General features: G+C 54.1%; 10 protein-coding genes, 3 long non-coding RNA genes and 1 other non-coding gene across 39 annotated transcripts in view; 4 read left to right on the top strand and 10 right to left on the bottom strand.

Moving 5' to 3' along the window:
- The window catches only part of MYO1C (myosin IC), a 33,030-nt gene extending 22,463 nt beyond the window's left edge, over positions 1 to 10,567 (bottom strand). Inside the window, exons 1-3 of one of the 5 annotated variants that reach the window (XM_033185174.1) lie at positions 10,296 to 10,567; positions 1,065 to 1,220; positions 531 to 646 (exon numbers count right to left, since the gene is read on the bottom strand). In XM_033185174.1, coding sequence (XP_033041065.1) covers positions 531 to 646; positions 1,065 to 1,220; positions 10,296 to 10,370 — 347 coding nt within the window. In that variant the 5' untranslated portion in view covers positions 10,371 to 10,567. Of the gene's footprint in view, positions 1 to 530; positions 647 to 1,064; positions 1,221 to 2,051; positions 2,337 to 2,640; positions 2,985 to 3,012; positions 3,184 to 9,473; positions 9,609 to 10,295 lie in introns of those variants that run through there. The other 4 variants (XM_033185179.1, XM_033185177.1, XM_033185175.1 and 1 more) reach the window with 4 other exon arrangements.
- LOC117067956 lies at positions 9,173 to 12,316 on the top strand. The gene is made up of 5 exons (XR_004430907.1): positions 9,173 to 9,278; positions 10,220 to 10,341; positions 10,456 to 10,649; positions 11,364 to 11,506; positions 11,889 to 12,316. It is a non-coding gene; the product is annotated as an uncharacterized LOC117067956 (long non-coding RNA).
- Positions 12,317 to 12,453: 137 nt separating this feature from the next.
- Positions 12,454 to 35,310, bottom strand: INPP5K (inositol polyphosphate-5-phosphatase K). Of its 7 annotated transcripts, none has more exons than XM_033185184.1 (13): positions 34,865 to 35,260; positions 32,845 to 32,979; positions 32,385 to 32,492; positions 31,965 to 32,066; positions 27,701 to 27,817; positions 27,194 to 27,369; positions 26,532 to 26,643; positions 25,377 to 25,486; positions 15,783 to 15,969; positions 14,518 to 14,655; positions 14,171 to 14,254; positions 13,913 to 14,017; positions 12,454 to 12,669 (listed from the first exon to the last, which is right to left on the bottom strand). In XM_033185184.1, the coding sequence occupies exons 4-13, from the start codon at positions 31,995 to 31,997 to the stop codon at positions 12,496 to 12,498; spliced, it is 1,236 nt and encodes a 411-aa protein (XP_033041075.1). In that variant the 5' UTR covers positions 31,998 to 32,066; positions 32,385 to 32,492; positions 32,845 to 32,979; positions 34,865 to 35,260; the 3' UTR covers positions 12,454 to 12,495. The 7 variants fall into 7 exon arrangements, with proteins under 7 accessions (XP_033041075.1, XP_033041073.1, XP_033041072.1 ...); XM_033185182.1 differs by having other exon boundaries at positions 31,965 to 32,073; positions 34,865 to 35,259; XM_033185181.1 differs by lacking the exon at positions 32,845 to 32,979 and having other exon boundaries at positions 12,454 to 13,735; positions 31,965 to 32,073; positions 34,865 to 35,310.
- A 22-nt stretch (positions 35,311 to 35,332) lies between these two features.
- Positions 35,333 to 36,517, top strand: LOC117067957. Its single transcript, XR_004430908.1, has 2 exons — positions 35,333 to 35,539; positions 36,168 to 36,517. It is a non-coding gene; the product is annotated as an uncharacterized LOC117067957 (long non-coding RNA).
- PITPNA (phosphatidylinositol transfer protein alpha) lies at positions 36,411 to 81,336 on the bottom strand. The gene is made up of 12 exons (XM_033185187.1): positions 81,059 to 81,336; positions 77,092 to 77,122; positions 70,930 to 71,075; positions 67,042 to 67,133; positions 61,082 to 61,089; positions 59,621 to 59,695; positions 57,575 to 57,658; positions 55,059 to 55,136; positions 54,808 to 54,918; positions 53,909 to 54,031; positions 40,061 to 40,127; positions 36,411 to 38,963 (listed from the first exon to the last, which is right to left on the bottom strand). The coding sequence occupies exons 1-11, from the start codon at positions 81,076 to 81,078 to the stop codon at positions 40,083 to 40,085; spliced, it is 813 nt and encodes a 270-aa protein (XP_033041078.1). The 5' UTR covers positions 81,079 to 81,336; the 3' UTR covers positions 36,411 to 38,963; positions 40,061 to 40,082.
- Positions 81,337 to 92,366: 11,030 nt separating this feature from the next.
- Positions 92,367 to 150,262, bottom strand: SLC43A2 (solute carrier family 43 member 2). Of its 3 annotated transcripts, none has more exons than XM_033185171.1 (14): positions 150,133 to 150,262; positions 149,063 to 149,269; positions 136,639 to 136,846; positions 134,326 to 134,381; positions 132,521 to 132,597; positions 113,014 to 113,106; positions 111,076 to 111,209; positions 110,785 to 110,987; positions 110,310 to 110,456; positions 103,811 to 103,949; positions 100,674 to 100,806; positions 96,255 to 96,328; positions 94,600 to 94,723; positions 92,367 to 93,751 (listed from the first exon to the last, which is right to left on the bottom strand). In XM_033185171.1, the coding sequence occupies exons 2-14, from the start codon at positions 149,220 to 149,222 to the stop codon at positions 93,590 to 93,592; spliced, it is 1,710 nt and encodes a 569-aa protein (XP_033041062.1). In that variant the 5' UTR covers positions 149,223 to 149,269; positions 150,133 to 150,262; the 3' UTR covers positions 92,367 to 93,589. The 3 variants fall into 3 exon arrangements, with proteins under 3 accessions (XP_033041062.1, XP_033041064.1, XP_033041063.1); XM_033185173.1 differs by having other exon boundaries at positions 94,600 to 94,650; XM_033185172.1 differs by lacking the exon at positions 150,133 to 150,262 and adding an exon at positions 149,457 to 149,836 and having other exon boundaries at positions 92,369 to 93,751.
- On the bottom strand, positions 136,266 to 136,369 carry LOC117068122. Its single transcript, XR_004430983.1, has one exon. It is a non-coding gene; the product is annotated as a small nucleolar RNA U13 (small nucleolar RNA).
- A 7,096-nt stretch (positions 150,263 to 157,358) lies between the features above and the next one.
- Positions 157,359 to 169,570, bottom strand: SCARF1 (scavenger receptor class F member 1). 3 transcript variants are annotated; one of them, XM_033185170.1, is made up of 11 exons: positions 169,108 to 169,570; positions 168,724 to 168,785; positions 168,413 to 168,514; positions 167,030 to 167,555; positions 164,629 to 164,847; positions 164,095 to 164,223; positions 163,824 to 163,927; positions 162,355 to 162,475; positions 160,518 to 160,639; positions 160,286 to 160,395; positions 157,359 to 159,153 (listed from the first exon to the last, which is right to left on the bottom strand). In XM_033185170.1, the coding sequence occupies exons 1-11, from the start codon at positions 169,323 to 169,325 to the stop codon at positions 159,040 to 159,042; spliced, it is 1,827 nt and encodes a 608-aa protein (XP_033041061.1). In that variant the 5' UTR covers positions 169,326 to 169,570; the 3' UTR covers positions 157,359 to 159,039. The 3 variants fall into 3 exon arrangements, with proteins under 3 accessions (XP_033041061.1, XP_033041058.1, XP_033041060.1); XM_033185167.1 differs by having other exon boundaries at positions 160,286 to 160,432; positions 169,108 to 169,568; XM_033185169.1 differs by lacking the exon at positions 164,095 to 164,223 and having other exon boundaries at positions 160,286 to 160,432; positions 169,108 to 169,568.
- A 384-nt stretch (positions 169,571 to 169,954) lies between these two features.
- Positions 169,955 to 173,806, bottom strand: RILP (Rab interacting lysosomal protein). Of its 3 annotated transcripts, none has more exons than XM_033185163.1 (8): positions 173,306 to 173,806; positions 173,140 to 173,233; positions 172,931 to 173,037; positions 172,578 to 172,814; positions 172,124 to 172,266; positions 171,641 to 171,763; positions 170,716 to 170,799; positions 169,955 to 170,429 (listed from the first exon to the last, which is right to left on the bottom strand). In XM_033185163.1, exons 1-8 carry the CDS (start codon positions 173,525 to 173,527, stop codon positions 170,252 to 170,254), a joined length of 1,188 nt encoding a protein of 395 aa, XP_033041054.1. In that variant the 5' UTR covers positions 173,528 to 173,806; the 3' UTR covers positions 169,955 to 170,251. The 3 variants fall into 3 exon arrangements, with proteins under 3 accessions (XP_033041054.1, XP_033041055.1, XP_033041056.1); XM_033185164.1 differs by having other exon boundaries at positions 172,578 to 172,808; XM_033185165.1 differs by having other exon boundaries at positions 173,140 to 173,227.
- Positions 173,807 to 174,417: 611 nt separating this feature from the next.
- Positions 174,418 to 212,822, bottom strand: PRPF8 (pre-mRNA processing factor 8). 2 transcript variants are annotated; one of them, XM_033185161.1, is made up of 43 exons: positions 212,458 to 212,601; positions 212,148 to 212,258; positions 211,226 to 211,394; positions 210,109 to 210,273; positions 209,802 to 210,020; positions 209,460 to 209,672; positions 208,919 to 209,044; positions 208,716 to 208,821; positions 207,291 to 207,481; positions 206,368 to 206,487; positions 206,095 to 206,284; positions 205,821 to 205,940; positions 205,577 to 205,711; positions 203,036 to 203,165; positions 202,446 to 202,642; positions 201,985 to 202,191; positions 201,687 to 201,850; positions 201,409 to 201,535; positions 201,110 to 201,302; positions 200,643 to 200,830; positions 199,933 to 200,171; positions 199,551 to 199,697; positions 199,164 to 199,374; positions 198,851 to 198,967; positions 185,013 to 185,260; positions 184,719 to 184,898; positions 184,376 to 184,511; positions 184,099 to 184,268; positions 183,804 to 183,933; positions 183,534 to 183,680; positions 183,190 to 183,350; positions 182,727 to 182,918; positions 181,944 to 182,181; positions 181,676 to 181,804; positions 180,718 to 180,831; positions 180,466 to 180,639; positions 179,345 to 179,538; positions 177,876 to 178,115; positions 177,639 to 177,780; positions 175,443 to 175,583; positions 175,204 to 175,343; positions 174,898 to 175,100; positions 174,418 to 174,746 (listed from the first exon to the last, which is right to left on the bottom strand). In XM_033185161.1, exons 2-43 carry the CDS (start codon positions 212,245 to 212,247, stop codon positions 174,592 to 174,594), a joined length of 7,008 nt encoding a protein of 2,335 aa, XP_033041052.1. In that variant the 5' UTR covers positions 212,248 to 212,258; positions 212,458 to 212,601; the 3' UTR covers positions 174,418 to 174,591. The 2 variants fall into 2 exon arrangements, with proteins under 2 accessions (XP_033041052.1, XP_033041053.1); XM_033185162.1 differs by lacking the exons at positions 174,418 to 174,746; positions 174,898 to 175,100; positions 175,204 to 175,343; positions 175,443 to 175,583 and adding an exon at positions 177,037 to 177,243 and having other exon boundaries at positions 177,554 to 177,780; positions 212,148 to 212,822.
- An 11,098-nt stretch (positions 212,823 to 223,920) lies between these two features.
- On the bottom strand, positions 223,921 to 227,849 carry TLCD2 (TLC domain containing 2). The gene is made up of 4 exons (XM_033185166.1): positions 227,331 to 227,849; positions 227,072 to 227,154; positions 226,754 to 226,836; positions 223,921 to 225,025 (listed from the first exon to the last, which is right to left on the bottom strand). Exons 1-4 carry the CDS (start codon positions 227,504 to 227,506, stop codon positions 224,573 to 224,575), a joined length of 795 nt encoding a protein of 264 aa, XP_033041057.1. The 5' UTR covers positions 227,507 to 227,849; the 3' UTR covers positions 223,921 to 224,572.
- An 885-nt stretch (positions 227,850 to 228,734) lies between these two features.
- On the bottom strand, positions 228,735 to 234,426 carry LOC117067950. Its single transcript, XR_004430906.1, has 4 exons — positions 234,289 to 234,426; positions 233,359 to 233,501; positions 231,592 to 231,674; positions 228,735 to 231,236 (listed from the first exon to the last, which is right to left on the bottom strand). It is a non-coding gene; the product is annotated as an uncharacterized LOC117067950 (long non-coding RNA).
- A 9,914-nt stretch (positions 234,427 to 244,340) lies between these two features.
- WDR81 (WD repeat domain 81) lies at positions 244,341 to 259,179 on the top strand. 6 transcript variants are annotated; one of them, XM_033185155.1, is made up of 10 exons: positions 244,341 to 244,587; positions 249,838 to 249,945; positions 250,216 to 250,406; positions 250,529 to 250,719; positions 251,450 to 251,615; positions 251,874 to 252,039; positions 252,728 to 253,417; positions 255,877 to 256,022; positions 256,344 to 256,523; positions 257,926 to 259,175. In XM_033185155.1, the coding sequence occupies exons 2-10, from the start codon at positions 249,852 to 249,854 to the stop codon at positions 258,244 to 258,246; spliced, it is 2,145 nt and encodes a 714-aa protein (XP_033041046.1). In that variant the 5' UTR covers positions 244,341 to 244,587; positions 249,838 to 249,851; the 3' UTR covers positions 258,247 to 259,175. The 6 variants fall into 6 exon arrangements, 3 of the variants coding, with proteins under 3 accessions (XP_033041046.1, XP_033041044.1, XP_033041045.1); XM_033185153.1 differs by having other exon boundaries at positions 244,498 to 248,420; positions 251,778 to 252,039; positions 257,926 to 259,179; XM_033185154.1 differs by having other exon boundaries at positions 244,505 to 248,420; positions 257,926 to 259,170.
- Positions 259,180 to 260,167: 988 nt separating this feature from the next.
- SERPINF2 (serpin family F member 2) lies at positions 260,168 to 272,104 on the top strand. 4 transcript variants are annotated; one of them, XM_033185157.1, is made up of 11 exons: positions 260,168 to 260,300; positions 260,586 to 260,736; positions 261,974 to 262,040; positions 262,156 to 262,194; positions 262,312 to 262,374; positions 262,685 to 262,886; positions 264,004 to 264,147; positions 264,294 to 264,497; positions 265,304 to 265,446; positions 269,978 to 270,182; positions 271,516 to 271,928. In XM_033185157.1, exons 3-11 carry the CDS (start codon positions 261,978 to 261,980, stop codon positions 271,926 to 271,928), a joined length of 1,476 nt encoding a protein of 491 aa, XP_033041048.1. In that variant the 5' UTR covers positions 260,168 to 260,300; positions 260,586 to 260,736; positions 261,974 to 261,977. The 4 variants fall into 4 exon arrangements, with proteins under 4 accessions (XP_033041048.1, XP_033041047.1, XP_033041050.1 ...); XM_033185156.1 differs by lacking the exon at positions 260,586 to 260,736 and having other exon boundaries at positions 260,192 to 260,300; positions 271,516 to 272,104; XM_033185159.1 differs by lacking the exons at positions 260,168 to 260,300; positions 260,586 to 260,736 and adding an exon at positions 260,376 to 260,472.
- Positions 272,105 to 274,378: the final 2,274 nt, after the last annotated feature.

The following is a 274,378-nucleotide window of genomic DNA, read 5'->3' as shown; positions in this document are numbered from 1 at the left end:
AGGGGCCAAGCGGAGCCCCACAGGGAGTCCCGCTCCCACGTCTGGGTGGAGTCCTCTCGTGAGTGGAAGTCTAATACACCCTTGAGGATGTATTGAGGATGGGGACTGGGGGTCCCTCGCAGGTATGGGCCATGGGAGATCTGTCACAGCTGAGAATGGGCGTCACTGCCAGCGGGAGGACTGAGATGATCTCACAGGTGGGAGTCTGGAGGTCACTTAGGTAGAGGCTGGCGTCACTCATAGGTAGGTTTGGAGGAGGGTCTTCACAGGTGGGGTTCAGAGGTCACCAAGATTGGGGGGCCACTCCCAGTTAGGGAATAAGTCATGGGTGTGAGTTGGGGTATGGACTGAGTCCCACCCAGATGGAGTTGAGTTGTGACACTCATCTCTGGTCACTCGGGGATGAGAAACTGTGGGATTCCTCACAGGTGTGGCGCAGGAGGTCAGGATCATTTTAGAGTAAGGGTTGGGTGGGGCCACTTCAGATGGAGACAAGAGGGGCCGCTGCCGGAGGGGCTGGGGTCACTCACAGATGAGGGGGCACTTCATAGAAGCTGACGCCACGGTAACGCTCCATGTGCTGCCGGCTGTAGATCTGCAGGTCCCGATAGGGGTTGACAGAGACGAGGACGGGACCAATGTAGGTCTGGGGTTGGGGGAAGAGAGTCAAGTTTATCCCGGGCCAGGTGTGATGGCTCACGCCTGTAATCCCAGCACTTTGGGAGGCCGAGGCAGGTGGATCACCTGAGGTTGGGAGTTCGAGACCAGCCTGACCAATATGGAGAAACCCCATCTCTGCTAAAAATACAAAATTAGCCAGGCATAGTGGCGCATGCCTGTAGTCCCAGCTACTCGGGAGGCTGAGGCAGAATTGCTTGAACGGGGGAGGAGGAGGTTGCAGTGAGCCAAGATCACGCCACTGCACTCCAGCCTGGGCAACAAGAGTGAAACTCCGTCTCAAACAACAACAAAAAAGTTTATCCTGGTGACCCCTGGTGTCTCCTCACCCTCTGCCCTGTGTCTGTGACCCCAGCACCCCTGCCATCTCCCCACAAGGGCCTCACGTAGATGAGGTTCTCCCGAAACCGCCGCCGCAGGTTCTCGATAAAGGCGGCCTCGCTGGTGAAGTTCTCCAGCAGCACGAAATCCTGCACCCCCACCCGGTCACGGGCAGTCAGCGCGCTCTCCATGGTCACCCGAACCCCGTCACTGCCCAGGGCCTGCAGAGAATGGGCCACAGAAGACAGTCAGAGTCCTAGGGGACCAGGCAAGGCCACTTCTCCTCCACTGCACCTGTGGGACTGAGAGGGAACACGGGCTTGTGGACTCAGGGCTGGACAGGGGCATGAGCCTGATGGGTGCGGAAGGCCTGGGTGTGGAGGGCCTGGGTTTGGAGGGTCCGGGTGTGGCGGGCTGGGTGCGGAAAGTCGGGTGTGGAGGGCCTGAGTCTGGGTGTCGCAGCACAGGGATCACCGAGGCTGCGGGCACAGAACAGAGACCACATGAAGCACTTGGGTCCCGGTGTGTACACAGGGCACGGACGCACGCAGGACCAGAGGGCAGAATCTGGGAGTTGCTGGTTTTGGGTGGAGAAAGGAGGGGGTCACAAGAAGGAACTCCTCGAAATAGCAGAAAGGCTGCTCTGTTCAGCTTGGACCAATCCCCTCCTCTCTCTGGGCTGCTTCCTCCTCAAGGAGGAGGAGTTAGACCAGGTGACCTCAGGTCCCTTAGCTCTGAGCCACGTGTGACAGGTGCTTTGGAGGACAAATGGCTCAGGGTCAATCCTGCAGACAGGGTGGGGCCGTCTCTCCCATCCGGACCCACCCACATCTCCACAGGTAGAGCGTCTAGCACCAAGGAAGAGGTTACTCCCAGACTACACTAGAGGGGTTCCCCCAGAGGGCCCCCCACCCCAGCTGGACTCAGCCACCCACTCCAGAAGGGGGGGCCTCCCTCGCATGGCTGGGGCCACTCCCTTTCCTCCAGCTGCCGAACTCCCCAGGCACCTCCTCCTCTGAGTCCTGAGAAGCCTCAGGGGATGGGGGGTTTACCATGGAAAGCCCGGCTGCCTCTGGGTCTCACTGGAGGGCTCAGCAAGACCCTCGGCCTCACAACCAGGGCTGAGATGGATCCCTCACCAAACAGGGGCTCAGGGCTCCAGAAAACGGACACCCAGAGTATCCAGGGTCAGAGAAGAACAAGGTGGTGGTGACTGGAGGTGGATCCCAAAGGGGCCGCCGGGTGTCCTCTGACCACAAAAGGCCCAGATTTCTGGCCTGGGGCGTCACTCCGGGCCGGGCCGGGGGCCTGCCCCTCCCAGGCTTGTCCTCCCCGCCCAGCTCCAATCCCGCGCCCAAGCGGCTGCCAAATCCGGCCGCGGTCCCCGCCCCCTCGCCCTCGGGTCAGGGGTCTCCGCGTTCTCAGGCGTCCGCTGCAGCTCCTCGTCCGGCCCCCCGGGTCCGAGCGTCCCGCGGGGCCCTCCCCGCCTCGGCCTCCTCCCCCTGCAACTTCCCGGGACGTTTTTCCACACGGAATTCCTGGGCCGCGCCCGCTTCCTGGCGAGGCCGAGGCGACGCCGCGAGGCGGGGAGGGGCGCCCGGGACCCTCCGCCCCGCCCTGCCCTGCCGCCCCCCGGCTCACCGACGCCCGGTAGCGCATCCTGCCCCGCCGGCCTGGCGCCCGCTCCGCTGCCCGCGCTCTGGGTCCCGAGCTCGGCGGCGGCGGCGGCGGCGTCAGCGAGGGAGGGCCCGCCCCCCGCACCGCCCCCACCAGGGCCCCTGAAGCGCGGGGCTTCCCCGGCCTCCCTCGCCTCTCGCGCGGACGGGCTGAGGTCCCCGCCAGGTGGGGCTGGTGGAGGTGGGGGTGTCGGGGGGGGTCCGCGGGCGGGGACGGGGCCGGGGGCGGGCGGGGCGGGCTCCGCCTGAGTCAGGTTTTCCAGGAGGGACGCCGTTGGTTCCAGGGTGGAGCCCGGAACCCGCGCGGCCGCCGCGTCTACACGGACCCGGAACTCACTTCCGGGCCTGGGACGACACTCCGCGTCGGGCCCGGGCGCTGGGCGGGCACCGAGGCCTGCGGGTCCCAGAGGAAGCGGGATTTCCCTCCCCCAACCCCTGAACTCGAGTCCCGGGAAAGTTAAAAATAGAACCAATGTCCAAATACGGCCGGCGCGCCTGGCGGGCGGAGCGTTCTCCGTGCGGGACGCCGTCCACCCACACGCGCCGGGGTCTGGCCCGAGCCTCGAACCCAGGAAGATCTTGATTTTCCTCGTCAGCACGGAGCGCGTGCCCCAGGGACAGGGACGGCCACCGGGTGCCCTGGCCGAGCGCGCGGAGTCCCCGGCACCTCTGGAAGGCTCAGTTACCCTTCTGGGAAATTCGCGTATCCCCGCCCACGGCATTTGGGGCCCACAGCCTGTCCCCACCCGTGACACCCCACTCGCCTCTGGGCCCGGGCCTCCTCCCTCTCCTTTTTTCTTTCTTTTTTTTTTGAGACGGAGTCGCGCTAGCTCCCACGTTGGAGTTCAGTGGCGCGATCTCGGCTCACTGCAACCTCCGCCTCCCGGGTTTAGCGACTCTCCTGCCTCAGCCTCCCGAGTAGCTGGGATTACAGGCACCCGCCACCACACTCGGCTAATTTTTGTATTTTTAGTAGACACGGGGTTTCATCATGTTGGCCAGGCTGGTCTCGAACTCCTGACCTCAGGTGATCCATCCGCCTCGGCCTCCCAAAGTGCTGGGATTACAGGCGTGAGCCACCGCGCTCGGCCCATCTCCCTCCCTGCTTTGAAAGGGATCTCTCCCGTCTTTCCGAATCTCCGAGACGCCCCCCAACCCCGAACCGGCCTTGGCAGCCCCGCCCTCCCTCGCCTGGGGCGAACCTTGGCTCAGATCCCACCGCGGGCAGGGGCGGGGACGTCTAGAGCCAGCAAAAGGCTGGGCTGGTGCTTCCTCGCGGTGGGACTCTGAGCAAGTCACTTAACGTTTCGGCTTCTGTTCTTCATCCCCAACATGAGGTTAACACAGGCCTAGAAGGGCCATTGGGTGGCCTGAGATAGAGCGCGAAGGCACCTCCCAGACCCCTCTAGACCCCGCTTCCCACACCCACCGCCTTCCCTCGGCCGGACGCTCATTCCTCACTTGTGGGCAGAGGCCTACTGAGAGTCAGGCCCTGGGCCACGCTTCCGATCCGGTGGGGAGAGCCTCAGGCGCGTCTACAGGCACCTGCTTGCCCTACCAACACAACGGCAGACACAGACTCGCCCTGGAGGGGTGGGCAGAGCCGGGAACCAAAGACCCAGCGCCCCACCCCCAGCTCGCGGACGCCGCTCCCTGGGGAGAGGGCGAGGCTGCGGCAGGTGCGGGCTGGATCCTCGCGGGGAAGGCTAGTTACTGCAACAACAGACCGGCCGGAGCGGCGCCCCGGGGACCCCCGAGCGGGGGCGCCAGCTGGTGGGGGAATGGGAGCGGGGAAGGGGGAATGGGGGCGTCTCGACAGAGGCGGGGGAGGGCGGGAGGAGTCGCCCGCTGCGGTGCCCCCAGGTTTAAAATCCAGAGGGAGGGCCAGGCGCGGTGGCTCACGCCTATAATCCCAGCACTTTGGGAGGCCAAGGCAGGCGGATCATCAGAGTTCAGGAGTTCGAGACCAGCCTGGCCACCATGGCGAAACCCCGTCTCTACTAAAAAATACAAAAATTAGCTGAGCGTGGTGGTGGGCGCCTGTAATCCCAGCTACTCGGGAGGCTGAGGCACGAGAATCGCTGGAACCCGGGAGACGGGTGCAGTGAGCGGGATCACACCACCGCATGCCAGCCAGGGCGACAGAGCGAAACTCCGTCTCCAAACAAAACAAACCAAGAAAAATCTAGAGGGAGCAAGGAGGGGACCCAGCCTCCAGCTCGCCCAGGGATGGGGAGCGCCTTAGAAGACGGGGCAAAGCGTCAAGAGAGCCCCTGCCGGAAGCTCAGCTCCCTCCCTGCCCGGCGAGGCGCGGGGGACCCGGGCCGGGGGCGCGGCCAGAGGGCGGGGCGGAGCTTCGCGGCCGCAGTGTCCGCCCCGCCCCTCCACGTCACGCGGTTGGAATGAGGGGAATCCGCGCGCGGAGGGGTCGGGCCCGCTTCTTCCAGATCCCCGGCCGCGCCGCCGCATTCCCGGGATGCCCGCTGGCGCCCCCGCAGCCACCGCCCGGCGGCGGAAGGAGGGGGCATCGCCGCCGCTCGCGCGCCCCAGGGCGGCTCCAGCCCTGGCAACCCCGGGCCTGCCCCGCCTCACTGGACGGAAGCGCGAGCCCGGGGCAGGGAGGGAAGCGGAGAACCGGGCTGGGAAAGACGCCGCGGCTGAGGCTGCAGCGCCAGGCGCCTCCTGCGTTCTCCGCGCTTTTTTAGGTTACTCCCTTCGGTGCCCCCAGCCGAGCCATAAGGTCTGTATGATCACTCCAGTGCAGAAGAAATCGAGGCTGGGCAGGTGACTTTGTGCAAGGTCTCAAGAGGAGTGGGACTGGAACCCAGGCACTCGAACACCTTACTGCGGGGCTGCCCTGAGCCTCTTGGTGCGGTTATCAGGGCTATCAGGGCTGAGACCTTCAGTGACACGGTACAGGCCCCTGTCGGTGTCGTGTGATTCTATTATGTCACATGTGGGCCTTAGGAGTGGGCCAGGGCCTTTGGCTCTGGGCCTAGAGGTTCCCTGCAGGCCATGGCCTCTGAGTGACCTAGGAGACTTCTTCCCCAAGGCTGCCTCTGGGTGTTCTCCCACCTGGGGAGGCGTTTACTGGAACCACAGGGGTTGGGGTGGCCCAGCAGACCTGGGCTATCTTGTGCCCTTCAGATCCTATAGGCCAGGTGCCTACAAGCCTGACTTCTGGGGACAGCGGGAACCTCATGTTCCCCCAGCCTACGGGCACACAGATCTTGCACAGAGATCTTGCCGTGGGGTAGGGGTGTTGGGGGCTGGGAGGAGGTGTCATCTGAGGCACCCAGGACTGCTGCTATAAACCGATGTCTACCGAGCCCCGAGGCAGCAGAAAGACTGTCTCATGGTGGCACAGTGCTGGGCGGCACAGAGCAGGGACTCAACTTCTATTTATTAAACAAATCTTAGATCTGAGCCTGGCTGCCCACCAAGGACCATTCCAGGCCTCAGGGAACTGTTGTGAAGGGAAATGGGGAGGAGAAAGTGGTGACTTAGGTTCTCTACCCTGATTGCTCACAGGGCCTCAGTCCATTCTGGCTTCACAACCATGGGCCTTCGGCTGCCAGACACCTCGGCCTGGGGGGTCCAGCAAATGTGAACAGAGGCAAGGTGCAGTGAGTGGCTCAGGCCTGTAACCCCAGAACTTTGAAAGGCCGAGGCAGGAGGATCTCTTGAGGCCAGGAGTTCAAGACCAGCCTGGGCCGCATAGTGGTGAGATCCCTGCCTCTAGAATTTTTTTTTTTTAATTAGCCAGGTGTGGTGCTGTGTGCCTGTGGTCCCAGTTACTCGGAAGGCTAAGGTGGGAGGATCGCTTGAGCCCAGGAGGTTGAGGCTGCAGTGAGCCGTGATGGTGCTACTGCACTCCAGCCTGGGTGCCCCAGAAGACCCGGTGTCAAACAAACAAACAAAGCAGTAAAGCCATAACATGTTAACATAAATTTGTATGGGGGAAAAAAGTAAACGGCCCAGGAGCAGTGGCTCACACCTGTAATCCCAACACTTTGGGAGGCCAAGGCAGGCAGATCACTTGAGGTCAGGAGTTCCAGACCAGCCTGGCCAACATGGTGAAACCCTGTCTCAACTAAAAATACAAAAAGTAGCAGGGTGTGGTGGGCGCACACTTGTAATCCCAGCTACTTAGGATACTGAGACAGGAGAGAATCACTTGAACCTAGGCGGCAGAGGGTGTAGTGAGCTGAGATCGCCCCACTGCACTCCAGACTGAGTGACAGAGCAAGACTCTGTCTCAAATAAATAAACAAACAAACAAACAGGGCCTTTGACCCCTAACCTGTACTCCCTGTTCAATGTCTTTGTAGAGAGAAGGGTGGCACTTCAAGCTGGTCATCACAGCCTGGCATTAACAGGCCTGCTCTCGGCCGGGCGCGGTGGCTCAAGCCTGTAATCCCAGCACTTTGGGAGGCCGAGACGGGTGGATCACGAGGTCAGGAGATCGAGACCCTCCTGGCGAACACGGTGAAACCCGTCTCTACTAAAAATACAAAAACTAGCCGGGCGAGGTGGCGGGCGCCTGTGGTCCCAGCTACTTGGGAGGCTGAGGCAGGAGAATGGCGTGAACCCGGGAGGCGGAGCTTGCAGTGAGCTGAGATCCGGCCACTGCACTCCAGACCGGGCGACAGAGCAAGACTCCGTCTCAAAAAAAAAAAAAAAAAAAAACAGGCCTGCTCTCCTCCCTCCACTCCTCACACCAAGTAGTCACGACCTGCTAAAACCTCACCTCCAGGCTAGGCGAGGTGGCTCATGCCTGTAATCCCAGCACTTTGGTAGGCCTAGGTGGGCGGATCACGAGGTAAAGAGATTGAGACCATCCTGGTTAATACGTTGAAACCTCTTCTCTACTAAAAATAAAAAAAAAATTGGCCGGGCGCGGTGGCTCAAGCCTGTAATCCTAGCACTTTGGGAGGCTGAGACGGGCGGATCACGAGGTCAGGAGATCGAGACCATCCTGACTAACACGGTGTTAGTCTCTACTAAAAACTACAAAAAACTAGCCGGGCGAGGTGGCGGCGCCTGTAGTCCCAGCTACTCGGGAGGCTGAGGCAGGAGAATGGCGTGAACCTGGGAGGCGGAGCTTGCAGTGAGCTGAGATCCGGCCACAGCACTCCAGCCTGGGTGACAGCGCGAGACTCCGTCTCAAAAAAAATAAATAAATAAAAATAAAAAAAAAAAAAATAAAATAAAATAAATTAGCTGGGCACGGTGGCACGCGCCTGTAATCCCACCTACTCGGGAGGCAGAGGCAGGAGAATAGCTTGAACCCAGGAGGCAGAGGTTGCAGTGAGCTGAGATGGCACCACTGCATTCCATCCTGGGTGCCAGTGAGACTCCCTCTCAAAACAAAACACAACAACAACAAAAACATAAAACAAACAAAGCCGGGCGCGGTGGCTCAAGCCTGTAATCCCAGCACTTTGGGAGGCCGAGCGGCGGATCACGAGGTCAGGAGATCGAGACCATCCTGGCTAACACGGAAACCCCGTCTCTACTAAAATACAAAAAACTAGCCGGGCGAGGTGGCGGGCGCCTGTAGTCCCCTACTCGGAGGCTGAGGCGGGAATGGGGAACGGGAGGCGAGCTTGCAGTGAGCCGAGATTGCGCCACTGCACTCCAGCCTGGGCGACACAGCGAGACTCCGTCTCAAAAAAAAAAAAAAAAAAAAAAAAAAAAAAAAAAAAACAAACAAAAACCTCACCTCCATCACTGCTCCTTACCTGGGCCAAGACAGCAGCCTCCTAACTGGCCTCCTATTCTTCCTCCTACCAATCCATTTCCCCTCGGGCAATACAAATCAAATGAACACCTCATGTTCATAGAGTGTAGGTTTAGGGCACTCTCCATGTGCCAGGCCCATGATTCACACCCACTGCTGCTTACCGGGACCCTGCCTATGAACTCCCGAGACACCCCCGCTGTCCTCAGTTTACCCCACTGCTCTTGCATTCCAGTGTGCCAGGTGGCCCGCTCCAGTCCCCTCTGTCCCACCCCTCCCCTCCCACCCACAACACGCAGCCAGGAGGAGCCTTCGCACCGTCGCCCGCCAGTCCAAGCTTCAATGCCTGCACCTGCGGCTTCCCCAGCCCGGGGCACTCTCCTTGCCCACCTCACAGAGACCAGGCTCAGGTGTCACCTCCTCCAGAACCCCTTCCCGATTCTCCCGAACACGCAGCGTCTCCTTATCGCACCCCGCAGGAGTCAGCTGTTTCCTTGTCAGTCCCTCCCAGGAGACGGCTCCCACTCCCTACACCCAGCGAGGCACACGGTGGGGCTCAGTCACCCCTTCCCGGACCCCTGGATGAATGAATGAATCTCAGAGACAGGAGTGTGCGCGGGAGGCCGGAGCGTGAGGACTGACGGCCGCGTGGCCAGCCTCATTCTCCGGCCACCCCGCAGGTCCCGCCCGCCACACTCGGGGCACGCTGGGCCCCAGGGGCGGAGAACGGGAAGGGGCGGGTTCAGGCGGCTTCTCCGGAACCCAGAGGCAGAGCAGGGCTGCGGGCGGGGCCCGAAGGGCGCGCAGGGTCCTGGGTCCCGCAGCCCAGGCCGCTCTTCCCCGCCTCCCGCTCCCCGCAGGTAAATCTAAGTCTCCACCAGGCTGCGCCGGCGCCTCCGGGTCCTGGGACCCCCCGCACGGGTCCCCCCGGCCGCTCTTCGGCCCCAGCGATCCCCGGCCATGGCCCCCGCTTCGCGCACGGCGGCTCCCGGCCCGGCCGCCCGCTCCCCACACCCGCCCCCCGCGGCCGCCGTCCCCGCGCTCCGAGTACCCACCGGCTTGGCTCTTCCGGCGCGGGCGGGGGCCGGGCTGGGCGGCGTGGCGGGCTCGAGGATCCGCGGCCCGGGCGCACTCTCCCCGCCCAGGGCCCGCCGGGGGCCGGGCCGCAGCCTGTCGTCATCCCGGGCAGGGCGCGCACCCTCCGGCCCCGCCCCACCCCAGCCCCGGCCGCGTCCGCGGAGCCTGGATGCGGGCGGCCCCCGCCTCGGCCGGTTCCCGGGGCAGCCGCGTCCGGCCACAGCGAACACGCGCGCGCCCCTCCGGCCGAAGACCCGGCTCCCCACCGCGGTGCTGGGGGCGTGGGGGCGCCTGACTTTCTCCCTTCTCCGGGCCCTTTGCCTCTCCAGCCCCTTCCCTGCGGGCCGGGTCAGGGCCGCGCTCCCCGGTTTGTACCCACCCGTGTCCCTTCACCCACCTCCCACACCGTCCTCCTGCTCTGAGTCTTGGGAGGTCCCAGCCCGGCGGACTGGAGAGGAGCGGGGCGTTGACTGAGCCCGGAGCTTCCATGCCCTCATCCTTCGACCTCACAGCAGCCCGCACTTGCCTTTTGTGCCCAGTATTCACAGTTCTGCCCACTGAGGTTCAGGAAGCTGGAGGCGTCAAGCCCAGACCTCCACTTCCAAAAATCCTGCCGCTGGTGGCCCTTACATCCCTACTCTTCCACTCACCCCGTCTTGGTCAGTCTGTTCTGGCCCCATCCAAGGATTGGAACCCCTCCCCCTCTGCTCACCTCTTGCCCTAGGGCTCTGCTTGAGAGGGGCTGCCCGGCCCTGGGGAGATACTCCACCCTCCGCCCATCCCGGAGCATCCCAGCTTACAAGCTTGCAGGGCCTGTGGGGATGAACCACGCGGATGATCTCCCCGGTGGGTACCAGCTCCACTTGCAGCGCCATTCCGCCCTGCGGAGAGCCAGCGCCTTGGGCACTGGGGCCTGTGAGCAAAAGCTGCCTGCCCACTCGCTGGCTCTGACCGCTCCAGGAGCCAGGAACCTATGGTCTAACGCCGGGGTGGCCACTTGGTTCTGCTTCAACTCCAGCCCCAGGGGATGTGGCTGGTCCAGCGCCTCAGGACACAGCTGGAGCCGTCCAGGTCTGATTGGGAGGCCTCTTGGCCCGGATGGTTGGAGCAGGAAGAGGAGGGGCTGGGGATGGAGGAAATGCCTGTTGTCCCAGGTAACCAGAGGAGCCGATGCAGCCACCCAAGGGGGACCCTGGGCTCCAGGTCAAAGGGTAGGACGCCTTTCCCCTTCCCCTGCCACCCCCCAGCAGCTCTATGGCTGGGCCCCTCCTCCTGCCCACTCTCTGGTACTAGCTAGAGCACAGGGCCCACCCCCCAAACCAAAAGGGGATGCCCTCCCCTAGGCCAAGAGGACCCCTCAGTGCGCACTGCCTTTCCTGCACATCCCCTCAAGGGGGCTGTCCCCCACAGCAGGTGGGCCCCCACCGTGCGTCTGGGAGGCCAGGGCTGCTGGGGGCTGGTCACGCTGGGCGGAGGGCGTTGTCCCACTGGGAGAAGACTCTTGTCTTACCCTCCTCCGAGCCTCAGAGCTTGTGAGGTGAGTTCCTGGGTTCCCTGGGTGTGGCAACCCCTAGCCCTGTTGATCCTTGCATTTCGACAGTACCCCCAGGTGACCCCCACCCCTGACGTTCCTGCTTTTCTATTTTTACTGCTGCTAAATCACAGCTGACACTTTCCTGGCCTGAGACTGAGCCCTCCAGTCTCCAGCCATTCCTTAGAGGAAGTCAGAACAGGGAAGTGGATAGGGGAACAGACCTTTCCAGAGGGAGAGGCTGGCATAGGAAGGGCCGAACCCCGTGGGCGTGTGCTGGCACCAACAGCCCCATAGGCAGGGGCCTTCCCCCTGGCACCCTTCTCTCTCCCCACAGCCTCCCCCGCCCCGGAAAGGCTAGCAGGCCCTCCTTCCTTCCTTCCTCCGGGAAGCACATCTATCCACGGCAGGCTCATCCCCAGCGGCCACACAATGGCCCTTATCAGCCGTGGAGCCAGGCGTAGACCCAGTGCACACCAGGTCTCACTTATTTCCTGTTTCCACCCAGTGGGTCGGGGTGGACCCAGAGCGGCCATATCCTGACTGGGGCCCAGAAGACGGAGAGCACCCCCGCTTCCCCTTTCCGCCTCTCAATCACTGCTGGGCTCACTCCTCCCTCACAGGAGGCAGGGTGTGTGGGGACCTCAGTTCACCACGGGGGAGGTGAGCATGTGGGGGGACCCCTGGGGTCAAGCCCCAGGGCTGCATTAATCTGAACAGGGAGGCGGGTCTAGCGCGATATACTTTTTGCAATTGTTCTTCCACAATAATCTTGAGAATAGGGACATCATCTGTATTTTACAGACTACTGAGACCGCTCTGCGGGTGGGTTCAGACCCCATTCCTGTTTCTGGTCCTGCAGGAAACCACAGGTGCCTGGAACTTTGAAGAGACTGCACCACTTCTCTGAGCCTTGGCTTTCCTGTCTGCCCAATGAAGGGTGCCATACGGCAACCCTCCCGATGGCTGTGTGTGTGAGAAGGAACAGGCAGCAAGTGAGGGCTTTGGAGGTCCCTAGGTATATGCGCTGGGGGCAGGCATCGGTTACCATGCGGGAAAACTCAGCAAGAAGGGTCTGCGAAGTGGGGCAGAAAGAGAAGATGGTGGCATTCTGGACCGGTTAACACAGGAAGAAGGCTCCACACTCAGGGTATGCGGGGCAGCGGGTGAGGAGGGATGAACGAGAGCTCATTCGACTTAGCAGAGTCCATGAAGCGGCCACCGGCATAGACGGCATGCTCCACCTGGTTAGCGCTCCAGGGGCTCACCATTCTGGAACCTCATCCTAGCCCCAATCCTGGCCACTTCTGCAAATCTCAGACACAGAAGTCTAGTTGGGATCTCCAGGACCTCTGTTCCTGGAGTCTACAGCGAGTCCCAGGCCCATCACTGTACCCCCCACCCCCCAATCATCAGTCACACATAAGTGTAAAAGCCACGCTTCTAATTACCCCTGCACAATGTAACAGTCACAAAACAGCCAGCCATGGCCTGCTGGAAGCCAGGGGACAGTTCTTCATACACAGGCTTGCGGGGGAGAGTATGCAACATAGAGCAACTGGAGTGACCCTCAGTCTCAGGACACAGGATGGCAGGACAAGCACGGAGCAGGCTCCCAGAGGTGTCTTCTCCTGGGAAAAGGGCTGCTGAGTGACCACGGCAGGAGGCAAGTGGTGGATGTGGGGACAGACCATGTCCACAAAGCCCCTGGAGAGTGCTCTCTGAAGACCCCCAGGGCCAGATCCTCCAAAATGTCTTGAGCTGGTTCTCCCTTCTGCCTGCCCCCACTTTGAGGTCCTGGGGGGTCCAGACGGGGGCTGTCATCAATGACTCTTGACAAGGGTGGTGCATATGCACCTAACCCGACAAGGACCACCCTGGAAAAGTCTGTGGCCACAGCTCCTTGACCACCTGTCACCCCTTCCTCAGCTGGCAGGATGGAGGCATGGGACTCAAGCTACCAGCAGAAGCGAACCTAGATCCTTCCCAGTTCTCTCTCTTCAGGCTCTGGAACTTCCTGGGTCAGACTCCATGCCGTGGGTAGGGAGGAAGGTTGTGCTGGCCGAAGGACCCTCATCAGCCTGCTCACAACCATGACGTAGGAGCCCGGCTAGAGGGGTCAGACTGCTTTTGCTGAAAGCAGGAATCCCAGACCCTCTGTTCACTCCTCACGGGACAAGCTATGAGATGCCAAGACTCCTGGAAGCCAGCACTGCTTGCACCAGTCTATGTAGCCTGTACAAATGTGAGCATCTCCCCTCCCAGACAGCCTGAGGCCCAGGACGGCACAACAAGAATGCGGGCCTGTGCCAAATGGGGCATGTGCCTGGTAGAACTACTTGGGCTAGACTAGAAGAGGGGGTAGGAATCCAGAAATAAGACGCAGAACTGTCCCCAGGTCTTCACTGTTGATGCACTAGCTGGTTTCACTCACATCTCAGCAACAAAAACCTGTATTTAAGTGGCTGATTCCAGAGATGAGTAGTGGAGAGAGCAAAGGAGTCTGGCTAGAGCTCACTCTGGGAGGTGTATGCGAAGGACACTTGGCTGTCTCTTCAGGGGGTCAGGCTGGGCCCCCAGCACTCCCGGCAGTGGAAAGGCAGAGCTGGCTGCCAGCTCTGGCCTCCTCCTGGGATTCACTCCCATCCTGGCTCAGATCTGTGGCTGTGCTTCACCCAGTGGGTCCTCCCTCAAGGAGCCAGGTGGGATCTGCAGGGGTAAAGCAGATGGTGGAAGTGGAGAGTGGGCCTTCCTCTGCTTTCCATCACCCCATTCCTCCACTGTAGCGGCTCCTCACGTACAGGCTGGCTCCCAGGCCTGGGCCTCAGGGAGCCGACGATGGGCTCAAGCCCTCACCCTCCCGCTTCCCTCACCAGCATCGCTTACCTGGAAGGGTCTGCTTATCCCCGCCACAGAACGCAGACTGTTGCTGTAGTAACAGAGGAGAAACTCATCTTCAGTTGTAGGGATACCGCTGATGTCGATGTAAACCTGGAGGGGGATGGACAGGACTGGGATCAGCTCCAGGGCTCTGGGCTCCACCCAGCTCGGAGTGACAAGTTATCCAGCACTCTGTTCCTTCCACGAGACAGGAGTGCTGAGGCAGGCCGCCTGCTGGTGACGTAGCTGGTTCTGGTGACGTACCTGGTTCAGGTTGTCGCTGCAAGAGACCTGGCTGTCCCCGACCCAGGCGTAGGACACGTAGTCATTAATGTCCCGCAACCCCACCTGTGAGGGGGAGTCAGGCCATCAGTGGTCAGGGAGGACTTGGGACCCTAGGCAAGTCCTAAGGAGAAGACAGTCTCACTGCTGGGCCTGGCTACTGTACTGTATGCCTCCCTGCCGCCCTTCCCTGCCAGCCCTTAGCTACAGAAGAACCGCTGGGGTGGACGAGGGTGACTTTGTCAGCATCTGCCCAGCTCCCAGGAGCCCTCGGGAAGGACGAACTGGGGGCTGTTGCTGATGGACTCCCTGCCTTGCCGCCACATCACCTTGTACAGTCCAATCCAGTCCCATGGGCTGCTGGGGAAGTCCGAGGTTGACGAGTAGCCGACCATCATGTCATTCTCCATGGTCCACAGGTCCTCGGGCATCAGGACAATCAGCGGAGCAGACACCAACGGCTTCAGCTAGACATGGGGGTGGGAGGGGCTGAATCCCACAGCATCATTCCCTCCTCTGAGGCCAAGTGTTCCTCACTGTGCCCTTCCAACATAGCGGGGAAGGTGGGGCACCCAGAGGGGGTGGGCACAGGACTCCGCTGGGCTGCTCCAGCGGACCGTGGCTGGCCAGCAGGAAAGAGGGCCAGACACCAGTCAGGAGGGTGGCCGGCCTGTCAGGGAATCCCACGGGGCCCAGCACTGGGGGGTAGGAGTGGCGGAGATCAGAGGCTCGGCTGAGAGGCTTAAGGAGGTGGCCAGGCAGCTGCTGTCAGGCCTCCCGGGTATCTGACCCAAAGCCCCACATGGGGGATGCTCTGGTGAGAACAGCTGTGAATGTGCAAGAACACAACAGAGAAACCAGAGTGGGCCGGGCATGGTGGCTCACGCCCATAATCCCAACAGTTTGGGAGGATCACTTGAGCCCAGGAGTTTGAGACCAGCCTGGGCAACATGGTGAAACCCTGCGTCTACAAACAATACAAAATGTAGCCAGGTGTGGTGGCACCTGCAGTCCCGCTACCAGGGAGGCTGAGGTGGAAGGATCAATCACTTCAGCCCAGGAGGTGGAGGCTGCAGTGAGCTGTGATGCCGCCACTGTATTCCAGCCTGGACGGCAGAACGAGAGACATGCACGCACACGCACGCACGCCGGTAAACATGTATGAACATGTGAAGGCTGACGGGCAGCAGCCTGAAGGAGGCCAACACCTTGGTCGTTTAGACAGCAAGATACAAGGACGCAGGGATGGAGGGAGCTCCCATTGCAACTTGATCCAGATAGCTTCAGGACAAATAAAAGAAGTCCTACTTCTCACATTGGGTAATAAGCCTAATGGAACTCATTAGCCCCAAGGGAGAATACCCAAAGGAAATGGAAACCTTTTCACAAAGGGTTCGAACACGTTTTTGACAGACAGAGCCATCAACGGCTCCTAAGAGGAGCTGGGAGATCTGACCTGGCAGGAAAGGCACTCATGGCCTCCACAGGCCCCCCCTGGGGGACTGGCTGACATTCGAATCCAGGGGTGGAGGGCTTGGGGATGTGGCCAGCATAGCTACTCCTCTGGCAAGGATCAGGCAGCCTGGAAGTTCACCTCCAAGTCGAAAGTGCCGGTGACAGGCTTATGGTCGCTGATGCTGTACACCATGTGGCTGCTGTAGCTCCTCAGAGACAGGGAGAAGTCTGGGGCCGGCAGTCTGGGAGTGTCGGGGCCAGCCTGGGGCTGCCGCTTCAGCCTCCACAGGATGCGATCGGTCCACGCAGGCTTGCGTTTTTTCTCACTGCGGGGGCAGGAGGCATAAAGAGGAAGAATGGGGAGAGAAGAAGGGGTTGGCATAAGAGCAGAAATGAATCCACATGAGCTTGCTGGAGCCCCTCACTCCAGCATCTACTGGCAGCCACAGACCCCCAGGCCAGAGCCGGAGGGAGCATGGCAGCAGGCAGGAAGGTGCGCAACAGAATCCAAGGTATGCCAGCCCTTGTCAGACTCAGCCAGGACCCTCTGAATGTTCAGCTCATGTTTTTAGGGTCAAATTGTGACTCAGAAACATTCCATTTCAAAGCGCTGCTTCTTTTTTGAGCAAATGCAGCAGTGGATCAAAGCAGCTGAGGTTTGGGGTTCTGAGACTGGACAGACCTGAGCTTGAATCTGACTGCCCTGCATACTAGAAGGATACCTCAGGAAAGCGAAGGGAAGCACGTAGGAAATGCTTACCAGACGATGCCTGTGATCTGGACTGTTACCATACCTTTTTTTTTTTTAAAGAGATAGGGTCTTGCTGTGTCATCCAGGCTGGAGTGCAGCGGTGCCGTCCCAGCTTACTGTAGCCTCAAACTACTGGGCTCAAGCAATACACCTCAGCCTCCTGAGTGGCTGGGACTCTAGGTGCGTGGCACCATGCCTAGTGAATTTTTAAACAGTTTTTTGTAAAGACAGTATGTTTCCCAGGCTAGTTTTTAACTGCTGGCCTCAAATGATCTTCCCATCTTAGCCTCCCAAAATGTTGGGATGAGAAGGCACGGGCCACTGTGCCTGGGTATATCATGCTCTCTTTACAAGTGGAGACAGACTGAGCTCAGAAGGGAAGCACTTTTTCCAAAGTCACAAGCTACTAACTGGTGGAGTCAGGATTCAGGGCCAGCCAGCACAACTACAGAGGATGTGCTCTTAACCACCAAAGTAACCTCTCTCAGGCCTCAGCTCTCTGCGAGTGGAGGGAGTAACAGTAGTTACTGCGAAGGGTTGCTGAGATGACTAAATGAGATCAAGTACATAAAATGTTTAGCACAGTGGTTGGTGCAAAATGAGCTCCCCATGCACACTGGCCTTTATGATTTCCTCTCGAGAGTCGACTGAGGCCAGGCGCGGTGGCTCACGCCTGTAATCCCAGCACTTTGGGAGGCTGAGGCAGGCGGAGCATGAGGTCAGGAGATCGAGACCATCCCGGCCAACATGGTGAAACCCCGTCTCTACTAAAAGAACAAACATTAGCCAGGCATGGTGGCGGGTGCCTGTCATCCCAGCTACTCGGGAGGCTGAGGCAGGAGAATCACTTGAACCCGGGAGGTGGAGGTTGCAGTGAGCCGAGATCGCGCCAGTGCACTCCAGCCTGGGCGACAGAGGGAGACTCTGTCTCCAAAAAAAAAGAAAAGTCGACTGAGAGACCTCCCACCTGTTCTTCACTTGCCAGCTTCCCTGAGGGGTTTGGAAGGTCATACATCCCTGGACCTGTTCTTCACTGTTCTTTGCTTCCAGCCCCGCTGAGGGGTTTGGAAAAGGTCATACAGCTCCAGAGACAAAATGCATTCCTCCTCTAGGTAACTGAAGTTGACCAAAGAAAAGTCTCTGACCCGTAATCCAGCCTTCCCAAGCGACGACTGGGGCAGTTTCAGCTTGGCCCAGCAGCAGCCCTGAGTTCTGGAGGTGGGGGGAGCAGGAGAGCTGCTGTTTCTGGGTTCCTCCCCCTTGGTGGACAATCCCCTTTCTTGAAGGAACCCAGAGTAAAACAGCCTGATTAGGTCAATCCATCAATCTGTAGACAGGGTCTCACCCATGTCACCTCATCTACTGATCTATCCACAGGGCCTCACTGTGTTGCCCAGGCTGAGTGCGGGGGCACAATCCTAACTCACTGCAGCTTCACAGGCCTGGGCTTCAAGCAACCCCTCCCAGCTCCGCCTCCTGACCAGCTGGGACCACAGGCGTGTGCCAGGGCACCTGGCTCTTTTAGAACCTTTAAGGCATCTTCACTGCCTCCAGAATAAAGTTTAAGTTCCCAAGTGGGGTGTTCAAGGGGCTCAGGAGTCTGACCACCCCTGTCCTTCATCTCACACCACTTCCCCAGACCCACTCCACCTTGCTGACCCTCTCAAGCCTCTGGACCTTTGCTTTTGCGGTATTTGCTGCCTGGAACATCTTTCTTCACCAGGGAGAGGCCTCTGCCAAAGCCATCCCGGAGCTCATCGCTTTGCTTTCGAAGCATTTTATACCAGTATTATACGATGACACTATATTGCAATTTTCTGTTTCCCAATCAGCACGTCACTTAGTGTGTGAGCCCTGAAGGCAAGGACTTGGCTGTTGGAGTGTCCTGTGTATCCTCAGCATTCGCACGGATCCCGGCACACAGGTACTCAATCACCAGGTACACTTACTAAAAACCCAAGCTCAAGCTCGTCCCTCAAAAATGCTCATCTAATCTTCATGTTTGCAGCTCCATACACTCGCTATCAGTTGGAAACACTATTGTTTCCTCCTTTATTCAACTGCTATTTTTTTTTTTTTTGAGATGGAGTCTCGCTCTGTCACCCAGACTGGAGTGCAGTGGCGCCATCTCAGCTTACTGCAACCTCTGCCTCCCGGATTCAAGTGATTCTCCTGTCTCAGCCTCCCAAGTAGCTGGGATTACAGGCATGCACCACCACGCCCGGCTAATTTCTGTCTTTTTAGTAAACTGCGTTTCACCATGCTGGCCAGGCTGGTATTGAACTCCTGACCTCGTGATTCGCCCGCCTCGGCCTTCCAAAGTGCTGGGATCACAGGGGTGAGCCACCGCGCCCGGCCATGCGCAGCTAGGGCGTTTCACCATGTTGGTCAGGCTGGTCTCCGACTCTGGTCTTCAGGTGATCCATCCGCCACGGCCTCCCAAAGTGCTGGGACGACAGGCGTAGGCCACGGCGCCCGGCCTATTCAACTGCTATTTTATATAAATGTTCCCAATGTACTGCTGTCCCTTCGACAGGAAGAGTTAAGTTCTCTAGCAACTGAGGAGACTGGCGTCATGGTGCTGAGCTCAGCCTTCAGAATCAGGGACCAGCTGGGGGAAGATTCCGTCCTGTTAATTAAGAGCTGTATGCCCCTGGGCAAGTGACTTCATTTCTTTAAGCCTCAGTTTCTTCAACTGTTAAGATGGGGTGATAACAGTACTTACTTCAAAGAGCAACAACGAAATTAAAGGGCGTCAAGGGAGTGGTCAAGAAGCGGCAACTCTGACTAACCCTGGTCTGCTTGTTGGCTCCTTGGGTCATTTCCAACCTTTCACTCTTCTAAGGAGTGTTCCGAGCGCACTGGAATGTGGTATTCCCATCCCAGACTGCAGACACTGCGTCCCTCAATCTGCCTTGGACACCAGGCGCCTAGCAATGCTTCCAACTTGGTAATGGGGCTGGGTGTGGTGGTTCATGCCTGTAATCCCAGCACTTTGGGAGGCTGAGACGGGCGGATTACAAGGTCAGGAGTTCAAGACCAGCCTCGCCAACATGGTGAAACCCCCATCTCTACTAAACACACACACACACACACACACACACACACACACACAAATTAGCTGGGTGTGGTGGTGCGTGCCTGTAATCCCAGCTACTTGGGAGGCTGAGGCAGGAGAATCGCTTGAACCTGGGAAGCGGAGGTTTCAGTGAGCCGAGACTGCACTGTTGCATTCTAGCCTGGGCAACAGAGCAAGGCTCTGTCTCAAAAAAACAAACAAAAATTGGCTGGGCACAGTGGCTCATGCCTGTAGTCCCAGCACTTTGGGAGGCCGAGGCGGGTGGATCACAAGATCACGAGTTTGAGACCAGCCTGGACAACATGGTGAAACCCCCATCCCTACTGAAAATACAAAAAAAAATTAGCTGGGCATGGTGGCATAACCCCAGCTACTTGGGAGGCTGAGGCATGAGAATTGCTTGAACCTGGGAAGCGGAGGTTTCAGTGAGCCGAGATCGCACTGTTGATTTCCAGCCTGGGAAACAGGGCAAGACTCCCTCTCAAAAACAAACAAAGGGCCGCGCATGGTGGCTGACTCCTGTAATCCCAGCACTTTGGGAGGCCGAGGCGGGCGGATCACGTCAGGAGATCGAGACCATCCTGGCTAACACGGTGAAACCCCATCTCTACTAAAAATACAAAAATTAGCCGGGCGTGGTAGCGGGCACCTGTAGTCCCAGATACTCAGGAGGCTGAGGCAGGAGAATGGCGTGAACCCAGGAGGTAGAGCTTGCAATGAGCTGAAATCGCGCCACTGCACTCCAGCCTGAGCAACAGAGCGAGACTCCATCTCAAACAAACAAACACACAAAAAAACTGGGTAATGAACCACACAAATGCACACTCTTTCAAAGTATTCTCCCTCCCTTACTTCCCCGCGATGGTTGGGAGCCCACATTTGCTGTCATGTAAGGATCCTTCCCAAGTCCTGACCACAGCCTGTCTTTCCTTCCTCCTCACGACTCTCAGCCCACCCTCACCCCCCTTTTTCCTTTTCCTTGCCATGGCCAGGCTGATCACTGGGCACCTGTATTGTTCATTCCTTTTTTTTTTTTTTTGGGACGGAGTCTCGCTGTGTTGCCCAGGCTGGAGTGCAGTGGCGCGACGTCAGCTCATGGCAAGCTCCGCCTCCCGGATTCACACCATTCTCCTGCCTCAGCCTCCTGGGTAGCTGGGACTACAGGCACTCGCCACCACATCTGGCTAATTTTTTGTATTTTTAGTAGAGACCGGGTTTCACTGTGTCAGCCAGGATGGTCTTGATCTCCTGACTTCGTGATCCGCCTGCCTCGGCCTCCCAAAGCGCTGGGATGACAGGCGTGAGCCACCGCGCCGGCCTGTTCATTCTTTTAACCAAGATTTACTTAGCACTTCTTATATGACCCGCAACTGGGGATATGAGAAATAGGATGCACGAGGTTCTTGAGGAGCCTGTTTAGCAAAATCCAAGAAACAAGCAAAGTGAGCATGTACAAATTAACCAACCAAGTTCCCTCTACCCCACCTTGTTTTTCCTTAGAGACAGGGTCTTGCTGTCATGCAGGCTGGAATGCAGTGGTGTCCTCATAGCTCACTGCAGCCTCCTTGAACCTAGACTCAAATGATCCTCCTGCCTCAGCCTCCCGAGTAGCTGGGACTACAAGCACCCATCACCACGCCCGGCTAATGTTTTGTATTTTTAGTAGAGACGGGGTTTCACCGTGTTAGCCAGGATGGTCTCGATCTCCTGACCTCGTGATCCGCCCGTCTCGGCCCCCAAAGTGCTGGGATGACAGGCGTGAGCCACCGGACCCGGCCACATGGCCTTTGAAAAAAATTTCGTGGCCGGGCGCGGTGGCTCAAGCCTGTAATCCCAGCACTTTGGGAGGCCGAGACGGGTGGATCACGAGGTCAGAAGATCGAGACCATCCTGGGTAACACGGTGAAACCCCGTCTCTACTAAAAATACAAAAAACTAGCTGGGCGAGGTGGCGGGCGCCTGTAGTCCCAGCTACTCGGGAGGCTGAGGCAGGAGAATGGCATAAACCCGGGAGGCGGAGCTTGCAGTGAGCTGAGATCCGGCCACTGCACTCCAGCCTGGGCGACAGAGCGAGACTCCGTCTCAAAAAAAAAAAAAAAGAAAAAAATTTCGTAGGGGGAGGGGTCTCTCTATGATGGCGATACCTCACCTCCACTAAAAATACAAAAAATTAGCCGGGCATGGTGGCGGGTGCCTGGCTAATTTTTGTATTTTTAGTAGAGATGGGGTATCACCAGCTATTCAGGAGGCTGAGGCAGGACAATCACTTGAACCCGGGAGGCAGAGGTTGCAGTGAGCCAAGATCATGCCGTTACGTTACACTCCAGCCTGGGCAACAAGAGGGAAACTCTGTCTGGAAAAAAATAAAACAGTTTGTCTGGGCTCATAGTGGCAACTGTAACAAAACTCTAGTGTAATCCCGGACTTTAGCAGGATTCGCACCCTGCCCTCAGCCCTTTCGCCCTCCCCTATAAGGGAGCTAGCCTCTCATTACATCTTGGCTTGGGAACACGGTAGTCGCTGGCCCAGCACACTAATGCTCAGTCACGTCATCAAACCGGCCCCTGCAGGTGCCTCTCGTCAGTGTGCTGACTGGAAAGCCTGCCCTCTGCTTTCTGCCAAACTCTGTGCTTCCTTCAAGATACTCTCCTTGACAGGAAGTCTGACAGGCCTCTCCTAGCGTTAGCTGTCCACCTCCTTAACATTTGTTCCAACCTTCTGCACGGAGTTCTGGAAACCTTCTATTGACTAACTCCCGGACTTGGTAACATATGCCAGGCACTGTGCTACTCCCAGGGATGGTCCTAAATCAGATCGTCTCTGCTCTCTGGGCCATCACAGTACAGTGAGAAAGGTACACTGTTGCTTAAAAGGTACAGCGTTGCTTAAAAGCAACACTGAGAGCGTGGCGTGCGCAAGGCTGCGAGCGGCACAGGGCAGGAGAGGAACTCTCAGTGAGATGGGGAGGGGCCGGGAAGGCGTCCTAGGAAAAGGGATGTCTCAACTGGGTTTTCAAGGATAAAATAACAGTTTCATTAGATAGGAATGTCTCTGCCCCAGGTGGGCTCAGGCCCTGCTCACTGCAGGAACCCCCAGCTGCCTCTGGACCCTGGCCCCAGCCAGGAATATTTCAGTTACCAGGCCCCCTGTTCTTGCCTGGACATTCTTGCGTTTCCTGGGCTCCAGCCAAAGGGAAGTAGTGAAGGCTCATGAGTCGACAGACACAGGTATGAGTTCCAATCCTCATGCAGTGATGAAGTCTATTACTCCTTACTTATACATTCTTTGAGATTCAGTTGCCTTCTGTGTAAACAGTCAATAGTAACACTGTCTACCTAAAGAGGACAATGGAAGAACTGACACAGGCAAAGCCTGGGTGCACGCCTGCCCGCCAATCACAGTGAGCTGTTATTTGGAAATAGGTGTGTGCCTCCTCCTTAGCAGGAGTCTGCCTTCCTCACCGTGCCATCCTTTTTGCTGTTGCTGGCAAGGATGGCCATGAATCCTGACGTACAATGGGCTTGAGGAAAGCACTGTGGGCTATAGATTCAGAGGTCAGTCTGAGCCCCAGCTCTGCCACTCACTGGCTGAGCTACCTGGGGAAGTCCTTGAACTTCTCCAAAGGTCACTACCCTTTTAGACCCTGTCAACTCCAGCCCAGATCCAGCTTTTACAACAAACTTCAGTCTCCTGGAGATCTCTCTGGCACAGGGCTGGGAGAAGGGGACACCTGGCCGTAGGGCCTGCCGGCAGCTCTCTTCCTGCTGGCAAGTGTTGAAAGAGGATTTTTTTTTTTTGAGACAGGGTTGCCCAGCTGGTATGCAGTGGGTCAATCTCAGCTCACTGCAGCCTTTAACTCCTGGGCTCAAGTGATCCTCCTGCCTCAGCTTTCCCGAGTAGTTGGGACTACAGGCACATCCCACTACACCCAGCTAATTTTTAAATTTTTGTAGAGATAGGGTCTAACTATGTTGCCCAGGTGGGTCTTGAACTCCTGGCTTCAAGCAACCTCTCCCCACCCAAGGCCCCACCCTGTCCTTACAGCTTCCACCATGACTCTCGTTTCTAATGGATGGCTGCAGAGACTGGCAGTCTCCCTGCAGCTGTCGGTCTGGGCCGGCCAGCCTGTCGCAGCCTGGCTCTTACCTCCTTTCCTGCCTGCTCTGTTGCCCAGGGCGGGTCCTGTCCCCAGCGTCCGCTGCCTCCTCTTCTCTGGACGGCCCTGCTCGCGACCCCACCCTGTCTCGCTCCACACTGCTCCATCAGCTCACTCTTTCCCCCCTTCCTTGGCAAGGGTATTTTGGCTTTGCTGTACCACTTCCAGAACCAAGCTTGAGTTTTTTTTTTTTTTTTTGAGATGGAGTCTCGCTCTGCCGCCCAGGCTGGAGTGCAGTGGCCAGATCTCAGCTCACTGCAAGCTCCGCCTCCCGGGTTCACGCCATTCTCCTGCCTCAGCCTTCCGAGTCGCTGGGACTACAGGCGCCCGCCACGTCGCCCGGCTAGTTTTCTTTTTTTGTATTTTTAGTAGAGACGGGGTTTCACCATGTTAGCCAGGATGGTCTCGATCTCCTGACCTCGTGATCCGCCCGTCTCGGCCTCCCAAAGTGCTGGGATTACAGGCTTGAGCCACCGCGCCCGGCCCCAAGCTTGAGTTCTACCTCTTGTCTCGCACTGGCTAAATCCCAAAGGCCTGGGCTGCCCTGCGGGCACCTCCCGCCTCCCTCACAGACACACTCCCGCTCGGAGGAATGAACGAGCCGCTCCCGCTGGCACAAAGACCCTCATGACATGTAAGGGGCTCTTCCTTTCTTCAAAGAGATGAGGGTCCCTGCCCCACATTGGGTCAGGGACAGGTTGCCAGAAGTTCTTTCTCAGGTTTTAGTGGTTACTTGGCCCCTTCTCAGCTTCTTAGAAAGGTTTTTAGTAAATCTATGATGGGAAGACATAAATCTATTTATTTTATAATTATTGTTTTGAGACAGAGTCTCGCCTGTCACCCAGATTGGAGTGCAGTGGTGAGATCTCGGCTCACTGCAACTTCCGCCTCCTGGGTTCAAGCGATTCTCCTGCCTCAGCCTCCTGAATAGCTGGGATTACAGGCGCACGCTACCATATCCGGCTAATTTTTGCATTTTTAGTAGAGATGGGGTTTCACCATGTTGGTCAGGCTGGTCTGGAACTCCTGACCTTAAGTGATCCACTTGTCTCAGCCTTCCAAAGTGCTGGGATTACAGACGTGAGCCACCACGCCCAGCCGGCATGAATCTAAAAGTCACAATAGCAGTTCTCTCCCATGGTTACTCGGTGCCGGCCTTCTTCAATCCTCAGCCTCATGAGGTGTGTGCTCTGTCATCCATACTTTATAGATGACAAAACGAGGCCTAACACTTTGTCTACAGTCAGACAGAGCTGTGCTTCTAACCACCAGACTCATGATCTCACTGATCCTGATGAAATTCTCTACCCACTACTTCACCTTCTCACACAGAACCTGACCCACCGACAGGCTGGGGCAGGGGTCCTTAATACCAGTATGTAGTTGGCCCAAGCTTTCTGCCTCGTTTGGGGACTAGAAGGTCTGGGGTTTCCAGAAGCTGATGTGCAGTCCCTCCTAGGTCAGGAGGCAGCTGCTCCACCCTCTCCTGTAGTTCTATCTGTAACACCCCCACCCCCCACACACCTCTCCTGCCCTTGCTGGCACTGGCTTTCCCTCCTACCCTCGCTGAGATCTGGGACGGCTCCACCAGTCAGTGCCTCACGAAGTGGACAGGAGGCGCCACTCTGGAGCGGAGGTGGCTAGACCGATTCCCGGCCCCTAACAGTTCTATTCTGAGACAGTGCCCATGCCAGCAGAGCCAGTGTAACCTGACTTCCTAGACCTGCTGGCCCCCCTTCCTCCTCACCTGGTGTCATAGTCGTTGGAGTTCCTATCAAACTTGTAGGTGGGTGGGAAGAGCAGGCGGCCCTCCTGGAACTCCCGGAGCAGCGGGTCATGTTTCTTGGCAATGCTGAGCTGCAGACAAAGTCACAGTCCCCGTCTCCCTCTAGTCTCGACCCAATGGCCCAGCACCACACTCCATTCAAGGGATCAGCACATGCCGTCACAAACAGGCCAAGAGTCAAGCAATGTCACTCCACTGCCTGACCGCCCCAGTGACTACTCACAGCCCACCCCCACCAGAAAGCAGGTGAATCCTTTCAGAGACATTACCAAGGCCTAGGGGAGGCAGCTGTCTGCCGTTTCCCAGTCCTTAGACTGCAGGGACCCAACTTGGAATTCCATCTCTAGTGGAGGTCACTAGCAGACATGTGTCAGAGGGGAACCTGGGAGAACCAGGGTCCTCCAAAGGGTCATCTCACCCTCCAGGAGGGAAACGAGGCTGGGGATGGGAAAGACAGACGACAAGGATACGATGGGCTGATGCGTGATGGCGCCTGGTGCAAAGCCCTTCTGGTTCCTTATTCTTTTTTTTTTTTTTTTTTTTTTTGAGACGGAGTCTCGCTCTGTGGCCCAGGCTGGAGTGCAGTGGCCGGATCTCAGCTCACTGCAAGCTCCACCTCCTGGGTTTACGCCATTCTCCTGCCTCAGCCTCCCCAGTAGCTGGGACTACAGGCGCCCGCCACCTCGCCCGGCTAGTTTTTTGTGTTTTTTAGTAGAGACGGGGTTTCACCGTGTTAGCCAGGATGGTCTCGATCTCCTGACCTCGTGATCCACCCGTCTCGGCGTCCCAAAGTGCTGGGATTACAGGCTTGAGCCACCGCGCCCGGCCTGTTCCCTATTCTTCTTCTTTTTTAAATAATTCATTTCATGCTCTGCATCCGGCTCCCTATTCTAAAGCACACCCAGGGGCTGTTACCCTGGCTCTTCCATGGGAAGATGAGGCACCGGGAGGCGTGGCTGCCTCACCCCTGGACGCAAAGCCCTGCTAGACAGCCTCCCCCACCAGACCTGGGCAAAGGAAAACAGCGGCGAGGGCATCTAGCAACAGTCTGCACAGCTCACATGGCTCCCACCGTGGGCCCAGATCACCCCCTGCGGCCCTCCCCTCACTTGATACCTGGTCCTTCTCCCACAGGCCACTGTAGCACCGATTTTTAATGGATTCCCGAACAAAGTGCAACCCAAAGTCCTCGATCCGAAAGTTCATGTCTCCAAACCAGATAATGAGGCTTCAGAAAAAAAAGGAGGGCAGCCTGAGGATTTGTGATAAAGTCAGGGAAGGGAGATCACCAGGTGGCTCAGCCTGCTCAACCCAAGGGCTGCTGGGGCACAGAAAGCCCGAGGGGCAGGTGAGGCACCAGGGCACACGTGGGTCCTCTGGAACTGTTCTCATGGCTCCTAAAGCACCATTCAGACCGCAGAGACCCACCAAAGAGCCTGCTCTGGCAAACACAGAGCAGGCTGTGGCCCTTGCTTCCTCTCCTCAACTGGTCACGAGGAAAGGCTGACAAGCCCTTCTGGTGACCTCAGGAACCTCAAGGGCTTTGACCTGTTCCCAAGTGTTCAGGGTTTCTAGGCAGGACAGAGGGGCTGGAGGAAGGGGACCCCAGGCAGGCAAAGAGAGAGGAGACAGCAGATGGGCATCAGGGAAGGGGCAGGGAGAGGGTGGGAGCCAGAACACTGACTGACACTGGCTGGGGAACCGTGATGGGGCAGAGGACGCTGGCTTGGGTTAGCGTGGGGCAGAGGGCGGGGAACAGTCTGCAGAGCCAGGCTCACTCGTGATCCAGGATGTTGGGGATGTCTCGCCCCTCACAATTCTGCATCTCCAGGATCCGGTCGAAGTGCTCCAGCCGCTGGTAATTGTTGGAAATATGGGGAGGCAGGTGGCAGTTGATGATGCTGACATAGTAGCCATAAAGCTTCAGGCAGATGTTGACCCCGCCTTTGTTCCCCTGGTGGAGCAGGTCAACAGAAGAGTGGGAAGCAGCTCTGGGTTGGACCACCCCTCTTTCCACATCCTAGACCTGAGGGGAGACAGTCTCACTTCCCGCAGGGTCTCCTACGGACAGCAACTAAGCTTCCCAGGGTGATCTCTCCATGCACAGAGCCCAGCTCGCCTCACCTGGCCTCAGGGACAGCAAGCCCACTCTGAGGCAAAAGAACAAACACGCGTTGGGCTGGACAGAGTGTACCAAGGTTCCTTTCACTTCCTTTTTCTTTTGCCCAGCACCACAGTTCCCAGCCCTGCCCAGCTCACGACTCAGACAATAGCTCAGTCCTTACCCAGTACCCAAACAGGCCAGTGGGGGTGGATTTAGTAGACAGAATCTGGATATAAGGCAAATGCTGATACTTGGCAAAGACCAGTAAGAGAATCCCCTGCATACGGACATGGGAGACCTGCAGGAGAGAGAGAGTAAAGGTCGCTCATTAAACCACAGAGGCCAAGTGCATCCCTTCCAAGCCCCGTGCTAGGGACACTAGAGAGCCCTGAGCTACACGCAGTGTCCTGCCCCAGGGTCTACGATATCCCAGTTTGAATCTCAGAGTTTCAAGCCTTTCCATTCTTCTCCTCAGCTGCCAAATGATACATGCTGAGGTTTTAGATTCTGCTCCTAGGCCTGGGGGTGGCGGGGAGAGAAGAGAAGGCTGCCAGGGCACCCTCCCATGAGGAGAGCACCAACTCTTCAGTCGCTGCCCCGTGGATGCCTAGTCCCCTCTCAGAGATGCTATCCTGAGATCCTCTGGGTACCCTTAGGCTGCAACCCTGGCTTGCTAGGGCCTCAAAGAGGAAAAAGGACAGCAGCTAAGGATATTGGCTTTGAAGTTAGATCTGGGTTCAAACCATGGCTCTGATTCTTAGTATTTGACATTGAGGAAATTTCTCAGTATATTTTCTCATTGATAAAGCAGGAATCTATCTCACAGACGCTGTGGGGATGATCTGAAAGCTATTATTTTTTGGTTTAAGCATTCTTTTTTTTTTCTCAATTTTTAAATTTTTTATTTCTTTTGAGACTGAGTCTTGCTCTGTTGCCCAGGCTGGAGTGCAGTGGCACGATCTCTGCTCACTGCAAGCTCCGCCTCCCGGGTTCCCGCCATTCTCCTGCCTCAGTCTCCCGAGTAGCTGGGACTACAGGCGCCGCCACCTCACCCGGCTAATTTTTTGTATTTTTAGTAGAGACGGGGTTTCACCGTGTTAGCCAGGATGGTCTTGATCTCCTGACCTCGTGATCCGCCCACCTCAGCTTCCCAAAGTACTAGGATCATAGGCGTGAGCCACTGCGCCAGGCCAAGCATTCTTAAAAGTAAAAGAAGGAACATGAGAGGTTTCCAGGGTGCTGGAAATGCTCTTCTTTATCCCCTTCCCTTCCTCCCTCCCTCCCTCCCTGGGAATGTTTTTTATCCACCGTCTGCCCCCATTTCTCCCTCTTAGAGACAGGATTTCGCTTTGTCTACCAGGCTGGAGTGCAGTGGTACAATCATGGCTCGCTGCAGCCTTGACATCCTCGGCTCAGGCAATCCTCCCACCTCAGCCTCCTGAGTAGCTGGGACCACAGGTGCGCACCACCATGCCCGGCTATTTTTGTTTGTTTTGTAGAGACAGGGTCTTGCCATGTTGCCCAGGGTGGTCTTGAACTCCTGGGTTCAAGTAATCTGCCTGCCTCTGTAATCCCAAAGTGTTGGGATTACAGGCGTGAGCCACCACATCCGGTCTGCTCTTTATCTAGATGTGGCTGATGGTAACATGGGTATGTGTAAAAATCCATCAAAGTGTACATTGAATTTCTACATGCTTTTCTGTGTACGTTATAGCTCAGTGAAAAGAAAGTAAGAAAATGTTTCCCCCAAACCCCGTAACTATATACTGCGTGCAGCCGGGTGTCCATGAAGGCGATACCCAGGGGATGCCAGTGGGTAAGGACACAGGCTCACAGGCTGGGGAGCAGAGCGACAGCAGCTCAAGACGCTCACAGGCTGGGGAGCAGAGCGACAGCAGCTCAAGACGCTCACAGGCTGGGGAGCAGAGCGAACAGCAGCTCAAGACGCTCACAGGCTGGGGAGCAGAGCGACAGCAGCTCAAGACGCTCACAGGCTGGGGAGCAGAGCGACAGCAGCTCAAGACGCTCACAGGCTGGGGAGCAGAGCGACAGCAGCTCAAGACGCTCACAGGCTGGACACAGGCTCACAGGCTGGGGAGCAGAGCAACAGCAGCTCAAGATGCTCACAGGCTGGGAAGCAGAGCGAACAGCAGCTCAAGTGCCTCCTCTCTCATTTACTCCTGTCAACCCTGGAAGGAATCACTGTCCCTGTTTTCAGATGAGGGACTAAGATTTAGGGAGGCTAAGGGACCAGGAGAGCTACCTGTATTGTAAAACAACAGCAAAGGGCTAGGACTGCCAAGATCCCTGCTATCTGCAGCTGCCAAAGGTGGGGTGGGAATGGGCCGCAGCCAGTAGCTCTCCCTCTCAGGTTCAGGCTGGCTACAACCAGCACCCGAGTCGCTGTTTCCGGAGAATGAAGTGTGGAGACCAAGGAGGAAATCCCCGGGTGGGGAGCGTGTACTGGGGCCTTCCAGGAATTATGAAACTTGATCCTGCAGGCCACGAGCCCTAGCAGAATGGAGTCAAAGCAGGGGAACCTCAAACCCAGCACTGGGCAAGGGAGACATCAGAACTTCAGGTTGGCCAGAGGTTGCTACAGACGTGTCCTCAAGCCGACCATCCTCCCCAGTCTTCTCTCTCTCCCACCCAAGCACACAGGACAACAGGGATGGAGGACGGGCTGGACCATGAGGGGCTGACTCCCAGGGTCAGGACTGAAGCAGGGGGACTGATAAAGACTCAGGAAAAGTTTCAGGCTTAATCCCCATCCACGAAGCAGCTTTAGGCCACTGGGTTCCACCACAAAGACACTGGCTCACTTTGTGAAGGAGCAGCAGGGAAGTGGGGGCGGGGAGGGCGGGGTCAGGGCAGGACAGAGTCAGACTGGGAGAAAGGGTGAGGCTGTGGGAAAAGCAGGAGAGTTCTAGGGAAAGTTCTAGTTGGAGGAAATGAAGTAGGAGGAGCAAAGAAAGGACTAGCAGGAGGTGGCTGGGGGCCCTGGAGCAGTGGAAGGGGGTCAGCCCTTCTCAGTCTATAGCTGGCAAATGCATACCTAAGAAGAGGCTTACACGGAGCTCACCCATCCACCCTGATTGTTGGCTAGGGAAAGAAGGGCATCCGTTTTGGGTGCCAGGCCCTCAGGCTGGCCTCCCAATCTCGGCCGGCCACATGGGTAGAAAGAGCTGTGTCTCTGCCACAAGCTGAGCTAATTTCCTTGACTCAGCTCCATGCTACCAATCCTCTGCTAGTCAGCCAAGAAGCAAGGAGGCCTGCAGTCTTGCAAAGGGAGTGGCGGGTGAGAGAGAAGTGGTTCTGTCCTCTGTAAGGATCTAGCTCCCTATCTACAGAAGGAGGCCTCTGGGCTTGATCTGGAGGGAACCAAGGACTCTGGCTAGCATTTTCTATCCGTAGGAGCTCTAAACCTTAGATTCTTTCCTCCCCATTCTGCTCCCCCTCCAAAGGACACACGGCTCTTGCCCCAGTACCCCCAGGCAAACTAGGCTGACCGAATTCATTCTGAAGAAGGAGTCATCCGGGAAAGGGGAAAGAGGGAATTCTGGTATTTCTAAGCAGCTGTACACCAGGTGCTGTAAACGGGAGGGTTTCATCCCTCGGGTGTGCAGGGCAGAACCAAGGTGAAGACCCAGCAACCTAGGGCCTTCCTGTGGACTCTCCTACAGTCTAAAGACACCCCAGAGTATACTGCTGTCTCAGACTAAGAACTTTTACCCACCACACCTGACTCCCCTCTTCTAACTTCTGGACCCTCAGAATCTGACGTGCACATCCCGTACGACCTGAGGATACCCTATCACACCAGCAGGCCAGCCATGTCTAAGATCTGTCAGTCTTAGAGTCCACCAGCATAGCGATCAAGTATTAGCAGTTAAGAACTTGGGTGATAAAGTTTGAAAGACCTGGATCCAAATCCCAGATAGTGCATGTGACTTCTGAGCCATGGTTTTCTCTGTAAAATACCTCTATTTCAACACACTTGTTAAGATTTTAAAATAACATATATAATATAAAGAGCTACTTATGATGTTTAACACCAAGTAAGCACTTGATAAATGACAGCAGTATCATTACACTCAAGAGACTTCAGGACGGGCATTTGAGCAGAGACTGGTGGCTGGGGCGGGGGCCAGCACCGAGGTGTTGACAAGCCCTGCTGCACCTCCCCTCAAAATCTTCCCAAGCTGAAACATATCCAGGTGTTAACCCAACCCCTGGAGACTCAGCTCAGCTCCAGCTCCCTCAGAAAGGCGAAGGCAGGCAGGAGCCCCAGGGGTCCAGGTGCAAGTGAGGTTTAGCCCTTTAAACAAATGGGAAACAGCATGAAAGGCTGAGTAGGAGTAAGAGGGACACATCAGACCAAACAAGCGGGGGTGAGTGGAGACGTGAAAACACAGTTGTCGATTGCCCATGAACTGGCAAGTTACCTTGATGAAGCTCAGAGGGGAAAGCACATCCATGAGGAAACTGCTCCACGAGTCATTAAAGGCAGCATCGGAAAGGAGGCTTATGATCCCAGAGTTCAGTTCCTGCAAACTGACCATGCCAGCTCAGAGGCTTGGCCCCTGGCCTCCAGGCTACTTCCCCTGCCACAGATATTTAACACCGTCTTCACAGACTTTCCAGCCCTGAGTTCTGATGGCCGTGAGGTCTCCCTCCCCTGCTGGCTGATCTCCAGCCGCCTTTGCCGTTGCTGACCCAGGATCAGAGACATGGGACTGTCCCTGAAGCAGGCTGAAAGCTCCCGGCCTTCAGACTCCAGAGCGGAGGAGGGGCAGGTCACAGTGGTTCCCACAGGGAAACCTGGGACTGGTCAGGGAAGGGCGAAGGAGCCTGCAGATACCTACCCAATGACGTATATGTCAAGATTCAGGTTCTGCTTGTTCAGCTGAAGCAGGTCACTGAGATCTAGAGGGGGCGCTGCTGAGGCCACGTTCCAAGTCACGACATGGATGCTGTGGAAGGGATGCAGAGGGAAGTCATGGAGGAAGGAGGGTAAGAGAGTGCACGGGGTCGGCCAGTCATGGAGGAAGGAGGATAAGAGAGTGCACGGGGTTGGCCAGGCACGTGGCTCACGCTTGTCATCCCAGCCCTTTGGGAGGCCGAGGCAGGCGGATCACCTGAGGTCAGGAGTTCGAGACCAGCCTGGCCAATATGGTGAAACGCTGTCTCAAAAGAAAAAAAAAAAAAAGATAGTGCACGGGGTCTAGGCCTGCTCATGTCACCACAATCCGCCACACTCATGATGGAAATGCGGGTTTCTGTGCTAGTGGAGGGAATGGGGATACATCAGCTGTCCGTCCTCACCTTTCTCTGCTGAAGCAGGAAATCCCCACCCTGGACTGGGTCCTCCATGCTGGCTCACAGCCGCCCACACCTGGCAGCACTGGTGGGGCTGATATAACAGAGTTGCCGAAGGGAGCCCAAGACTTTCAGGTCAGGCTAGGGAAGGGTTAGGGGGCTGAACTGCCAGGAATGCATTAATTCCACCAGCTCCTCCAGTCACCCACACACCTCTGTGATCATCTATGGCTCAGTCAGCAACTTCCCATCCCTACTTCTCACCCCAAGTGTTCCTAAGACCACCGGGAAGATCCTGGGGGTTCAGATGTCACCTTGTGATAGGCCTCAGCACTACAAGGGCGGAGGAATTTAAAAAATAAAAGAGATAACACCACCATATTGCCTTCCTCTCTCCTCCCTAGCAGATCCCGGGAGGAAACCAATTTTGCCAAGCACTTCAGAGAGCCTTTTTTTTTTTTTTTTTGAGACAGAGTCTTGCCCTGTTGCCCAGACTGGAGTGGAGTGGGACGATCTCGGCTCACTGCAGCCTCCGCTTCCCAGGTTCCAGAGGTTCTCCTGCCTCAACCTCCCAAGTAGCTGGGATTACAGGTGTGTGCCACCACACCTGGCTAATTTTTGTATTTTTAGCAGTGATGGGGTTTCACCATGTTGGCCAGGCTGGTCTTGAACTCCTGATCTCAGGTGATCTGCCCGCCTCAGCCTCTCAAAGTGCTGGGATTACAGGCCTGAGTCACCGCGCCCGGCCAAGGAGTTTTTAAGTAACAGGTTTCTTGACGTTTCTCTTAAGAGTCTATGCTCTATGTCTGTGTAGGATTCCGTGAAAAATAAAAAGTACTGTCTCGGGAAAAGTCATCAGTTGGATAACATTTTCCACCTCAGCTTACAAGTCTTAGGGAAGCAAGAAAACTAGATCAGGGGCCTCAAAGACACGGGATCCAGTCAGAGGCTCAGAGGAAGGAGAGACGTACAGACGTCTTTAGCAAAACAGTCAGTCACAGCAGCTCTTCAAGAAGCCCCAGACTGTGCGGAGCACAGAGCAGGCAGGAGCTGCAGACTCTGCGGAGACCAGGAACAGCCTGGCGTGAGTCCTGGGCACACGATGAGGAGTACCTGCAGCAGCTGGAGATCTGGAATGGCAGAGGGCACATACAGGGGACGGGAGAAGAGAGCAGATGATGCCAAAACATCTCTTCTCCAACAGACCCTGTTCTTAGAGGTCGACGTTCTCAAAAGCACTTCAAGAAATTCTTGGCCAGTTTAAAGCAACTTCCTGTCCCTCCCTGTTAGCATAAACAACCGCGGTACAGATACCACCTTCCCAGGCACTCAGCCTGAGACTGTGCTTCATTTGTTTACGATCTCCCCCTGCTGTCCGACAGAGGCTTAAGGAACAAAAGACCTTTTACTCAAGAGACTTATTTTCCCAGACTCACTCTAAGAGGATGGAGAGCAAAAGTCCGGATTTCTTGTTCCCCCTCTCAAATCCGACGATTAGCCGCAAATCCAAGCATCGTGACTTACACTAAGTGGGCGATTAGCGTTGTTCCCCGTGAAAGAGCAGGCAAGAGACCAGGCTAAGTCACTTCACTAAAGGATCTTATCTCAATCTGATTTCGGATTCCCGGGGGTCACCCTGGGATCAGGCAGACCTCCTGATGTATGTGCTGATGAGAAGTAGGAACAAGATTTCGAACCTAGAGCTGAAGGGTGACGGTCTCGTTATGTCTTTAACCTCAAACAACCCGACACGGCTGTCCTCTCTAGAAAGCAACCGGGACACCTGCTCGCGCCCCAGTGGGAACAAGCTTGGCAGCCTCGGCTTAGAGGGGGCGCGAGGCTCGGGCCCAACACAGTCCACCTGACACAGGCGTGGGAGAAGGTGGTAGCGCCCCTGAACCAAAGGCAGTCATGGAGGTCTGCTGCCTTGTCTCCCGGTCTGCGTCCACCCCCAGCCCGCAGCCCGACGGGGTCGGCGGCAGCGATCCCCCGAGCAGGACTGCCTCTGCCGCCAGCGTCTCCTCACCTGAGCCTCCTGCCTTTCGGCCCGCTCAGCTTCCGCGAGCTCATGGCCGCCGTCGTCCCGCGCGCTGGTCCGGCAGGTTCGCGTCTCCCAGCCAGCGAGTCCCCGCCAGAGCAGCCCTGCGGGCGGCCGGTCGGACGCCTGGCTGTCGCGGGCTGTTTTTCTTCCGGACTCCGACCTTCCGCCCCGGCTTCCGTCAGAGACGGGCCAAGGGCGCACCCCGGGCTCTGGGTGGTGCGGTTCGCAGGAGGAGGCGGGACTCTCCCACGAGCGCAAAGCTGCGAGAGGCTGAGCGAAGACGGGATCGCGGACGTCAGGGGGGCGTGTCGGTACTGTCATCAGCGCACGACGCAACAGTACCCCAGACGACGCGGGGTGCGCGGCCGCCACCAGACCCTGCCCAGCCCGCGCCCGCCGCCCGCCGCCGCCGCCCGCCGCCCGCGGCTCCCAGCGTGCCCCGCGCCAGGGACCGTTTTCCGGCGGAAGTTGTCGCTTCGCCGCCGACGTCGCAGCCTCTGCCCCACTCGCGAGGCATCCGAGAACCCCGTCCTTGTGTTGTGTTCGCCCCGGCTCCCCGCCGTCCAGAGACACAGGGGGCAAACGAGGGTCGGGGGTGGCGACACGCAGCCTAGCCACTGTCCTGCCTGAGATCCGGCCTCCCCTGCCCCCCAGCTGCAGGTAATCTCCCCGTTCCCGTGGCGCTCACGCCGCTACTGCAGCGCTTCCGTTCTCCACGCCCACTTTTAGGCGGCTTTCTGCCCCAAACTGATTGCATTACCTATGGTATAGAGGACGTTTGGGGATTCCTGGACTCTTGGAAAATTAGCCGTCAATAAATGAAACGTAGGCCGGGCGCGGTGGCTCCCGCCTGTCATCCCAGCATTTTGGGAGGCCGAGGCGGGCGGATCACTTGAGGTCAGGAGTTCGAGACCAGCCTGGCCAACATGGTGAAACCCCCGTCTCTGTTAAAAATACAAAAGTTAGCTGGGCTTGATGGCGCGCGCCTGTTAATTCCAGCTACTTGGGAGGCCGAGGCAGGAGAATCGCCTGAACCCGGGAGGCGGAGGTTGCAGTGAGCCAAGATTGCGCCACTGCACCCCAGCCTGCCCCACAGCGAGATTTCATCTCAAAAAAAAAAAAAAAAAAAAAAAAAGCCGAGATGGGGTTTCGCCATGTTAGGCTGGTCTCGAACTCCTGACCGCAGGTGATCCACGCGCCTCGGCCTTCTAAAGTGCTGCAATTACAGGTGTGAGCCACCGCGCCTGGCCTAACACTACTTTAAATAAATGTTTTGCTTGTTTGGTAGGGTGGATAAGGAGGAAGATGTGAAGAGAAGGCAGACAAAAGCAAAAGGAAATCATGTCAGTAGGAAATGGTCAAATTACAATTCAGATGTGCAATGTTTGCATAAGTAAACTGACAAGGGAAATTTTCAGACACATCTTGGTACCTCTTCCTAATCTTGCCCTGGTAAAATGGGGGTTATCAGTGCAAGTCTGAGGATATATACAGTTGGAAAATGGACATCACCAAACTGGACTCCAGAAAGCTCTGTCTAGGATTTTATTAGACTGCTTTTTTCTCAATATACCTGTATTGGAAGATTGAGACAAAAAGGCACAAACTCACATTAAATAAACAAGGTAATCTAATCAATTCTACAAAGTGTAGTTTGTAAAAGAAGTAGCACTAGGAACCAACCAAAGTAAGTCAGGGAGTCCCAGCAGGGACTGTAAAAGGAAAACTTGGGAAGCTATACACATGCCCACGATACTGACCCTGTCCCGGACCTCTGCATGAGAAGGCCAGAGCCCAGCACCCCTCCTACAGAGGCACTGCTGCTTCTGTTGGGGCTGTGACCCTGGAATTCTAATGGAAGCAGCTGGTCTGAAGCGGCATGGCACACACTCAGGTACTACCCCTGGAGCTGAGCCTTTATCATAAGTCCCTCTGAGTGCTAGTCAGTTTGGGGCGGGGGGGCGTTGACGAGGAAAGGGGGTACTTAAAAGAAGCCAACACTGTTGCCCAGCAGCAACACCATCCATGGGGATGGAACAGACCAGGGCCATCCTCCTTTGTTTATGTGGGCTGGAGTTCCAGATCCAGGCTGACCTTAGCTCATAATGGATGCTTTTCAACCGGGGCAACAGGTGGAGGTGGGAGGAGCCCTCGTTAGGGCTAAAGTGATATGTGTGGGTCTCAAGAACCAAAGGAAGGAGACTAACAGCTGCTGACCCTCAGACCACGTAAACAACTGTCTGCCTAGAATGTTAGTTTGTCTGTTTCGAGATAACCCACATCTGGACTTCCCCTAGTTGATGAATGAAGAAGGGACATCTTTAAGTACAAATATAATTAATAGCTAATACAGAGCTTACAGGAAAACATTTACATTTTTCTCCAGTAGGAATGCCTCTTCTCCAACTTTCCAAGTCAGATAAATGCTACCAGCAGTTGAGATGCTACCCAGATGCATTACTAAAGACCCCCTCAAGGTGAGGAGACTCACACAGAGGACGGTGTCTGTAACAAGACATCTGGTTCCAAAGGGACCTCAATGAAGGTCGCAGCTAACCATGCTGAGGGTCTGAGTCTGTCCACCCTTGCCCAGGAGGGCCACAGGGAAGCGTCCATCAGGATGGCACAGGTGCAATCGTGTGAGACACTCCCTTATTGCACTTAGAAATGAGTAAGGCAAACAAACTGACAAAAACAGGATACATTCTCCCACCCACTTCTTGCTTCCCCAAGATTTGGTCTCTCATTAGCAGATGCACCCAGGCTAGCGTGGGCTGGGGTCACGGCACACTTAGGCCAACGTGCTTCACAAGGTTTGGGGACTGTCAGGTGACACTAGAGCTCTCTCAGATTCTCCCACTAAGAGGCAAACTCAGGCTCTGCCAAGTTGTAGGAAGCTATGAACGCTGGGCAGCGTCTATTCCCCTGGAGCCTGGACTTCCTCACCAGCCTACTTTGGTCGGGTTCTATACTATGATCACTATTTGCTTTGGATTTCCCAGGACAGAACTCAACATGGGGGTAGGACAGGCTAAGGTCTTGATCCCCAAATTCCTTTCCGGCAACTGGAGACGAGGGAACATGTTCTGCTGGAAAAAGCTTTTTGCATGCTCATATTGTGCAGCATGAAAGATCAGGACTCTTGTGTCCTAACCAGCCTCAAAGACAGAGGACAGGGGCCTAAGAAAGCACAGAGAAAAGAGGATTATTGCTGAGTGGCAGCACCAGCCCCAAAGGGAAGAGGAGGAGCGGGGACGTACAGAGCTCCTCGGGGTCGGACAGTTGGCATCTAGGGGGCGACTCAATTCTAGGGGCCACATTCTAGAATTCCCGCCAAGTGGAGAGTTGACTGGGGTGATTTTGTAGGTTCTGCAGAGAGATTCAGAGTGGGCAACAGGAGGGCCAAGAAGCCACAGGTGTTTCTAAGAATACTAACTAGAGATTCAGTGATTGGGGCAGGGTTATTAATATTTGTTCAATTTTCTTAAATAGAGACTGGCTGAGCCTTGGGTACCTCCACAGTGCTAGAGTGCCCTAACGATGGGTTACTGGGAGCAGAAGTCAGAGCTGCAAAACCACATTCCTATTTTGTGGAAGTTGGGGGGGCAGGGGAAACACTGTATCTTTAGCTCATCCCCTCTCCCCACATGAGCACTCAAAATTGCAAAGATCTGCCCAGGAAGCAAAATACCTCAGTTTATCCCAAGGTTGAGAACAAATGAACTTAAATCATTTAAATCACCACATCACAAAAGGCAGCTATTTGAAAGACCGAAAATATCACTTGGAAATAAAGGCCAGGGGCACACACAGAAATGGGTCAGAACACAATGAAGAGAGACAGAGGAGCTGTAAATACAGCAGCCTACACGCCACGTATCAGAGGAGCAGGCTCCTGCACACGCGGGCTCTGTAACACCAGACGGTCTATTTGTTCACAATATTAAAGGGCATCTAGAATTAGCTACAGTAAGGGATGGAAAGTTGCCTGAAGAATGGGCACAGAGCGGCTGCGTCCGAAGATGGCCTGTCACTTGGGAGGGTGGAGCTGCTGGGCCTTCCTGTTGACCACTGTCTTGCAAAACTAGAAGAAAAATAAAAGTATTAAGGAAGCAAGAGGAGAAAACAGAAACATTGTAAATCATCCTGAAAAGGAGAAGGGATGCCAGTGGGTGGGTGGCGAAGAGAGTAGGGAGGGCACTGAGGCCCGAGCGGTGATTGAGAAGCTGGCATCACAGCAGTCCACCTAATTCCACCGTCCTGCCTCCCAGAAGCTGCTTTAGGAACATGGGGCAGGGAGAGTAGGCAGGGCCTGGCATCACTGCTGGTGAGACCCTGCCCCTCCTTACCCTCTTAGTGTTAGAGGCCAGTTTTTATTTGCGAAAATGATTTTCTCTCAGAGCCTAATTGGGAGCAGAGCCAGGTTTTTCATTCAGTGATTAGACTGCTGTGAGCTGCTGCAATCCCATGACTCGGGTGGTGTACAGGGCACTGGGAAGCCAGTACTGAGAGCTAATGGAAGGAAGAGGCTTGGGGAAGAGTGACAACATGAAACAAGGGGCCCCCACTCAGTCCTGCCCATCGGTGGGGTGGGTCATAGTTTGTGTACAAAGGAAGACACTGAAGGACAGAATTCACTCTGGCCTGTGACCGGGGCAGAAACACCCTCCCAGCATCGGAAAGACGCCACCTGTGATGAGGGCAGCTTGGTGTGGGATCGAGGGTGTAAAGGAAGGAAATGAAAAACAGATACAACAGTGGCTTCTAACAAAAGCTGTCTGGCCAGCAAGTTTTCCAAGGGGGAAGGGCAGGTAATGGCAGCTTTTGGGAGCTAGGAACTGGCGCTGGGAGGGCCAGGGAGGGCCCAGCATGACAGCTGCAGCGTGAGATAGATCAAGGTGCCGAGGGGAAGAGTGATTAGCAGCAAATGAACTTCCCTTCTATGTCCACCACCCTCCCTGTCCATGTCTCTATCTGGGTGGTTCTTTGGAAAATGTCCCTGAAATGTCCCAATAGCCATAATCTCTTCTAGTGGAAGCAAAGAGCTGTTTAGCATGGCAACCATCATGACTAGAGGGAAGGAGGAATAGGTTTTCTGACTCCATAGTGAGCTGCTGAGGCCTTGAAACCCAAACTGATTTTAGTGTCTGTGACACACACAGTGAGAAATTTGGTACATACAGTGCAGAGGGGAAGGGTGGCTTTAGTCATCTGCTGTCATTCCTTTCACTGGGTCCTTTTTTCTCATCTGGAAAAGAAAAAGCAGGAAAAATGGAAGGCTCCTGCTGCTGATGGAACTCCCGCCTTCTCAGTCCTGCCCATCGGTGGGGTGGGTCATATTTTATGTACAAAGCAAGATACTGAAGGACAGAATTCTATATATGGACTCGAAGCCATACATTTCCAGGTCTGTCACTGGCCTCACCATCCATGATTTCTAGTTCTTTTCCTTGTGTCACGGTGTTTGAAGCACCTTTGTTTTTTTTGGTAGAGAGGTGTGTGTGCGTGAGGGTCGTCCTATGTTTACCACGCTGGTCTTGGACTCCTGGCCTCATGCAATCCTCTGCCTCAACCTCCCAAAGTGCTGGGATTACAGCACAGGTGTGAGCCACACTTTGTCCCTCTCTGTTTCATTCACTTATTCATTCAACAAATACTTACGAAACATCTTTTTGTGTGTGTGTGTGAGGAGTCTTCCTCTGTTGCCCAGGCTGGAGTGCAGTGGCACAATGTTGGATCACTACAACCTCTGCCTCCCAGATTCAAGCGATTCTCCTGCCTCAGCCTCCCAAAGTGCTTGGATTACAGGCGTGAGCCACCGCATGCGGCCTCAGTGAGGCATCTCTTTAGTGCTAGGAACTTCCAGAGCTGGGGATCTTTAGCTGTGAACTAAACAGACCAGTTCTCTCCTCAAGGAGCTTATATTCTGGGGCAGGGTGGGCAGAGAACAAACATTCATCTATCAGCTGGGACTGGGGGCTCCTCGGATAGAGACCGACCGTGGGTAAGTGCTAGTTTAGGTAGTTACGGAAGCCTGTCAGCGAGGTTTGAGACGAAACCTGAAAGAAAGGAGGGAGAAAATCCCGTGGTTCTCCAGGAGAGGAGCGCTCCTGGCAAAGGAACAGAACTTCCCTTTCCTGACCTGTTTAAAAGTGGGCACAATGGGCCGGGCGCGGTGGCTCAAGCCTATAATCCCAGCACTTTGGGAGGCCGAGATGGGCGGATCACAAGGTCAGGAGATCGAGACCATCCTGGCTAACACGGTGAAACCCCGTCTCTACTAAAAAATACAAAAAACTAGCCAGGCAAGGTGGCGGGTGCCTGTAGTCCCAGTTACTCGGGAGGTTGAGGCAGGAGAATGGCGTGAACCTGAAAGGCGGAGCTTGCAGTGAGCTGAGATCTGGCCACTGCACTCCAGCCTGGGCAGCAGAGGGAGACTCCGTCTCAAAAAAAAAAAAAAAAAAAAGTGGGCACAATGTGGTGTCAGAACTAGGCACAAGGATGCAGAGGTGGAAAGTGCAGGAGCAGGTCTCAGATCCACAGATGTGCGAGGCTGCTGGAAAACAGGATGGGGGCTTCTCTGGAAGCACCGAGTGGTCCCTGTCACTGGCACCTTCCAGGCAGAAACAGACATCACTTACTGGGGATGCTGTAGATGTGATCTCTCTAAAATCAGTTCTGACTTGAAAACTCTATCCTATGTGAAGAATGTCAATAACATAAGTATTTCTTCACTATCCATTAGTTTTCTGCTCAACTTTTGTTCTTTATAACAACTTTTGTTCTTCAACAAACTTTGAGCACCTAAGAGCACAGCTCCTAGAATCAAACTCCCTGGACCATATTCTGTTTGGTTTGAGACAGGGTCTGGCTCTGTTACCCAGGATGGAGTGCAGTGGCGCAATCATGGCTCACGACAGCCTCAACCCCCCTGGCTCAAGTGATCCTCCTGCCTCAGCATCCCAAGAAGCTGGGACTACAGGCATGTACCACCATGCCTGGCTGACTTTTTTTTTTTTTTGAGACACAGTCTCACTCTGTCCCCCAGGCTGGAGGGCAGTGGCGTGATCTCAGCTCACTGCAAGCTCCGCCTCCCAGGTTCAAGGGATTCCCCTGCCTCAGCCTCCCCAGCAGCTAGGACTATAGGCACATACCACCACGGCCGGCTAATTTTTTTTTGTATTTTAGTAGAGACGGGGTTTCACCATGTTGGTCAGGATGATCTCAATCTCCTGACCTCGTGATCCGCCTGCCTTGGCCTCCCAAAGCGCTAGGATTCTAGGCGTTAGCCACCGCGCCCGGCTGCCTGGCTGATTTTTAATTTTTATTTTTTTTGGTGTGTGTGGGGACAGGGTCTCATTGTGTTGCCCAGGCTGGTCTTGAACCCCTGGGCTTAAGTATTCCTCCCGCCTCAGCCTCCCAAAGTGCTGGGATTACAGGTGTGAGCCACTGCGCCTGGCCTGGCTTGTATTCTGACTCTATCACTAATTGTAAGTTACTGCACTGCTCTCTAAGCCTCAGTTTTTTCTTTTTCTTTCTTTTTTTTTTTTTGAGACGGCGTCTTGCTCTGTCGCCCAGGCTGGAGTGCAGTGGTGCGATCTCGGCTCACTGCAAGCTCCGTCTCCTGTGTTCACGCCATTCTCCTGCCTCAGCCTCGCAAAGTAGCTGGGACTACAGGCGCCCGCCACCACGCAAGGCTAATTTTTTGTATTTTTAGTAGAGACGGAGTTTCACCGTGTTAGCCAGGATGGTCTCAATCTCCTGACCTTGTGATCTGCCCGCCTCGGCCTCCCAAAGCACTGGGATTACAGGCGTGAGCCCCCGCACCCGGTCTTTTTTTTTTTTTTTTTTGAGACAGGGTCTCACTGTGTCACTCGGGCTGGAGTGCAGTGATGCGATCACCATGCCAGGCTAATTTTTGTATTTTTTGTAGAGATGGAGTTTCGCCATGTTGCCCACGCTGGTCTCACACTCCTAGACTCGAGCAATCTGCCCACCTCAGCCTCCCAAAGTGCTCGGATTACAGGTGTGAGCCACTGTGTCTGGCCTAAGCCCCAGTTTCTATAATAATAAAAGAGAGAGAAAAGTACATGGGGTTGTGATGAAGATTAAGATCTTCAGCTGACTGCAGTCAGGAGTTCAAGACCAGCCTGGTTAGCATGGTGAAACCCCGTCTCTACTACAAATACAAAAAAAATTCATAGGGCTGCTGTTAAGATTAAAAGAAATAATGTGTGGCCATGATTTAATACAGTGCTTGGCATAGAGCAAGCATCAACAAATGTCAACCATTGTGATTTTTTAGTATTATTTACTGAAAAATTGTTCAATATTATTTAAGTTGCAAAGGTGAAATAAACAGATTATTTACAGAAATGTTAAAAAAAATTATCTAGGCATTGTGGCAGGCGCCTGTAATCCCAGCTACTTGGGAGGCTGAGGCAGGAGAATTGTATGAACCCGGGAGGCGGAGGTTGCAGTGAGCTGAGATCGCACCATTGCACTCCAGCCTGGGCGAGACTCCATCTCAAAAAAGAAAAAAACAAAAATTTCAAGTACTTAGCATAGCAGAGTGCTTGACATGGAGTATGCATTCAGTATTTGGGACCTATTGTAGAGATAAAAAATTATTTGAGATGCTGTTCCAAATGTTATTTATGTTATATAATAAAAAATTATTATTATTGTTATTTTTGAGACAGTCTCGCTCAGTTGCCCAGGCTGGATTGCAGTGGTGTGATCTCGGCTCACTGCAACCTCTGCCTCCTGGGTTCAAGTGATTCTCCTGCCTCAGCCTCCCGAGTAGCTGGGATTACAGGCACATGCCAGCACACCTGGCTAATTTTTGTATTTTTAGTAGAGACGGGGTTTCACTATGTTGGTCAGGCTGGTCTCGAACGTCTGACCTCGTGATCCTCCTGCCTCGGCCTCCCAAAGTGTTGGGATTACAAATGTGAGCCACCGCGCCCGGCCAATAAAAAATTATTTGAGACCCCGTTTCAAATGTTATTTATGTTACTCTTTCGTTCCAGACACCGTCCTATAGCAAAGGAGATGTTGTATAGAAGCTCTGAAGAACCTGGAATTTTAAGGCACAGCCCACTTCAGAATTGTGTTCTAGTCATTGAAAATTTCATACTGCCACATTTTGTGGAGATTCTATCTCTGGCAGTAGTTCTCCACTGGAAAATATTTTTTTTTTTTTTGAGACCGGATCTCACTCTGTCGCTCTGTCACCCAGGCTAGAGTGCAGTGGCGCGATCTCAGCTCACTGCACCCCCCACCTCCCAGGTTCAAGCGATTCTCCTGCCTCAGCCTCCCAAGTAGCTGGGATTACAGGCACCCGCCACCATGCCTGGCTAATTCTGTATTTTTAGTAGAGACGGGGTTTCTCCATGTTGACCAGGCTGGTCTTGAACTCCCAACCTTAGGTGATCCGCCTGCCTTGGCCTCCCAAAGTGCTGGGATTACAGGCGTGAGCCACCACGCATGGCCAGCTTGTCATATTTTTAAAAGACAACCCTGTGATATTAGATTGGAATTAGATGCATTTGTATGAACATGATATATGATGCAGACACGGAAATAACTATAGATGTACAAGTCTCCTAGCTCTATCCTATGAGAAGGTCTGGCTGGGAGCTGCAGTACCCTAGTGGAAATAGGCACACCCAGCACCCAGATCCCATTTCCAAACACCCCTCTCTACTATACAGAAGCAGGGCTCCTTGAAGATGTGGCCAGTTACAGAGCTGGGTCATGAAAAAACAAGCCAAACCCAGAACACCTTGTTGTGCTTCAAGGGGACAGCAGTAACCTCACCGGTAACTGCACGGAAAGACACAGAATAGGATGAAAAGAACACAGTCTGTGACATTCGGGCTTCAGATACACCAGTGGGGTCTAATTGTGCAGAAACATCAACAAATCCACATTGAAAGACATTCTACAAAATTGTACTATCGTTTTGAAAGATGTTACCATTGGCAAAAACTGGGTAAAGGGTACATAGATCTTTCCACATCATTTTTTTTTTTTTTTTGAGATGGAGTCTCCCTCTGCCGCCCAGGCTGGAGTGCAGTGGCCAGATCTCAGCTCACTGCAAGCTCCGCCTCCCGAGTTTATGCCATTCTCCTGCCTCAGCCTCCCGAGTAGCTGGGACTACAGGCGCCCGCGACCTCGCCCGGCTAGTTTTTTGTATTTTTTAGTAGAGACGGGGTTTCACCGTGTTAGCCAGGATGGTCTCGATCTCCCGACCTCGTGATCCGCCCGTCTCGGCCTCCCAAAGTGCTGGGATTACAGGCTTGAGCCACCGCGCCCGGCCCACATCATTTTTTTTTTTTTTTTGAGGCGGAGTCTCGCTCTGCCACCCAGGCTGGAGTGCAGTGGCCGGATCTCAGCTCACTGCAAGCTCCGCCTCCCGGGTTCACGCCATTCTCCTGCCTCAGCCTCCCAAGTAGCTGGGACTACAGGCGCCCACCACCTCGCCCGGCTAGTTTTTTGTATTTTTTAGTAGAGACGGGGTTTCACTGTGTTCGCCAGGATGGTCTCGATCTCCTGACCTTGTGATCCGCCCGTCTCGGCCTCCCAAAGTGCTGGGATTACAGGCTTGAGCCACCGCGCCCGGCCCACATCATTTTTTATAACTGCAAGTGAATCTGTCAATCATTTCAAAATAAAAGGTTTGGTGCAGAAAGAAAGCTGGCTGGGTGTGTTGGCCCATGCCTACAATCCCAGCACTCTGGGAGGCTAAGGTGGAAGCATCACTTGTGGCTGGGAGTTTGAGACCAGCCTGGACAACACAGCAAGATCCTGTCTCTAAAAAAATTTTAACAATTTAAAAAATTCGGTAGGCATGGTGGCCTGCACCTGTAGTCCCAGCTACTTGGGAGGCTGAGGTGGGTGGATCACTTGAATCCAAGCATTTCAGGCTGCCATACTCCAGCCTAGGCAACAGTGTGAGACCCTGTCTTATTCTGTCACCCAGGCTGGAGTGCAACAGTGTGATCTCGGCTCACTACAATTTCCGCCTCCTGGGTTCAAGCGATTCTCCTGTCTCAGCCTCCCAAGTAGCTAAGATTACAGGCGCCCGCCACCACACCTGGCTGATTTTTGTATTTTTAGTAGAGACGGGGTTTCTCCATGTTGACCAGGCTGGTTTTGAACTCCTGACCTCGGGTATCAGCCCGCCTCGACCTCCCAAAGTGCTGGAATTACAGGCTTGAGCCACCATGCCCAGCCTAAACTGTATTTAAAAAGCAAACAGGGCCAGGAATAGTGGCTTGTGATGGTAATCCCAGCACTTTGGGAAACCAAGGTGGGAGGATCATTTGAGACCAGTAATTCAAGATCAGCCTGAGCAACATATTGAGATCTTGTCTCTATGAAAATAAAAAAATCAGGTGGAGTGGTGGGCACCTGAAGTCCTAGCTACTTAGGAGCTTAACATGGGAGGATCACTTGAGCCCAGAAGTTGAAGGCTGCAGTGAGCTATGATCACAGCACTGCACTCTAGCCTAGGCCACAGAGTGAGACTCTCTGTTTTTTCTTTGTTTAAGAAAAAGAGCCGGGCGCGGTGGCTCAAGCCTGTAATCCCAGCACTTTGGGAGGCCGAGACGGGCGGATCACGAGGTCAGGAGATCGAGACCATCCTGGCTAACATGGTGAAACCCCGTCTCTACTAAAAATACAAAAAACTAGCCGGGCGAGGTGGCGGGCGCCTGTAGTCCCAGCTACTCGGGAGGCTGAGGCAGGAGAATGGCGTGAACCCGGGAGGCGGAGCTTGCAGTGAGCCGAGATTGCGCCACTGCACTCCAGTCTGGGCGACAGAGCGAGACTCTGCCTCAAAAAAAAAAAAAAAAAGAAAAGAAAGAAAGAAAACAAAGGTATTCCCATAATTGGGGATGTTGGCTGATGTTCCAGATGGTCTGCCATCACTGCCAGCAGGTTGGAGGGAATGAAGACTCCATGAGGGGCTGGGTGTGGCGGCTCACACCTGTCATCCCAGCACTTTGGGAGGCCGAGGCAGGCAGATCACCTGAGGTCAGGAGTTCGAGACCATCCTGGCCAACATGGCGAAACTCCATCTCTAATAAAAATACAAAAATTAGCCGGGCGTGGTGGCGGGCACCTGTAATCCCAGCTATTCGGGAGGTTGAGGCAGGAGAATCCCTTGAACATGGGATGTGGAGCTTGCAGTGAGCTGAGATTATACCACTGCACTCCAGCATGGGCGACAAAGCAAGACTCCGTCTCAAAAACAAAGAGACTCCATGAGGGCAGTGTCATCCTTCACATACAGGGATCCTGCAGCCTCTGCAGCTCCTATGAAAGTTTTAGAGGCTGGGCGCAGTAGCTCATGCCTGTAATCCTAACACTTTAGAAGGCCGAGGCAGGTGGATTGCTTGAGCTCAGGAGTTCGAGACCAGTCTGGGCACCACGGTGAAACCCGTGTCTACTAAAATACAAAAATTAGCCGGGTGTGACATCGTGCGCCTGTAGTCCTAGCTACTTGGGAGGCTGAGGCAGGCGAATTGCTAGAACCTGGGAGGTGGAGGTTGCAGTGAGCCGAGATCGTGCCACTGCACTCCAGCCTGGGCGACAGAGCGAGGTTCTGTCTCAAAAAAAAAAAAAAAAAAAGTTTTAGGTTCTTGGCTGGGCACGGTGGCTCACACCTGTAATCCTAGCACCTTGGGAGGCTGAGGCGGGTGGGATCACCTGAGCTCAGGAGTTCGAGACCAGCCCAGGCAACATGGCGAAACCCTGTCTCTACTAAAAATATAAAAATTAGCTGGGCGTGGTGGCGTGCACCTGTAGTCCCAGCTACTCGGGAGGCTGTGGCATGAGAATTGCTTGAACCAGGGAGGCAGAGGCTGCAGTGAGCAAGATCGCACCATTGCACTCCAGCCTGGGTGACAGAGCGAGACTCTGTTTCAAAAGAAAAAAAAAAAAAGAAAACAAGTTTTCTTAAAAATTTTTAAGTGAATTCTCTTTTCTGAGTCTCACTATCTAAAGAGTTAATGGCCAAAGGCCCAAGAGGTTCTTCTTCAGTGAATTATAAAATGTCCTTAATTTCTGTGAGCCACAGTTTCTTTATCTATAAAATGAAACTGATACCTGTGTTATAGGTTGCCATGAAAATTGGGTGATGTAATACATGTGAAACTCTTAGCATACATGATAGGCACACAGGAAGTCCTCAATACATGTTAGCGTCTATTAATAATACAAACATTTTTATTACTACCGTATTTGGGAGACAGTGAGTTCCCCATTACAGGCAGTAATCACGCATAGGCTGGTAGGAAAGCTGCAGAGAGGACTCAAGCACTGAACATATAATCGGACCAAATGACCTTTAAGATACCTCCTTCCATTTTTCAGAATATGGGCCTCTTAAGAGAGCAAGAGCTTGGGAAAGGGAGAAAAAAGACAAGCTGGGGAGAAAGAGAGAGAGACAAAAACTGCTTTCCTACAGGCACGTTATTTCCAGAAATTTTTTCTTTTTAGGGCAAAGAACTAATCTCTTGATCCCTTGCTTCCCAAATCTTTAAGCCTCATTCAAGAATGGTGGGTCCACCACACAGGGACTAGAGTTACAGCAGTGGTGGCTGTGGCCTTACAGTGACCCTTCATCACTCACAAACAGAATCTGCCTGCACTAGACGACTGCGTATTGGTGTAGAGACTAACAGTCATAATTCCTATTGCAAATGTGCAGTTAATCACAGCCCATGGAAGACAGGCATCTATCTCTATTCCTCCCCCAAACCCTACGACATGACAGTAAAGGAATTTAAAAAGATAAAAACTATGAAGACAACAAGAACAGAGGACACCACAGCAGGTAAGAGCCAGTTAACAACCTTCTGGGAGATGGAAAAAGGACAGAAGAGTCAGTAGCTAATTTGCAGAGCAGCAGAAGCTTAAGTGCCTGGAGAATGGGGAGCCGAGAAGGAGCTGCAGGTTCTGCAAAGGCTCAGGTAGGGAAGCACCAGGTCCCGCTGCAGGCAGGAGTACCAGGTGTGGCTGAAAACTGACTGGTGACTTGTTTGAAAGTCCAATGGAGAATGGTTAGGACCTGGTGTTCCCTTCTGCTCTGGAAGTCAAGCAACCACTCTGCTTCCCTTCACAGCAAAAGCCAGAAGGTTCAGTCTCAAGCACTGAGAGAACCCTGACATCAGGACCCCAGGTGCTGCTAGCGGGAAGGTGGGCAACAGGCAGAATATGAGGGGATTAAAGTTAAAGCCAACCAATGGCACAATGAGCCTACTGGGACCTTCCCCAGGGTGGCCTCCGGAATGCTGGCTGCCTGCCTCTCCCCCAGCAAGAGACGGGGGAGCCCTCTCTAGGGAAAGTGAGAAGCCTCCACGAAGAAAAGACTCCAAGTCCTGATGTAGAGGTTCCCCCGCCCACTGTAACTACCGAGTGCCCCGACGTAGAGGTTCCCCCACTGTACCAAGTACCCTGAGGTGGAGGTTCCCCCACTGTAACTACAGAGTATGCTGAGGTGGAGGTTCCCCCACTGTACCTACCAAGTGTGCTGAGGTGGAGGTTCCCCCACTGTAACTACAGAGTATGCTGAGGTGGAGGTTCCCCCACTGTACCTACCAAGTGTGCTGAGGTGGAGGTTCCCCCACTGTAACTACAGAGTATGCTGAGGTGGAGGTTCCCCCACTGTACCTACCAAGTGTGCTGAGGTGGAGGTTCCCCCACTGTAACTACAGAGTATGCTGAGGTGGAGGTTCCCCCACTGTACCTACCAAGTGTGCTGAGGTGGAGGTTCCCCCACTGTAACTACAGAGTATGCTGAGGTGGAGGTTCCCCCACTGTACCTACCAAGTGTGCTGAGGTGGAGGTTCCCCCACTGTAACTACAGAGTATGCTGAGGTGGAGGTTCCCCCACTGTACCTACCGAGTACCCTGAGGCAGAGGTTCCCCCACTGTAACTACAGAGTATGCTGAGGTGGAGGCTCCCCCACTGTACCTACCAAGTGTGCTGAGGTGGAGGTTCTCCCGCCCACTGCAACTACCAAGTACCCTGCAGTGAAGCCCACCCACTGATGTGAGGAAAGCCCCTCACATGAAACAGAATCCAACACAAACTGGACAAAGAAGCTCAGAGGAAACGGAGGGAGTAGAGAGAGGCCTCAAAAAGCAAAAACCAAAACTGCCGCTTCAGAAAAGGAAGAGAAAGGAGAAAAGATGTATTAATAAAGAACACAGTCCTGGCTAACACGGTGAAACCCCGTCTCTACTAAAAATACAAAAAACTAGCCGGGCGAGGTGGCGGGCGCCTGTAGTCCCAGCTACTCGGGAGGCTGAGGCAGGAGAATGGCGTAAACCCGGGAGGCGGAGCTTGCAGTGAGCTGAGATCCGGCCACTGCACTCCAGCCTGGGCGACACAGCAAGACTCCGTCTCAAAAAAAATAAAAAAATAAAAAAAATAAAAAGAACACAGAAGAAATGCTTAAAAATAATTAACAGGGCCGGGCGCGGTGGCTCAAGCCTGTAATCCCAGCACTTTGGGAGGCCGAGACGGGCGGATCACGAGGTCAGGAGATCGAGACCATCCTGGCTAACACGGTGAAACCCCGTCTCTACTAAAATATACAAAAAATTAGCCGGGCGAGATGGCGGGCGCCTGTAGTCCCAGCTACTCGGGAGGCTGAGGCGAGAGAATGGCGTAAACCCGGGAGGCGGAGCTTGCAGTGAGCTGAGATCCGGCCACTGCACTCCAGCCTGGGCGACAGAGCGAGACTCCGTCTCAAAAAAAAAAAAAAAAAAAAAAAAAAAATAATTAAGAGGAGAGAGAGAAGTTAACATTGGAAAAAAATCTTCCAGAAAGCGGGCCGGGTGCCGTGGCTGACGGCTGTAATCCCAGCACTTTGGGAGGCCGAGGTGGATGGTTCACCTGAGTGGGGGTGTTCAAGACCAGCCTGGCCAACATAGCAAAACCGTGTCTCTACTAAAAAGGCAAAAATCAGCTGGGTGAGGTGGTACACGCCTGTAGTCCCAGCTACTCGGGAGGCTGAGGCTGGAGAATCACTTGAACCTGGGAGGCAGAGGTTGCAGTGAGTTGATATCATGCCACTGCATTCCAGCCTGGGCGACAGAGCCAGACTCTGTCTCAAAAACAAAAAACAAACAAACAAAAACAACTCCCAGAAAGCAGACTAAAAAGGAGAGAAAAAACAGAAAAAATTAGGAAGTCAATTCACAGGGTCCAATGTCTGGCTAATAAAAATTCTAGAAAGCAAACAAAACAGGAAAGAAAATTATTACATAAATAATACAAAAACATTTTCCAGAACTGAAGAGATCTTTTGATTTAAAGAGGCCACCAAGGCCAAGCGCCATGGCTCACACCTTTAACCCCAGCAGTTTAGGAGGCTGAGGCAGGCGGATCACCTGAACTCAGGAGTTTGAGACCAGCTTGGCCAATATGGTAAAAACCCCGTCTCTACTAAAAATACAAATATTAGCTGGGTGTGGTGGTGGGCGGCTGTAATCCCAGCTATTTGGGAGGCTGAGGCAGGAGAATCACTCGAACCCGGGAGGCAGTGGTTGCAGTGCGCCAAGATTGTGCCACTGCACTCCAGCCTAGGTGACAGAGCACGACTCCATCTCAAAAAATAAAAATAAAATAAATAAAGAGCCCACCAAGTCAGAGCCAAATGAATGAACGGAGCAACCCTACCACATTATTATGCAGTGCATATCACACACCAGCCAAGCAGACCGTCCATGTAAAGACTCAAAAAAACCCTAAGGATATAGACCATTGTCCTTCAACATACTGGGGGGCAAAGCGTTAGTTCCAGGAGCCCCACATATACCAAAATCTGTGTGTACTCAAGTCCTCCAATTAGTGCAGAATCAGCTCATGAAAACTTGGCCTTCTGCGTATGTGGGTTTCACATTCCATCAACACTGTATTTTTGATCTATATTTGATTTACAATAATCCACCTGTAAGTGGACCTGCATAGTTCAAAACCATGTTGTTTCAGGGTCAAATGTACACATAAAAACTAAGCTAGCAAAAAGAAGGGAGGCAATTATTAACTTGTTTTTAGAAAACAAAAAATTCTTTGGGAGGCCGAGATGGGCGGATCACAAGGTCAGGAGATCGAGACCATCCTGGAGAACACAGTGAAACCCCGTCTCTACTAAAAATACAAAAAACTAGCCGGGCAAGGTGGTGGGCGCCTGTAGTCCCAGCTACTTGGGAGGCTGAGGCAGGAGAATGGCGTGAACCCGGGAAGCGGAGCTTGCAGTGAGCTGAGATCCGGCCACTACACTCCAGCCTGGGCGACAGAGCAAGACTCCGCCTCAAGGAAAAAAAAAAGAAAACAAAAAATTGTACACAAAGCGAATTAAAATCAGAGTAGACTACAGGGCTCACTGGGAAAAAGAATGACAACATCATCATAATGTAAACACCAAGTAATGAATTAGCCAAATATGGTGATAGTGAAGGATGGAGAGGGGACGTGTGCGAATAGTGGGTGGGTAAGAGAGCTAAATCTTCCATAGGAAGAAGTCAACAGTTAACATCTGAAGTGAAGAAATTCAGAACTAAGAGCAAGCTGGGCACAGTGGCTCACACTTGTAATCCCAACACTTTGGGAGGCCAAGATGGGAGGATCGCTTAAGCCCAGGGGTTCAAGACAGGCATGGGCAACAAAGTGAGACCACGTCTCTACAAAAAATTTTAAAAAATCAGCCAGCGTTGTGGCACACGCTTATGGTCCCAGCTACTCGGGATTGAGGTGGGAGGATTGCTTAAGTCCATGAGGTTGAGGCTGCAGTGAGCTGCGATAATGTCACTGCACTCCAGCTTGGGCAACAGAGCAAGACCCTGTCTCAAAAAATAATAATAATCATAACTAAAAGGATTGGCCGGGTGTGGTGGCTCACGCCTGTAATCCCAGCACTTTGGGAGGCCGAGGCAGGTGGATCGTGAGGTCAGGAGATCGCTATCATCCTGGCCAACATGGTGAAACCCTGTCTCTACTAAAAATACAAAAAAATTACATCGGGCATGGTGGCGGGCGCCTGTAGTCCCACCTGGGGCAAGGAGGGAGAAGTGATGGCAGTTCTTATGAAACAGCTTCCCGCCTTACTATATTTTTAGCTCCAAGAGGCAGGAGGGCCCAAAATTGCATTTAGAGGGAAGAGTACAGGGGAGTGATTAAGAGCTGTGGTTCTGGGGTCAGAGAGTCCTGAGCTCTTACTCTAACCATATCACCTACAAGACAGTGTGACCCAGGGCACAGCAGCATTAAGCTCTCAGAGCCTCCACTTCCTCATCTGAGGGTGGGGAGAGCAGCAGCGCCTCCTCACGGGGCATTGTGAAGACTGCAAGATGTTGTAGGTAAAAGCCCTGAGAATGGTGCACAGCACACAGTGAGTGCTTGAAGGTTACTGACTGACAGTCTCAGAGCTCTGAGTGGGCCTCTCAGGGAAGCGTCAGCATCTTCAAAGGAGGCATGAGGAGCGCTGGGTCTTTAGGCTGCTAAGGAACAGCGAACCCTCCTTCTGCGATCCATGCCAAGACCAAAAAAAGGAAAGCAAAAGCTCCCAGCTCTGACAGCTCACAACGACCGTAGAGAGCCACCAGCGGTCACCTCCTGCGTGCGCTGCGACTGTCCTCTGTGTAATGTGCATGGTATTAATGGTCACCCAGCCTGCCTCCTCCCAGGGTCACCTCCAGCTCTGCCACCCCGCACGCTCTTCCCCACCAGGCTCTGAAGCATCGCTGCAGCAGCTGTATTACCCACTTGGCATTCGGCACACACTGCCATATTTGTCTCTGTGGATACGCCAAGACTTCAACTCAACTGTCAATTCAAGAGCACAGGCTGTTTTCTTCCGTATAGTGCCCACGTATTGCCCAGCAGGATACCTTCCCCGCAGCAGACACTGACGTGTTCCCAGAACTACAGGACGGTGCTCTCAGGGAAGTGCCCAGCAAAACAGTCTCCTTAATCTTCACGCATTTATCTAATTGAGAGCCTCCACTTACTTCATCCAGCTGTCTCTTCGTCTCTTCTTCCATCCTTCGAATGTCGTCCATGGTCAGGTCAACCCACTTATCGAGCCAACAGAACAGCTGCCTGTGGAAGTTTGTAAACAGACGCCTCTCTTGCTATGTAGAAAAGAGGGAACCACGTTAGAACGCAGGAGGCGAAGGCCGCTGCCAGAGCCCTTCCCCCCAGGCACTCCACACAGATACCCACACTAGACTAGGGATGGGAGGAGGAGTGATGCCCGGCTGGTTATCTGGGTCAGCCATGGGTCAATGACCTTTGCCTTCCTGTGTCTAACAGGTATGGCTTCACATAGGAGGGAGCCCCCAAGAAAGAAGGACGCCTACCTCATGCTAGGCCCTCTGCCCAAAGCACTAGCCAGACAGCAGCCCATGAACTCCTAGGCAAGCCAAGGGCCCCAAACAACTGCCACATTTCTTCCTGTCTCTGGTGTCTAATGCCAGATGGAAACTGGCCAGCGGCTATGAAATGTGGCGCAAGTGAGGCTCAAACACGTCGGAGGATTAAAAGGCTATAAAACTCCTTAGATCTGCCCAGCAGAGTAATTCAGGGCACTGGCCAATCTGGCTCACAGTACCTCTTGCCTTTTAGCTGCAAGAAAAGAAAGACTGAGTTTTATTTGTAGGTCAGTCATAGCAAGTCCCTTCCTGTGGCCTTCTTTGGCCTCGGTTTCCTTCCCTGTCACATGTGGTGCCCCTGGAAGGACAGCATTAAACCGTAAGACACTTAAGTGCAAGGGAAAGTGCACATCTGGGAAGTCAAACTGTGAGGTGTGCTCACGCTGGCAACCCTGCCATGAGGTCACATGGGCTGGGCCATACACCCCCCGCCGCACACACGCAGTCACTGGGAAGGCCTCAGCCGAGCTACTTACCTTATGGATAAAGTTTTCCACTTTGCTCTGCAGGCCCCACCACTTGAACTTGACAGTCACCAGTTTGTATGCACACATATACGGGCAGTCCTTCTGGTTTACAAGTTCTTGCTGCATGAGAAATATACCCACGGGTAGGCAAGTAACTACGGGCAGACCTCAGGCCGTCCCAGCTCAGCCCAGCCATTCCCCTCCGCAGGGGCGGCTCACCCGCACGCGGCCACCCCCTGGCAGTGGGGTGTCAATGGTACCTTCCAGTTGGGGCCCAAGGGTCCTCGGCCTGTTTTGATAGATTTAAATTTTGCTGGGTCTTCCTCTGCCTTGTAATCCTGAGAGAAATTGTGGAAGTGGGGTTGGAGGGGAGTGGGAGGGGGAGTGAGAGATGGGGAGAACAGATTTTTCATTAGCATTCACTTCATACCAGATCTTGATGCTGATGGCGCAAAGCAAATATGGGAAAATGTTACAAACAAGATGTAGAACTGTTGACATTAGCCTCGGAGGAGAGTTCTCTGTGATTTTCTCTGACAGGGTTTGTTTTCCATTTTGCCAGTGTGAAGGTCTCACCAGACTGTCTGAGCAGGCCCATATTTACAGTCTTGAAGACAGAGAATTTCAACCTGGGATGAGCAGCCAAATCACCAGGGAAGACTTTTTTATTTTTATTTTTTAATTTCTTTTATTTTTCTGAGACGGAGTCTCGCTGTGTTGCCCAGGCTGGAGTGCAGTGGCGCGATCTCAGCTCACTACAAGCTCCGCCTCCCGGGTTTACGCCATTCTCCTGCCTCAGCCTCCCAAGCAGCTGGGACTACAGGCGCCCGCCACCACGCCCGGCTAATTTTTTTTTTGTATTTTTAGTAGAGACGGGGTTTCACCGTGTTAGCCAGGATGGTCTCGATCTCCTGACCTCGTGATCTGCCCGCCTTGGCCTCCCAAAGTGCTGGGATTACAGGCTTGAGCCACCGCGCCCAGCCGGAAAGACTTTTTTAAAACATAGATTTTTGAGTCACTCCAACTAGAACCCAGTGACTGAGAATATCTGCAGGTGAGGGTAGCACAGATCTGTTTTTTGTTTTTTTAAATCTCTGCAAGTGACTCTAAAACACAGCCAGCACTCAGAATAACCAGGTGTCCCTCCTTAACTCTTCCAGTGCCATCTCCTCTGGCTTGTTTTCACAAAGTCAGTCCTGGAAATGTTCACTGTATGGAACCCATCTACTACTGCAGAGTCTCACTTCACGGATTTCTAATGCAGTCAATTTCCTGTGTTAAACCACAACAAAAGTTCAAATTTCAGGGAAATACAAACTCATAGCATCTACTTAACAAAAATAACAAAGATAATAAATTTCTCTCTCTCATGAAGTATTTCCCAAAGCTGAGAAGGTTTTTTTTTTTTTTTTTTTTTTGAGACGGAGTCTCACTCTGTTGCCAGGCTGGAGTGCAGTGGCCGGATCTTGGCTCACTGCAAGCTGTGCCTCCCAGGTTCACGCCATTCTCCTGCCTCAGCCTCCCGAGTAGCTGGGATTATAGGCGCCCGCCACCATGACAGGCTAATTTTTGTATTTTTATTAGAGACGGGGTTTCACCGTGTTGGCCAGGCTGGTCTTGAAGTCCTGACCTCAGATGATCGGTCACCTTGGCCTTCCAAAGTGCCGGGACTATAGGCGTGAGCCACCGTGCCCGGCCTCAAAATATCTTAAGTACAGAGTGACCACAGGAAAGACGTATCACATCCCTGGGATACCAAGAGCAAACACGCATTCGAGTTAAATTCCTGTCTTTTTGGCCGGGCGCGGTGGCTCAAGCCTGTAATCCCAGCACTTTGGGAGGCCGAGACGGGCGGATCACGAGGTCAGCAGATCGAGACCATCCTGGCTAACATGGTGAAACCCCGTCTCTACTAAAAAATACAAAAAAACTAGCCGGGCGACATGGCGGGCGCCTGTAGTCCCAGCTGCTTGGGAGGTGAGGCAGGAGAATGGCGTAAACCCAGGAGGCGGAGCTTGCAGTGAGCTGAGACCCGGCCACTGCACTCCAGCCTGGGCGGCAGAGCGAGACTCCGTCTCAAAAAAAAAAAAAAAAAAAAAAAAAAAAAAAAATTCCTGTCTTTTAATCCCAACAGAGCCTCTGCCGAGTAAGAATGGTAATGAATGAGGAGGAATCTAACCCCTTCATTCCATGAGCAAACACTTCCTGGGTGCAAAACAGTGAGCAAGCAAGACCTGGTCCCTCTTCTGACCAAGGTCATGGTCCAGCAGTGGACTGTCCTAACACTCACTGCTGCAATGTGTGTTACGCTGAAAAGCCACCACCAACTTCTTGAGGGCAGAGGACCTGTCTTTCCATACATTCTGCATCCCTCACCTGGAACCCAGAGATCCTGACAATATTCCACAACACAGTAGGCAGGAAATAAATGTTTTTTTAATTACTGAGTTGGAAAAATAAATTTGAGAACTGGTGCTCTGATTTTTCAGGCTAAGCATCATTTTAGCGGGGCAAAATACTGTAGCTACAGCACCTACAAAGTCCAGTAATAATTTTCAGAGGCCAAACAGGGCACATAAATTTGGGCCACTAATTATCTGGTGGTATCCCCAACTCAAGACAAGAAGACTCCTAATACTCACTTTTAAAAATAAAACAAAGAATACACATCAGAATTTCCTTTTGTGCCAAGTTGGGTATGGTTTCCTGGTTTCTCTAACATTGAGAAGTCATTTCTGCATCTCAAAGGCCACCCACATCTTTAGACAGATCCTACCTTGCTAAGCACTTGGCTTCGATCTGCAATGTCTATATATATGGCTTCCACATGTTTCCACGTCTCAGGCTCCAGCTTATGCACCTGCGGGAACAAGTGGGTCACCACTATGCAGTTTTCGTCAGCTATAAAATACCCTTTAGGGAGAATGGACACCTAGAAACTGCCATTCCCAAAGCCGCAGATGTAAGATTCCTACTGGTAAGTAATTATATAATTACATACAAAATTATCCAAAGAAATGGGAGAATGGATTTTTTTTTTTTTTTTTGAGGTGGAGTCTCGCTCTGTTGCCCGGGCTGGAGTGCAGTGGCCGGATCTCAGCTCACTGCAAGCTCCGCCTTCCAGGTTCACGCCATTCTCCTGCCTCAGCTTTTTTTTTAAGAGACGGGGTCTCATCATATTTCTCAGGCAGTGGCTATTCACAGGAGTGATCACAGCACACGCTGGCATGAACTTCTGGGCCCGAGTGATCCTCCTGCCTCAGCCTCACGCCTGGGCCAGAGTGATCCTCCTGTCTCTCAGTGTCCTGAGCAACTGGGACTGTAGGTGTGCAGCACTGCACCCAGGTGGATGTTTTGTTCGTTTGTCTGAGATGGAGTCTTGTTGCGACGCCCAGGCTGGAGTGCAGTGGTGCGATCTTGGCTCACTGCAACCTCTGCCTCCTGGGCTCAAGCGATTCTCCTATCTCAGTCTCCCAAGTAGCTGGGATTACAGGTGTGTGCCACCACACCCGGCTAATTTTTGTATTTTTAGTAGACATGGGGTTTCACCATACTGGCCAGGCTGGTCTCAAACTCCTGACCTCAAGTGTCCCGCCCGCCTCGGCCTCCCGTCCCCCGCCAGCCCTTGCTAGATTTTAAGTAGACATGACTTAGAACGAATGCTCTGACTGTTCAGGCCAAACGCCACTTCTGCAGGTCAAAATGCTTTCTGGTGTTTATGGTGCCCACACCATTTCCACATGCTCCCTGCTGTACAGACAGTAGACCCTTCCAGAGATGGTGCCTGTTTAGCAACACGCTGATAATTTGCATCAGGCTGTACACGCATATAATACAAAATTATGACACAAATTCAAAACGGACAAAAGGATACAACAGAGAGTAACCAGAGTAATTCTTCCTCTTGCTTGTCCCCCGCCCTCACTCTAGTAACAGCCACCTCTAAGAGATCCTACATGCAAACATCCATGTGCGTGGACTTTCCTTTGAATATGAAGGGCGGCATGTACACATACTGTTTCATCACTTCCATCCTTAACTAAACAGTAAACCTGACGACTGCTCCCTACTGGTTTTTTCATGGCTGCAAGGATGTCACTACTTGGCTGCACCACAATTCATTTAACGTTGTCCTACTAACGGGCTCTTACGTTGTTTTTTGTTTTTGGAGACAGGGTGTCTGTCGCTCTGTTGCCCAGGCTGGACTGCTCTGGTGCAGTCACAGCTCACTGTGGCCTTCACTTTCTGGCCTCAAATGATCCTCCAGCCTCGGCCTCCAGAGTAGCTGGGACCACAGGCACATACCACCATGCCCAGCTAATTTTTTTTTTTTTGGTAGAGACAGAGTCTTGTTATGTTGCCCAGTACGGTCTTACATTGTTTTAAATATTTGGCTACACAAAGAAGACTGCAGTGAGTCTCCTTGTACATATGTTATTTCACACGTGTGAAAATAACTATCTGATCAACTCCCAGGCATGGAAATGCTAAAGGACAGGTGTATTTTTACATCTGGGGAGTTACTGCAAACTGTACTCTAGAGAAAACTGTAATTTTGGTCTTTTAAAAATACAGCTCCCGTGTGCCAGGAAGTGCACCAATCCAAGCAGCACGAGAAAGCCCCATAAAAAGTTCTGGAGAGCACGTTTTGCAAATGAGAGACACAGCAATCCCATGCTGGTAAGGCAGGTCTAGGCAGAGGCCACTGCCTTCCTGGCCAGGCACAAGAGGACCAGAGAGAGGACCCCATGGGAGCGATGGAGAAGTTACAAGGGCAGAGACTCGAGACCTCACCCTGGGGTTCCTGGGAACTACTACTCACGTTCTCCAGCGTGCCAAGATCTGGTTTGTGCCAGGTTTCAATTTTAATCAGAAAGTCTTCTTTCATGTACTCATTCTGGAAGAAGGAAAAGAAATACATGAAAGTCACAGGTTCACAGTTGAGAGTAACCACCTCCCATTACTGGAGATGGGCATTAATGGATCACGGGCAGCTGGGAGATTCCAGCCTCTGCCTTCTAGTAACAGCTAACTTGACTGGGAGCCCACGACACACTAGGCATGCACGATTCCCACATTCCCAGGCATTCAATCCGCACCCCAGCCTGAGAGCTCTGTGGAATCACCCTCATTTTACAGATGAGGAAAGTGAAGTTCAAAGAGGTTAGGTGACTAACCAAAGTCACAGAGATCGGGCTGGGCATGGTGGCTCCCACCTGTAATCTCAGCACTTTGGGAGGCCAAGGCGGGTGGATCATTTGAGGTCACGAGATCGAGACCAGTCTGGCCAACATGGTAAAACCCGTCTCTACTAAAAATTCAAAATTATCCACGCGTGGTGGTGGGTGCCTGTAATCCCAGCTACTCAGGAGGCTGAGGCAGGAGAATCGCCTGAACCCAGGAGGCAGAGGTTGCAGGGAGCCGAGATTGCACCACTGCATTCCAGCCTAGGTAATAGCAAGACTCTGTTTCAAAAGAAAAAAACACAAACTCACAGAGATCATGACAGAGTTGGGCCTCAAAACAGGTTTGTCTGACCTCAAAAATCCATGCATTTAGCCACTCTAGCATACTTCAGTGTGCCAAGTGCTGATGGGTAGTAAGTCGTGTGGAAAGGGCACAGGAAGATTTCCTAACCCATCAAAGATACTGACCACGGCCCCCTTCCCTCCAGCTAGCCTGTGGCTGAGACCTTCAGTTCTCCTCTCAGTAACTCAACCCTTCAAGCTAATTATTGTTCCTGCTTCTTAAAAATTGGAACTTCTCAAAGGAGACACACATTAACCCATTAACTCCTCAGCAGGAACCAGTTTCCCAGAGACAGCCAGTGTTTACCGGCAGGGACAAGGCACTCAGATGGGTGTGCTGAATAGTGGGGGTGGGCAATGACAGAGGGGATGGCTGTGGAACAAAAACCCCCGCTGACTTCACGATTTTGCCAAGGGTCAGCGCTCACTGGGGTCAATAAGATGCACAGATGGCAAAGGGATGTCGGTCAGGTCAGCTGAATGGAGATCTCTCCACAACCTTGAAAAGGTGTGACCTGGGGAGGGACGGCCTCGAGCCACTGTGTACAAGTCAGACTCACAACCAGGATGCACCTGATGGAGCCACAGGCCATCATGCCAGTTAACAGGTTCCTTGTTAGTCCGTTGACAGGACTGAGCCTCAGCAACTCCAAACATCAGCCAAGGGAAAGAATACCCGAGACCACCAGTGCAGTTACGTTTCCTCTCCTGTTCTCACATATCCTCTACAGTTCCAACCCCTCGCCAGTACTTACTGTGATAACTGCTCCCAGGCAAGGACATGGAAAGAAGAGAGAAAAAGATTAATGAGGATGAAGAAACATCTGCCCCCCCCACGAGGAGGATGAATGGCAAGTTCTTCACTCCCTGTGGCTTATTCCACAGTCACCTCCAAGCCCCAGGGAGTCAGAAATACCTTGATGCACCAACCCACAAATTTCACTCAGACAAATGTCCCAAAACGCCAAATAGGGAATTTAATTAAAGCGACGCCACCATGGGCTTCCTGGGATTCTTCTCGGCAGGGCACTGACAGGGACCGGCTCTGACCAGGGGAGGTGCCGCAACCCATCACTCTCCCATCAGAGCATTCCCAGGCGCCTCCCACCTCCACCCCAGCCTCTACCTCCCGGGGCCCAGAGCAGGGGGCTTGGGGCCAGGCACTGTCTCTGCCTCCTGCACCCTTCCTCTCGCTGTAATCAAATCTCCCAGGCACTGCACTCCTGCTCATTGTAATGGGAACCTCTTAGAAGGATGGCTCAATTATTTATCAGAGAAAATGACTGCAGCTCTCATGTCACTGGGGAGTGGACTAGCTACTCCTGAGACCGCCCGGTTCATTCTGTACCCTCTGAATTTAGGAGCTATGTCCGTTTCTGCGGGCTGCCCACTGCCATGTTTGTAGAGGATGCGGGGCTAACAAACTCCATAAGTGAAATGAAGGTTACCCCTGAGCACAAAATGAGGCAAAGTTGAAATATAAAGAATAAGAGCCATCATGTACAGAAATAACCCAAAAGACTGTAATTTCCCCAACCCAATGAAAGACACTTAGAAGAAAGTACCAGATTAAGATCACAACCGAAAGGCCTCCGCTGAGGTAACCGCCTGTGAGCAGCTTCAAGAAAACCACGTTAGAACAAGAAAAGGAAATGACGGGTACAGTATCTCGTCGGCAGAAACTTTGCTGTGCCCTGGTGGGCCCGGGAGCCCCAGCCCGCGCATGTGGCATCTCTGGCAGTGCCATCCCTGCAGTGGGGGCAGCAGTGCCAGGCTGGCCTGGTCTGATGACACCAGCCATTAAACTTCTCCAGCTAAGCACCTCTTCTGAATCCATCTGCTCTAAGAAAGCCTCTCCTAGTTCGGCCTCTCCGAGATGTGCTCATCAACGGACCCAAGAATCTGCTCATTCAGCCAAGTGGATGTTCTTCGCCACACACTGGCATTCTGATTGTAATTTGGTTTCTCACGTAGAAGAACCCACAAGGAAAGAATGCCCTGATCATTCAATGGGATGCCTGGTTTCGGCAGTCATTCTGCATTTTAGTGTCACTTCACAGATGGGCGCTGGGGTTTCTATACATTTGTCTTTGTGAGACCCTGAGAGACATATCCACTCAGTTCTGACAAACTGGCTTTCCGAAACCATGAGGGTGACAGCCCTTGCTCACCTTTTCATGCCAACTTTGGTGACCAAACAATCCTCCCCAAACTTTCTCCAGCCCTCCCAGGCCCTCAAACACCTCTGCATTCCAGTATTCCCTGTTGTGCAAACTGTAACCCGAGGTACACAGAAAAGCCGCAGGAAACCTTTTGCAGTGGGAGAGCAGGGATTTCCAAATAAGACTAATAAGGCATTTTAAAAGCATGGCAGGGCCACGTGCAGTGGCTCACGCCTGTAATCCCAGCACTTTGGGAGGCCGAAGCGGGCAGATCACCTGAGGTCGGGAGATCGAGACCAGGCTGGCCAATATAGTGAAACCCCGTCTCTACTAAAAATACAAAAATTAGCAGGGCGTGGTGGCGCGTGCCTGTAATCCCAGCTACTCAGGAGACTGAGGGAGGAGAATTGCTTAAACCCAGGAGGCAGAGGTTGCAGGGAGCTGAGATCACACCGCTGTACTCCAGCCTGGGTGACAGAGCAAGACTCTGTCTCAAAAAATAAAAAAATTTAAAATAAATAAATAAAAGCATGGCTTAGCGATACTGCATCCAGCTGAGGGCTATGGTTCCAGGAAGGGATGGAGGGAGAGACAAACTTTCTCTTCCTTTTCCCACTTTCATTCATTCACAGACCAGCTCCTCACTCACCCTCTCCTCACTTCCACCCCATCAGCTTCAATGGAAAATCTCTTCCTTTTCCCGCTTTCATTCATTCACAGACCAGCTCCTCACCTACCCTCTCCTCACTTCCACCCCATCAGCTTCAACGGAAAAAGAGAGAGGGAAACAAGCTAAGAATAGCAAGGGCTGATCATTACCAGGGCGTCCCAATCTGTCCACATTCCACTCATAGTAAGGCAGAGCCTTCCAGAAGCCACGGGGCATTTTACTTCACGCTCCTTCATCTATCTTCCTTCAGACTTGGATCTACTGAGGCCAAGCTAAGATGTCTGAACTAATAACCTCTCTCCCATCAGCCCCCAGAGGGAACTGGAAAGTAACCTTCCTTGCCTATTTTTACCTCTTTTTTTTTTTTTTTTTTTGAGACGGAGTCTTGCTCTGTCGCCCAGGCAGGAGTGCAGTGGCGCGATCTCGGCTCACTGCAAGCTCCGCCTCCCGGGTTCACGCCATTCTCCTGCCTCAGCCTCCCGAGTAGCTGGGACTACAGGCGCCCGCCACCGCGCCCGGCTAATGTTTTGTATTTTTAGTAGAGACGGGGTTTCACCATGGTCTCGATCTCCTGACCTTGTGACCCGTCCGCCTCGGCCTCCCAAAGTGCTGGGATTACAGGCGTGAGCCACCGCGCCCGGCCTATTTTTACCTCTTAAAAGAGCAAGTGTCTAACTAAACAGATATAAGATCCAACATATCCATTCTGTGTGAAGGTGTGTCCTGAACAGGAGGGCAGTACTCACTGAGGAAAGCAGCCTTCCTTCCCCTACTCCCTGTCTCCATGAAATAGTTAGAAATTATATTTTTCCAGAGGAGCTCCAGTGGCGCAATCGGTAAGCGCAGGGTACTGATACAGAAATTATGTTTTTTTCTTTTGGCCAAGGATCAATATGTGAACTAACATTTAATGTGCAGAAAAATGCCCATGTCAGCTGCAACACTCTCCCCAGAATGACACAGAGAACAGGGGCGTCTCCCAGTTGGCACAAGCTGTGTACCCAGAACCCTGCCCCAGGCAGGGAGATGTCCACGCTATCCGTTTGCCTCGTTTATGCCAAGTTGGCTAAGGTTCTTACAACGCATGCTCGCTGTGACTCTCTTAGACATCAAGAAAATCCACCTTTGGCCCTAGACCAGACACACCCAGCCACACTGCATACTGTCTTTTTTTTTTTTTTAGACAGAGTTTTGCTCTTGTTGCCCAAGCTGGTGTGGAATGGCACGATCTCGGCTCGCTGTAACCTCTGCCTCCCGGGTTCAAGTGATTCTCCTGCCTCAGACTCCCGAGTAGCTGGGATTACAGGCACACACCACCATGCCCAGATAATTTTTGTATTTTTAGTAGAAATGGGGTTTCACCAGGTTAGCCAGGCCGGTCTTGAACTCCTGACCTCAAGTGATCTGCCCACCTCAGCCTCCCAAAGTGCTAGGATTACAGACATGAGCCACCGCACCTAGCCCTGTCTTTTAAGAACATGTGTGCATGCCTCATTTCCAAGAATCTAACTTCCGGCCCAGTGCTTAGGGAGTGGGGAGGGCTGCATTTCAGCTACAGCAAGAAAACTCTAAGGGTTACACATCCCAAACGCCACCAATGACCGCGCAATGATCACCGCGCAATGGTCACCAATGACTGCGCCACCAATGACCGTGTTCTGGATTGCAGTCATTCCCAAAGTCCACAGGATGAGGGTGACATGCATCACGTTAGGGTCACAGACTCATCAGACTGCAGGGAGTGCCAGGTGCCAACAAAGAAAGCAAGTGAAGGACGACAGGTCAGCAGAGGCTACAGGGAGGACACCGCAGCCCAACACTGTCTGTACCCACACATGGAGGCTGGCGGGAGGAAAGGTCACCCACCTCACAGACAAGTGCCAGGGGACCTCTTGGGACTCCCCAGGGTTATGAATCAGTACCAGCCTAAGCTGCCTCCCGGGTTCAAGTGATTCTCCTGCCTCAGACTCCCGCGTAGTCTGAGTCTGTTGAGGCCTAAGCCCTCCCAATAGGTCTAGTCCTAGATGGCCCTGGAAACCTAGGAATCTTGGAAAGCTAAGAATCTGAATCACCCAAATAAATCCAAGAACGTCTGGACTAGAATAGAAAGTTCTCTGTGGAGGTTCAAATCTTTCCTTTCCAGAAACTCTATGCAGGAGACTGGCCAAGATTAAGAAAATAATTCCACTCTATCCTCAACTACAGAACATGCTGTTTCAGCAGAAGCCACAGTTCATTCATATGATGGAACACTATGCAGTTATTATAAATAAAAATACAAAAAAAACAACAGGCCGGGCGCGGTGGCTCAAGCCTGTAATCCCAGCACTTTGGGAGGCCGAGACGGGCGGATCACGAGGTCAGGAGATCGAGACCATCCTGGCTAACACGGTGAAACCCCGTCTCTACCAAAAAATACAAAAAACTAGCCGAGCGAGGTGGCGGGCGCCTGTAGTCCCAGCTACTCAGGAGGCTGAGGCAGGAGAATGGTGTAAACCCGGGAGGTGGAGCTTGCAGTGAGCTGAGATCCGGCCACGGCACTCCAGCCCGGGTGACAGAGCGAGACTCCGTCTTAAAAAAAAAAAAACAAAAAACAAAAAACAACAAACACCAGACACCTTAGTGACGGGAAAAATGTTCTCTATTGACTGAAGAAAAATGAGAAACTTAGGCCAGGCACGGTGGCTCATGCCTGTAATGCCACACTTTGGGAGGCCAAGGTGGGAGGATCACTTGAGCCCAGGAATTTGAGACCAGCGTGGGCAACATGGTGAGACCACATTTCTACAAACAAACAAACAAAAAAACTAGCCGGACATGATGGTACACGCCTATAGTCCCAGCTATTTGGGAGGCTGAGGCAGAAGGATCACTTCAGGCTGGGAGGTTAAGGCTGTAGTGAGCTGTGGTTGTGCCACTGGACACCAGCCTGGACAACAGAGTGAGACAAAAAAAGCAATTAAAAAATTAGTTATCATATTAGTAATCCCAGCACTTTGGAAGGCTGAGGCGTGTGGATCACTTGAAGTCAGGAGTTCGAGACCAGCCTGGCCAACATGGTGAAAACCCATCTCTACTAAAAATACAAAAATTAGCTGGGCATGGTGGTGGGCGCCTGTAATCCCAGCTACTTGTATGGCTGAGGCACGAGAATCGCTTGAACCCGGGAGGCGGAGGAGGCTGCAGTGAGCTGAGATTGTGCCATTGCTCTTCAGCCTGGGTGACAGAGCCAGGCTCCACCTCAAAAAAAAAAAAAAAAAAAAATTAGTAATGATCTAAAATTTGTCTACAAAATGTGTCTGGGTCAGGTGCAGTGGCTCACATCTGTAATCACAGCACTTTGGGAGGGCAAGGTGGGCGGATCACCTGAGGTCAGGAGTTCAAGACCAGCCTAGGCTCCATCTCTACTAAAATACAAAAAAAATTAGCCAGGTGTGGTGGTGTGCGCCTGTAATCCCAGCTACTTGGGAGGCTGAGGCAGCAGAAATGCTTGAACCCAGGAGCCAGAGTTTGCAGTGAGCCGAGATCATGCCACTGCACTCCAGCCTAGGCAACAGAGTGAGACTTCATCTCCAAAAAAATGAACAAATAAATAAAAACAAAAATGACTAGAAAAATATACTAAAATCTTATCATGAATAACAACAATCAGAATTACTACAGCATCCCCAAGTGAGAGACTGGCTGTATGCTCTCAGGCCATGACGACTGCTGCTTCCCACCCGGTTGTCCACCACGTTGTGCTGGACACAGCACTGCTACCCACCATCAGCTGGAAGCGGCCCCAGCCTGACCCTTTCCCTGACCTCATCTGGAACATGCAGGTGGGACACAGAGCCCTGCTGCTCCCCCGCCCGGCCAATGTGGCCACGTCTGCACTCACCGGTTCTGCAATAAGGGTAGGCATTCCACGCTTTCTCGTGTATATTCAGGGCTCCCTCTGGGGCCAGCATTCGAACAAACGTGGGTACTTTGCTATAGTGGGGAAAAAAGGGATTATAAATAGAGATGGAAGAGAGAAAGGAGACAAGAGGCTTTTCAGATCCAGCTTCTTCATGGGGAGTTGACAAGCAAGTTTCCATGAGATGAGCAGGTTACTGGTAGGAGTGAGAAGTTACCTGTCAGAGCCTGACACCCCACCTTGGCTGGTTCCTAACACGTACCCACAACGTGCCCCACCAGCCACCAGAAACAGAATGGCACAGCAGACCCCAGGCTACCTGCTGTGGCTTATCACCCATTCCATCAGCACTACACATTTTTCCAGAGGTCGCTGGGCCCAGGGCATTATACTACAAGGTGCGAGAAAAACATACAAAGGAGAGATGCTTCCAAGCATGAACCAGTCTGGGTTTACCAGCCAGGGTGACTGGCTGACTAACTTGGGTATAGGATCCAGGATTATCTGATCTGCTTTCATCAGCTCTGAGAGGCCAGGAGGGCCTCAGACCCAATTTGTCTCTTAGGACAAAATATTTTCTTCCACTCAATTCTTTTTTCTTCTTCTTGTTCTTTTTTTTTTTGACAGAGAGTCCCCTTCCATCGCCCAGCCTGGGGTGCAGTGGTGCGATCTCGGCTCACTGCAAGCTCCGCCTCCCGGGTTCAAGCGATTCTCCTGCCTCAGCCTCCTGAGTTGCTGGGATTATAGGCACGTGCCACTATGCCCAGCTAACTTCTGTATTTTTAGTAGAGACAGGGTTTCACCACGTTGGCCAGGCTGGTCTTGAACTCCTGACCTTGTGATCCACTCACTTCAGCCTCCCAACATGCTGGGATTACAGGCGTGAGCCACCGCGCCCAGCCATCCTTGGTTTCCAATGGATAATCTATCCAGTCTTTGGCAAGCTCTGGCAACCTCATTAGCTTTAGTGCCTCAGGCCTAAGACAGAGCGAACTAGAGCAAACAGCTAACCTGGAGCACTTGGGGCGACCTCTGTGATTCAGAACTCACTGCCATCCCAATTCAGGCCAGTATTTCTAGGTCCAGGCATGGGGACACACAGAGAAACAAACAGATGTGGCTCCCACCCTCAAGGAGTTTCTGGTCTACTGGGGCGTGTAACTAGACGAGGCCAAGCACAACACGGTAAGTTCATGCCATAATGGGGTGGGCACAGGGCCCTGGGCGGCGGAGTGCTGTGAGAACACAAGGGGGACATGCAGTGCACCGGGCATGCTCTGCAGGGAAAGTCAGGATGAACCAATGCATGGAACAGAGAGTGGGGCTAAGCTAAGAGACAGAAGGGGGTGGGGTGGGAAAAGCTGTAGAAAAGAGGGAGAAGTTTCGAGTAACCTGTGCAGGTACAAGGTGGGGAGTTCGAGACACTTGAAGCTGGATCCTAAAAGAATTTTGTTTTTTTTGAGACAGGGTCTCACTCTGTCGCCCAGGCTGGAGTGCGGTGGTGTGACCATGGCTCACTGGCAGCCTTGACTTCCTGGGCTCAGGTAGCTGGGACAACAGGTGCACACCACTATGCCTGGCTCATTTTTGTATTTTCTGGTAGAGACAGCGTCTTGCGATGTTGCCCAGGCTGGCTAAAAGGTCCTATAAGTTATGTCAGAGAGCACGGACTTCATCGCGAAGGCAAAGGGAAGCCGTCGGTAGCTGTGGCACTGGGAGTGACAGATCATCCAGACTGAACACTTGAAGCAGTGCAGAGAACTGGAAGGCAGGGAGACTCAGTAGAAGCTGCTGTAGTAATCCAGGCAAGAGAAGGCAAGGAAGGGACATGTTCGAGACACCAAGGAGATGGAGTCAGCAGGACTTGATGTGATATGAAGGACGAGTGCGTGTGTGTGTGTGTGTGTGGTGGGGGGCGGGCTCTGTTTTCTGATTTGGGCAGCCAGATGGCTGATACAGTCAAGTTTCTCTTGTCACCATGGGAAGACGTAGCGGCGGCAGTCACTGCTGGCCTTTTCTTTCTTTTTTTTTTTAGAAGACAGGCAGGATTTCACTCTGTGGCCCAGGCTGGAGTACAGCGGCGTGACCATGGCTCACTGCGGCCTTGACCTCCTGGGCTCAGGTGATCCTCCCACCTCAGCTTCCTGAGTAGATGGGATTACAGGCACCCGCCACCACACCTGGCTAATTTTGTTTATTTTTTGTAGAGACAGAGTCTCACTATGTTGCCCAGGCTGGTCTCAAACTCCTGAACTCAAATGATCTGCCCGCCTTGGCCTCACAAAGCGCTGGGATTACAGGCGTGAGTCCCCGAAGCGCCCAGCCAGGTCCCACCTTTTATATGTAGAGACCTTGTCTCTGTCACTTTGGTTGGACCAACTTAGTCTTGAGGAAACAACTGGTCCTTTCTACCTAAAATACCAATTCACCATCTCTTTTCAAAATCCTCTTTAAGAAATACAAATACCAGAGGAGGAGCAATAGAGACATGGAGAAAAAGTGTGCTGGCAAGGAGACTGAGTGATGGCGAGGTTCCTCCCCGCTGCACAGCACTGCTCTCCTCGCACCCCGGCACTGAGGTCCTGGACCCTCTGGCGTTAGTACACTGACACCATCAAAGTGACAGACCACAGTGAAGTTGGGCTTTTCCCAAATGAAAGTCAACTGATTTCAGTTCAGTTCAGAGACTAGAAATTAACATCGAGGTTTCAGTTTCACCGCAGTGTGGATGGACTTAATGTCACTGAACTGGATACTTAAAAACGGTCACAACGGTGAATTTTATGCTATGTGTACTTTATCACAATTTTTTTTTTTTTTTTGAGACGGAGTCTGGCTGTGTCGCCCAGGCTGGAGTGCAGTGGCGCGATCTCGGCTAGTGCACTGCAAGCTCCGCCTCCCGGGTTCCCACCATTCTCCCGCCTCAGCCTCCGAGTAGCTGGGACTACAGGCGCCGCCACCACGCCCGGCTAGTTTTTTATATTTTTAGTAGAGACGGGGTTTCACCATGTTAGCCAGGATGGTCTCGATCTCCTGACCTCGTGATCCGCCCGCCTCGGCCTCCCAAAGTGCTGGGATGACAGGCTTGAGCCACCGCGCCCGGCCTATCACAATTTTTAAAAAGACTCAGGTTTACCTTTTCCAGTTCTGGAGAGCTGCTAAAACTAGCTTGGTTTGACTTCCATTCAAGCTGATGTATGATTAATATCATCAATGCCCTCTGGGTCTGCTCACAGTTTACTGAAGTATTACTCTTTTGGTTAGGGATTCAGCAAATTTGTGTAGTTTGATATGGATTCCAGTACACAAATCAGTTCAAGCTTCACTTAAAAATACTAATGCCTTTGATCCAAAGAGAGGTACCAAAATTTCTCTGGTAACCGATTTCACAGTATCAGAATTTAAAATCCTACCGGCCCAGCAACTCTAGGAATTCAGTTTTAGGAATCTTTGCTAAATGTCTGCGTATACAAGGACAGCAGAAGATTTACACAGGAGTTTTACTGGATGATGTAGGCATCCGGAAATGACTGACACACGCATCAGGAGAGGAGGGCTAGACAACCTGCAGCACAGCTGTACCCCATGACACTGTGACCCCTACGTGGGCTTCAGAGACTGAGGCAGACAGAACAGGCTGAGAGAGGCAGTCGTGATAAGTAACCAAAGACAATAGAATAGTATATTCCCATCTATATAAATGTGAGTATAACATTTATATAGTCAGTATATAACTATTAACATTAGTTGTTAAACTATAACAATTAGTATAAGTCCATCTATATAAAACAATACAGGAAATAACACTCACTTACACACACACACACACACACGAAAGCCAGCATCCAGCCCACTGCCCGCGCTGCATACCTCTGCAAGTGGTAGATCTTGTGTGTGTACTGGCCTTTCTCACCGTCCTTCTCATAGGGCTCATTCACCAGGACCTCCACGCCTTCACCACCACCCGTTTCATTTTTACTGGCCTCAGCCACAGAATACAGCTGCCCTACTTGATACTAAAGGAACAGAGACAGATGTTATTCTCAACACAGACTCTTCTCAATGGTTACACATAATCCAGCTGCCAGTTAGTGTTTAATTGGATCACCCTGGGGTCTCCTCATGCAGGAGCTCACTCTGGAAGTTTCCCATCAGGCCTTGCCCAAATCCACCCAAAGCAACAGAGAATGCTGCTCCATGGCCCCTCCTGACCCATCAGACATGTTTATTTCATCCTTCTCATTTTCACATCATCCATCAGGGTTTATTTTTATTTTATTTTATTTTTTTGGTAGAGACAGGGTCTTGCTATGTTGCTCAGGCTGCTCTCAAACTCCTGGTCTCAAGCCATCCTCCCACTTTGGCCTCCCAAAGTGCTGACATTGTAAGTAGGAGCCACTGTTCCCAGCCAATCTGTCAGGATTTAAAGAGGCAGGTGAATCTACTTAACCTCACACCACCAAGCAGAAAACAGATTACAGAGTCCAAAGGAGCTTTTGTGCTGAACCTACTTCCGGTATTAAGACCCCGGAAGATCTGGGTTGGTTGCTAGAAATCACTTGATCTCACTCATTTAAATAGATCCTAAGATATGATTTCTTGTCAAAGAAAGGTGCTCAGCGCTCTGTGAAATCCACAACCTCGATGGTAAAACTGGTTCATCTACTTGCTTCTTCTCCAGTGTTAGGCCTCTCCTCACCCCGCAAGTAGCTCTTTCAGGCAATGAAACCTCTTGACACTTTCCAGATTCCTGGTGGGGCCGAAGCAAGTATTCCTCCTTCCCACATTAGATATTACAGATTCCTGCCCCACAGTCTGTGCCAGCTGGGTACACCCTTTGTGTTGGCACTTACTACACGGCAAAAGCCTAGTTTTCCTTTATTTGGGTCACATGCCACCCTATCAAGTCACCAGTCAACATGATTGGCCTCCTCTGACCCTGTCAGGATGGCTGTGTTAGGGCCAAGGACCTAGGTAGTGCCCGGACTCAGTCCTTCTGCCCTCTTCTCTGAAAAGCCGTCCAGAGGAGGAAACAAGGTGAAAAGAAAATGAACAGCAACATTTGACGCAGGAAGTTATATCTACACCAACAGATGTGTCTTTCCTACCACAGCCTGTGCCTATCAGGCGTGACAGCTTAGGGAGTATGAGACAAAGGGAAAAAGCTACGGGATTACCCCACATGCTGTAGGGGTGCAGGGGGGACAAAGGGTTTCCTCGAGCTCTACGTCCTCTCCCCCAACTCCTGGTACCCCTGGAGGGGAAGGCCAGGGTGTTTCTCTCTCTCTCTTTTTTTTTTTGTTTAGACAGAGTCTTGCTCTGTCGCCAGGCTGGAGTGCAGTGGTGCGATCTTGGCTCATGGCAACCTCCACCTCCTGGGTTCAAGCAATTCTCCTGCCTCAGCCTCCCAAGTAGCTGGGATTACAGGCACCGGGTTTTTCTCTCTTTGAGATTAAAACAGAAAGGATATATCTCTAGGCAGCTGCCACTTAAATCACTGCTTGCAACAGCAGGGAACAGAGGCAGCTTCCAGAGCTGCTTCGCCTCAAACCTAGAAACCTGTTCTACCAGGCAGCTTCCTAAGCACTGCAGGGAAATTTCTGGGCAAAATCTGGAAGGTGAAGCAGAGGACCAGGACAATTCACTGCTCACCAAAAGGCTGAAAGAGCCCTAACTTTCAAAGCAAATTCCAGAACAAAATGCCATGAAAAGGGGCAAGCAATCAAGGCTCAGTTAAATCCATAAAGAGGAACATTTGGATGAAAGCCAGTCACCTCGACCTTGCTAATCCTAAGCTGCATCAGTGCTGCCTCAATGCCTCCTGGAGCCCCAAGCTGTCCTTGTGCCTTTCCAAGTCCACCACCTAGCTAGGCACACATGAAAACCCATCAAGGGGTCAGGGCTTGGCTGAGCCAGGGGTGCCTAAGAAGGAGCAGAAACTCCGTTTCAGAGAAGAGTCGTAAGAACATCTAACCACTGACTCAGCAATTCTAAAGGACAGGCTGGGGAGAGGGCCTGGTGCAGGGGACGAGGTTCCTGGCTAGTGGTGCCACTTGGGAAGGGGGCCCCCAGGCAGAGACTCATCGCCTTGGTTTCTCCTTCAGCTGCAGGAATCAGAGGGCAGGTTCTAAGAGGATCAGCCTGTTGGCTGGCATCTTCCCCCTTTAATCTCTCTTGATAGTCTGATCCTTTAATCCCAATGAGACAAGTGAAGGCAGTTTTGTGAATCTAAAGGGGTAAGGAAGACTGGCCTGCACAAGCCACAAGTGAAGGGCGCTTTTCACGTTACACAGTTTCTTTTGGCACAGCTGCTCTGCCCCCCGGGAAAGCAGCCAGACTCAGATGGGGCGGAGATAGGAGGAGTGCGGGGGTCAGATCATTAAACCAGATTTTAAAAAACTCCAAGAAGACTGGGGCTCCAGCCTCCTCAGACCTACGATGATGTTCCTTGCTCTTGAGATTTGTTCGCTTGTCCCAAAGAACTAACTCATTCAACTAAGGAAAACAGAGACTCCACCACTTTGGCACTCTGGGAGGGGGAGCCCAGTGGGTGGGCCTGAAATACGATATGAAACATGTCACAAACAACAGTGCGGCACTGGTCCCACCAACACGGCCCTGTCAGGCTGGGTACCAGAGGGAGAATGGTGCCACGAATCTCTGCAAACAAGAAGTAAAGCAGCCTGGCCGGCCTGCGCCAGGAAGCACTGGTGGACACACGCACGTCACACAGCCAGGGCATTCTCACTGTGCTGCGCGATGCCTGGACACTCAGTGTTAGACCAAAGGCTCTGGCCACCCAGAAGCTAATTCTGCCCCCAAAACACTGCTGCAGGCCATCAGAATGATTACACAGGCATGACCTTCTCTTTCTCTTTCTTCACATTTCCCCCTAAATCAGAAAACTGCAAGGGCCTCAAGTCATGGCCTCCAATTTAGGAAGCGAATCCACCAGCCACATGGCGCTGAGCTGTTCCCATAGGAATTGTGAGTCAGGATGGGGTTATTGACAAAGACTCTGAGAAGGTTGATCATGGCTGGGTGCAGTGGCTCACGCCTGTAATCCCAGCACTTTGGGAGGCCGAGGTGGGTGGATCACGAGGTCAGGAGATCGAGACCATCCTGGCTAACAGGGTGAAACCCCATCTCTACTAAAACTACAAAAAAATTAGTCAGGCGTGGTGGCGGGCACCTGTAGTCCTAGCTACTCGGGAGGCTGAGGCAGGAGAATGGTGTGAACCTGGGAGGCGGAGCTTGCAGTGAGCCGAGATCTGGCCACTGCACTCCAGCCTGGGCAACAGAGCGAGACTCCGTCTCAAAAAAAAAAAAAGAAGGTTGATCGTGACTTGTTTCTTCTTCAGCCTTCCCCTGCAAGATTTTTCTAATTCTTTGAAACTAAGTTCTGCCTCAACCCTACCCAGGCCACGTGGTACTTTCTTGTCAGTGGTTTCCTGCTGAGAACGGGCTGACCACCGCCAGGCAGACAGCTGAATCCTGATCAGCATTCACTTCCCATCGCTTCTCAGCCTTTTGGCTAAGATCAAGTGTAGCATTCACTTCCCAAACTTCTGCTCAGACTTAGGCTCTGACTACCCGACTCCACCCCACCACTTCCTCAATGCTGCAGAAAAACCACCACAAGCGAAAACCCGCCAGCTGTGGCCGCTGTCAAGGTGGAGGTTCCCCTTTCCTTCCAGTCTTGGCCCCACCATCAGCCATCAGTGTTAGGCCCTCCAGCCTTACTCCAAGAGCAGCCCCAGGGGCTCCAGGACAGCCTGGCCCTCCTTGGTCTGCAGCCCTTCATTCCATCAAGAAACTCCCTATCAAAGGATCCATTTCACCCCCATCACCACGCCGAGGAAATCCCGAGTTCCTAACGATCAGGGTGGGATCATCCTGTACAGCAGAGAAGACGTCACTGGACTCCTCCCCAAGAGCTGAGTTTGAGGGCGAGGGACATGCTGGGCCTTCCTGCTTGGCCTTCTGGTTTGGAAAATCATTGCTTGCTATTTTTAATAAAGACAGCACAGGCTGGGTGAAGTGGCTGATGTCGGTAATCCCAGCACTCTGGGAGGCTGAGGCAGGAGGACTGCTTGAGGCAAGACCAGCCTGGACAACACAGTGAGACTCTATCTCCACTATTTAAAAGAAATATTATAAAATTTAAAAAAAGCAGACAGCATGGCCAAAGCAGGTGGGTTAACAAGACCCTTTCCAAGCCAACACCTGTTAGCCCAGGCACCTGGTTCTCAGGCCCCAGGTACATCCCCAGTGCCTAACAGGGATCAGAGCCACCTACCCAGTCATTCCCTCATTTTCCCAGATTCCCAGGTTCCCCAGTCTCGTTTCTCTTTTCTGCCCTTCCCAGAACCCCCAGATCATGGTCAGGGCCCACCTCTGGCCCCTCCCCGGATCCCCACAGCTCTTATCGGGTATGTAGCCCACTCCTGGAGGCAATCCTCTAAAGGGCCAATGTCTGCCCACCCCTCTCGGGGGCCAACAAGCCTGGATGTGTCTCAGCTAAATGTGCTGCAGGCTCTGTTGGCCTGATTTCATTTTTCAAAGGTCCAGTTCATATTTGGAACAGAGTGGAAGTTATCACAGGAGCTTCATGCTGACACTGCAGGAAAGAGAGACGAAGCCCAGGGACTGAGGGCACTATACTGGCTGATGAACCTCACCCAAACTCGAGTTTAACTGGAAGCTGGGGTGGGGTGGACTGCGCCAGGAGAGGAGAGTGGAAGCAGCTCAGGGAAAGAGTGAGACAAGGGAGGTTCCGTGACAGTTTTCTGTTGTCCAAGAGACTGACTCTGAGTCAGCATGGCCTATGAACCTTCTTACAGCAAATCCTGCTGCCAGATCCCCACGTACAAGGATGTCAGACCCAGGAACTATAAAAGGACAGAGGGCAAGTCAAGCCTATTTCTTATCCCTTGCCCTTTGTAAATGGAGGGTTCTGTGTCTTGGTCTTTCCAGCAAAGACCATCGTGGTCAGTCCATCGTAACTAGGGAGGGCCTCAAGAGATTTCCTGCCCTGCTGGTTTGCTGCACAACCAGAAAGAGCCATGCACGCTTGCCAGCTGAGTCATGGAGGTCCCAGAAATGCATACACTTGATCCCATCAATAATGTGTCCCCGGCCGGGCGCGGTGGCTCAAGCCTGTAATCCCAGCACTTTGGGAGGCCGAGACGGGCGGATCACGAGGATAGGGGATCGAGACCATCCTGGCTAACACAGTGAAACCCCGTCTCTACTAAAAACTACAAAAAACTAGCCGGGCGAGGTGGCGGCGCCTGTAGTCCCAGCTACCTGGGAGGCTGAAGCAGGAGAATGGCGTGAACCCGGGAGGCGGAGCTTGCAGTGAGCTGAGATCCGGCCACAGCACTCCAGCCTGGGTGACAGAGCGAGACTCCGTCTCAAAAAAAAATAAAAAAAAATAAAAAAAAAAAAATAATGTGTCCCCGCCTGGGTGCGGTGGCTCACACCTGGAATCCCAGCACTTTGGGAGGCTGAGGCGGGCGGATCACTTGAGGTCGGGAGTTCGAGACCAGCCTGGCCAAGATGGTGAGACCCATCTCTATTAAAAATAGAAAAATTAGCCGGGTGTGATGGCACACACCTGTAATCCCAGCAACTTGGGAGGCTGAGGCAGGAGAATTGGTTGAACCCAGGAGGCAGAGGTTGCAGTGAGCCGAGATCACACCACTGCACTCCAGCTTGGGAGACAGAGCGAAACTCCGTCTCAAAAAAAAAAAAAAAAGTGTCCCCAAACATGCACAGCCCCAGCAGATAAAAGGATAAAAGGAGTCATCCAGCATACTAACAGCTTGGGGCAGGTTGCACACAGTTGCCCAGATATTAAAATTAAGTGCCATTTTCAACTGCAAGTGGCACCAGGAAAATTCACGTTGAAATCTTTATGTTAGAACAAATAAGAAAACTACATAAAAAGGATGACCACTCAGAGCCCAACTTAGCCAATGGTCACAAATAGTTACACACAACTATGGACTAGAAAGTAAAAGTACTTACCTCATCTACAGACACAGGCAGGATTACTCGACTATAAGAAAAGAAAAAGAGAGTATCAACTTTAGGCTGTGCAATCTGCTCAAGGCTCTTTAAAGCATCATCCTAAAACAGTCAGCATTCTATTGTGTAAGACACTAAACGCGGTGACGCGGTGACCCCCCCCCGTCAGCATTCTATTGTGTAAGACACTAAACTCATGACGAAACCTCCCCCCACCGCAGAGAATGGCCCTCTGAGCGCTCTGAGAACAGGACCCTCTGTGTCTCGGAAGCCTCCCAGCTAGAACCCTGCGATTCAGTCCAAACCTGGCCTCCCCCAGCTACTTCCCAGGCCTCCACCTCACGTACAGAACTGGACACATGGATGATTAACTTCACCCAAACTTGCCAACGAGTCATTCCCCAGCAGGACCTGCCAGTGAGTCTAGCAAGACAGGTTAACACAGGAGGACCTATCACGGCGAGGATTCAGACCCAAAGAAGAGGCCCTGGGGACTTACATTGCTGTGGATCCAACCTCCCAACAACAGCCCTCCAGGGGAAAGGCCAGGAAGGGACCAAGCCCCTTGAAGCCTTAATCACCCTAAGAACACATACCAGGCACCTCTGCTCGGGGCCGGATATTACAATCCAAGCTGCTACCACAAAGCCACCAATAGGGCATTCAACTTATGTCCTAAACTCCAGGAGCTATCCAAAGGAATCCCAATTTATCATTTCCTTTTCTTCTTCTCCAACCACCAATTGCTGGAGATGCCACCAATGACCTGCTGGAGAAGCCACGGCCGGCAAAGTCTTCACCAGGGTCAGAACCCCACAGAGGTGCTAGGGCTAGCAGCACTTCTCCGGGTGCCTTGCATTTGAAATGCAGGCCAACAGCCAACTCCCAGTTCAAAGCTGTGAGGCGGGAGAGCTAAGACAAAAACTCTTGGTTTTACCCATACAAGTCAAGCCAGTTCCCAAGCTTAGATGCTCGGTCCCCAGACCCTTGCTGGAATCCTCTGAGTCCTTTTGTGTCTTGCATGTGTAGTGAAGCATTAGTGAAGCATGAGCTGCTGTGCCTTCCTCATGCAGTGGGTTCACTACTCAGGCTCCTTGCTCCAGGCTGGTAAACAGCTATTTTCTAGTACCACAAAGGTCCTCCAGGAAGCAAGAAGGACATAGAGGAGTCTGAGGAAAACATCACATTAAAGGCAAGGCACCAAGCATGAAAGTAGCAGGAAGAACAAAATGGGCTCCAAATCTTTACTGCCTGCTAACAACTCCCTTCCTCCAGAGCGACTCAAATAACGTAAATCCTCCAGTTTATTGGATGCTGCCACTGAGGCTCCCCTCCCATTAGACAAAGCCAGCGGTGCAGAAAAATACTCCCGACTTGGAGGTCAGAATTTCCGCACCCTCAGAAGAAACTTCCTAGAAAACAATAAGCCTTTTATCTTCAAGAACAGCAGTCAAAATCACACCCAAGAGTTAGGAGAAATCAAATTAAATAGAATCCTGTTAGAAGAAGTGTTGGAAAAATCAACAGGGGCAACCTGCAGACGCTGGGTGGGAACCATATCTCACCCAAAAGAGAGTGACACGGGCCAATTCCTGACGGGACGCGCTGAGGCTGCTGACAGGACAGCTGCACACTCAGACACTGCCCCCTTGCTCCTCAGGAACAAAACCACGTCGGCAGCGATCGGGTACAATTCCAAAGGACAGGGCCACAGAGGAACTGCTGGGCTGGGCCTGGAGCAGGGCTCACTCTAACGTGACCTTCACTCGCACCCTTTCCAGAGGCTGCAGCGCTGCAGCCACAGCCAAGTGTCTCAGATGCCCCTGCTCCTCCCCAAGCCCCTGCCCCAGGGATGTACACCAAGGGCACAAGTCGGGCAGGAAGGAAACGCAGATGCCAGGCAGGCTCTGCATCTCCGGCACCTTGGACTTTTCCCTCGCAGGCTTCCAGGGGAGGAGAACAAAGAAGGGGAGAGGAATGTCTCTCTTCAAACCTCACTCAGATCTCTTCTGAAGGGCCCTTCCTTTCCCTGCCTGACCTTCATTTCAAAACCACAGATTTCTACAGATTCAAGGATTCATCTGGGAACAGAAAAGCGAATCAGAAGGTGGGAAAAGCCTGTCAGTCTGGGCACTGAAGATTAAAACCCAAAGTGCACCACGTTCTCCTGTTGGCATCCTAAAGTTCTTCCTCCTCACCACGAAAAGCTCCGAACCCTGGCTGAATTCACATCAGACTGGATGTCAAGAAACAGAGTGGGTGAGGCCTCAAAATAATGTTCTTCAGATCAGGTGTTCAGCTGGGATGCCATGTGGGTCTCGGCTCCCTCTGTTACCCAAACTCCACTCTGTGCCCTAAATGTCCTAAGCACCTCCAAGGAGCCAGCATGGTGGGGATGGTCAAAGTGCCTTGGCTGACGAAGTGGAAAGAGCCCTGTGCACGCCTGCCTGGCTGCCGAGAGCACCCCATAAGTTGCTCCCTTTGGCCATCCCCACTCCTGGGGCTTCTGGCCCTATGCTGCCCACTTGCCTTCCCTCCAGGAAAGCGGTTTCACTGTAAATTCTGTGCACACACGTGCGCACACACACGCACACAGAGATACGTACACACACACATCCAATCTCTCCTCTTAGGGAGGAAAAATATCCCGTGATGTTTACTTGGAACCCTGAGCTTCTACAATGGGTCAGCTGGTACTTGAAAGATTTAGTACGCCAAACATCTCCACCCGTCCCCCAGTCCCCGGGATTTCAGGAGCAAACCCATCATCCTGCAACTCCTTCCAGATGTCACCAGTTTCCCACGTACCCCTCTTCACTACTCAAGAACTCCCCACCCCCTTCACCATCTCTCCCCAGTTCACAGCTTCATGGACCCCTCAATTCCTCAAAGAATTTCCCTCTTTGCACCAAGACTGAGAATCCCGTAGAAACCAGCTGGCCCTGCCCTGGTCTCCCCCATCTCCAACAACAGGTATACTCATCCACAAACATACTCTCTTTCGGGGCCAGCCTCGACCCTGGTAACTTCCTGGCCTTCTACCCAACATTTTCTGGCCTCCTCGCCCAAGTGTCCCCAAAGTCCCAAGCAGTCATCCCAAGCTTGTTCCAAAAGCCTCCTCTTCTGCACCCGCTGCTTGAGCACCACGGTCACTCGGGCCCCCATCTCAGTCCCTTCTGCTTTATCTCCTCTAACCGTTCCCCTGTCGCCCGAGCAGGGCCCTGACTTCCTAGGCCTCCTCCTGTGTCCACTTACCACCACCCCTCACCCGATGCCTAAGACGGCCGCTCCTCCCCATCCCCATCCCAACTCCATCCCGGAGCCTGACCCACCCACCCGGCTCTCCGTGTGGACTGTTCGGCCCTCCAGCCCTCCCCACCGCCGGGAGGCCCTGCCTGCCCCGGTGCGCCTCTTCCTCGGCACCGCCTGCAGTCCCGGCTGAGCCCGCGCCCTCGGCCCGCGCAGGGCGACCCCACAGCCCTCCCAGCGCTCGGCCTCCCCTCGGCCTCCCCCAGTCCCGGGCCGGCGCTCCCTGCCCTGACCCCGTCTAGGGCCCGGCCTGGCCCTCGCTGTCCCCGGCCTCTCTTTGGGTCCACTTGGGCCTCCAAGCCCCCTGGGCCGCCTCAGGAGCCGTCCGCCCCGGTCGCTCCTCCGTGCTCGTGGGCCCCTCCATGCCCCGGCCGCCCGTCCATGCCCCGTGGTCCCCGGCTCAGATGCCGAACGCCCGGCCGCCCCTCCATGCCCCGGTTGCTCCTCCACGTCCCGGCCGCCCCTCCGTGCCCCGTGGGCCCCGCCTCAGGTGCCGCCCGCCCCGGATCCCCTCCGTCCCCGCTGGGCCCGCCTCAGGCGACCCCGTCCCTGCCGCCCCTCTGTCCATCCGGGCCCTGCGTCCCCAGCCGTGCCGTCGCCCCGGCGGTCGTCCCCACCCTCCCTCCTCCCCGCTTCCGCACAGCCGCCGGACACTCACTACTCCTTGAGCAGCACCATGTCGCTTCGCGGCTCGGTGGCTGCCCGCGGCCCGCCCGGCCTCCCGCCCGCTGCCCGCCGGCCGCTCTCCCCGTGGCCCGGCCCGGCCCGGGTGCCTGTGCGCCTTCGTCGTGGTCTGCTCCGTCCCCGCCGCCCTCGCCGCGGTCGCCGCCCCGGCTCCTGCCGCTCCGGCCTCGTCGCCTCTCGCGCCGCTGCCGACGCCGCCCGGAGCTCCGGTTCCGCAGCGCCGCGCGGGGGCGGGGCGTCTCTGCGGCAACCAGAGCGTCACACGTCGCGGTGCGCGCTGACGTCACGCGGGGCGGAGTCTTCCCGGGGCCGCCCTCCTGTCCTTAAATGGGCCGCGACGCCGGCGTCGGTTCCGAGGTGGGGACCCTTGGCGAGGGTCAGACCCGGCAGGAGGCGGAGCAGACTCTGGGGTGTCCGTCAGCGCCCTCGGTGTGAACCGCCACGGATGCACGCGGAGGCTGGCTAAGGGGCCTCCCCGGTTGAGGGAATTGAGACCCAGGAAAAGGTTGTCTCAAAAAATATTAATAGCGCGCGCGGTGGCTGACGCCTGTAATCCCAGCACTTTGGGAGGCTGGGGCAGGCGGATCACCTGAGGTCAGGATCTCGAGACCAGCCTGACCAACATAGTGAAACCCCGTCTGTACTGAAAGCACAAAAATTAGCCGGCCGTAGTGTTGGGCGCCTGTAATCCCGGCTACTCGGGAGGCTGAGGCAGGCTTGAACCCGGGAGGCGGAGGTTGCAGCGAGCCGAGATCGCGCCTGGGGGACAAGAGTGAGACTTTGTCTCCAAAAAAGAAACAGAGAAAAGAAAAGAAAAGGGCTGTGAGGCCAGGCCGGCGGCTCATGCCTATAATCCCAGGCACACCATGCCTGTAATGCAGCACTCAGGCGGGCGCATCACCTGAGGTCAGGAGTTCGAGACCACCCTGGCCAACATGGCGAAACCCCGTCTCTACTAAAAGTACAAAAATTAGCCGGGCGCGGTGGCGGGCGCCTGTAATCCCAGCTGCTCGGGAGGATGAGGCAGGAGAATCGCTTGAACGCGGGAGGCGGAGGTTGCAGTGAGCCGAGATTGCACCATCGCACTCCAGCTGGGGCGACAGAACGAAACTCTGCCTCAAAAAAAAAAAAAAAAAAAAAAAAAGGAGAATGAAAAGGGCTGTGAGAGGTGAGGCACAGGCTTGGCGGCATTACACAGGAGAGGGGCACCTAATTGAGCATCAGGGATGTAGTCAGGGAAGGCTTCCCGGAGGAAGAGATTCTCAGCTCTGCAGAGGGCTTTGGAGAAGAGCATAGCAGGCAGAGTGAATGCAAAGGCTGGAGGCAAGTGGGAGAGCATGTGCATTTGGAGAACTGACAAGTGAGTGGAACAGAACGTTTCAGGGCTGAGCAGCTCCATAGGGGAGGGTTCCTGGTGGGTGATGATAAGGTATTTGGAGTCCACCCTAAGGGTGATGGGAGGGCATATAAGGGCTCTGAACAATGACATGAGCGGGTGTCCTGGGTGAAGGCTCACTCTAGTGGTTGGGTGGACAGAGGGGATGGAGTACCAGAGTGGAGGCAGGGAGACTGGCGAGGAGGCTGCTGCAGATGTCCAGGTGGACTAGGACATTGGGAGGGAAGAAATGGAAGGGATGGATTCAGGAGCAACTCAGAAGGTAAACTCCATGAGACTTGTTGACTCATTGGCTGAGAGGAGAGAAAAACCACCCAGGTTTCTGGCCTGGGAGCCGGGGTGGACGGTACTGCCTTCTCTGAGAACACAGGCAAGACAGGCTGGCATGGGTGCAGGTAATGCCTCCAGTGCTGGATTCACACTCAGCGCAGGATGCAGAGGGGCATCCAGGGGAGATGGTGAACGGCTGCCCAAGACAGGGACTTGGGAAGGGAGGATGGAACAGCTGGCCATGTTGCTATCAGGATGTGACTGGCGCCCGGGACTGCCCCGAGCACTGCACCTACTTATCAGATTCTAGAGTGGGGGCCGGGCAGGTGCCTCACACCTGGAACCCTAATACTTCGGGAGGCTGGGGTGGGCGAATCACTTGAGACCAGGAGTTTGAGACTAGTCTGGCCAACATGGTAAAACCCCATCTCTACTAAAACCAAAATTAGCTCAGTGTGGTGGTGGGCGCCTGTAGTCTCAGCTACTCGGGAGGGTGACGCAGGAGAATCACTTGAACCCTGGAGGCAGAGGTTGCAGTGATCCGAGATCACGTCACCACACTACAGCCTGGTCAACAGAGCAAGACTCTGTCTCAAAAAAAAACAAAAAACAAGCTGACCTTAGGCCGGGCGCAGTGGCTCATGCCTGTCATCCCAGCACTTTGGGAGGCTTAGGCGGGCAGATCATAAGGTCAGGAGACCGAGACCATCCTGGCTACCACAGTGAAACCCTGTCTCTACTAAAAATACACCAAAAAAATTAGCTTGGCATGGTGGCAGGCGCCTGTAGTCCCAGCTACTCGGGAGGCTGAGGCAGAAGAATGGCGTGAACTCAGGAGGCGGAGCTTGCAGTGAGCCGAGATCAAGCCACTTCACGCCAGCCTGGGCGACAGAGCGAGACTCCATCTCAGGAAAAAAAAGAAAAGTCGACCTTGGACATCATGTCATCTTACCCTTCCAGGTTACAGCGCACGTTCTAGAAATATGCATATTTCTTACAAATGCATAATGCCAGGGCTGGGGGCAGTGGCTCACGCCTGTAATCCCAGTACTTTGGGAAGCCAAAGTGGGTAGATCACGAGGTCAGGAGATTGAGACCATCCTGGCTAACACAGTGAAACCCCGTCTCTACTAAAAACCCAGAAAAAATTTGCCGGGCGCGGTGGCGGGTGCCTGTAGTCCCAGCTACTCCGGAGGCTGAGGCAGGAGAATGGCGTGAACCCGGGAGGCGGAGCTTACAGTGAGCCAAGATCGCGCCACTGCACTCCAGCCTGGGCGACAGAGTGAGACTCTGTCCCAGAAAAAAACAAAACAAAAACAAATGCATAATGCCGTTGTCATACTTAACAAAATTAATAATGATTTCCTGATGCTGTCTCATCCCCAGTTCATATGCTAATTTCCCTGCTAATCTAAAAAATGCTATAGTTTCCTTTAGAGAAGTTCAGTATCCAGGCAAGGTCCATGTATTTTCTTTTTCTTTTTCTTTTTTTTTTTTTTTTTTGAGACGAAGTCTTGCTCTGTCGCCCGGGCTGGAGTGCAGTGGCTGGTTCTCAGCTCACTGCAAGCTCCGCCTCCCAGGTTTTTATGCCATTCTCCTGCCTCAGCCTCCGAGTAGCTGGGACTACAGGCGCCGCCACCTCGCCCGGCTAGTTTTTTTTTTGTATTTTTTAGTAGAGACGGGGTTTCACCGTGTTAGCCAGGATGGTCTCGATCTCCTGACCTTGTGATCCGCCCGTCTCGGCCTCCCAAAGTGCTGGGATTACAGGCTTGAGCCACCGTGCCTGGCCTCTGTCTCCCTTTAAGACTGCTGTCTCACCTCTGTGGGCTCTTTGCACTTCTGCCTCGCTTTACCTCCCTTCCTGTCTCTCCTCTTTGGGCCTTTCCCTCCCTCTCTCTCCCACTTCCTGTGGTCTCAGTCTTTGTTTTTCTCTTTTTTTGAGACAGAGTGTCGCTCTGTTGCCCATGCTGGAGTGCAGTGGTGCGATCTCAGCTCACTCTAACTTCATCTCCCGGGGTTCAAGTGATTCTCTTGCCTCAGCCTCCCAAGTAGCTGCAATTACAGGCACCCACCACCACACCCAGCTAAGTTTTGCATTTTTTGTAGAGATGGGGTTTCACCATGTTAGCTAAGATGGTCTCAATCTCCTGACCTTGTGATCCTCCCGCCTTGGCCTCCCAAAGTGCTGGGATTACAGGCATGAGCCACTGTGCCTGGCCAATTTTTTTTTTTTTTTTGTAGAGACAAGTCTCATCATGTTGCCCAGGCTGGTTTCAACCTCCTGGGTCCAAACGATCCTCCTGGCTTGGCCTCCCAAATTGCTGGGATTATAGAATTGAGCCACAAGGCCCTGTATTTCCTCCTATCTTTGCAGCTAGCTCCTTTCCCCTGTGTCTGCTGTCTGTGTTCTATCGCAGTCTGTTTCTCTTTCACACTCCTTCGTCTTTGTTTTTTTGTTTTCTTGTTTTTTGATACGGAGTTTCACTCTTGTTCCGCAGGCTGGAGTGCAATGGCGCGATATCGGCTCACTGCAAATTCTGCCTCCCAGGTTCAAGCGATTCTCCTGCCTCAGCCTCCCGAGTAACTGGGATTACAAGCACCTGCCACCACGCCTGGATAATTTTTTGTATTTTTAGTAGAGATGAGATTTCGCCATGTTTGCCAGGCTGGCCTCTAACCCCTGGGCTGCAGTGATTCGCCCACCTCAACCTCCCAAACTGCTGGGATTACAGGCGTGAGCCAACACACCCGGCCTCTCTTTCATCTTTATGTCTGTGGATCTCACGGTTCCAGTCCCCAGCATGGTTTCTCCTGGCTGGTTGGCCCTCGTTACTGCGTCGGTTATCGCCAGCCCTGTAACCCATCTCTGGGTATCTTGGGGAGACTGTATTTCACTGTTTCCATCTTCTGTTCTGCTCTTCTCCCAGCCTCTGTCTTAGTGTATTTTAGTTCTTTTCTGTTTATTTCTGTCTCTCTCTTTTTAAACTTCGTCCCCCAAATATTTATTGAGCAGCTATTCCATGCCAGGCACGATTCTAGGCACTGGGGGTAGAGTGGGGACCAAGACAAGAGTATGTGCCAGCCTTCGAAAAATGTTTTTTTCTAGTGGAGAGACAGACAGCAGGCAAAACAGAGAAGCACGTGACCCTGGCTGCCCGGCTCATCCCATGCGGCAGGGAAGTGTTGGCCAGGTCAGTAGGGGCGACATAGGGAGACCACATCTCTACAAAAAAAAAATTTTTTTTTTTTTTTAAGGCGGAGTCTCGCTCTGTCACCTGGACTGGAGTGCAGTGGCCGGATCTCAGCTCACTGCAAGCTCCGCCTCCCGGGTTTACGCCATTCTCCTGCCTCAGCCTCCCGAGTAGCTGGGACTACAGGCGCCGCCACCTCGCCCAGCTAGTTTTTGTATTTTTAGTAGAGACGGGGTTTCACCGTGTTAGCCAGGATGGTCTCGATCTCCTGACCTCGTGATCCGCCCGTCTCGGCCTCCCAAAGTGCTGGGATTACAGGCTTCAGCCACCGCGCCCGGCCCAAAAAAATTTTTTTTAAAATTAGCCAGGTGTGGCCAGGCACAGTGGCTCACACCTGTAATCCCAGCACTTTGGGAGGCCAAGGCAGGCAGATCACGAGGTCAGGAGATCGAGACCATCCTGGCTAACATGGTGAAACCCCATCTCTACTACAAATACAAAAAAATTAGCCGGGCGTGGTGGCGGGCGCCTGTAATCCCCAGTTACTCAGGAGGCTGAGGGCAGGAGAATGCCGTGAACCGAGGAGGCAGAGCTTGCAGTGAGCCGAGATCACACCACTGCACTCCAGCCTGGGTGACAGAAAAAAAAATTAGCCAGGCGTGGTGGCGTGCACCTGTAGTCCCAGCTACTCAGGAGGCTGAGGTGGGAGGGTCACCTGAGCCTGGGAGTTCTAGGTAGGGTGAGCTATGATCATGCCACTGCACCCCAGACTGGGCGACAGAGTGAGACTCTGACTCAAAAAAAAAAAAAAAAGAAAAAGAAAATGGGGATATTTTATATAAAATTCAGTCGTTCCAGTTACTTTTCTTTTTTCTTTTCTTTTTTTTTTTTGAGACAGAATCTCGCTTTGTTGCCCAGGCTGGAGTGCAGTGGCACGATCTCGGCTCACTGCAAGCTCTGCCTCCCGGGTTCAAGCAATTCTCTTGCCTCAGCATCGCGAGTCGCTGGGACTACAGGTGCCCACCCCCACACTTGGCTAAATTTTTGTATTTTAGTAGAGATGGAGTTTCACTATGTTGGCCAGGATAGTCTCGATCTCCTGACCTCGTGATCTGCCCACCTTGGCCTCCCAAAAGCCTGTGGCTTGAGCCACCGCGCCCGGCCTCCAGTTTCTTTTGGGAAAAAAAAAAAGTCAGATCTGGAAACATTTGGCTGATTCCACATGAAAATAATCGGTTGGAACTTTGTCACGGCTTTCCCTGCAGATGGGGTTGCAACTTCCAGGCCCCCCCAACCCCCTTAAGGTCCTTTTATGTTCCCGACATGGAGGCCAAGGTCTGACCGCCCTGTGTCATTGCAGAGCTTATGCTGTGACTCTGCTTTCTTTCTTTTCTTGAGACAGGGTCTTGCTCTGTTGCCCAGGCTGGAGTGCAATGGTGTGATCTCATCTCACTGCAACCTCCGCTTCCCGGGTTCAAGCGATTCACCTGCCTCAGCCTCCTGAGTAGCTGGGACTACAGGTGCGTACCACGACGCCCGGCTACTTTTTGTGTTTTAGTGGAGACAGGGTTTCACCATGTTGGTCAGGCTGGTCTCGAACTCCTGACTTCAGGTGATCCAAGGAGGCTTTCTTTATAAGCAGAATTCACCAGCAGCCTTGGCCTTCCCACCCAATAGGCCCGTTGCTCTGCCCTCCCACACTCCTTCAAATGGCCGTGCAGATCAACCAGCAAATGCAGCCTAGGAGGGGTGAGGGTCAGGAACGCATCCCAGTGAAGGGACAGGGAACCTGGGCACCAGACGAGAGTCGAGAAATGTGTGTTTTGGGGAGAAAGAGACACAGGAGCCAAGGAGGAAGCCGCTCGCAGTCATTCTCAGCATACATTTATTGAGCGCTTACTGTGTGCCAGGAAGTAAGCCAGGTGCTAGAAACAGCAAAGGAGCAGGGAAGAGGCGAGTCCGCCGCTGGGTTGACCCTGGTTAATACAAGGTACGGATTAACCCTTCAGGCTCCCTTCTGAGGGCCTGGGCCGTGTCTTGAGGCCACTCCTGCCTAGCTGTTCTTTCCAGCAACGGAAAGGGATTCATCGAGGTAAGACCCTTCCCCTCTCCTCCATTCAGGCAGAGGCACACAGGCAAGCTCTAACACACTCCTCCAAACGTGTACACACCCTGACATGCCCAGATGCATCTCATACTTACACACACACACACACACACACACACACACAGAGGCACGGTCGCGCAGTTGTATGAGGATGCAACGTACAGGTGCCGCCTACGTGATCGTGCCTTGAGTTGCCCCACTCAGTAGAAACCTCACTCAGCAGAAACCTGTCTACCAGCGATTGATTATCTCGAGCAGCTATTTGGCCAAGTCTTACCAAAATGTGAAATCCACAAAAGAAAAATGAAGAAGAGAAGAGTTTCTTAAGGCTTTGCTCAGAGAGGGCTTCGGAGAAGGGCGGGGTCAGCCGATAGAGACCTTACTTTTTTTTTTTGATATGGAATCTCGCTGTGTCCCCCAGGCTGGAGTGCAGTGGCGGGATCTCGGCTCACTGCAAGCTCCGCCTCCCAAGTTCAAGCGATTCTCCTGCCTCAGCCTCCCAATTAGCTGGGACTACAGGCGTCCACCACCACACCCGGCTAATTTTTGTATTTTTAGTAGAGATGAGGTTTCACCATTTTGGTCAGGCTGGTCTCGAACTCCTGACCTCGGGTGATCCACCCACCTTCGGCCTCCCAAAGCACTGGGATTACAGGCGCAAGCCACCACGCCCAGCCCAGACCTTACTTTCTTGACTTGGCCACAAGTCTGTCCTTCTCAGAGCTGCCTAAAGTGGCTCTCCTGTTCTACGGGCTTGGGTGCGGGGTGGTGGCCCTTTCCCGGTCCCAGCTGCCTTCTTCCTGGGCACTGAAAAGGATGCTACCATTGTTAAGTGCCAGGCGTCCCGCCGTGGGATTCTTCCCCGCGTATCCACGTAGCCACGCCACGCAGGCATTCTTTCCTCCCTTTTGCAGACAATGGCACCAAAGTTCAAGACTTGCCTAGGGCCATCAAGACAGTCTTCTAGCCTTTGGTCCTCCCTCCTTGCCTCCTCGGCGTGGGGCGGTGGAGCCTTGATCTGAGAAGGGTCGAGGTCTGGGCACTGCCAGTGGCCCTGGCTCAGTCTCAGAACTGCCCTGGAGTGGGAGGATGGCTAGCTTAAGGAGGACAGGCCGAGGCTTCGCGCTGGCAGGGAGAGGGCTGAGCTGCGGCGGGCCACACAGGTGCAGGGTGCTGCACTTCCTTCAGTGGCCTTCAGGAAGCTCTGTCCTCACCCAGGGATTGGGGTGAGTCAGGGCATGGGGAAACAGGCTTACAGAGCCCACCTGCTCACCCTGACCACCCCACCCCAGGCGGCCCCAGGCTCCGAACTCTCAGAATCCCACAGTCCGTGTTGGCGGAAGACGGGCTGGCACCCTTGAGTTGGGCCCCTGGTCATTGGCACAGATGAGGGGAGCTGCTACTGAAGGAACCCCGACGGCTGATCCTGTGGAGGCTTCTCAGAGCTCCTGGCAGGAGCCCCTCACCGTAGGAGGCACACAGCTCGTCCCCAGCCCCTCCCAGCTGCATATCGGCTCACATTCACGCGGCTGCCACACAAGTGCGTGGGAAACTCCACTTGGCTGAACGTGTTTGTGCTGCTGTCCGGGACAGTCTTACGCACCTAAGCCCAATACTGGATGTCCCACCATTTTCAGCCCTGGGGCCTATGGCAAAGTGACACCTTCCTCGGAGTACACCGCACGGGGCCATGATGAGGACAGTTTAAAGGCAAGTTCTGACCAGGACGACGCTGGGTGCAAGAGGGGACGGGGACAGAAGAAAACAGAAAGGATCCACGAGGGCCTGCAACCGTGTCTTTGGCCCCGATGAGGGTTGGGACCTTGTGTATAGGTCCAGGCAGCGGGAGCTGCAGACGGAGGCCTACAGGGTTTGGAGAAGGCTGACCACAAAGCAATGCCTAGACCCCAGAGTCTAGTGAGGAGAGGGGCTCAGGCCAGTGTTCCCACAGCAGATCCAGCCTCCTCCTCGCTGATCAAAACCCCAAGGGCAGGGAGCCCTTCCTGCTCCTTCCCAGCGGAGCCTGGAGGATGAGGGTAGACGGGAGGCCCGGCCACTGGTGCCTGCTCCTTTGATCAGCTGCGGTTCCTTCCCCGCCACAGGGCACTTGTCTTGCTGTTGGGGTCATGAGGGAATTGCTCCCCCAAGTACCCATCAGCCTCCAGGGCCCAGGTGATTCCACGCAGTAGCTCTCACCCACCTCCTCTGAGAAAGCTCTTGGCTGCCAGAAACGGAAACCATGCCTGGGCCTGCTCCCCTTCCTTGGGCCGTGGCCCCCCTGCCACAGAGGCCTGGTGGCCCCTGCTGGCGGCACCCTGGCTAGTTAGGGTTTCCCTGAATCTGCACTCCTGTTTGATGGCGGGTCTCAAACGCTGGGAGGCAGCAGAGTCACCGCTCAGCAGCAAGACCTGGAGTCTCCATTTGGAACCAGCACCCGGGAGCCTCTGCTGGGGGTAATGGAGGAGCCGCACGCACGTGGAGGCTGGTGGCTGTGGTGGTTTGAGCCGTCCCTCAGCGGCACAGCACACCCGCTCCTGGGGAGCCACTGAGCTCACGAGTGTTTGGAAAGTGCTGTCAGTGCTGGCTGTAAGGAAACAGGCTTGACTTTAATTCAGCCTTTCCCAAATTTCACTATAACACTTGAAAATTAGAATAACCGGCCGGGCGCGGTGGTTCACGCCTGTAATCCCAACACTTTGGGAGGCCAAGGTGGGTGGATCACGAGGTCAGGAGATCGAGACCATCTTGGCGAACACGGTGAAACCCCGTCTCTACTAAAAATACAAAAAAATTAGCCGGGCGTGCTGGCGGGTGCCGGTAGTCCCAGCTTCTAGGGAGGCTGAGGCAGGAGAATGGTGTGAACTCAGGAGACGGAGCTTGCGGTGAGAGGAGATGGCGCCGCTGTACTCCAGCCTGGGTGACAGAGTGAAACTCCATCTCAAAAAAAAAAATTAGCTGGGCATGGTGTCTCACACCTGTAGTCCCAGCTACTTGCGATGCTGAGGCAAGAGAATTGCTTGAACCCAGGAGGTGGAGCTTGCAGTGAGCGGAGATTGCGCCACTGCACTCCAGCCTGGGCGACAGAGTGAGACTCTGTCTCAAAAAAAAAAAAAAAAGAAAAAAGAAAAAGAAAATTAGAATAACCACTAACATCACAAAACAAGTGTTCTCAAGAGTGGACATGTTGATCTAGTTCTCTTTTTTTTTTTTTTTGAGACAGAGTGTCTCACTCTGTTGCCCAGGTTGGAGTGCAACGGTGCGATCTCAACTCACCACAACCTCCGTCTCCCCGGTTCAAGCGATTCTCCTGCCTCAGCCTCTCGAGTAGCTGGGATTACAGGCGCACACCACCACGCCGGATTAATTTTGTATTTTCAGTAGAGACGGGGTTTATCCATGTTGGTAAGGATGGTCTCGAACTCCTGACCTCAGGTGATCCACCCGCCTCGGCCTCCCAAAGTGCTGGGATTATAGGCGTGAGCCATCGTGCCCGGCCTTTTTAAAAAATATTTGAGTGAACTAAAGTCTAGGAGACGTGTGTTCCAGGCACCCAAGCTATTAATGAGGAGATTGAATGTGGCCTGGACCTGCCCTTTCCTCTCCTCTTTTTTTTTTTTTTTTTTTTTTTTGAGGCGGAGTCTCGCTCTGTCGCCCAGACTGGAGTGCAGTGGCCGGATCTCAGCTCACTGCAAGCTCCGCCTCCCGGGTTTACGCCATTCTCCTGCCTCAGCCTCCCGAGTAGCTGGGACTACAGGCGCCCGCCACCTCGCCCGGCTAGTTTTTGTATTTTTAGTAGAGACGGGGTTTCACCGTGTTAGCCAGGATGGTCTCGATCTCCTGACCTCGTGATCCGCCCGTCTCGGCCTCCCAAAGTGCTGGGATTACAGGCTTCAGCCACCGCGCCCGGCCTCCTCTCCTCCTTTCATCCCCCTCCCTGCTGCCCATATCCTGAACTGCTCTGAGCCTGCAGCTCTCCTGGGCTCCCCCTACGTCCTGAACACAGCGGGAAGCTTCAGGGTTGTGGAAGGGCGTAGGGATGGAAAGCGACCAGGATTCGCCTGTTTGGCTGGGAAAATCGGCAGAGGAGGGTGGCTCACACTTCTAAGGTGTCTGCACAAGCCCGGTTTGTTTGGGGGTGGGGGAGTAAGGTCTTTTCCTGGCCCACTGTCCCTCCCGAGTCAGCAGTCCCCCAGAGAGACGAAGAGCAGCTGGGCACGGCTGGAGCTGGTCGGTGGCAGAGAATCTTGTCCTGCCTTTTCTTCTCAAGCTCAAAATAGGCACATGCAGCTATTAACTGATATGCTAGAAGGGGCATCCCTTACCAGGAGGAAAATGGATTTATTGCTTTATAAAAAAGAAGTCTGATAAAACTGAAGAGAAAAATAACTAAAAATCCAAACATCAACTCACCCCTCTAAGCACGCCCAGGAGGTCTCAAGACACACTTCTGGGGGCGGTCAAGGTGGGTGGGTTGGTGGGCCAGGCGGACAGGCCTCCCCGGCATCAGCTCCAGGGCCCCGCGCAGCCTGCCGGCAGGGGGTGCTGTGGGCCTGTGGCCTTGGACAAGCTCCTGGCCCCGCGCCAGGATGGCTCCTGGGCGCTGGCCCAGCCTGCAGGCCTGGCGGCTCCCGCCTGGTCAGTGGGGATGAGGGCTAACTCCTAGAGCCCACCCTGACCCCATACACCCCTTGGACCCACCCACATCCCCACCCTGACCTGGACCTCCGTGTCTGCTGGCCACAGCCTTGCGTCCACCCCCACAAAAGCAGCTGTGTGTATGTAGGGGGTGCCCTGGCGGCGGTCCTCAATTCCCTTCAGGTGGTAGACAGGAACGAGGGTGGCAGTGGAAACATGTCCCCGGCGTAGGCCCTGGGGGAGGAGGCAAGGAGCCACGGGCGACCCTTGTCTACCCAGCCCACTAAACCCTCCCCAGGGTGTAAGCCAGGTGGGGCTTCTCCACTGGCCTCCAAGGGGTGGACGGGCCCTGCACAGGCGACAGGGGGCTGGAATTACAAAGGAGTTAGCACCAACAACAGGAAGCGGGTCCTTCCTTCCTCAGGCAGCCTCAGACTGGCCAGGGAGGGGGTGAGGGGCCAGGCGCGGGCGAGACAGTGCAAGCCTTTGTCCTCAGGCAGGTGTGGCCGTGGGCATGCAGCCGAGGGGCAGGTGGCAGGCAGTGGATGGCAACCCCCTCTGCTTTGGCAAGAGGCAGAATCCAGACACTGGCGGGAGAGCGCCTGCCTGCCGGGTGTTCCTGGCTCCTCCTGCAGGCACTACAGAGACCCCAGGCCCCGGGTCCCTGGAGGGGGCGGCAGAGCAAAGTCAAGACAGCCCCTGCGTTCGGCATCAGAAAACTCGCATGTCCCGGGCCCTCTCCCGTCCTTCCACCACAGAGCTCTGAGGCAGGGCCCCGGGAGGGAGCGTGAACTCCAGCACGGAGATGGCGAGGGTCCTGGGGGTGCGTGGGGTACTCTGGAGGGGCAGGACAGGGGTCAGTCACTGAAGCACAGGCAGGAGACCGCAGTTCCGAGGCAGCAGCCGCTACACGAAGGCCTCCTGGTTGGACGAGCCGTTGATCTTGAGGAAGAGTTTGTCGTCCTCCTGCCTCTGCTGCAGCTGCCGCTCCAGCTGCCGCCGGTAGCAGATCAGGTAGAGCGGGAGGCAGAAGCCCAGCAGGCTGAGGACGAGCAGCCCCACATTCACCTGGGGAGGCAGGGAGGCCGCGCATCACAGGGCGTGGCGGTGAGCTGAGGCTGCAGACCCACCCTCCTCCGGGTTTGGAAAGGGGAGGTCACGGGGTGGAGCGGGAACGAAATGGGAAGGCCCACGAGGTCCCAGGGCCCGTCATTCCGTATTCCAGCGTCCCAATGCCCAGCTCTTCACAGGCCACGTGGCCGTCCTCGGGGCCTGGGCCCCCAGAGAACACGGGCTGATCTGAACCTTCGGGCTTGGAACAAGTTCCTGGTACCTGGTGAGGAATCCTGGCCCTCGCAGGGGTGAGGCAGGAACAGGAACTCAATTTTTTTGGTTGGTTTTTTTGTTTGTTTTTTCGAGACGAAGTCTCGCTCTGTCATCCAGGCTGGAGTGCAGTGGCGCAATCTCGGCTCACTGCAACCTCCGCCTCCTGGGTTCAAGTGATTCTCCTGTCTTAGCCTCTCGAGTAGCTGGGACTACAGGCACCTGCCACTACACCTGGCTAATTTTTGTATTTTTAGTAGAGACCTGGTTTCACCATGTTGGCCAGGCTGGTCTTGAACTCCTGACCTCAAGTGATCCTCCCGCCTCGGCCTCCCAAAGTGTTGGGATTACAGGCGTGAGCCACCGCGCCCGGCCCAGGAACTCTGTTCTGTTTACCCCCAAATCAGGTCCAGAGAGGACACATTCCTTCTCCTGCCTGGCCACCATTCACAAAGGGACTCTTAATCGATCCTAACCAACACTCCCAAATCGCCTGTCCTCAGGGCCCTGAAGCCCACCAATGGTACCTTGCAGCTTGCAGTTAGCAGAAGGGGGCAGGTACCCATGACCCACCATCCCCCGACCCCTCTTACCCACAGAGGGTCTCCCTGGAGGGGACCCATCATGGCCAGAAACAGCGGCTGCTGCAGGAGGGCGAAGAGCGCGCTGATCAGAGACTGCAGTCCTGTGAGGCTGCCGAACTGGGTGGAGGGGTACCTGCCGGGCAAGCGACAGCTCACAGCCATCCTCCCTCCTGGGCTCTGCTTGGCCCCAGGTGTCTGGTGACCCCGGGCTGCACCGTTGGTGCCAGAGAAGGGTGGGGTACCAGCCCTTGATTCCTTCCTGCTGGGCAGTTCTTTTTTTTTTTTTTTTGAGATGGAGTCTTGCATTGACGCCGAGGCTGGAGGGCAATGGTGTGATCTTGGCTCACTGCAAGCTCCTCCTCCCGGGTTCAAACAATTCTCCTGCCTCAGCCTCCCTAGTAGCTAGGATTACGGGCGCCCACCACCACACCCGGCTAATTTTTTGTAATTTTAGTAGAGACAGGGTTTCACTATGTTGGCCAGGCTAGTCTCGAACTCCTGACCTCGTGATCTGCCTGCCTTGGCCTCTCAAAGTGCTGGGATGACAGGCACGAGCCACCGCACCCGGCCCTGCTGGGCAGTTCTGCTGTGTTTCTCTTTGGGACCAGCCCCAGGGCCCAGACTCTGGGGAGGGCCCACCACACTCAGCTGTGCCTGGAGCCTCTGGGTGTCTGGCTGAGCTGAGTGGAAAGCGTGGTGCCAGCAGGGACCTGCGGTTTGGGAAACAGGCCCAGAGAGGAGCGTGGAGGCTGGGCTTGGCTCCTCAGTGCCCTCGTCCAGAGGAGCATTGAGTAATCATGGAAACTCAGCACCACAGATCCTGCCCCCTCCCTCAGACCCTGCCAGGGCAGCCACAGCTTCCTCCAGGCCTGCAGAGGGGCAGGCGGAGGGCAGGCGGAGGGCAGGCAGAGCTGGGATGGCCCCAGGGGCTGTTACGGGAATTGGGAGAGTTCCAGTCTAAATCTTAGCACACGTCAGGCTCTGCTGGTGCAGAGGTGGGAAAGGAGTCCCAGCAAGGAATGAACTGGACCCACGTCAGAGACTGTGGCTGGTGATGTTTGAGTTTCAGTTTTGGGGTCAAGGCCTGAGCCAGAGAAGGAGGAACCACTGTGGTTCCTTATGTTTCTGGAGCTTCTTGGAAAAAGATACGGGTTTCATTTTAACCAGGGCTGGAGAAAGCTATGGCCGGAACTGGGTGCACTGAGGCTCTGGATGGAGCCCATCTGGTGCATTCTGGACTCAATGACCCCCCTGTTGCTGCCCGTGATGAGGGCCATTTGAACTTTAGCATTTAGTTTCAGGCAGCCAGAACCTACACGTCCTTCCCCGTGAGCAGCCAGGGCCAGCCCCAGGACTCGGCTGTAGTGGCCCCTGAGGCCATAATGAGCTGCACAGGTGCCTGACCCTGGCTGGGGGAACTGACTTCGTGTTGAATGCCAAGGCTTGTGGGCACCCAACTGTCTGCCCACTGACCCGCCTCCCACAAGACATGGCCTTTCCCTGACACACCCAGCAGAAATCCTGGTTACCTGTCCCCTGATGCAGGAAGATGAGCCCTTCTGGGAAAGGCTGACCCTGCCTCAGAGTCTCAGTCCCACCAGCAACCTCCCCCGGCCATTCCCACACCCTCGCCCACCAGGCCACCTGCAGCTTCCAGGACTTACACGGCGGCGTACAGGCCCCCGACAGCAGAGTGGATGAAGCCTCGCACGATTGTGTGCAGGATGAAGGAGAGAATCTGGGGGAGGGAAAGGAGGCTGTGAGCAGAAGGCCTTAAGGGACACTCACCTCAGCCCCCCACCCTCCAATTCCTGGGGGCCCTCACCCCAGGGGCAGTGTCAGCTTGGAGTCGGCTCAACCCCTCCTCCAAAGCCAATCGTGAATTTTCAGAAATTTTGCAAAAGCCAGTCGTTAACACAGTCGTTTTTTGTTTGTTTTGTTTTGTTTTGAGAAGAAGTCTTGCTCTGTCACCTAGGCTGAAGTGCGGTGATGTGATCTCGGCTCACTGCAAGCTCTGCCTCCTGGGTTCAAGCGATTCTCCTGCCTCAGCCTCCCGAGTAGCTGGGATTACAGGCCCACGCCACCACGTCTGGCTAATTTTTGTATTTTTTAAGTAGAGACAGGGTTTACCATGTTGGCCCAGCTGGTCTCAAACTCATGACCTTGTGATCCGCCTGCCTCAGCCTCCCAAAGTGCTGGGACACTGCGCCTGGCCTAACACAGTCATTATTAAAAATTAAATTATAGGCTGGGCAAGGTGGCTCACGCCTGTAATTCCAGCACTTTGGAAGGCCGAGGAGGTGGATCACCTGAAGTCAGGAGTTCGAAACCAGCCTGGCCAACATGGCGAAACACTGTCTCTACTAAAAATATAGAAAATTAGCTGGGTGTGGTGGCAGGCACCTGTAATCTCAGCTACTTGGGAAGTTGAGGCAGGAGAATCGCTTGAACCAAGACGTGGAGGTTACAGTGAGCTGAGATCGCGGCATTGTACTCCAGCCTGGGTGACAGAGCGAGACTCTGTCTCAAAAAACAAATAATAATAAAAAATAATAAAAATTACATTGTAAGCCAAGAGCGGTGGCTCACACCTGTAATCCTAGCACTTTAGGAGGCCGAGACGGGTGAATAATTTGAGGTCAGGAGTTCAAGATCAGCCTGGCCAACACGGTGAAACCCCCTCTCTACTAAAAATACAAAAATTAGCCAGGTGTGGTGGCAGACACCTGTATTCCCAGCTACTTGGGAGGCTGAGGCAAGAGAATCGCTTGAACCCAGGAGGTGGAAGTTGTGGTGAGCTGAGATCATGCCACTGCACTCCAGCCTGGGCAACAGAGATAGACTCTGTCTCAAAACAAACAAACAAACCGAAAAAAAAATTAAATTACATAAATTTATGACTAAATAAATAAATAATATTAAAATACAGGTAATGAATATTCAAAACTCTGAAAACTCATCACTTCTTGGCCTGGTGCGATATCTCACACTTGTAATCCCCACACTTTGGGAGACCTGGGAGGATCGCTTGAGCCCAGGAGTTCCAGACCATTTGGTTTTGTTTTGAGATAGAGTCTCGCTCTACACCCCAGGCTGGAGTGCAGTGGCGTGATCTCGGCTCATTGCAACCTCCATCTCCCGGGTTCAAACGATTCTCCTGCCTCAGCCTCCTGAGTAGCTGGGATTACAGATGCCCACCACCACGCCCGGCTACTTTTTTTTTTTTTTTTTTGAGACAAGGTCTCACTCCAGTTACCCAGACTGGAGTCTGGAGTGCACTGGTGCAATCTCAGTTCACTGCAGCCTCAACTTCTTGGGGTGCAGTGAGTGAGCTGAGATTCTCCCACCTCAGCCTCCTGAGTAGCTGGGACTACAGGTGCACGTCCCAACACCTGGCTAATTTTTATTTTTAGTAGAGACAGGGTGTCGCCATACTGTCCAGGCTGGTCCCTAGTAAAGTTCTGTCGCTGTCTGTGGGAGGGTCCCTGCCCAGGAAGGCTGCTGCTGGCAGGCTTCGCAAGCTCTGAGAGGCACTTTTTAACGATCCCTGTCCAGCACAAGAGCCGTCCTCTTGGCCACCAGGTCCCTGTGGCTGCCTTGTCTTCTGTACACAGCCCTGCCATCCCGCTCAGCAGCCAGGACCTGTTCCCAGGAATGTGGGCGGTGGAGGGGCAGGGACTGCTCTCTGCCGTGTTGAAAGAGGGCTGTGCCCAGTGTGGGGGCACACACACGCGCACACACACACACGCGCGCGCACACACACACACATGCACACACACACACACACACGCTGTGCAGGCCTCTCCACCTCAAATGCCTTGTTGCCGTTTTACAACTTTTCTTTCAGCGAGAACTACATAAAACAAAAAGGTGACTGTCCCCACTGAGCACCACCCCTTGACTGAACAAGGTGGATAGGACAAAGGTCTGCCAGTCTTGCAGAGAAAGCAGCCCAGGAGGCCAGAAGAGGGGCCGGAGGGATGCAGCAGCCCCCGGGGCCAGCACGAATGTTCCACGGCCCACTGCGCTCTGCACACCCAGTGTCAGCACGTACACACAACAGTTCCCATGGTGGGGCACACCTGGGTGTTCAGAGTGCCTCGAGGCCACAGGTAAAAAGGGAGGGACTCTTACGTCCCTCCTGGACTTGACCCGAGATACCATCTGGACTGGACTCAGGCTACACCTCTCTGGAAGCAAGAGCATCCCTTGTGTCCCTCCACCATTTGTATATTTAGGGATTTGGCCAAAATCTACTGCTGGACCACTTTCACAGACCAGTGGGTGGAGCCAGGCAGGTGACAAGGTCCACCTTACTCAAAATCTCTGTCAAAAATCAGGTTTCAGAAGCCTCAAAAGTTTGGCAAAGACATTCAGATTTTTTTTTTTTTGAGACAGAGTCTCACTCTGTCGCCCAGGCTGGAGTGCAGTAGCGCAATCTCGACTCACTGCAAGCTCCACTTCCCGGATTCAAGCAATTCTTCTGCCTCAGCCTCCTGAGTAGCTGGTATTACAGGCATGTGCACCACGCCCGGCTAATTTTTGTAATTTTAGTAGAGATGGGGTTTCACTGTGTTGGTCAGGCTGGTCTCGAACTCCTGACCTCATGATCCACCCACTTCGGCCTCCCAAAGTGTTTTTTTTTTTTTTGAGACGGAGTCTCACTCTGTCGCCCAGGCTGGAGTCCAGTGGCCGGATCTCAGCTCACTGCAAGCTCCGCCTCCCAGGTTCACGCCATTCTCCTGCCTCAGCCTCCCGAGTAGCTGAGACTACAGGCACTCGTCACCTCGCCCGGCTAATTTTTTGTATTTTTTAGTAGAGATGGGGTTTCACTGTATTAGCCAGGATGGTCTCGATCTCCTGACCTCATGATCCGCCTGTCTCGGCCTCCCAAAGTGCTGGGATTACAGGCTTGAGCCACCACGCCCGGCCTTTTTTTTTTTTTTTTTTTTTTTGAGACAGAGTCTCGCTCTGTCATCCAGGCTGGAGGGCAATGGCGCGATCTCAGCTCACTGCAACCTCCGCCTCCCAGGTTCAAGTGATTCTTCTGCCTCAGCCTCTCAAGTTGCTGGGATTACAGGAGTGCACCACCACGCCCGGCTAATTTTTGTATTTTTTGTAGAGACAGGGTTTCACCAAGTTGCCCAGGCTGGTCTCAAACTCCTGAGCTCAGGCAATCCACCTGCCTCTGCCTACCAAAGTGCTGGGATTACAGGCATGAGCCACCGCACCCTGCCTGGAATGAAGCTTTTGAATCCAGATACGAGGCTACCACCAAGGCCTTCCTCCACTCTGTTCAGTGTAGAAACCCCATGAGACTCTGGTGACAGGGGAGCAGATGTTCCCACCAACACCACAGATTGGCCAGACCTCTTTGGATGTCAGATTCCAGCTGTTTGAGCTGATACAAAACAAGTAACCATACAGTGACCCCACACACTTCCAGGAAATGGCATGATGGTGGTATCCATGGTTAAGAAAAATGACCCCAAAACTAAGATCGACATGCCTTCCTGGGGAGGAGTCCCCTTTGCAGAAGACAATCCAGGTGTCCAGCTCACCCCAGCAGCAAGCACAGAGTCTGGCAGGGAACAGGCCCTCCGCAGAGGACAAAGGGCTGCTGGGCTGCTCGGTTGAATGGAATGAATGAAAGTCACCATCTGAGCCGGGTGGTGCCTCACGCCCGTAATCCCAGAACTTTGGGAGACCGAGGCGGGTGGATCGCCTGAGGTCAGGAGTTCGAGACTAGCCTGGCCAACACGGCAACACCCCGTCTCCACTGAAAATACAAAAATTAGCTGGACGTGGTGGTGTGGTGCACACCTGTAATCCCAGCTACTCGGGAGGCTGAGGCAGGAGTATCGCTTGAAGCCAGGAGGCGGAGGTTACAGTGAGCCGAGATTGCACCACTGCACTCCAGCCTGGGTGACAGAGTTTGACTCTGTCTCAAAAAAAAAAAAAGAAAAGAAAGTCACCACCCGCTTTGTTGACGGCTTCCATGAAACATCACACACTTTGGAGCCTTTACATGTCCCTTCTTACTGCCTCACGTCCCACCTGCCTCTCTCACTCCCCACACCCACCTGGAGAGGCAGGTTGGGAATGAGGCAGGTCACCCCAAAGCCCACAAGCAGCAGGTTGGTGAAGGCGAAGGCCCGCATGGCATTGGTGATCTTCTGGATCTGCCGGTCCCGCTTCTTCTTTTTCTTCTCCCCTCTGTGGAGACAGAACGTGCAGGGGTGAGAGGCCCCCCCAGAGGAAGCCGGGTGCTTCTGAGAAGTCAGGTTTCAAGAGACAGCACGTGAACTGGCTCAAGACTCAGAAGCCACACCAGGCACATTTTAGGGACTGTGTCGGGGCTGGACCAGCACTACGGACACTCCCCCGGCCCTTCGCGATGGAGCGCTGAGTGTGAATCTCAGAGGGGGGTCTCGGGTGTGAGAAGATGGCCATCCAGACACTGCAGTGCTCTGTGAAGGCTAAGATGACGCGGAGAGAAGTAGCAGCGTGTGCCTGAGCTGGCACGTGGCAAAGCCCCACTTCACCATTGGCTTCAAGTTCTCCCAAATCTCGCAGGACGCTGATAATAAGCCAGATATAAGCCAAATAGGGGAGTGAATGGATTTCCCCTTGTGGGGACAGGAGAGGGTAAAGGGGAAGTGAGCAGGCAGCAGATGGAGCCGGAGTGGACACAAATAACCTCCTGGTTGCAGGACCTGACCTAGATAGCAAAGTACGCTCTGTTTTTTTTTTTTTTTTTTTTTTTTTGAGACAGAGTCTCGCTCTATTGCCCAGGCTGGAGTGCAGTGGCCGGATCTCAGCTCACTGCAAGCTCCGCCTCCTGGGTTCACGCCATTCTCCTGCCTCAGCCTCCCAAGTAGCTGGGACTACAGGCGCCCGCCACCTCGCCCGGCTAGTTTTTGCATTTTTAGTAGAGATGGGGTTTCACTGTGTTAGCCAGGATGGTCTCGATCTCCTGACCTTGTGATCTGCCCACCTCGGCCTCCCAAAAGTGCTGGGATTACAGGCGTGAGCCACCGCGCCCGGCCAAGCACCCTCTGTAATTATCTCTTGTGAATGAATGATTGCCGATCCCAGCCTCACACCCACGCAGACACCCCGGATGATCCAAGAACAGACCCCAGGTGCTCACAGGTTGGCAGGGAGCCCCAGGCCCACCACGTCCTAACTGTGCAGCCCCAGGCAAACTACTGCAACTCCCAGTCTCAGCTCCTTCATCTGTGAAATGGGTATAACACTGGTCCCCCCTTTGCCGTGGTGTTGGGAGGCTTCACTGAGATACTGTGCATGGAGTGCTCAGCAGAGGGTCTCATGCAATAAACCGTAGCTGATTATATTAAGGTGAGCCATAGAAAACAGCATTTGGCCGGGTGCGGTGGCTCACACCTGGAATCCCAGCACTTTGGGAGGCTGAGGCAGGCAGATCACAAGGTCAGGAGATCGAGATCATCCTAGCTAACACAGTGAAACCCCGTCTCTACTAAAAATATATATTAAAAACAAAAAATTAGCCGGGCGTGGTGGCGGGCGCCTGTAGTCCCAGCTACGCAAGAAGATGAGGCAGGAGAATGGCGTGAACCTGGGAGGCGGAGCTTACAGTGAGCTGAGATCCCGCCACTGCACTCCAGCCTGGGCGACAGAGTGAGACTCCGTCTCAAAAAAAAAAAGAAAGAAAAAAAAGAAAATAGCCTTTAACTCATCCTCTGATCTTGGAGCCCAACCCTTACATAAAGCAGGACTCCAGTACCTTGTTTAATCTTCGCAATCATGAACAACTCTATTAACACATAATATGGTTACAGCAACTTACTACTCAAGCTGTCTGGGATAAACCTTGCAGGCAGAGAGCAAAGGGCTGCTGGGCTGCTCGATCTAATGGAATGAATGAAAGTCACCATCTGAGCCAGGTGCAGTGCCTCAGGCCTGTAATCCCAGCACTTTATGAGACTTTAAGATGGTGCAGCCACTGCCAAGGGGTGGAGGGAGGGCAGTCTTAGGAGCAAAATGGTCTGCTATCCATTGTCCGCACACTTTCATCTGTGTCTCTTTTTCTTCCCTCTTACTCAACGCTTTTTTTTTTCTTTTTGAGACAGAGTCTCGCTCTGTCACCCAGGCTGGAGTGCAGTGGCGCCATCTCGGCTCACTGCAAGCTCCGCCTCCTGGGTTCAAGCAATTCTCCTGCCTCAGCCTCCCGAGTAGCTGGGACTACAGGCGCCCGCCACCACACCTGGCTAATTTTTTGTATCTTTAGTAGAGACGGGGTTTTACCATGTTGGCCAGGCTGGTCTTGAACTCCTGACCTCAGGTGATCCACCCCCCTCGGCCTCCCAAAGTGCTGGGATGACAAGTGTGAGCCATTGCACTCGGCCCTCAGTGCTTCTTAAACTTTAAAAAGACATGGTCTTGCTTTGCCACCCAGACTGGAGTGCAGCAGCACGATCATGGCTCACTGAAGCCTGAAACTGGGCTCAAGCAGTCCTGCTGCCTCTGCCACCTGAAGAGCTGGGACAACAGGCACATGCCACCATGCCCAGCTGATTTTTAAAGTTTTTTTTTGAGACACCGTCTCACTTTGTTGCCCAGGCTGGAGCGCAATGGTGCGATCACAGCTCACTGCAGCCTCGACCTCTCCGGGCTCAGGCGATCCTCTCACATCAGCCTCCCGAGTAGCTGGGACTACACAGGCGCCCCACCACACCTGGCTCATTTTTGTATTTTTTGGTGGAAACAGGGCTTCACCATGTTGTCCAGGCTGGTCACTAACTCCTGGGCTCAAGCAATTCACTCACCTCAACCTTCCAAAGTGTTGGTATTATAGGCATAAACCACCATCCCTGGCCAATTTTTAAATTTTGTGTAGAGACGGGAGGCTGGCCATGTTTCCCAGGCTGGTCTCGAACTCCTGGCCTCAAGTGATCTTCTACCCCAGCCTTTCAAAGTGCTGGGATTACAGGCATGAGTCACTGCACCTGGCCTCAAACTTTAGTATTTCCATAGAATTCCAAAGAATTTTCGTAAAGTGGGGAGCAGTTTAAACGCATGCTGAGCTGAATTAGTGAGTCTCTGGAAGGACTCTGGGAGGAGCTGGAGCGCATCCTCTCTCCCTCTGACCCGCCCACCCTGTGCCTGACAAGCAGTTCTGGGGTCTTTCTGCAGGGGCTGCGGGCTGGGAGCCGGGGCACCGGCCCTGCCTACGCACTGGTTGGCGTCTTTCTCCTCGGATTCCTCGGAGGTGTCTTCACAGTCCTTCAGCCTCCAGTCCATGATGTAGCCAATGACAGGGGCCGTCAGCAGGCACAGCAGCTGGAGCACGCCAAAGATGGAGGTGTAGAGGCCAACTGCGGAAGAAGGCACTGCGTCATGGGGATGCCCGGCAGACAGCCCTGGGGCAGGGACTGGGCACCAGCTGGGAAGGGGCTGGTACCCACAGGCTCTTCTGGGGTCTGCCCCAGAACCCCCTTCACTGTGGGTCTTGCGGGGAGCCCGGAGACCTTAACTCTGAAGTCGAGGCTGGAGCAAGGGGCAGGTCACCTTCTTCTCAGCTCCAAATCCCTGCTTGGTTTTTTTTTTTTTTTTTTGAGACGGAGTCTCGCTCTGCCACCCAGGCTGGAGTGCAGTGGCTGGATCTCGGCTCACTGCAAGCTCCGCCTCCCGGGTTCACGCCGTTCTCCTGCCTCAGCCTCCCGGGTAGCTGGGACTACAGGCGCCACCACCTCGCCCCGCTAGTTTTTTGTATTTTTAGTAGAGACGGGGTTTCACTGTGTTAGCCAGGATGGTCTCGATCTCCTGACCTCGTGATCCGCCCATCTCGGCCTCCCAAAGTGCTGGGATGACAGGCTTGAGCCACCGCACCCAGCCTTTCCCCTGCTTGTTTCTAAGCAGCAGCTAAGGAAACCCAGAGTGTCACAACGGCCTTCCCAGAGCGCCAGGAAGTCGCTATGACTTGGGAACTACTGTGGCGGAGGCTTTCTAAGTGATGGGCTGTCCGTTTCTGCCTCTAGAAATAGCCCAGAAAGGCCAGGCGCGATGGCTCATGCCTGTCATCCCAGCACTTTGGGAAGCTGAGGCGGGTGGATCACAAGGTCAGGAGTTCAAGACGAACCTGACCAACATGGTAAAACCCCGTCTCTACTAAAAATACAAAAATTAGCCGGGCATGGTGGTGCGTGTCTGTAACCCCAGCTACTCAGGAGGCTGAGGCAGGAGAATCACTTGAACCTGCGAGGTGGAGGTTGCAGTGAGCCAAGATCATGCCTCTGCACTCCACCCTGGGCAACAGAGCAAGACTCCATCTCAAACAGAAAGAAAGAGAGAAAGAGAGAAAGAAAGAAAGAGGGAAGGAAGGAAGGAAGGAAGGAGAAAGAAAGAAAGAGGGAAGGAAGGAAGGAGGAAGGAAGGAAGGAAGGAAGGAAGGAAGGAGAAAGAAAGAAAGGAAGGAAGGAGACAGAAAGAAAGAGAAAGAAAGAGACAGAGAAAGAAAAGAAAGGAAAGAGAGAGAGAGAGAAGAAAGAAAGAAAGAAAAGAAAAGAAAAGAAAAGAAAAGAAAAGAAAAGAGAAAAGAAAAGATTGTTTCCAGAAAGGCACCACTCATGGAGCTCTGACGTCAGAGCTTCCATATTCAAAGACTTAAAATTATGGTGGATTTTCCAGGGAAACGGATGCGGAATGTTGATTACCCCACCTTGACCCTCCTCCGGCTCTAGCCAGGAGGCATGTTTGGAGCTTGAGGCGAGGAGCTTCTGGGTTGAACAGAGACTGGCTAGGAAGGGACAGCACGGCATTCCCTGATTCCCTGACAATCCCCACCTCCACCCCTTGCTTACCTGTGGCCATCACTGCATCAAGAAAGCAACAGTGAAAAAGCAGAAAGAAGAGAGGTTAGTGGCAGAAATCTCAGTGCTACAGAGAGATGGAGAGAGGAGACAGGCTCACTCTACGCCCCGCACGCACTGCATTTCCCGCACTGCGTTTCCCACCAAGCATGACTCAGGGTGCTCAGGGTAGGCAGAGCTGCAGCCAGGCCTCTGGAAGTGGACTCGGGACAGGGCCCAGCCCGGGCCCCTGCTGACATTCTCCTGTCTGCTGGTGCCAAGTCACAGGTAGGCTGGTGAATCAGGCCTGTGACGTTGGCAGGTAGCGTGACGGGGAAGTGGCAGAAGGCCTGGTGCAATCAGGGTCCCTGCCACCACACTGCCTGAGGGAAGTGGCTGTGTCACAGCCACCTCCTGCTGTGCTCAGAGAGAGGGAAAGGTCAAAGAACTCGCCCCAGACGCCCGGCCAAGGCATCTGACACCATGGGTCTCCTCCAGATGGCCAGAGCTGGTCTCCCTTCCACTCCAAGAAGCAGGGACCATGCCTGGGTCTGCTCCCCTTCCCTGAGCCATGGCCCCCCTTCCACAGAGGCCTGGTGGCCCCTGAGCTGCTGCTCTGAGTGGAATGTCCAGAGGCCCTTGGCTGATCCAGTGACTTAAGACCCGTATGTGAGTCCTGGCTCTGACCCTTAACTTGTTCAGGGTTACTCCATCACTCTAGGCCTCGTTTCTCAGTTGTATCTGACGATAGTATCTGTCATAAATGATGATGTAAACAGATGATCGTATCTATTTAACTCCTAGATTGTTATCAAGTCAAGGACAACAACAGGAAAACATGTCACCTGTCAACTCTGTACAAAGGGAGGGTAGGATGGGTGGCCCCTGACTAGGGGGTAGGGGTGCAGGGGGCACCCAACCCATCTGGCTAGCCACAGCCTCTGTACCCTGCTCCCATTTTCAGGCCTCAGTCCCCAAGAACTATTGGCCCTGGACTGTCTTCCCCTCTCAGTTCTGGTTTCTCAATGCCGGCTTCTTCCCAGTAAGTGCTACACTCTGAGGGTGGGTGGGAGAGTGAGGCAGCACTGCCCACTTTGGCTGGGCCTGGGCACTGCTGGGGACAGCACAGGCCACGTCTTTCCCATCTCAAGACTGCATTTTTGGCCGGGCGTGGTGGCTCATGCCTGTAATCCCAGCTCTTTGGGAGGCTGAGGCAGGTGGATCACTTGAGGTCAGGAGTTTGAGACCAGCCTGGCCAACATGGTGAAACCCTGTCTCTACTAAAAATACAAAAATTAGCTGGGCATGGTGGTGCACGCCTGTAACCCCAGCCACTTGGGAGGCTGAGGCAGGAGAATCACTTGAACCCAGGAGGCAGAGGTTGCAGTGAGCCTAGATCGTACCACTGTGCTCCAGCCTGGGTGACAAGACTGAAAATCTGTCTCAAAAACAAAACAAAACAAAAAAACAACTGTATTTTTGGATGGGCATTGTGGCTCATGCCTGTAATCTCAGCACTTTGGGAGGCTGAGGTGGGAGAATTGCTTGAGCCCAGGAGTTTGAGACCAGCTTGGGCAAAATAGTGAGACCTCATCTTTATGGGAAAAAAAAAAAATTTAGCCAGGCATGGTGGCACACACAGATACTTAGGAGGCCGAGGTGGGACGATCCCTCGAGCCCATGAGTCGGAGGCTGCAGTGAGCTATCAGTGGCACCACTGCACTCCAGCCTGGGTGGCAGAGCAAGACCCTAAATTTAAAAAAAAAAAAAAAAAAGGCAGCCTTTTCCCAGCTGGCAGCACGCTGGCTAGTTAGGGTTTCCCCGAATCTGCACTCCTGTTTGATGGTGGGTCTCAAACGCTGGGAGGCAGCAGAGTCACCGCTCAGCGGCAAGACCTGGAGTCTCTATTTGGAACCAGCACCCGGGAGCCTCTGCTGTGGGTGGTCATGAGGCCATACGTGGAGGGGATGGCTCTGGTGGTTCGAGCCGTCCCTCAGCAGCACAGCACACTCGTTCCTGGGGAGCCGCACAGTTCCTGAGTGTGTGGAAAGTGACTCGAGCTCTGTGGCCGCCTCTCGGCCAGAGCTGGGGCTATGGGTGTTGGGTGTAACAGGTCACAGAAGGAGGCTTAAGGGGAAAACCAGTGCTTCACCTGCCACAGACTGATCTTCCTGGCCTGACTTCCTCTACGTCTTGAAATTGACTTTTTTTTTTTTTTTTTTTTTTTTTTTTGAGACGGAGTCTCGCTCTGCCGCCCAGGCTGGAGTGCAGTGGCTGGATCTCAGCTCACTGCAAGCTCCGCCTCCCGGTTCCCGCCATTCTCCTGCCTCAGCCTCCCGAGTAGCTGGGACTACAGGCGCCGCCACCTCGCCCGGCTAGTTTTTTGTATTTTTTTTAGTAGAGACGGGGTTTCATCGTGTTAGCCAGGATGGTCTCGATCTCCTGACCTCGTGATCCGCCCGTCTCGGCCTCCCAAAGTGCTGGGATTACAGGCTTGAGCCACCGCGCCCGGCCAAAATTGACTTTTTGAACATGGAAGCAGTTGGAAAAATTCCTCTTGGGCAGCAAAAGATTTCTCAGAGAGCTTGAGTGAAAGGCGGTGCAGCGGCAGGGAGAGGCGCCCTTCGAGGGCCAGGGACCGGCTCTCCGCACTCCGGGTTTCCACCACTCCAGAGCTGAGTGTTTGTCAGGCCGGGCATGGGGGTTTCGCCTGTGATCCCAGCACTTTGGGGGAGGATCCCTTGAGCCCAGGAGTTCAAGACCAACCTGGGCAACAGAGCAAGACCCCATCTCTGCAAAAAATTTAAAAATTAGCTGGGTGCGGTGGCACGCACCTGGGAAGCCCTAAGAGGTCAAGGCTGCAGTGTTCGCACCACTGCACTCCAGCTGAAGCAACGCAGGAAGGGACCCTGTCTCAAAAAGACAAGGAAGAAAAAGACATGATAGATCAGGGTTCCCCAAAGTGTGTTCCACGGATTTTTTTTTTTTTTTTTTTTTTTTTTGAGACGGAGTCTCGCTCTGCCACCCAGGCTGGAGTGCAGTGGCTGGATCTCAGCTCACTGCAAGCTCCGCCTCCCGGGTTCCCGCCATTCTCCTGCCTCAGCCTCCCGAGTAGCTGGGACTACAGGCGCCGCCACCTCGCCCGGCTAGTTTTTTGTATTTTTTTTTAGTAGAGACGGGGTTTCATCGTGTTAGCCAGGATGGTCTCGATCTCCTGACCTCGTGATCCGCCCGTCTCGGCCTCCCAAAGTGCTGGGATTACAGGCTTGAGCCACCGCGCCCGGCCAAAATTGACTTTTTGAACATGGGAAGCAGTTGGAAAAATTCCTCTTGGGCAGCAAAAGATTTCTCAGAGAGCTTGAGTGAAAGGCGCTGCACCGGCAGGGAGAGGCGCCTTTCGAGGGCCAGGGACCGGCTCTCCGCACTCCGGGTTTCCACCACTCCAGAGCTGAGTGTTTGTCAGGCCGGGCATGGGGGTTTCGCCTGTAATCCCAGCACTTTGGGGGAGGATCCCTTGAGCCCAGGAGTTCAAGACCAACCTGGGCAACAGAGCAAGACCCCATCTCTGCAAAAAATTTAAAAATTAGCTGGGTGCGGTGGCACGCACCTGGGAAGCCCTAAGAGGTCAAGGCTGCAGTGTTCGCACCACTGCACTCCAGCTGAAGCAACGCAGGAAGGGACCCTGTCTCAAAAAGACAAGGAAGAAAAAGACATGATAGATCAGGGTTCCCCAAAGTGTGTTCCACGGATTTTTTTTTTTTTTGAGACAGAGTCTCGCTCTGTCGCCCAGGCTGGAGTGCAGTGGTGCAATCTCAGCTCACTGCAGCCTCCACCTCCCTGGTTCAAGCGATTCTCCTGCCTCAGCCTCCTGAGTGGCTGGGATGGCAGATGCCCACCACCACGCCTGGCTAATTTTTGTATTTTTAGTAGAGACGGGGTTTCACCATATTGGCCAGCCTGGTCTTAAACTCCTGACCTCATGATCCACTTGCCTCAGCCTCCAAAAGTGCTAAGATTACAGGTGTGAGCCATCACGCCCAGCCGAGACTCCCATTTTCACAGTAGGACTGGCTCTTATCTGGTTCCCTTTGCTATCTTTTGTTAAAGCTGGATTTCTCATCTCCTAAAAACCTGATAACTGCTTCTTCACAAGACCTACAGGATCTTCACCTTGATAAAAACAAGTAAACCATCGGAAAAAGTTGCACACCAGGGAGGTTGGGGATGACTAAGGCTGACTCAGCTCAGGCCCTGGGGGGACGTCCTGATTTTCTCTGTAGAATCAAAACCTCTCATCAGCTGAAGACCTGCGCCGCTTGAAAAAGTGGAGTGTGGGTTATCAGCTGTGTTTGCTGGAGTTGACAAGCCTCAACTGACCACAGGCTCCGAGGAAGCCTCTGCCCCGCCCTGTTTTGCGGAGAGGGATGCAGAGCCCAGCGTGGGCCCGTTGCCCCAACGTCTCCAGCCACGACCTGACCTTGACGTCCAGGGTGTCCACGCACCCACCGTGCCACCTTCTGGGAGGACTTCGGGCTTGACCTGCCGTCTTTCAGCCACACTCAGGTGGAGGGTTCTGTTCTGTTTTCGTTTACAGACACACATGGCAACCCTCCCCATCAGGCACTGGAAAACACACCCCCCATCCCCCACCCCCAGGCAGCTATTTTGGTCCTTCCCTCCCTCCTGGACCAGGAAACCCTGATGGGGACACGAAGGAACAGTTGGGGCTGGCTGTGATGAAACAGCTCTGACAGGCAGACCGCGCCTGGGATGCGGCCTTTCCGTGGCCCTGCTGGCCTGGCTCAGCTGAACACATTCTGGCCGGTGGCCAGCGGGCTGGGCTCAGGCCGGGGAGGGACAGTGACTGAGGCTGCCCGGGGCGCCCACCTGTCTTCTGGTCGCCGCTGACCAGGAACTTGAGGATGTTGTTCATGGCGCCCATGTAGAAGATGAGCCGCAGCTGCGTGACGCACATGGTGACGAGGCTGAGCAGCAGGATAGGGCTGAACACGCTGTGCATGAAGGAGGGGGCCGCTGCGGGGAGAGGGTGCGGGGCTCAGGGCCGGGGCTCACTGTCCCTGCCATGGGGGCCGTGCAGGTCCCTCCACACTGGAGGCCCGGAGGGGGCCCCTTGGGACAGGACGGGCCTGGTGAGGGTGACGGGGTTGGTGCTGCAGTGTGGTTGCCTCGTGTGTGAAATCGGTTAGGCAAATCCCTTTCCCTCCCCCAAGCCTTCCGGAGCGCCTCTGCAGGACAGGGCGGGCAGGGCCGCCTCCCCTTTTGGGGTGAGGTAGAAACGGGGTGAGCCGATACCCACGGAGCACTCCCTGCCCGTCGCCCGGCTGCGGTCTCAGGAGGGTACCTGCGGCGTCCGGCTGGCACTTCACCTCCAGATCGACCGTGGACAGGCACAGCTTGTGGCCCTCCTGCAGCGCCACCTGCTCCTTGGCACTCCTCATGGAGCTGCCCACGCTCAGGCGCCGGCCCACCGTGGTCACCTGCTTGTAGAACTGCTTCCCTGTGATCTTGTGGTCAAAGCCCAGCCAGCTGAACTTGATCTTCACCCTGGAGTCCCGGGAGAGTGTCTGAGGGTGCTGCCCGGGACCCCGGCTGGCGGGCGGGGGGCAGGCGGGACGGGGGCACCTCTACTTACGAGTAGTCCATGTCCTCCGGGCCCGGGAAGGGCTCCAGGGGCCAGTTAAAGAAGCAGTTGAGGAAAACCAGCCCGGAACAGCCAGCCCAGACCACGAGGATGATGATGAAGGAGACGCCAGCGTCATAGATGAGCTAATGGCACCGCGGGGACAGGGTGGGGTCAGGGAGGGGGCAGAGTTAGCTCAGGGAGGCCAGAGCCACGGCAGGCAGGAGCATCTGGCTGCCCCTGCTGTCCCTGCGCTGAGCCGTGTGAGGAGGCACAGCCCTGCCAGCCTGGGCGTTGGGGCATCAGGCACCTGCCTTCCAGTCCTCCCACCATGCCTGCCCTGCTGGTTATCTGGGCCTGGCATGTCATTAGCCCCTCAACGTGGAGGCCTTCCTGACCCCCTCACCACGATCACAGCACGTCTCGCAGGCTCAGAGTGATCGGCCCGGCAGAGGGGACAGTGCTTCTGGTCCATCAGCTTGTCTGGCGTTAGTGGGTGGGGCTCCCTGAAGGCAAGAGCCTTCCAAAAGCATCCACTGACGCTTCCCCAGTGCCCTTGAGAGCACACATGGCAGAGGCCAAAGAAATGCTCAAGGAGGCCGGGCGCGGTGGCTCACGCCTGTCATCCCAGCACTTTGGGAGGCTGAGGTGGGCGGATCATGAGGTCAAGAGTTCAAGACCAGCCTGACCCACATCGTGAAACCCCGTCTCTACTAAAAATACAAAAATTGGCCAGGTGTGGTGGTGGGCGCCTGTAGTCCCAGCTCCTTGGGAGGCTGAGGCAGGAGAATCACTTGAACCTGGGAGGCAGAGGTTGCAGTGAGCCGAGATTGTGCCACTGCACTCCAGCCTGGGTGACAGAGCGAGACTCTGTCCTCCACCAAAAAAGGAGGAGGAGGAGGAACTTTCGGGATCCTCCCCGCTCCAGGGGCATGAGAATCTCTTTTTTTTTTTTTTTGAGGCAGAGTCTCGCTCTGTCGCCCGGACTGGACTGCAGTGGCCGGATCTCAGCTCACTGCAAGCTCCGCCTCCCGGGTTTACGCCATTCTCCTGCCTCAGCCTCCCGAGTAGCTGGGACTACAGGCGCCCGCCACCTCACCCGGCTAGTTTTTGTATTTTTAGTAGAGACGGGGTTTCACCGTGTTAGCCAGGATGGTCTCGATCTCCTGACCTCGTGATCCGCCCGTCTTGGCCTCCCAAAGTGCTGGGATTACAGGCTTGAGCCACCGCGCCCGGCCGGGCATGAGAATCTCTGCAAGTCCATAGGATGGCTGGCCCCAGAGTCCCAGCGCCCACCACTTCAGTGCCCAGGTGGCCAGCCCATACTGTGAGCCCCTCTCCTCGCCAGCAGCATTCCCACACACACCCCTGAGGAACGGGGCTTTTACTGAGTGTGAGGGCCAGAGGTGGGAGAAGCCCCTATGGGGCCCTGGCAGAGCCACAGGGTCTGGGGAACTTGGGCTGATGGACTGTGAGGTGTTTGCTTTGTCCTGACCCTGTGTGACTTCCACAGGCTCAAAATCCTGCCTAGGAGGGAAACAGCTGAACTACTTGGCCAAGAGCAGTGCTTTGGCTGGCGGGGAGTAATGGCACAATAACAGCAGGCTGGGGGCAGGGGAGCCAGGGGAGCAGGGGAAGACGAGGAAGGTGAAGGAGACGGGGGCTGGACTCAAAACTGGAGACAAACTCACCCACTGCCCTTTCCCTGCCCCAGCCCAGAAGTGCAAAGGCACCTGCGGCAGACCCTGCAGCCACATGCATGAATCCTGTCCCCCGAGGCCCTGCGGTTTTCAGCTCTCGCTCCTGTGACGCCCAGGTGCATCCTGCCCGGGTGGGGGTGGTGAAGAGGGGCCACCCCTGGTGCCCACAATTGCCTCTCTCTTCAGAGAGGGCGGAATTAGCCTGGAGCAGGCCTCTGCACAGACACCAGTGCAAATTACACGTGCTCACCTTGATTCCTGGAAAGGTGACTGCCGAGGAAGCATAGGACCCAATCATCAAGGCTATAAACGTGGACCGAAGGTCGCCGAACATGTTGGGCAACTGAGAGATAAAAAGCAAAGAACCCTCAGTGGGGAGGATGCACTGGGGAAGGGGAGGAGGAAGGGACAGAGAACGAGGCCCCATCAGGCCTCTTCTTCACCTGCCCCTTCCTGTGTGACTCACAAGGGCATTAGTTCAGGGGCAATGATCGCTCACTGAAGGTTTCTCTTTCCTGGACTGAGGCTGATGAGGGCAAGGAGGGAGGTAACGCAGAATACAAGCAGTTGTCTGACTTTCCGGCTGGCAACCCTCCCCATCTCCCTGCTCCTGGCAGAGCCCAGGAGCCTTCCTGTCTTTACAGGGTAACACAGAGATGCCAGAGAACAAAGTTATGAGCCTCAGGCAGGCCTCAAAGGGAGAAAGCCTGTTAAAAATAAGAATCTATTTGGGGATAATAGCGTCATTTTATAAATAAAAATATCAGCATCCCAGAAAGACCAGATGTCAGCAAAAACTGCTTTTGGTTTGGAGAGGGTAGGTTTTTGGAAGATGTCAATCAGAATTCTACAGTTCTCTTCGGTCTGAGGATGAAGCTGGCCCAGGATTCCTGCTTCTGAATTTCTTTTCTTGTCTTTGTTTTGAGATGGGGTTTCGCTCTTGTCGTCCAGGCTGGAGTGCAGTGGAGCGAGCTCATTGCAACCTCCGCCTCCCTGGTTCAAGCGATTCTCCTGCCTTAGCCTCCCGAATAGCTGACATTAGAGATGCCCTCCCCCACACCTGGCTAATTTTTGTATTTTTAGTAGAGACAGAGTTTCACCATGTTGGCCAGGCTGGTCTCAAGTGATCCACCTGCCTCGGCCTCCCAAAATGCTGGGACTACAGGTGTGAGCCACTGTGCCCGGCCTCCTGCTTCTGAATTTCTCAGTGCAAGCAGGGGATTCTCTTCCCACAGAATGTTTTGCCCTAGCAGTTAGCATCCGAGAAGGCCAACGGGAAGAAAGGCCCGGGCTCTCTTCCCAACAAAGCCACTCTCAGCATCTCACATCAGCTCATTCTGGGTACAGGGCAAAAGGGGGCCCACCTGAATAGGACTTCAAGGCTAACTCTTGCTGATTCTACAGAAATCCAGGCCGAGGGCAAACTACATCCTCCCAAAGAGGCACAGCTCCTCTAACCTCAGGAGAGAGCACACAGTGTAGCAAAGCTTTCCTGTCCACACCCCGTGTCCCTGGCCTTGGGAGCTGCTCTCTGGATAGCTATGCAACCTATTCCATTGAATTCAGGCTGCTTATGGGGACTTAATCTACGTCTCCCCCAACCCTCCCCACTACTCCCCATTTGTCTTGAATCTTTTTTTCTTTCTTTTTTTTTTTTTTTTTTTTTTTTTGAGACAGAGTCTCGCTCTGTCGTCCAGGCTGGAGTGCAGTGGCGCGATCTCGGCTCACTACAAGCTCCGCCTCCTAGGTTCAAGCAATTCTCTTGCCTGAGCATCGCGAGTAGCTGGGACTACAGGCGTTGGGACACCATGCCCAGCTAATTTTTCTTTTTTTTTTTTTTTGAGATGGAGTCTCACTCTGTCGCCCAGGCTGGAGTACAGTGGCGCCATCTCCTCTCACTGCAAGTCCACCTCCTGGGTTCACGCCATTCTCCTGCTTCAGCCTCCCGAGTAGCTGGGACTACAGGCGCCCGCCACTGTGCCTAGGTAATTTTTCTGCATTTTCAGTAGAGACGGGGTTTCACCGTGTTAGCCAGGATGGTCTCGATCTCCTGACCTGGTGATCTGCCCACCTCGGCCTCCCAAAGTGCTGGGATTACAGGCATGAGCCACCACGCCCACCCACCAATTTTTTTTTGGATGCAGTCTTCCTCTGTCTCCCAGGCTGGGGTGCAGTGGCGCGATCTCAGCTCACTACAACCTCTGTCTCCTGGGTTCATGCGATTCTCCTGCCTCAGCCTCCCAAGCGGCATCTCCCATTGCAGGTATGAGCCACCATGCTCAGCTAATTTTTGAAATAACCAATTTTTTAAATGGGCAAAGGGACTGAATAGACATTTATCCAAAGAAGATATACAAATGGCCAATAAGCATATGAAAAGATGCTCAGCACCATTAATCATAATGAAATGCAAATCAAAGCCACAATGAGACACCACTTGATACCCATTAGGATATGAAAAGTCACAGTGAGGCCGGGCGCGGTGGCTCACGCCTGTCATTCCAGCACCAGGAGGCCGAGGCCGGGCGCGGGGTGGCTCACGCCTGTCACCCCAGCACCAGGAGGCCGAGGCCGGGCGCGGTGGCTCACGCCTGTCATCCCAGCACTTTGGGAGGCTGAGACGGGCGGATCACGAGGACAGGAGATCAAGACCATCCTGGCTAACACGGTGAAACCCTGTCTCTACTAAAAATACAAAAATCTAGCCAGGCGAGGTGGCGGGCGCCTGTAGACCCAGCTACTCGGGAGGCTGAGGCAGGAGAATGGCGGGAACCCGGGAGGCGGAGCTTGCAGTGAGCTGAGATCCGGCCACTGCACTCCAGCCTGGGCAACAGAATGAGACTCTGTCTCAAAAAAAAAAAAAAAGAAAAGAAAAGTCATAGTGAGGCCGGGCGCGGTGGCTCACGCTTGTCATTCCAGTACCGGGAGGCCGAGGCGGGCAGATCACAGGGTCAGGAGTTCCAGACCAGCCTAGGGAACATAGTGAGATCCCGTCTCTACCAAAAATACAAAAACTTAGCGAGGTGGAACACGCCTGTAATCCCAGCTACTCGAGAGGCTGAGGCAGGAGAATCACTTGAACCTGGGTGGTGGAGGTTGCAGTGAGCCGAGATCGCGCCATTGCACTCCAGCCTGGGCAACAGAGCAAGACTCCGTTTAAAAAAAAGAGGCCAGGCGCGGTGACCCACACCTGTAATCCCAGCACTTTGAGAGGCTGAGGCTGGCGGATCACAAGGTCAGGAGTTCCAGACCAGCCTGGCCAACACGGTGAAACCCCATCTCTATTAAAACAATACAAAAATTAGCCAGGCATGGTGACGTGCGCCTGTAATCCCAGCTACTCGGGAGGCTGAGGTGGGAGAATTGCTTGAACCCGGGTGGTGGAGGTTGCAGTAAGCCAAGATTGTGCCACTGCACTCCAGCCTGGGTGACAGAGGAAGACTCAAAAAAAAAAAAAAGAAGAAGAAATCAGGCCGGGCGTGGTGGCTCATGCTTGTAATCTCAGCACTTTGGGAGGCCGAGGTGGGTGGATCACCTGAGGTCAGGAGTTCAAGACCAGCCTGGCCAACATGGTGAAACCCCATCTCTACAAAAATGCAAAAATTAGCTGGGCATAATGGCGGGCACCTGTCATCCCAGCTACTTGGGAGGCTGAAGCAGGATAATCACTTGAACCTGGGAGGCGGAACTTGCAGTAAGTCAAGATCTTGCCACTGCACTCTACCCTGGGCGACAGAGTGAGACTACGTCTCAAAGAAGAAGAAAATCCCTTCCAACAGAGGACAAAAGAAATGTGATGTGCTCACATGTGCCCAGGCACACCCGGGTAAGCAATCTTACTCTCTGGGTACCGGCCTCCCAGGTATGCTGCGGTTCAAAGGCCATGCCTCAGTTCCCAAGCTCACATATTTGGGCTGCTAAGTTACAAATCCAGCGAGGCAGCAGCGTAGCAAAGGCATCTCAGTGGCCATATCTACCCCAGGGAGAATCCAGATATTTGTTCTGCTTATGTGGAAGGAGAGAAGTGCTCCTGTCTGGCATGCCACCCCAGCCAGGGCAAAGAAAAAAAAGAAAGAGAGAGAGAGAAAAGGAAGGAAGGAAGGAAGGAAGGAAGGAAGGAAGGAAGGAAGGAAGGAAGGAAGGAAGGGAGGGAGGGAGGGAGGAGGGAGGGAGGGAGGGAGGGGCTAGGCACGGTGGCTTACGCCTGTAATCACAACACTTTGGGAGGCCGAGGCAGGCAGATCGTGAGGTCAGGAGTTCGAGACCAGCTTGGCTAACACAGTGAAACCCTGTCTCTACTAGAAATACAAAAATTAGCCGGCATGGTGGTGGGTGCCTGTAGTCCCAGCTACTCAGGAGGAGGCTGAGACAGGAGAATTGCTTGAACTCGGGAGGTGGAGGTTGCAGTGAGCTGAGATCACGCCACTGCACTCCAGCCTGGACGACAGAACGAGATTCTGTCTCCAAAACAAAAAAAAAGAGAGGGGCCCAAAGAAGGCTTGGAACCCAACCAGAAGGGCAGATGGAAGCCCAGAGCCTGGCTCCCTTGGTGCAGGGTCAGGTGAGGCTAACATGTGGGTTGCTGCAGTCACCTTTGGGCAAAAAGAGTGTCTCAAACTTTTCAACAGAGCTGGAGAATGTTCCGGAAAAGCAGAGAGCTTGCTAGCTAGGCATTTTCCTTCTACCCTTTTTTTTTTTTTTTTTTTTTTTTTAGTAGAGACGGGGTTTCACTGTGTTAGCCAGGATGGTCTCGGTCTCCTGACCTCGTGATCCGCCCGTCTCGGCCTCCCAAAGTGCTGGGATTACAGGCTTGAGGCACCGCACCCGGCCTCCATCTACCTTTTTAATCTCAAGCCTGCCTTAACCTTAACCTAGGCTACAGACCAACAGAGCCACAGGGGCCTGGGGTGGCCATGTGGCCCTGCCTGGTCTTCTGGAGTCTTCTCTCCAGCACTAGATCCAGGATGGGGAAGAGCAGACCTGGGGAAGAGGCCGACTCTCCATCTGTCCATGGATGAGGCCCTTGCCCTCAGTCCTGGACAGGGCAGGGGCCTCCCAGCTGCTCCCTTTGATGCCCTGCCTCTTGCCGCCTGGAACGTTCTTACCAGCACCAAGAAAATTCTTCCCAACATGTTATTCTGGTCAGCAGGGCCATTCCTTAGGGGAGTAGAGTGCCTTAGGGGAACCACACTAGGTACCCTTCAAACCAACACCGACATCTTGTATTTTTAATTGTGATCTTTTCCTTAGAACAGCAATGCCTGGGCCGGGTGCGGTGGCTCACGCCTGTAATCTCAACACTTTGGGAGGCCGAGGTGGGCAGCCTGACCGCCGAGGTTGGTGGCGAGATCGAGACCATCTGGCCAACATTGTATTTTTTCTATTTAAAATACAAAAAATTAGCTGGGTGTGGTGGCGGGCGTCTGTAGTCCCAGGTACTCAGGAGGCTGAAGCAGGAGGCTTGCTTAAACGCAGGAGGTGGAGGTTGCAATGAGCCAAGATCGTGGATGGTGCCACTGCACTCCAGCCTGGCGACAGAGTGAGACTCTGTCTCAAAAAAAGAAAAAAGAAAGAAGGAAAAGAAAATAAAAAAAAAAGAAAGGAAAAGTAATGCATGTCCATTGCAAAATGTTTGGAGCAAAGTATAAAAAGAATAAAGTAAAAATTACCCTGAGTCCAGACGCAGTGGCTCACATCTATAATCCCAGCAATTTAGGAGGCAGGTGGATCACCTGAGGCCAAGAGTTCAAGACCAGCCTGGCCCAACATGGTGAAACCCTGTCTCTACCAAAAATACAGAAAATTAGCCAGGCGTGGTGGTGCATGCCTGTAATCCCAGCTACTCCGGAGGCTGAGGCAGCACAATTGCTTGAACCTGGGAGATAGAGGTTGCAGTGAGCAGAGATTGAGCCACTGCACTCCAGCCTGGGCAACACAGTTAGATTCCGTCTCAAAAAAAAAAAAGCTTTTACTAATGACTTTCAACATTTTCCTACAACTTAAAAAATCATTTGACTGGGCGTGGTGGCTCACGTCTGTAATCCCAGCACCTTAGGGGGCCAAGGCGGGCGGATCACGAGGTCAGGAGATCGAGACCATCCTGGCCAATACGGTGAAACCCCGTCTCTACTAAAATACAAAAAATTAGCTGGGCGTGTGGCGGGTGCCTGTAGTCCCAGCTACTGGGGAGGCTGAGGCAGGAGAACGGCGTGAACCCAGGAGATGGAGCTTGTAGTGAGCCAAGATCGCGCCATTGCACTCCAGCCCGGGCGACAGAGCGAGACTCCGTCTCAAAAAAAAAAAAAAAAAAGAAAATCATTTATATTTGTCCTTTTTTTCTATGGGGATGTTAATCTTTTTCTTTTTTTTTTTTTTTTACAGTAAACTATATATTAATTTAATATATACATATATATTTTTTGAGATGGAGTCTCACTCTGTCCCCAGGCTGGAGTGCTGTGGCGCTATCTCAGCTCACTGCAATCTCCGCCTCCTGGGTCCAAGTGATTCTCTTGCCTCAGCCTCCCGAGTAGCTGGGACTACAGGTGTCCGCCATGACATCTGGCTAATTTTTGTATTTTTAGTAGAGACGGGGTGTAGCCATGTTGGCCAGGCTGGTCTCAAACTCTTGACCTCAAGTGATCCGCCCGCCTTGGCCTCCCAGAATGCTGGGATTACAGGCGTGAGCCACCATGCCCTTCCAATATTTCATTTAACATAATTTCAAAGTAGGGTTGTGCTCTAAGATGAGCAAAAGAACAGACATTCTAAAGCTCATAAGATATTTTTTTTTTCTTTCCTTTTTTTTTTTTTGAGACAGGGCCTGGCTCTGTCATCCAAGCTGGAGTGCAATGGTGTGATTTTGGCTCACTGCAACCTCTGCCTCCCAGGTTCAAGCGATGCTCCTGCCTCAGCCTCCCGAGCAGCTGGGATGGATTACAGGTGCCTGCCATGACACCCAGCTAATTTTTGTATTTTTAGTAGAGACAGGGTTTCACCATGATGGTCAGGCTGGTCTCGAACTCCTGACCTCAAGCGATCTGCCCTCCTCGGCCTCCCAAAGTGCTGGGATGATAGGCGGGAGCCACCACGTCCAGACCTTTTTTTTTTTTTTCACACTGTTCCTCTGGGTGAGGAATGAGGTTTCAGGGCCCTCAATGTTGACAACTAACATTTTACCCTTGAGATTTTACCTGGAGATAAAGAAAGAAAAGATAACATCAGTATACAAGGATTGCGTTGCCTATCTGCTGCCTCTGTAGGGTTGCTGTGGTGATGACTGACTTTCCACCTCTCCCAGTTTGGTGGTTTTATTTATTTATTTATTTATTTTAAGTGAAATGTCAGAAATGCAAAAATGCTGCACTTATTTCTCTTAAGACATTGAAAATAGTGGAAGCTTGCAGATTTTTAATTCTTCTTAGGTCCAAGCTGGCACTAGACTGCTACCAAAGGGGTCTGTTCAACATGCTAATTCCAGGCTTGGGGACCATCAGCAAACTGCAATTAAACCTGTGGGCATGCATTTTCCAGAGTGGCAGAATCTCATTCCCATATGCCCACCAAGGCTCCAGCTGTAGCTGCGAAAACCCAATGTTCCCTGGATCTCGAAACGGCTAATAAGCACTCAGGCCTGCTGCGCTGCCGAAGAGAGCCCCACAGCCAGAGAGGCACATGGCCTGCTTCACACAGCCAACAACCCCACCGGAAACATCCAGTGCTGGGAGCCAAGGCCAAACCAATGCAAAGGCACTATTGAGCCAGAGTCCTGCACCGAGACTACCCCAGGCGTGACCGCCCTCCCGAAGGTTCAAACCAGTGCAAAGGTGCTATGGAGCCAGAGTCCTGCACCTAGACTACCCAAGGCATGCGCCGCCCTCCTGAAGGTCCGCGCGGGTCGACGAGGGTGCACAGATTGCGGGGGGCTGCCCAGCGAGGTCTCCTTCAGCTTTCTTTGTTTTAATTCTTTTATTTTTATAGAGACAGGGTCTCACTGTATTGCCCAGGCTGGTCATGAACTCCTGGACTCAAGCAATCCTTCCACCTCAGCTTCCCAAAGTGCGACGATTATTGGCATGAGCCACTGTACCTGGCCAATCTTTGTATACTGATTTTGTGAAAGCTCTTTATGTATTAAAGACATTCACAGGCAGGGCGCAGTGGCTGCCACCTGTAATCCCAGCACTTTGAGAGGCCGAGGCGGGTGGATCACCTGAGGTCAGGGGTTCGAGACCAGCCTGGCCAACATGGTGAAACCTCTTTTTTTTTTTTTTGAGACGGAGTCTCGCTCTGTCGCCCGGGCTGGAGTGCAGTGGCCGGATCTCAGCTCACTGCAAGCTCCGCCTCCCTAGGTTCACGCCATTCTCCTGCCTCAGCCTCCCGAGTAGCTGGGACTACAGGCGCCCGCCACCTCGCCCGGCTAGTTTTTTTGTATTTTTTTAGTAGAGACGGGGTTTCACAGTGTTAGCCAGGATGGTCTCGATCTCCTGACCTCGTGATCCGCCCGTCTCGGCCTCCCAAAGTGCTGGGATTACAGGCTTGAGCCACCGCGCCCAGCGAAACCTCGTCTTTACTAAGAATAAAAAAATTAGCTGGACATGGTGGCAGGTGCCTGTAATCCCAGCTACTTGGGAAGCTGAGGTAGAAAAATCGTTGAACCGCAGAGGCAGAAGTTGCAATGAGCCAAGATCGTGCCACTGCACTCCAGCCTGGGTGACAGAGCGAGACCCTGTCTCAAAAAATAATAAAATATATTCACAGTTCTCTATACTATGAATAAATTTTCCTATTTGTCATTTAACTTCTTAATTCATGGTATTTTGTTTTGTTTTCTTTTTGAGATGGAGTTTCACTCTTGTTGCCGAGGCTGGAGTGCAATGGCGCAAACTCGGCTCCCTGCAACCTCCACCTCCTGGGTTCACGTGATTCTCCTGCCTCAGCCTGCCGAGTAGCTGGGATTATAGGCACCTGCCACCACACCCGGCTAATTTTTGTGTTTTTAGTAGAGACAGGGTTTCACCATGTTGGCCAGGCTGGTCTCAAACTCCTGACCTCAGGTGATCCACCCCCCTCTCGGCCTCCCAAAGTGCTGGGATATAGGCGTGAGCCACCGTGCCTGGCCGAGGGTTTTAAAGATCATAAATAGGGTATTAACAATAGTCGCTATTCTATGTGTTACGACTTAATAAGGAAAATCTTCTGGTCAGGCTGCTCCTGGGCACAGTCAATGAGGGAAGTGTCCTCTGGCAGGCACCACAGCTTTGGGAGAAAGAAAAGGAAGCCAACTACAGGATAAAACACAAATTAGTATTCCCCTCTAAATAAATAATTAGTGTCCACAGAGACAGCCTTTCTCCTCCCATACTTGTTACTCTATTGTGGCCGCACACTGACTGCTGTCAGGATGTTTATGCTTTGCGCTTCACTGGTCAAGGTCACCCTTCAGGTTCTCTTCAGAGAGATTTCATTTGACACAAATGCTAGGTACTCCCTAAAAGCTGAAGCACACTTTGACCACCTATTTAAAAACTTTTGGCCGGGCGCGGTGGCTCACGCCTGTCACCCTAGCACTGTGGGAGGCCGAGGCCGGGCGCGGTGGCTCACGCCTGTCACCCCAGCACCAGGAGGCCGAGGCCGGGCGCGGTGGCTCACGCCTGTCACCCCAGCACCAGGAGGCCGAGGCCGGGCGCGGTGGTCACGCCTGTCACCCCAGCACCAGGAGGCCGAGGCCGGGCGCGGTGGTCACGCCTGTCACCCCAGCACCAGGAGGCCGAGGCCGGGCGCGGTGGCTCACGCCTGTCACCCCAGCACCAGGAGGCCGAGGCCGGGCGCGGTGGTCACGCCTGTCATCCCAGCACCAGGAGGCCGAGGTCGGGCGCGGTGGCTCACGCCTGTCACCCCAGCACTGTGGGAGGCCGAGACGGGCGGATCACGAGGTCAGGAGATCGAGATCATCCTGGCGAACACGGTGAAACCCCGTCTCTACTAAAAAATACAAAAAATTAGCCGGGCGAGGTGGTGGGCGCCTGTAGTCCCAGCTACTCGGGAGGCTGAGGCAGGAGAATGGCGTGAACCCAGGAGGCGGAGATTGCAGTGAGCTCAGATCTGGTCACTGCACTCCAGCCTGGGCGACAGAGCGCGACTCCGTCTCAAAAAAAAAAAAAAAAAACTTTTATTGGTCAAAAAACACCATGAGGCTGGGCGCGGTGGCTCACACCTGTAATCCCAGTACTTTGGGAGGTCAAGGCAGGTGGATCACCTGAGGTCAGGAGTTCGAGACCAGCCTGGCCAACATGGTGAAACCCCATTTCTACTAAAAATACAAAAAATTAGCCAGGCGTGGTGGTGGGTGCCTATAATCTCAGCTACTCGGCAGGCTGAGGCAGGAGAATGGCTTGAACCCGGGAGGCGGAGGTTGCAGTGAGTTGAGATCGCGCCATTGCACTCCAGCCTGGGCAACAAGAGTGAAACTCTGCCTCAAAAAAAAAAACAAAAAAAAAACTTAAAGATTAGAAAAGTCAAGGGACTCCCCCAAGCTAGTAATGGTCAAACTGGGGATTCAAGCCAGGCCAAGTCTCTGTGCGTAGCCCCAGACCACACTGCCTCTCTGGAACCTCCTGTGGCCCCGACTAATACACACTTCAGTTTGGATCCTACGGCTTTTACATGTGCCTTATTAAGATCCAATCTGCACCCTTCAACTACAGGTTTATTTTTCATTTATTTATTTATTTGAGACAGAGTCTTGCTCTGAGGCAGGAGTGCAGTGTCGTGATCTTGGCTCATTGCAAGCTCCGCCTTGAGCAAACTATGCCCAGCTAATTTTTTTGTATTTTTAGTAGAGATGGGATTTCACCATGTTAGCCAGGATAGTCTCGATCTCCTGACCTCGTGATCTGCCCGTCTCGGTCTCCCAAAGTGCTGGGATTACAGACGTGAGCCACTGCGGCTGGCCTCCTTATTTATTTTTTGAGACAGTCTTGCTCTGTTGCCCAGGCTAGAGTGCAGTGGCACGATCTCAGCTCACTGCAAACTCCACCTCCCCGGTTCAAGCGATTCTCCTGCCTCAGCCTCCCAAGTAGCTGGGATTACAGGCACCTGCCACCACGCCCAGCTAATTTTTAAAATATTTTTAGTAGAGACGGGGTTTCACCATGTTGGCCAGGCTGGTCTCGAACTCCTGACTTCAGGTGATCCACCCACCTCGGCCTCCCAAAGTGCTGGGATTACAGGCGTGAGCCACCGCGCCGGTCATTTTTTAAAATTTATTTTTAGAGATGAGGTCGTGCTATATTGCCCCGGCCGGAGCGCGGTGGCTCTTCACAAGCGTGATCCCTCTGCTGAATAGCAGGACACTTTTGACCTGCTCTGTTTCTGACCTGGGCCGGTTCAGCCCTCCTTAGGCAACCTGGTGGTCCCCCACCCCCCGGAGGTCACTATATTGATGCTGAACTTAGCAGAGATGTCTCATCAACACAGCACAGAACTCCTGGGCTCAACTGATCTGCCCACCTCATCCTCCTGAGTAGCTGAGATGACAGAGGGATGCCACTGTGCCCAGATCTGCCCACCTCATCCTCCTGAGTAGCTGAGACGACAGGGGATGCCACTGTGCCCAGATCTGCCCACCTCATCCTCCTGAGTAGCTGAGATGACAGGCGGATGCCACCATGCCCAGTCCCCATCTAGAGATTTCTTACATTTCTTCTGAAGCTCCTTTTAGACCCATCTGCCCCGTGCCCTCACCTCCTGCTGGCCACCTTCGGCTGACCTCCCCATGGTCCAGCGCCACAGTATCGAGTGGGCTGGCATTTCCCGTGGACTCCTGTGGGTCATCCTCACATCTGGATCACTCCCCACATTTCCCCTCTCGCTCACTCGCTTCCCAGCCTCCCTGCCACTGCCGGTCTCAGCTGCGCATAATGGCTATTCGGAAGCTGCAGTGCCAGAGTGAGGGCTGAGTGCTGAGCAGAGCGCTAGTGCGGGCCTCGAGGGCTGGTGGAGAGGAAGCGGGAAGCCAGAGCTGTGCTGCAATGAGATGCCGGTGAAGACACACAGCAGACGCTGTTTCCTGACTCACCACCACACTCATAGGAGGGAGTACAAGCCCCGCTTCCAGCCCTCGGGTGCTTCCCACAGCCCCCTTGCTGTCTCCGTGCGAGTCAGAGCTGGAGTGGGCAGCACCTGTCCTGCCAGCCTGGGCTGCGCAGCCTCCATGTGGCCTCACTCACAGGGAAGCCCGTGACTCTCTCTCAGTTCCCTGGCTGCAGCATAAACAGGCTGGACTGTGTGACCTTCCCAGACAGGAAAACAGCAGCTGCAGGCAGCCCCTCCCCTGGCATTCTGGCCATAGAGCATGGCCACCGGACAGGAGTGCCCGGAGGGCCAAGGCCCTGGGACAGTGCGGACGGGGGAGCTTCTCTTAGATGCTGGACGTATGTGCCTTTTGGCCCAGGGCAGGCCATGGCATTGCAGGCAGGCAGAAACAAGGGGCCACTGTGGCACCCCAGGCCCTGACTTTTCACATCCACGGCCTCCCAAGTCCTCCCTGGCCTGCAGGAGGCTGGGGAGCTGAGCGGTGGGTGGAGGCTGGCACAACCTGCACAGGCCAGGATCCCGGAGCAGGTAGATTTGGCCAGGCTGGGCTGTTTCCTACCCACAGCAACCAGGTACCTCCAAGCACACACTGCCCAGGAAAAGGTCCTTGTGCTCACCTTTCTGCTTCAGTGCTGAAGGGAGAGGAAGGGCATATGCTCCCCTCCCCCTGCCACCTCCCATGCCTTTCCAGCCAGGTCCAGCCCTGCCAGTACCACTGCCCTTTCTGTCCAGCCCTGAACGTGGTCGCATGCTGCAGCAAATTCATGAGACAGAACCCTCAGATGGCAAATTCTCCCCAAACCAACTGCAAGCAGCTGACTGCCTGAGCTTCCCCAAGGCACAGGCCAGAAACAGAGGAAGGTGGGAGGCAGAACGGGCACTGGGCACTGGCAAGTCCGGCTCACCAGGCACCTAGACCCTCCAGAGCCAGCCGGGGGGCACCGCGGGACCCTCTCCTGGCTGCAGAAGCGGGGTCTACTGAGCCGGGGCGCTAAACTCCTGTCCCCTCTCTGGGCACATCTGCCACCCTGCCCTCCTCTCCAGGATCTGAAGAGGGATGTGCATCCTCTTCACTTCCCTCAGATCTCAACTCCCACGAAATCATGTCTTCCTCAGGTTTAAAGTCAGACTTGAAGGAATCAAAAGGGAAAAGCCACAGAGACATGTTTCATCAGGGAGCCTGGCAACATTTTGAAACCTCCTTTTCTGTGTGGCTTCTGCTGGGAACTCCCCGTCCCACCCACGGGGACAGGGTCAGCGTAATGGAGTGGAAATGGCAGGTTCACAATTTTGGCTGCAGCTGCTCCCATCTCTAAGCAACCGAGGCTCCGGGTTGGAGGGTGGCAACCCAAAGATGCGGCCTCAGCCGCCGGCCGTGTTTGTGCTGCAGCCGATGAAGCGAGCGCAAAGGGCTGTAGAAATGTGACGCGTTGAGCAAACATGGAGTGTGCCATCCAGATGTCCCGTGGCAGGCTGCGGCTCCACACCAGGGGAGTGCTCTGCCCCCTTGGAGTGACCTGGTGTCCGCCCTCCACGGATGCTACGTGGTGGCCCAGGCCCTGTGCCGCAGGGCCCCGGGAGAGCCAGCACTGGCTACTGGGCAGCGCACGGACGTGAGAGCCACCTTTGTCCCTCGGAGCCTCCACTTGGGAAGGAAAAGCCACCCACAGGTGCCGACCTCTCGGGCCCTGGAAGGAGGGCTCGCAGCCATCTCCTCCTGGACTACGAGGAAAAGGCATGTGCCCACTTGGAGCCCCCTCTCCACCAGCGGGGGTAACAGCTCGCAGCCCCTGGTCATCGGTATTTAGACCATAGCCCATGCAGCACAGAGCCCCCTGGGACCCAGGAAGTCCCCAAATTAAGGTTTCCACGGCAACGCCATCCCCCAGATTCTTAGGTTATCACAGAGCTATTATCCACGGCCCCAACATGGTTGTTGAAGATTGGAGTTAGAAATTCCTTTTTTGTTGTTGTTGAGAGGGAGTCTCGCTCTGTCGCCCAGGCTGGAGTGCAGTGGCGCGATCTCGGCTCACTGCAAGCTCCGCCTCCTGGGTTCACACCATTCTCCTGCCTCAGCCTCCCCAGTAGCTGGGACTACAGGCACCCGCCACCATGCCCGGCTAATTTTTTCTGTGTTTTTAGTAGAGATGGGGTTTCACCGTGTTAGCCAGGATGGTCTCGATCCCCTGACCTCGTGATCGGCCCGCCCCGGCCTCCCAAAGTGCTGGGATTACAGGCTTGAGCCACCGCACCCGGCCGGAGTTAGAAATTCCTAAAGGCGACCCTGGAGACTCCTCTGTCCCCAAAATTAGAACATGGGTGGGAGACACACACAGAAAGTGCCATTGTGCCCCGAGCTTGGCGTCTCCAGGAGCCGATCCCGACAGTTCTGCTTTCTAAAGGCCTGGGTTGTCTCGGAATGAGATTCCGCTCTGCTCAGCAGAAGCCCTGGTCAGCCCAAGGGTGTTGCTCAACTGTTTCGGCCCTGTCCTCCCTGACCTCATTTCCCTCTCGGGGTCTGTTCTCAAGGAGCCGGCACTGGAGCCCTCATCAGAGGCCTCATGGGACAGGGGAATGCCCACGGAGCTCCCTCCAGCCTTGGGGGGAGGGGGAAAGAGACGACTTAGAAGGAGGGCTGGCCCCTGCAGCCAGAGGGTGTGGGTGTGAAGGGTGGGTGTCAGCACATGCCCTCAGATGAGGAACAGTGACGTGGCAGCTTCTTGGGGCCTCTAGACCAAGGGTTGGCAAACTTTTTCCATAAAGGACCAGACAGTAGACTTTTTTTTTTTTTTTTGAATCAGAGTCTCGCTCTGTCACCCAGGCTGGAGTGCAGTGGCACAATCTCAGCTCCCTGCAACCTCCGCCTCCCGGGTTCAAGCGATTCTCCTGCCTCAGCCTCCTGAGTAACTGGGACTACAGGCACTCGCCACCACGTCTGGCTAATTTTCGCATTTTTAGTCGAGACGAGGTTTTACCATGTTGGCCAGGCTGGTCTCAAACCCATGAGCTCAGGTGATGCACTCGCCTCGGCCTCCCAAAGTGCTGGGATTACAGGCGTGAGCTACTGTGCCTGGGCTTTACAAGCCATATGGTCTCTGTCACAACTGCGTAACTCTCCCGCTATAGCACAAAAGCAGCCACAGACAGGAGCAAACAGGCACAGCCCTGCCCCATGAAGCTTTGTTTACAAAAACAGGCGGTGGCCTGGGCTTGGCCTGGCAATGGTGACCCCTGCTCTAGCTCAAAAAATGAAAACCCTGAAGAACAAACCAGCAGCCTCCCTTAGGCAGACCTCTCATAGCCAAACACTTTAAATGGTGATCAAGTGACTCTCTTGCCTGGTCACTATCTAGCCTGTGTAGCTTTTTGCCTCCAGTGGGAGAGGAAAGAGTGAATAGAAACGCTCCTGCCGCAGTGGTTTGTGTGTTTTTTTTTTGAGATGGAGTCTCGCTCTGCCACCCAGGCTGGAGTGCAGTGGTGCGATCTCAGCTCACTGCAACCTCCGCCTCCCGGGTTCAAGCAATTCTCCCGCCTCAGCCTCCCGAGTAGCTGGAATTACAGGTGCCCGCCACCACCCCAGGCTAATTTTTGTATGTTTAGCACAGATGGGGTTTCACCATGTTGGCCAGGTTGGTCTTGAACTCCTGGCCTCAGGTGATCCACCTGCCTCGATCTCCCAAAGTGCCAGGATTACAGGCGTGAGTCACCGTGCCTGGCCACCGCAGTGGTTTTTAGCCGTCACACAGAGCTGCCAGAGGCCAGTGAAAGTAATGGACCCTCCCCTCTAGAAAGACACAGCTGAGCGGCACCTACACACGATCTGTTGACACGGAATTTCAAGGGTGCGCACGGTCCTCCTGAAACTTACTCATGGACCATGTAGAGCCCTGAAAACCCCAGGGTAAGATCTCTTGCTCACTCGGGAAGAACACCAGTTTCTCTGTATTTGAAAGAGCTCTTACAAGTCACTAAATACTAATAATAATAAAATCAAGAGCACCGTAGAAAAATAGACAAATGACACAAAGAAGCAATTCACAGAAGAAATGCAAATGACCAATGAAGAAGAGAAAAGATGCTCTGTCTCACTAATAATGAAATAAATTTTAAAAACGGTATATCATGTTTCATCGCATCAGAGTGGCTATGTTTGAAAGATGAATGACATGGCACTGGAAGGGACATGGAGAAAAAGGCACTCGTGTGCACGCTGGTGGGCTTGGGGTGGCAGGCAGGCTTTTTTTTTTGAGACGGAATTTCACTCTTGTTGCCCAGGCTGGAGTGCAATGGCGCAATCTCGACTCGCTGCAACCTCCGCCTCCTGGGTTCAAGCAATTCTCCTGCCTCATCCTCCGGAGTAGCTGGGATTACAGGCACCTGGCACCACGCCTGGCTAATTTTTGTATTTTTAGTAGAGACGGGGTTTCGCCTTTTTGACCAGACTGGTCTCAAACTCCTGACCTCAGGTGATCTGCCTGCCTTAGCCTCCCAAAGTGCTGGGATGACAGGCGTGAGCCACAGCGCCCAGCCAGATGACCTTTTTAGAAGGCTATTTAACAGTACATATTAAATTTTAAAACATGCTAATCCTGTGGCCCAGCACTTCCACTGCCAGGAACTTATTTTACAGAAATATATGTACAGGGATGTTAACTTCAGCAGCATTCATAAATTAGAAAAATTGGAAACCAAGCCAAAAGTCCATTAGTAGGAAACTGATTGAATAAATGATGGTCCATCTATATTAAAGAATAATACAGAACTGCTTAATAATAAGGCAGATTTCTAAGTACTGACAGGACAGGATGTAAAAGATACATTAAGGGAGGTCGGGTGTGGTGGCTCACGCCTGTAATCCCAGCACTTTGGGAGGCCGAGGTGGGCGGATCACGAGGTCAGGAGATCGAGACCATCCTGGCTAACGCGGTGAAACCCTGTCTCCACAAAAAATACAAAAAATTAGCTGGGCGTGGTGGCAGGCACCTGTGGTCCCAGCTGCTCGGGGGGCTGAGGCAGGAAAATGGTGTGAACCTGGGAGGTGGAGCTTGCAGTAAGCCAAGATCATGCCACTGCACCCCAGGCTGGGGTGACAGAGGGAGACTCCGTCTCAAAAACAACAAAAAAAGATACGTTAAGAGAAAAGGCAAGTTACCACAGTTCTTTTTTTTTTTTTTAAACAAAAAGAATAACACTGGTATATGCAGATCTTTTAAATACTGAAGAAATATATTTCAAACTGAAGACAGGCTTATAGAATTTTTTTTTTTTTTTTTTTTGAGACGGAGTCTCGCTCTGTCACCCAGGCTGGAGTGCCGTGGCCGGATCTCGGCTCACTGCAAGCTCCGCCTCCCGGGTTTACGCCATTCTCCTGCCTCATCCTCCGGAGTAGCTGGGATTACAGGCACCTGGCACCACGCCTGGCTAATTTTTGTATTTTTAGTAGAGACGGGGTTTCGCCTTTTTGACCAGACTGGTCTCAAACTCCTGACCTCAGGTGATCTGCCTGCCTTAGCCTCCCAAAGTGCTGGGATGACAGGCGTGAGCCACAGCGCCCAGCCAGATGACCTTTTTAGAAGGCTATTTAACAGTACATATTAAATTTTAAAACATGCTAATCCTGTGGCCCAGCACTTCCACTGCCAGGAACTTATTTTACAGAAATATATGTACAGGGATGTTAACTTCAGCAGCATTCATAAATTAGAAAAATTGGAAACCAAGCCAAAAGTCCATTAGTAGGAAACTGATTGAATAAATGATGGTCCATCTATATTAAAGAATAATACAGAACTGCTTAATAATAAGGCAGATTTCTAAGTACTGACAGGACAGGATGTAAAAGATACATTAAGGGAGGTCGGGTGTGGTGGCTCACGCCTGTAATCCCAGCACTTTGGGAGGCCGAGGTGGGCGGATCACGAGGTCAGGAGATCGAGACCATCCTGGCTAACGCGGTGAAACCCTGTCTCCACAAAAAATACAAAAAATTAGCTGGGCGTGGTGGCAGGCACCTGTGGTCCCAGCTGCTCGGGGGGCTGAGGCAGGAAAATGGTGTGAACCTGGGAGGTGGAGCTTGCAGTAAGCCAAGATCATGCCACTGCACCCCAGGCTGGGGTGACAGAGGGAGACTCCGTCTCAAAAACAACAAAAAAAGATACGTAAGAGAAAAGGCAAGTTACCACAGTTCTTTTTTTTTTTTTTAAACAAAAAGAATAACACTGGTATATGCAGATCTTTTAAATACTGAAGAAATATATTTCAAACTGAAGACAGGCTTATAGAATTTTTTTTTTTTTTTTTTTTGAGACGGAGTCTCGCTCTGTCACCCAGGCTGGAGTGCCGTGGCCGGATCTCGGCTCACTGCAAGCTCCGCCTCCCGGGTTTACGCCATTCTCCTGCCTCAGCCTCCCGAGTAGCTGGGACTACAGGCGCCCGCCACCGCGCCCGGCTAGTTTTTTGTATTTTTTAGTAGAGACGGGGTTTCACCGTGTTCGCCAGGATGGTCTCGATCTCCTGACCTCGTGATCCGCCCGTCTCGGCCTCCCAAAGTGCTGGGATGACAGGCTTGAGCCACCGCGCCCGGCCAGAATTTTTTTTTTTTAAGCGGAGTTTTGATCTTGTTGCCCAGGCTGGGGTGCAATGCCGCGGTCTCGGCTCACCGCAACCTCCACCGTCCAGGTTCAAGCAATTCTCCTGCCTTAGTCTTGCCCCTTTTTTGACTTTCTTTCTTTCAACCCCACCTTCCTTCTGCCTCTCTCACATCAAGAAGCAGCACATTTTGTGATTTCCTGAGGCTTCCAACAAGGGGGTGCTCAGTACCCCGAGGAAACATCTCCCTCAGGCGACTGTCTGTGCCTGGGCATGGAGGAAAACAAGAGGAGGAGAAGCCCAGGTGTTCCCCTGAGTTTTCCATCTGGCTGTGGACAAAGGCAAAGTTTGGGGCAGTTCCACGGGAGGCAGGTGTTCAGGCTGCTCCATGAGCCGAAGCTCCCAGAGACCCTGATGACAGCTGCCGAGGAAAACAGGAAAAGAAAGGGCGGCAGCGTTTTGTCTTCCTGCCTCTGCCTTCCTTGGGCACATGGCTAGTGAGCTGCTTCCTCAGCGTCAAAGCCCAGATCAGAAGGCAGGGAATGTCAGCTGGGCACAGTGGCTCACCCCTGTCATCCCAGCACTTTGGGAGGCCGAGGCGGATGGATCACCTGAGGTCAGGAGATCGAGACCAGCCTGACCAACATGGAGAAACCCCGTCTGTACTAAAAACACAAAAATTAGCTGGGCGTGGTGGCGGGCGCCCATAGTCCCAGCTACTCGGGAGGCTGAGGCAGGAGAATCGCTTGAACTTGGGAGGCAGAGGTTGCAGCAAGCCGAGATCGCGCCACTGCACTCCAGCCTGGGCGACAGAGCAAGACTTCGTCTCAGAAAAACAAAAAACAAAAAGGTAAGGGATTGTGAGAGCCACGCCCTGCTGCCTGTAGGGACGTCAGCTGAGGAGGCCCTGCCGGGCTCTGCTGCCAGAACACCTCATCCATAGCCCCTTTACAGTCTGGGACATCCAGGCACATGCAGGCACATGGAAGGCAAGGACACAGAAACCAGTCAAAGCGGCCTCAAATTTAGAAGCGGATTACTGAACTGCAGAGCTTTAAAAAGTCCGTACTCACTGTTAATGAGGTGAAGGTCATACACATCCCACCAAAGCCATTCAGAGCCAGGGCGATGAAGATGAGCACGGAGAGAGCTGTAGGGAAATGGAAAGCTCGTGAGTGGACACCCCAGCCGAGCTCCCGGAAAACCAGGACCAGCCCAGAGTCCTGGGCGGTACAGGCTCCCAGTAAATCCAGGAAATGCAGGCCGGGGTTAGTACCCGACATCTGGGGAGTGGAACTGACCCTTTCTCACCCCTTCCTCTAGCCTATTTCTTTTTTCTTTTTTAATTGAGACAGAGTTTTGCTCTTGTTGCCCAGACTGGAGTGCAGTGGCACAATCTTGGCTCACTGCAACCTCTGCCTCCTGGGTTCAAGTGATTCTCCTGCCTCAGCCTCCCAAGTAGCTGGGATTATAGGCATGCGCCACCACACCCGGCTAATTTTTGTATGTCACGCCATGTTGGCCAGGCTGGTCTTGAACTCCTGGCCTGAGGTGATCTGCCTGTCTTAGCCTCCCAAAGTGCTAAGATTACAGGCGTGAGCCAGCGCGCCCGGCCTCCTCTTGCCTATTTCACAGAGCTTGGGCTCTTGCAAAAGGTGCACACCCATCTTCTTTTCTCCAATTAATCGTAGTAGTATCCAGGCAGTGACTCACGCCTGGAAATCCAACACTTTGGGAGGCTGAAGCAGGAGAATTGCTTGAGCCCAGGGGTTCAAGAACAGCCCGGAGGCCGGGCACGGTGGCTCACGCCTGTAATCCCAGCACTTTGGGAGGCCAAGGCAGGCGCATCACCTGAGGTCCAGAGTTCGAGACCAGCCTGACCAACATGGAGAAACCCTATCTCTATTAAAAATACAAAATTAGCTGGGCGTGGTGGCGCATGCCTGTAATCCCAGCTACTCCAGAGGCTGAGGCAGGAGAATGGCTTGAACCTGGGAGGCGGAGGTTGCGGTGAGCCAAGATCACGCCATTGCAGTCTAGCCTAGGTAACAGGAGCGAAACTCGTCTCAAAAAAAAAAAAAAAAAAAGAACAGCCCAGGCAACAAAGTGAGACCTCATCTCTAAAAAAAAAAAATTAAAAATTAGCCAGGTGTGGGTGTGCATGCCTCCAGTCCCAGCTACTCTGGAGGCTGAAGTGGGAGGATCACTTGAGCCCGGGAGGTCCAGGGTGCAGTAAGCTGTGACTGCACCACTGCACTCCAGCCTGGGTGACAGAGAGACCCTGTCTCTAAAACAAAACAACAACAACAACATAAACAAACATTAGCAGCAAGCAGGAGGCCTAAAGAAGCTACTTCACCAAAATCAAAAGTATAGGTTCTTGAAAATCAGTAGATGAGCCTGGCTTTTTGGTGAAACTCAAGTCCTTTTTTGGTGTTTGCACTACAAGTCCTTAAAACAATGGCTCCACCTGAACAGGGTTGTGGACCAGGTGGCTTCTAAGCCATCCTTCATGCTTTGGCCCGTGCTGCCTGAGGGGACTCGACTCGTGACTTCTGCACACACCGAGGACCGTGCCCCTGCAGCCGGACTGGTTCTTAGAACTTGCCTCTCGGGTTGGCATCAGTGAGGGACTGGCTTGGTTTGGTGATGAGGTGGAAATTGCTCATACCCTGGAGCTCCTGTCTAGGGTGGCTGCTCTCTGATCCCCCCCATCCGTTTGAGATAAGTAACTGAGTAGAGGCCTAACAGGTGTCCCCTCTAACTTGAGCAGCGAGCAGAAGGCCCAGGACAGTGTCCGAGAGCAGGTGGGCCTGGGAGCAGCTCGGGGCACTCTCTCCCCAGTCCCTGATGAAAGATGGAGGAAGGGCACACTCACTGTTTGGGTTATTGGCTCCATATGCAATCAGCAAGCAGGAAACCGCAAAGCAGGCGCTAAAACCAAGCAGAAACGGAATGTTATTGACCACTATGACTTTATTCCGTGTTATTGTATTTTTGTTTTTTGTTTTTTTGTTTTTTGTCATTTTTGGTTTTTCTTGAGACGGAGCCACTCACTCTGTCTCCCAGGCTGGAGTGCAGTGGCGCAATCTCGGCTCACTGCAAGCTCCGCCTCCCAGGTTCACACCATTCTCCGGCCTCAGCCTCCGTGAGTATCTGGGACTACAGGTGCCCACCACACCCGGCTAACTTTTGTATTTTTAGTAGAGACAGGGTTTCACCCTGTTAGCCAGGAGGTCGATCTCCTGACCTCGTGATCCGCCCGCCTCAGCCTCCCAAGTGCTGTGATTACAGGCGTGAGCCACTGCACCTGGCCTTTTTCTGGTTTTTCTTTTTTTTTTTTTTTTGAGATGGAGTCTCGCTCTATGGCCCAGGCTTGAGTGCAGTGGTGCCGTCTCCGCTCACTGCAAGCTCCGCCTCCCAGGTTCAGGCCATTCTCCTGCCTCAGCCTCCCGTGTAGCTGGGACTAGAGGCACCCGCCACCACACCTGGCTAATTTCTTTTTGTATTTTTGGTAGAGACGGGGTTTCACCCTGTTAGCCAGGATGGTCCCAATCTCCTGACCTCGTGATCCGCTCGCCTCGGCCTCCCAAAGTGCTGGGATTACAGGCGTGAGCCACTGCGCCTGGCCTTTTTCTGGTTTTTCTTGAGACGGAGCCTCGCTCTGTTGCCCAGGCTGGAGTGCAATGGTGTAATCTTGGCTCACTGCAAGCTCCGCCTCCCGGGTTCAAGCATTTCTCCTGCCTCAGCCTCCTGAGTAGCTGGAATATTACAGGTGCGTGCCACCACGCCTGGCTAATTTTTGTATTTTTAGTGGAGATGGAGTTTTGCCACATTGGCCAGGCTGGTCTTGAACTCCTGGCCTCAGGTGATCCGCCCACCTCTGCCTCCCAAAATGCTGGGATGACAGGCATGAGCCACCATGGCCAGCCCATTTTCATTTATATTTTTGTATATGTATTATAAAGCACGTTAAGAATGCCATAGGGGGCTGGGAGCCACTGCACTCCGGCTGCAGTTGCTTGGGCAAGAGCAAAACTCCATCTCAAAAGAAAAAAAAAAGAAAAAAAGAATGGCATAGGGGCCAGGCACAATGGCTCACGCCTGTAATCCCAGCACTTTGGGGGGCCAAGGTGGGTGGATCACCTGAGGCCAGGAGTTCGAAACCAGCCTGGCCAACATGGTAAGACCCTCTCTCTACTAAAAATACAAAAATTAGCTGGGTATGGTGGCGGGCGCCTGTAATCCCAGGCACTCGAGAGGGTGAGACAGGAGAATCGCTTGAACTGAGGAGGCAGAGGTTGCAGTGAGCCAAGATCGCGCCACTGCACTCCAGCCTGGGTGACAGAGCAAGACTCTGTCTTGAAAAAAAAAAAAAGGCCGGGCGCGGTGGCTCAAGCCTGTAATCCCAGCACTTTGGGAGGCCGAGACGGGTGGATCACGAGGTCAGGAGATTGAGACCAGCCTGGCAAACACGGTGAAACCCCGTCTCTACTAAAAAATACAAAAAACTAGCCGGGCGAGGTGGCGGTGCTATAGTCCCAGCTACTTGGGAGGCTGAGGCAGGAGAACGGCGTAAACCCGGGAGGCGGAGTTTGCAGTGAGCTGAGATCCGGCCACGGCACTCCAGCCTGGGCGACAGAGCAAGACTCCGTCTCAAAAAAAAAAAAAAGAAAAAAAAGAAAAAGAAAGGCATAGATATACGTATTTATAATTTGATGTGCTTATTATATTGGGGGTACGTGTTGAAAATCTTTTTGCTGGTGGAGGCATAAGGTCAAACGGGCTGTGGAAACCAGTGTTTTGTGTTTTTTTTCTCATCAGATGAATACTGTGCCAGCCTCATAAGAAGGTTTGAGGGAAGCATGTCTCACACATGAGAGTGAAACCCCAATTATTACGCTTATGAACTACAAAGGGATCAGAAACCCATGTTCTTAGTGACAAGCAACTCCAGATCCCCGGGCGGCCTGGAGCCTGGTGCTTTTCTTACTGAGTACTGGAGCATGGCGAGGACCACAGTACCTGCTGATTCAGTGGCGGATGGGGAAGGAACTGCATTCTGGATGGGCCTTCAGGGAGCTCCATAGTACACCTGATAGCAGGTGTGACCAGGATACCCTTCCATGGGGAACTCAGCCCAGGGGGTCCACCTGCCCACTCCCTGCCCCGCTAAGGGACCCGCACTGACCTGCCCAGCAGCCTGAGCTTCCTCGGGCCATACTTGTCCATGACAATACCCAGTGGCAGGGTGATGGCACTGAGCAGAAAGGAGCCCACGGTGAAGGCCAAATTCAGCATCTCGTCCTGGGCCTGGCAGCTGAGCCAGCTGTTCATCCAGCTCACCTCCTCGTGCCCCGGCTCTGCTGTGCTGCCCACTGTGCCATTGGTGACATTCTCTGTGTGAAGAGGGAAGGAAACCCTGACCTCAGGGTCAAGACAGGGATTCCCAAAGATCAGAGGGGCAGGTGCCCATTCGGAGTCCCCCACTGGGAATGCCAGGGCTGGCTGGGGGCCTCTCGAGGGCTCAGGCTACCCCACAGCAGGCTTGGATGGCCATTTGGCTCAAGCTCCCTGGAGTGAAAACAGGTTCTTTTTTTTTTTTTTTTTGAGACGGAGTCTCGCTCTGTCACCCAGGCTGGAGTGCAGTGGCCGGATCTCAGCTCACTGCAAGCTCCGCCTCCCGGGTTCACGCCATTCTCCTGCCTCAGCCTCCCGAGTAGCTGGGACTACAGGCGCCGCCACCTCACCCAGCTAGTTTTTTTGTATTTTTAGTAGAGACGGGGTTTCACCGTGTTTGCCAGGATGGTCTCGATCTCCTGACCTCGTGATCCGCCTGTCTCGGCCTCCCAAAGTGCTGGGATTACAGGCTTGAGCCACCGCGCCTGGCCGAAAACAGTTTCTTAACTTGAGGGGTAGCTTTTGTGAACCCTTTGAAGAATCCAATAAAGACCTCCCCAGAAAACGCACACCAAGGTTTATCCACAGATTCAGGAGCTTCACGTGTCCCTTGAAGAACAACAAATGGGACTCTGAGAGTCCCATTCCAGAGCATCCGCCACCCTAGAACAGCAGACCTCAGGGTCCCGCCTTGGCTGTGCGGCCCCAGGCTGGGGAGAACCTTCTCACGGCAGCTGTGTCCATGGGGACAGACTGAAGCCAGTATGGAGGCAGACCCCAGACCACATGGGAAGGACAAGCACTGGCCTCATCCCGATAGCCTGGTTCTCCTCTGTCAGTGTGCAGAGACCCGGACGTCTCCTTCAATGGGAAGTTCAGCTGCCTTCTCAAACGTGGAACATATGCCACCTTCTCACCTTCTCCCCCTGATATTTTCTCTTTCTTTTTTCTTTATTTTGAGACGGAGTCTCACTCTGTTGCCCGGGCTGGAGTGTAGTAGCATGACCTCGGCTCACTGCAACCTCCGCCTCCTGGGTTCAAGCAATTCTCCTGCCTCAGCCTCCCGAGTAGCTGGGACTACAGGCGCCCGCCACCACGCCCGGCTAATTTTTTTGTATTTTTTTAGTAGAGACGGGGTTTCACCGTGTTAGCCAGGATGATCTCGATCTCCTGACCTCGTGATCCGCCTGCCTCGGCTTTCCAAAGTGCTGGGATTACAGGCGTGAGCCATCCCGCCTGGCCTCTTTTTTTTTTTTTTTTTTTTGAGACAGAGTCTCACTCTGTTGCCCAGGCTGGTGTGTAGTAGCATGATCTCGGCTCACTGCAACCTCCGCCTCCTGGGTTCAAGCAATTCTCTTGCCTCAGCCTCCCGAGTAGCTGAGATTACAGGCACATGCCACCACACCTGGCTAATTTTTGTTTTTTTTTTTTTTTTTTTTTTTGAGACGGAGTCTTGCTCTGCCACCCAGACTGGAGTGCAGTGGCCGGATCTCAGCTCACTGCAAGCTCCGCCTCCGGGTTTACGCCATTCTCCTGCCTCAGCCTCCCGAGTAGCTGGGACTACAGGCGCCCGCCTCGTCGCCCGGCTAGTTTTTTGTATTTTTAGTAGAGACGGGGTTTCACCATGTTAGCCAGGATGGTCTCGATCTCCTGACCTCGTGATCCGCCCGTCTCGGCCTCCCAAAGTGCTGGGATTACAGGCTTGAGCCACCGCGCCCGGCCAATTTTTGTATTTTTAGTACAGACGGAGTTTCACCATGTTGCCCAGGCTGGTCTCAAACTCCTGACCTCAGGTGATCCCCCCCACCTCTGCCTCCCAAAGTGCTGGGATGACAGGCGTGAGCTGCCGCACCCGGCTGAGATGCACTTTTCTTATTTTCCTTGCCGGGGTCATTGTGATGCCATCCCGTGACCATGCCCAGACCTCGCTGGGTGCTGCGTCTGGTGTGTCTGCCACACCCAGCCCTTAATGGCCCCCTCCAAAGTCCACCCAGCACCAAAACAACACAAAAAGGCAGAGAAAAGTGCTGTGGCAGCTGAAGACGGGAGGGTGGAGGACGGGCTGGGAACGTGGCTGAGGAGCTCTCCCAGCCGGGACTGCTAGTTAAGAGATGCTGACTAATCCTGCAGAAAACAGGAGCCGACTTTGATTAGATGTGAGGTCACACTGGGAGAGTCAAGGAAACGCTTTTCTTCCGATAACTGCCTGCCTTCCAATTGCAGCCCTCTGGCGCCAGGTCTGCAGAGCTGAGGTTTGCAAAGGCTTGCTCAGGCCTCTCGGGGCTCCTCCAAGGTCACTGGAAAGGAGGCACATGGGTGGAATCACGCCTCATGCCAACGTGTGACCAGGGAGGCTCGCCGGGGCCATGTGGATGAAGAGCGTGGAACTGGAATCTGGCTTCAAGCTTCCTGTTCTGGTTCCTCCACTTTCTATCTGCATAACCTTGCTTTAGCTCAGTTTCCTTGTCTATAAAATGGACATCATAGAATAATAAGATCCACCTCCTAGAGTTTGGGGGAAGATCAATGAGAAAATCCAGAAAACCTTCTGGAGCTCACCCAGGCATAGAAAGCACTCAATAGGCCGGGCGCGGTGGCTCAAGCCTGTAATCCCAGCACTTTGGGAGGCCGAGACAGGCGGATCACGAGGTCAGGAGATCGAGACCATCCTGGCTAACACGGTGAAACCCCATCTCTACTAAAAATACAAAAACTAGCCGGGCGAGGTGGCGGGCGCCTGTAGTCCCAGCTACTCCGGAGGCTGAGGCAGGAGAATGGCGTAAACCCGGGAGGCGGAGCTTGCAGTGAGCTGAGATCCGGCCACTGCACTCCAGCCTGGGCAACAGAGCGAGACGCCGTCTCAAAAAAAAAAAAAAAAAAGAAAGCACTCAATAACGAATCGCTGCAAGCTACTGCTGTTCTCGTGGCTATTATGATCATTGCTGCTACTGGAGGCTCCGGATGGGAATCAGGGCACGACCAGCTGGCGCAGAGCCGATGCAGCGGCTGCGGGGAGCACAGTCCCGTCAGCGTGTGTGGAAGCGCAAAGATACGTCTAATCCCCCACTGGGCTGTAAGCCCTGAAAGGCAGGGCCTGCATTGTGGTCACTTCTGTGTCCCCAGTATTTCACCCAGGTCTTGGCCTACAATAGCTGTTTACTGAATGAATAGAAAGAACAGGGCCAGGTGTGGTGGCTCACGCCTGTAATCCCAACACTTTGGGAGGCAGAGGCAGGTGGATCGCCTGAGGTCAGGAGTTCAAGACCAGCCTGGCCAACACGGTGAAGCCCCGTCTCTACTAAAAATACAAAAATTAGCTGGGCGTGGTGGCGGGTGCCTGTAATCTCAGGTACTCGGGAGGCTGAGGCAGGAGAATGGCTTGAACCCGGGAGGCGGAGGTTGCAGTGAGCCGAGATTATGCCACTGCACTCCAGCCCAGGCCACAGAGTGAGACTCTGTCTCCAAACAAACAAACAACAACAAAGAAGTCTTAAATTGATTAGAGATCTGGTCACCCCTTTAACTACATAGGGGAGAGGCAAGGTCAGCGGAGAGGCAAGGGTATCTGTCCTTTCCATCTTTTACCCTGCAGCCACTACACACAGGGGCAAGGACCTTGCACGCTAGACCACCAGCCTTCTCCCCTTAAACAAATCCCTGCCGCTGGGGTCAGCAGGCCCTCTGCCCGGCCGCTTGCCTCCAGGCAGTCCTGTCCAGCAACAGATGCGCCTGGGGCGGGGGAGGTGAGCGGCTTCTCCTTCTGCTTGTGGAGAGTCTCCCTCCTGCTGGAGGGAACGAAGCCCTTGGTGAGCCCAGAAGCTCTGTTGACAGTAAACAGCACCACCACCGTCACAGCTCCAGCAGATGCCCAAACACAGACACACCCAGGCTGTTCCTCTCCCTCTGCTCCCACCTGGGCCACTGTGGGCCAGGCAAGAGACAAACAGATTAAGCACCCAGGAAGTGCCAAGGTGTTGGACGGTCCTCTGCGCCCAGCCTAGAGCTTGACCCGGGGCCAGCCTGCTCTGCTCATTCCCGGCCAGCCTGCTCTGCTCCTCACCTGGACCTGTTTATGAAACTGACGCCTCCTCGGGGGCAGCCAGAAGTGGCCCGGCCCAGGCCGGACAGAGAAGGTGAACAGAGAAGACAGGCAAGAGTTGGTGTGGCCAGTGAGTGCCAAGAACAGGAACAGGGCTGCTTAGGAGGAGGCCCAGGGCCAGGGCGGAGGAACCATGTTCAGCCCCGCTCACAGAAGACGCACAAGATCTTCACAGAGGAATCAGGGGGAAAAGAGGGTGCTGTGGCTCTCTCAGACTCCCCCAAGTCAAAGCGGAGTCTCCCCACACTCCGGGAGACAAAGGGAGGGGGCCTCCAAGATGATGCTTGAGGGGGCCAAAGAGTACCTGGCTTGAGGTCCCCTCTAAATTCCTGAGCTTCCCCCTTCCCTGACTGGCTGCTTTCCGAGCCCCCCGCTCCAGGGTGTGGGCCCCTGGACAGCCCACCGATGGCCCCTGCCCAGGATCTCCCGGCTCTTAAATCCTTAGTCTATCCGGCAACAGGAAGCAGCATCTCAGTCCTCAGTCCGGCAGGGGAGATATAGGGGAGAGGTCAGCTCAGACACAGAGCAAACAACAGACAGGAGGGTACGGACAGGCGGAGGCCGTCCTGGGCTGACCAGAGCCTGGCCCCCAGCAGTGGGCCCAGCAGCGGCTGCCATGTGCACAGTGCCAGTGTGTGCCAGCTGCCACACTCAGTGGGTGTGCCCACGCCCACCCCATATTCCCCACGAGGATACTGTGAGAGTATCCCTGAGGGATGCTCGGAGCAGGGAAGTCACGTGCCAAAGGTCTCATGGGGGTCTCTGGGGAAGCTGGGCTTGACTCCAGGCTGTCAGACCCCGAAGTTCCCGCTCTTACCCTTCGAGCTATGCCGAGGCTGGCCTACCTGGGTTAGAGGCTCATATCCCAGAGAGGAAATGCTGAGAGAACAGAGCCAGGAAAAGGCTGCCCATGGTGTCGGCAACACTAGGAGGCCCTGAATATGGCTTGGTGAGAACGGAACTAAGACTCTCCCACGAGGTCCCTGAGAGCCAGCCTAAGCTGGATGGACCTTCATGGACACCAGAAGCCAGCAGTGGCCAGCGGATGTCTGTGAGGGAAATGAGGTCACGAACCAAGGAGGGGGGGCTGGGATGGTGGGAAGAGCCAAGGCCGCCAGCTCTTCTCTGAGACGCATCCTGAGGCTGCCGGCTCCAGCCTTTAAACCTTCTTACCCATTGCTATGGAATTTTTAAAATTCCAAATAAACTGGGGGAAAAGTTTAAAAGTCACATTTACAGCAATAAAAGTGAAAGGTTGGATTTAAGAAAGCTATCCGGTGGGTGCGGTGGTTCACGCCTGTAATCCCAGCACTTTGGGAGGCCGAGGCGGGCGGATCACCTGAGGTCAGGGGTTCGAGACCAGCCTGGCCAACATGGTGAAACCCCGTCTCTACTAAAAATACAAAAATTATCCAGGTGTGGTGATGGGTGCCTGTAATCCCAGCTATTTGGGAGGCTGAGGCAGGAGAATCACTTGAACCTGGGAGATGGAGGTTTCGGTGAGCTGAGATCGCGCCATTGCACTCCAGCCTGGGCGACAGAGTGAGACTCCATCTCAAAAAAAAAAAAAAAATGAAATACAAATACAAAAAAGTAGCCGGGCATGGTGGCGGGCACCTGTAATCCCAGCTACTTGGGAGGCTGAGGCAGGAGAATTGCTTTAATTCTGCCGAGAGGCAGAGATTGCAGTGAGCCGAGACTGCGCCACTGCACTCCAGCCTGGGCGACAAGAGTGAAACTCCGTCCCCCACTCCCCGTCCCCCAAGAACCACGAGGTCCTCGAGGCAGCAGAGAAGTCTCCTGTCCACATCTGCAGCTTCGCTCAGCCCATGGGGACCAAGCCTGGCCCTGCTTCCCCAAGGTGGGCAGCAGCCCCTCTGCCCTCCCAGCAACCTGTATGTCAGGGTGAGCTTGCAGCAGCCTCGGTGCCAGGGTGAGAGGCTCTCTCCCACCACCACAGGCGGAGCGACTGCAGCAGTCAGGAGCATACAGCCGGGGTCAGCCTTCATGCCCATGGTCAGACCGTGAGTGACTTCCTCAGGCAGAGGCCGTGATGACTTCTGCCTTTCTGTGCCATCCAGACATACCCAGCGTGGGGCAAGCCCTCAACGATTCACACGAGGCTCTAACAGGGGAATTGGATCATCGCCCTCCTCTAACTCCCTGACTTCCTCCTGCCTTGGGAATAAAATTCACTTTCCCCAAATGGACTCCCAGGCCCTGCAGGCCCGGCCCCTTCCCACTTCTCTCCTCTCCTCCAGGGTGTACCCTCCTCTCCTGACTCACCCCTCCTCAACCTCCAAGCTTCAGCCTGAACCCCAGAGAGGCCCTCCCACCCAGTAGGAGCCAGATCTCCGCAGCTATTCTGGCTCTTTCCTGGGGGCCCGGCTAACACCTGGAATTACACAGGTTACACAGGTATGCGTGTGATGACTTGTTTGCTCTGAGTCCCCAGCACCGCACCTTCGTCAATGTTTACTGAATGTTTAGGTTATAAGAGAGAGGGGATTAACTATGCACATGTAGGCCTGGAGCAGTGGCTCACGCCTATAATCCCAGCAATATGGGAGCCTGAGGCGGGTGGATCGACTGAGCTCAGGAGTTTAAGACTAGCCTGGGCAACACGGTGAAACCCCCAACTCTACAAAACATTTAAAAATTAACTGGGTATGGGCCGGGCGCGGTGGCTCATGCCTGTAATCCCAGCGCTTTGGGAGGCCGAGGCGGGCAGATCACGAGGTCAGGAGATCGAGACCATCCTGGCTAACATGGTGAAACCCCATCTCTACTAAAAAAAATTCAAAAAACTAGCCGGGCGAGGTGGCAGGCGCCTGTAGTCCCAGCTACTCGGGAGGCTGAGGCAGGAGAATGGCGTAAACCCGGGAGGCAGAGCTTGCAGTGAGCCGAGATTGCGCCACTGCACTCCAGCCCGGGCGACAGAGCAAGACTCCGTCTCAAAAAAAAAAAAAAAAATTACCTGGGTATGGTGGCTTACACCTGTAGTCCCAGCACTTTGGGAGGCTGAGGTTGGCAGGTCACTTGAGCCCAGGAGTTTTGAGACCAGCCTGAGCAACATGGTGAAACCCTTATCTCTACAAAAACTTTGACCAGGCACAGTGGCTCACACCTGTAATCCCAGCACTCTGGCCAAGGCGGGTGGATCACCTGAGGTCAGGAGTTCGAGAACAGCCTGACCAATATAGTAAAACCATATCTCTACGAAAAAATACAAAAATTAGCCAGGCGTGGTGGCAGTCACCTGTAGTCCCAGCTACTTGGGAGGCTGAGACAGGAGAATTGCTTGAAACTGTGAGGCAGAGGTTGGAGTGAGCCAAGATCGCGCCATTGCACTCCAGCCTGGTAACAGAGCAAGACTCTGTCTCAAAATAAATAAATAAATAAATAAATAAATAACCAGGGCTGGGCGTAGTGGTTCACACCTGTCATTCCAGCACTTTGGGAGGCCGAGGTGAGTGGATCACCTGAGGTCAGGAGTCCCAGACCAGCCTGGTCAACATGGTGAAACCCTTATCTCTACAAAAACTTTGACCAGGCACAGTGGCTCACACCTGTAATCCCAGCACTCTGGCCAAGGCGGGTGGATCACCTGAGGTCAGGAGTTCGAGAACAGCCTGACCAATATAGTAAAACCATATCTCTATGAAAAAATACAAAAATTAGCCAGGCGTGGTGGCAGTCACCTGTAGTCCCAGCTACTTGGGAGGCTGAGACAGGAGAATTGCTTGAAACTGTGAGGCAGAGGTTGGAGTGAGCCAAGATCGCGCCACTGCACTCCAGCCTGGCAACAGAGCGAGACTCTGTCTCAAAATAAATAAATAAATAAATAAATAAATAAATAAATAACCAGGGCTGGGCGTAGTGGTTCACACCTGTCATTCCAGCACTCTGGGAGGCCGAGGTGAGTGGATCACCTGAGGTCAGGAGTCCAAGACCAGCCTGGTCAACATGGTGAAACCCCATCTCCACTAAAAATACAAAAATTAGCTGGGTATGGTGGCGGGCGCCTGTAGTCCCAAAAACAAAAATAAAAAACTAACTGGGTATGATGGCTCACGCTTGTAGGCCCAGCACTTTGGAAGGCTGAGGCAGGAGGATCGCTTGAGCCCAGGAGTTTGAGATCAGCCTAGCCAATACGGCGAGACCCTGTCTCTACAAAAATATACAAAAATTAGCTGAGTAGGGTGGCGCACACTTGTAGTCCTAACTACTCAGGAGGCTGAGGTGGGAGGATTGCTTGAGCCCAGGAGTTAAGGCTGCAGTGAGCTGTGATCGCACCACCACATTCCGGCTTGGGCAACAGAGCAAGACCCTGTCTCGAATAAAAAAAACCATCCACAGGTAGCCGCAGCCCCCCAAGCTGACCCTGACCCTGTTGAAGTGGGGGCTACTGGATAACAGAGAAAATGAAGAAAGAGCCCAGGCGCGGGCTGTCACATTGCCATCCCAGAGGCCGAGAGGACACAGCTCTGGGAAGTCGCGTGCTTCTCGGACTGAACACCCAATTGGTCTCCTGTCCTCACCAGGGGGGCAAGGGAGGGATCCAGCAGCCAACACCTGGAGGATATTGTGCAAAACCCGTCACCAACTCCCTGCACCCAGGTCCCCAAACCCAGCCTGCCACCTCTCCCAGTGGGCAAGGAAGAACAAACTGAGGGGCAGCCGAGAAGTGAGCTATCTCGTTCCCTCTGCCACCTCACCAGGCTGGAATCCAACACCACGTCTGTGGCCAGATTCTGGCTGGAGTCCTGAGAAAGAGTTCTAAGAATCTTTCAACAGGTTCAGGCAAATTTTCTTTTTTTTTTTTTTTTTTGAGACGGAGTCTCACTCTGTCGCCAGGGCTGGAGTGCAGTGGCCGGATCTCAGCTCACTGCAAGCTCCGCCTCCCGGGTTCACGCCATTCTCCTGCCTCAGCCTCCCAAGTAGCTGGGACTACAGGAGCCCGCCACCTCGCCCGGCTAGTTTTTTTTTTGTATTTTTTAGTAGAGACGGGGTTTCACAATGTTAGCCAGGATGGTCTCGATCTCCTGACCTCGTGATCCGCCCGTCTCGGCCTCCCAAAGTGCTGGGATTACAGGCTTGAGCCACCGCGCCCGGCCCAGGCAAATTTACTTTAGCGAACAAACTAAAGCATCGTCCTAGAGCGACACGAAGCTGACAAATTTGCATCTCAATCAGCCGGACACTGCTCAGCCTTTCACAAGTCTAATTCAATACATTCAAAAAATGGCCTCACTGCTTCTCTGCAATTCAGCCATGCACCAAGTTTGAAAATGTCAGATCGAAGCCGAAACCTTCACCCTAACTTCACCAGGCACTCCCAGACAAGCAACGTGTGGAGATTTCTGGCCTGAAAGAAAACTGGTTATGCAGACTTCAAGAATCAAGGAGCAGTGCGGCCAGAGAGATAAGCTGTGTGGGATCAGTCAGCCTTCCCGCCCAGGACACGGGCTCAGCAGGTTTGCCAGATAATCAGAAAAACCAAAATTGGAGGCAGGAGCAAAAGCACGGATAAGAAGTTGATGTTCAACCCACAATCCTGACCCTTCACCTTCACTTTGGTTTACAGGAGCAACCTGTCAACCACACTGGCTTAAAACACCAACTCAGCACCACAGTGGCACCATCTCTGGGACTCCTCCCACTTAGACAGAGGAAGAAGCCAAGGCTGAGGCGGGAATGAAGGGACCAGACCCAACTCTGCCAAAACCATACTATCAATTAAATCTGTGAACAGTCTATGAAAAAAAAAAAAAAAAAAAAAAAAAAAACACCTAGAATCTGACCTTCCTGACACCATGGTGGGTTAAAAAAAAATAACACAAAACCTGCCCACAACAGTTCTCTGGTCTGGGTGAGACACTAAAAGCTTTCTCTGAGGCCAGGTGCGGTGGCCCACGCCTGTAATCCCAGCACTTTGGGAGGCCGAGGCAGGTGGATCATGAGGTCAGGAGATCAAGACCATCCTGGCGAACATGGTGAAACCCTGTCTCTACTAAAAATCCAAAAAAAATTATCTGGGTGTGGTGGCGGGCGCCTGTAGTCCCAGCTACTCGGGAGGCTGAGGCAGGAGAATGGCGGGAACCCAGGAGGCGGAGCTTGCAGTGAGCCAAGATTGCGCCACTGCACTCCAGCCTGGGCGACAGAGGGAGACTCCGTCTCAAAAAAAAAAAAAAAAAAAAAAGCAAATAAATAAATAAATAAATAAATAAGCTTTATCTGGGGATGATGACTTTTTTTTTCTGCTTGTTTTTTTTTTTTTACCCTGTGTCCAGCCTGAAAGAACCCACAAGAAAGGCAAGCAGGAAGGGTCACGATCTCTAAGGGAGGAGAGAGGAAAGGAGAGGAAGAAGCAAATACTCCAACCTGTGCCTTTCCGGGACAGGCATTAATCTCCTAACATCTCTTGGGCAAAGCAGAAAGCTTGTTCAAGGAACAAGGTCTGACTCTTCCCAACTCCCAAGATTTCTTGCTGATGTGGGGAAAGGCCTGCCAAGAACCCTTAGGCTGTTAGGAAATATTTTTGAGTGGCTAAAGGCTAAAGGTTAGTTATAAATGATATACTTTCTGTCCTGTCCCCGCAGCCTCTGCATTCTCCTGCTTTCTCCTGCCCTGAACCTCTCCAGCTAAGCCTCCCTCCCTAGAGACTGGGACACACAGGAATCTCCCAGGCAGATCAGAAAACGGAAACAGGGAGGCTTCCACAAAGGATTACACCCAGCATGAGCTGGTCCAAAGCTTTCTCTTCTTGCAAAGAGCTCTAGAAAGAAAAGGCCTGGCCGGGCGCGGTGGCTCAAGCCTGTAATCCCAGCACTTTGGGAGGCCGAGGTGGGCGGATCACAAGGTCAGGAGATCGAGACCATCCTGACTAACACGGTGAAACCCCGTCTCTACTAAAAAGTACAAAAAACTAGCCGGGCGAGGTGGCGGGCGCCTGTAGTCCCAGCTACTCGGGAGGCTGAGGCAGGAGAATGGCGTGAACCCGGAAGGCGGAGCTTGCAGTGAGCTGAGATCCGGCCACTGCACTCCAGCTTGGGCGACAGAGCGAGACTCCGTCTCAAAAAAAAAAAAAAAAAAAAAGGCCTGCTGCTGGGGACTCAGGAAGTCAAACCTGGGCTACCTCCATCTATGGGCACTCGAGCACTGGTGAGAGAGATTATGTGAGCTCAGCTATTATCAGTTACCGTTAGGATCAAGGAGAAGGCAGAGGGAAACACTGCCTGTTAAGGTTGCCTAGGAAGGAGAGTAGGAAGCTAGAGGCTGGGGGCTGCTGTGGCCCTCCTGTGGGGCTGAACCTACTGCCCTGTAGTAATCAGGATCCTCCAACAAGGTATAAAGATGTGAAGGTGTGTGTGTGTTGGATGGTGCAGATGTCACGCAGAGAAGCATCCTCAGCCTGCCTTCAGCAATTCCAGTGGCGAGGCAAAGAGGAGAGAACAAGCCTAGCATCATTTCCATAAACGTTCCCTTCTCCTCTTCCGCTTCATCCTCATGGGGTTGGAAAGCCACGGAGATGTCCTCAGAGCCCGTGTCGGGAAATGCCCTTCGGAGAATCACAAGGCAGCAAAAATAGACAAGAAATTGTGTCCAGCAAGCACTTAGGAGACTCCACAACGGCCTGAGGAACGTCTAGATTCTAGATGAGCCCTCCCTGGGGGGGAGGCAAGGCCACTTCCTCTCCTGCTGCACCCCAGCCCCTAAATCAGGAGTTCCTCTTTCTCACAAGCAGAGAGCAACATGTTTACTACCAGCCAAGCTATGTTCCAGGAGCTGGGAGGAGAGGAGAGGAGTCCAGCAATGTTCCCAGGGGGTGGAAGGAACACCCTGGACAGCAGGTGGGGTTCTGGGTGGATGGCAGGCCCAGGCTCTGTGGCCTTGCGCAAGACAGAAGATCGCTCTGAGCCTCGGTGTCTTCATCCACAAAACAGCGGCAATGACAAGTACCCGGCAGGGCTGGGTGAGGATCAGACGGGCCTTTGGATACCCGAGAGGCACTGGGCAATGCAGTGCTGTGGCATGCCAGGTCTTCACCCCCATCCCGCCCCCTCCCAAAGACCCGGCTCCAGGAGCCCCCCGCAGTCCCAGGCGCCTGTCTCACCTGGCTTGGTACACAGGTAGGAGTAAAAGCCCTCCGACTTGAGCATGATGAGCAGCGAGCCCCAGCCCAGGAGGACTGCCGAGAAGAGGAGGTTCTCCAGCACGGCCGTGCAGGCCATCCACCAGCGGCGGCGATGGGCAGTGGCCAGGGTGGGCGCCATGGTGCGGCGCGGCGCGGCTCCGGGCTCCGACTCCGGCTCTGCACCACCTGCGCACAGACCTCGGCGTCAGCGGCCGGCCCTACCCAGCCCCTGCGGCCGCCCCCCAGCTGCCCCGGCCGCTGCCGCAGGGCTCGGGACTGTCACTCTTCCGTGGTGGCCGGTGCGCGCAGCGGAGGAGGCGAACCCCAGCCCTGCCCGGACCTGGGCCACCCCGACCCCGCGGCCGGCTCGTACCGCTGCCCTCCGCTACGACAGAGCCGCCCTGGCCAGGCAAGGAGACGTCTCCCGCAGCTCACTCCGAGGTAAACTGAGGCATGGAGGCAAGAAGAGGCTAACGCATGCTGAGGGCCGTGGAACTAGTCCTGGCCTGCAGCAGGACTGACATCGCCTGGGGCCAGCATGGAACGCAGCGTGAGGTGGGCAGGGGCAGATCCGAGGGCTGCCTCTCCCAGGGACACTGACAGGTGCCCTCCCGCCCGCGCCGGGGACCCTTCCCCAGAGCTGGTTTCTTCAACCACAAGATCAGCGCCCAGAGCTACGGAACGGCCCGCCCCGGCGCGCTCATTGGCCGGACGGCGCAGGAACTGCCGCGCCATTGGCCGTCGTCTAGGTCGCTAGGCGCTGCGGCCACGCGAACCCGGCGTGGGAGACGAGGAGCCGGTTCAAACCGGCGGCGCGAGCCAGCCCGCGACCCCCATCCCGGGCGTTCCCCCGGCAACCCGCCCGTTTCCATGGCCTCAGAGCCCCGTGCCACCATCCCCAGCCCGCATCTGTTCGTCATCTCTTTCCTGGCGGCCCCTCATCGCTCCGTCTCTCTCTTTTTACTCCCACGTTTTCTCCCTGCGCCCCTTCGGCGGGCGCTTCTGCCCTCGCGCCCTCGCCCCAGCCGCGACCCCCGGCTACAGCTCACCCGGCTCCTCCGGCGTGTGTCGGGCCCGCCCGGCGTCTTTTCTGCCCTCTTTTATTCCAGCCCTTTTATTCCGACCCCAAGAAGAAAACACTGCCGCCCGCTGATTGGCTGAGCGGGGCTGGAAACAGGCGTCGACCAATCAGCAGCCAGCCCCCCGCCCGCCCCGCCGCGAGCAGAAGCCGGTTCCGGCCGGACTCGGAGACAAACAAGAGAGATGGGGGGCGGGAGGGGCCGGGGCGTTGCGGGCTCTGCCGCCTTCAACTTGACCGAGTCACAGCGCGGCCGGGAACCCCCGGCGACATCGCCCCGCGACCTCTCCAGCGCCCTGACCCTGCGAGGCTGGGGCTCCGGCTCCGCGTGCCGGACCCCCGCGGACTCCCCCCCGAACCCGCCGGGCCACCAGCGCCCCCAGCTGGGCTCTCCCGCGGCCGCCCCGCCGTCCCCAGCTGCCCCCTCCGCGCGGGTCACCACGCCCAGATGCGCCGGCTCCGCACTGTGGTTCCGCTCTCGAATCCCCACCCCGCTTTCTCCCCACGAAGTGCCGCCGTCCCCGCCTCCTCGGGCTTTGGGTTCTGGTTCTTCCTTCTCCCGCCGCGGTGGTTCCCGTCCCGGCGTATTAGGGGTCTGGGATCCCGGACCCGGTCCAGCCGTGGCGCCCCCTGCTGATGCACCGACCGGGTGCCGTCTGCCCGGTCCCTGGAAGTTGGCCCTTGGAAACCTGCAAGGGGATTTGGGGCTGGTCTGTCCGGTCCTAGGATGGGGTCTCCTGAGGTCCCCCCATGAGACTGACCTTTCTCCGCCCGTGTTCACGCACTGCTCGGTCCCCCGGGGACCCTCCACCCTTGATGGTCATCTGGGAGCTCCCTGCCCGCGCTGAGCGCCACCCCCCCACCTTCACCCCGTTCCACCCACGTCCACCGGCTCGTACAAGCCTGCGAGGGTTCGAGGGGGCTCCGGGTCCCCGTCTGATAAGCCCGGGCTCGGAAAGCTCAGCTGCCCGTCTTCGTCCCCCAGATCCGAAGCACTAGGCCGAGCTCGGAAGACCGTCTGACTGCCCCAGAATCTGCTTGGTCTCCCTGGGTCGTTCCAGGGGGCTGGCTTAGCACCCCAGGGCTGCCGCGCGGTGTTCTCATCTGGAATCCCAGCGGTTTGGGAGGTTAAGGTCGGAGGGCCACTTAGGGCTAGGAGTTCGAGACCAGCCTGGGCAGCATGGCGAGACCTGTCTCTACCAAAATAAAAAAATAACCAAAAATAGCCGGGCGCAGTGGTTCACGCCTGTGATCCCAGCACCTTGGGAGGCTGAGGCGGGTGGATCACGAGGTCAGGAGTTCGAGACCAGCCTGGCCAACATGGTGAAACCGGGTCTCTACTGAAATGCAGAAACTAGCTGGGTGTGGTGGTGCACGCCTGTAATCCTGCTACTGGGGAGGCTGAGGCAGGAGAATGGCTTGAACCCAGGAGACGGAGGTTGCAGTGAGCCGATTGTGGCACTGCACTCCAACCTGGGTGACAGAGCAAGATTCCATCTCAAAAAATTAAGTAATAATAATAAAAATAAATAAAACAAAACCCCACCACCACCCCAGGGCTGTGGGAGCCCCAGACGCCTCTTGCTCTACTTGCCTCAGTCCGAGTGTGCCCCTGCTGTCTAGAATCCACCCAGGCCACCTGGCGAGGGCAACCTCCTCCAGACAAGGCTTGGTGCTGTCAGCCTGCTGGGGGGCGGCTCCAGCTGGTAACCTACCCGGTTCCTCACCCTGTAGAACCCTTCCCACTCACAAGGTTTCAACTGCTATCTGAAAAATCTCTTCCTTCACCCTTTCCTCCTCTTTGAGCAGCCTGAGGGCGCTCCAGGCCTCAAACACATCTCAGATATCCCCCAGAACTGTCCTCCCCATTTTCTCTCAGATAATCACACTACTGTCTACTGAAGTTAGATACCAAGAACCATCTCTTTTTTCTTTTTTTTGAGACAGGATCTCAGGCACCCAGACTGCTGGAGTGTGGTGGTGTGATCATAGCTCACTGCAGCCTTGACCTCCTGGGCTTAGGTGATCCTCCTGCCTCAGCCTCCCAAGTAGCTGGGACCACAGGTGCGTGCCCCCACGCTTGGCTAATTTTTGTATTTTTTGTAGAGATAAGGTCTTGCCCTGTTGCCCAGGCTGGTCTCAAAGTCCTGGGCTCAAGTGATCCTCCCACCTCGGCCTCCCAAAGTGCAGGGATTACAGGCATGACTCACAGCGCCCTGCTGAGAACCATCCTTTCAACACACATTTGTTAGGCAGTCGCTGTGATTCTGCCTCTCCCTCAACCCATCCCCATCACACTGATACAGCTGTATCTCCTACATATTTACCTAATCAGTCCATCTGTGCCCTTAGGCCCGGAACTGCTGTTGTTGAGCCACCTTCAAATTTCAGCTCCTCAAATCCAGCCCCCATCTCAGCCCAGGGCACTAAGGGAATGTAAATGTGACCTCTGCCAAAATCCTCAGAAACTATTATTTGTGAAACAGGATAAAGTTCCAGTTCCTGGCTGGGCACGGTGGGTCACGCCTGTAATTCCAGCACTTTGGGAGGCTGAGGTCAGAAGTTAAAGACCAGCCTGGCCAACATGGTGAAACCCTGTCTCTACTAAAAGTACAAAAATGGCTGGGCGCGGTGGCTCACACCTGTAATCCCAGCACTTTGGGAGGCCGAGGTGGGTGGATCACGAGGTCAGGAGTTCAAGACTAGCATGGCTAGGCTGGGCGCAGTGGCTCATGCCTGTAATCCTAGCATTTTGGGAGGCCGAGGCGGGTGGATCACAAGGTCAGGAGTTCAAGACCAGTATGGCCAGGCTGGGCGCAGTGGCTCATGCCTGTAATCCTAGCACTTTGGGAGGCTGAGGCGGGTGGAACACGAGGTCAGGAGTTCAATACCAGCTTGGCCAAGATGGTGAAACCCTGTCTCTACTAAAGATACAAAAAATTAGGTGGGCGTGGTGGTGCACACCTGTAGTTCCAGCTACTCTGGAGGCTGAGGCAGGAGAATCACTTGAACCCGGGAGGCGGAGGTTGTAGTGAGCCAAGATTGCGCCACTGCACTCCAGCCTGGGCAACAAGAGCGAAACTTCATCTGAAAAAAAAAAAAAAAAAGATCTGGGTGATGTGGCATCCGCCTGTAACCCCAGCTACCCAGGAGGCTGAGGCAGGAGAATTGCTTGAGCCTGGGAGACGGAGGTTGCAGTGAGCAGAGATTGCGCCACTGCACTCCAGCATGGGCAACAAAGCGAGACTCTGTCTCAAAAAAATAAATAAACAAAATTAAAAAGTTCCAGTTCCCCAATTTGACCCACACAAGCTCCTCTGTCTCCCTCCCTCTGGAGGACATCTGACCTGCCTGGTCCCAGATGCTCCAATCACATGGCCTGTGGTTTCTGCACCTGCTGTTCTCTCTCCTCTAGCTCTCGACAAAGCCTCATTTTGGACAGCACCTCCTCTGGGAAGCCTTCCCTAACCACTCCCCATTAATAATGTTCACTTTATTTGTCTACTGCCGGCATTGTTTTATAATTAGCTATTCATCTGTTTGTCTTCCTCTCCAATTGACTATGAACTCTTTGGGGGCAGAACGGTGTCTTATTCAACTTTGTATAACCAGCCCTTGATAGAGAAGCAAGCACAAAGCAGGTGCACAATATGAGTTTGTGGAATGAAAACATGAACTCATGAAAAGGGGCAAAAGGCCAGGCGTGGTGGCTCACACCTGGAATCCCAGCACTTTGGGAGGCCGAGGTGGGTGGATCACCTGAGGTCAGGAGTTCGAGACCAGCCTGGCCAACATGGCAAAACCCCATCTCTACAAAAAGTACAAAAATTAGCTGGGCGTGATAGTGGGTGCCTATAATCCCAGCTACTCAGGAGGCTGAGGAACAAGAATGGCTTGAATCTGGGAGGCGGAGGTTGCAGTGAGCCAAGACGGAAAAGAAACTCAACCTTAGAATACTCATAGAAATTTAAATAGTAGGCCGGGCGCGGTGGCTCAAGCCTGTATCCCAGCACTTTGGGAGGCCGAGACGGGCGGATCACGAGGTCAGGAGATCGAGACCATCCTGGCGAACACAGTGAAACCCCGTCTCTACTAAAAAAAATACAAAAAACTAGCCAGGCAAGGTGGTGGGTGCCTGTAATCCCAGCTACTCGGGAGGCTGAGGCAGGAGAATGGTGGGAACCCGGGAGGCGGAGCTTGCAGTGAGCTGAGATCCGGCCACTGCACTCCAGCCTGGGTGACAGAGCCAGACTCTGTCTCAAAAAAAAAGAAATTTAAATTGTAATGAGATATAATTGTTGATGGTTAAACACAAAAACAAAAAAAATTTTTTTTTTTTTGAGACAGAGTCTCATTCTGTCTCTCAGGCTGGAGTGCAATGGCACGATCTCGGCTCACTGCAAGCTCCACCTCCCGGGTTCACGCCATTCTCCTGCCTCAGCCTCCCGAGTAGCTGGAACTACAGGTGCCTGCCACCTCACCCAGCTAATTTTTTTGTATTAGTAGAGATGGAGTTTCACCGTGTTCACCAGGATGGTCTCGATCTCCTGACCTCGTGATCCGCCCGCCTAAGCCTCCCAGGCGTGAGCCACTGTGCCTGGCCAAAAAAAATTTATATATACTTTTTAGAAGCTTTAGTGGCTGGGCACAGTGGCTCACGCCTGTCATCCCAGCACTTTGGGAGGCCAAGGTGGGCAGATTTTCTGAGGTCAGAAAGACCAACTTGGCCAACATGGCGAAACCCCGTCTCTACTAAAAATACAAAAAATTAGCTGGATGTGGTGGCACGCACCTGTAGTCCTGGCTACTCGAGAGGCTGAGGCAGGATAATTGCTTGAACCCGGGAGGCGGAGGTTGCAGTGAGCCGAGATCGTGCCATTGTACTCCAGCCTGGGCAACGGAAAGAGACTTCGTCTCAAAAAAAAAAGAAGCTTTAGCATGTGTTACTTTATTTTTACCACGGTGGAATAATGAGATACCCTTTTTTATCTGATCAGATTGAGTTTAGGGACACAGATTCCCCCATAATTTGTGAGAATATACAAATCCAAACAACATTTTTGGAGACAATTTGGAGTAAGTACAGAAGTGTCTAACTTCCTTACCCTACAACTCAACAACCCTGCTTCTAGGAATCTATTCGATAGAAAAACTTGCACAAATGTAAAAATAAATATGGGGCCGGGCGCGGTGGTTCACGCCTGTGATCCCAGCACTTTGGGAGGCTGAGGCGGGTGGATCACCTGAGGTTGGGAGTTCAAGACCAGCCTGACTAACATGGAGAAACCCCGTCTCTACGGAAAATACAAAATTAACTGGGTGTGGTGTCAGGTGCCTGTAATCCCAGCTACTCAGGAGGCTGAGGCAGGAGAATCGCTTGAACCCAGGAGGTGGAGGTTGCAATGAGCTGAGATCGTGCCATTGCACTCCAGCCTGGGCAACAAGATTGAAACTCCGTCTCAAAAAATAAATAAATATGGACAAAGTTGTATGCTATGTCATTGTTTATTGTATCAAAACAGATCAGAACAACCCAACCATCCACTGGCAGGGGAATGATTTAAATACTTGTGCTAGATGGAATCTCATGTAGTCATTTTTTTAAATAAAGAGAGGTAGCTTTATTTTATGGACATTGAACTATATCCAGGATATATTGTTAAGTAGAAAAGCAAGTTGAGGCCGGGCGCGGTGGCTCAAGCCTGTAATCCCAGCACTTTGGGAGGCCGAGACGGGCGGATCACGAGGTCAGGAGATCGAGACCATCCTGGCTAACACGGTGAAACCCCGTCTCTACTAAAAAATACAAAAAACTAGCCGGGCGAGGTGGCGGGTGCCTGTAGTCCCAGCTACTCGGGAGGCTGAGGCAGGAGAATGGCCTAAACCCGGGAGGCGGAGCTTGCAGTGAGCTGAGATTGGCCACTGCCCTCCAGCCTGGGCAACAGAGCGAGACTCCATCTCAAAAAAAAAAAAAAAAAGAAAAGCAAGTTGAGGCTGGCCGCGGTGGCTCACGCCTGTAATCCCAGCACTTCGGGAGACCAAGGCGGGTCAGGAGTTCGAGACCAGCCTGGCCAACATGGTGAAACCCCGTCTCTACTAAAAATACAAAAATTAGCCAGGCGTGGTGACACGCGCCTGTAATCGCAGCTACTCAGGACACTGAGGCAAGAGAATCGCTTGAACCTGGGAGGCAGAGGTTGCAGTGAGCCAAGATTGTACCACTGCACTCCAGCCTGGGCAACAGAGCAAGACCCCATCTCAAAAAAAAAAAAAAAGAAGCTGAGAACAGTATACTAAGTATGCTAAAATTTTGTTTTTGTTTAAAATATTTATTGACAGGTACACAGAAAAACGTCGGAAAGAAAGCACCCAATTGTTGATGAGATTCTCTGAGCACTGGGATAAAAGAAGCTGCCCCTGGCCAGGCGTGGTGTCTCATGCCTATAATCCCAACACTCTGGGAGGCCCAGGTGGTGGATCCCTTGAGGTTGGGAGTTGAAGACCAGCCTGGCCAACATGGTGAAACCCTGTCTCCACCAAAAATTACAAAAATTAGCCAGGCGTGGTGGCGGGTGCTTGTAATCCCAGCTACTCCGGAGGCTGAGGCAGGAGAATGGCTTGAACCCGGGAGGCAGAGGTTGCAGTGAGCCAAGATCATGCCACTGTACTCCAGCCTGGGTGACAGAGTGAGACTCCATCTTTTTTTTTTTTTTTTTTTTGAGACAGAGTCTCGCTCTGTCGCCCAGGCTGGAGTGCGGTGGCCGGATCTCAGTTCACTGCAAGCTCCGCCTCCCGGGTTCACGCCATTCTCCTGCCTCAGCCTCCTGAGTAGCTGGGACTACAGGCGCCCGCCACCTCGCCTGGCTAGTTTTTTGTATTTTTTTTTTTTTTAGTAGAGACGGGGTTTCACCGTGTTAGCCAGGATGGTCTTGATCTCCTGACCTCGTGATCCGCCCGTCTCGGCCTCCCAAAGTGCTGGGATGACAGGCTTGAGCCACCGCGCCCGGCCGAGACTCCATCTTAAAGAAAGAAAGAAAGCATGGGGGGAGCTGCCCCTTTTCTTTCCTGACTAGGTAATATGTGAGCAAAGAATTCAAGCAAGACCAAAGAGGTGCCAGGCAAAAGCAGATTCTACCCTCTCTTAGATTCACACCCACAGATGCCTCTGGGGAGAAGGGAAATCTCCGTTTTACTTTATACATGTCTGTAATGTTAGTACTTTTTATTTTTTTAACAAAGATCATTGCTTTTTATTGTACTTTATTAAATTCTATCTAGTAACAAAAGTAAAAAAGAATGTTCACTGTAGAAAATTTGCAAACTATACAAAAGTTTCAGAAGAAAATAAATATCACCTACAATCTCATCTTCCAGAGGAAAATACCATTTAGTGCCTTTCCCTTGAATCTGTTTTTATGCACATACATCCTTTTTACAAAGTTCATAGGCTGGGCACGGTGGCTCATGCCTGTCATCCCAGCACTTTGGGAGGCCGAGGCAGGTGGATCACGAGGTCAGGAGATCGAGAGCATCCTGGCTAACATGGTGAAACCCCATCTCTACTAAAAATAATAAAAAAAAAATTAGCCGGGCATGGTGGTGGGCACCTGTAGCCCCAGCTACTCGGGAGGCTGAGGCAGAATGGCGTGAATCTGGCAGGTGGAGCTTACAGTGAGCCAAGATTGCGCCACTGCACTCCAGCCTGGGGGACAGAGCGAGACTCTGTCTCAAAAACAAAACAAAACAAACAACAACAAAAAAGAAATATTTGTTTAGCCAATCTTTTATCAGCAAACATGTAGGTTGTCATTTCAGAAAAATGTTTTGCACATGAAAGAAAGAATAGCCCTTATGAGGCACACAGGGTCCAGGACAGCAGAGGAGAAGTCCGTGCAGGCAACCCTTCCTGACCCCATCCTGCAGGGTCTCTGCCCAGGCCTTCTAGGCCCCCTCTGGGAGCACCACCAGGGCCCTGGGCCAACTGGCCTGGAAGCCTTGCCTTTTCCCTGTGGAGGGGCAGAGGCTCTGGTCTGTCTGTCCTGGCCCTGGGATCATTTTCCAGCACACAGCACAGTCTAGTCCATGGCAGCTCTGATCCCATCCAGTCTCCTCACTCCCCAAATGCAAGGTCATCAGGGTTCTGGTGGCCTGGAGATGGGTACAACATTCTCATACTCAGGTTCCTCCTGCCTTTCCTCTTCAGCCTGCTTCTGGGGATCCTGTTTCGGGAAGCCAGCCCCAGAGATTGGCTCCTGGGCCCTCCCTGAACTCTCCGTGCCAGCCCCCAGCCCCCGGGCCACTTCCTCTGGTCTGACTGCCATAGGCCCTGTGGCCCCAGTAAGCCCAGCTTTTGGGGCTGAGTTGGGGCTCTGGCTGACAGAGCCAGAGGCCAGGCCAGGGCTGCCCTTCTTCCGATTCAGGGCCTGGCGTGGAGGCTTAGGGATGGCCCTCTTGACCTTGGGTTCTGCCTGGCCTTTCTGAAAGCCACCAAAATGGCGGAAGGCAGAGCGGACAGGGCCTTCAGATCCCCGGGGCGTCCCCACCAGCATGTAGACCGTGGTCACAGGGCCTGGGCTCTCCTGGACACTGCCCTCAATGGCTTCCACGTGCTCAGCCACTGTCCGGCCTCCAGGTGGGGGCCGTCGGGGTCCAGTGGCCGAATCTCCTGGACTGGCAGCCGCAGGAAGGGACTCATCTGTTTCTGCTTCCTCCAGGCCTGTGGACTCTTCGGCTTCCCGGCCCTCAGGACCTAATTGTGCCCCCCGGGAGAGCCTCTTGGGCTTTCGGAGCGGGCTGGAGAGCTCCCCTGAGCCTCGGCGACTCTGTGGCGCAAACTTGGTACCTTCAGCAAAGGAGACCGATGGCCGCTTGGCCCGAGCTAGACTGGAGGTGCGCGGGATGGCGAATGGCGTGGAGGCGTCCTCAGGGGGCGGGAAAGCACCTCCAGCCAGGCTGGCCTCTGACGACTCTGCCTGGGCCACAGGGACCATCCCTGGCAGACAAGACAGAAGAGCTTGGCTGGAGCTGAATTGGCCACCCCAATGCATCCTACCCACAGCTCAGTATCTTCCAGGAGGCCTCAAAAATAGGGCAAGGAGGAGGGCAAGGAAGAGGAGAGAGGCAGAAGGACCAATTCAGGTAGACACTGTTACGTCTACACTCTTTTTTTTTTTTTAATTTTTGTAGAGATGGGGTCTCACTATGTTGGCCAGGCTGGTATCAAACCCCTGGCCTCAGGCAATCCTCCCGCCTCAGCCTCCCAAAGTGCTGGGATCACAGGTGTGAATCACCACACCTGGTCTCTATACTCTTCTCACCACCTCTCCCTACTTTGAAATACTATCACACTCTAACCAAGCTAAAACTATTTTGATGTCACCGAGCCACATCCCTCCCACCTCTGGGCCTTCGTGTAGGCTGTTCCATCTTCCTAAAACACCATTCCCTCCTCTCCCTGACTTTCACTTGGTTAACTCCTCCTGATTCTGCTAGACTCGACTGGGATACGACACACATCTTCCCTGACTCGAGTCACCCCAACATGGTGAGCGAATGAGCCCCTACTTGTATGTCCCCCATGGAGACACATATCACTGTGTCCTGTCATTGTCTGATGACTGCCTGTCTGACTCTAAGCTTGGTGAGGATAGGAATCTATCTTGTTATCTCTTGTTGAATCTATCTTGTTATCCCCGGAGCCAAGAACAGTGACTAACACAGAATGGGCCCTTAATAACTGTTTGCCGGCCGGGCGCGGTGGCTCACGCCTGTCATCCCAGCACTTCTGGAGGCTGAGGTGGGTGGATCACAAGGTCAGGAGATCGAGATCATCTTGGCCAAAGTGGTGAAACCCCGTCTCTACTAAAATAGGAAAATTAGCCAGACGCAGTGGCGAGCACCTGTAATCTCAGCTACTAGGGAGGCTGAGGCAGGGGAATCGCTTGAACCTGGGAGGCGGAGGTTGCAGTGAACTGAGATTGCACCACTGGACTCCAGTCTGGCGACAGAGCAAGACCCAGTCTCAATAAATAAATAAATAAATAAATAACTGTTTGCTGGGGGACTATAGAGGGGTCGTGGTGGGCAGGGCTGCTCAGGGGCTATGTGGGCTGCTGGGGGGCTACCTTCGTGGGACGGCACACAGTAGGCAGGAACCTCGTCTGCCTCCACAGACTCAGGATCGGATGAGAAGGAGTCATCGGAGGCCCAGCCGGCAGAGGGTGGCTCGATGAAGCTGTGGTTGAAGGGGACCTCCGGGTCGTGATGTGAAACTGTAGAGACTCCAGATCAGGCGCCTGCAGGACCTGATGCAAAGCCTTGTCCAATCCCAGACCCCGGCCCCCAGCGCCCACTGACCTGTCACCCAGGGTAGCTTGTGGGAGCTGAGGGAACCGCAGGGCAGTGTGGAGCCTAAGCTGGTCAGTGTTCCCCAGACCTGCATCTTCATCCTGGACACGGTAGCTCTATCTCTTGTTGGCCTGAGTGAGGAGGGCAGGGACAGTGGTCAGTACATAAGACCCAAGGTGACCCGGGTCACCTTGGCAGGGTGTGACAGGGTGACGACCTCTACTTCAGTGGCTCTCTATTGACTGCAGAATAAAATCCAAACGACTGAGCCCAAGATTAAGGCCTGCCACAGAACCAAGTGTAACTCTAGAGTCAGACGGCCCTAAGTAACAACTCTGGCTCAGACTTCACCTCCCTGGGCCTCAGTTTCCATATCTGTAAAACAGATCCTGTCTGTCTGTCTGTCTGTCTATCTATCTATTTGTCTATCTATCCATCCATCTGTCTATCTGTAGGACCTGGCAGGGTGCCAAGGGTTTTGTGGGGGCTTTTCCAAAATGCAGCTCCTTGTTATTATCATCCTAGCTGAGCCCCAGCTCACCTCTCTCCCTCTCTCTCTCTCTCTCTCTATTTTTGAGACAGAGTCTCGCTCTTGTTGCCCAGGCTAGAGTGCAATGGTGCGATCTTGGCTCACTGTAACCTCCACCTTCCAGGTTCAAGCGATTCTCCTGCCTTAGCCTGCTGAGTAGCTGAGATTACAGGCAGCCACCACCATGCCCAGCTCATTTTGTATTTTTAGTAGAGATGGGGTTTCACCATGTTGGCTAGGGTGGTCTTGAACTCCTGACCTCAGGTGATCCGCCCGCCTCGGCCTCCCAAAGTGCTGGGATTACAGGTGTGAGCCACTGTGCCTGGCCTACCAGTCTCAAATGACACCCCCTCCAGGAAGCCTTCCCTTGTTCCCACTCTGCTCTACCCCCACATGGGAAGGAGGCTGCTCCACTCTTCACCGTTCCTCCAACAGCCTTTGCACCTGTCCTTGTGTCCCTGTGAGGCGCTTCTTGCCACCCTGGGCTCTATGGCCTGGGCCAGTGGCAACTGTATCTGCTCATCTGTGAATGCCACACAAGCACAGAGGAGGACGTGCTGGAGGACTAGGGCAGGAACTAGCAAGAGAGCACCAGACAAAGAGTCCAAAAAGGTGGAGAGGGGCTTCCTGTGTGCCAGTAACCAGCTAGATCACCTTGGGCCTCAGTGTCCTCTGGGAATTGAGGACAATAATCCTCCTGGCCCTACATTCCCTGTTCCAAACCTCCAGGCTGTTGTGAGTCTCAAAGAAGCCTGGAGTGTGAAAGGTTTCATAAGGGAACAAAGCTCTGCGTAAGCCCCCCCGCAGCGGGCCCCACCAGCCCGACCCTCCCTCCCCTCTCCATCTCTCAGGAAGCTACATTCTCTGCTAACCCACTGCACAGACATTGATGTCACTTTCCTTTGCGGGGCATCTGAGGCCTGGTCTCTTTCCCTCCTGGCCCAGAGCCGGGCTGCTCCTGCCGTGGTCCCAGTCCTCCTCCCCTGGTCCCCGCTGGTGTCAGCTCTCTGCCTCCCGCTGCAGGCTCCAGTTTGCCAGCTTAGTGCCCATGCAACTCAGAAACTCACTCATCGAAGGCTTCCAAGGAGGGCAGGCAGCTGACCCGGTGTCTCCAGTGTCTCCAGGCCACAGTCACTGCCAACTACCTCCATCACCTCTGACCCACGTGGGCAACAAGGCCAGCCCTCCCCACCCCCATCACCTCTGACCTATGTGGGTGATGAGGCCAGCCCTCCCCACCCGGAAAGGAAACCAGATGCCTCCCTGCTCCCATCCCATGGCCTGAGCTGTGTGGGGAAGGGAGGGGCTAGTGTTCACCTGTCCTTGAGGTCTGATCGGGTGGCCCAGCAGCAGCAGGCACAGCAGGCGAGGCCCAGGAACAGCAGCAGCAGAGGCACAAGGCTGCTTGCGATAAGGGTGGCGTCCCGACTGCGAGAGCCTGGGGGAGCCGGAGATGGGGGATATTCAGGCCTTCCTGTCTCCTACACATCCTGTCTTTGCTCTGAGTTGCCTGCTACCCAGAAGCTTCTTCGTGGAGGTCTCTCCCTGCCTCCGGGCAGCCTCTCTGCTGGCGTGTCCCCTCCGCAGGGTCTGTGGCCCATTGCACAGATTCTTGCCCCTGAGGCCATGTCAGTGTCCAACCACCCTGCTGCGCATTTCATGGCTCTAGCCTGGTTTCGCAGGGGTCCGGGGCTCTGTCACATCTTCAGGGAGCCCCAGAGCATCCACACAGAACTCAGGTATAAAGAATGTCTCTGGCTGGGCGTGGTGGCTCAAGCCTGTAATCCCAGCACTTTGGGAGGCCGAGGCGGGCGGATCACGAGGTCAGGAGATCGAGACCATCCTGGCTAATACGGTGAAACACCGTCTCTACTAAAAAATACAAAAAACTAGCCGGGCGAGGTGGCGGGTGCCTGTAGTCCCAGCTACTCGGGAGGCTGAGGCAGGAGAATGGCGTGAACCCGGGAGGCGGAGCTTGCAGTGAGCTGAGATCCGGCCACTGCACTCCAGCCCGGGTGACACAGCGAGACTCCATCTCAAAAAAAAAAAAAAAAAAGAATGTCTCATGGCCGGGCGCGGTGGCTCAAGCCTGTAATCCCAGCACTTTGGGAGGCCGAGACGGGCGGATCACGAGGTCAGGAGATCGAGACCATCCTGGCTAATACGGTGAAACCCCTCTCTACTAAAAATACAAAAACTAGCCGGGCGAGGTGGCGGGCGCCTGTAGTCCCAGCTACTCGGGAGGCTGAGGCAGGAGAATGGCGGAAACCCAGGAGGCGGAGCTTGCAGTGAGCTGAGATCTGGCCACTGCACTCCAGTCCGGGCGACAGAGCGAGACTCCGCCTCAAAAAAAAAAAAAAAAAAAAAAGAATGTCTCTGGACCGGGTGCGGTGGCTCATGCTTGTGATCCCAGCACTTTGGGTGACAGAGGCAGGCACCTGAGGTCAGGAGTTCGAGACCAGCCTGGCCAACATGGTGAAACCCTGTCTCTACTAAAAATACAAAAATTAACCCGGCATGGTGGTGGGCACCTGTAATCCCAGCTACTCGAGAGGCTGAGGTGGGAGAATGGCTTGAATCCGGGAGGCGGAAGTTGCAGTGAGCTGAGATCGTGCCAGTGCACTCCAGCCTGGGAGATAGAGCAAGACTCCATCTCAAGAAAGAAAAAAAAAAAAGAATGTCTCTGAAGTGGGCCCAGTCTCCCTGGTGAGGAACTGGCCCTGGAGCCCGTGTGAAGGGCCCGCCTTTCCCTGGCTACTGCACCCTGCAGCCTTCTTCCACCTTACCCGGCTGGCAGGACCCAGAGACAGGGTGGCAGGGTCCCTCTGGGCATTCACAGGGAACTGAGCAGTTGTGTCCATGGAAGCCGGCTGGGCAGGAGGCGTTGCAGCTGCGGAGTGACATGGAGAGGCAGGCTGAGGGCTGGGTGAAGGGAGGGGCAGGCAGGAGACAGGCAGGGAGATTTCCGGGCACTGTCCAGGCAAGTTGAGGAAACGCTGCACAGAGGCCTGACCTAGGCCCCTGGTACTCTCCTGCCCCCAGGACCCCCGTCCTCACCTGGGCCCCCAGTAGCCGGCACTGCAGACACATTCCCCTGTCACAGCGTCACAAGCCCCCTGAACACAGGTGGGGCAGGTAGAGCCACAGTCTTCCCCAAAGGTGTCAGTGGGGCAGGGGTCTTCACACCTGGGGTGAGGCAAGACTCAGGGAAGGGGAGAGCAAGGCAGGCCTGGCCCCCACCGTGGGACCCCACCCGTCTGCTCCGGGCTCCTGGACTCAAGGACTCAACTGGCCACTCCTTAGCAGTGAAGCTCAGGTGTAAATAGGGCCTTGAACTTGGGGCCGAATCCAGCAGGTGACAGACTACAAGTCCCTGGGGGCGGGGAGGGCAGGAAGCCTCAGAGGGGAGGGAGCTGGGATCCTGCCCAGGTCCCCCCAGAACTCATTGCTCTCCCCAACTCTTCAACAGGAGGGAGGCCCTTGGGACTGCATGAACCTGTGTGTCAGAGAGGGGTGGTGCTCTCAGAGAGAGCCACTGAGGTGAGGGTCCTGGGGGGGTGCACCCCACCCTGAACAGAATGGTGCACTCACCTGGGCCCCAGCCAGCCAGGGTCACAGCGCTGACAGTGGCCAGTATCCGGCTGACAGGCCTCCCCATGTCGGCAGTGAGAGCACTGCTGTCCGCAGCTCTCGCCAAAGGTGCCAGGCAGGCAGGGCTGTTGGCACTGGGTTCCGTTCCAGCCGGGCTCGCAGGACTCACAGCTGCCAGTGTCTGGAGAGCACGGCTCATTGTGCTTGCAGTGGCCACAGCTGGGAAGAGAAGGGCTTTGTGAGAGCAGTGGGGGTGGATGGATGGAGCGCCCACCCCTTCCAACCCCTGTACTCCACGCAGGCCTTCGGGGGCCCTGGAGGGTGTTCGGCTCCCACCTGGGTCACTCAGGCAGGTTTGCGCCTCAGTTTCCCCACGTTGTACAATGAAGACAAATGAGGGCTCTTACAGGATCCCATCCCTTTCCTTCAAAGCGTCTACTCTGTGACCATCTTTCCCTGGGTCCCAGGGTCATCAGGAGGCAGCAGCCCAGCCAGGGCAGCCAAGTCAGCCCCAAGCTCTGAGTCCCATCTGCCAGGTCTGCCAGGCCTTCCTCCTGTCCTTTCCCTTTTCTTCCTTTCACACCAAGCAACCCCGGGGTCTGGCATGAATGGAAGTGTCTTCTACTCCATCACATGAAATTTAAAAATGTAAAGTGTTTTCACCCAGAGGAAGTGTCAGTAGTGTCTTCTACTCCATCACATGAAATTAAAAAATGTAAAGTGTTTTCACCCAGAGGTCCCCAAACCCTGGGCCATGGACTGGTACTAGTCCATGGCCTGTTAGGAACCAGGCGGCAGGGTAGAGATGAGCAGCGGGGGAGCCTGACCACCTGAACTCTGCTGCCAGCCAGATCAGGGGCAGCCTTAGATTCTCATAGGAGCGCCAATCCTATTGTGAACTGATCATGGCAGGGTCCTGGTTCCACGCTCTTTATGAGGATCTAATGCCTGATAATCTGTCACTGTCTCCCATCACCCCCAGATGAGACCATCTAGCTGTGGGAGAATAAGCTCAGGGCTCCCACTGATTCTATATTATGGTGAGTCATATAATTATTTCATTATAGATTACAATATAATAGAAAAATTGCCACGAAACCAGTCCCTGGTGCCAAAAGGTTGGAGACCACTGTTGTCACCAATATAATTTCACATTTGCCATATCTTAATTTCCCATTGATGCCTAACAGTTACTTGAAGTTTCTCCCTCAGATGCTCAACGATCTGGGATCATATACTTGGGTCAGATCCATTAGTAGGGGAGAAGAAGGGGAGTTTATAAAAGCCATTTAGCTGATCTGGACCAGCATTTTTATTTTTATTTTATTATTATTTTCTTTGAGACGGAGTCTCGCTGTGTCGCCCAGGCTAGAGTGCGATGGTGTGATCTCGGCTCACTGAAACCTCCTCCTCCCGGGTTCAAGTGATTCTCCTGCCTCAGCCTCCCAAGTAGCTGGGATTACAGGCGCCCACCACCATGCCGGCTAATTTTTGTATTTTTAGTAGAGTTGGAGTTTCACCAGGTTGGTCAGGCTGGTCTCAAACTCCTGACATCAGGTGATCCGCCCGCCTCAGCCTCCCAAAGTGCTTGGATTACAGGCGTGAGCCACTACGCCCATCCAGGGATGAAATTTCTTATGGTGAGTGCAGCTGGTCAAAGTTTGAAAGCCACTGAGTCCTAAAGGGACCTTGCCCAGGACCTTTGGTCACTCGATCCACTCATCTATATATATGGCTTGCTAGCAGTGCTAGTATTTTTTGCACAGCAGTAAACGATGAAATGAGTAGGCGGGGCTGGACCTGGGCAACAAAAGATTTTTAAAGTTTCTTGTTTCGTTTTGTTTGAGAAGGAGTCTCACACTCTGTGGAGTGCAGTGGTGCGACCTCGGCTCACTGCAACCTCGGCCTCCCTGGCTCAAGGGGTTCTCCTGCCTCAGCCTACCGAGTACCTGGGACTACAGGCGTGGCCAGGCTAATTTTTGTGTTTTTAGCAGAGACGAGGTTTCACCATGTTGGCCAGGATGGTCTCAAACTCCTGACCTCAGATGATGCGCCCGCCTCAGCCTCACAGAAGTGCTGGGATTACAGGTGTGAGCCACCGCGCCTAGATGTCTTTTCCCCTTTCTCGTCCCTCTGCTTCTTATGTTTTTTGAGGGGAGCACCGCAAAGCCCTGACCCCTCCTCCCGGCGCCCGGCCCCGGCCACCTGTCTCCGCCCTGCCCTCTCACCTGACTCCGCCCCGCCCCCTGTGTGCACCCCGCCCCCACCCTGCCCCCTCACCCGCCCCGCCCCGCCCACCTGTGTGCACCCCGCCCCCGCCCTGCCCACTCACCCGCCCCGCCCACCTGTGTGCACCCCGCTCCCGCCCCGCCCACTCACCCGCTCCGCCCCGCCCGCTCACCTGTGTGCGCACTGCACTCCGTGGCTCCCAGCCGGGCAGGGCAGCTCGCAGCGCGCTCCGCGGAAGCCAGGCGGGCAGGTGCACTGGCCGGAGGCGGTGCTGCAGCGGCCCCGCACACACTCGCACTGCTGCCGGCACTCGGGGCCCCACCAGCCCGGCCGGCAGGCGCAGCGGCCCGAGTCCTGCTCGCACGGGGAGCCGTGGCAGGTGCAGCGGAAGCTGCAGCGGCGCCCCCACCAGCCCGGCTTGCACACGCAGGCGCCCGTGGCCTGCTCGCAGCGCGCCGCCTCGGGGTTGCACTGGCACGGGCGGCGGCACGTGGGCGACCACCAGCCCGGCTGGCAGCGGCACACGCCGGTTGCGGGGTCGCAGCGCCCGTGGGGGCCGCAGGCGCACGGGAACTCGCAGCGGGCGCCCCAGCGGTCGGCCTGGCACTGGCACGCGCCCGTGGCTGGCTCACACTGGCCGTGCGGGTGGCAGGGGCAGCTCTCACGGCAGTCGGGGCCCCAGTACTGGCCCGGGCAGCCTGCAGAGGTGGGTACGGGAGGGGTCAGCGGGCTCAGGGCCGCGCGCGGACCCTTACCCTGCGTCCCCTTACGCAAGGAAAAGGGGCACGGAGCCCATCCTCCAAGAGCCGGGGACAGACCCTCGGAACATCCGGCAGCCCGTCCTGGGCAACACTCACTTCCTGCTCCGCTCTGACCTACAGAAAACCCTTAGCCATTAGTGGGAGGCTCAGCCTCCCATTTCACATTCCAGAACACACTCAGAGATCCTGAGTGGGCAGTGGACTTGCCCAGAGTGCGGCACCGAGGTGGGTGGGCCTTCCTCCATGCCTGCTCCTCCCTGCTGAGGTGGATCCCTGCTAGGCTGGAGTAGAGAGGGCTCCCTCCCCATCTCAGTCCTGGATGCTGCCCGCCAGGGTGGCAGGATAAGCCACCTTTCCCCTAGTGATTCCTTGATTCCTGGTGCCCATCCTCTGGCTTCCCAACCCCTTTCCCTTCCCTTTCCTTCTGCCAGAAAAGGCAGACAGCCGAGCCTGGGGCCTCCTTCCATCCACTGCCCATGTATAAGGCGTATGTGGGAAAGAGAAGGAAGATACTCATTTTGCAATGAAGGGGAATCACAGGTTTTCTGAGAAGTGGAAGAGGAAGATGCGCAGGTGGGCAGGGCTTTGTGGATACCGCTGAAAACCCAGTGACTCAGGCCATCTCCTAGGAGTGCGTGTCACTTCCTGTCTCTGGACCGCCATTCCTTAGTGAAGCTGGGAGGGATCCTGGCCCTGCTGTCCTGAGGCTACACGGCTACCTGCCTTGCCTGCCCCCACACCACTGTCCCCGTACCCAGCTCTGCCCACGACTTCATCCGGCCCTTGAGACTTACGGGAGCTGCAGTAGGCCCCAAAGAATCCAGGTTTGCATCGACAGAGGCCTGGCTTCACACACACCTCATCTTTCTGGCAGGCATCCGGCCCCTCACAGATGGCTGAAAGACACCCCACCCAGGTTGGAAAGACAGGAGCAGGACCAGGGGACACCCCTGCCCTCTCACTGGCTCCAGGGGCCATGCCTCCTCAAGAGGTGCCCCTGCAGGCCTGGTGTCAGGAAGGGCAGGCCCGGGAGGGTAGGAAGGAAGGGTTATTGCTGGGCTACGGCTTCCCTTCTCCTTGGCTGAGGGTCTGTCCGGCTACTTACGGATGGTGCATTCGTGATCCTTCTGCCTCCAGCCTGCGCAGCACTGCAGCTCAGCAGAGGGGCTGTGAGGCAAAAAGGGGTCAGCCGGACAAGGTGGGGGGTGCAGCCTAGCCCCGAGCAAGGTGGATCACTGTCTCTGGCTGAGGTGGGGGAGGCTGGTTTAGCCTTAGCTAGGGAGGCCTAGCAGATCTTTACCGCTCGGGTCCCCAGCCCCTCCCCTCTCCTTCCCTGGCCCTTCCACCATCTGCCCTGGCTAGCCACTACCTGCCAGGCCGCCATCAGCAGCCCTTCCTTCCAGCCCAAGCCCCCTTCCTAGTCTCCTCCTTCCCCTAAAGGCCTCAACACCGGTTCAACCACTCGCCATCAGACTCCTACAAGACCCACCTGCTGGCCACACAGACGTGCTGCCCATTGGGGTCCAGCTCAGACCCCTGAGTCCCCCGAGTCCAGAGCAGCAGCAGCGGGAGCAGCAGCCCCAGCCCCATGGCAGCCGGCGCGGTGGGAGGGCTCAGGTTCATCTGGCCCCCACAGCTCCCAACCCCCTCCCTGCTTCCTCTCAGGGCTTTTCCTGAGGAAACCAGGCCGGAGGGGCGGGCTGCCATGAGGCACCTCCCTGAGACGGAGGGGGTGGCTGGAAAGACTGACACTCAAAAAAAGAAAGGAAAAAGAAGGCAATGGCAGGGCTGAGTGGCCTCGGCCTGCCTGGAAGGGCCAGAAGGATGAAGTTGCAGGTCTCTGGGTGCCAGGGCTAGGGAAGCAGGTGGAGTGAGGGTGGGCGCCAGGGCTTTCCATCAAGCCACACTCCCAAAGCAAGGCCACCCCCGGCCGGGCGCGGTGGCTCAAGCCTGTCATCCCAGCACTTTGGGAGGCCGAGACGGGCGGATCACGAGGTCAGGAGATCAAGACCATCCTGGCTAACATGGTGAAACCCCGTCTCTACTAAAAATACAAAAAAAACTAGCCGGGCGAGGTGGCGGGCGCCTGTAGTCCCAGCTACTCGGGAGGCTAAGGCAGGAGAATGGCGTAAACCCGGGAGGCGGAGCTTGCAGTGAGCTGAGATCCGGCCACTGCACTCCAGCCCGGGTGACAGAGCGAGACTCCGTCTCAAAAAAAAAAAAAAGAAGCCACCCCCCTCTAAGTGACTGAGCAAGGAGACCCGCGAGGACCCCTTAGCCTGCCTCTGCTCCTGGCAGGGTTGGGAGGCGGGACAGACATGGACAGACAGGCGAGGAACAGTCTCTGCATATTACGGGCAGTTCTTTATTACATGAGCTCAGGCGGTCTGCACAAAGCCCTGGGAGCTAGGCAGTCAGCTCTCATTTCATGGATGGGGAAACTGAGGCTCAGAGAGATACTCTTATATCTGGCCCCAGAGGCTTGGTACAGAGACGTAGAGAGGGAGGTGGGCTGAGCCCCCATCCTGCCCTGGTACAGGCCAGGACTGGGGCAGACCCCTGGCAAGGGCTGCGAAGGCGGGAGCCCTGTCCTCATTTGAGGCCACACATCCATCCACAGCTAGACCCCTAAGTCAGGCCTCCGGGGCGGCTGAGGCCCCCAGACAAAGGTGTTCGTGGAGGGCAGAACAGGGCGGATCAGGAGCTGGAGACTGTGGTTGGGCCTCCTCTTCTCCCCCTAGCTTGCTGGGTGTGGGGCTGTTGGTCTCATCCTCAGGGGATTCGGCTTTACCCCGATACCACAGACCAAAGCTGGAGAGAGACAGCCAGAGGCACTTTCAGCCAGGAAGCCAAAGAGGTCAAGGATATGGATGAGGGCAGGGGGTGGTGAGAAAAGGGGAGAGGAGGAAGAAAGGGCAGCCTGAGGGAGTGGGAAGGTGATGGGGGCCAGGGCCAGAGAAGCAGGAGGGGAGGGTGTGCTTAGAGCCAAGGACAGCAGGGTGACAGGCAGAGAAGCAGGAAAGGGGATCCTGAGAAGAACCAGCCAGGGCCCTTCCTCCCACCCCATACTCTTGTCCTTCCCCTTCCCCCAACATACAAACTCTGTATTTTGGACTCCGGGGGTGGGGGATGGTCTCCCTTATCATCAGAGAGCAGGAGCCATGAGCCATCCTCATCGTCACTGAGACAGAGGAGAGAGGAGACATGAGGGCCATTGATCAAGGCCCTGAGGGACAACAGGAATCCAGCAGGGGGGACGGAGGGACTGCAGGGCCCCCGGGGCTGGAGAGAAGGCAACCCTGGGGAGATGCAGGATGTTGGGGCTTTAATTTTTAATTTTTTTTTTTTAGACAGGGTCTCACTCTGTCACAGGCTGGAGTACAGTGGCGCGATCTCGGCTCCCTGCAACCTCTGCCTCCCAGGTTCAAGTGATTCTCCTGCCTCAGCCTCCTGAGTAGCTGGGATTACAGGCACCTGCCACCACCCCCGGCTCATTTTTGTATTTTTAGTAGAGACGAGGTTTCACCATATTGGCCAGGCTGGTCTCGAATTCCTGACCTCAGGTGATCTGCCTGCCTCAGCCTCTCAAAGTGCTGGGATGACAGCCGTGAGCCACTGTGCCCGGCCGAGGCTTTATTTTATAGCTTGACACACAGCAGGCCCTGACACAGCTGCCGCTACCGTTTCACCCCCGTAAGAACAAACAGACCCAGCCAAGGTAGGAACCTGAAGAATGAATGTGGAGAGGCAGCGTTGGCAGGCAGAATGGACGGCAGGCAAGGTAAGGGGAATGGTGAAATCCAGGGAGAAGGGCACAGGCTGGACAGTGGCCACGGGACACAACCAGACCAGGTCAGCAGGTCCTAGAAGCGGCCAGGCTAGGGAGGCTCAAGGGGTGACCAGGTTGGGGTGATAGCCTCAGTCTGAGACAGTGGGCTCAGAGGGTACCAAGGCTGAGTCATCAGGCTCAGCAGAATGAGGGAGGGAGGCCTGGCTCAGTGCGAATGCAGGCAGGGACCTACCTGCTCTCTGCTTCCTCTGGTGTCCCTAACATCTTGGCCTTGATCTTCTTCCGCTGCTTCCGGACAGCCACCTTCATGGCCTCGAGCAGAAGGCCCGGGACCCGGTGGTCTGTGAGCAGCTCCCTACAGAAGAGGGCAGGAAGGGAGAAAGCTGTGGGGATGCCAGCCATGGGGATGCCAGCCTCAGGCCTCACTCCTGGTACCTGTGCATGCGGCTCCTCCCTGAACACCTGAAGCGCTCTGCCTTGCTGACACCCTCAGACACCCCATGGCCCCTCCAAGGAGTTTCCCTGGCTGCTGCAGCTGCGACCCTTTGCACTGTCCCTCTCCCCTGTCTGGATGACATTGTAGGAGGGCAGGGGCTATGCAATTCATGTCCTCCCAGTTCCCAGCGCAGGCCTGGCGCATGTCACTGTGGACATGTCAATGACTGGAGAATGAGGTGGGGTGATCGGAGGCCCTCCGGCTTCCCAGCGCTCTCACCGCTGGAAGTAGGCCAGCTCCTCCTTGAGCAGGAACACTTTGGCTTTGAGTTCATTCCGCTCCTGAAGGATCTGCTCAAATTCCTCCCGACTGAAGCACTGCCCTGCCTCCGAGGGGCGCCCTGGCTGCTGCGCAGCCTCCGCCTTTGGAAGGACAGGCATGGTCAGAGGGTCGCCTCCGCTGGCGTTCGTTCCCACCCCCCTCCCCCGGCCATCATGGGAATGCTAGAGGAAGTGACGGGCAGGGAGACTTGGGGGACAAGGGTGCCCCAATAGATAACAGAGCAGTGCTCCTGCTGAGAACAGGGGCCGAGGCCGGCCGGGGGCGCAGATCTGTCTGCCATCTCCCCGCTTCCTGGTGGACCTGCTGTGCAGCATGCAAACCTTGCCCGAGCGCCCACCGAGCCCTGGACGCTGAGTCCTGGGCTGGGTCCTTGCCTTCATGCGGCACTCACCGGGTCCTCAGATGCGCCTGCGCCGGCGGTCGTCCATTCGGGCTCCTGCACGTGCTGGTGCCCGGGAGCCCCCGCCTGCCCCTGCGCTCGCTCTTTACCCGGTGGGCTCGCGGCTTCGCCGAGCTGCTGGCGCTCCCTCTCGCGGTCCTGCGCGGCGCGCAGCTGGATCTGCACGGCCGCCAGCTTGTGCCGCAGCTCAGCATTCACCAGCAGGAGGCGCTGCAGCTGCTCCTGCAACTGGGAGCGGAGCAAACGGTGAGGTGGGCGGGACACCGAGGGCCCCCCGGAGCCCCGCCCCGTGACTGCCTCGCTCCGCCCCCTGAGCCCCCGCCCCGCCCACGTCTTGCCCTCACCGCCTCGGTCTCCTGGCCTCGCTGCCGCAGGTCGCGGTTGTGCGCACGGAGTTCGTCCCGCTGTCGGTCCGTCACCTCCTTGAGCTGCCGCAGCAGCGCGCGCTCCTCTGAGGAAGGGGCGTTCTTAGCGGCGGCACGAGGCCCGCGGGAGGGAGAGGAGGACCTGAGCCGGTCGCCACCCGCCCTGTCCTTGCCGGAGCTGCGCTCACCCTGTGGCCCCGCGCGCAGCTCCCTGCGGAGGCGCTCGTTCTCCTCCCGCAGCCGCCGCAGCTCCTGCTCCGCCTGCTGCGCCGACACCTGCAGCTGGGGAGACCCGGGTCTCAGGCTTCGGCCCTGCCGGTCCCGCGGGTGGCGGGGGGGGCGACCGTGACTCACCGAGTCTGGGGCGGGCCCCACGGCAGCCTGTTCCAGGAGCTCCAGCGCCCGCACCACTAGCGGCACCAGCCCGGCCGCCGCCTCCGGCCCGAAACGGCGCGCCAGCTCCTGCAGCTCAGTGCCCAGGGCCCCGGCTAGATGGTACACAAGCTCCGCGGCCGTTCCGGACCCCGCGGTCTCCCGAGACCCCCAGCCAGGCGCCACTGCCCTCCTGGGCTCCATGTCCCCCAAAGGCTTAGGGCTGCGACCCCTCCACCCTCAACTGAGACGGGGAAAAGCCAAACAGTTCCGCCCCAGGAAGCCTTTAGGGCTGTGTGGGCGGGATAGAAGCGAGAAGGGTGGGGAGGAACGAGGGAGAAGGCGTGGGGAAGGGAGGTAATGTCCTAGGTCCCCTGGGCCCTGCCCTTTCCATGCCCAAGGTCACAGGAAACAGGACAGCCAACTTCCAGCCAGACGTCCAAGAGCTGAGGCTCAGGTCTGCAAGTGGTCACTTTAGTGGAGCCCTCCCCACAGGCCCAGTCCAGGCTCCGCCCCTGTGTATGGAGTCATGGGGCCAACTTGGCAGCGGGGCACTCCAGGCAAGAGGTGACAGGTAGGCAGCCAGTCACTGGCCTCTGCCCGGCTGTACACCAGCTGTCTGCCTGTGTGCTTATTTTCCTGACCAGGAGTGACACAGAAAGCTTCAAGGGCTGGGCTGGCTCAGCGCAGCCGCTCAGCGCAAGCCACAGAGTTCCTAGACCCGGGAAAGGTCAACCGCTCTCAGAATTGTGGAAACAGGCGAGGGCTTCCAGGTACTGTTTTGTGGAGAAAGCAGCAAATGTGGTCAAGGCAGCGGAGTGTGAAAGCCCAGCCCCGCCTCAGGTCTCCACCGAGTCCAGGGGCTATCTACCCCAAAGCCCTGAATAGGAAGGCGGCCTCATACTCCCCCTTCACAGCTGAGCCCAGCATCTCGCTGTAAACCGCTCCAGTACAGTCACACCTGGGGCCTGGCTGGCTTGGAGGCGGTGCAGACTACACGAGGCAGGACCCTGTTAACTTTGGCTGTTTCCTTCTCCTGTTAACCTAAATCCAGAATTTGGGTTTGGGGGGAAAAAAACAAACAGCTCCTGAACTCCTATTTATACAAAATTTATTATTATATTTTATTCAGGATGACAAGCCATCAGGAGGTCAACACCACAACAAGCACAGACAGAGGGAGAGGCCAAGCTGCTGAATGTCAGCGGCCTGTCTGGAGGGGCTGAGGCTCCGGCCTCAGGAGGCTGAAGCTGGAGGCAGGAAAACAGCTAGGCATACAGGTCCTCCCGGTCCGCAGAGTAAACCTCCCCCTCCTGCAGGAGGGCGAAGTTGAGGAAGTGGGAAGGCCTGTGCACCTCGTGGTAGAACTCTTTGGGGTTCGCCAGCTGCAGCTCATATTTCATGTTGGGGTCATGCCGAACACCTTTGGGGAGAAGGAAACAGCCAGCGTCAACAGGGCTCCCGCCTCATGCAGCCTGCACCACCTCCAAGCCAGCCAGGCCCCAAGTGTGACGGGCGATGGCCTCACCTTATCCCTACTGCTATCCCCACGTCCCCAGGCTCCTCCCACTTACCCATAAAGTTGTAGTTCCACGAGGACTGGGCAGGGACCATGAAGAAGCCAAGGAAGCGGTCCGACAGCAACATCTGGACCCTCTCATAGTGTGAAGGCAGGTAGCCCTTGGGGTTGTTGCCCTTGTCTGTGTTCTGGCGGCCCCATTCGTAGCCACTGGGGGTCAGCTTGTAGGCCGTCAGTGTACAGGAGCCTGGGGTGAAGCTGGGGGAGGGATGAGGACAGAGTGACAGCTCCGGTCACTATTCTGGGCCCTGGCCTGCAATCCCTGCCCCACCATACTTCCTCCCAAGGAGCCCAGGCCTACCTGCACGTGATGATAATGGTCTTCTCGCCATCCCAAGATGGGTTGTCAGCCATGATCTTGGCATGGGTGGTGACATCCTGGGGTGATAACTGCGGGGACTCATTGGGCTGAGTGTGGATCCAACCTAAGGGTTCCATCTCCTATAGGTAAAGCGGAGTACAGAGCTCTTCAGAATCCCATCTGCAGACAGGAATCGCACCCGCTTTTCCACACTCCCAGGCTCCATTACTTCTCATTACCTTGAGGTACTCATGCTGGGGCAGCTGGCCAGGCAGGTGCACGGTCTGGTGAGTGCCCCACTGTGGCACCATCACGATGCAGCGTATCTCCTTCACCTGGGGGTTATCTGGGGGGCTCACCCCATACAGGTATCCTGCAATCTGGAGACAAAGGGGTCAGGGACCAAAACTCTTCTTAGTACCAGCTCAGAGTTGGAGCTCCCAGCCCTCTGTTTTCCTTCCTTCCCCCAAGAACGAGGACAGTTTTTAAAAACGTGATCAGAACCCCTGTATCAGAATCGGCTGCGGTGCTTGTTCAAAATGTGAAACATGGACCTCATCTCGGACTTCCCACATCAGGACCTCCTGAGTGGGGTCCAGGAATCTGCACTGCTCACAAGCTCCCCAGCTGATTATTAAGTAGAGCATTCATAAGCAAATGAGCATACAAACCTCCAGCTCAACGTATTTTCACAAGCTGAAAACATCTGGAAATCCAGCACTTGGTGCTATTTTAAATTTTACATTATCACCAAGTAAGAGGATCTGTTTACTATAAACTCACCCACACAGGATATTAACAGTCTTCTCAAATTTGCCAAGCTGACAGCCACTAATAGTGGGTTTTTTTGAGATGGATTCTCACTCTGTCGCCCAGGCTGGAGTGCAGTGGTGTGATCTTAGCTGACTACAACCTCCACCTCCTGGGTTCAAGCAATTCTGCGTCAGCCTCCTGAGTAGCTGGGACTACAGGCACATGCCACCAGGCCCCGCTAATTTTCATGTATTTCATAGAGACAGGGTTCTGCCATGTTGGCCACGCTGGTCTTGAACTCCTGACCTCAAGTGATCCAGCCGCCTCAGCCCAAAATGATGTTTTATAAACTATGAATATCCCTGATACACTAGTAAAGTTATGCATCTTTTCTCTTTTTTGAAGCAGGGTATCACTCTGTCACCCAGGTTAGCATGCAGTGACATGATCTCAACTCACTACACTCACCACCCTCCAGGATCAGGTGATCTTCCCACCTCAGGCTCCTGAGTAGCTGAGATTACAGGTGTGGGCCACCATGCCTAGCTAGTTTTCTAATTTTTTTGTAGAGACAGCATTTTGTCATGTTGCCCAGGCTGGTCTCGAATTCCTGGGCTCCAAAGATCTGCCCACTTCGGCCTCCCACAATGCTGGGATTAGTCGTGAGCCAGTGCGCCCCGCCTCGAGTGCAGTGGTCATCAAAGCTTACTGCTTGGGTTCAAGCAGCCTCAGCCTCCTGAGTAGATGGGACTACAGGCACATATTTTTTTTTTTTTTCTAGACAGAGTCTTCCTCTGTTGCCCAGGCTGGAGTGCAGTGACGCGATCTTGGCTCACTGCAATCTCCCTCACCTGGGTTCAAGCAATTCTCCTGTCTCAGCCTCCCTAGTAGCTGCAACTACAGGCGCATGCCACCATGCCTGGCTAATTTTTGTATTTTTAGTAGAGACGGGGTTTCACCATATTGGTCAGGCTGGTCTTGAGCTCCTGACCTCAGGTGATCCACCGACCTCAGGTGATCCACCCACCTCAGCCTCCCAAAGTGCTGGGATGACAGCCATGAGCCACTGCGCCTAGCCTAGTGTTGGGATCACAGGCGTGAGCCACCATGTACACCTGCTCAGTAATTTGTTTCTGATCGTATCTGTTCTCTTCCAAATACTATCAGGTTAATATTATATTTACTACCTTCTCTCAGCTGCCACAGCTTTTGCTATCTCATGGGGCCAAAACCCGCCTCGTTGTTTTGGCTATCCTTGCATAATTACTCATCCATGAATCTTGAAACCAGCATCTCGGCCGGGCGCGGTGGCTCAAGCCTGTAATCCCAGCACTTTGGGAGGCCGAGACGGGCGGATCACGAGGTCAGGAGATCGAGACCATCCTGGCTAATACGGTGAAACCCCGTCTCTACTAAAAAAATACAAAAAACTAGCCGGGCGACGAGGCGGGCGCCTGTAGTCCCAGCTACTCGGGAGGCTGAGACAGGAGAATGGCGTGAACCCGGGAGGTGGAGCTTGCAGTGAGCTGAGATCCGGCCACTGCACTCCAGCCTGGGCGACAGAGTGAGACTCCGTCTCAAAAAAAAAAAAAAAAACCAGCATCTCAAGTTCTAGACAATCTCAGGTCGGCGTTTTAGGCACAAAATGCGTTGGGCACACACTGTGGCCTGAGTCCACTTACTTGGGCCCGAAGGTCAGATATGCAGATGAACTTCTTAAGCACATTCTTGGGAAGGATGTAGGTGTAGCCAGTCTCCTTGATGTCATCAGATGAAACATAGATGTGATTGGTCCTTAGGTGCAGGTTGGCAGCAGAGATGGCCCTAAAAACGGGTAGGGAGTGTCAGCATCGCTCAGCCCAGCACCTTAGGTAGTGCAGCTGGCCTTTCCATCCCCACCCTCTTGCCCCTGACAGTACCTGACCCTCCACTCAGTCTTGGATGAGAAAGTCTGGGTCTCATAGTTGCTGGTGGTGGAGGTGATGATCTCATCGCCATGCTTGTTGACAGTGCGAGTCTGTGTTGCCGTGAGCTGCGACTGTTCCTTGGTCTGCTTCTCGATCTCAGCAATCTGCTGCCGCTGCTGTGACGGTGCCGAGATCTCCATACCCAGGATGATGTCTCGAATTTCCGATTGGGTCAGTGATGCCACGTTGACACTGTGGGGACGGTGTGGGTTATATTAAAAAGATCCCTTCCCCTTGGTCACTTCTGCCTCAATGGAAAGGTGTAACTTGGTAGGACAGGGCAGCCTATACTCACACCCCAGACAATCCACAAGAGCTGCTTCTACAGGAAGTGTGAAACGGAGGCGCACTAACACTTCCAAGATTCGTCAGATCCAAGCAGGACAGCACACAGCGTGTGCACCTTGCCACTGTTTAGCATCCATACACCCCACGCTTCCTTGACCAAAACAATGCTCTGGCACGGAACAGTTCTCAGAAATGGAAACCCCAGAAACCCTAAAATACTGGTTCTCAATCAGAAGTGGTATTGTCAGTCACCCTATGAATAGTTTGGGTTGCCATGGTGACAGGGAGGGAGACGAGGAGGAGAGGAAGGTGTGTGTGTGTGTGTGTGTTGGTAGCAGTGTCGGATACTTAGGGTCTCGGATGTTCAAACTTCTTACCATGTAAGGACAGTAAAGAAATGCCCTGGGCCAGGCGCGGTGGCTCAAGCCTGTAATCCCAGCACTTTGGGAGGCCGAGATGGGCGGATCACGAGGTCAGGAGATCGAGACCATCCTGGCTAACACGGTGAAACCCCGTCTCTACTAAAAAATACAAAAAACTAGCCGGGCGAGGTGGCGGGCACCTGTAGTCCCAGCTACTCGGGAGGCTGAGGCAGGAGAATGGCATGAACCCGGGAGGCGGAGCTTGCAGTGAGCTGAGATCCGGTCACTGCACTCCAGCCTGGGCCACAGAGCGAGACTCCATCTCAAAAAAAAAAAAAAAAAGAAATGCCCTGTTCAAAATGGCAATAATTTATGGATAAACTTTTCTTTTTTTTTTGAGACAGAATCTCACTCTTGTCACCCAGGCTGGAGTGCAGCGGTGCGATCTTGGCTCACTGCAACCTCTCTGCCCCCAAGGTTCAAGCAATTCTCCTGCCTCAGCCTCCCGAGTAGCTGGGATCACAGGCGAGCGCCACCACAACTGGCTAATTTTTGTATTTTTAGTAGAGATGGGGTTTCACCATGTTGGCCAGGATGGTTTCAAACTCCTGACCTCAAATGATCTACCCACCTCGGCCTCCCAAAGTGCTGGGATTACAGGCATGAGCCACTGTACCTGGCCTTCTGGAGAAACTTGTAAGGCTAAATGCTTCCAAACCCCAGAACACCATATACAGACCTCCTATCTGTCTCCCCACCAGCACTGCTCACTTGTTTTTCTTGCCGTAGTCAGCCAAGATCAGATCCTTGAGCTGCACCTCGACCTTGATCCACTCTTCATCAGTCAGAGTGGGCCAGATGTGGTGTGGTTCTGTAATAGTAGTCTTGTCTGGCTTCAGGATCACTTTTGCCCGGTCATTGTTCACATGTAGGGCACGCAGAATCAGGATGAGACGGGAGAAGGCCTAGGAAAAGATTTGGAAGAGTGGGGTAGGTCTGCTGCTTGAGGCTCTCCCACTTTAATCCTAACCTTTCATGAAACCCAAGATTTTTTTTGGGGGGGGGGTAGGTCCGCTGCTTGAGGCTCTCCCACTTTAATCCTAACCTTTCATGAAACCCAAGATTTTTTTTTTTTTTTTTTGAGACGGAGTCTCGCTCTGTCGCCCAGGCTGGGGTGCAGTGGCGCAATCTCAGCTCACTGCAAGCTCCATCTCCCCGGTTCATGCCATTCTCCTGCCTCAGCCTTTGGAGTAGCTGGGATTACAGGCACCTGCCACCACGCCTGGCTAATTTTTTGTATTTTTAGTAGAGATGGAGTTTCACCCTGTTAGCCAGGATGGTCTCAATCTCCTGACCTCATGATCCACCTGCCTCAGCCTCCTGAAGTGTTGGGATTACAGGCGTAAGCCACCGCGCCTGGCCTTTTTTATTTATTTATTTATTTTTCTTGAGACAGTCTCTCTGTCACCCAGGCTGGGGGGCAATGGTGCCATCTCAACTCACTGCAACCTCTGCCTCCTGGGTTCTGGTGATTCTGGTGCCTCAGCCTCCCGAGTAGCTGGGACTACAGGCATGTCCCACCACACCCAGCTAATTTTTTTTGTATTTTTAGTAGAGATGGGGTCTCGTCATGTTGGCCAGCCTGGTCTCAAACTCCTGACTTCAGGTGATTCACCCACCTCAGCCTCCCGTGGATTACAGGTGTGAGCCACTGCGCTCGGTCCCAAGAGTTGATTTTTAACTTTAAGGTCTTAAACCCTCATGGCAGTCCAGAGTTCCCACCCAATCTATAGGCTAAAAATGTGAAAATGGAAAAAACCTAAGACACAGGATCTTCTCCTGACCCTAAACCTGCTCCTCCTCCAGCGATCTTCTCTTCCCGAGGTTCATACCGTGTAAGATGAAATAGTCTTGAGCCAGTCATCGTAGAGGTTGAAGAGAACCATCTGGGGCTCAGTGGCTTTAAGGATGAGATCCCCAAACTTTTCCACCTTGAGACACGCCTGGAAAGGGAGTTGGAGCTCCGATCCTTTGATGACAATATTGGGGAAATCCAGTAAGTGCACCTAAGACAAGATCAAGTCCAAGATGAGAAACGGCCTAAAGGTCTCAGTTTCTTTTCTTCTACCCACCCACCCTCTTACCTCCAGTGGGTCCAGCATGCCCTTCCTGGTGACAATGATCTGCTTGGGCTGTTCCTCCACAGGCAGAGATCGGATGAGGGCGGCCACCTCCTCAGCCGTCTTCCACTTAGCCAACTTAAAAGCAAGAGAGAAGAAAATGGAAATTTAGTCTCTACCCTCCTAGGTCAACTAGAACAGAATATCCTAGTTTTGAAATAATCCAACTGTTTCTACTGAACGCTGGTGTTAAATGTTAGGCACTTAGAAGGTAGAAAGTATCAAACGGCCGTGTCCAGTGACCAGGCTGACAGCCCCTTTCAACAAGACAATACCACACGCTGACACATGAGTATGTGCTAAACTACATACTGTATTAGAGTTCAGGAGCAAAAGAAATTAAGGCTACTAGGATCAGAAAAAAGCTGCACAAAAAAATGTGTCTTAAGGAGGGACTGTGATTAACAGAGCAAAGAGGGGAGTTCATTCTAGAAAGAAAAATACGAGCAAAACACAGATGTGGAGATGAGCATCGGGGTTTGAGCTACTAAGATCCTAGACTGACTGTAAGATGAAACATGCTATTTGTAAAGGAAGAGAAACTGGCTGGACAGATACAGCCCAGCCAGATGTTGAATGTCTAGGAAGCTAAAGAAGAGTAAATTCAGCAAGAGTTCTGAGGTAGAGAAGAGACTGAGTCAAAGTGGATGTTTCAAGAATAAGTGTTGCCTTTGGAAAAATGATTTTTGATAGCCCTGTTCAAGAAAGGTTAGAAATTCAGGAAACAGACCAGCTGGAAGGGAATGAAGCACCTCATACACTCTTGGATCTCCCACAGAATACTTCCCAAGGAATTTAGGGGATAAGTCCAAATGAGATGTTCTCGGCCTTTCATCTAACAAACCAGTAAATACTACCCAGTCCACCCCAAGAATAAGAGGCAACATGGTTCTATGGCCTCTTCATCTTTAAACCTGCTCACCTGCCCCAGACGCTTCTGTCCCGCCCACACAGATGTATGGATTATCTTGAGGAACAGCTGCCCTGTGCGTGGGTTGAAGATGAAGATGGCTCCGTTGATGGGCTTGGTTGTCAAATTCCCTTCAAAGGTCTAGAGAAGGGCTGCATTCGTTAGCATGGCCTACGCATCACCACCCTGCCTTCTTCCCAGCATGTGGACACACTGAGCCCATGACCCTCCCACAGCCCCGTACAGAGTCCCGCACCCATACACTGCTGGTAACACTCACCTTGTGAATAGTCACTCTGTAGACGTTGGTGTCATCCACAAACCAGATAATCTGGTTGGAGAAGAGCTCACCATAGTTCTGAGAAGATAAATAAGGCTCAGTGGGCTCAGATGAATAGAGCTGTAGCCCCTTGCGGATCCGTTCACGTAACACGTACAGGGCAGGGTTTGCCTTCATGATCTTGGCCATGGCCTGCTGGATGAGAGGCTTGCTGCCTGGGAACCAGTTTCCATAGGCACTGGGAAGGTAAAAGGGTCAAGAAAAGTTAAGACCAGGCTGACAGCCCCCGAAACAAGACAAACTGCAACTCGACGGAGGAAGAAAGACTGTTGGCCAGGCTGACGTGTGTACATACAGGCTGGAGAAGAGAATCAGTGACCCATGGGCCACTTCCTCTCACTCAGGTGAAGTAAAAAAGTGTGACTAAAGTATGGGGCTAATGGAAAATACATGGATTGTGTGTGTGTGTGTGACAAGAGTCTCGCTCTGTCGCACGGGCTGGAGTGCAGTGGCACAATCTCGGCTCACTGCAACCTCCGCTTCCTGGGTTCAAGCAATTCCCCCAACTCAGCCTTCCGAGTAGCTGGGACTACAGGCGCGGACCACCACGTCCAGCTAATTTTGTGTATTTTAGTAGAGATGGGATTTCAACATGTTCCCCAGACTGGTCTCAAACTCCCAAGCTCAGGCAATCTGCCCACCTCAGCCTCCCAAAATGCTGGGATCACAGGTGTGAGCCACTGCGCCTGGCCTGAAAATACATGGTTCTGAGCCTCAACTCACCTGTGCAAGTTATAGGCCAGGTCAATGGCAATGAGCACACCTGTGGGTGAAGGGTAGATACTCATGTTGTCCGTGGTGTAGTCCAGGAACTTGGCCCGTGCATAGCGCTCAATGTCGTGGGAATCATAGTCCCCCCAGCGCAACTGGATGTCAATCCAGTATTTCTGGGTGGTGGTGCTGTCCATCACATCCCTGAAGATGAAGAGAGTTCAAGCTTCTAGGAACCCATGGGCATAACCAATGCCCCCAGAACCACTTAAATTCCAACACCATCCCACCCACTCCACCAACTTGTTCCAGATCAGCAAGACCCCAGAGAATCAGCAGCTCTAAGGCTCCAGGGGTAGCACTGGCTCCAAGTTTGAAACAAAGGCAGACAGGGACAATTTCTACAGTTGTAGTGCTAGAAGAACAGGAAAACTAAAGTTCCTGGCTGCCCAGGGCTGGGTCCTGAGGCACTTACTTGGAGTCAGCCAGCAATGAGGGCCGGGAGACGTTCCACTTATAGGAGGCAAAGAGCAGGATATCTGCACAGGAAGAGTTCATCTTATACGACTTTCGGGGATGGATTGTCTCCTTTTGTACTGTCTCAATTTCCAGTGCATCGAGTTCCTGGTCAAACACCTGAAGGAAAAGATGGAGATATTAAGACTTGTTAAGGAAGCCCAATTAAAATCAGAGTTTGTAGAATAAGATAATGAGGCAATAGGAGTTTCATCCTCAGAGCTTCCAGGGTGGATTTCCCATAGGCAAAAGAGCAAGCTGAGCTGACTCTCTATAGCACCGTGTCCCTCGAGTCCAGCCCACCTGACACAAGTCCATCACGATGCTCTCATGGATCTTCTGCCACAAGTGAGCTCGGAAGATCTGGATGAGAGAGATCTTCAGCGTGGGGATCTTGCCATGCATGAAGATACCCGTCAGGTCTAGCTGCACCTGAAAGCCTACGTATACCTGCCAGGAAAACGACCATGGGACATTAGAGATCAAGGGACTCGGGTGCTCATGACATAACCAAGGCAAGAAGAAACAACTATTTTTAGCTTCCTATCTCCAGTGTCTATCAATCACACTCACATTGGCGCGATTAATGGTTGGGGACCACCAGAGGGTGAATCTACGATTGGGAATCTGGTTCAATCCTGATCGCTGAGCATTAGTTAGCTTCTTCCACTTCATAGACTCCTCAAAGCCACTGGCCTTCTCCCTGAGGAGCAAGAGATGCAGGTGAGGTGATATCCTGCCATCTCCCAGCACACTGCTGACCTCCTGGAGGGTGCTGTCTGGGGAACACCACAGGAAATCACAGAGGTACACAAGAGATGAGCTCAAAGGGTTGTGACAGGTCCTTCTAAGAGAGGAGAATCCTCACCAGAAAAGCCCCTCCCAGGTAGGGAAGTAAGTGCCCTTAAAGAGTGTGTGTTCCAGAATGCCTTCCACACCGCCCAGGGCCTGGATCATGTCTGTACGGTAGTTGTTCAGGTTCCAGAGCTTCCCATCATGCCGCTGGTGTGTCCACCAGAATGGATTCTGCTTCAAAACCTAGATAGGAAGGCAGGCACAGTCAAGCTTCTGGGGGCCTATTGCCCCAAGTTTCTGGGATAGTCATGGATTTTCCTGATTGAGGGAAATCTCCTCCCTCCACATACCTGATACTGCTTAAAGTCCGTTCTGACACGCCAGCCCTTATCGTAAGCCAGTGTGTGCCGGTCCTTCTGGAAGAGGGTATTGATTCGTGGAATGCCACGATCCCATGAATCTTCTAGGTCTTCCAAAGTCAGGCGCCTTCCAAAAAAAGAAAGATTCAAGTCAAAACGCGATCTCACATGAGGAGCTCAGCACTCCTTCCTGGCCAAAAATAATTAGGGTCAGTAGAACCAGCCTTCTCACCTCCATAAAACCATGGCATGCTCTGACCCTGAACTCCACACACAATCCAAAGGCCACCACCTGCCCCTGCCCCAGGGTTGGCATGCCCTCCTAGATGCCCACCTGTTCTGAGCAATGGCCTCTTGCCTCTTCAGTGCGTATTCAGCCCAGACCCGCTGAGAATCAATGAACTCACTCTCCCACGGCTGTATGTAGCGGTACAAGTTGGGAATCAGCTGGTCTTCTTCATGGCTCATTCCTGAACGAAAGTGTGTGATACCTACATCTGTCTGCTTGGACCACCTGTTTGGGGTACAACCAAGATTAGAGAAAAAATAAAGCCTAAAACTAAAGAAATACCCACTTCCCTCAGGGCCTAAGCAACAGGGTTTAGAAATATGTTTAACCGGGCTGTACCTGAGGTCGGACTGGGGGATGAGCACATGGCCCATTGAGAGCATGCCGAGTCCACCCAGCTCCTTAGGGGTGTAGAACACAACCGGGGGGAACCGACTTGGCATCTTGGAGTTGAGTCCGATCTTGATGCGTGTCTGGATCTTGTTCTCACACTTTACTAGTAAGTCCAAGAGCTCCTGGGTGTTTACCACAGCCTCCCGAAAGTATGTCATAAGGCCAATGAGAGCTGTATTCCACTTATTCACAATCTAAAGACAGCAGAAAAAAAAGTCAATTACAGAGGAGCCAGGGCGGGGAGGGTGGAGACTACTTACTTGATCCAGTTATTTTATCTCTACTACTCAAGAAAGATTTGAGTTCCACATCATTAGTCACTAGGGAAATAGAAAGCAAAATCACAATGAGGCTGGGCACAGTGGCTCATGCCTATAATCCCAGCACTTTGGGAGGCCAAGGTGGGAGGACTGCTTGAGCCCAGGAGTTGGGAGACCAGCCTGGCCAACATGGCAAAACCTTGTCTCTACTAAAAATACAAAAATTAGCCGGGTGTGGTGGCAGGTGCCTATAATCCCAGCTACTCAGGAGGCTGAGGCAGGAGAATAATTTGAACCCAGGAGGCAGAGGTTGCAGTGAGCTGAGATTGCACCACTGCACTCCAGCCTGAGAGACAGAGCTAGACTCTGTCTCAAAAAAAAAAAAAGAAAAGAAAAAGCACACCAGATGGAGCTATACAAAGTAGTGAAGAACACCAGAAATAGAAATAGTATGTGGGTAAAATGCAAAAAATATTTTTTCTCATTTTGCAATTTCTATAAAAGATAAAGGCTGTTCAAAGCAAAAAGAGTAACAAAGTATTATAGCACTTATAATACATGTACAACTAAAATGTTATGACAAAAATACTACTAAGAGTGGGAGTGGAAGTTAAAGTGTATTATTCTAAGGTTCTTGTACTATATGTCAAGTGATGTGTAGTAGACTAATGGTCACAGTAGATTGTGATAAGTGAGGGATGTATACTGTAAATCTTAGAGTAAATAAGAGGAAAAAAACCCATGTAGCCAAATAAGTGAAGAGTGGAGATAAAGTCATAAAACAACTAAATTCAGAAGAAGGCAGGACAAGAGAAAAACAGAAAAAAAAATAATTAAAAAAAAATAAGATGGTAGATTTAAACTGACCTAATTGCCACATTGATGGTTACATTAACCTTAATTGAGGTATTTAGACCATTTGTAAGACAAACATTGTCAAACTGGATTTAAATAAAAAGGCCGGGCCCAGTGGTTCACACCTGTAATCCCAGCACTTTGGGAGACCAAGGCGGACCTCGGGGTCAGGAGTTCGAAATCAGCCTGGCCAGCATGGTGAAACCCCATCTCTACTAAAAATATGAAAATTAGCTGGGCGTGGTGGCACGCGCCTGTAGACTCAGTTACTTGGGAGGCTGAGGTAGGAGAATCACCTGAACTCAGGAGGCAGAGGTTGTAGTGAGCCAAGATCACGCCACTACACTCCAGCCTGGGTGACAAAAGGAGAGACTCCATCTCAAAAACAACAACAACAAAAAAAGATCCAACTATATGCTGTCGATAGGAAATAAACTTTAATTACAAAGACACAGATTAACAGTAAAAAGATGGAAAAACACACCCATGCAAACACAAAACAAAGCTGGAGTGGCACTACTGATGTAAGACAAGACTTCAGACCATGGAATACTATCAGGAATACAGAGGGATATTTGATATGATAAAGTAGTCAACTCGTTCAGAAGACCTAATAATCCTAAATACATTATGTAACTAATAATAGAATCTCAAAAATGATGGACCTGAAAGAAAATAAACTCACAGCTGTAGCTGAAGCTTTCTGTTTTTGGAGACAGGGTCTTGCTCTGTTGCCCAGGCTGGAGTACAATGGCACCATCTCCACTCATTGCAGCCTCCACCTCCCAGGCTCAAGAGACTCTCCCACCTCAGCCTCCCAAGTAGCTGGGACTACAGGCATGTACCATCACACCCAGCTAATTTTTGTATTTTTTTGTAGAGATGGGGTTTCACTATGTTGCCCAGGCTGGTCTCGAACTCCTGCCTCAGCCTCCACCAGCCTCAGCCTCCCAAACTGCTGGGATTACTAGAGATTTCTAATACTCCTCAGTAACCGATAGAAGTATACAAAAAATATCACTAAGAATATAGAAGACTTGAGCAATGTAACCAATTGACTGAACCTAATATTTGTACAATACTCAACCTAACAATAGCAGAATACAGATTAACAGATCTTTTCTAGCACACATGGGACAGGCACCAAGATAGACTGTATGCAAGGACATCAAAAAGTCAGCCTCGGCCGGGCGCGGTGGCTCATGCTTGTAATCCCGGCACTTTGGGAGGCCAAGGTGGGAGGATCACAAGGTCAGGAGATCAAGACTATATGTCTCGATAACACAGTGAAACCCCATCTCTACTAAAAAAAAAAAAAAAAAAAAAGAAAAAAGCCGGGCGTGGTGGCAGCGCCTGTAGTCCCAGCTACTCGGGAGGCTGAGGCAGCAGAATGGCCTGAACCAGGGAGGCGGAGCTTGCAGTGAGCCAAGATCCGGCCACAACACTCCAGCCTGGGTGACAGAGCGAGACTCCATCTCAAAAAAAAAAAAAAAACTCAGCCTCAGCCAGATGCAGTCGCTCATGCCCATAATCCTAACTCTTTGGAAGGCTAAGGCAGGAGGATTACTTGAGCCCAGGAGTTTGAGACCAGCCTAGGCAAGAGTGAAACCCCACCTCTAAATTAATTATTTAAAAAAAAATTTTTGAGGCCGGGCGCGGTGGCTCAAGCTTGTAATCCCAGCACTTTGGGAGGCCGAGACGGGCGGATCACGAGGTCAGGAGATCGAGACCATCCTGGCTAACACGGTGAAACCCCATCTCTACTAAAAAAAAATACAAAAAACTAGCCGGGCGAGGTGGCGTGCGCCTGTAGTCCTAGCTACTCGGGAGGCTGAGGCAGGAGAATGGCGTAAACCCGGGAGGCGGAGCTTTCAGTGAGCTGAGATCCGGCCACTGCACTCCAGCCTGGGCAACAGAGCTAGACTCTGTCTCAAAGAAAAAAAAAAAAAAAAATTTTTGATACATTTTTAAAAACTAAGATCATATAGAATATGTTTCCTAATCATCATGGAATCGAAACTAATAAGGGAAACCTCCAAATATGTAAACAGCATAATTCAAAACAACCTCAGGTGAAATATGAACTCATAAGGGAAATTAGAATATACTTTTCACTGGCCGGGCACGGTGGCTCATGCCTGCAATCCCAGCACTTTGGGAGGCTGAGGTGGGTGGATCATGAGGTCAGGGGTTCGAGACCAGCCTGTCCAACATGGTGAAACCCCGTCTCTACTAAAAATACAAAAATTAGCTGGGCGTGGTGGTGGCTGCCTGTAATCCCAGCTACTCAGGAGGCTGAGGCAGGAAAATTGCTTGAACCCAGGAGGCGGAGGTTGCAGTGAGCCAGGATCATGAGGTCAGGGGTTCGAGACCAGCCTGTCCAACGTGGTGAAACCCCGTCTCTACTAAAAATACAAAAATTAGCTGGGTGCGGTGGTGGCTGCCTGTAATCCCAGCTACTCAGGAGGCTGAGGCAGGAAAATTGCTTGAACCCAGGAGGCAGAGGTTGCAGTGAGCCAAGATCACGCCACTGCACTCCAGCCTGGGTGACAGAGCGAGACTCTGTCTCAAACCAAAAAAAAAAAAAAAAAAAAAAAAAAAATATATATATATATACACACACACACACTTTCAACTAAAAAAAAAAAAAAAAATATATATATATATATATATATATGCTTTCAACTAACTAAAAATGAAAACACAACATATTAAAATGAGAGGAATGGGGCTGGGCACGGTGGCTTACATCTGTAATCCCAGCACTTTGGGAAGCCAAGGCAGGTGAATCACGAGGTCAGGAGTTCAAGACCAGCCTGGCCAACATGGTGAAACTCCATCTCTACTAAAAATACAAAAAAAAAAAAAATGAGCTGGGCGTGGTGGCACGCACCTGTAATCCCAGCTACTCGGGAGGCTGAGGCAGGAGAATCGCTTGAACCAAGTAGGCGGAGGCAGGAGAATCGCTTGAACCAAGTAGGCGGAGGTTGCAGTGAGCCAAGACTGCGCCACTGCACTCCAGCCTGCGTGACAATGTGAGACTCCGTCTCAAAAAAAAAAAGTGAGGAATGAAGCTAAAGCAATGCTGAGAAAAAATTTACAGAGTGAATAATTCTATTAGAAAAAGAGAAAGGTCAGCCGGGTGCGGTGGCTCAGGCCTGTAATCCCAGCACTTTGGGAGGCCAAGGCGGGTGGATCATGAGGTCAGGAGTTCAAGACCAGCCTGAGCAAGATGGTGAAACCCCGTCTCTACTAAAAATACAAAAAAATTAGCTGGCGCGGTGGCAGGTGCCTGTAATCACAGCTATTCGGGAGGCGGAGGCAGGAGAATCGCTTGAACTCCAAGGGCAGAGGGTGCAGTGAGCCAAGATTGCACCACTGCACTACAGCCTGGGTGAGAGAGTGAGACTCCGTCTCAAAAAAAAAAAAAAAGGGGGCCGGGCACGGTGGCTCAAGCCTGTAATCCCAGCACTTTGGGAGGCCGAGACGGGCGGATCACGAGGTCAGGAGATCGAGACCATCCTGGCTAACACGGTGAAACCCCGTCTCTACTAAAAAAAGAAGAAGACAAAGGTCCAGGCCGGGCGCGGTGGCTCACACCTGTAATCCCAACATCGGGAAGCCAAGGCAGGCGGATCAGGAGGTCAGGAGATTGAGACCATCCTGGCTAACACGGTGAAACCCTGTCTCTACTAAAAATACAGAAAAAAAAAAAAAAAAAAAATAGCCGGACATGGTGGCGGGTGCCTGCAGTCCCAGCTACTAGGGAGACTGAGGCAGGAGAATTGCGTGAACCCGGGAGGCGGAGCTTGCAGTGAGCCAAGGTCGTGCCATTGCACTCCAGCCTGAATAACAGGGCAAGACTCCATCTCCAAATAAAAAAAGGGAGAAAGGTCCAAAATTGATAATCTAACCTTTTATCTTAACAAACCAGCAAAGGGATGGCTATGGTAAGAGAAGAAATCAATGCAACAAGGCCAGGCGCAGTGGCTCACACCTATAATCCCAGCACTTTGAGGGCCCGGGGGGTGGATTACCTGAGCTCAGGAATTCAAGACCAGCCTGGGCAACATGGCGAAATTGTCTCTATTCAAAATACAAAGAAAAATCAGCCAGGCATGGCGGCATGTGCCTGCGGTCCCAGCTACTTGGGAGGCTAACGTGGTAGGGTCTCCTGAGCCTGGGAGGCAGAGATTACTGTGAGCTGAGACTGTGACACTGCACAACTTGGGTCACAGAGAACCCATCTCAAAAAAAAAAAAAAAAAAATCAATGCAACAAAAAAGAGAAAAATGAAACCAAAACTGTTTCTTTGAAAAGCTCAATAAAACAAGACAGCAAACCACAAAATATCAAATGATATAGTCAAGACTTTAAGGCAAAAAATGTCTTCTGAATAATTATTGAGGTGAAAGTACGTTGGCCGGAGTTACTATAGTAATATGCTTTGAGCAAATACCATTCAGAGAAGCAAGGAGAAAGGACTGCAGGTGAGATAATAGCTTAAACCCTAACACGAAAGCGAGACTGAGCATCTCACATGTCCACAGGATGAGACAACCAGGCAGATCTACAGAAAGGAGGGGGCCGGGCACGGTGGCTCACGCTTGTAATCCCAGCACTTTGGGAGGCCGAGATGGGCGGATCATAAGGTGAGGAGTTCAAGACCAGCCTGACCAACATAGTGAAACCCTGTCTCTACTAAAAGTACAAAAATTAGCCAGGCATGGAGGCAGGCACCTGTAATCTTAGCTACTCAGGAGGCTGAGGCAGGATTTTTACTTAAACCCGGGAGGCGGAGGTTGCAGTGAGCAGAAATTGTGCCACTACACTCCAGCTTGGGCGACAGAGCAAGACTCCGTCTCAAAAAAAAAAGGAGGGCCAGGGGCCAGGATGGGCTAGATATTGGGGTAAAGGCAAGTGGACAATTCCCATTAGGTTTAGTAAATTCCCTGACTGCACTTGGAATTGCTATGTGTGTAACGGAACACAGTACTTCTGTTGTAGTTAACAGTGCTCTATCCCAGAAGGGGAGGAAGCATAAATTCCTGAGGAGTCCAGTGTTCCTTTACTAAATAGCAGAAATTCCTGGGGGATAAGAGGAGGCAGGAAGGAAAATAATATTTACTCAGGTCTACATGTACTAGGTACCATGGTAAGAAATTTATATACATTATACCTCTTAGGTCTTCATAAAAAAACAAGTTATAGAACTTGTCCATGACATAGCTTTTTTTTTTTGAGATGGAGTCTCACTTTGTCACCCAGGCTGGAGTGCAGTGGCACGATCTCAGCTCACTGCAACCTCCACCTTCGGGGTTCTAGTTATTCTCCTGCCTCAGCCTCCCGAGTAGCTGGGATTACAGGCACATGCCACCACGCCCAGCTAATTTTTGTATTTTTAGTAGAGATGGGGTTTCACCACATTGGTCAGACTCGTCTTGAATTCCTGACCTCGTGATCCGCCTGCCTTGGCCTCCCAAAGTGCTGGGATTACAGGCGTGAGCCACCGTGCATGGCCAATATAGCTTTTTAAACATATTTTTAAAATCTATCTTATATTATTTATTTATTTATTTATTTTTGAGACAGAGTCTCTCTCTGTTGCCCAGGCTGGAGTGCAGTGGCATAATCTTGGCTCACTGAAATCTCTGTCTCCCAGGTTCAAGCAATTCTTCTGCCTCAGCCTCACAAGTAGCTGGGACTACAGGCGCACACTATTACACCATGCTAATTTTTGTATTTTTAGTAGAGACGGACTTTTACCATATTGGCCAGGCTGGTCTCGAACTCCTGACCTCGTGATCCACCCACCTCGGCCTACCAAAGTGCTGGGATTACAGATGGGAGCCACCACATCCAGCCTATTTATTTATTTATTTATTTATTATTTTTGAGACGAAGTGTCGCTCTATTGCTCAGGCCGGAGCGCAGTGGCCGGACCTCAGCTTACTGCAAGTTTCGCCTCCTGGGTTCACGCCATTCTCCTGCCTCAGCCTCCTGAGTAGCTAGGACTACAGGTGCCCGCCACCTCGTCCAGCTAGCTTTTTGTATTTTTTTTTAGTAGAGGTGGGGTGTCACCATGTTAGCCAGGATGGTCTCGATCTCCTGACCTCGTGATCCACCCGTCTCGGCCTCCCAAAGTGCTGGAATTACAGGCATAAGCCACCGCGCATGGCCTATTTATTTATTTTTAAATACAAACAGGATCTTGCTATGTTGCCTAAGCTGGTCTCGAATGCCTGAGTTCAAGCAGTCCTCCCACCTCGACCTCCAAAAGTGCTGGGATTGCAGGCATAAGCCACCATGCCCAGCTTTACCAAGCAATTTACCAAGTAATATGGCTTACTAAATACCCTATTTAATTTAATTCTCACAAAAGCCGTCTGAGCTCGGTCTTATCAGTATCCCTATTTTACAGATGAGGGAATTGAGGCCCAACATGGGCAATTGTCCCAAGATCCCAACTAGTAACATGACAAAGGTATGATGTGAACCCCATCTGACTCTAAAGCCTCTGCTAGAGTCAACTGCTTCCTTACCCTCTCAGCACTCCTCCACTCCTCAGCCTCTAACTTCTTATATCCAGTTCCCTGATCCCTACAATTCTTTCCCAGGCCAATGGCCTCTTCTGCTCTCTCTTCTCTCCCCTCTTCCAGGATCCCAATGGGGTCCAGAACCCTTTTTTTTTTTTTTTTGAGACGGAGTCTCGCTCTGTCGCCCAGGCTGGAGTGCAGTGGCCAGATCTCAGCTCACTGCAAGCTCCGCCTCCCAGGATCACGCCATTCTCCTGCCTCAGCCTCCCAAGTAGCTGGGACCACAGGCGCCCGCCACCACACCCGGCTAATTTTTTGTATTTTTAGTAGAGACGGGGTTTCACCACGTTATCCAGGATGGTCTTGATCTCCTGACTGCCTCGGCCTCCCAAAGTGCTGGGAATCCAGGCGTGAGCCACCGCGCCCAGCTGGGTCCAGCACTCTTGATTCCCGTGCACCCAATCCCTTACCACTCCACAACTGTCTTCTAACAAAACTCTATTCCTTAATCACAGGTATAATCTATCCACCTTCTCCATCCCTGTCACTGCGTAACTGAGTGATTCTGGGAAAAACAAATGCTCACTTAGAGCTGTCTTGCCAAAACCCACCTGAGCTCTCAACACACCTTCCAGTCTCTCTGTTTCTTCAGCAATCATCATACCCTAACACCATCAAATTTACGACACACAACTCTCCCTCACTCCAGCCCAACTCAAGCTGAAAAACTCAAAATCCTGTTAGAGCTTCCCACTAACCTCATCTATATCCACAGCTCTCCGGACCTCTTTCCTGTTAGGTTCAGAGGATTTGTCCTCTGCTTGCTCTTCATTCTATCCATAGTGAGACCCTCTGCACCTCTGCACATCAATTACTCACTTTTCTTTTTTTTTTTCCTCGAGACGGAGTCTTGCTCTGTTGCCGAGGCTGGAGTGCAGTGGCACGATCTCGGCTCACTGTAACCTCCACCTCTCAGGTTCAAGCAATTCTCCTGTCTCAGCCTCCCACGTAGCTGAGATTACAGGCACCCGCCACTGCACCCGGCTAATTTTTTTATTTTTAGTAGAGATGGGGTTTCACCATATTGGCCAGGCTGGTCTTGAACTCCTTACTTAGTGATCCGCCCACCTCGGCCTCCCAAAGTGCTGGGATTACAGGTGGGAGCCACTGCGTCTGGCCAGTTACCACACTTTTCTATTGTACACTGAACTGCTACTGGGCTCCTTAATTAAAACATACTCACGTCACTGCCATTCAAACACTTGCATTGACTTACAGCTCCCGCTAGGTGGCATCTGATGTCCTTCCTGCTCTTCAACTGGCAAACAGACTGTCCTTGCTGTCTCCACTCACTCACTTTCCATGAAGCCTGACCCACTGCCATCTGGCTTCCATCCCTACTATTTCTGTAACAGCTCCTGCTAAGGTCACCAATGACGTCCTAACTGCCAAATCCAATGGCTACTTTTCAGTCCTTATCTAACCCAATGCTCTTAGGCAAATGACACTGCTAAGCATCCGCTCCACTTCTGGACACATGTTCCTGAAGGCCTCGGTGCCAAGACCCAGCACTCTCCCACAGGTTCTGGCCACACTCAATCTCGGTATTCCCCGCAGTTCCAAATCTGTCCCTCTCCTCTTCTCACTCTACACTGTCCCTGGGTGATGTCACTCAGTCTTGAGCTTTCAACGTTTTGCTGATAGACTCCTAAATCTACATTTTTGATCCAGACCTATTCTCCATGCTTCTTCAGATGGCTACTCACCTCGGAACCCCTGAGTTATCCCTGACCGCTCTTCCCTTTCTAGTTGCATTTCTCTCTGGAATGTCAAACTCAATACTTTTTATATCAAATCTCACAGATCATCAATTAAAGAGGCACCACTAAGGGAGCAGGGGGAATCTACACATACGTGTATACATGTACTTAAATATGTATCTTGGAACTGAAGAAAAATGATATAAACAAACGCCTGCTGGACACCTCCATCTGAATGTTCTCAGAACTTCAAACTTTATATATCCTAAACTAGATTTCTCTATCTTCCGTCCTAAACCTGCTCTTGTTCATGTAGTCTTCCGGTCGGTGGCACTAACATCCACCTAGTCATCCATGCCGACATCTGCACATCATTTTTTACTTTTCTTTCAGCATCCCATGACCACAAAGTTCTGCTGATTTTACCTGCTAACTTCTTATCAAACCTGTTCCCCTCTTCCTACCTCTACTTTCACTGCGCTCATCATTTTTACTGATTTATATATTTTTCTGGAGACAGAGTCTCACCCCATTGTCAGGCTGGAGTGCAGTGGTAGGATCTCAGCTCACTGCAACCTCTGTCTCCCGGGTTCAAGCGATTCTCCTGCCTCGGCCTCCTGTGTAGCTGGGATTACAGGCATGCACCACAACGCCCGGCTAATTTACATATTTTAAGTAGAGACAGGGTTTCCCAATGTTGGTCAGGCTGGTCTCAAACTCCTGACCTCAGGTGATCCACCAGCCTGGGCCTCCCAAAGTACTGGGGTTACAGGCGTCAGCCCCCGCACCGGCCTGCTCTCATCGTTTTTTTGTTGTTGTTGTTGTTGTTGTTGTTGAGACGGAGTCTTGCTGTGTCGCCCAGGCTGCAGTGTAGTGGTGTGATCTCAGCTCACTGCAAGCTCCACCTCCCGGGTTCACATCATTCTTCTGCCTCAGCCTCCTGAGGAGCTGGGACTACAGGTGCCTGCCACCACGCCCAGCTAATTTTTCGTATTTTTTAGTAGAAACGGGGTTTCACCATATTAGCCAGGATGGTCTCGATCTCCTGATCTCAGGTGATCCGCCCACCTCGGCCTCCCTAAGTGCTGGGATTACAGGCACGATCATGGCGCCTGGCTGCTCTCATCATTTTTATCTGGACTTCTTCAGTGGTCCCCAAACCTGGTCACCCATCCTATCCTTTCAGGTCCATCTTTCTCACAGCTCCAACAGTGAATCATCTGACACAGAAATCGGACAAAGTCTACATCTGTAATGTGGGAAGTTAAAAATAAAAAGGAAAACAAATCTGACAAAGTCACTCTGTGTTTAAGACCCTTAAATAATTCTTCCTAAGGTGTGCAATGCCCTCCATGATATGGCTCTCCACTATTTATGCAGTCTCATCTCTTAACATTCCCAATTCCACAGTTTACTCCAGCAAACCTTGAACTTTCCATAGTCCCACGTACACCAAGCTAGTTACATCGCCACACTTCTGGCTAAAGGAGCACCCTCCCTCACCTGCCTCATCACATGCTACTTCTTTCAGGAATCCTTTCCTCCTCCACTTCCAAACTGGGCTAGAGAAATCATTAACTCTGGTGCTCTCACAGATTCCCAGACACCGGTTAATCTAAAACCCAAAACGCTCAAAAAGCTGAAACTTTTTGAGTCCCAACATTCTGAGCACCAACATGATGCTCAAGGAAAATGCTCATTGGTGCATTTCAGATTTTGGATTAGGGACGCTGAACCTGTAAGTATAATGAAAATATTTCAAGGCTGGGCACGGCGGCTCACACCTATAAGCCAGCACTATGAGAGGCTAAGGCAGGAGGACTGCTTGAACTCAAGGAGTTTGAGACCAGCCTGGACAAGAGAGTGAGATCCCAGCTCTACAAAAAATTTAAAAATTAGGCCGGGCGCGGTGGCTCACGCCTGTAATCCCAGTACTTTGGGAGGCTGAGGCGGGCGGATCACAAGGTCAGGAGACAGAGACCATCCTGGCTAACAAGGTGAAACCCCATCTCTACTAAAAAAAATACAAAAGCCGGGCGTGGTGGCTCAAGCCTGTAATCCCAGCACTTTGGGAGGCTGAGACGGGCGGATCACGAGGTCAGGAGATCGAGACCATCCTGGCTAACACGGTGAAACCCCGTCTCTACTAAAAAATACAAAAAAATTAGCCGGGCATGGTGGCGGGCGCCTGTAGTCCCAGCTGCTCGGGAGGCTGAGGCAGGAGAATGGCGTGAACTTGGGAGGCGGAGCTTGCAGTGAGCCGAGATCCGGCCACTGCACTCCAGCCTGGGTGACAGAGCAAGACTCCGTCTCAAAAAAAAAAAAAACAAAAAAACAAAAAAACAAAAAATTAGCTGGACGTGGTGTCAGGCACCTGTAGTCCGAGCTACTCGGGAGGCTGAGGCAGGAGAATGGTGTGAACCTGGGAGGCGGAGCTTGCAGTGAGCCGAGATCGCACCACTGCACTGCAGCCTACGTGACAGAGCAAGACTCCGTCCCAAAAAAAAAAAAGAAAAATTTTTTAAATTAGCCAGGCATGGTGGAGTACGCACCTGTGGTCCCAGATACTCGGGAGGCTGAGGTGTGACGATCACTTGAGCCGCAGTGACCTATGATAGCGCCACTGCACTTCAGCCTAAGTGACCGAGTGAGACCCTGTCTCTAATAATAATAATACTGAAAATATTAAAAAAAAAAAAAACCTGAAACCCAAAACATTTCTGGTCCTAAGAATTTTGGATAAAGGAAACTCAACTGTAATGCAATAGTTCTAAAACATAATAGAACGTCTTCTTAACAGAAGTCTTACTAAAAAACAGAAAACATTCTGCACATGTAAATACTGCACATTTTGAAATGTGAAGGTTAGAATGCAAGAAAAATGTTACAGTTGGCCGGGCGCGGTGGCTCAAGCCTGTAATCCCAGCACTTTGGGAGGCCGAGACGGGCGGATCACGAGGTCAGGAGTTCGAGACCATCCTGGCTAACACGGTGAAACCCCGTCTCTACTAACAAATACAAAAAAACTAGCCGGGCGAGGTGGCTGGCGCCTGTTGTCCCAGCTACTTGGGAGGCTGAGGCAGGAGAATGGCGTGAACCGGGAGGCGGAGCTTGCAGTGAGCTGAGATCTGGCCACTGCACTCCAGCTCGGGCGACAGAGCAAGACTCCGTCTCAAAAAAAAAAAAAAAAAAAAAAAAAAAAAAAAAAAAAAAAGGTTACAGTTAAGAATTACTGGCCGGGCGCGGTGGCTCAAGCCTGTAATCCCAGCACTTTGGGAGGCCGAGACGGGCGGATCACGAGGTCAGGAGATCGAGACCATCCTGGCGAACACTGTGAAACCCCGTCTCTACTAACAAATACAAAAAAAAAACTAGCCGGGCGAGGTGGCGGGCGTCTGTAGTCCCAGCTACTCGGGAGGCTGAGGCAGGAGAATGGCGTGAACCCGGGAGGCGGAGCTTGCAGTGAGCTGAGATCCGGCCACTGCACTCCAGCCCCGGCGACAGAGCAAGACTCCATCTCAAAAAAAAAAAAAAAGAATTACTCTAATGGAAACCAGAGTGAGGTAACATTTTTCTTTTTTTTTTTGGAGATAGAGTTTTTGCTCTGTTGCCCAGGATGGAGTGCAATGGTAAGATCTCTGCTCACAGCAACCTCTGCCTCCTGGATTCAAGCAATTCTCCTGCCTCAGCCTCCTAAGTAGCTGGGATTACAGGTACCTGCCACCAGGCCCGGCTAATTTTTGTATTTTTAGCAGAGACGAGGTCTCACCAAGTCAGCCAGGCTGGTCTCAAACTCTTGACCTCAGGTGATCCACCAGCCTCGGCCTCCCAAAGTGCTGGGATTACAGGCGTGAGCCACTGTGCCTGGCCGAGGTAGCTTTTTAAATCTTGCGAAAACTTAAATATACATAGTTCAGAATTCCTCAGATTTTTCTTTCTCGATTCCAGTTGCCTTCAGCTGGGCCTCTTTAGGTAAGTGAAGGAGAAACGAACTCGGAGATGCCTACGAGAGTTGCTTTTTCACAGGTTCTCTATGCCACTGGTTAACATAATTTAGACAAATAAGCCCTGGAGAAAATGCAAAAATAATGCTTTACTGTTCAAAATCATAAATCCAACTTTTACTATTGCCTTAATTTAGAATCATCACAACTCCGTAAGAAGAAGACTGCAGAATTCCTACAAGGAATTCTCAGAAAATAACTATAAAGTGACCTGACATTGTAAGCCGCTACTGCACAGAGCATGGAAACTGGCACACTAAGGAAAGTGGAGAAGGAAGGAGAAGCCGTCAGGGGAAGAAGTGAAAGGGATATGAGATGAGCAGAGGACAGCAGAGGACAAGAGGGAAGCTGGGAATGACGGCCTTGTACCTTGGTGAAGGTGGTGGAGCCAGAGGCCATGAGAATTTGACGCACACGGTTGTGGAAGCGCTGCATTGACTCATCATCCACACGCAGGAAACACTGAGCTGTGCGCTCCTTAGTAACCTAAACCACAAAGTCAAGGTTACTTTGTCTGAGGAACTCCCATAGAAGCAAGAGCCAACTGTGCTCACCACTAAGCCTTTCCACCCAACAAGGCTCCGGTGACTGACAAGGACAAGGGATGCCCGTGTTCCTGGCTCCCACTCACCCAGGAAGTGCAGGCGCGCTCATGTCACTCCCAGCCCCTCCCAGGCTGTACCTCATTCTGCAGGTTCCAGACCCCGTCCTTGTGGGTGAACTCCTCATAGCTGGTGCGGCACTTAGGCAGGATGCGGCACTCGAAGCCACACATGTTGAATAGCAGGTTGGGGTTGTCCTTACTGTACACAGACACGAAGCTGTTCTCCCACTGAACTGTAGTCACTGACCGTGGCAAGCGGTTCTTGATGTCCCAGAATACTGCCCGGCCTCTGCCCACAGAGAACCATATGGTCACATCAGTTTCTTGGAAGGAACTCCCCTTCCAAGGCCAACTGATGATATCCTGCCACAGCCACACGTCTCCCACCCAGGACACAGCCTCAGTATGCCCTCTGGGCCCCTAGCCTATGTTCTTCCAGCTCACACAGCCCCAACCTAGACTCACAAGTTAACATCATGTTTCATGAGGCGCATACGGGCATCTCGGGGCCAGCACTTCTTGTTATTATAGCCAACGATGTTTTCATTGTTGGGGTCAGGGTGCTCTGTCAGGTAACGTTGAATCAGGTCCCGAGCTTCATCTGCTGTGAACCTACACCAGACCAGGTACACTGCTGAGGCCCCAATACACTTGAGATCTGGGACCCCACGGGTCCTCCAGCTCCACAGACGGAGACCTCACCCCATCCTACCCCCACCCTCCCCAGGCTTCATTCCATTTTAAAGCCCCAACAGCAGTTAAGTCAACTCAGGTACAATAGCTGATTTCAGAGGCAAAGCATATGCTTCAGTACCCTGCAGGGCTAGGAATCCAGGCAAGCCCTCACCTGAAAAAAATATGGATGCGATCAATGTATCTGCAGAAGAGACGGATGGGGTGGGCAGCCTCAGTGGCTATGTCCTGGAAACTGAGAAAGTCATTTGGCATCTGAGGGGGCCCAGCCATCTCACTGGCCCGGTGCAATCCCAATACAAGCAAGTCCATCACCAGGCCATAATACTGCACGATGAACGAGGCAAACTGCAGGCCTCTGATAATCCCGTATGAATTCGTATGGTTCATGTCCTAGAAAGAAAGAACTACAATTCTTAACAACCTGAGCCATGTCCCAGGATTCTCCAGGGTCAACCTCTTTTGTTCTCCCCTCGGCAAATTCTATTCCCCTGGCTCCCCTCCAAGGTGGAGTTATGCTCAGTCCCTCAGGCTGGAGTGCAGTGGTGCAATCTCAGCTCACTGCAACCTCCACCTCGTGGGTTCAAGGGATTCTCCCGCCTTAGCCTCCCGAGTAGCTGGGATTACAGGCACCCACCACACCCAACTAATTTTTGTATTTTTTTAAGTAGAGACGGGGGTTTCACCATGTTGGCCAGACTGGTCTCGAACTCCTGACCTTGTGATCCGACCGCCTCAGCGTCCCAAAATGCTGGGATTACAGGCATGAGCCATTGCACCCAGCCTCCCCCGCAGCAAATTCTGAGTCAGTGGGCCAGACAACCATTCCACACACAATTTCGTGCTACTGTGCCTGAGACACACCTTATAGTTGATGACGACATTGTTCTTGGCTGTCATGTAGTCGGCTATGTTGTGGTCCACGATGAGGCGCAGCAGCCTATTGAGCAGGGTCAAGTCGATCTTCTCATACATCTTCTCAAAGCGGGACTCCAGCATGACATTGCACTCGCCTTCACTTGTCTCCCACACGTCCTGCAGGTTATTGATGCCTGAGGAGTAGCAAGGCAGGTCTCCAGCAGGTTAGAAATCCTCTTTCAGGACTAGCCCCACAGTGGCTATCATTACCTTCCATAACCAATCCCACTACCATTCCACGTAGTCATCTGGATTGCTTTGACTATGGGCTTTCCTCAGTTTAACATGAACATTACTTCCTTTTACTACCATGCATCAAGAGAGTAAACCAATCATGCTGCCCAGATGAGAATTTTGACATAGAACTAAATTCATCCCCCGTTCCTCACAGGGCAATCTCAGGAAAGTTCTACCTTGGCACCACTTGTAAACAAGCAGTGGAGGTGGTTCTGTGTCAGCAGGCTTAATCCAGGGTGGGAAGAGGCGGCGCTTGTCGGCTTCATACCACAGGTATTGGTCCAGGTAGGCGTCAGTTATCTTCTCCAGTGGCTCTACGTCGTATACTGGAACCAGGTGGCTATAGAGATCCATGAACTCAATGCCCACCTGTGGGACAAGGAGGCTGGTTCACAACAATCACCTGAGGCTACCTTTAGTTCTACCAAGAATGAAAGGTAGAACCAAAAAAAAAACTTGGGAGGCTCTCACTCACCTCTTTGAAGGCTCTCTGTGTGAGGAGGTGACGCTTGATGCGGGACAGCGCCTCGTGGGGGTTATCGTAGGCCTGCTCGATCAGACCTAGCTCCTCCCTCTGAGACTGGTTCAACCGAGACTTCACACTGATAAGGCAAGGGGAACGGTGAATGGGAAAACCAGGAGGAAGTAAAACCAGAAAAGACAGGGGCTACACCTTCTTTCTTTGGACTCTGAGGATGATGCCATTCCCTGCTGTCACCTTCCCAGCAGGAACCTATCTACCCTAATACTCACCTATAAGCTTCCTTGAGCCGCTCCAATGCCAAGATGAGCAACTTGGTGTCATGCTTATAGGAGAGTGGGGGGAATGGGATGGGTGAGAACCTGCGGCTTTCCAACCAATGCACTGTGGTGGTATATACTGCCACTGCTTCCTCCGCCGTGATGTAAGGCCCATCCTGCAAGGTGGACATGAAATTAGCCTCCCGCTATAGCCCGATCCCCCCAGAACAAGGTTCAGTCACAACTCTGCAGTCCTCCCTCATGCCCACTCCCCCACCACTCACACCCAGCCCAGCCTACTCTGCCCAACCTTCAGGTAGTTGTGCTGCCGCTCCTGTTCTGCCTTCAGATAGAGCCGGGTGAGGCGGCCCAGGTTCTTTTTACACACAGTCTTGTCCACAGTGGCCCCTCGGCGGATCCGTTCTCGGTTGTAGTGAGCAGTGTTGGTCCACCAGTCAGCCTTGGCCTTCACATATCGAAGGATCATATTCTCTATGGGCGTTGGCAGTCCAGGGACCTAAAAGTCCAAAAAGCACAATCAAACTGGGATAAAGCAGGTGCTGTGGTGCACACCTGTAGTCCCGGCTACTCAGGAGGCTGAGGAGGACTGCTCAAGCTCAGGCTTGAGGCCAGCCTAAGCAATACAGCGAGCCCCTCTCTAAAAGGGAAAAGAAGAGAGAGAGGAACCAGATAGCCCCTCATGAGTCCCAAAGTGGTGATCCTAACCTAAAGACGATGTTTACCCCTCCAAGGAAATGGAGAGACACCCACCTTCCAGGGAATGTTGGCTTTCCAGCAGCGCCAGGCTTCACTGAGGTGCTGCAGGATTGTCCGGGCCTTGTTCTGTTTGATTCCCTCAGGCATCATGTCCAGAATATCATGCATCACAGCTGCCCGCAGCTCAAGGTCAAAATGTGACTCCACTCGCTGCTTTGTTACTGTCTTTGCCACCCCCTTTGAGTGTCGACCTAGAAGTAGAGTATCCCAAGGGGATTACAAGCATGATTCCTTGCTTTCAGTAAGGGTCTCTACCTTCATGCCCCTCACTCATTATGGTTACAATAAAATTAGGTATTAACAAAGCGTCCATGTGCCCAGCATATGCAAAAAGATGAGCTACCTTAAACATTCACAACTATGCTTCTGAAGAATGTCCACTCCTGCAAATGCATGATTGCCTCTCAAGGCCCCAGAAGGAAGCCCAAGAAATAGAAAACTAGGTCAGACTCATTTTGAGAACTGGACCTAAAGGCAATCCAGTAGGAAGGGGTGCTCATACAAGAGCAGGGAACAGACTCAAACAAGGGGAGGTAGCTTTGAACCAGTAACAGGAGAAGTTGGACACAGAGAAAACCACTCACCTTCAAACTGCCGGGCCAAGAGGTTGCCCAGCCATCGTTCTAACAAAGGGGTAATGCCACGCATGAAAAACAGCCAGACTCGCCAACCGGCAGCCCAGAAGCCACAGCCAGGACCCTTCCCTACAGGACCCTATGATCCCAAGCAGAAGTTAAGAACACAAGTTAGCAATGCATTTCAACAGCAACTGAAACCGGGGCAGAAGTGGGGCATATATGTATAATAAACATATAAACGAATATATGGATGGCAACAGAGGGGTAAAAAGAAAAAAAAAACTCTGGGTCCTCAACATCTAAACAACATCTAAAACAAAAGGGTAAATGAGAAACCTTAAGGCAAAAACTAGGAACTAAGATTGCCCATGTGAATTTAAAGGGGGTAGTAAGGGCCGGGTGCGGTGGCTCAAGCCTGTCATCCCAGCACTTTGGAGGCCAAGACGGGCAGATCACGAGGTCAGGAGATCGAGAATGTCCTGGCTAACACGGTGAAACTCTGTCTCTACTAAAAAAAATACAAAAAACTAGCTGGGTGAGGTGGCGGGCGCCTGTAGTCCCAGCTACTCGGGAGGCTGAGGCAGGAGAATGGCGTAAACGCGGGAGGCGGAGCTTGCAGTGAGCTGAGATCCAGCCACTGCACTTCAGCCTGGGTGACAGAGCGAGACTCCGTCTCAAAAAAAAAATAAAAATAGGCCGGGCGCGGTGGCTCAAGCCTGTAATCCCAGCACTTTGGGAGGCCGAGACGGGCGGATCACGAGGTCAGGAGATCGAGACCATCCTGGCTAATACGGTGAAACCCTGTCTCTACTGAAAAATACAAAAAAAAACTAGCCGGGCGACGAGGCAGGCGCCTGTAGTCCCAGCTACTCGGGAGGCTGAGGCAGGAGAATGGCGTAAACCCGGGAGGTGGAGCTTGCAGTGAGCTGAGATCCGGCCACTGCACTCCAGCCTGGGTGGCAGAGCGAAACTCCGTCTCAAAAAAATAAAAATAAATAAAAAAAATAAAAATAAAAATAGGCCGGGCGCGGTGGCTCAAGCCTGTAATCCCAGCACTTTGGGAGGCCGAGACGGGTGGATCACGAGGTCAGGAGATCGAGACCATCCTGGCTAACACGTTGAAACCCCGTCTCTACTAAAAAATACAAAAAACTAGCCGGGCGTGGTAGCGGGCGCTGTAGTCCCAGCTACTCGGGAGGCTGAGGCAGGAGAATGGCGTAAACCCAGGAGGCAGAGCTTGCAGTGAGCTGAGATCAGGCCACTGCACTCCAGCCTGGGTGACAGAGCGAGACTCCGTCTCAAAAAAAAAATAATAAAAATAAAAATAAAAATAAAAATAAAAAATAAAGGGGTAGTAAGGATACACTCATAGCTGGTCTCCAAATAGGTCCCTGGAAAGAGCCCTGTCTAAATGTATAAATGAAAAAAGATGTGAGAAAGTAAGTCCAGTGAGGCTGGGTACAGTGGCTCAAGCTGGTAATCCCAGCACTTTGGGAGACCAAAGAGGGTGGATCACCTGAGGTCAAGAGTTCAAGACCAGCCTGGCTAACACAGTGAAACCCCACCTCTACTAAAAATTCAAAAATTAGCCAAGCATGGTGGTGTGTGCCTGTAGTCCCAGCTACTCAGGAGGCTGAAGCAGGAGAATCGCTTGAACCTGGGAGGCGGAGATTGTGGTGAGCTGAGATCGTGCCATTGCATTCCCCCGGGGCAACAGAGCAAGACAGTCTCAAAAAAAAAAAACACAGATTAAAAAAAAAGGCTGGCCGGGCGCGGTGGCTCAAGCCTGTAATCCCAGCACTTTGGGAGGCCGAGACGGGCGGATCACGAGGTCAGGAGATCGAGACCATCCTGGCTAATACGGTGAAACCCCGTCTCTACTAAAAAATACAAAAAACTAGCCGGCGACGAGGCGGGCGCCTGTAGTCCCAGCTACTCGGGAGGCTGAGACAGGAGAATGGCCTGAACCCGGGAGGCGGAGCTTGCAGTGAGCTGAGATCCGGCCACTGCACTCCAGCCTGGGCGGCAGAGCAAGACTCCGTCTCAAAAAAAAAAAAAAAAAAGGCTAGGCGCGGTGGCTCAAGCCTGTAATCCCAGCACTTTGGGAGGCCGAGACGGGCGGATCACGAGGTCAGCAGATCGAGACCATCCTGGCTAACACGGTGAAACCCCGTCTCTACTAAAAAATACAAAAAACTAGCCGGGTGAGGTGGAGGGCGCCTGTAGTCCCAGCTACTCCGGAGGCTGAGGCAGGAGAATGGCATAAACACGGGAGGCGGAGCTTGCAGTGACCTGAGATCCAGCCACTGCACTCCAGCCCGGGCAACAGAGCAAGACTCCGTCTCAAAAAAAAAAAAAAAAAAAATAGCTAGGTGTGGTGGCGGGCACCTGTAATCCCAGCTGCTCGGGAGGCTGAGGCAGGAGAATTGCTTGAACCCAGGAGGCAGAGGCTGCAATGAGCTGAGATCGTGCCATTGCACTCCAGCCTGAGCGACAAGAGTAAGACTCTGTTTCAAAGAAAGTAAGCCACTAGAGTCAGGGTCTCACCGTGTTGAAACGATAATAGATGAGATGCTTCAGGTCCTTGCACATGCGAATCTGTCGCATCAGCTTGTATTTGTATCGATACATGCCCGTCAACTGCCCAACATGGGCAAATATATACTGCAATCCATCCGCCAGCTGCAAGACAATTGCCCTGTCAGACCTGGAGCTTAAACCAGCTCCATGGTCAGCACAGGCTTCCTCCAGCCTCCTCACCCAGGCAGGGGTTGGGAATACCTAACCTCACCTGGAAGGCATCCACATTGCCCAGCCGATACTGCACGTGACTGTCCACCACCAGCTTAGTCAAACGCAGAACTTCCCGACACAGGTGGAAAGCATTCCCAAAACGCGATTTCTTTCTTTCCTGGAGAGGATGCAAAAACAAACAAACAAAAAAACCCAGAAAGAACATGAATGAGCAACGGACCCAACTGGATGTATGCCTTCATCAGCAGCCAGAGCACAAACAGCTGTCCGTCCCTGACACCCAGGAGGCCCCTCGGGTCCAATGCAGGCACCTTGGTGGTGAGCGTTTTCACGGGCTTGAGGTTGAAGTTGTAGTCCAGGTGCAGGTAGTTGAGGTTTTTGCGGTGAATGAGGAGGTTGAGCATGTTATAGCCCTGGCGGCAAACCTGGAGCCCAACCTCCACCCAGTCCAGCTTTGTGGACTGAAAGAATTTGGTGGCTTTGAAGGAGCGGAACAGATACCTGAGGTGGGAACATGGAGAGTGAGAGTCAGCCTACTGGTATCTCTGGAACCCAAGTCTGCACAGGGCCCCGGGGCACCTCACCTCTTCTTCTGAGCCTTCGGAGGCCGGTGCTTCAGGGCATTCAGCACGTAGTACTTAAGCAGCTTCTGGTAGGAGACCCTCACTTTCACAGGCTGCCCGGCAGGACAGTGCTCCCGATACCTGGGAAAATAAGCCCACCAGAGTTCAGCCATCGCTTCCTTTTTTTTTTTTTTTTTTGAGACGGAGTCTCGCTGTCGCCCAGGCTGGAGTGCAGTGGCTGGATCTCAGCTCACTGCAAGCTCCGCCTCCCAGGTTCACGCCATTCTCCTGCCTCAGCCTCCCGAGTAGCTGGGACTACAGGTGCCCACCACCTCGCCCGGCTAGTTTTTGTATTTTTTAGTAGAGACGGGGTTTCACCGTGTTAGCCAGGATGGTCTTGATCTCCTGACCTCGTGATCCGCCCGTCTCGGCCTCCCAAAGTGCTGGGATTACAGGCTTGAGCCTCCATGCCCGGCCGCCATCGCTTCTTCCAGCCACTCTGCTAAAGAAGGCAAGCCTTGGGTAGTCTGCCACTTTTATGAAAAAAAAAATTTTTAGGCTGGGCGCGGTGGCTCAAGGCTGTAATCCCAGCACTTTGGGAGGCCGAGACGGGCGGATCACAAGGTCAGGAGATCAAGACCATCCTGGCTAACATGGTGAAACCCCGTCTCTACTAAAAAATACAAAAAACTAGCCGGGCGAGGTGGCGGGTGCCTGTAGTCCCAGCTACTCGGGAGGCTGAGGCAGGAGAATGGCGTGAATCCGGGAGGCGGAGCTTGCAGTGAGCTGAGATCCGGCCACTGCACTCCAGCCTGGGCGACAGAGCGAGACTCCGTCTCAAAAAGAAAAAAAAAATTTTTTAAGAAAGGCTACATGCCCACCTAGTTGGAGTCTTTTCTCCTATATATCCACTATTGTTCCCCCGCCCCAGGGAGAAACCTTACCAGTTCTTGACAAGCGGTATGTCCAGGGCCCGACGGGTGCGACCAGAGCGTAGGTTGAAGGGCCGTGGGGCCCAGAGCAGGGCAATGCCATTGGCTGTATTGTCTGTATAGAGGGGTGTGTCCTTCAGGAAGGGCTCCACAAACTCCGGGAGCTCAAATTCCTCATCATCATCCGGCAACGGTTCCTGGCTCTGAAAAAGGAATCCCTCTAAGGGTTTAGTTCCTGCTAAACTAGGCACAGACTTAAGAGGGACATCATCTGGGGCCAAGCACAAAGCCTGTATCTGCCATGGAAACTGGACTGTCCGACAGAAGCAGCCCTGAAGTGCTAGCGCAAAGGAAAGCAAGGGAGCAAAGCACAAGACAGGGACGCCAGGAAAGCAGGTGTCACTTCTCACACCCCAACTGGCTCACCAACAGAAAGCCTCCCAATGGAGCCCCAACACCACAGCAGCCAACACTGCAATCACCTCCACCCAAGCTCCAAACACTGGGCTTGGACACAACGGAACACAAATGAACATCGAAAACATTATGGTGAGCTTAAGAAGCCAGCCACTGAAGACTACACAGTATATGATTCTGTTTCATTCTATCATATGAAATGTGTAGAACAGGCAAATCTACAGACAGCAAGTAGATTAGTGGTTGCGTAAGAAAGTTGGGGAGAAATGGAGAGTAACTGCTAAGGGTTTCTTTCTCAAGTAATGAAAATATTCTCAAATTGCATGTCATGACAGTTGGGACAACTCTGAGAATAAACTAAAAACCACCAAATTGGCCGGGCGCGGTGGCTCAAGCCTGTAATCCCAGTACTTTGGGAGGCCGAGGCGGGCGGATCACGAGGTCAGGAGATCGAGACCATCCTGGCTAACATGGTGAAACCCCGTCTCTACTAAAAAATACAAAAAACGAGCCGGGCGAGGTGGCGGGCGCCTGTAGTCCCAGCTACTCGGGAGGCTGAGGCAGGAGAATGGCGTAAACCCGGGAGGCGGAGCTTGCAGTGAGCTGAGATCCGGCCACTGCACTCCAGCCCGGGCTACAGAGCGAGACTCCGTCTCAAAAAAAAAAAAAAAAAGTACCAAATTACACACTTTAAATGGGTAACTTGTATGGTATGTTAACTACATCTCAATATAAAGACTATTATTCAAACAAATATAATAGAGACAGACCAGGACAGATTATCTAGAGCACCCAACAGGAGAACCATAAAGTCCAGAAGGATAATCACAGAAACTAGGATTATACCAATGACATGTTTTAAGGCAAATGCTAAATTCTCAAATTCGCTTATAGCTCAAGGGGAATACTTAGCAAGATGGAAAACATGTCTCCCTCCACTTGAGTGTTCAGTAACATTTCAGTCGACCTCAGGCATTTCTCCTAGAATCGCTGAGGGAAAGTGTCCCTTCCCTTCCTCACCTTGACCGAGTGCCTGTGGGAGATTGGGTTGATCAAAGGGTCAAAGTAGAAAGCTGGCAAATCAGGATCCTCAGTTTTGATGAATACAACGTTGGGAGTATGGTACCTAAAACGAAAGGAAGAGTCAGCCAAAGTTTTCCTGCCCTGGCCCAACCTAAACACCAGCCTTCTCCTTTCCAACTGTTGTGTTCCAAGTCTCTTACCAGGTGAGGTGGACATGGTGTGGAAGATTGTTGTACAGGTAAGGAAAAGCAATCTTGTATTCAGTGCGGATAGGCTGCCGGATGATAATCTTGTTAATATCATTGAATTCATTCCAGTCTTCATCCCTAGGGTACAATATCAAGAATAAGCAGACTTTTTTTTTTTTGAGAAGGGTCTCATTCTATCACCCAAACTGGAATGCAATGGCATGATCATGGTTCACTGCAGCTGCGACCTCCTGGGCTCAGACAATCCTCCCACAGCTCAGCCTCCCAAGTAACTGAGACTACACGAAGCTGCGAGTGCCACAACACCCAGCAAAATTTTGGTAAAGACAGGGCTCTGCCATGTTGCCCAGGCTGGACTCAAACTTCTGGGCTTAAGCAATCCTCCTGCCCCAGCTTCCCAATGTGATGGGATTACAGCGTGAGCCACTGCACCTGGCGCAGACTAATTTGGAAGTTATATCAGGACTTTAAGGATCAAGATTACATTTTATCCAACTCAAAATGTCTAAAACCCCTAATCTCTCCAACTCACTGTAGGTTGATGTCTCGAACAAGAGGTTCAAATTTGGGGCCTCCAGGAATGGCCATATTGAGTGCCTTGGATGTAAAGAAGGCCTTCAAATCAAACAGGTAGAAGTAGTTGTCATCCACCAAGTCTGTCAGGAGCTGATTAGCCAGGCGGTAGAGAGTCGACATCATAGGTAGTGTGAACTGCCAGCGCTGGTAAGTGGAGCCATTTACATACCTAGGGTAAAAAATGAAAGGCCCACCTCAAGTAAGCAGCTAGACAAACCATACCACCTACTGATCTCCCAGGACTCCCTCCGGGTTTCTGGAACTCCTCCCAGGAGTAGTATCTCCATCTATCACTCACTTCCTGCTGTCCCTCAATGGCTGGTGGTCATAAAACCAGTCCAACACAGGGGCGTCCTCCTCAGGGTCCAGCTCTAGCTGAATGGCCTCCAGTGGCTCAACATCTAGGATGTTGTCAGCATAGTCCAAGGGCGGCTCCTCATCATCAAAAGGGGGAAAACGCATCCTCTTGAAATGCCTCCTATCTCTTTTTTCTCGGCGCATCATAATCCACATTGACCTGGAAGGCAAGAACATCACACAACCATTTCTACCCACTGCCCCCCAATCACCACCACCACCGCCCACCATATTTCAGCCTTTCTCACCCCCACTGGGAGATGTAGACAGGTTCAATAACCCAGGGAATCTCATTGACGAAGGAAATGGCTCCAGTGATGTGGTACAGCACAGGCACATCCCGAATCTGCTCCCAAGGCATAGGCATGTTCTCTAGGAGTTTGAGGACTGCGTGGGGCATGTACTTTAGGGCACTGGCACATTAGAAAAAGAGAAGGCTATTAGAAATGACGAGGTGTTCTGCTACCTGTCCCAGGCAGAGAAGCCACACGTTCATGTTCCACAGTAAATCCTACCTTACAATCCAAACTCCCAGACGTAGCCCATAGGCCCTTCCTAACCAGAAACCCTGCCTCTCCCTCTCCAACTTCACCTTGCACCGCTCTTCTTAAATGTCATAGTCCCAAAATGCTGGTATCAGCTCCTCTAAATCAACGGCTATCCCTCTGGAGACAGCTTTGTGGCTGTCTCACATCCTATCCCCTCAGTATCTTCTCATAAATCATAATAAAGTATTCACCATACTTCACTATCGCCAGTTGTCTCATCTCTGTCATACCACTAGACTGCACACTGCAGAAAGGCGGAGATTGTTAACCTCTGCTCGCTACTATACCCCTAGCAGCCAACACAGTTCTCAAACTATTTTTTGAAATAAACAAAACTTCCAGTTCATTACACGGCAAACATTTTTGTGTCCAAATAGAACGGGAATCTGCTAAGACATCTGTACCTGTACCCACCCAGTTTACAGCCACAGAAAAACAGCAGTAGGGATACCGCTGAAATTAAATACCCTAAACACAGAATTCAGGTCCCTGAGGAGTGACAGGCTGCCACTATGCACAGTATCCCACTCTAGGCTTCAACCAGCTCAACGACAGGGACATCTTATAATAGCATCAACGGGACAAATTAAAGTCCCAGTCCCAGATCAGGAACAGAAGGGAAACAGACTGCATAAGTGGAAGATGTAGAAATTATCAGAGACTCCTACTGGTTTTCCCCTTTCTCTTATATCCACCAAGATGAGCTGTCAAAGCAGCGTCCTGTTCCAAAATGACAGAGCATCTATCCAAGACTGTGGGACAGGGAAAAGGGAAAAGGGCCAAATTCCAAATGAAATTATTTCAGGATGTTCCTTACCCCAAGTAAACCCTTTTGTCATGGCGGAACTTTCTGTTGGTCATGTCTCCATGGTCTCGAATGATCTTCCTGACATGTTCTGGGGGCATGTCTTCCTTCTGGGCATCCACAAACCCAAACTTCCGCTTTTCTGCATAGCGCTTCGCCTGCAATTGCTGCCATTTTCGAGCTACAAAGGCACCTCAGTTTAAAAGACTGCACACCCTCAGCCTAATCCTCTTCACCTCTTGCCCTAGGGTAAGCTCCTGTCAGTGAGTGTGACAGAGGAGCAGGCATCCAGCAGGAAGAAGCACTCCTTGCCAATTCCCTTACCATTTTACTCTATTTTTCCCTTCATCACATTTATCACTATCTGACTTTTTCTTTTTGAGACGTTGTTTCGCTCTGCCACCCAGGTTGGAGTGCAACGGTGTGATCTCAGCTCACTCCAACCTCTGCCTCCCGGGTTCAAGCCATTCTCCCGCCTCAACCTCCCCAGTAGCTGGGATTATAGACAGGTGCCACCACACACGACTAATTTTTGTATTTTTAGTAGAGACGGGGTTTCACCATGTTGGCCAGGCTGGTCTCGAACTCCCGACCTCAGGTGATCCGCCCGCCTGGATCTCCGAAAGTGCTGGGATCACAGGCGTGAACCACTGCGCCCGGCCTGACGTTTTTATTACAGATCCTCGAGGTTCTGTTACCATCTATCTCTCCCGCTGTAATTTAAACCCCGTAAGGATAGGAATTTTGCCCCCATCACTACTGGATCAGCGCTTGCGGATAACACGCGCTTAAAATGACTTGATAAAAAGTTAAATGGGGCTAACAAGGGAATTGTCACCTCAGGAGCGGCCCAAACGGGGAGGGTCCCCAGCCACCTGCGCGCGCGAACACCCGCCCAGCCTCCGGCCCGCGCGCCGCTCCACACTCGACTCACCTTTCTCCTGCAGCTTCTCCTCCGACATGTAGTCCGGTAGCGGGGCTAGAGGGCCGGGCACCGGGTTACCCGGCCCTCGGTAAGGAAATACTCCGGCCATACCCGGAGAATCTGGACGGCGGCGGGACAGAAAAATTCACTAACCACAGGCCCGGGCCCACAAGAAGCGCAGCAGAAAGGCGTCCGGGGACCCCGGCCTGCAATCCCGCCACACGGAGTGCATCCAGCCCCGCCCGGCCTAACCCCTTCAGTCACTCAGCCCGACCCGACCACGCCTCCCGCAGCCCGGCCTTAAACGCCTGCCACGCACCCCACAGCCCTTCACACAGGAGGCCGCTTTCTCGGCAGCGCAATGGCGGCCAGTCTGCGTCCGCTCCGCGTTCCCAGCGCCGGAAAGTGCGCAACCCGAGTTCAGCAGTTGATCCAATCGGCGCAGAGGTGCTCAGATGGATTGGCAAAGTGGCCAATTAGAGTGGCATACTGCGCTGAGGAGGCGGGCCCACAGGCGGAAAGGCTTTGAATACAAGGGGGTGTGGTCGGGGAAGCCCCGCCTCCCACCTTTCCGAGGCTGTTTCTGGGGCCCCCAACAGACCTCAGCGTGCGATAGGCTCCTGGCGTCGCCCTGCAAGAGACCGAAGTCTGGAGGCTTTTAATAAATTTGCCAAGATTGCGCGTTGTACGATGTCTGTGGTCATCAATGTATACGTGCAATGCAATACTAGCTCCAGGACAGTCATTTGTTCGTGCATTCATTCATTTAACCATCTTTTATTGAGTGCCCACTGTCTACCGAGGACGAGGGATAAAGCAGGAAAAAAGCAACCAGAAGAGTTCACAGGGAAGCAGAAAGGCAGACAAGAATCAACACCTTGGCGGGGGGCGGTAGCTCACGCCTGGAATCGCAGCCCTTTGGGAGGCCGAGGCAGGCGGATCGCTTAAGGCCAGGAGTCCAAGGCCAGCCTGGCCAACATGGTGAAACCCCCTCTCTACTAAAAATACAAAAATTAGCTGGGCGTGTTGGCACGCACCTGTAGTCCCAGCTACTCGGGAGGCTGAGGCAGGAGAATCGCTTGAACCCAGGAGGCAGAGGTTGCAGTGAGCCGAGATCATGCCATTGCACTCCAGCCTGGGTTACAGAGCGAGACTCCTGTCTCAAAAAAAAAAAAAAAAAGTCTGAAATTCCCACCAAGTTTATTGTGGAGGATGCAGAGGAATTGTAACCCATACAGCCCCTCAATCTAGTTGAGAATTTACAAATCAAAGTGAAATAATTAGTTTTTGTTTTTGTTTTTGTTTTGTTTTTTTGAGACGGAGTCTCGCTCTGTCGCCCAGGCTGGAGTGCAGTGGCTGGATCTCATCTCACTGCAAGCTCTGCCTCCCGGGTTTATGCCATTCTCCTGCCTCAGCCTCTGGAGTAGCTGGGACTACAGGCGCCCGCCACCTCGCCCGGCTAGATTTTTGTATTTTTTAGTAGAGACGGGGTTTCACCGTGTTAGCCAGGATGGTCTTGAGCTCCTGCCTCGTGATCCGCCCGTCTCGGCCTCCCAAAGTGCTGGGATTACAGGCTTGAGCCACCGCACCCGGCCTTCAAAGTGAAATAATTAGAAAAAAAATGCAAAGGATGTCAATGTGCTTTCAGAACGGTAAAAATTTAAAAACAATTCCTTTTGTTTTTTTTGAGACAAGGTCTCACTCTGTTGCCCAGACTGGAGTGCAATGGCGCAATCTCAGTTCACCACAACCTCCACCTCCCAGGCTCGAGCGATTCCCCTGCCTCAGCCTCCAGAGTAGCTGGATTACAGGCAGGTGCCACTACTGCCAGCTAATTTTTGTATTTTTAGTAGAGACAGCGTTTCACTATATTGGCCAGGCTGGTCTCCAACTCCTGACCTCACGAAATCCTCCTGCCTCGGCCCTCCCAAAGTGCCAGGATTACAGGCATGAGCCACCATGCCCGGCCTAAAAACTATTTTTTTTTTTTTTTTTTTTTGAGACGGAGTCTCGCTCTGTCGCCTGGGCTGGAGTGCAGTGGCGCAATCTCAGCTCACTGCAAGCTCTGCTGCCTCCCGGGCTCACGCCATTCTCCTGCCTCAGCCTCCCTAGAAGCTGGGACTACAGGCGCCCGCCACCACGTCCGGCTAATTTTTTTGTATTTTTAGTAGAGACGGGGTTTCACCGTGTTCGCCAGGATGGTCTTGATCTCCTGACCTCGTGATCCGCCCGACTCCGCCTCCCAAAGTGCTGGGATTAACAGGCGTGAGCCACCGCGCCCGGCAAAACTATTTTTAATGCAATGGGGAGTTTGGGCAAGGGCTGGCTAAGTGACTTATCCAGGCATACATACTCAGCTAGTCTGTAGCACGGCCAGAATCAGAATCGAGGTCTTTTTTTTTTTTTTTTTTTTTGAGACGGAGTCTCGCTCTGTCGCCCAGGCTGGAGTGCAGTGGCCGGATCTCAGCTCACTGCAAGCTCCACCTCCTGGGTTCAAGTAATTCTTCTGCCTCAGCCTCCTGAGTAGCTGGGATTACAGGCACGTGCCAACATGCCCAGCTAATTTATTGTATTTTTAGTAGAGATGGGGTTTTACCATGTTAGCCAGGATGGTCTCCATCCCCTGACCTCATGATCTGCCCAGCTCGGCCTCCCAAAGTGCTGGGATTACAGGCGTGAGCCACTGTGCCCGGTTGGTAGTAAATACTTTCTTTGGCTGAAGCCTTGCCCCTCACTCTGGCCTGCCAATCTGTGCCCTTAAGAGGACTCCCTCATCTCCCAAACCTTCACTGGTTGGCATTGCTAATCCTGGGGCCTGAGAAGCTGGCACAGAAGCTCTCTCTGCCCCAGATCCCAGGTCAGGGCACTGCTAGAAGAGGATAGAGAAGCCTGCAGCACTGGAGTACCACAAATTCCTGCTGCACTGACGCAGGCCAGTCCTGCAACCTATTCACTCGCTCCCCTTAGCAGCTCGTCCCAACATTGTTTTCTTCAAACTCCTGCCCTTCCTTCCCCCAACCCCAACTGTGTGGAATCCAAGTATTTCCACCTTAACAGCAAACAGGAGTGGGGTGCTGGGGAGATGGAGGAGATGGGGGAGGGAAACAGGGGAACCGACTAGGGCCGCTGCAGTAGTATTTCATTGAAATATATTGAATCTAAAAATTCTGGCCGGGCGCGGTGGCTCAAGCCTGTAATCCCAGCACTTTGGGAGGCCGAGACGGGCGGATCACGAGGTCAGGAGATCGAGACCATCCTGGCTAACACGGTGAAACCCCGCCTCTACTAAAAATACAAAAACTAGCCGGGCGAGGTGGCGGCGCCTGTAGTCCCAGCTACTCGGGAGGCTGAGGCAGGAGAATGGCGTAAACCTGGGAGATGGAGCTTGCAGTGAGCTGAGATCCGGCCACTGCACTCCAGCCCAGGCGACAGAGCGAGACTCCGCCTCAAAAAAAAAAAAAAAAAAAAAAACTAGCCGGGCGACGAGGCGGGCGCCTGTAGTCCCAGCTACTCGGGAGGCTGAGGCAGGAGAATGGCGTAAACCCGGGAGGCGGAGCTTGCAGTGAGCTGAGATCCGGCCACTGCACTCCAGCCTGGGTGGCAGAGCAAGACTCCGTCTCAAAAAAAAAAAAAAAATTCATATGAGGTCGGCTGCAGTGGGTTCACGCCATTCTCCTGCCTCAGCCTCCCGAGTAGCTGGGATTACAGGTGTCTGCCACCACGCCTGTCTAATTTTTTGTATTTTTAGTAGAGACGGGGTTTCAGTGTGTTAGCCAGGATGGTCTCAATCTCCTGACCTTGCAATCCGCCCGCCTTGGCCTCCCAAAGTGCTGGGATTACAGGCATGAGCCACCACACCCGGCCTCCTGTCTCTATTTTTAAAAAAAATTTATCTGAGGGTAGTGATGCATGTCTGTAATCCCACCTACTCAGGAGGCTAAGGCAGGAGGATCGCCTGAGCCCAACAGCCAGGAGTTGGAGGCTGCAGTGAGCTATGATTGCACCACTGTACTCCAGCCTGGGTGACAGGGTGAGACCCTGTCTCAAAAAATATAAATAAAAACAAAAGATAAGATGAATCTCTGTTGTGTGAGGTTAAATGGGACAACGTATAAAAGGTGCCTGATGGCCAGGTGTGGTGGCTCACACCTGTAATCCCAGCACTTTGTGAGGCCAAATAAGGCGGATCACAAGGTCAGGAGTTCGAGACCAGCCTGGTCAATACGGTGAAACCCCGTCTCTACTGAAAACACAAAAAATTAGCCGGGCATGGCTGGGCACAGTGGTTCACACTGTAATTCCAATACTTTGGGAGGCTGAGGCAGGTGGATCACGAGGTCAGGAGATCGAGACCATCCTGTTTAACACAGTGAAACCCCATCTCTACTAAAAATACAAAAAATTAGCTGGGCGTGGTGGCGGTCACCTGTAGTCCCAGCTACTTGGGAAGGTGAGGCTGGAGAATGGTGTGAACCCGGGAGGCGGAGCTTGCAGTGAGCTGAGATTGTGCCACTGCACTCCAGCCTGGGTGACAGAGCAAGACTCCTCTCAAAAAAAAAAAAAAAATTAGCTGGGCGTGGTGGTGGGTGCCTATAATCCCAGCTACTTGGGAGACTGAGGCAGGAGAACCGCTTGAAACCATAAGGCAGAGGTTGCAGTGAGCTGAGATTGTGCCACTGCACTTCAGCCTGAGGGACAAGATATGAGACTCCGTCTCATAAATAAATAAATAAATAAATAAATAAATAAATGGTGCCTGACATGGGGAAGGGGCACAACAAATGTTCAGCCAGGGATGCTCCTAAATAAACATTTCATTTCAACACAAGAGCTCCTCTCTAAAGAGTAACTTCCCGTATGTAGCTTCTTGCAAAATGAGGACTTCTAATTTTCAGCCCAACAAAATCCAGATTTTATGTGATAAAATTTTGGCAGTTCAGTAATGAAGTTTTCTGTTTAATTTTCTTGTTGGCCGGGCGCGGTGGCTCAAGCCTGTAATCCCAGCACTTTGGGAGGCCGAGACGGGCGGATCACGAGGTCAGGAGATCGAGACCATCCTGGCTAACACTGTGAAACCCTGTCTCTACTAAAAAAATACAAAAAATTAGCCGGGCGAGATGGCGGGCGCCTGTAGTCCCAGCTACTCGGGAGGCTGAGGCGAGAGAATGGCGTAAACCCGGGAGGCGGAGCTTGCAGTGAGCTGAGATCCGGCCACTGCACTCCAGCCTGGGCGACAGAGCGAGACTCCGTCTCAAAAAAAAAAAAAAAAAAAAAAAAAAAAAAAAAAAAAAATTTTCTTGTTGACTCAGGATTAATTTGGCTACAAGATTCTTTTGGTTTCAACCTTCAGCACTGAAAATCATTCTAAACTCTCTGAATCCGACTGCATGTAATGGCTCATGCCTGTAATCCCAGCATTTTGGGAGGCCAAGGTGGGCGGATCACTTGAGGTCAGCAGTTCAAGACCAGCCTGGCCAACACGGTGAAACCCTGTCTCTACTAAAAATACAAAACTTAGCCAGGTGTGGTGGCACATGCCTGTAGTCCCAGCTACTCAGGAGGCTGAGGCAGGAGCATCTCTTGAACTTGGGAGGTGGAGGCTGCACCGAGCTGAGATCGACCCACCGCACTCTACCCTGGGCGAAAGAGTGAGAGCTTGTCTCAAAAATAAAAAAAAAAAAAAAAACAGCCAGATGCGGTGGCTCACGCCTATAATCCCAGCACTTTGGGAGGCTGAGGAGGGCAGATCACAAGGTCAGGAAATCAAGACCGTCCTGGCTAACACGGTGAAACCCATCTCTACTATAAATACAAAAAACTAGCTGGGCGTGGTGGCAGGCGCCTGTAGTCTCAGCTACGCGGGAGGCTGAGGCAGGAGAATGATGTGAACCTGGGAGGCGGAGGTTGCAGTGAGCCGAGATTGCGCCACTGCACCCCAGCCTGGGCGACAGAGGGACACTCCGTCTCAAAAAAACAAAACAAAACAAAAACAAAAACAAACAAAAAAACCACCACAACAAAAAACACCTGTCTGAATCCATTCTCTTGCTCTAAGTCCATTCTACTGAATACATTGTGTTTGCTTATTTATTTATTTATTTATTTATTTATATTTTAGAGAAAGAGTCTTGTTCTGTTACCCAGACTGGAATGCAGTGGCCTGATTATGGCTTACTGCAGCCTTGACCACCTGGGTTCAAGTGATCATATCACTTCAGCCTCCAAAATAGCTGGTACTATAGGCTTGTGCTACCACACCTGGCTAATTTTAAAAGAAATTTTGTAAAGATGAGGTTTTGCTATGTTACCCAGGCCAGTCTTGAACTCCTGGGCCCAACCTCAGCCTCCCTGGAATTAGAGGAATGAACCACCTCGCCTGACCCTGGATTTGCTTTTATTTTTTTTTTTTCGAGACAGAGTCTTGCTCTGTTGCCCAGGCTAGAGTGCAGCGGCATGATCTCGGCTCACTGTAACCTCCACCTTCTGAGTTCAAATGATTCTCCTGCCTCAGCCTCCCAAGTAGCTGGCATTACAGGCACCTGCCACCATGCCCAGCTAATTTTTGTATTTTTAGTAGAGATGGGGTTTTGCCATGTTGGCCAGGCTGGTCTTGAACTCCTGACCTCAAGTGATCCGCTAGCCTCAGCCTCCCACCGTACTGGGATTACAGGCGTGAGCCACTGAGCCCAGCCAGCATTTGCTTTTTAATTGTAGAGGGTATCAGGACACGTCAGAGTGGAAAGCTTCCCAAGGCAAAGCCTCCACAATCTAGCATTGAATTGTAAATCAGGACACCATGGGAGCCAAAAAGTAACTCCAAGTAACAAGAGATTGATGCAATTAATGCAATTACTTGCACACCAATTTATTAATTTATAATCAGGGTAGTGTTTCAAGGCCATAAAATATCAATGTATCCCATCCAGAAAAACCCCTTCCCTGTCCTGGAGGACAAAGAAATCATTAGCAAGTCGCTTGGTAGGCGTGGAGTCTGTCTTGAGGACCCTTTTCCTGGGCCACGGTGAGGTCTGACAAAGCACCATTCTGCTAGCCAGGCTCCTACCAAATGCAGCATCTGGCAACCTCTGCATTTTTTTTTTTTTTTAACCTCTGCATTTTTGAACTTCCTTTTCTTAGGGTCTTAATTGACCGTTCTTCTTTGATTGACATCATTTTTATGTAGCCCACACTCCAATTCTCTGCCTACTTACTCCATTGTGATCACAAATCCAGTCCTGCCTTCCTCACATTTCACTGGCAGGAATCCGTGTGTGGTCCTAAATTCTTCCTGCCCCAAGTGGGAGCTCATTTCATTCTTCCTGTATGGGCTTGACTAGTTAATCCGCAGAAACAGCCATGTTTCCCTAATGGTCAAGTTCTTGGGCGCCCTTTGTAGATACTACCAAGTATTACCAAGAGGAACACTGGCTCAAACCATCACGAATGGATACCAGTGGCCAAAGAAAAGGTGTATGACTTAGAATCAATTCATATCAACCTCAACACGTATTTAAAGAATAGATTCCTCACGTGAGTTTGTCACATTTATTTTTCTTTAAAAACTCAAGGCAGGCCGGGTGTGGTGGGATCACGGCTGTAATCCCAGCACTTTGGGAGGCCAAGGCGGGCGGATCACAAGGTCAGGAGATCGAGACCATCCTGGCTAACAAGGTGAAACCCCGTCTCTACTAAAAAATATACAAAAAATTAGCCGGGCGAGGTGGCAGGCGCCTGTAGTCCCAGCTACTCCGGAGGCTGAGGCAGAAGAATGGCATGAACCCAGGAGGCGGAGATTGCAGTGAGTCGAGATCACGCCACTGCACTCCAGCCTGGGCGGCAGAGTGAGATTCCATCCCAAAAAAAAAAAAAAACAACTCAAAGCAGACAACATTTTTGTCCATCAAGGCATTCAGTTAAGATGGCAAATTGAGTTTTGTAGATATTACTTTTTTTTTTTACTTAAAAAAATTTTTTTGACCGAGCCTGTTGGCTTACATCTATAACCACAGTAGTTTGGGAGCCCAAGGCAGGTGGATCACCTGATGTCAGGAGTTTGAGACCAGCCTGGCCAATATGGTGAAACTCTGTCTATACTAAAAATATAACAACTGGCCGGGCATGGTGGTGGGTACCTATAATCCCAGCTCCTAGGGAGGCTGAGGCAGGAGAATCACTTGAGTCCAGGAGGCGGAGTTTGCAGTAAGCCAGGATGTGCCACTGCATTCCAGCCTGGGCAACAAGAATGAAACTCTGTCTCAAAAAAAATAAAAAGGAAAAGAAAGAAAAAAGAAAGTAACTTTTTTTTTTTTTCTTTTTTTTGTAGAGAGGAGGTCTCAATATGTTGCCCAAACTGGACTTGAACTCCTCAGCTCAATCACTCCTCCTACCTTGGCCTCCCAATGTGCTGGGATTACAGGCGTGAGCCACCATGTCCAGCCAGCAAAGATATGACTTCTAAAAGCACAGACTCTGACAAAATTCTACATTGTTTCTCTAGCTCACTATCTATACTTTCGCCTCTTGGGTTTCTATCTAATTACATTTAAATGCTCTGCTCTTATTTTCTGCTTGTGTTTAGCTCCTTCCGACTGTGTTTTCCTCAGTCTCGATTTGTTATTTTCATCCTTTGCGCCTGTTTTTACAACTCTATGATGGACACTTCTCAAAATCCCTCTCATTTTTTTTTCCACACCTGTATTTCTTTTTCTTCTCTCTTCATCTCTGGGTTCCTGACTCTTCTTTGTTCTTCCTTTGGATATTCAATTTTTGTTTGTTTTTGACACAGAGTCTCACTCTGTCACCCCTGCTAGAGTGCAATGGCACGATCTCGGGTCACTACAACCTCGGCCTCCCAGGTTCAAACGATTTTCCTGCGTCAGTCTCCTGAGTAGCTGGGATTACAGGCACCTGCCACCACGCCCGGCTAATTTTTGTACTTTTAGTAGAGACGAGGTTTCACCATGTTGGCCAGGCTGGTCTTGAGCTCCTGACCTCAGGTGATCCAATCGCCTCAGCCTCCCAAAGTGCTGGGATGACAGGCGTGAGCCACCACGCCCCGCCTGGATATTTAAATCGTTCTGCACTCTCCTCCATTTTTTTCTCTCTGTGATTCTCTTTGTCAGCTCCTTTGCCTGTATTTGCATCTCAGTTGACACCCCGGTTCTGACTCGTCCTTACCTTCCTACCAGTCTCTGCCAACCGGTTACTGTCAACCTCTGTCCTCAGGTTTGCATTGCAGCTGTCTGTCCTTTGTCTTTCTGCCTGCCTCCAAGTCCCCTTATCTCCTGGTCTCTTCGGTGAATCTTCCCACCGACTGCCTCCTCCGCCTTCTGCTCTTCCGCTTCTCACCTCCCCGGACTCATGCGCCTCTTCTCTGTCCCCACCTCTCCTCTTGCTCTTCTGATCTCTCTATCTGCCAGTATTTCCTCCATCGCTCCTGAGCCTGGGTGTTCCTCCTTGTCACTCACTCTATTTCTTTTCTTTTCTTTTGAGATGGAGTCTTGCTCTGTCACCAGGCTGGAGTGCGGTGGCCGGATCTCGGCTCACTGCAAGCTCCCCCTCCCGGGTTCACGCCATTCTCCTGCCTCAGCCTCCCGAGTAGCTGGGACCACAGGCGCCCGCCACCTCGCCCGGCTAGTTTTTTATATTTTTATAAAGACTGGGTCTCACCGTGTTAGCCAGGATGGTCTCGATCTCCTGACCTTGTGATCCGCCCGCCTCGGCCTCCCAAAATGTTGGGATTACAGGCGTGAGCCACCGCGTCCGGCTTTTTTTTTTTTTTTTTTTTTTTTTTTTTGAGACAGAGTCTGGCTCTGTCGCCCAGGCTGGAGTGCAGTGGCCTTAGCTCACTGCGAGCTCCGCTTCCTGGGTTCATGCCTTTCTTCTGCCTCAGCCTCCCGAGTAGCTGGGACTACAGGCACCTGCCAGCATGCCCAGCTAATTTTTTGCATTTTCAGTAGAGATGGGGTTTCACCGTGTTAGTCAGGATGGTTTGGATCTCCTGACCTCGTGATCCGCCGGCCTTGGCCTCCCAATCCCTGTGTTGGGATTACAGGCGTGAGCCACCGCGCCGGGCTGACTCACTCTAGTTCACTGTCTAGACTCTCTGTGCCTTTCAGCCTTGGGGGTCTCTTCTTGTTGGCCTCTATTTCTATTTTTCTGGTCCTTTTTGTTCATAACCATTTTATCAGTTCTGTGACTTTGGTGTCTCTCAGGATCTATGACAGCCTTTCTCCATATTTCTGCTAAGGCCTGTCTCTTTCGCCCTCCATCCCTCTTTGCCTCTGTCACCTCTATGCAAATAATCCTTCTGTCTTTCTATCTGTCGCTCAATCTACGTATGTCTGTCTCTGTCATTCTTTGTGTCTTTCTGTACTTCCGCGTCTTAGCAAGGTTTTTTTGAAGACAATCTTCCTGTCTCTTGCTTTTGCTCATGTACCTTTTCTGTGGATGGCTAAGGGTTGCCTCTCTCAGTCCATTGGCCTTAATCTGCTCGGCACTTCCCATCACCTGGATGTTCTGGGAAGGAAGGGGTCTTGTTCAACAGAAAAAAAACACAGCAGAAGCAGCAGGGAGGAAGAGCTTATGAATGAATCTCAGAAAAGGTCCAGCTCTTCTTTTTTTTTTTTCTTTTGAGATGGAGTCTCACTCTGTTGTTGCCCAGGCTGGAGTGTAGTGGCACGATCTCGGCTCACTGCAACCTCCGCCTCCTGGGTTCAAGAGATTCTCCTGCCTCAGCCTCCCAAGTAGCTGGGATTACAGGCATCTGGCTAATTTTTGTATTTTTAGTAGAGACAGGGTTTCACCATGTTGACCAGGCTGGTCTTGAACTCCTGACCTCAGGTGATCCTCCCATCTTGGCCTCCCAAAGTGCTGGGATTACAGGTGTGAGCCACCGTGCCCGGCCAGAAGGCCAGCTATTCCTTTATCCTCCTGCAGCCTTCTCTCACACGCTCTGCCTCTGCCCTCATTCTTCCATGAAAGCCTGGGCCTGGGAAAACTCTACCCTGGGCACCCAAGTGGGTGCTTGAGTTCCTTCTGTGATTCTGGACCTCAGTGTCATCTTAAGAAGACAGACCTAGCCCTGTGTTCATTCCTCTAAGAATCTGAATTGTCTTTGAAAAGTCGAAAGAGGCCAGGTAGGGTGGCTCACGTCTATAATCCCAGCACTTTGGGAGGCTGAGGTGGGTGGATCACTTAAGTGCAAAAGTTTGAGACCAGCCTGGGCAACATGGCAAAACCTGATCTCTACGAGAAAATACGAAAATTAGCCTGGTGCAGTGGCGTGCACCTGTAGTCCCAGCTACTTGGGAGGCTAAGGTGGGAGGCAGGAGTATTGCTTGAGCCTGGGAGACAGAGATTCCAGTGAGCCAAGATCAAGCCACTACACGCCATCCTGGGTGACAGAGCAAGAACTTGTCTCAAAAAAAAAAAAAAAAGAAAAAGAAAAAAGAAAAGATAAAAAAAAAAAAAACGAAAAGTCAAAAGATACCAAAAAAATAAAAAAAATTAAAAGGACACAGTAGGACCAGGGTTAAGTAGAAAAACAGGAGTGTGTGCTGGGCGCAGTGGCTCACATCTATAATCCCAGCACTCTGGGAGGCTGAGGCGGGTGGATCACTTGAGGTCAGGAGTTCAAGACCAGCCTGGGCACCATGGTGAACCCTCTCCACCAAAAAATACAAAAATTAGCTGGGCTTGGTGGTACATGCCTGTAGTCCCAGCTACTTGGGACTAAGTAGGAGAATCACTTGAACCCAGGAGGCTGAGGTTGCAGTGAGCTGGAATCGTGCCACTACACTCCAGCCTGGGTGACAGAGTGAGATTCTATCTCATAAAAAAAAAAAAAGAAAGAAAGAAAAACAGGAGTGTGGCTTTGAGAACCAGAAATATCAGCAGCAATTGCTGTGGCCCAGGTTCTGTCTCTTGGCAACTATCACGTCCATCTCTGCCGGTACAGATAGCAACTCCTCTACCTTCCTCCCCCTGCCAGAATTTGGTTATAGGTGAGATCTCTTTTCTCTGTCCCTGCTCACCCCATACCAGATCTCTCTGATCCTAGTGGGACTTCACCTTCCCTGGTATGTCCCTGGGTTAAAGCAAAGAGCTTCTGTCTCCACTGGCAGTTTCTTCCAGCTGCATGCCTCCTGCCACCCTTTACGGATAGATCTGGCTGTACTTCCTGAGTTTATTTGCTGGAAAGGGCACTCATCTGATGACGGATTTCAGTGAACAGAAACCCAGGTTCCCACCCATCCAACATCAGCATTTCTTCTTAGATCCTAGCAAGGGGAAGGGATATGAGTTAGCTGGAAGAGACACTGAGATGCTGATGAGCCAGTCTGGCCCTCACCCCGATGGGGGACTGTGCATGGAAGACCCTCATCTCCTTGTCCTGGCCCCACCTCCCCCAGCGAGGGACCCATGGCTTCTCTCTAGTCTTTCAGGCTGAGAGTGGAATTGTACCTGGTGACAGGTCCATCGTCACGACGTGTCCTGGTCCCCCTGGTTTTCTCATGCCCGGGGCTGGGTGGATGGGGTCGAGATCGCACGACATCATTGACCAGAATGCGGATCCCCAATATGATGCTCATGACGCCCACAGTCACCAGCCCAATTCCACCCAGGGTGACCAGAGCAAGAGGAACCTGGTGGCGCTGCCGGAATAGCCACAGACTCATCCACGCTAGCGGGACCAGGCGGAAGAGGGCCAGGGTGGCCAAGGAGGCCCAGCTGGTCACACTGAAGGCCAGGGATGGGGCCTGGCGAGAGAGCAACAGCAGCTTCCGCAGGTGCAAGCAGGCAGAGTTCAACTCCAGGAGCAGAGACACCATGGAGAAGCCCACGTAGTGGCCAGAGAGAACAGCGGTGCTGAGGCAGCTCACCACCTGGGAGCCAGGGTCACAGGTCAGAGGACCCCCCATGACCTGCCAGCCATCGTGTCCCAATAACCCAGGCCTTAAGAGAGACTTCCACGCATTCTGTGGGGCTCCCCAAACACCTGACCTTTATGCTTTTACCTTTATCCTGGGGCCCTGAGCAGCCTTGAAACAACCGTTCCATAGATGAAGCCAGGATTGGCCCAGGGAGGGGCTATCTCATCCCCCAACACCCCTTTAACTTCCCATTCCTGGGCTTTTCTTTCTTTCTTTCTTTCTTTCTTTTTTTTTTTGAGACAGAGTCTCATGCTGTCACCAGGCTGGAGTGCAGTGGCGTGATCTTGGCTCACTGCAACCTCCGCTTCCCTGGTTCAAGAGGTTCTCCTGCCTCAGCTTCCCAAGTAGCTGGGACTCCAGGCATGCACCACCACACCCAGCTAATTTTTGTATTTTTAGTAGAGACAGGGTTTCACTGTATTAGTCAGGATGGTCTCGATCTCCTGACCTCGTGACCTACCTGCCTCGGCCCCCCAAAGTTCTGGGATTAAAGGTGTGAGCCACCGCACCTGGCCTAGGGCTTTCATACCGCATACCCACACCCTATTCTAGGGCACCCCCTTCTCAGAAAAGCTCCATATTCCACATTTCCGTGATCAACTGCACACCTGTGGGGGGACCCGAACTCCTTAGGCTCACATGGTGGGTGCCCTGGCATGGTGGGTGTCCTGGCATGGTGGGTGCCCTTGGATGGTGGGTACCCTGGCATGGTGGGTGCCCTTAGATGGTGGGTACCCTGGCATGTGGGTGCCCTGGCATGGTGGGTGTCCTGGCATGGTGGGTGCCCTTGGATGGTGGGTACCCTGGCATGGTGGGTGCCCTTAGATGGTGGGTACCCTGGCATGTGGGTGTCCTGGCATGGTGGGTGCCCTGGCATGGTGGGTGTCCTGGCATGGTGGGTGCCCTTGGATGGTGGGTACCGTGGCATGGTGGGTGCCCTTAGATGGTGGGTACCCTGGCATGTGGGTGCCCTGGCATGGTGGGTGCCCTGGCATGGTGGGTGTCCTGGCATGGTGGGTGCCCTTGGATGGTGGGTACCCTGGCATGGTGGGTGCCCTTAGATGGTGGGTACCCTGGCATGTGGGTGTCCTGGCATGGTGGGTGCCCTGGCATGGTGGGTGCCCTTGTATGGTGGGTACCCTGGCATGGTGGGTGTCCTGGCATGGTGGGTGCCCTTGGATGGTGGGTGTCTGGACTCCCCAGCTCTGGCCAGCAGACACCTCCTCCCCCTAACTCAGCCTAAGACTGGGGAGCCAAGCACCAGCTGGGGGCAGAGACTCTGTGGGAAATGATAGGATGGAAAAATGAAGAGAGGGCAGGGCGCGGTGACTCACGCCTGTAACCCATCACTTTGGGAGGCCGAAGTGGGCGGATCATCTGAGGTCAGAATTTCGACACCAGCCTGGCCAACATAGAGAAAGCCTATCTTTACTAAAAATATAAAAATTACTTGGGTGTGGTGGTGGGTGCCCGTAATCCCAGCTACGTGGGAGGCTGAGGGAGGAGAATTGCTTGAACCCAGGAGGCGAAGGTTGCAGTGAGCCAAGGCCGAACCACTGGACTCCAAATTGGGGGACAGAGTGAGACTCCGCCTCAAAAACAAGAAGAATGAGGCGAGACTGGAAAGCTCAGGCTGGACAGGGCTCCCCTCCTGTCTGGCTTCTCCCCTCAGAGTCTTACCACCAAATGATGACAGAGAAGGTCCCAGGTCTTGCCTAAGGTCTGGTTCCACAGCAGGTCAGCTCCGTCTGCCAGGAAGTAACCTGTGGGCATGGGGGTAGGGGTTAGGCTGCTCCAGAGCCTGGGCAGCTTAGAGAGGATTTCCAGCTCCCCACTCCCCGCCCCGCCCCGCCCCTCTCCCAGTTCTTAGGTTTCCCTTGGTAAAAGCTTCAGGAACGTTTAACCACCATGGGGGAGGGGAATGGACCTCGAAGGACAGCAGAAGCTGCACCCCGCACCCCCGTCGCCCCACCGGCCCAGCCTTCCCTGCAGACTTACCCACAGACACAGCCACCAGCACCAGGGCCCAGCGCGGGTGGCCATGGATGGGGTCAGCGGCCATCTGTGGGCACAGTGACAGGCTGGGGGTATGGAGGGGGAAGGGAGGGGCATGGTTAGCCTCTCCAGGCCCTGACCCCGCTCTCTCTGTGCGCGCCCCCACCCCAGTCTCAGCTCTGGAGAAGCCCGCCGGGTCTCCCGGCCTCAGCCTCCCACCCCTCGCCCTCGCCCGGTGCGCCTCGAACCCCCAAACCCGCACCCGAGCAGCGCCCCGGCCCCCGAGAGCAGGCTGTGCGCCAGGGAGACGCAGAGGTTCCGCCACTGCCAGCGGTCCCGAGCGGCCCATTCCGGCGTGGGCAGCCGCCACAGACTCCAGTGCAGCCCTCGGAACGCGAGGAAGGAGGCGCCGGCCACCAGGAGCCCCGGGGGCGCCATGGCCCGGCGGCGGTTGGGGGGGCGGGGGGTCCAGGTCTGTCCGCTCGGTGCCCGCGCTCTCGGCCGGGACTGGAACCCGCTTCCCTGCAGGGCTGGGCCCCCGGCTCCCCTCCCCGCCTTCAAGATCTGCAGGAACTTTTCCCCGCTGGTCCACGCCCCGTCCCTCGGCTGCGCGGTGATTGGAGCAGCGGCGGGGCCACCACCCCCGGAGCCTTGGCCACCGATCGCGTCCCGCCCCAGCCAGGGGAGCGGTTCGGGGGCTCCGGACCCTGGAGCTCGGGGGTCTTCCCCAGCTCCAGGCGTCCTGAAGCGCTGGAGTTGCAGACCTGGGTCTCCAGTCTAACCTCACCTGACACTCCCGGGCCCCGCCCATGAACCTTGACCTCCTCCTCCGGGCTCCCGCGCCTTTCACCTACTGAGCGTCACCACCACCCACCGCCACACCCTGGAAGGCAGAGGCCAGCGCAGCCCACACGTACCTGCCCAAGTCTGGCCGCCGCGCCCACTTCCCTCCCAGCGTCCGTGGTGGGGAGGGGGCGCCCCACTTTCTAGGAGCCACCCCTTCTGCCTCCTGAGGTTTCCAGGCCTTTAACATATCCCAGAAAACCTGTAATTCCAGCAGTTCTGCTCCCCGCCTCCACAACCCCCAGGAGGCCCCATGTTGGAGAAGCGACGCACTGGGCCCCGCCCTGACCCCCAGCATTGTTTTTGGTCCTACAGAGGAGCCTCGTTAGGAAGACGAGGCAAAAGGGAATCGCTGGCCGCGGGTCTTGAAAACCGCCCCCCTTCCCCAAGGGCCTGGTACCTGTTGGGTGGGTAGAGTATCTAACAATCCAAGGGCAAGGAAAGGTAACACAGGGTCCCTTCAAGGCTGGGACAGTCAGAAGAGAAAAACAGACCTCTCCTGCTCTCAGTAGCAGGGCTGTTAGGATTCTAGAACCCTCCAGCCTTAAAAGGAAAAGCCTCCCCCAGCCCCTCACCACCTGAAGAGCCCCAGGTTTGCACTGCTTTCCTTCCACCTTACTCCACTCCACACCTCTTCAGCTGGCAGACAGTCAGCAATTCAGAGCTGTTTCCTGCAGGCTGAGAGGAAGGATTCCAGCTACTTCAAAGAATTAAGTTCATAAACGAAGAGGCGTCCCAACCAAACCTTCTCACCAAAAAGCTGAGGTCTTCCCTTCATTCTTCTACCCCCACTTCTCCCAAGGTTTAAATAATAACACCAATCTCTTAAATTATATTTATTATAGGAAAGTAATACACAATTAATGTAGAAAATTTGGAAATCACAGAAAAACTAAAGATGAAAATTTCAGTGACTTTGTTCCACCATCCAAAGATAACCACTAAACATTTTTTAGCATGCCTTCCGTCTTTTTTATCTGCTCTACGTATACAAGTATACACCCATACTTTAAAAGACAAAATTGAGAACACATAACATGCACTATTTTTACGACCTTTTAATATTCAAGGAGTATTTTTCTTTCAGTCAGATGTTCTTTTACATGACTTTTAATGTCTGTGCAGTACCCCACCATCTGGATGGAGATATAATAATTTCCTTAAGCAAAATCCCCTACTGCAAACTTTCATTACAGCAGAAAAGGAATGAATTCCCAACCAAACCATTGCTTCCCATTTTTCTCCATTGCAAAGCTGGGATGAACATCTTATCACTAACTGAATCCTTAATTATTTTCTTAGGATAAATTCCCAAAGATAGAATTCATAGGTCAAAGGACGTGGAGCTTTTAGGCTACATGACACATATTACCCAACTGCCATCCAGGAAGCCTGCACCGATGTATACGATGTATACTCCCACGTGCAATGTATGGCAATGTCATTTCAGTAGTCTCTTTGCCAATATTGGGTCTTATTTTTTTCTGTTATGGTTTGCTAAGGGAAAAATGCTTTCGGCTCTATTTGCGTTTCTTTAATTACTAATGAAGCATACATTTTTTTCATGGTTTTATCCATTCCGATTTCTTTTATGAATTTCCTGTGCATGTCCTTTCGCAGATGGCTCTTGGTCCTTGAGGCTGCTTACATAAACATTACAGGCTGGGCAGAGGTGGAAGTAGGACGGTGAAGCCACAGGGCATTGCACTATGGTGCCACATCTTGGAGGCAGAAGGCCTGGAGAGAAATGGTGATCAGAGGAGAGGGCTGGAGGCTTGCCGTCGATGGAGGCTGGCTGTCCTCCCTCCTTTCGGGGTGCTCCTGGCCTTTACGGGCTCCTCTGTTGGATGCCCAGGTAGGACCCTGTGCTCTCCAGGCCTGGTCCTTCACTGGTCTCCGCATTCCCAGGCTCCCTTTCCTCACCTCTGCTCCATGATGGGTGAAGATGGCAGAGGCACATGTGAGGGCTGGAGGGAGACGCTGTGGCCAGTGAAGCAAGAAGGAAGGACGGAGGCAGTGTCCAGGAACAGAGTGGCCTTTGTTGCAGCCTATGCGTCTATCCCCTCCTCTCTACCACTGTCCCACTCAGCTTGGCTGCAGAAAGGCAGGGTTCCACAGTCTACTCTTCTCCACATCCTTGAGTTTTTCACAAGCAGAGGATAAGATACAGCTCCCTGCACATCTCCTCCCACCAAATCGAAAAGACAGCTTCCTGTAGCCGCTGGGTGAGAATGGATCAGGGCTGGAGGGGGCAGGTTTATACTGCCTGACATCCAGAAGGAGGTCACATCCCACAACCCACCTCCCCTGCTTGCTGCAGGGGAGAATTTCCTGTCTGCCCAGGCCTGAGCTGGGGATCACATACCACCTTGGAAAGCAAAGTGAGGAAAGAAACAGGGCAGCGGCAGTTAGAATCCCACCAAGGGGCTGCTGTCCTGCTTTGGATGTCAGGGGAGGCCTTGGGCCACCCTTGCATGGGGGGACATCGTGGAGAGGCGAGCTCTTACTAGCTCCTTGCATTGGTCTAACTCTAACCCCCTCCTCCAGCTTCCCATTACCCCGCCCAGCTCCCGGATGATGGTGTCAGGGATGGGGGAGGGACAACAGCTTATGTGAAAAGGTGTTGTGTTCCCACCCACAGCGGCGGGAGAGCCCAGGTTCTGAGTCGACTAAGTGGGCTTCTGACTCCCTCATGTACACTCATCTGTCTGGCTGCCCGTCTCACAGGTGGAGAAACTGACAGGAGGTCTAAGGGTCTCAGACCCAGTAAGTGGCCAGCAACCGAGAGTCGGGGCCAGCCTGAGGAAATGCAGGGAAAAATAAGAGCAGAAGGATGACTCCTCACACCCGGGTTTTAGGGACACTTTTCCTTGAACAGTGAGCTTACTTTTGGACCTCATCGGGAAAGGCCAGTGGGGAAGAATGAGAGATACGGAAGGAGGGTCAAGAAGGAAGTCGGAGAGACACAGTGTTATCTCCACTTCTTCCCACTGTCACACAAAGACCAACTAACCTTGGGTTGCTTGAGCCTTCTACTCCTCAATTCAGCCAGTGTCTCTAATCTAAAACCGCTCCTTGCTGGGCCAATCTGGGCAAAGGCTATCCAGCTTTCCCAAAACGTATCATCAACCCTGCTGTTCGGACCTTCCCAGCCCGTTTCTGTCACCTTCCAGATGACGGGGAAAGCAGCTCCTCCTCCTCCTCGAAGCCAGGGGCAGAGGGCAACAGTTCTTCAACTGGCAGCTTTAGCTGGGTCAGGACATAAAGCTTGCCACTGAAGAACTACTGCGGCTCAGCCAGGTGAGGGTGTGAGAGGAACAGGCTCCTAGGGGAAAGGGAGGGAAAATGGGAAAGATCTGAGCAGGGCATGTTGCTGCAATGCTGACCCACTCACTGGCCATCAGGGTCCTGCCCCAGTAGACCTTTGAGATTCTAATGAAGGGTTGTAGCTCTGACTTGGGCCTGCAGAAGCTGTTAGCTTCAGTGAGCAGCAAGAGGCAGCTGTCAACAGACTTCTCTTACTCTTCTTTCCAGAACTGGAGTCTAGAGAAACCCAGTCCTGCTCTCACCCACCCCTGCCCTAGCAGCCCCCGGGGCCCAGCCTCCTCAGCATTCAGACAGGGCAGAGCCCGAGACCCTGGACACACCCCACCAGCACGCAGGTACTAGAAGTGTGGTACCTCAGGTCCAGAAATATGAGTTCAGTCATCAGCCCAAATGACTTGTTCCCAGGGAGTTCAGCTGGAAGGAGAGTTCTGGGGGCCTGGATTGGGGAAGAGTGAGGAAGGGAGGAGGCCTAGCGTTTGAAAGAAGGTCAGCAGAGGCCCCGGGGCTGTGAGGGGCGGACAGGGGACCACAGGCTGGAGAGGAGGGAGGTGTGGGCAGGGTGGCTGGGGCTGTGAGGGGCAGGCAGGGGACCACAGGCTGGAGGGGAGGGAGGTATGAGCAGGGTGGCTGGGCAGCTTCCCCAGGACTCTCAGATGCCAGGCATTCCGCTTGCGCATTCCGGGTACATCTGGTATGAATTCCAGGCTGTCTGCCGGCCCCTCCATGTCTGAACTTTGTTCCAAGTTCTAAGCCCCGCCCCCACAGTTCCAACGCATGAATCAGCAGGAAAAGCCGGGCCCTGCAGCATGGCCCAGGGAGGGGGCTGGGGGCGTGGCAGGCTCGGGGGATGTGAGCTGGGGAGGGCGGGTCTGCGCTGACACTCAGTCCAAGGGCATGGCCCACGCCAGGCTGAGGGGCCAAGGCGGTCTTGCCTTGGAATTTCTATACACAGAGGGTAAGAAAGATTGGGGGATACGGGGTGCGGTTCAAATTCCGAAACCCTCTTGGGAGGCATGAACTTTGTGTATCTTCCTTCCCCTGGGTGACCAGTCCAACTCCGTCCGACCTTCCTCTGTCTGAGATAGCTCTGTTCAACTCAGAGGACTCAGCAGCTGCTGAGAGTCTATGCCAAGCAGGTGCCCTTGGCTGCAGGGCGGGGTGGGCCCAGGGCACTGACCCTCTGACCAGCTGCTCCATCAACCCTCTGGCACTCTGACAGCTCCTAGCCCAGTCTGACAGCCAGGATGACAGGCCAAAGGAGTTGGAGGCTGGAACCAGGGCCGGAGGGAGGTGGGGGGACAGCCTCGCCGGAGGCCATGGGGAGGGGCCAAGAGTTGGCCGGGAGGTGGGGAGAGAGGGAGCCCAGTGATGACTAACCCAGGCGCCCCACCCAGCCAGCCGGCTTCCCAGGCAGTCAGGGCCAGGCCTGGGCTAGGGGCCTCACAACCGGACAGGCTGGGGGGAGGTGCAGAGGTGACCTTCTCTCGGCCCAAGACGGCCAGTTAGTCTGGGGAGGGGGGGTTAGAGTTTCCAGGCCCTCCTCTTGCCCTCTTTCCCCCGCCCAACCGCGGTGAAACCCTAACCTTTGGGTTGCATAAGGCCCCGGCACCGCCGCCCCCTACTCCGCTCCCCTCCCCCCTTACATAACATCCCCTGGAGGGAAGGAGAGGAGGGGCCGGCCCGCCCAGCGACCCCTTCCCTGCCAGGGCGCTGAACTGGCGCTGAACTGGCTCTGACCCAGTGAACGCCGACAGAGGCAAAGCACCTCCCCGCCGCCCGCTCGGGGGGTCCAGAACCTCCCCAGGCTAGATGGCCGACCCCTGTATCCTCAGACCGGGGGCCGCCGGGTGAGCCGCCCCCGGCCCTCCGGCCCCTCGGCTCCCCCCACCCCGCCACTCCGCCAGCCTTTCTGCCACGACTTCCGTCCCGGACTCTTTCCTCAGAGCTCCTGACACACTAACCCGGCCAGTCCAGGCCCCTCTTCCCGAAGCGCCCCTGCCCCCGCCGCCCCCTCTCTCCTCCCCGGAAGGGCAGGGTGTGGCCGCCCGGACCCCACTTTCACCCTCCATCCCGTTACCGCGGCTCCCCGCTGCGTGACCGGGTGGCCAGCTCACACCCACCTGGTGCTGGGTGTGGGGGTTGCTGCGCAGAGGGGAACAAACCACTGCGTCCTCTCCCCACGGCCGGCGGCGCTGTCTCTTCTCCGCGCCCAGCACACACCGGCTCCAGGCTCCGATCAGCTGGCGGCGTCGTGACGCACGAGCTGCGAATGCACCGCCCGGGGCCAATCACCGCCCACTGCTGGGCAACGTGGCCACGCCCACCCGGGGGCGCCGGGGCCTCGCCCCGGTCCCGCCTCTCCAGGCGCCCTGGCTCTGATTGGCAAGGAGACCACCCTTTTGCCGGGCGGAATTGCACCAAGCCACGCCCACCCACTCACAAGCCGGCCAATAGACGGAAAGGCGTGGCCCAGCCCTTCGCGTCAGCGACTCGCTTAGAAAAGCGCTACGTCAAACGAGAGTCCTAAAGAGCAGGCGAAAGTCACGGCGTCTGCGTTTGCAATGCACGCTGGTCCGTGTAGTTCTCAGCCCCATACCCTCCTTCCCAGAACCCAGTGCGCTCTGTGAGTTGGCATTTTTAAACTGAGCTCGGAATCCGACCCAGGGAAGTCCTTAAAGGGCGACAGCCCCTCCTTGTTGGAGCCGTGAGTGCTTCTTTTAGACATCTCCCAAACTGACTCGCCAGCCTCGGCGGGACGCTATAGCTCTTTAAGGAAAGGTGGCGCGGTCCAAGGCGCAGGAGTGGACAGAGCATCAGCCCCCAGTGTAGCAGAGGCTGCCGTTGGAGAGCTCTCGAGGGCTTTTGGAGGAGGGAGGATGCTCACCTCGCCCAGCCCAGCTTTCACTGGAGAGACCCAGCCCACTCCTCCTGGGGACCCTTCCTAACCAGAGGAGGCTTTTTTCTTGGATGTCTCTTCCCAGTCCCAGAAGAGCCCCCAGAGCCTCCCAAGAGGTAGCTTTCTAACAAAAGATTCATAGCACAGTCCTCACCTTAGGGTACAGGGAGGGCTTCTGGTCAGAAATTAGGGGATGGGCCATGCCAAAGTGCAAATGGTCAGCAATCGCATCCTCTGATTAACCCCCATTCAGTCCCGCCCTCCAAAGCTCTTCACTGACTCAGGCCTACTTAGGGAAGAGATTTCGAGGGTGGAGACCAATGAGCAGACTGCTCCTTCCCCAGGGGCCAATCAGAGTCTAGATGAGCGGGGGATGGGCAAAAACTGAACTGAACCCAATGACTTGGCAAAAGCTGTTGGTCGGCTTTTTTAAAGGGGCAAGCCTACCCCACCTTATCACTCCGCGCAAGCCCCAGAAAGAGGAACGTGTGGACTGAAATCCATGCCTTTTCCTTCAGCTCCAAATAAGGGCTGAGAGTAACTGAGCAGGAGAGACGAGCCTGGAGGGCGAGATCCTTCCCTCTGTTAAATACGCTCTCCATCAGGTAATTGATAAGGTTCCTTGGAGCTCCAGAATTCTGAGCCTGTGTTCAGGACATTGCGCCTTTAAGGAAACTTCCTGCCTTGCGCCCCAGTAACAGCTGATTGTTGGAAAGTGTGACCTCAGGGGACGAATCAACTGTTACCACATCCTCCTCCTTGCTTACCCTCCTCCATCCCCCTATCCACCCCCATGGGTGGTGAAGGAAAGAACATGGGGGATGTGATTGTATGATCTTTCTTTTCCCCCATCACTCCAAGACTGTCTCCCCCCAACCCCAACCCGAACCCCGCTCTACTCCTTAGTTCTTCAGAGGCTCTGGGCTGGGAAAGAGGTATTTCCTGTTAGCAGAGTCAATTCAGACTCTCTGGTCTAGATCCTCCCTGGTCTAGGGGGAGGCCAGTACTGGGGAGGTCCAGAATGGTGGCTGGCGCCGGGGAGGGTATAGTGAACCCGAGGACCAAGCCTGGGGAGGAGGAATGGCTATGGGAAGCAAACTTGCGATTCAGAACGCTGCTTCCCAGGCCAGCCGCCCCCTGCTTCCTACTCATGTTGCCCTATTCCTCCGTGGACAGGCTTGCCTGCTGATGGGATCCTCCTGGTTTTGCCCATGTACTCCACTTATTATATTTATTTATTTATTTAGAGACAGAGTCTCGCTCTATCGCCCAGGCTGAAATGGAATGGCGCAATCTCGGCTCACTGCGCAAACACCTCCGGAGTTCACGCTATTCTCCTGCCTCAGTCTCCCGAGTAGCTGGGACTACAGGCGCCCGCCACCACGCCCGGCTAATTTTTTTGTATTTTTAGTAGAGACGGGGTTTCACCGTGTTAGCCAGGATGGTCTCGATCTCCTGACCTCGTGATCCACCCACCTTGGCTTTCCAAAGTGCTGGGATTACAGGCGTGAGCCACCGCGCCCGGCCTATTTTATTTATTATTATTATTATTTTTGAGACGGAGTCTCGTTCTGTTGCCCAGGCTGGAGTGCAGTGACGCTATCTTGGCTCACTGCAACCTTCACCTCCCGGGTTCAAGCGATTCTCCTCCTTCAGCCTCCCGAGTAGCTGGGACTACAGGCATGCACCACGATTCCCGGCTAATTTTTGTATTTTTAGTAGAGATAGGGTTTCACCATGTTGGGCAGGCTGGTCTCGAACTCCTGACCTCAGGTGATCCACCTGCCTTAGCCTCCCAAAGTGCTGGGATTACAGGTGTGAGCCACTGTGCCCTGCCACATTCACTCCACTCCTAACTCTTCTCAGCTGCCACCTGGTCCCTGGGCTGCTCCATTTTTGGCTTTCAGCAGTGCCCTGCCCACATGGCCACCCCCCACAGCAAGGGTCCTAATTGCTCAAGGGCTGTAGGTGGGACACGTTGGCCCCAAAAGCCAGCATCTTTGGTTGAGAAGTGCTGCAGGAATACCCAGGTAAATATTTTGCCCTGATCCTGAATTGGGAGTCAGGGTCACTCCAGGACAAGCTTAGTGTGAAGTCCTAGGACTGACTTGGCAAGGCCGGGAGAAATTGAGCAGGGCCCTGGCCAAACGTGGAAGAAAACGAAGCCTCACCAGCGGCCCTTATTCTCCATTATCCTGAGCATAGAAATCCCATCCCTTTCCCGCTCATGGCCCTTGGGGTGAACCTTTTCCATTTTGTTCTGAACATTGACCCCACCCCCAAGGCGAGAAGCACAGGCTTCGAGTCCAGGGTTTCTTCACCTCAGCACCCACTGGCATTTGAAGTAGAATAATTTCTTGTGGGAGGGCTACTGGATGCACGGTAGGACATCTACGTGCTCCCTGGCCTCTGTGCTAGATGTCAGTGGCAACACTCACCCACCCCCAGCTCCCAGTTTTGACAGCCAAAAGTATCTGCAGACGTTACTAACTGTCTCCTAGGGGCCAAAATCTCCTCCAGCTGAGAACTACTGAGTTAGACACACTTAGATTCAAATTCTAGCTCTTACTAGCTGTGAAATTGTTACAGATAATTTCCCCTCACCTACAACATACGGTGAATAAGGAATTCAAGGTTTGTTGTAGGGATTTCAACAATTTAAACATTTTTTAAAAATTCAAAATTTGGCCAGGTGCAGTGGCTCATACCTGTAATCCCAGCACTTTGGGAGGCCGAAGCAGGTGGATCACTTTGAGCCTAGGAGTTCAAGACCAGCCTGGGCAACATGGCAAGACCCTGTCTCTTAAAAAAATAAATAAAAAATAAAAAATGGCCCAGCGAGGTGGCTCACACCTGTAATCGTAGCACTTTGGGAGGCTGAGGCAGGCAGACTGCTTGAGCTCAGGAGTTTGAGACCAGCCTGGGCAACATGGTGAAACCCTAGCTCTACCCAAAATACAAAAAATTAGCCAGGTGTGGTGGTGCACATCTGTGGTCCCAGCTACTCAGGAGGCCGAGGCAGAGGTTGCAGTGAGCCAAGATAGCGCCACTGCACTCCAGCCTAGGTGACAGAATGTGACTCCATCTCAAAAAAAAAGAAAAAAGATGAAAAACAAAGTTAATTAGAAAACACCTAGCATAGTACCTGCCACACTGGTCCGCAGTGGGTGGCCTAAGTGGTGGAGCTTCCTTTAGTTTTCTCCCTGCCAGATTAGCAAGAACTGGCTGCACTCAACATGGGCTGACTGCTGGGGCAACTGCAGCCTCTGTCCCTGACTATCCAAGACATAACCTCCTGGAAACCCAATACTGAGATTGGCCAAGGGGAGTGGCTAGTTTGGTCTGAGATTCCCCAAAGCCCAAAGGTGCTTGCATTGGGATTCAGGGAAAACGCTTACCGGGGGCAATGAGAGGGAAATTCGGAAGAGAAGAAAGCTGTTACAGACTTTACTTCTGAAGATGTAGCCTGAAGTTCGCTGCATCAGAATTACCTGGGGTACTTTTTTTTTTTTGAGACGGAGTCTTGCTCTGTCGCCCGGGCTGGAGTGCTGTGGCCGGATCTCGGCTCACTGCAAGCTCCGCCTCCCGGGTTTACGCCATTCTCCTGCCTCAGCCTCCCGAGTAGCTGGGACTACAGGCGCCGCCACCGCGCCCGGCTAGTTTTTTGTATTTTTTAGTAGAGACGGAGTTTCACCGTGTTAGCCAGGATGGTCTCGATCTCCTGACCTCGTGATCCACCCGTCCCGGCCTCCCAAAGTGCTGGGATTACAGGCTTGAGCCACCGCGCCCGGCCTACCTGGGGTACTCGTTAAAAATTTAGATGCAGGCCGGGCGCGGTGGCTCAAGCCTGTAATCCCAGCACTTTGGGAGGCCGAGACGGGCGGATCACAAGGTCAGGAGATCGAGACCATCCTGGCTAACACGGTGAAACCCCATCTCTACTAAAAATACAAAAAACTAGCCGGGCGAGGTGGCGGGCGCCTGTAGTCCCAGCTACTCCGGAGGCTGAGGCAGCAGAATGGCGTAAACCCGGGAGGCGGAGCTTGCAGTGAGCTGAGATCCGGCCACTGCACTCCAGCCTGGGCGACAGAGCAAGACTCCGTCTCAAAAAAAAAAAAAAAAAAAAAAAAAAAGAATTTCAAGAGGTAAAATCAGGTACAGGCAAGGTCACTGTTGCAGTGTAACCCCAGTACCGCTAGAGGGCAGGGCACACACAGACTTGCAGACAGAAAAAGTAGTGCCTGGGCCGGGCGTGGTGGCTCAAGCCTGTAATCCCAGTACTTTGGGAGGCCGAGGCGGGCGGATCACGAGGTCAGGAGATCGAGACCATCCTGGCTAACCCCGTGAAACCCCGTCTCTACTAAAAAAAAAATACAAAAAACTAGCCGGGCGAGGTGGCGGGCGCCTGTAGTCCCAGCTACTCGGGAGGCTGAGGCTGGAGAATGGCGTGAACCCGGGAGGCGGAGCTTGCAGTGAGCTGAGATCCGGCCACTGCACTCCAGCCCGGGCGACAGAGCCAGACTCCGTCTCAAAAAAAAAAAAAAGTAGTGCCTGCTAAATCTAGGTAAACTGAGACCAGCGCAAAGAACAGGTGGACCCAGCCAGCTCTATTGGTACTAAGAAGCAAGCACCACCTCCTGACCATCAAAACATATCCTCTGATTTCAGATATTTATATCAAACTTGGGGCTGGGCACTGTGGCTCACGACTGTAATCCCAGCTCTACTAAAAATGTAAAATTTAGCTGGGCGTGGTGGCAGGCACCTGTAATCCCAGCTACCTGGGAGGCTGCGGCAAGAGAATCACTTGAACCTGGGGGGTGGAGGTTGCAGTGAGCTGAGAGCATTCCACTGCACTCTGCTCTGTTGCCCAGCTAGAGTGCAATGGTGCAGCTCTCCTGACTCAGACTCCCGAGTAGCTGGGATTACGGGCATCTGCTATCATGCCCGGCTAATTTTTGTACTTTTGTAGAGATGGGGTTTCACCATGTTGTCCAGGCTGGGCTCGAACTCCTAACCTCAGGTGATCTGCCCACCTCAGCCTCGCAAAGTGCTAGGATTACAGACATGTGCCATCGTGCCCAGCCAAAAACACTGGTTTTAGAATCAGACAGGCTTGGATGTGAATCCTGGCTCTATTGCTTTTTAGCTTCTTTTTTTTTTGAGACGGAGTCTCGCTCTGTCGCCCAGGCTGGAGTGCAGTGGCCGGATCTCGGCTCACTGCAAGCTCCGCCTCCCGGGTTCACGCCATTCTCCTGCCTCAGCCTCCCAAGTAGCTGGGACTACAGGCGCCCGCCACCTCGCCCGGCTAGTTTTTTATATTTTTTAGTAGAGACGGGGTTTCACCGTGTTAGCCAGGATGGTCTCGGTCTCCTGACCTCGTGATCCGCCCGTCTCGGCCTCCCAAAGTGCTGGGATTACAAGCTTGAGCTACCACGCCCGGCCTCTTAGCTTCTTACATGACCTTGAGCAAGTTACTTAAGGTAGTCAGTTAGCTTCCTTATCCTAAAATGGGCATAAAAATATCTTCTTTAGGTGGGCATGATGGCTCACGCCTGTAATCCCATCGCTTTGGGAGGCCAAGGCAGGCAGATCACCTGAGGTCGGAAGTTCGAGACCAGCCTGATCAACATGGAGAAACCCCATCTCTACTTTAAAAAATGCAGGCCGGGCGCGGTGGCTCAAGCCTGTAATCCCAGCACTTTGGGAGGCCGAGACGGGCGGATCACTAGGTCAGGAGATCGAGATCATCCTGGCTAATACGCTGAAACCCCGTCTCTACTAAAAATACAAAAACTAGCCGGGCGAGGTGGCTGGCGCCTGTAGTCCCAGCTACTCGGGAGGCTGAGGCAGGAGAATGGCGTAAACCCGGGAGGCGGAGCTTGCAGTGAGCTGAGATCTGGCCACTGCACTCCAGTCCAGGCGACAGAGCGAGATTCCGCCTCAAAAAAAAATAATAAAAAAAAATTAAAAAAAAATAAAAAATAAAAAATGCAAAAAAATTAGCCAGGCATGATGGAGCATGCCTGTAATCTCAGCTACTCAGGAGGCTGAGGCAGGAAAATCGCTTGAACCCGGGAGGCGGAGGCAGTGGTGAGCCAAGATGGCGCCATTGCACTCCAGCCTGGGCAACAAGAGTGAATCTTCATCTTAAAAAAAAAAAAATTAGCTGGGCATGGTGACACTGCCTGTAGTCCCAGCTACTTGGGAGGCTAAGGTGGGAGGATCACCTGAGCCTGGGGAGGTCGAGACTGCAGTCAGCTGTGATCAAATCACTGCACTGCAGCCTGGGTGACAGAGTGAGACCCTATGTCAAAAATAAAAATAAAAAATGCAAAAAAATTAGCCAGGCATGATGGAGCATGCCTGTAATCTCAGCTACTCAGGAGGCTGAGGCAGGAAAATCGCTTGAACCCGGGAGGCGGAGGCAGTGGTGAGCCAAGATGGCGCCATTGCACTCCAGCCTGGGCAACAAGAGTGAATCTTCATCTTAAAAAAAAAAAAATTAGCTGGGCATGGTGACACTGCCTGTAGTCCCAGCTACTTGGGAGGCTAAGGTGGGAGGATCACCTGAGCCTGGGGAGGTCGAGACTGCAGTCAGCTGTGATCAAATCACTGCACTGCAGCCTGGGTGACAGAGTGAGACCCTATGTCAAAAATAAAAATAAAAAAATTGGCCAGGCACTGTGGCTCCCTGTATCCTAACACTTTGGGAGGCCGAGATGGGCAGATTGCTTGAGCCCAGGTGTTCAAGACCAGCCTGGGAAACATGGCAAAACCCTGCCGCTACAAAAATACAAAAAATTAGCTGGATATGGTGGCATGTACCTGTAGTCCCAGCTACTCAGGAGGCTGAGGTGGGAAGTTCACCTGAGCCTGGAAGGTCGAGGCTGTAGGGAGCTGAGATCACACTACCGCCCTCTAGCCTGGGCAACAGAGCGAGACTCTGTCTTAAAAAAAAACAAAAAATCTTCTTAAAAGGGTGGCGAGGATTACACAAAACAGGGTATGCAAAATGCTTAACAGGTGACTAGCTCCTGTTCATGCTCCACACGTTAGTTGTAAGTTATTACTGCCCAAGGTCATATGACCAAGCACATGAGAGGTTCCAGCTGCCCTTCAAGAAAAAGGAGACAGATGAAATCAGATCATGGCTGAGACATTCCTGTTTTCTCTCTCTCTCTCTTTTTTTTTTTTGGAGATGGAATCTCGCTCTGTCGCCCAGGTTAGAGTGCATTGGCTCATTGCAACCTCTGCCTCCTGGGTTCAAGTGATTCTCCTGCCTCAGCCTCCCAGGTAGCTGGGATTATAGGTGCCCGCCACCACACCTGGTTCATTTATATATATATATATATATATATATATTTTTTTTTTTTTTTTTTTTTTTTTTTTTTTTTGAGACGGAGTCTTGCTCTGTCGCCCGGTCTGGAGTGCAGTGGCCGGATCTCGGCTCACTGCAAGCTCCGCCTCCCGGGTTGACGCCATTCTCCTGCCTCAGCCTCCCGAGTAGCTGGGACTACAGGCGCCCGCCACCTCGCCCGGCTAGTTTTTTGTATTTTTAGTAGAGACGGGGTTTCACCGTGTTAGCCAGGATGGTCTCGATCTCCTGACCTCGTGATCCGCCCGTCTCGGCCTCCCAAAGTGCTGGGATTACAGGCTTGAGCCACCGCGCCCGGCCATTTTTATATTTTAGTAGAGACGGGGTTTCTCCATGTTGGTCAGGCTGGTCTCAAACTCCTGACCTCAGGTGATCTGCCAACCTCGGCCTCCCAAAGTGCTGGGTTACAGGCATGAGCCACTGCACCTGGCCCTCCTGTTTTCTCTCCTATCAGGCCTAGTTTTCTTTTTTCTTTTCTTTTCTCTTTTTTTTTTATTTTGAGACGGAGCCTCGCTCTGCCACCTAGGCTGGAGTGCAGTGGCGCGATCTCAGCTCACTGCAACCTCCGCCTCCAGGGTTCAAGCAATTCTCCTGCCTCAGCCTCCTGAGTGGCTGGGTTTCCAGGCGCCCGCTGCCACACCCAGCTCATTTTTTTGTATTTTTAGTAGAGACGGGATTTCCCCAAGTTGGCCGGGCTGGTCTTGAACTCCTGACCTCGTGATTCGCCCGCCTCAGCCTCCCAAAGTGCTGGGATTACAGGCGTGAGCCACCGCGCCTGGCCAAGGCCTAGTTTTCCTAAGTGCCTTTATGGGACCGTCACACCTGTACACCAAGCTCCTTCAAAAGGCAAACTCTCCCCGGGCAGTGGCTCAAGCCTGTAATCGCGGCACTTTGGGAGGCCGAGATGGGTGGATCACGAGGTCAGGAGATCGAGACCATCCTGGCTAACACGGTGAAACCCCATCTCTGCTAAAAAATACAAAAAAATACCTGGGCGAGGTGGCAGGCACCTGTAGTCCCAGCTACTCGGGAGGCTGAGGCAGGAGAATGGCATAAACCCCGGAGGTGGAGCTTGCAGTGAACTGAGATCTGGCCACTGCACTCCAGTCTGGGCAACAGAGCCAGACTCCGTCTCAAAAAAACAAAAAAGAGGCAAACTCTCTCCTAAGAGGGAGACAAAAGAAACAGGGCCAGTGCTTTCACTGTAGACAATGGTCTGTCTGTCCTGCAGATGAGTCAGAACTAAGACCCCTTGAAGGAATCACGCCGTTTTGGTGCTAGCTGTCTGGTTTCTATTCCCTATCCTGTGCCGCACCCTTCCCCCAGCCATCTGGAAGGCTCTGACCACAGCTGGCAGGCTCTGTGGTACCGCAAAGGCCAATCTTCAACAGGAAGTCTTGGGGGAACATTTCTTCCCCAAGACACCAGGCCTCGGGGCCTGGGCCACTTCTCTCCTTCAGATGGCCCAGGGCTTGGTTTTGTTTTTATTTTATTTATTTATTTATTTTTATTTATTTATTGATGGAGTCTCGCTCTGTCGCCCAGGCTGGAGTGCACTGACACGATCTCGGCTCACTGCAAGCTCTACCTCCCGGGTTCATGCCATTCTCCTGCCTCAGCCTTCCCAGTAACTGGAACTACAGGCACCCACCACCACACGCAGCTAATTTTTTGTGTTTTTAGTAGACACGGGGTTTCACCGTGTTAGCCAGGATGGTCTCAATCTCCTGACCTTGTGATCCGCCCGCCTCGGCCTCCCAAAGTGCTGGGGTTACAGGCATGAGCCACCGCACCTGGCCTGTTTGTTTATTTATTTTCTGAGACGGAGTTTTGCTCTTGTGTGTCCCAGCTGGAATGCAATGGTGTGATCTTGGCTCACTGCAACCTCCGCCTCTCCGGTTCAAGTGATTCTCCTGCCTCAGCCTCTTGAGTATCTGGGATTACAGACGCCCACCCCCACATCCGGCTAAATTTTGTATTTTTAGTAGAGACAGGTTTCTCCATGTTGGTCAGGGTGGTCTCGAACTCCTGACCTCAGGCGATCTGCCCACCTCGGCCTCCCAAAGTGCTGGGATTACAGGCAGGAGCCACTGGGCCTGGCCAGTTTTGTTTTTTAAAAGGCCGTGAGAGGGCTGTCAGGAGGGAGTGCTCCCGGACAGAAAGAAGTCTGGCACCAGTTTCTAAGTCTCCATTCCGCCAGGCGTTCTCTGTTATCACTTGTAAAATATAAACAGTAATAACTGTCCTCCCTCCCTCACAGAGTGTGTTGCGAGGGCCAAATGGAATGCGACTGCTGAAGTACTTCGGCAAATTAAAAAGCTCCTTCCTATGGAAGGCGGCGTGGAGGCGCCGAAGGGATTTGATGTCAAAAGTCCCAGTTCTGGCCAGGCACGGTGGCTCACGCCTGTCATCCCAGCACCTTGGGAGGCCCAGACGGGTGGATCACGAGGCCAGGAGTTCGAGATCAGCCTGGCCAACATGGCGAAACCCCGTCTCTACCAAAAAATACAAAAATTAGCCGGGCGTGGTGGCGCGCGCCTGTCGTCCCAGCTACTAGGGAGGCTGAGGCAGGAGAATCGCTTGAACCCAGGAGGCTGAGGTTGCCGTGAGCCGAGATCGCGCCATTGCAGTCCAGCCTGGGCGACAGAGGGAGACTCCATCTCAAAAAAAAAAAAAGTCCCAGTTCTGCCCCTGGCTGTGGCCGGCACTTTCGTAGAGGCTGGCATCTCTGGGAACAGCCTCCCGGACCCGCACTGGTGCGTGCTGGAGGGAGCAGGGAGGGGTGGGGAGGTCGGCATCACCCTCCGCCGGGCCCGGCTGGAGCTGTCTGGAGACCCTTCCAGCCCCGGGAGGAAGCGGAGCCGGGACCGAGCCACAGCGGAGCAGCGGGAGGGAGGGCGCGGAGGCCGCCGGGCAGGAAGCCGGGTCCCGCCCAGGCCTCTGGAGCCACGTGCGCTTGTTTCCGTGCTGGGGCGATCACGTGACCCGCGTCAGCTGACCCGTCACGGTGGAGCCCGGTTCTCGCGCCGGGCAGCCTCTGCCCCGCCGCGCCCGGAGCGCAGGACCTGCGGAGGGGTAAGCGCGCCCCCTCCCGCCTCTTCTCCGCCGCCGGCTCCCCGCGGCCACCTCCGCCCCAGCCCCTGCCCCGCGCCCATCCCAGCCCCGCCGGCCTGGCACCCCGGAAGCCGTCGCCTGCAGGGTCGTGGCCGGGCTCAGCCCCGCGCTGCCCCCGGGCGGCCTGGAGGAGATGGCCCAGGGCAGCGAGGGGTGGGCAGGTGCTCTCAGCACCCCGGCCGGGGACTGGCACCCGCCCCCAAGCCCAGACATGCAGGAGCTGCTCCGGAGCGTGGAGAGGGACCTGAGCATCGATCCCAGGCAGCTGGCTCCGGCCCCGGGGGGCACCCACGTGGTGGCCCTAGTGCCTGCGCGCTGGCTGGCCAGCCTCCGCGATCGCCGGCTGCCCCTGGGACCCTGTCCCCGCGCAGAGGGCCTGGGAGAAGGGGAAGTCCGGACTCTGCTGCAACGCTCTGTGCAGAGGCTGCCTGCCGGCTGGACGCGCGTGGAGGTGCATGGGCTGCGGAAGCGGAGACTGTCCTACCCCCTGGACGGGGGCCTGCCCTTTGAGGACGGGTCCTGCGGCCCTGAGACGCTCACTCGCTTCATGCAGGAGGTTGCCGCCCAGAATTATCGCAACCTGTGGCGCCATGCATACCACACTTACGGGCAGCCGTATAGTCACAGCCCTGCCCCCTCAGCTGTCCCTGCCTTGGACTCGGTACGGCAGGCTCTGCAGAGGGTCTATGGTTGCTCCTTCCTGCCAGTGGGCGAAACTACCCAATGCCCATCATATGCCAGAGAAGGCCCCTGTCCCCCTCGGGGCACCCCTGCTTGCCCTAGTCTCCTACGAGCTGAGGCCTTGCTGGAGTCGCCGGAGATGCTGTATGTGGTACACCCTTACGTGCAGTTCTCCCTACATGACGTGGTCACCTTTAGCCCTGCCAAGCTGACCAACAGCCAGGCCAAGGTGCTGTTCATTCTCTTCCGCGTGCTGAGGGCTATGGATGCCTGTCACCGCCAGGGGCTGGCGTGCGGGGCCCTGTCTTTGCATCACGTCGCTGTGGATGAGAAGCTTTGCAGCGAGCTGCGACTGGACCTGAGTGCTTATGAGAGGCCCGAGGAGGACGAGAATGAGGAGGCCCCTGTGGCAAGGGATGAGGCGGGCATTGCGTCTCAAGGGGAGCAGGGAGGGCAACCTGGGCAACCCACCGGCCAGGAGGAACTTCGGGGCCTTGTGCTAGATTGGGTGCACGGCCGCATCAGCAACTTCCACTACCTCATGCAGCTGAATCGGTTGGCAGGTCGGCGGCAGGGGGACCCCAACTACCACCCCGTGCTACCCTGGGTGGTGGATTTCACCACGCCGCACGGGCGCTTCCGAGACCTGCGCAAGTCCAAGTTCCGCCTCAACAAGGGAGATAAGCAACTGGACTTCACGTACGAGATGACGCGGCAGGCGTTTGTGGCAGGCGGGGCGGGCGGCGGGGAACCCCCTCACGTGCCTCACCACATCTCAGACGTGCTCTCCGACATCACGTACTACGTGTACAAGGCTCGGCGCACGCCTCGGTCGGTGCTCTGCGGACACGTCCGCGCGCAGTGGGAGCCCCACGAGTACCCGGCCAGCATGGAGCGGATGCAGAACTGGACCCCTGATGAGTGTATCCCGGAGTTCTACACCGATCCCTCTATCTTCCGCTCCATCCACCCTGACATGCCTGACCTGGACGTGCCAACCTGGTGCAGCTCCAGCCAGGAGTTCGTGGCTGCGCACCGAGCCCTGCTGGAGAGCTGCGAGGTGTCCCGGGACCTGCACCATTGGATCGACCTCACGTTTGGCTATAAACTCCAGGGCAAGGAGGCAGTCAAAGAGAAGAATGTGTGTCTGCACCTGGTGGACGCCCACACTCACCTGGCCAGCTACGGGGTGGTGCAGCTCTTTGATCAGCCACACCCCCAGCGCCTGGCTGGGGCTCCTGCCCTTCCCCCTGAGCCTCCCCTCATCCCCAAGCTGTTGGTCCAGACCATCCAGGAGACCACAGGCCGGGAGGACTTCACGGAAAACCTGGCACAGCTTCCAAATGAAGTGGGCCGGCCAGTTTTAGAGGCCACTCCCTGCGAGGCTAGCTGGACCAGAGACAGGTCGGTGGCAGGAGAAGACGACTTGGAACAGGCCACAGAAGCTCTGGATTCCATTTCCCTTGCTGGGAAAGCAGGTGACCAGCTGGGCTCCTTCTCTGGTCAAGCGTCCCCTGGCCTTCTGTCTTTCTCAGCCTCCCGTCCAGGCCGCAGGAATAAAGCTGCTGGGGTAGACCCTGGGGAGGGCGAGGAGGGGAGGATTCTTCTTCCTGAGGGCTTCAATCCCGTGCAGGCCCTGGAGGAGCTGGAAAAAACGGGCAACTTCTTGGCCAAAGGCCTAGGGGGCCTATTGGAGGTGCCTGAGCAGCCCCGGGTCCAGCCGGCTGTGCCACTGCAGTGCCTGCTTCACAGGGACATGCAGGCGCTGGGTGTCCTGTTGGCGGAGATGGTGTTTGCCACCAGGGTGCGGACGCTGCAGCCTGATGCACCTTTGTGGGTACGCTTCGAGGCCGTCCGGGGGCTCTGCACACGCCACCCCAAGGAGGTCCCTGTGTCTTTGCAGCCCGTGCTGGACACACTCCTACAGCTGAGTGGCCCCGAAATCCCCATGGGAGCAGAGAGGGGCAAGCTGGACCAACTGTTTGAGTACAGGCCTGTCTCCCAGGGCCTGCCCCCACCCTGCCCAAGCCAGCTTCTCAGCTCCTTCAGCTCCGTGGTTCCCTTCCCGCCCTACTTCCCGGCGCTGCACAGATTCATCCTCCTGTACCAGGCAAGGCGCGTGGAGGACGAGGCCCAGGGGCGCGAGCTGGTGTTTGCCCTGTGGCAGCAGCTGGGCGCGGTGCTGAAGGACATCACCCCCGAGGGCCTGGAGATCCTGCTGCCCTTCGTGCTGTCACTTATGTCCGAGGAGCACACGGCTGTGTACACTGCCTGGTATCTGTTTGAACCTGTTGCCAAGGCACTGGGCCCCAAAAATGCCAATAAGTACCTCCTGAAGCCTCTCATTGGTGCCTACGAGAGCCCCTGCCAGCTACACGGCCGCTTCTACCTGTACACGGACTGCTTTGTGGCCCAGCTGATGGTGCGGCTGGGCCTGCAGGCCTTTCTCACTCACCTGCTGCCCCATGTCCTGCAGGTGCTGGCGGGCGCGGAGGCCTCCCAGGAGGAGACCAAGGACCTGGTAGGGGCTGCCGAGGAGGAGGAGAGCGGGCTGCCCGGGGCCGGGCCTGGCTCTTGTGCTTTTGGGGAGGAGATTCCCATGGATGGGGAGCCTCCTGCCTCCTCGGGCCTGGGGCTCCCAGACTACACGTCTGGTGTCAGCTTCCACGACCAGGCTGACCTCCCTGAGACAGAGGACTTCCAGGCCGGGCTCTATGTAACTGAGTCTCCCCAGCCCCAGGAGGCTGAGGCTGTGAGCCTGGGCCGGCTGAGTGACAAGAGCAGCACCAGTGAGACCTCCCTGGGTGAGGAGCGGGCTCCAGACGAGGGGGGTGCCCCCGTGGACAAGAGCAGCCTTCGATCAGGCGACAGCAGCCAGGACTTGAAGCAAAGTGAGGCCTCCGAGGAGGACGAGGAGGAGGAGGACGGCTGCCTGGTGCTAGAGGAGGAGGAGGGGGAGCAGGAGGAGGTCACCGGAGCATCTGAGCTCACTCTGTCTGACACGGTGCTGTCCATGGAGACGGCTGTGGCCGGCGGCAGTGGGGGAGATGGGGAAGAAGAGGAGGAGCCACTGTCTGAGCAGTCAGAAGGCAAAGAACAGAAGATCCTCCTTGGTAAGCTCCCAGGTCTGGGAGGTGTTGGTCAAAAACACCTCCTGCTTCTCCCTGCACACTTGCAGAGCACCTACTCTGTGCCAAGCCGTGGATCGAGCCAGGGCCACCTGCAACACAGATGTGGGCTTGCCTCCACAGAACTCACACCCAGCAGACAAGATGCTGCAGTGTAGACGGTCTTAAGCAAGTGTATTATGTTAGTGTGATAAAGAACATGGCTGCATTCCTGGGAGGGAGTGGAACATGGAGCTTTTCGGGGGCGCCGTGGCTCTCGCCTCTAATCCCAGCACTTCAGGAGGCCGAGGCAGGCGGATCATCTGAGGTCAGGAGTTCGAGACCAGCCTGGCCAACATGGTGAAACCCTGTCTCTACTAAAAATACAAAAATTAGGCGGGCGTGGTGGCAGGCACTTGTAATCCCAGCTACTAGGGAGACTGAGGCAGGAGAATTGCTTGAACCCGGGAGGCAGAGGTTGCAGTGAGCTGAGACTGTGCGACTGCACTACAGCCTGGGCAACAGAGCGAGACTCCGTCTCAAAAAAGAAAAAAAAAAGGTGCTTTTACATCTAGTTTTCAAGGGTCAGAGCAGGCTTCCTTAAAAGCAGAGACGGCTGAGGTTCAAGTAGGAGTAGGAAGGAGGTAGGCAAAAATGGGCAAAAAGAAAGTCTGAAGGCTGAGGGAACAGAGTGTGTGAGGCTCTGAGGCTGTCATGTTCCATTAAAGAAGAGAAGTGGGGCTGGGCGCGGTGGCTCACACCTGTAATCCTAGCACATTGGGAGGCTAAGGCGGGTGGATCAAAATGTCAGGAGATCGAGACCATCCTGGCCAATATGGTGAAACCCCATCTCTACCAAAAATACAAAAAATTAGCCGAGCATGGTGGTGGGTGCCTATAATCCCAGCTACTTGGGAGGCTGAAGCAGGACAATCACTTGACCCTGGAGATTCAAGGAAGAGAGTCAGGGCGCTGGAAGGCAGAGGTTGCATTGCAGTGAGCTGAGATCGCGCCATTACACTCCAGCCTGGGTGACAGAGCGAGACTCTGTCTCAAAAAAAAAAAAGAAGAAAAGCAGGGAACAGCCATTATGGGGAGACCAAGGGAGTGGAGGGAAGAGAGGCCAGAAGGGAGGTGGCCAGGGCCGGGCCAGGCCTCGTTAAGGAGCTTCAGAAGACCCACGGGCAGGCTAACTTCCTGCAGGTGGTGCCTGTGGAGAGGAGCCTGGAGCAGCCAGAGTCCCACAGGCCAGGGCCTAGGCACCTCTGCCACTGTACATGGAGGGGGATGGTGTTGGACAGCCGGCCTGGGCTGGGCTCTTGGCAGAGCTGCAGCCGGAGGTGGTTGAGTGGGGTGCCGTGGGGTGGGAGGGGTGATGAACTCATGTTATCTGAGGAGCTCAGGGCCTGCTCCCGCCCCACAGATACAGCCTGCAAGATGGTCCGCTGGCTGTCGGCCAAGCTCGGCCCCACAGTGGCTTCTCGCCACGTGGCCCGGAACCTGCTCCGCCTGCTGACGTCTTGTTATGTTGGTAAGGAGGCCTGTGGTCGGTGCTGGAGATGAGGGTTTCTCCCAGGCCCTCTGCCTAGCTTAAGCCCCCTCCAGCGAGGATCCTTCCCACCCCTCCCTCAAACCACCCCCCGGCCAGGTGCTGGGTCCTGGTCTGTAAGTGCCAGCAATTGGATAGGGCCGGGCTGGGCCCCAGGCTAGAGTGAGCTCAAGCAGCCAGTGCAGCCCTGCAGGGTCAGGCTCCCCCCGGCCCTCCACTGGCGACTCAGGACTGCTGGCCCTTCCTTGGCAGGACCCACTCGGCAGCAGTTCACGGTGAGCAGTGGCGAGAGCCCTCCGCTGAGCGCCGGCAACATCTACCAGAAGAGGCCGGTCCTGGGCGACATCGTGTCAGGGCCCGTGCTCAGCTGTCTCCTCCACATCGCCCACCTGTATGGGGAGCCCGTCCTCACCTACCAGTACCTGCCTTACATCAGCTACCTGGTCAGTCGCTGGTTTGGCAGGCCCGGGGCTGGGAAGGCTGAGGACCTGAGGGCCGGCCCGGGGTCTCTGGGTGCCAGGGGGTTCCTGGGGCTGCCAGGCCCTCATCTGCTGGGTGGTTCTAGGTGGCCCCAGGGAGTGCCTCAGGCCCCAGCCGACTGAACAGCCGTAAGGAGGCGGGGCTGCTGGCCGCAGTGACACTGACTCAGAAGATCATCGTGTACCTCTCAGACACCACACTCATGGACATCCTGCCCCGGATCAGCCATGAGGTCCTGCTGCCCGTGCTCAGCTTCCTCACCTCCCTCGTCACGGGGTAGGCCTCCGCCCCAGCCGATGTAGGGGGACCGGCCCAGCGGAGGGGCTGCCCAGGAGGGGCTGGGAAGCTCAGGGGAGAGGACGTAACACTAGGCTGGGTGTCAAGAGTCCTGGTTTTGATCCCCGCTCTTTGACCCTGAGCAAGCCACACCCTTTTCCTGTGCCTCAGTTTCCTCATCTGGTTTGAACCAGTTGGTGTTAGAGCTCCTTTCATTTAAAGCTTTTGATATGGCCGGGCGTGGTGGCTGTATGCCTGTAATCCCAGCACTTTGAGAGGCCAGGATGGGAAGATTGCTTGAGTCCAGGAGTTCAAGACCAGCCTGGGCAACAAAATGAGACCTCGTCTTTAAAAATATATATAAAGGCTGGGCATGGTGTCTCACGCCTGTAATCCCAGCACTTTGGGAGGCCGAGGCGGGTGGATCACGAGGTCAGGAGTTCGAGACCCGCCTGGCAAATATAGCAAAACCCCATCTCTACTAAAAATACAAAAAAAATTAGCCAGATATGGTGGCTCATGCCTGTAGTCCCAGCTACTCAGGAGACTGAGGCAAGATAATTGCTTGAACCCAGGAGGCAGATGTTGCAGTGAGCCGAGGTCGTACCACTGCACTCCAGCCTGGGTGACAGAGCAAGACTCTGTCTCAATAAAAATAAATAAAGCTTTTGATAAATTCTGGTCAAGTCCTGCAGAACCCGGGACTGGAGCTCATGAGCTCTGTTTCCAGGTTCCCAAGTGGGGCCCAGGCCCGGACTATCCTGTGTGTGAAAACCATCAGCCTCATCGCCCTCATCTGCCTGCGCATCGGACAGGAGATGGTCCAGCAGCACCTGAGCGAGCCTGTGGCCACCTTCTTCCAGGTCTTCTCTCAGCTGCATGAGCTTCGGCAACAGGTGGGCAGATCTGCGGGGCCAGGGCAGGCCGGGGCGGGGGCTGTGGACCCGGCTGACCTCCTGGGCGTCTCGCTTACAGGATCTGAGGGCCTCGGTGAGGGCCAGGGCAGGCTGGGGTGGGGGCGGTGGACCCGGCTGACCTCCTGGGCGTCTTGCTCACAGGATCTGAAGCTGGACCTCGCGGGCCGTGGTGAGGGCCAGGGCAGGCTGGGGTGGGGGCGGTGGACCCGGCTGACCCCCTGGGCGTCTTGCTCACAGGATCTGAAGCTGGACCCCGCGGGCCGTGGTGAGGGCCAGCTGCCACAGGTGGTCTTCTCTGATGGGCAACAGCGGCCCGTGGACCCTGCCCTGCTGGACGAGCTGCAGAAGGTGTTCACCCTGGAGATGGCGTACACAATCTACGTGCCCTTCTCCTGCCTGTTGGGTACTGCCCCGTCACGTTCCCTGTCACAGCCTTCGTGGCCGTCTCCTCCCTTGGGAGGCCCCATTCTCTGCCCTTGCCCCAGAGTCAGCAGTGGGTTCTAAGCAGTTTTTTTGGGTGAGAGCAAAGGGATTCGGCCTCAGACCCCTACTTCCAAGGTGACATACAAACAGGGACGGAGCAGTAGCCAGCAAGAGAGGCCCAGGAGCTGGCCTGTAGCATCCCTGGGGAAGGCAGGAGAGTCAGGGCGGTGGACTGGCTGTCTGCAGGAGCTGAGAGGGAAGGAGTGGCCTCCTGTTTACGAAGCTTCCCCTCTGGGCCCTGCATGGTGCTGTGCTAATCGTTTCAGCGTGTCATCTCCCTGCAGAGGACAGACAGACAGATAACACATGTTATCATCCCGCCACTGAAATCTAAGCTTTGGGAGGCCAGGGCACCACCTGTCTTGTTCCGTATTCTATTCCTAGTGCCCAGCACGGCACAGCACATATAGAAGACGCTCATGTGTACATCACAACGGAATGAATGCACATTTCACCAGGGAGGAAACTGAGGCTCAGAGACAGAGTTACTTGCCCAGAGTTGCAGAGCCAGTTCCTGTCCCGTCTTCTGTGGCTCCCGAGTCCTTGGATGGGTGATAGCAGCCGCCTGCCATCTTCCCTGTCTCAGGACCTCTCCCACTCCCATCCAGGTGACATCATCCGGAAAATCATCCCCAACCACAAGCTGGTTGGGGAGCTGGCGGGGCTGTACTTGGAGAGCGTCAGCCCGAGCAGTCGCAACCCTGCCAGCATGGAGCCCACCGTGCCCAGCACCGGCCCTGAGTGGGACCCCCAGGGTGGGGGCTGCCCTCAGGATGACGGCCACTCGGGGACCTTTGGGAGTGTCCTGGTGGGGAATCGCATTCAGATCCCTAATGACTCTTGGCCTGAGAACCCCGGACCGCTGGGCCCCATCTCGGGGGTGGGTGGCGGGGGCCTGGGCAGCGGGAGCGAGGACAACGCCCTGAAGCAGGAGCTGCCGCGGAGCGCCCACGGGCTGAGCGGAAACTGGCTGGCGTACTGGCAGTACGAGATCGGCGTGAGCCAGCAGGACGCCCACTTTCACTTCCACCAGATCCGCCTGCAGAGCTTCCCGGGCCACTCGGGGGCCGTCAAGTGTGTGGCACCCCTGAGCAGCGAGGACTTCTTCCTGAGCGGCAGCAAGGATCGCACCGTGCGCCTCTGGCCACTGTACAACTGCGGCGACGGGACCAGCGAGACGGCCCCACGTCTCGTCTACACCCAGCACCGCAAAAGCGTCTTCTTCGTGGGCCAGCTCGAGGCCCCCCAGCACGTGGTGAGCTGTGACGGGGCTGTGCACGTCTGGGACCCCTTCACAGGTGAGCGGGCCCAGGTGAGGCCTGTTCTGTTCCTGCTCCTGCGCCCGCCAGGCCTCTGGGAAGGGGGCCCGAGGGTGGGGCTGTAATGCTGCGGAGTTTGGGGAGACCCAGCGAGGCCGCCGAGAAGAGCAGTTAGGGTTTCCAACCTGTTAGACTTAAGTCTGAACTGGCCCCACCAGCTCACTTACCTTGAGCAAGTTCCTGCTGCTGGAAGCATCTGTTTTCCCATCCATAAACAGAATCAGAAAAAAGGGCTTAGAAAATAACATGTGTTTGGGTGCGGTGGCGCACGCCTGTAATCCCAGCACTTTGGGAGGCCGAGGCGGGCGGATCATGAGGAGGTCAGGAATTCTAGACCATCCTGGCCAATATGGTAAAACCCTGTCTCCATTAAAAATACAAAAATTGGCCGAGCATGGTGGTGGGCACCTGTAGTCCCAACTACACAGGAGGCTGAGGCAGGAGAATTGCTGGAACCCAGGTGGCAGAGGTTGCAGTGAGCCGAGATCACACCACTGCACTCCAGCCTGGGCGACAGAGCATGACTCTGTCTCAAGAAAAAAAAAAAAAGAGCCAGGCACAGTGGCTCACGCCTGTAATCCCAGCACTTTGGGAGGCCAAGGCGGGTGGATCACGAGGTCAGGAGATCGAGACCATCCTGGCTAACATGGTGAAACCCCGTCTCTACTAAAAATACAAAAAAATTAGCTGGGCGAGGTGACGGGCGCCTGTAGTCCCAGCTACACGGGAGGCTGAGGCAGGAGGATGGCGTGAACCCGGCAGGCGGAGCTTGCAGTGAGCTGAGATCCGGCCACTGCACTCCAGCCCGGGCAACAGAGCGAGACTCCGTCTCAAAAAAAAAAAAAAAAAAAAAAAAAAAGAGAAGAAGAGAATACACATAGGGTTTTGGCTTCACGTGTAGCAGGTGATATTTGGCCAATGGTTGCTTACTTTTTGGCATCACCATAGGGAGAAATATGGTTAAAAGGGGGAAAGAGATGGTGTCAGGGAAGACAGAGGGAGCGGGCATTGGGTCAGCAGTGCTGTGCAGAGAGAGGAGGTTACTTTGGGGATGGGAGCCTGGCTGGGCCATGGAAGCAGGAAGGTGGGAGAGTCAAGAAACATCTTTTTTTTTTTTTCTTGAGACAGAGTCTTGCTCTGTCGCCCAGGCTGGAGTGCAGTGGCGTGATCTCGGCTCACTGCAAGCTCCGCCTCCCGGGGGTGACGCCATTCTCCTGCCTCAGCCTCCCGAGTAGCTGAGACTACAGGCGCCCACCACCATGCCCAGCTAATTTTTGTATTTTTAGTAGAGACGGGGTTTCACCTTCTTAGCCAGGATGATCTCGATCTCCTGACCTCGTGATCCACCCGCCTCGGCCTCCCAAAGTGTTGGGATTACAGGCGTGAGCCACCACGCCTGGCCAAGAAATATCTTTAGGCTGGACATGGTGGCTCACACCTGTAATCTTAGCACTTTGGGAGGCCAGGAGTTGGAGACCATCCTGGCCAACATGGTGAAACCCCGTCTCTACTAAAAATGCAAAAAAGGCCGGGCGCGGTGGCTCAAGCCTGTAATCCCAGCACTTTGGGAGGCCGAGACGGGTGGATCACGAGGTCAGGAGATCGAGACCATCCTGGCTAACACGGTGAAACCCCGTCTCTACTAAAAATACAAAAAAACTAGCCGGGCGAGGTGGCGGGCGCCTGTAGTCCCAGCTACTCGGGAGGCTGAGGCAGGAGAATGGCGTAAACCCGGGAGGCGGAGCTTGCAGTGAGCTGAGATCCGGCCACTGCACTCCAGTCCGGGCGACAGAGCAAGACTCCGCCTCAAAAAAAAAAAAAAAAAAGCAAAAAAAATTAGCTGGGCGTGGTGGCGGGCGCCTGTAATCCCAGCTACTCAGGAGGCTGAGGTGGGAGAATCACTTGAACCTGGGAGATGGAGGTTGCAGTGAGCCCAGACGTGCCACTGCACTCCAGCCTGGGTGACAGAGCGAGACTCCGTCTCAAAAAAAAAAAAACATCTTTAGCATTTTTTTTTTTTTTTTTGAGACGGAGTCTCGCTCTGTCACCCAGGCTGGAGTCCAGTGACGCGATCTGGGCTCACTGCAAGCTCCACCTCCCGGGTTCATGCCATTCTCCCGCCTCAGCCTCCTGAGTAGCTGGGACTACAGGCACCCACCACCATGCCCGGCTAGTTTTTTGTATTTTTTTTTAGTAGAGACAGGGTTTCCCCGTGTTAGCCAGGATGGTCTCGATCTCCTGACCTCGTGATCCGCCCGTCTCGGCCTCCCAAAGTGCTGGGATTACAGGCTTGAGCCACCGCGCCCGGCCTCTTTAGCATTTTCTAAGGATCTCTGGGGGATGGGAGGCAGGTGTGCGGTGAGTTGGGGGATTAGAAACTCCCAGGGCTCTTCCATCAGCTGCTGCGACCCCAGATCCACTGTGACTTTCCTTCCCAGGGAAGACCCTTCGCACGGTGGAGCCGCTGGACAGCCGGGTGCCTCTGACTGCGGTGGCTGTCATGCCCGCCCCCCACACCAGCATCACCATGGCCAGCTCTGACTCTACCCTGCGCTTTGTGGACTGCAGGAAGCCTGGTCTGCAGGTCAGGAGGGTCCAGTTCCCTGAGCACTCGCCTGGTTCTCTGGCGACCTGGCAGGGAGGAGAGACTCCCCCAAAACAGAAAGCCAGGATGTCGTTCTGGGGCACTAGTTAGTTTCTCTTTGGTGCTAGATCACCCGCAGCCGCACACCCTGTGGGGCAGTTCTCTGGCCTGTGATGAGGGTGGGGTTCTGGGCTTTTCATGCCCCTTGATGAGGGTCAGAGGCTCAGGCCTTCCTGCCGTGGGGGCTTGGGTGGTGGGCAGGGCCTTGGGGAGCGTGGGATGGGAAGGTGGTGCCTCAGCTCAGCCGCCCTCTCCCTGCAGCACGAGTTCCGACTGGGCGGTGGGCTGAACCCTGGGCTTGTCCGCGCCCTGGCCGTCAGCCCCAGTGGCCGTAGCGTCGTGGCCGGCTTCTCCTCGGGCTTCATGGTGCTCCTGGACACCCGCACGGGCCTGGTTCTGCGAGGCTGGCCAGCCCACGAGGGGGACATCCTGCAGATCAAGGTGACGGGCCAGGTCCCCCTCCCCTTGCTGTGCGGCCCCCGCCCGTGTCCAGCCATCACCCCTGCTTAGGGCCTGCCTGCCCAGGGACAGGCTCGAGCTGGTCTGTCTTATATACCTGGTCCAGGACTGATGGGCAGGGAGGGTGGCTCTCCTGGGCCAACTTGGGAGCCAGTCGCACTGCAGGGGCCTCAGCAGGAGGCAGGCCATGGGGGCGGGAGCCGTGGGGCAGGGCTGACCCTGTTGCTCATGGAGATGTTCTAATGAGTAACCCTTGTCCATATTTGTCTTGCTTGGAGGATCAGGGGTCAGGTCCTGTCCGTGACCCAGTTCAGGTTAAATAAAGCTCAGCTGGGAGGCTGTTTACTGCCCGCAGACCACTGAGCAGAGTCCATGGCCCTGCTGGGCTGCCCTGGCAGGGGCAGGAGCAGGCCTGGGCTTGGGGATCCTGCCCCCCTCTCCTTCCCCTCCCCTCCCTCCATTCTCAGTCACAGGCCTCAGGGAGCTGCTCAGGGAGGCCCAGGAGGGGAGGAACAGGGCTACGTGTGGGAGGATTTCTGCAGGCAGCTGGGACTTTCCTCCCCATCTTGGCTGGAGGCCAGGAGTCCTGCATTGCCCTGCTGAGAGCAGGCCCCAGGGAACCCTGAGCTCGAGGTACCCCTAAATTCTAACTTTCCAAGAAAGTGTCAGGAGGGCTCTGGGGTCAGTCTGGGTGTGAATCCCGGCTCTGCTGCTTACTGGCCCCATGACCTTGGTATGGTTACTTCACTTCTCTGAGCCTCGCTTTTCCTCTCTGTGAAATGGGGACAATGACAGCATCCACCGCATAGGGTTGTTATGAAGGTCAAGGTTGTCACGTGCACGCCTGGCACCAGGCCTATGGGTAGTTCTCAACTTAGAGTGATGACTGGGTTACGGATGCTGAGTGTATTAAAATAGGCCGGGCGCGGTGGCTCAAGCCTGTCATCCTAGCACTTTGGGAGGCCGAGACGGGCGGATCACGAGGTCAGGAGATCGAGACCATCCTGGCGAACACGGTGAAACCCCGTCTCTACTAAAAAATACAAAAAACTAGCCGGGCGAGGTGGCGGCGCCTGTAGTCCCAGCTACTCGGGAGGCTGAGGCAGGAGAATGGCGGGAACCCGGGAGGCGGAGCTTGCAGTGAGCTGAGATCCGGCCACTGCACTCCAGCCTGGGCGACAGAGCGAGACTCCGTCTCAAAAAAAAAAAAGAAAAAGAAAAAGAAACATGAATATGGTGTGTGTGGGAGGGTGGTGGCCTGTCACCCACCCAGGACGGCCTGTCTCCCTGGAGAGAGACTGCGGAGGGAGCTGGGAAGGCCTTGGGGCTCGAGGGTACACAGAAGGTCCCAGGCCCCTGCTGAGGCTCTCCTCTCCCGGGACAGGCGGTGGAGGGCAGCGTCCTGGTCAGCTCCTCCTCTGACCATTCCTTGACCGTCTGGAAGGAGCTGGAGCAGAAACCCACCCATCACTATAAGTCAGCGTCCGACCCCATCCACACCTTTGACCTGTACGGCAGCGAGGCGGTCACCGGCACTGTGTCCAACAAGATTGGCGTCTGCTCCCTGCTTGAGCCGCCCTCCCAGGCCACCACGAAGCTGAGCTCTGAGAACTTCCGCGGCACGCTCACCAGCCTGGCCCTGCTGCCCACCAAACGCCACCTCCTGCTGGGCTCAGACAACGGGGTTATCCGTCTCCTGGCATAGGCTGAGGCAGGAGCTGGCTGGGCAAGGGTGGGAAGGCATCTGCGGGAGGGTGTCTGCTCACCCTGTTCCCCCGAGCAGCAGCTGCCTCCCTGGAGGCCCTGGGTCCCACGCCCTGGGTGCCCACATGGCCTGCCAACTGGGGCCTCCAACTGGAGTGGGGGAGTCCCGGCCCCTAAATCACCAGAGCCACCAAGCCTGCCAGAGGGGTCTCATTCATGACTTGGGGACGCACTGCTCCTAGCAAGCAGGAAGTGAGAGCAGGAAGAAGCATTGCTACCTTCACTTCTCCCCAGCTCTGCCCTCTGGGTCCACATGAGGACAGGGAGGCTCGGGAAGGGGAAGAGAGACTGGCCCTGCCCAGCCGGTCTCTAGCCCCTCACCCCACACTGGGCTCTTTCTGCCTCGTTCCTCTAGGACAGGGAATCTGGCCTGGTCCAGGGCACTGATGGTGCTTGGATTCCAGCCTAAGGAAGGCTGGCCATGGTCCAGGAGTTAAGGGCCAGGGTCTGGGGTTTAAGTGGCCACCCACCCAGGCCCTGGCCAGTGTGGGACCAGGAGGGGAAGGAAGAAAGAGGCTGGGAGCAGGGGAGAGAAGGAGCACTTGGCCAGTGGTGCCTGCCAGGAGTGAGCCCCTGCCTTGCCCAGGAGTGAGCCCATGCCTTGCCTGCCTACCCCTAACTACAGTGTTTGTGCCTTGAGCTGAGGGGGCAGCCTCTGGGCCTTGAACCCCTGCTGGGGCTCCATGACCCTGAGCGAAGGGGTGAGAAGCATCATCTCTGCACCTCGGGTCTCTGCCAGAGGAAGACTCAAGCATCCCTGCGGCCTCACCTTCTAGACGGAGATGAGGTCCGGGGTTGGCCCCTGTTGCCTCCTCACAATTTGCAATAGATGTAAATAGGACCAATAAATCCTTTGGAAGAGCCATGGGGCGAACTGAGGCTTGTCTTTTTTTTTTTTTTTCCCCAATAGAGATGGAGTGTCACTATGTTGCCCAAGCTGGTCTCCAACTGCTGGGCTCAAGCGATCCTCCTGCCTCAGCCTCCCAAAGTATTGGGATTACAGGTGTGAGCCACTGCGCCCGGCCTGAGGCTTATCTTGCTGGTGGTGTCAGGGTGGGGAAAGTCGAGACCCAGCAGTTTCCAGGACAGTGAGGGTGGGAAGCAGCCTGATGCAGGGCAGTGAACACGTGTGAGGGTGGGAAGCGGCCTGATGCAGGGCAGTGAAGAGCAGGTGTGAAGATGGGAAGCGGCCTGATCTTTGCACAGGCTGCCAGGCTTCTGGTTCACACAGCCCTGGGCCAGTTTCCAGAACCCTCGCTCTTGGGTAGGGAAAAGGGACATTGCTCCGGAGTGGCAGGACAGTGGGAGAGGCCGAGTCCCTCTCATCTCTCCTCCCTTACCCCCTGCCTTCCGGGCCCAGTCTGAAGGCAGCCATCCTGGATCCCGGGCTTGTGAGGTTGGGGGTGGCCTTCCTATCCTGGGCTCTCTGCACAGGCTCTTGTGGCTTCCCCTTTCCTCCCCTCGGGAGCGGGAGGCAGCTCTCGGGGAGAAGAAAGGACAATGGCAGTGAGAATCTGGATGTGACTCAGCCCAGCTCTGTGTCCTTGGGCAGGTCACATGGCCTCTCTGAGCCTGGCTGAACCAGGGATGATCCACATCTTGTGGGGTCTCTGGAAGGCTTAACACAGCGCTAGGTTCCTGCGCCTTCTGGATCCGCCCTCTTGGCCAGCCAGATCCAGTCTCTTCACCTCTCTCCTCGTGAACTTCCTCTTTCCAGGCTCAGGGGGGACCCAAATATAGGGGGCTCTGTGTGGCTGCCTCAGGATTAGACGCCCTGGTGCGAAAGGGGCTTCTGGCTTCAAGGTCAATGTTTAACGGGATGTGCAAGTCAATATTTACCAGAAGAGAAGGCAACCTGAACAGGGGTTGGCTGAGAGTAAAGGTCCTGGTGGGAGGGGAGGGGTGGGCTGGGCTGGCTGGAGCCCGGGCAGAGTGTGGGGAGCACCCAAGTGGGACCAGAGGAACATCGTGTGTGGCAGCAAGGAGCCCGCAGAGGTACGAGGGGAGGGGCGGCTCGGCCTGCTCCTTGGGCGGGAGAGGAGGAGGGAGCTGCCTCCCTGGCTGAGGGGTCTGGGCTGGATTTATTCAGGAGGCCTGTCACTCCCCAGCCTCCTCTGGGACTTGAAAAACTGGAGCCTGTTCTTGGCAGGAAGATTCTAATACCCAGGTCGGAGTCGGGGCCCCTGCCAAGGGCTCTTGTGTGGGATGGGGGTGGGCTGGAGGTAGACTGTGAGACCTCCTCTGACTTACCCTCCTGAGACCGACACCTGCCCTTCCCAGAGCCAGCCTGAGGCAGAGTGCAGGTCGAGGCCTGTGATTCTCCTAAATGCAGAGGTGACTCTGGTCAGTCATTCACTGGGCTCCCCTGCTGGGTCAAAAGGCAGCTCTCTGGCCACCTCGCCACCCCTCCTGAGACCTCAGGGCCTCACAGGTATGTCCAGCCTTGTGGGCAAGACCTGACCAGCCTGAGAAAGACAGGCTAAATGGATGCAGCAGGCTGTGTAGGAGCTCTGGGCTGGGAGCTGTGTGGTGGAGGCTTCAGAGCAGGCTTCCCAGAAGAGGTGGCCTTGAGCCGAGCTGACCTGGGGGAGTGCCAAGCATCGTACTCAGGGTTTACAAAGACGGTCTTACTTATTTATTTTTTTGACACAGAGTCTTGCTCTGTTGCCCAGGCTGGAGTGCAGTGGCGTGATCTCGGCTCACTACAACCTCCGCCTCCCGGGTTCAAGCAATTTTCTGCCTCAGCCTCCCGAGTAACTGGGATTACAGGCGCCCGCCGCCACACCTGGCTACTTTTTGTGTTTTTAGTAGAGATGAGGTTTCATCATGTTGGCCAGGCTGATCCACCTGCCCTCGGCCTCCCAAAGTGCTGGAATTACAGGCATGAGCCACTGTGCCTGGCCACAAAGATGGTCACGCCTATAATCCCAGCACTTTGGGAGGAGGCTGAAGTGGGCGGATCGCCTGAGGTCGGGAGTTTGAGAGCAGCCTGACTAACATGGAGAAACCTCGTTTTTACTAAAGAATACAAAATGAGCCGGGCGTGGTGGCACACGCCTGCAATCCCAGCTACTCGGGAGGCTGAAGCAGGAGAATCCCTTGAACCCGGGAGCCGGAGGTTGCGGTGAGCCCAGATTGTGGCATTGCACTCCAGCCTGGGCAACAAGAACGAAACTCCATCTCAAAAAACAAACAAAAAAACCCCCCAAAGACGGTCTCATTTTGGTCCTCACCATGCATGTGAGAGGAATAAGGGACTTGTGCCACCGTTTTACAAGGTAAGGCCAAGCCCGGCAGAGTTACGGGAAGTGCCAGGTCCTTTGGCAAGAGGCAGCCTGGGTGCAGATGCAGACCTGACTCACAGCTCAGGGCCTCGAAGAATGAGAACGTTTTGTTTCGGTATTTCCCTCCTATTCACCAAAACGCCCTCAGTGCATGCAACACGAAACACCAGAAACTAAACGGGGGAAGAAGCCGGGGGGGATGTCCCAGCCCCAGGAGTGGCAGCCGCGGCTCCTGTGTTTGGGATCTGCTCTGATTCTGGAGCCTGCTTCTTCCCCTTGGCAATCGTGACCCAGGACTTGGCGGTGTCTGTGATGGCGTGGGTAGGGTTCCCTGGCGGGCGTGGGGACGGGAGACGGGAACAGAGCTTTCTGTCCCTGCCACAGGAACATGGCGCCGCTCTGGGGGCTCCTGGTGCTCAGCTGGTCCTGCCTGCAAGTTCCCTGCTCCGCGGTGAGGCTGGGCTGGAGTCGAGGTGGGGTGGGGTGGAGGGAGAAGAAGAGGGACATTAGCGTGGAGGGAGGGCTTGGCTCCGAGGGGCCTCCTATCCTCACCCCTTTCTCCACAGTTCTCCCCTGTGAGCGCCGTGGAGCCCTTGGGCTGGCAGGTACTGGGGAGTGAGGAGCCTGTGACTGGGTGGAAGGCCCCAGGGGTCTCACCGGTGGCTTGGGCAGGGTGGGGGGCCTGTGGGAAGGGTCGCTCTCCATCTGTTTCCTTTCTGCAGCTAACTAGTGGGCCAAACCAGGAGAAAGTGTCCCCACTTACTCTCCTCAAGTTGGGCAACCAGGTACAACCAGGTGGGCTGGGGAAGAGTGGGCGGGGCCAGAGGGAGGAGGGCCCATTGGCAGGGGTGGGGAGCAGGGGCGCGTGGTGAGGCTGAGGCTCTGGAGTCCAGAGGCCAGAAGGGAGAGAGGGCGGGAAGGACTGGAGGTGGGCGCCAGGCCCCAGAATGCCAGTGCCCTCTGCCTGACGCTCCCTCGCCCCTGGGGCTGGGACAAGGCCCTGCTGTCCTCAGGCACAGGGGCTGTGACAAGACCTTCAACACAGAACCTGGAGCTGACCGCTTGACCTCCCTGACCCCTGATCTGTCCCTGCAGGAGCCTGGTGGCCAGACTGCCCTGAAGAGTCCCCCAGGAGTCTGCAGCAGAGACCCCACCCCAGAGCAGACCCGCAGGCTGGCCCAGGCCATGATGGCCTTCACTGCCGACCTGTTCTCCCTGGTGGCTCAAACGTCCACCTGCCCCAACCTCATCCTGTCACCCCTGAGTGTGGCCCTGGCGCTGTCTCACCTGGCACTAGGTACCCTGGCACCACTTGTCCAGACCAAGAGAGCTGGGAGGCCAGTAGGAACTCAGTACTCAGTGGTTCTCTGTGGTGGTTCCTCCACCAGGGTCACGTGGCTGTTTGGTAAAAATGCAGATTCCTAGGCCGAGTGTGGTGGCTCATGCCTGTAATCCCAGCACTTTGGGAGGCTGAGGCGAGCGGATCATGAGGTCAGGCCTGGCCAACATGGTGAAACACCGTCTCTACTAAAAATACAAAAAAAGTTAGCCAGACACGGTGGCAGGTGCCTGTAATCCCAGCTACTCGGGAGGCTGAGGCAGAGAATTGCTTGAACCTGCGAGGTGGAGCTTACAGTAAGCCGAGATCACACTACTGCACCCCAGCCCGGGCAACAGAGCGAGATTCCATCTCAACAACAACAACAACAACAACAACAAATGCAGATTCCTAGGCCCCCACCCGTCCGTCTGTGTGAATCAGATCTCAGAGACTGGGCCAGGGAATCTGCTTATTTACAAGTCTTCCTCATGCTTTTTTTTTTTTTTTTTTTTGAGACAGAGCCTTGCTCTGTCGCCCAGGCTGGAGTGCAGTGCTACGATCTTGGCTCACTACAACCTCCGCCTCCTGGGTTCAAGCCATTCTCCTGCTTCAGCCTCCCAAATAGCTGGGATCGCAGACACCAGCCACCGCGCCCAGCTAATTTTTGTATTTTTAATAGAGATGGGGTTTCACCATGTTGGCCAGGATGGTCTCGAACTCTCGACCTCCGGTGATCCACCCACTTTTGCCTCCCAAAGTGCTGGGATTACAGACATGAGCTGCCGCGCTTGGCCCCTCCTGGCGATTCCTATGCACACGTTTGATAAGTTTGATAGCTGCACTCTTTCCCCCTGTGCTGGAGGGTCTCTCTCTGGGAAACGGAAGCCCAGAGAGGGAAGGTAACGCGTGAGGTGAGGTCACCCAGCCCGTCAGCCACAGGGGTGAGAGTCACGCAGAGCAGATCCGTGGCTGTGGAAGGATGGCGTGTGGTCCCGTGGATGTGCTCGCCACGGGCATCCAGGAGGGACTGGAGTGGGCAGTGGGGGTGAGAAAGGACCCACGGCTGGGCCTTAGCCTGTGCGGTGCCCTCCAGGTGCTCAAAACCACACGCTGCAGAGGCTGCAACAGGTGCTGCACGCAGGCTCAGGGCCCTGCCTACCCCATCTGCTGAGCCGCCTCTGCCAGAACCTGGGCCCCGGCACGTTCCGACTGGCTGCCAGGATGTACCTGCAGAAAGGTAGGCACTGACGGCAGGGAGCTCCCTCAGTCCTGCCCGGGGTGGAGGAGGGTGAGAGAGAGGGGCTGGGCCTCTGGTAGCCAGTGGGAGCGTGGCTGGCTGTGGAGCCTTGAGCCCTGGGAACAGCTTGTGCTCCCTCCATGCAGGATTTCCCATCAAAGAAGATTTCCTGGAACAGTCCGAACGGCTATTTGGTGCAAAGCCCGTGAGCCTGACGGGAAAGCAGGAAGATGACCTGGCAAACATCAACCAATGGGTGAAGGAGGCCACGGAGGGGAAGATTCAGGAGTTCCTCTCTGAGCTGCCAGAAGACACCGTGTTGCTTCTCCTCAACGCCATCCACTTCCAGGGTGCGCTCCTCCTCCTCTCAGATCCCCCACCCTGTAGGCTGAGCTGGGACATGCAGGCCTTTTTGTTTTTTTGAGACAAGTCTCACTCTGTCGCCCAGGCTGGAGCACAGTGGCGTGATCTCGGCTCCCTGCAACCTCCGCCTCCCGGGTTCAAGCGATTCTCCTGGCTCAGCCTCCTGAGTAACTGGGATGACAGGTGCCCATCACCACGCCCAGCTAATTTTCGGATTTTAGTAGAGACAGGGTTTCACTGTGTTGGCCAGGCTGGCCTTGAACTCCTGACCTCAGGTGATCTGCCCACCTCGGCTTCCCAAAGTGCTGGGATTACAGGCGTGAGTCCCCGCGCCCGGCCATGCAGGCTTTGTTCTCCTTTCTTCCTCAGTCTGGGCCATGAGGCAGGGGGTTGTCTGGGTGTGGTGGAGACGGGTGCCCAGGAGCCAGATGAGTTGTTCTAGAGAGAATACCCTGGGAACAAATGGTCTGAAAGGATCCAGGAGGAGGTTCCTAGGAGAATTGCAGGGATTGGGGAAAACACAAGCCCAGATTTCAAAAATGCTACGGGAAAGAGACATTACATCAATTGGATGCCAACGGGCATTCCCTGGGGTCTTGGCCTCCTCCGCTCTCTCATCCTTGAATGGATTCTGGGTGGGATGGGCAATGGGCTGGGGGTGCAGAGACCAAGCCGGTCCCCGCCGATGGGACCCCTGCCCTCTGCCCCGAGCCGGTCCCCGTCGACGTGACCCCTGCCCTCTGCCCAGAGCCGGTCCCCGTCGACGTGACCCCTGCCCTCTGCTTGGTTTCAGGTTTCTGGAGGAGCAAGTTTGACCCGAGCCTCACCCAGAGAGACTCCTTCCACCTGGACGAGCAGTTCACAGTGCCCGTGGACATGATGCAAGCCCGCACGTACCCTCTGCGCTGGTTCTTGCTGGAGCAGCCTGAGATCCAGGTCACTCTCGGTTGTCCAACAGGCTGGGCCTGAGGCTGGGAGGTGGGGAAGGCAGTGGACAGGCTGTGGAGCAGGCACAGGGATGGGTGGAGGGTGTCTCGCCTTCCTTGCCGCCATGTCCCCTAGGCAGGCAGTTGCAAAAGGTCCCACGATCCCCGCTCCTACCCGGCAGGAGAACTGAGGCTTCAGGCTCTTTGAGGTTCAGTAATGCAGTGAAAATATAGTGGGCATTTGCTGTGTGCCAGATACTGTTCTAAGCACTAGGGTTTTTTTGGAGCATGAGGGAGGCCAGGTCTCTGCTCTTAGGAGGGAGGATACACAGTGCAGCAGTGAATGGACGTTGGCCGGGTGCAGTGGCTCACGCCTGTAATCCCAGCACTTTGGGAGGCCGAGACGGGTGGATCAGGAGGTCAGGAGATCGAGACCATCCTGGCTAACACGGTGAAACCCCGTCTCTACTAAAAACTACAAAAAACTAGCCGGACGTGATGGCGGGCACCTGTAGTCCCAGCTACTCGGGAGGCTGAGGCAGAGAATGGCATAAACCTGGGAGGCGGAGCTTGCAGTGAGCTGAGATCTGGCCACTGCACTCCAGCCTGGGCGACAGAGCGAGACTCCATCTCAAAAAAAAAAACAAAAAACAAACAAACAGTGAATGGACATCAACACAGGAATTCTAGACCGTGGGAAGTGCTGTGGAGGGAAAGCTGAAAAAGAAAGTGATTTTGGCCGGGCCTGGTGGCTCAGGCCTGTAATCCCAGCTCTTCGGGAGGCCCAGGCGGGTGGATCATAAGGTCAGGGGTTCAAGACCAGCCTGGCCAAGATGTGAAACCCTGTTTCCACTAAAAATGCAAAAATTAGCCAGGCATGGTGGCAGGTGCCTATAATCCCAGCTATTCCAGAGGCTGAGGCAGGAGAATCACTTGAACCCGAGAGGCAAATGTTGCAGTGAGCTGAGATTGTGCCACTGCACCAGCCTGGGCGATAGAGTGAGACTCCATCTCAAAAAAAAAAAAGGTGATTTTGAGGTCAGGAGTTTGAGACCAGCCTGACCAACATAGTAAAACCCCATCTCTACTAAAAATACAAAAATTAGCCGGGCATGGTGACAGGTGCCTGTAATCCCAGCTACTCCGGAGGCTGAGGCAGGAGAACTGCTTGAACCCAGGAGGCGGAGGCTGCAGTGGGCTGAGATCGTGCCACTGTACTCCAGCCTGGGCAACACATTGAGACTCTGATCTGCTCACCTCAGTCTCCCTAAGTGCTGGGATCACAGGCGTGAGCCACCAGGCCTGGCCTTATTTAGGCATTTTAGAGTGGTAAGGGTAAATTCTGTGAGGAGGGGGCATTGGATTGAGACTCAGGTGACCGTTGTTGATAAGGGTTTGTTACAAGGGCCCATGGACTTTGGGGCAGCACAGGGACCACCTCACGGCCATGTAGCCACTCAGGGTCTCCGCAGCCCCCAGCCTGAGAGAGTCCACTGGGCCCTCACACAGTGTTCCTTAGAAGGGAGGATCTGAGGCCGGGCGCAGTGGCTCAAGCCTGTAATCCCAGCACTTCGGGAGGCCGAAACGGGTGGATCACGAGGTCAGGAGATCGAGACCATCCTGGCTAACACGGTGAAACCCCGTCTCTACTAAAAAATACAAAAAACTAGCTGGACGAGGTGGCGGGCGCCTGTAGTCCCAGCTACTCGGGAGGCTGAGGCAGGAGAATGGCGTAGACCCAGGAGGCGGAGCTTGCAGTGAGCTGAGATCCGGCCACTGCACTCCAGCCTGGGTGACAGAGCGAGACTCCGTCTCAAAAAAAAAAAAAAAAAAAAAGGGAGGATCTGATTGGATTGGATTTCTTAGCATCCTGTGTGAAACATTCCGATTGGACAAACCTCCCTTTTTTTTTTTTTTTTGAGACAGAGTCTCGCTGTGTCACCCAGACTGGAGTGCAGTGGCTCAGTCTCTGCTCATTGCAGCCTCTGTCTCCCGGGTTCAAGCCATTCTCCTACCTCAACTTCTCGAGTAGCTGGGACTACAGGCATGTGCCACCATGCCTGGCTAATTTTGTTTTGTTTTGTTTTGTTTGAGACAGAGTTTTACTCTGTCACCCAGGCTGGAGTGCAGTAGCGTGATCTCGGCTCACTGCAGCCTCCACCTCCCAGGTTCAAGCGATTCTCCTGCCTCAGCCTCCCGAGTAGCTGGGACCACAGGCGCCTGCCACCATGCCCGGCTATTTTTATTTTTAAAATAAATAGTTGGGCCAGCCTGGCCCAACTATTATTGTATTTTTAGTACAGATGGGGTTTCACCATATTGGCCAGGATGGTCTTCATATCCTGACCTCATGATCTACCCGCCTGGGTCTCCCAAAGTGCTAGGATTATAGGCGTGAGCCACTGCGCCCAGCCAATTTTTGTAATTTTTTTTAGTAGAGACTGGTTTCACCATGTTGGCCAGGCTGGTTTCAAACTCCTGACCGCAAGTGATCCACCTGCCTCAGCCTCCGAAAGTGCTGGGATTACAGGCATGAGCCACTGCGCCCAGCTCTGATTGGATAAAACTCCGTGCCAGGCTGTCTCAGGTGTGGCCTCCCTTGCTTCGAGCCGAAATGTGGTCACCTTGGCCTGGGCATTGATCCCTGGGCCAGACGGCTGTGGCTGAGATGGCCATGTTTGTTAGCGTCACAAGGCAAATGTGACACAGAGCACAGCCACTTGTGCAGGGAGGAGCCGGAAGCCACTTGGGCAGCCCTGCTGGGAGGGGGCTGTGGGCGAGGCCGGCCGGAGCGCGTCCTGGCTTCCCGGCAGCTCACTCTGAAAGGCCAGTCTGATCCACCTCCCCAGAGGTTTCCCTTTCCTGCTTCCCCTTTCCTCCAGGCTGTGTCCTGCGCACTCCTCCTTCATCCTTTGTCTCCTTTCCTTGGGCCTCCTCAGCCTTTCTTGTCCTCAGGCCCTCTACAGACCCAAACAGCCAGAAGCCAGGTGTTACCCTCCCACGGGCAGGGGTTCTCCACACAGGCACTCTGCCTGGAACCCAAGGAGTCACAGCTGCAGGAGGCCCTCGAGCCCTGTGGTGTCCACACTGCTTTTGCTGCAGAATCCCTTCAAATGAAATCTTAATGGCCGGGTGCGGTGGCTCATTCCTGTAATCCCAGCATTTTGGGAGACCGAGGCAGGTGGATCGCCTGAGGTCTGGAGTTTGAGACTAGCCTGGCCCAACATGGTGAAACTCCGTCTCTACAAAAAATACAAAAATCAGCCAGGTGAGATGGTGGGTGCCTGTAGTCCCAGCTACGTGGTAGGCTGAGGCAGGAGAATCACTTGAACCTGGGTGGCAGAGGTTACGGTGAGCTGAGATCACGCCATTGCACTCCAGCCTGGACAATAAGAGTCAAACTCTGTCTCAAAAATAAAGAAAAAGAAAAAAGAGGCGGGTGCGTTGGCTCACGCCTGTAATCCCAGCACTTTGGGAGGCCGAGGCAGGTGGATTACGAGGTCAGGAGATCGAGACCATCCTGGCTAACACGGTGAAATCCCGTCTCTACTAAAAATGCCAAAAATATTAGCTGGGCGTGGTGGCGGCGCCTGTAGTCCCAGCTACTCAGGAGGCTGAAGCAGGAGAATGGCATGAACCTGGGAGACGGAGCTTGCAGTGAGCCGAGATAGCGCCATTACACACCAGCCTGGGCGAGAGAGCAAGACTCTGTTTCAAAAAAAAAAAAAAAAAAGAAAAAAAAAGAACTCTTAAGCCAAATCACAATATATATACACAGCTGGCAAAGTCACAAGAGGGAGGTGAGGGAGGGTGGGGTGGACATTACTCTGCAGTGACTCACTCACAGAACCCAGGTGTGGTATGACAGCCAGTGACCCTGTCTGTGGTACACCTGGAGAAGCTGAGACAAGGACAGGTGATTCCTTACGCCAGGTCACAGGGCCAGCTGGTAGCAGGTGAAGAGAGAGAAAATCAGCAGGTATTGAGCACAGTCCATGACAGCAACACTGCTAGAAAGTTTTTTTTTTTGAGACGGATTTCACTCTTGTCCACAGGCTGGAGTGCAGTGGCGTGATCTTGGCTCACTGCAACCTCCACCTCCCGGGTTCAAGCGATTCTCCTGCCTCAGCCTCCCAAGTAGCTGCGATTACAGGCGCCCGCCACCACGCCCAGCTAGTTGTTGTATTTTTAGTAGAGATGGGGTTTTGCCATGTTGGTCAGGCTGGTCTGGAACTCCTGACCTCAGGTGATCCACCTGCCCCGGCCTCCCAAAGTGCTGGGATGACAGACGTGAGCCGCCGCGCCCGGCCACACTGCTAGAAACTTTAAAAGCATCTCATTCGGTGACGTGTCCACCCGCGGTGGGAGAGGTAGTATGACTCCACCCCTCAGTGAGGACGTGGAGGAGCAGCGGGGTCAGGCACACGCCTGGCAGGATGGCCCGCAGCTCCAGCATCTGCCTCAGGAGCACGTGCTGGCCCCGTCCCCACTTAGCTTCGGGGCTTTCTCGTCCTCATGCTCGTCCCTTCCCTTTTCTGTAGGTGGCTCATTTTCCCTTTAAGAACAACATGAGCTTTGTGGTCCTTGTACCCACCCACTTTGAATGGAACGTGTCCCAGGTACTGGCCAACCTGAGCTGGGACACCCTGCATCCACCTTCGGTGTGGGAGAGGCCCACCAAGGTCCGGCTGCCTAAGCTGTATCTGAAACACCAGATGGACCTGGTGGCCACCCTCAGCCAGCTGGGTAAGGAGGAGGGGGTGGGCCAGCCCCCGAGGTCAGGCTGGGCAGGGCAGGTGAGGAGGAAACCTCTGGCTGGGAGTGGAGCTGAGTCAGGGCTGCCCTATGTCCTGCTCCTTTCCAGGGCTTTGGGAGGGGGAGAGGGTTGGATAGGAGTCCCTGGACCCTCTGTCCTGGTGCAAGTTGGGGTGGCCTGGAGAATGGGGATCTGCTTTGCTTCCCAAGACCTAGCACTGCAAGGAGAGTCTGGGTAGAGAGCCGGGGGTGGCATGTGAGCCTCGCCGGCTCGCCTGGAAGGGAAGGAGGAGAGGCTGGGGTGTCACACTGTTAAAGAAATGCTGGGTGGGGTGGCTCATGCCTGTAATCCCAGCACGTTGGGAAGCTGAAGCGGGTGGATTGCTTGAGCACGTGAGTTCGAGACCAGCCTGTGCAACACGGTGAAACTCCGTCTCTACAAAAAATAAAAAAATTAGCCGGGTGTGGTGATGATACTGGGGAGACTGAGGTGGGAGGACCTCTTGAACCCAGGCGGTTGAGGCTGCAGTGAGCCGTAATTGTGCCACCGCACTCCAGCCTCAGCAACAGAACTGAGACCATGTCTCAAAAATAAAAATAAAGGCTGGGCACGGTGGCTCACGCCTGTAATCCTAGAACTTTGGGAGACCGAAACGGGTGGATCACCTGAGGTCAGGAGTTCCAGACCAGCCTAGCCAACATGGTGAAAACCCATCTCCACTAAAGATACAAAAATTATCCGGCATGGTGGCACGTGCCTCTAATCCCAGCTACTTGGGAGGCTGAGGCAGGAGAATCGCTTGAACCTGGGAGGAGGAGGTTGCAGTGAGCCAAGGTCATGCCACTGCACTCCAGCCTGGACGACAGCGTGAGACGCCATCTCAAAAAAAAAAAAAATTATAATAACTAAAATAAATAAATAAAGCATCTATCCTTCAGCCATTTGCTAAGCAGCTGCTGTATTCCAGGTACTGCACCAGGCACTGGGAGCCTACCCTGTGCAAAGAGCTGAGTCCAATGGGGTGGGCAGACGAGCAGTCACATACTTACAAGAGCATAAGCGATAAAACAGAGAGGGCTTCTCTCCAGCTCACCCGGGAGAACACTGAAAATGTGCCTAGGTTGGACTTTAGAGCTGGGGATCAGGGAAGGCTTCCTGGAGGAGGTGATATTTAAGTTGAGACTTGGAAATCAAACAGGAATGAAGCAGGGATCTATGAGTTCAAGGTGTGCCCTGGCCAGGATCTCAGACACCCTCGCAAGCAGCTCCAGGAGCCTGTTCGGCCAAGGGCAGCTCTGACCAGCCATCTCTGGCCCTGGGCAGGCCTGCAGGAGCTGTTCCAGGCCCCAGACCTGCGCGGGATCTCTGAGCAGAGCCTGGTGGTGTCCGGCGTGCAGCATCAGTCCACCCTGGAGCTCAGCGAGGTCGGTGTGGAGGCGGCGGCGGCTACCAGCATCGCCATGTCCCGCATGTCCCTGTCCTCCTTCAGCGTGAACCGCCCCTTCCTCTTCTTCATCTTTGAGGACACCACAGGCCTTCCCCTCTTTGTGGGCAGTGTGAGGAACCCCAACCCCAGCGCACCACGGGAGCTGAAGGAGCAGCAGGATTCCCCGGGAGACAAGGACTTCCTCCAGAGCCTGAAAGCCGGTCCCCGCGGGGACAAGCTCTTCGGCCCTGACTTGAAACTTGCGCCCCCCTTGGAGGAGGATTACCCCCAGCTTGGCAGCCCTAAGTGAGGGGCCGTGGCTGTGGCATCCAGAGTCCCTGCCTGGACCAGCCTCTCCACTCATGTGACTCTTTCCAACCTGCTTTGTGGCGCTCGGGCAGGGGCCGGGGGGCTCTCAGAGAGGCTATTCTTTCCCAGCATCTCATGGGGAGTTTAGGGTGGGGGCGGTTGGGCGGAGGGCAGGCATCGGGGGCTCTCAGAGAGGCTATTCTTTCCCAGCATCTCCTGGGGAGTTTAGGGTGGGGGCGGTTGGGTGGAGGGCAGGCATCGGGGGCTCTCAGAGAGGCTATTCTTTCCCAACATCTCCTGGGGAGTTTAGGGTGGGGGCGGTTGGGCGGAGGGCAGGCATCGGGGGCTCTCAGAGAGGCTATTCTTTCCCAGCATCTCCTGGGGAGTTTAGGGTGGGGGCGGTTGGGCGGAGGGCAGGCATCGGGGAGCTTGACCCTCATCTTTCTTCCAAACGGGCTCAGAGGGTGTCCTGTGCCAGGGCCTGGGCAGGAGGGAGGTGCTGCTAGTTCTGCCAGGAGACAGGTTAGCTGCTCCCCACGTCAGCTGGGACACCCCTACTTTTGTTTACCAGAGAGAAAGGGAGGGGGGAGAGGGCCGTCTTTGGACTTGTCCCGGGACACCGAGGCTAGGGCGGGGAGAGACGGGCCCTGGTGGTGGTCCCGGAGGGAGAGCGTTGTCCTCAGCCCCGCGTGGAACTCGCGTCTGGCACAGCCTGACCATGGCCTAACCTGCTGAGAGCCCATCAGCCTCCATCCCACCCCCAGGGCCTTGTCATCCCGGCTTCCAACAGCTCCTCGAGATCCCAACACTGCCAGCATCTCCCTTCCTTCCTCTCTCCTGTCTCCCTCCTCTGCCCGGGAGCTCAGGAGCCAAGGCAGGGAAGGGTCCTATGGGCTCCTTAAGGCTCTTTTGTAAGGTTTTTGTAGTGATTTTTATGCCACCTGAATAAACAATGAATGGGCCTGGCTGGTTTGATGTCACCGTTCTGGGCATGGGTGGGGACAAGCGAGGATGGTGGGGAAGGAGGGAAGCGGCTGCAGGGCGGCCTGTGCTGAGGAACCCTAGGCCCAGCAGGGCGGCAGCCCACACAGTGCCACGTTTGGCCTCTGGCCGCTTGCCAGGCATTCTTCTCCACATGGTCCCCTCTGACCTCGCCAGCCCTTCCCCGGGACATCTCCACGCCAGCCTGCCTCTGCTCCTGGCCTCTTCTCCTCTCTATGCCTCAGGCAGCCAGCAACAAGGGCGGCTCAGAATAGCGCCAGCCTCCTGGTTTGGGAGAAGAACTGGCAATTAGGGAGTTTGCGGAGCTTCTAATTACACACCAGCCCCTCTGCCAGGAGCTGGCGCCCGCCAGCCGGGGGCAGGCTGCCGGGAGTACCCTGCTCCAGCTGGAGACAGGCAGTGCCTGAGGATTTTGGGGAAGCAGGTGGGGAAACCTTGGCACAGGGTCGACATCTTCCTCTGTGCCAGGGCCCAGGAGCTGGGGCAGCGTGGGTGGGCACGCTTCCCTGCTGGGGGTGCAGGGTGTCCACGTGGCAGCGGCCACCTGGAGCCCTAATGTGCAGTGGTTAAGAGCAAGTGCCTGATGGTCAGAGAGGCCTGGCATGGAATCTGGCTTCTTGCAAACAAGCAGTGTGGAGACACAGATGATCAATCAACAAAGAGAAATACGTGGTATGTCTGAGGATACGCTGCCGGAAGAGCAATGGTGAAAGTGAAGTAGGGAAGGGGGCGGGGCTGGGAGGAACAGCCTCGTGAGCAGGTGAGACGGGAGCAGGGCCTTGAAGGGGATGAAGGAAGGGACTATGGAGGTCCCGGTGAAGCGTGGCCTGGCCGAGGAACAGCGTGTGCAGAGGTCCCGCCGAGGAGCTCAAGACATGTGGGATGGTGGGACTGGAGTGGAGAGAGTGAGCAGGAGGAGGAGGAGGAGTCAGAGAAGAGCTCAGGACAGATCCTTTAGGCTCTAGGGACACGATAAACACTGTGGTTTTTGTCTTGTCAAGTCTGTCCTTTTTATTCTTTTTGAAAAAGTCTCGCTGTGTAGCCCAGGCTGGAGTGCAGCAGTGCGATCTCGGCTCACTGCAATCTCTGCCTCCTGAGTCCAAACAATTCTCCTGCCTCAGCCTCCTGAGTAGCTGGGATTACAAGTGCCCACTATTGCGTCAGCTAATTTTTGTATTTTAGTAGAGACCGGGTTTCACCATGTTGGCCAGGCTGGTCTTGAACTCCTGACCTCAAGTGATCCGCCCGCCTCGGCCTCCCAAAGTGGTGTGAGCCACTGTGCCCTGCAATGCTTGTCAAGTCTTTCTCAGCATTCCCCTCCTCTCCACTGCAGCTCCCAGCGCCCCGGCCTGGGCCTCATCTTCACTTCCTGGGATCCCTGACATTGCATGCTAGGCCCTCCCTGTCTCTGGTCTGGCTGCCTTCACTGTACCCTCCACCCAGCAGGTG

Source organism: Trachypithecus francoisi, unplaced genomic scaffold (genome assembly GCF_009764315.1).
Source record: "Trachypithecus francoisi isolate TF-2019V2 unplaced genomic scaffold, Tfra_2.0 Lachesis_group20, whole genome shotgun sequence".
Classification (NCBI taxonomy): Eukaryota; Metazoa; Chordata; class Mammalia; order Primates; family Cercopithecidae; genus Trachypithecus; species Trachypithecus francoisi.
This window is presented reverse-complemented; position numbering and strand designations above follow the sequence as displayed.

Bases quoted from the DNA above. Each gene is read 5' to 3' on its own strand.
- SERPINF2 (XM_033185156.1), top strand. From the start codon at position 261,978: ATGGCGCCGCTCTGGGGGCTCCTGGTGCTCAGCTGGTCCTGCCTGCAA. The intron at 262,887-264,003 runs GTACCCTGGCAC...GGTGCCCTCCAG, and splicing joins GCTGTCTCACCTGGCACTAG to GTGCTCAAAACCACACGCTG. The intron at 264,498-265,303 runs GTGCGCTCCTCC...GCTTGGTTTCAG, and splicing joins CAACGCCATCCACTTCCAGG to GTTTCTGGAGGAGCAAGTTT.
- PITPNA (XM_033185187.1), bottom strand. From the start codon at position 81,078: ATGGTGCTGCTCAAGGAGTA. The intron at 77,123-81,058 runs GTGAGTGTCCGG...CTTTTCTTATAG, and splicing joins ATGGTGCTGCTCAAGGAGTA to TCGAGTAATCCTGCCTGTGT. The intron at 55,137-57,574 runs GTAGGATCTGTC...AATTTCTCTCAG, and splicing joins GAAGCCAAGTGCTTAGCAAG to GATTACAAGGCAGAGGAAGA.
- SLC43A2 (XM_033185171.1), bottom strand. From the start codon at position 149,222: ATGGCGCCCACCCTGGCCACTGCCCATCGCCGCCGCTGGTGGATGGCC. The intron at 96,329-100,673 runs GTGGGTGTGGGG...TCCCTCCCCCAG, and splicing joins TTCCCAACCTGCCTCTCCAG to ATTCTCTCCTTCATCCTGCA. The intron at 93,752-94,599 runs GTAAGAGGGGTC...CTGCCTCCCCAG, and splicing joins TCCAGGGAGACCCTCTGTGG to GTGAATGTGGGGCTGCTCGT.
- PRPF8 (XM_033185161.1), bottom strand. From the start codon at position 212,247: ATGGCCGGAGTATTTCCTTACCGAGGGCCGGGTAACCCGGTGCCCGGC. The intron at 208,822-208,918 runs GTAAGAGACTTG...CTTTCGTTTTAG, and splicing joins CACCATGTCCACCTCACCTG to GTACCATACTCCCAACGTTG. The intron at 200,172-200,642 runs GTGTGTCTCAGG...CTTTCTTTCTAG, and splicing joins ATGTCGTCATCAACTATAAG to GACATGAACCATACGAATTC.
- WDR81 (XM_033185153.1), top strand. From the start codon at position 244,760: ATGGCCCAGGGCAGCGAGGGGTGGGCAGGTGCTCTCAGCACCCCGGCC. The intron at 251,616-251,777 runs GTGGGCAGATCT...TCTTGCTCACAG, and splicing joins TGCATGAGCTTCGGCAACAG to GATCTGAAGCTGGACCTCGC. The intron at 256,524-257,925 runs GTGACGGGCCAG...CTCCCGGGACAG, and splicing joins GGGACATCCTGCAGATCAAG to GCGGTGGAGGGCAGCGTCCT.
- TLCD2 (XM_033185166.1), bottom strand. From the start codon at position 227,506: ATGGCGCCCCCGGGGCTCCTGGTGGCCGGCGCCTCCTTCCTCGCGTTC. The intron at 227,155-227,330 runs GTGCGGGTTTGG...CCATACCCCCAG, and splicing joins GGGGCCGGGGCGCTGCTCGG to CCTGTCACTGTGCCCACAGA. The intron at 226,837-227,071 runs GTAAGTCTGCAG...CCATGCCCACAG, and splicing joins GCTGGTGGCTGTGTCTGTGG to GTTACTTCCTGGCAGACGGA.
- INPP5K (XM_033185180.1), bottom strand. From the start codon at position 34,908: ATGAGCTCGCGGAAGCTGAGCGGGCCGAAAGGCAGGAGGCTCAG. The intron at 25,487-26,531 runs GTATCAAGTGAG...CTTTGTCTGCAG, and splicing joins GCCTGTGGGAGAAGGACCAG to CTCAGCATTGCCAAGAAACA. The intron at 14,255-14,517 runs GTGATGTGGCGG...TCCCCCTCACAG, and splicing joins ACTGGATTGGACTGTACAAG to GTGGGGTTGCGGGACATTAA.
- SCARF1 (XM_033185167.1), bottom strand. From the start codon at position 169,325: ATGGCAGCCCGCCCCTCCGGCCTGGTTTCCTCAGGAAAAGCCCTGAGA. The intron at 163,928-164,094 runs GTGAGGACGGGG...GTCACTCCGCAG, and splicing joins GCCGGCTACTGGGGGCCCAG to CTGCAACGCCTCCTGCCCAG. The intron at 160,433-160,517 runs GTCAGTGGGCGC...GAGTCTCTACAG, and splicing joins CAAGCTACCCTGGGTGACAG to TTTCACATCACGACCCGGAG.
- RILP (XM_033185163.1), bottom strand. From the start codon at position 173,527: ATGGAGCCCAGGAGGGCAGTGGCGCCTGGCTGGGGGTCTCGGGAGACC. The intron at 172,267-172,577 runs GTGAGTGCCGCA...GTCCTTCCAAAG, and splicing joins CAGGCGCATCTGAGGACCCG to GCGGAGGCTGCGCAGCAGCC. The intron at 171,764-172,123 runs GTGAGAGCGCTG...CCTCTTCTGTAG, and splicing joins GAGCTGGCCTACTTCCAGCG to GGAGCTGCTCACAGACCACC.